A 288,358-nucleotide genomic window follows, 5' to 3' on the forward strand; every position below is an offset into this window, starting at 1 on the left:
TCCTTATAGTTTATTTATTTTACAGCTGGAAGTTTGTATCTCTTGATTCCCTTCACCCATTTATATCTCTTTTACCTCCCTTTTCTCTGGCAACCACCACTCTGTTCTATCTATGAGTCTGGGTCTTATTTTGTTGTATTTGTTTGTTTTGTTTTCTTGGATTTCACTTATAAGTGAAATCTAAAGATACGTGTCTTTCTTGGTTTGACTTGTTTTACTTAGCATAATACTCTGATGGTCCATCCATGCTGTGGCAAACGGCAAGATTTCATTATTCTTTATGGCTAAGTAATATTCCATTATATTTTTATATATATGCGATTTCTTTATTCATTCAGCTACTGACAAACAGGTTGTTTCCATTTCTTGGCTGTTGTAATTAATGTTGCAATGAACATAGGGCATATATATCTTTTCAAATTAATGTTTTCATTTATTTTGGATAAATACCAGGAGGTGAAATTGCTGGATCCTTTGGTAGTTTTTTTTTTTTAGTTTTTTGAGAAACCTCCATACTGTTTTCCATGGTGTCTGTACCAGTTTGCATTCTCACCAACAGTGCACAAGGGTTCCCCTTTCTCTACATCCTCACCAACACTTGTTGTTTCTTATCTTTTTCATACTAGCCATTCTGACAGGTGAGAGGTGATTATCTCCTTGTGGTTTTGATTTGCATTTCCTTGACTATTAGTGATGTTGAGCATCGTTGTATGTATCTGTTGACCATCTATCTGTATGTCCTCTTTGGGAAAATGTTAATTCAGATCTTCTGCTCATTTTTTTATCAGATAATTTGTTATTTTGTTATTGAGTTTTATGAGTTCTTAATATATTTTGTATATTAACCCATTAGCAGGTATATGATTTGCAATTATCTCCTTCCATTCAGTAAATTATCTTTTCATTTTGTTGATAGTTTGCTTCACTGGCAGAAGCTTTTTAGTTTGATGTGGTTGTGTTTATTCATTGTTGCTTTTATTGCCCTGGCCTTTAGAGTCAGATCCAAAAAACATCACTAGGACCGATGTCAGGGAGCTTATTGCCTAGGTTTTCTTTTAGGAGTTTTATGGTTTAAGGTCCTACATTCTCTAATCCATTTGAGTCCTTTTTTAAGGATCTGGTGTAAGATAGTGGTCCAGTCTTATTCTTTTGCATGTAACTGTTGAGTTTACCCAACACCATTTACTGAAGAGACTATACATTCTCCATTGTATATTCTTACCTCCTTTGTCACAAATTAACTGACAATATAAGCATGGGTTTATTTCTGGGCTCTCTGTTCTGTTCTACTGATCTATGAGTCTGTTTTTATGCCAGCACCATAGTGTTTTGACTGTAGTATAGTTTGAAATCAGCTTTGTTTTTTCTCAAAATTGTTTTGGCTATTTGGAGTCTTTTGTGATTCCATACAAATTTCAGAACAATGAAAAAAATGACATTGGAATTTTGATAAGAATTTCATTAAATCTCTAGATTGCTTGGCCAGTATGGATATTTTAACAATATTAATTTTTCCAATCCATGAGCATGAAGTATCTTCCCATTTATTTGTGTCTCCTCAATTTCTTTCATCAACATCTTATAGTTTTCAGTGTACAAGCCTTTCACCTCTTTGATTAAATTTATTCCTAGGTATTTTGTTCCTTTTGATGCAATTGTAAATCGGTTTCTTGGTTTCTCTTTCTACTAGTTTGTTATTAGTACAGAAATGCAACAGATGTTTTGTGTTTATTTTGTCTCCTGTAACTTTCCCGAATTTATTTATTAGTTCTAACAGTTTTTTTGGTGGAGTCTTTAAGATTGTCTATATATAGTATTATGTCATCTGCAAATTGTGAAAGCTTTACCTCTTCCTTACCAGTCTGTATGCCTTTTATTTCTTTTTTTCCCCCTAATTGCTATAACTAAGACTTCCAATTCTAGATTTAATAAAAATGCCTTTGTTCCTGATGTTAGAGGAAAACTTTCAGATTTTAACTATTTAGTATGATATTAACTTTGGTTTTGTTCTATATGGCTTTTATTATGGTGAGGTTTGTTCCTCTATACCCACTTTTTTGACAGTTTTCTCATAAATGGATGTTGAGGGGCACCTGGGTCACTCAGTTGGTTTAGCATCCAACTCTTGATTTTGGCTCAGGTCATGATCTCAGGGTCATGAGATCAAGCCCCACATCAGGCTCCACACTCAGCAGGAACTCTGCTTGGGATTCTCTCCCTCCCTCTCCCTCTGCCCCTCCCCTCCAGGCTCATGCTCTCTCTTTCCACTCTCTCTCTCAAATAATTAAATCTTTAAAAAAATCGTTGTTGAATTTTGTCAACTGCTACTTCTGCATCTATTGAGATGATCATATGATTTTTATCTTTTGTTAATGTGATGTGTTATGTTGATTGATTTGCAGGTGTTGAACCATCCTTGCATCACTGGAATAAATCCCACTTGATTATGGTTTATGATCCTATTAATGTATTGTTGAATTTGGTTTGCTAATACTTTGTTGAGGATTTTTGCATATATGTTTATCAAGGATATTGGCCTGTAATTTTCTCTTTGTTGTAGTGTCCTTGTCTGGTTTTAGTATCAGAGTAGTGGTGGCCTTGTAAAATGAGTTTGGAACGATTTTCTGCTCTCCAATTTTTTGGAAGAGTTTAAGAAAGACAGGTATTAAATCTTTGAGTGTTTGGTAGAATTCACATAAAGTTGCCTGGTCCTGGACTTTTGTTTGTTGGATGGTTTTTGATTACTGATTCAATCTCCTTAGTGGTAATCGGTCTGTTCGGATAATCTATTTCTGCATGATTCAGTTTTGGAAGATTGTATGTTTCCGGGAGTTCATCCATTTCTTCTAGGTTGTCCAATTTGTTGATTTATGATTGTTCAGAGTAGTCTCATGATCATTTGTATTTCTGTGGTATTAGCTGTAAATTCTCTTTCATTTCAGATTTTATTTTTTTGAGTCCTATCCCTTTTTTCCTTGGTAAGTCAAGCTAAAAGTTTGCTAATTTTGTTTCTCTTTCCAACAAACCAGCTCTTAGTTTCATTGATCTTTCTATGTCTTTTAATCTCCATTTCATTTATTTCTTCTCTGATATTTATTATTTCCTTCCTTCTACTGAATCTGGGTTCTATTTGTTTTTGTTTTTTTTCATTCCTTTAGATGTAAAGTTGGATTGTTTATTTGATATTTTTCTTGTTTCTTGAGGTAAATCTTCATTGCTATTACCTTGCATCTTAGAACCACTTTTGCTGCATCCCAGAGATTTCAATATGTCATATTTCTGTTTTCATTTGTTTCTAGGCATTTTTTTTATTTCTCCTTGATTTCTTCAGTGATCCGTTGGTTGTTCAGTAGCATGTTGTTTAATCTCCACATTTTTATGGTTTTTCCAGCTTTCTTCTTATAATTCATTTCTAGTTTCATTGTGATCAGAAAAGACGCTTGTTATGATTTCAATCTTTTTTTAAATTATTGAGACTTATTTTGTGGCCTAACATGTGTTCTATCCTGGAGAATGTTCCATGTGCACCTCAGAAAAATGTATTCTGCTGCTTTTGGATCAAATGTTCTGTATATATCTATTAAGACCATCTGGTCTAAAGTGTCATTTAAGGCTTATGTTTCCTTATTGTTTTCTAAATGCCTGAATGTTTGAGAAATAGGAATTAGATCTCTAACCAATTCCATTTACAAAAAGCAGATTTCCAATGTAATAAGATAAGTAGTTTTTAGTCTATAAAAATGGTAAAATAAAATACAGAAGAATAGTTTTTATAATCTTGGATTGGGAAAGACCTTTCCACATAGGATAGAAAATCTATATGCCATAAGGGAAAAATTGAAAATTTTAATTTCATAAAATGTAAAAATTTTTGCGCACACACACACACAAAAGATAATGGCAAAGATATATGCTCAATTCCTTCATGAAAAAATAAATACAAACTAAAACAACAATTTTATACTTTCACCAAATTGGCAAAAATTTTTCAAGATGATTGATGTCCAGTGTTGATGGTTAGAAAGAGGTGAAGTAAAGAACTCACATAAACTGTTGATGTAATAAAATTCACAAATCGTTGATTTGGCAATTTAATTTCTATGAATCTATCAAAAATACTCAAATATGTACACAGGAAGCATGTATAGGAAAGATCATTTGAATTGTTTGCAACAGCAAAATATTAAGAAAAAACCTCAATATTCTTTAAAAAGGAAATGGGTAACAAAATTATAGAACACCCAGACATTGAAATACTTTCCAATTATTAAAAAAGAATGAGATAGTGTTTGCTTATAAATATGGAAAAATCTTAAGGACATTTTATGACAAGCAAGTTGCATATCAATTGATCTAGTATGATTTTATGTATATAATATATATGCAGATACATAAGAAGATGGAGAGAACTTACATATTTTACTCTGTATTTGTTTCATATAATTCTCGGTTTGAATTTTTACATTGGGAATCTATTCATTCATGACACATGTAGCTAAAAATGTAAAGTGAAAAGGTAAGATTTCTTATGATTTAGAGCAGCTCTATGTAAATATAGTTATTTTGTCCAGCTTTTAAGGTCACACTTAAAAGGAAAAAATGGGCTAAAAGTAGAATATGGAACCAAAAATATGTATTCCTTAGATTAAACGAAGCGATAGATTTTCTTGGTAAAGCTCGAGAATGTGAATGATTTCATTCTAAACACAACTCATTGAACTATAGATCAAGTAGATTGCATCTTTATTTTGGAGGATAAGATAGGGAGAGAGCACCCAGGGTTCTACCCAGCTCTGGTTAATAGCCTAGTTATTTTTACCGTGTGTGCTGGAGAATAAGATAGCCTGACTCCTAGAGTTCACTCAATCAGAAAGGAAACAGAAAAATGAATTTCCCCATCGGAATACATTTCTTGTACTTAATGGAAATACATGTTAGGATAAATAAAGAAGAAAAGCAGATGTGAGGTCTACAAAGTTAGATGTGGAGAAACTGCTAGGTAACGTGAAAACTAGAGAGGAAGACTACAGAGCCAACACAAAGCTAGAGGAGGTATCTGAGAAGCAGTGACTGAAAGCTAAAACAAAGAGTCATACCACTTTAAAACAAGTATTTGAATTCTGATAACATTAGTAAACTGATGGAGGAAATATAAAAAACACATAATTACCCAGCCAATTGTTTAAACCAGAAACTGGAGGTCATTTTTTATATTTCCTTTCCCTCACCTCTACATCCGTCCTTATTACAAGAAAAATGATTCAATTGATCCAACTATCAAAGTATCTTTCAAGTCTTCCCACTGCATTCTACCTTCAATGCCTCCAGCGTGGTGTCACCACTGTCTCATCTTACCAGAACAACCACCATGAACTCCTAATTCTTCCAGCCCACCTCCTTGTCCCAGCAACCCATTCATATAGCAATCAGGGTGATCTCTTAAACACTTAAGTAGCCCTGTCCCTTTCTGTTTGAGAGTCTTTACCTTACAGGGCTGCCCTGCAGTGACCTTGAAGACAGCAGAGACTTGCCATGCCCTCTCCGTCCCACCCCATCCTCATTCTTCTTGTTCACTAAGCCAGTTTTGCTTCCTTTATCTCCTTGCATCCCTCCCCAGGGCGGTCATACTTACTTTCCCTAAATTTTTGCCTGATTGAGTCTTTCTCATCATTCAAGCCTCAACTGAAATGATATTTACCAGTAGATGCTTCCTTGACTACACCATCTAAAGTAACCCCTATGTCCACCCTTTTGGTCTCTGACCTTTTCTTTTATAGTACTTCAGAAATGTGTAATTATATATTAATCTTAGTGTATGCCTGTTTAATGTACATCCTCTCCCCCACCATATAGATTCCAAGAGGGCAAGGACTATGTCTATCTTGTTCTCTTCTAAATTCCCAGTGCCTACCCTAGTACTTAGCATGCAGTAGGCGTTCAGTAAATGAAGAGGTAAACAGCCCTGCATAATCACATCCAGAAATATTTTGATAGGACAGATGCCTAACGAGATAAAGATTAATAGGAATAACTATTATTCATGCGATTTAAAGATAGAAACAATATAGGGATAGATACGGGGCCCCCTGAGGAGGTCATATGGCCTCCCAGACACACTGAGTGTTAGAAGTCAACATGGCTGCCATGTTTGCTCTTCACTTACTGGGTCTAGAAATAATTTTTCAGTGCATGCACGGTGATTAACAACTGACTCATACTGAATAAACCCATGACAGATTTATGTGTAGATTACAATGCCAACTCATTAATTTATGATAAAATATATAACTGTCAAGTCAACCTGATCCTTAGTCTTTGTTTAGCTCAATAACTCCCTATTGGAGTGAGATGGATAGCTAAATTATATGCAAATGATAACTGCAGCTCAGAAAAGATTCCTGGGCACAAATTACTTATGCAGCTGAAGTACTATCCTTTTAGACTAAGTCACCATTACCTTACACCTGGGTTCCTACAGCAGCCTCTTAACTGTTCTCTACACTTATGCCTCTAAAATCTATTAAGCAAATTGCAGCCAACGTGTTTCTTTAAAAACATTCATCCAATCACCTCACTCCTCTATTTAAAAACCCTTCAATTGTTCTCTTTACATTAGAAGGAAATCCAGCCCCCTATTCATGGTGGCTCTGTGTGTTCTGGGTCCTGCCACCTCTCCAATCTCATTGGATGTCCCTCTCTCCAGCACTCTAGAGGCTCCAATACACTGGTGTGCTTTCATATTGACAGACTGAGTATATAAATGAACAATGGCCAAGCCATACATAAAAATAGAACTCTGACCAACAGCCTGCGACAACCAGCCCAGGAGATCAACTCATTATCTTCAGTAACCGGCCTAGGAAGCTGGCCTGCTTTCTATGAGTCAGACTTATAGGAAGTCAGACCACTATCTCTAACAACTGATCCAAGAAACCAAACAATAACCCCTCAACAACTGGACTGAAATTACCAGGACTTATTAATAACTGATAACCTTTGTGTCTCTGCTGAAACATAAGTGACAATGGCTGACTCCCTTGCTATAGCAAACTTGGAATAAATGACTTTTGTTTGTTCTCTTTGGTTGGTCTTTGTTTATTTCCACAAGACCCTTCACTGTAATAAGCTGCTTTCTTTCTTGGAGACTTTTTATCTTTATTTTATCTTTATTTTTATAACATTTGCCTGAAATGTTTTCTCAAAACTTCAGATGGACAACTCCTTCCTGTTTTTCAGATTTCTGCTTATATATTGAAGACAATGTCTCTGATCATTCTTTTTAAATACTCCCATCCCAGATTCTTTTCTTTTCTTTCTTTCTTTCTTTCTTTCTTTTTTTTTTTTTTTTGGTTTCATTATAGCACTTACCACAACTTGCAATCATTTTGTTTATTTTTCTCGTTTACCTGTATTTTACCTATCATCCCTACCTATCATCACTTAGAATGAAGCTTTATGAAGATAGAGACTCTCTCTCTCATTCACTCTGACCCTTGAAGACCCTAGAAGAGAACCCAAAAAATAACAGGTACCAAAGAAATATGTTGCATGACTGAATGGGTGAATAAATGTTTGCACACCTATAGGAAATGTAGACCCAGGGTAAGAAACAATTGTGCCTAGCCTCCCATTAAAATAACTAGATGCTGGATGAGTCTATAGTGCTGCACTTTTGCTGGCTTCCCTTAGACCCAACTTGGTACAGAACATCCCACTTCAGAGCAGAGGACGAAGGAGAGGCATGGCCCAAGGACGCATGGCTGGATCTCAAAATCTCACCAAGTCTATGAATCTCAAACATCTGAGTTGTCTAATCCCTCTAGCCATCAATTCTTAGATCCCCCCAGTCCTTTCCAGAATCCAACTCTCAATGTCAGCTACTCCCATGCAAGCTGCTGAGACAAAAGGTTGAATTTGGTGACTTAACCAAGCCTTGTTAGGCCTTGTCTTTGAAGGCATTTTCAAATTAAGCCACTGGCCACAACTTCATTGTAGCCAAGCCTATCAGTCAGAGTTTATCAGAGAAACAGAATGAAGAGGAGAGAGAGACAGATGTAAAGATATAGAGATATACAGGTGACCATTGAACAATACAGATTTGAACTACATGGGTCTAGTTAGACGTGGATTTTTTTCAGTAAATATAGTATAGTACTATAAATGTACTTTCTCTCCCTTATGGTTTTCTTAATAACATTTTCTTTTCTCTAGCTTACTTGTTGTAAAAATACAGTATAGAATACATATAAACATACAAAATATGTGTTAATCTACTATTTATGTTATTGGTAAGGCAATAACATAAGTCAACAGTGAGCTATTAGGTAGTGGTTAAGTTTTGGCTGGGGCGGGGGGGACAGTGGTGTCAAAAATTATACATGGATATTTGGCTGCATGAGGGTTCAGTGCCCTTAAACCCCACATTGTTCAAGGATCAACTGTATATGTACGGAGATTTAATTTCGGGAATTGGCTCATGCAATTGCAGGGGCTGGCAAGTCCAAAATGGCAGGATTTCTGAGTGAGAGTCTTAGGGCAGAATTTCTTCATCTCCGGGAAACCTGTTTTTCCTCTTAAGGCTTTCAGTTGATTGGATGAGGTCCACCCACTTTATGGAGGGCAATCTACTTTACTTAGATTCAACTCACTGTAGATGTTAATCATATCTACAAAATACCTTCATAGCAACATCTGGACTAGTGTTAGACCAGACACCTTGGCACCATAGCTTAGCCAGGTGGATGCATAAAATTGACACTCACATCAAGGTTTCAACTTAAATTCCTCATTTTTCAAAGTAAAATTGTGTCATCCCTCTACTGAAAATTGTGTGGGGCTTGCAATTGTGCTCAGCTTAAATTCCCATTTCTCTACTGTGATTGAAAGGCCCAACCTGATACGATGCAGCTCTTATCTCTTGCTGTCCTATCTGTCACTATCCTGTGGTCACTCTGTCCTTTCATCACCTAGGTCATGGCGAGTTTTGGCAATTATAAATTAAGCTGCTATAAACATTCATGTGCAGGTTTTTGTGTGAACCTAAGTTTTCAACCCCGTTGGGTAAATAACAAGGAACATGATTTCTGGATCATATGGTAATAGTCTGTTTAGTTTTGTAAAACAAACAAAGATGGCCAAGCTGTCCTCCAAAGCGACTCTATCATTTTGCATTCCCACCAGCAATGAATGAGACCTCCTGTTATTCCACATCCTCGTCAGCATTTAGTAATGGCAGTGCTTTGGATTTTGGCCATTTTAATAAGTATATAGCAGTATCTCATTGTTGTTTTAATTTGCAATTCCTTAATGCCATATGGTATTGAGCATCTTTTCATGTGCTTATTTGCCATCTGCTTATCTTTTCTGAGGGGTGTCTATTCAGGTCTTCTGCCCATTTTTTAATTGAGTTGTTTAGTATCTGATTGTTGAGTTTTAAGAGTTCTTTGCAAATTTTGGATAACAGTCCTTTATCAGTTATGTCTTTTGCAAATTTTATCTCCCAGTGTGGGGTTTGTCTTTTAATTCTCTTGATGGCCTGTCTCTGGAGATATTTTTGGTTGTCACAATTTGGGGGCTGCTCCTGGCATCAAGTAGGTAGAGTTCAGAGATGCTACTAAATGTCCTACAATGCACAGGACCGTTCTTCACAATAAAGAACTGTGCAGCCCAAAATGTTAATAGAGCTGAGGTAGAGAAGCCCTGACCCAGATATTTTCTTGGTTGAGATGGATGACCAGACTGTTGAAGTCACCGCCTGTGGTGGAGCCCCATGACGGTAGGAACTTTGTTTTGTGTTTTTCATCTCCATATTTCAGCATTTCTGTCAATGAGCATTTGATGAAGTCTTCGCAGTTTTGAGCAGAGGAGAGATATAAGCCAGCCTAGTTTCACTCCAGCTGCCAGGTTGAGAAAAAACTATAAGGGGAGCAAAAGCAGAAGCAGTGAGATCAGGCTGGAGGCTGTTGAGTAATTCAGGCAAGAAAGGGTGATGCCACGACTTTGGTGGTAGCCATGAAGGTTGTGGGAAGTGGTCAGAATCTGGATATTTTCTGTAGATAAAAACCAAAAACATTTTTTGAATAATCAGATAAGAGAAGTGAAAGAAGAAATGGAGTCTGTTATAAACTAAGATAGGGAAGCCTGAGAGGGAGCTGGTTTTGTGGTAAAGATGGGGAGTTCATTTTTGGACATGTTGACTGAGAAGTCCTTATTAGACATCCAAGTAGTGAGGTCAAGTAGGCATCTGTCATAAAAATCTCTGGAAATATGCTTGTGGGAGCCATTAGCGTATGGAGAGTGAAGCCATGAGATGGGAATAAATCAATAAGGGAGTGAGTATGAATAGAGGACAGAGCCCAAGGCTGAGCCTGGGAGCATCCTAGCAGGAAGAGCTCTGGAGAAGAGCAGGACCCAGCAAGGGAAACGAAGAAGCAGCCATGAGGAGGGCAGAAGGAAGACACAAACGAAGGTGGAATCCTGGAAAGCGAGTGAGGGAAGTGCACCAGGACGCAGTGACCCATGGTGCCAAACGCTGCTGAGACAACAAGTCAAATGAGCCAAAAACTGGCCACTGGCTTAAGTAACATGGAGACCCCTACTGACCTGAATAAGAGGAGTATCAGTGGGGTTGTGGGATGAAAGCCTGGTTGGATGGGCTAGAGAGGGGCTGGGGGAGAGCAGTGGATGACAGTGAGTAACAATACTTTGAAGAGTTTTGCTGCAAAGGGGAGCAGACAAATGGGGCCATGGATAAGAAGGGACAAGAGAAGTCTTTCAAGGGAGGAATTGCAGCAGAAGAACCCAGAAGGGGAAATGATGATGAAAGAGAGAGAGGAGAGAATTGCTGGAGTAGATCAGAGCAGATGCGATTGAGTGCAGGAGAAGGGTTGTCTTTCCACGGAGCTTGGTTAGTTTGGCTACGGTGAAGGGCAGTAATAGCGAGCAGAAATGTGCTACCTATCACACTTGACATGCTCGCTGGGACACTGCAGAAGGGCTGGGTGCCTTTATAGGGCCAGAGTAGGTGGAAGTCAATGTTGTTGTGAAACTTGTCCCTAGGTAACTTCATATGTTCCCTTGTTAATGCGTTCAGAGATCTGTTCTGGAGGTGACCATTTCCTTCATGAAAAGGCAAAGGGTGTATATGTTTCCACGTTGACTCCCCCAGACAGAGAGACACCCCAGCGGCATTTGAAGCAATCATCTAGGACCCTCTCTGTGTCTGGCTTCTAACCTACATCTATCCCATCTCCAACCTGCCAAGCTCCTGCCCTTTGCTTTGAACTCAAATTTTGGCCCTTTCTCTGGCTCTTTGGAATTGGCACTGCATTCTGGTTTCTGGTTGTGTTTCTGGTTTCTACTTCCTACTAACTTTGGCTAGGACGCATCCCCTTAGCTCCTGGCTGCCTTCAGCTGCATGACCTGCTATTTCCAGCTCTTTGAAACTGAGTCCCTGATTTGGCTTACTTGGCTAATGCCCCAGGCCTGGATCTTCTTTACCACCCCTCAACAGGGAATAGATACATCCAGTGACAGCTGGGATTTTGTGGTGAAAACAAATTCAAAACAGCAAAGTGAATTACCACTGATAATATATATATACCTGTTAAGTACACTGTGGCCCAGGCTCATAAATCAATAACAGCTGAGAGTATCCTACTGATGAAACAAATCCATGGGATGCTGTGGTAGGCAGAATTCTAAGATGGTCTCCCAAATTTCTCACTCCTTCCTAAATGTTTGCATCCTGCATAGTCTCTGGAACTGTAAAGAGGATGGATTCCACTTCTTGTGATGAGGTTATGTTATAAGGCACAGTTGACTGTTACAAAGGGAGATCATCCAAGTGGGACTGAAATAGTCACATGAGCCCTTTAAAAGCAGACAGTTTTTTCCAGCTGCTCTTGAAATAATTCAGAGATTGAGGACACAAGAAGGACCCCACGGACAGGCTGTTGCTGGCTTAAAGATGGAGGGAGCCGGGTCTCAGAATGGCAGGCAGCTCCTAGAAACTATGTACAAGCCCCAGCTGCCAGCCAGCAAGGAATTGGGGACCTCAGTCCTACAACCATAAAAAAATGAAACCTGCCAAAGAGAACGAACTTGGAAGTAGATTTTTACCCAGGGCCTCCAGATGGGAGCTCAGTCTGGCTTGTTGATTTTGGCTTTATGAGACTCTGAGCAGAGAACCCAGCTATGCCATGCCATAGTTTTGACCTACAAAACTATGAGCTGATAAATGGGTATTGTTTTAAACCTCTGAATTTGTAATAAATTGTTACACATCAACAGAAGACGAATGCAAATGTCATAGACCAGTAGCAGTGGGTGCTTAGCAATTGGCTTTAAAAAAAATTTTTTTTTAAGATTTATTTATTTGAGAGAGAGAGAGAGAGAGAGCGAGCAGGGGTGAGAGAAACTCAGGCAGACTCCATGCTGAGCACAGAGCCTCAAATGGGGCTTGATCTCAAGACCCTGAAATCAGGACCTGAGCCCAAACCAAGAGTCAGACGCTTAACCAACTGAACCACACCAGCGCCCTGGCAATTGGGTTTTAGAATGCCTTTCCAGACAAGATATGTAGCCTATGGAGAGGAACTCCAGAATGTTCCTGCAGCCTTTGGGAAAGGCAAATTCTGCCTCTATCGTCTACTTCAAACCCTCAGTCCCTGTGGGCTTATTTCCTTAGTTAACACTCTCGCTTCTCTCTTAGCTGCTCTGACTGTTACCTGAGATGGACATTTGACATGTTTGGGCTTTGGTTTCTCACATGGATGCTGCTATTCCTTGAATCATCCTGATTCCACACAAGGACCAGAATAGCTCCTTACCCTCAACCACCCTTTTTCTCCTTTCCCCACCCCAGGACTGGACTAATGTTCCTTAAACTCTGAATCCCAGTCTGGGTCCAATACACTGGATCGGGCAGTGGGGGAGGTAGATGGGACTGCTCAAGTCTTACTTTTATAGAAGGAAAGCATTGCAAATATGCAGTCGCATTGCAAGGCCTAGAACTCCAGTTTTGGTTTTTGCATTAGGTTCATTTCTTCCTTACTTTGAGAGGAATGAATACCAACAGCATTGATGTGACAGCCCAAAATGGTGACATTGGATGTTCCAGATTTAATTTTTTTCTTTACTTTGGATGTTTTGAAATGACATAGAAATTCTTTAGGTTTTATATCCAGAAATAGACCTTTAGCTATTCATAAAATCCTGAAATTATAGACTTATGTAATCCTAAAATTATAAAATTAATGATTTTTCTAATCCCATTGGGCTATGCTACAAATGGACCTAGGGGAGAAGCCTCTAGACTTGCTATAGCCAAGATCAGCAAGGTACTGAGAAGGGGTAGGTAGAGCTTGGGCAGGAAACACCATAAGAAGACAAGGCTTTAGGACTTCAGTATCTCTAGGAGTGGATAAAAGAGGCCAGGGCTGGATTAGGCCAGGCAGGAGGAATGAGAATAGGGGTATCATGCCAAATTGAGGTCCAATGCTAAAAACTATTGAGTTGGCATATCAGGGTCAACAACAAATGGATGGAAAAACTGAAAAGATTGGGTACCAAGGGACAGTTAGGGTGGGGAACTTATAATTACTGAGTTTTTACATTCTACCGAGTCTCATCACATGGTTTTTGCATCTGCATTTTCTTCTCAACTGCCTTATGAGATCAGGTACTACCATTGCCATTTTACAAATGCAGAAATGGAAACAACTCAGAATGGATAAATGACTTCTCTTGGATCACATACCTAGTAAGATGACAGAGTCAGGATTAGAACTGATTTCGACTGGCAGCACCCCGTCATGCTGCTTCCTGATGGTTCCTCCCTTAACAGAGGCACCGCTGAATCCACGACAATTATACTAACTTCTATCCAATAAAAATTTCTTGAGCCCCTACTACATACCAGGCACGATACACAGTGCTAGAGAGACCTGCCTCCCGAGGCTCTGTCATTCATGGGCTAGTGGGAACTCATTATAGAATAGCACTGATGGGGAACAGGGATTTTTGTGAGCTCTATGAATATGGGAGCAGTAGCAAAGACATATCAGGCATACTGAATGCCTGCCGTGCTTCAGACACCCTGCTAATGCCAGAAATGTCACAGACAGCAAAACAGTCCTCCTAGTTCATGACTACACCAGTTTCTTTGCTGTTCTTGCTCTGGGGGAAAGCCTTTGCAAACTTCAGGATGGTCTTTAAATGGTCTCAAAATCTTACGGGAGGTGTCCTGAGGACGTGTTCCCCTCTAAAAGTGAAAATAGACCAGTTGGCCTGGATGGGATCAGCAGAAATAAGCCAAGAGATTTCCAGTAAATACATGGCTGGGGAATTTGGGTAAGCTCCAAGCCCAGAAAGCCTCTGTCAGAGTCATTGGAAGAAAGCAGGGATTGTAACTATGAACGTTGGAGCCTAATCAATAAGCCTCATCTAGACAAAGGTGTTTAAGGAGAAGATGATCTGACTAGAGCTTAACAACAGGATATTATAATAGAGATCAAGAATTTGTTCGTGTTAATCTACTACTGCCAAAGAAAACAGAGAGTCAGGTCTCTTACAGAAATAATAAGCCACTGGGAGACAAGAGTGACTTTTTTTTCCTGACCCATATGAGGTCTTTCTTAAAATGATCTCACTCTCTTTATTTCTAACTCTAATCTTCTGATTAATATGTTGACTCTGGTATCAGAAATTGGAGTCTGGATTCCAGACAAGTTATTAAATGGGAAGTCCTATGTATACATCTGTCATTTATAAGTTTGATTAACATAAGACAACCTCAGAGAAGTTGAATGGTCAACTTGCAAAAGATCTTACAAGATGGTAATATCTAGGCATGGTCATTTCCCAGGGTCTGGTCCATAGATCTGGAAGAAATGGAGAGGAAAAGAATCTAAATTTTGAAGCTAAGGACCAGAACCTGGGAATGGGGGATGATGCCCAGTATTATCATCTCAGTGACACTTTTGAGAGCTTGTTCTGTCCCTTTCCATGATATCTTTGTGACTTTGCTAATTGCAAAAAGCCCTAAGAGAAAATTCTTTTAAAGTGGGATTACTAGTAAATAATAGGCCATGACTGACACTGACTTCCTTCTTAGCCTCTTTAGTGTTCTAGAATATCATGAGGCTTCTTGCCCCGGAACCTGCAGGTGGAATGCAATTCTTGAACATTATGCTGGTTGATTTGTACAACATCTTCTTCTTTACAATGGTCTTTCTTCCTAAAGAATTGGCTTTCCACATCCTTGAATTTGCAATCAGGAAACTGAATCTATCCCCAGGGAGCCAAAGACAGAGTTATCTGTGTTGATCTGCAAAACCTCTGAATGATGTTTTTCTTGTATCCTCCTGAGCTTATTCGAAGCCTGCTGTTTAGAGGCAGTGTTTATATTAGAAACAACTGCTTTGATATCTCTGGCAGGGAGTGAAGCTCTCTTACTGGCTACAATCTTCCTTGGGTGCCCACAATGAATAATTTAAGTGGCATTTTGGGGGACATGCATTCTAAATAGAAGAGTGATCTGATATGTCTTCCAAATTTCCATGTTGATGTAGCTGACTACAACACAAGAGAAAGGCTTAACAGTAGGCTCTGGATTCCATTTCATGGGTATAACTGATGGAACTTATCCACAATATGCTTTTTAAAATCTTTTTTTTTAAATTGTGCTAAAAAACATAAAACATGAAGTTGACCATCTTATTCATTTTTAATTATACGGTTCGGGGGTGTTAAGCATATTCACATTTTTGTGCAACAGATCTCTAGAGCTTTTTTTATCTCTAGAGCTTACAAATCTGAAACTCTGTATCCATTGAACAAATCCCATTTCCTCCTTCCCCCAACCCCTGGCCACCTCTATCCTCCTTTATGCTTCTATGAATTTAACTACTTTAGATACCTTGTATAAGCAGAATCATACAGCCTTTGTCTTTTCGTGACTGGCTAACAATATGCTTTTGATCATAGCACTACTTCCTAACACCCGTTCCTCAGCTGTGCATTCCAGTTGAGAAGCCGCAGAAGATGCTATTTTGTCATCATGGTAATAGTGACCATGGACTTCAGTGCTGTTCAATGCACTAACAGCTTCACGTTTGGGATCTCGGTTGGTCCCACCAACAGCCCTTAGTGGTAGATACTCTAACTACCTCCACGTTACAGATGAGGACACAGGGCTGTAAGACTAGAAAGGTTGAGTCACCGGTCACACCGGTAGCAGGTGTCATTGTCGGCATCCACAGCCAGCTTGTCAGACCCCTCAGCCTGCACTCTGAACCACTAGACCACACCACTTCTCAACAGTGTCTGTAATTTGCCAGAGATACAATGACCTTTTCTTCCAAATTTCTATGTTATCTCCTTGAGACAGGATAGATGTTATTCAGATGAGTACCCTTGTTATGCCAATATCCAATTTTGCAGTATCTTCAAAGCAGTCATCAAAAAACAAAGTTTACCTAATTTTTTTCAAGGAAGCTTAATACAGTTAGTGTAGTGTAGGAGATGCTCCAGATCCTCCATGCACCCAGGCTCGTCTGTATCAACAGTGGATGGTTTCTGGGCTCCTGACAGGTTCTTCCAGTTGTTCTGAGTGACACTGTCTCTGTTGCCCAAACTATGCTGGCTCGTCCAACCAGCACGCAGCACAGCTGGGAACACTGGGGAGGTACCAGCAGGGATGAGAGTAAGGGGATAAATGCCCCAGCTACCCTGGGCATTACTCCTCCCCTGCATTCCTTCCTTCTACCATTTCTGCCTCTCCCACTGCCCTCATTTGCACCTCCTAGGATGACTCTGTAAATAAAATAAAATTCTTCTCTGGGGTGTGCTAGGGAGCCCAAACCAAGACATGTAGCAGACCCTTAGCAAACAATGACAGTTACTGCCCAGTTTGTGGTTTTTGCTGTTGCTGTTTTTAAAAGAATTGCATCCTCAGACCAGTTGTCCGTTGGAGTATCAAGGGATGTGCAAGATTGACCATGGGACGTTGGGCCAATATGACTGGGCTAGGAAGTGCAGAATTCACAAGGAACTGGCCGGCCTTGTACAGCAGCCCCTGGTACACAGAACAGACACTGGATCATTTTAAACAACAAACAGCACAAATGAAATTGGAACTGAAGTGTATGTGTCATTGTTGGCTCTTTACAGAATAAATGAAATGCAAGCTGAGCAAATCTAAAAGGCAAATCATTTCCTCTCTCTCGGAGTAAGCCACCTGTGGGTCTCTGTTTACTGCTACTAAGAGCACCATAAGTGGTTATACAATGGGTCTCCGTGTATTTTCTCTGTATGCTACTACTGAGCTAGACCCAGCATTCAAGGGAAAATAAAACAGTAAATGCCTGGTACAAATCGATTTTATTAAAGAAACATTTCTCTCCATCAAAAGAGAAATAACCACATGGAACTCATTAGGAAACGGTGAAAACATTATTTTGTCACAGTCCTGAGCAGCTGCTTCTAGTCTCAAGGATTAATTGGAAGTCAATTAATCTTAAACAATCAAGCAAGTACCCTGTTGAACATCACTTTTAATAAGCCATCATATGCAGGTCACCCTATAGAAACATGGCATCCAAACCTCCACGTAGCATGAGAAAGAAGGTGCTTCCATGGTTCAGGTCTGTAACCTATGCTAAACTCGTGAAGTTTGGCTCAAGAAACTCACAAACGAATATCAACTGCTCAAATCAAGTAGAATAAAGTGATTCTAGAATGAAATTTAGTGCTTTCATTTTCTCAAAATAAGCTGGTTTCAAGAGGAAAATACGAACAATGGAACAAAAACAAAGACAAGTAAAATATGGGATGGTTCCAAGTGATAACAGAAGTTTGGTTTTTTTTTCGTTTTTTTTTTGTTTTTTTGTTTTGTTTTGTTTTTAAGAGTCAAAACTAGATAGAAAACTACCACAGCGTCACTTGCACTGAGAAATTTCCCTGAATCTTCTTCCGCCATGACAACAGTCAAAAAAGAATTACGAAGAAGAATAGGATTAATCAAAAGGTAAAGTCAAAATGAATGATTCTCTTCCCTTCCATAACAGTCATTTAAAAAAACAACGAAACAAAAAATGCTTTGAGAAAGAAGAGAGTTAGGAGTTTCCTAATTTAGTTTGAAATGTTTCCATTGGAATGAAGTCAGAAGCACTTGCTTTATCTACAGACTTATCTATCTCTAGGTGTGTCAGTCTTATCTATTTTTAAAATAGAAGATTATTGAGCATAAGGATTGTGACTTATATGCAACACAGTGAAATTAGGTGTATAAATCTGGAAACAATTTTCTTGTTTAAAGCACTGATCTGAAGAGTTATTGACTAATTTAACCCTCCAATATGCAATGCTGAGTCATTATTGGAATGCATGTGTTTGAGAACGTGGATGTTCTGAACACATCCCAACTTGAAGGGGCACCGTCCATAGGCCTGGACGACACTCTGAGGTGTCACCTACCACTGAGCGAGGCCTGCCCATATTAGCGGAGAAGGAGTCCAGTAGAATTTTACCGTGGACAACCCACCAGGGAACAAACCATCATATATATATAAGGCCAGTGTTGTCAACCTCTGAGTATTGACATTTTAAATCCTTGAACTTTATATAAAAAAAATTAAATGTGACACCATTTGAGTGTTTAAGGCAATGAATGTAGGAAGCGTTGGAAGTGAAAAATGGGAATTAAGCTTTTTCTCAGTGAGCTTACACACCAACAGAGAAGACATATTACCCATTTTTTATGGAAAGTAGTAGATAGACAGAGAGAGAAAGGAAGTTAAATAATCTGGAGGTCAAGAGTCAAAGTACAAAAGAGAAAAGGATCTAGCATGACTCCTGGATTTCTGGCCCAAGTTCCTGTGTAGCCCATTTGCTGAAATGGGAATAGGAATGCCCCACAGGAACAAGGATTCAGCGAGCGAATCATGATGAGCTCATTTATGAGTTGCTATCAATGATTATGAAGATGGTGTGGAATCTGTGGATTTAAAATGTCCCTAAAATTGACATGTTAAAAAAAAATCATTGAGGGGCCCCTAGGGGCTCAGTCGGTTAAGCGTCTGTGTTTGGCTCAGGTCATGATCTCAGGGTCCTGGGATAGAGCCCCACAATAGGCTCTCTGCTCGGCAGGGAGTCTGCTTCTCCCTCCTTCTCTGCCCCTCCCCCTGCCCGTGCTCTCTCTTTCTCAAATAAATAAATAAAATCTTTCAAAAAAAAGTCATTGATGTTAGCGTGCATTTCTGGAATTTGGCTTGTTATAAATTGGAATGAAATCTGTCATACACCCCCCACAAACACATTCCCACATGACTCCTGTCCAAAGGACACTATGTGTAGTTTAGCAGGGGGAGTTGTTTGTCCTCTGAGAGCACAACACAGCTGTTCTAACTTCCCTGTCTTCGAGGAACATGGTCATCTCGTCTGTGGTCAGAGGATTATCTATTTACTGCCTCTCTGACCACCTTCAAGCTGCCACCAGGGCTAAAGCAACCACCTATCTCTTGTTCTCTCTACTGAGTTTTTGGGTTTTTTTCCCTTGCCCAGTTCCTTGGCAGACCTTTATTGTTTCTTGGCCCTTAAACCAACACAGAAACAAATACAAATTGGCCTTTTCTCGACGTGCCCATCAACCACAGGACTCCACGGGACCTGTGGCGGCCACGGCACCCCCACCTCTGCTCAGTGAGTTGAGAGGGGTGAGCTGTGAGTGCTCAGCCCCTGCCTTCTTGCCTCCGGAGAGTGGGCTAGGTGGTTTTGTCCTGACCATTCCCAATTCCAGTCATTTCAGAAGTCTGAAGTTGCCCGCTGTCTTGACTTCTGAGAAACAGGCTAAAGGCAAGCTTGTTCACATATAAAATTTATTTTTTTTTTACCTTAGCTCCTGCCAAGAAGTTCTTGAAATGATGATTTTCATGCCATAACAAATCTGAAAAAAATAGCAAATAGATCTTACACTCGCTTCCTATTATGAAGGGATTTGGATGCTGTGTTCATAAGGCTGTGTTCTGAAGGCAGAGAAAAACCCTAGAAGGTTTTGGATAGGAGATGACAGGCTGCCTCTTTCTCTTGCTCCTCTCCCCTGAGATAAAAGAAGCTAGCTTAAGAGATTTCAGCCTGAGATGGAAACCCTAGGCTTCGGACTCCATTGTTCCTCCCAAGTGGCTTCAGTGCGCCCACGGTATCCATAGGAGTCAAGAGGATGACCACTCCAGAGGACAGTAAGACTGCGCCCACAGTGTTTTGTTGCGGTTGCTGTTGTTCATTTCATCTGCACCAGATCATTCCCTGAGTGTATGATGATCATCCATTCCTCTGTGTTCTTCCCCCTTTTTCTACTTCCTGTATGCCTCTCTCCCTCTTAGTGGACACGTGATATCTTATGCCTTTGCCTTTCTGGCCCTTTGGAAAGCATTCTGACTTCCCTGATCTCAGTGGTCACGTCACTGGTCAGATACCTCCATTATCATTCCTGGCATACAGCATGTGGTTATTTTATGTGACTGCCACATGGACTCGCTCTATTCATCCCCAGAAACTCGCGAGGGACCTGACGCTTCTTAGACTCAGTAAGCGTTTGTGGGATGCGATGCAACTCATTGGATTAAACAAGGGTAACTTGGCTGGTATTTTTCTTTCTTCAAGCATTTCAGCCACCGTGGGGTAAAGCAGTATTACCAGCATTTTCAGACCAGAGATGGTAGACAATGAAATATCAGAGAAGCATACTCCAATTCCCTAAATTTCAGCATTTGTACACCCCCCCCAAACCAAATGATAGGTAGTAAAAAGAGAAAACCAAAGGGAGTATCTGGGATTTATCCAAAGCAAATACCAAGAAAAGAAATAAATTATTGGATGGGGGAAAAAAGAGAATTATCTGTATGCTACCACTGATCCCAGCTAATCCTACTTTTTCCAGAATCTACCTTTTTTTTTTTTTTCCTTTTTGGTATGGGGTTCTTTCTTCTGCATATCACAGGACAGCTCTCGGTTAGGCCTGTCCCTCCCTCTGCTGTCAGACACACCCCTATCTTGGCCACATAATTAGTTTGGTTGCCGTACACCTGATCCTCTGCCTCCCATTTCTGATGGTCTCTGATAGTCTTTTTCTGCATGTCCCTAAATTGCATTTTCTCTCATTCGCTCTCTGTAACTTTGTCAATTTCCTCTGCTTTTCTGAAGTGTTATTTTCTGTATGATAATTGGCCTTCTTTATTTCAAATTGACTAATTGGGGAACTCCATATTTTCTATACATCATTTTGAATACTGAGTTCAAACATCATTATAGCAGAGTCTACCGATTGCTTTATACATGCTGCTTAAAAAAGTAATGCACTTGCTGGGGGGCCTGGGTGGAGCAGTGGGTTAAGCATTGACTCTTGGTTTTGGCTCAGGTCATGATCTCGGAGTCCTGGGATCCAGCCCTACATCGGGCTCCATGCTGAGCATGGAGTCTCCTTGAGATTCTCTCCCTTTCCCTCTGCCCTCCTGCTCTTTTAAAATAAATTTAAAAGAAAGAGAGAAAGAAAGAAAAAAGGAAAGAAAGAAAGAAAGAAAGAAAGAAAGAAAGAAAGCAAGCAAGCCCTTGCCAAAAAATAAAAGTAAATATGTGAGGTGATGATATATGAATTAACTCAGTGAGGGGCTTCCTTTCACACTGCATATGTATATCAAATCATCACATATACACTTTAAATACCTTACAATTTTATTTGTCAATTTTACCTCAGTAAAGCTAAGGGAAAATAATACAAATTAGTCAAATAACTTTAAATTTTAAGAGCACTTAGTACTCCTTATGTTTTAATGAACAATTATAAGTAATTTTAATCCATTTTTTCTAATTTTGCATTCGCATTTTTATATTATTTAGTTTAATGAAAGCTCTAAAATTGAGTGAGTCCTGCAAAACCTGGATCCCACCCCTGGATCCATGCTTAGAGAATTCCTTTTGAGTATAAACAATTTATTTTTCATATTCAAAATCTTTAATCTATCTGGAACTTATTTTAGATTATGGGACAGGGTGGGAAATTTGCCTTTTTTTCCCCAAAATGTTTAGCCAATTGTTTTAACACCATTTTTAAATAATAGGTATTGTTTTCCTATTGCTAATAAAGATCATCTTAGCATATATTACATTTTTAAGTATGGTTGGAACCCAAGGATTTTTATCCTGTTTTACCGTTCTATTTCAGTTCCACTTTTAACTATTATATTTTGATAATGTATTTTGAAAAACACGAGAGGAAAAATCTCTTAGGCTTAGTTTCGAAAATGTTCATGGTTTTTGCAGTTTATTTTTGTTGTTGAACTTCGATATCACTCAGTCATATGTTATAAAAAGAAGCCCATTAGAATTCTGATATATTTGTATGTAACTCCACAAAAAACAATAACAATATTGAGTCTTCTGATCTAGCAACATCACTTTTTTGTAGTTGCCCTTGGAAAATGTTGTAAATGTTTTCCTATGGATCCTCTGCATTTCTAATTAAGTATATGTGTAGGTAATTCACACTTACTGTCGCTGTTGTGAAGGGTCCTTGGCTTGGTTACCATTGGTTATTATTGGAAACCTGTTTTATAGTTAATAGGTCTGTGGTGTGTGTTTCGCAAATGACCGTTTTCCTAAGCTTTCTTAGTTATTGGTGTAATTTTTCAACTGCAAACTGGTATCGGCTTGATACTTTCTTTCATCTGAGTATTTTACAGCCTATTTAGCTTTTCTCATTATATTGGCTAAGATTCTAACATCACAAAATAGCAGATAACTGTTTGTATCAGTGTTTATGACTTTATAGGACTACCTCTGAAAGAGAGAAAGAGAGGGAGGGAGGGAAGGAGGGAGACACAGAAAGACCCATCTAAGTACCTACATATTTATTAGCATTTGTATTTGTATATGTGTACGTGTGAAGAAAAAAAAATATATATATATATGAAACATTCAAGGAATATTCTTTCTACTTTCTTTAAATACATTAGCAAACATAGATGTTGAACTAAACTGGGTATTTTTGAAGGGCATCTATTGATATGATTTTTTTTATCATTTGTGTCTATTACATTAATAGATTTCTTGCTACATGATCCTTGATTCCAAGAATAAACCCTACTATAGTAGGAATTTGTTGTTCTTTTATTACATCTGGATGGATGATATTTTATTTAGGATTTTTTCTCCTCTATAATCATAAGTGAAATTTAGCTGTAGTTTTCTTTCATTGTGATAATTATATCAGGTTTTGGTATAAGGTTAAAATAAACTGGGAAGATTTCCATCTTTCTTTATGCTCTGGGACATTTTAAATTGCAAAAGAACTCTATAATTTCAGAGTTTAAAATAACATCCATAAAATCATCTGGTTTTGGCAAATTTGGGGGGGATAATTATCTTTTTCAATTTTATTCATGATGGATCCTTTGCATATTGAGCCAAATTTGGTTATTTATATATTCCATGCTGACAATCTATTTCTTTATGATATTCTAACTCAGTCACATAGAGTTTCATAGATAAGTGGCTCCCAATGGTTTATCCTTGCACCCTAACAAGTAAATATGCCTGAGTAAGCACCCCCATATACTTATTTAATAATTTCACATATTTACTGCTTAGTATTCATGGGTTACATTCATTATAAAACAAACTTGGTAATAGACAAATTTTAAGGTTGAAATAAAGATGAAATAAACTATTTAAAAGTAATTTTTCATTTTTGTAGCTCAATAAAGTTTTTTAGTAAAAATAACCATTTTATGCCTCTAAAACAGTCCATTTTTTCAGATTTATTGAGATTTAATTGACATGTAACATATTAAATTTGTATATGGTGTGTTGATTTGACACACACATTGCAAAATGATTAGCTAACACCTTCATCACATCACATAATTATCATTTATTTTTTGTGGTGAGAACATTTAATAATGAATATTGTAATAATGAATTATCTATTCATTATTAGCTTTCAAGTTTGTAATACCATATATATATATTTTTTAAGATTTTATTTATTTATTTGACAGAGAGAGAGAGAGACAGCGAGGGCAGGAACACAAGCGGGAGGAGTGGGAGAGGGAGAGGCAAGCTTCCCGTAGAGCAGGGAGCCCGACGCGGGGCTCGATCCCAGGACCCTGGGACCATGACCTGGGCCGAAGGCAGACGCTTAACGACTGAGCCACCCAGGCGCCCCTATGTAATACCATATTATTAGCCTGATCACCATGCTGTACATTGGATCCCCAGAAATCATTCCTCTTATAACTGGAAGTTTATACTCTTTGATCAACATCTCCCCATTTCTCCCACCTCCTGGCATGAGATAGTCTTAATATTTTAGTAAGAGTCATGTGATTCAATAGCTTTTTTTGTTATATTTTCATCTTCATGTAATACATTGTGAGACAGAGAGCAAAGACCTTTTTCTAACTTCAATTTGCTTTGATTTTTTTTTAACGATTTATTTATTCTGGATTTTGCTAACAATTGACATTTTAAAAATAAAATGTAAATCACATTATATCCAGTGGCATCCCAGTGCCATAACAATTTGATACCGACTGCCATCCATTTTTTAAATTTATGAATCAGATTTTATTTAACAATGGGAATCTGTGCTTCATCCTTTTTTCCTTGGATTTATATTTCTACCCTGCTTCCACTACTTCCTCCCCCAGAGAATTTGTTTTAATATATGTTTATTTTTGAAACTCTACACTTATCACCATTATTTTCTACAATAAAAATATGCACATAAATTGAAAGTTTAATTTTATAATTACCTGTGAATGAACATAAGGCTCTAAGTGTTAATTGCCTCTTGGGTAGAGCTATGCCTTGCAATTGTTGGTAGTACATAATTGGTCAAAACAACTTAACTATATCACAAATTTCCATAAATAATCATTAAACAATTTTTTTTTTAATCATTGGGGAAAAAACGCTTAACGACATGAATAAGGTTGGGTTATTTTGCTGTATTGAAGATAAATATTGCTTATGGCTTCGATGAGACAGGGCTCACAATTCTATTTATACATTTCATGTTTCTAGACGTCAGCCCCAAGAAACCCTGTTCATGTAAATAGGAATAAAAAGTTTTATTTTAACAATGCTGTTCAATTTGTCTAACCACTTCTGGATCATATGCCAAAAAGTCACCCACTGATGAAATTACTTTTAATAATCTATCTTTTGACAATTCTAATTCATTCTTCAATTTTGTTGAAAGCCAAGAATGGATGTGTTACCCGGTCATTAGAGTTCATTCACTTAGGCTTTATTGAGATCTACCAGATGATTACTGTATGAGTCAGCCTTTGCTGGATAACTAACAAACTCCCAGTGGTATATAACAAAAAGTGGTTATTTCTGTCCTTGGCAAGTATGTAGGTCAACTGGGGCAATTCTGGTCTGTTCTGTGTGTTGCCTTTCCGGGTCTAGAACGAAGGTGCAGTGAGCGTGTACTCGCGTTAGTGGGCCCGATGTGTGCATCTTAAAGCCTGGGCTCGGAGTTGGACCACTGCCCCCTCTGCCCACATTCCATTGGCCAAAGAAAGCCAGATGACCAAGCCCAGTTTCATTGGGGTGGGATGAATAGACTTCTCATGGATGATACATGGGGTTGGCAGGGGGAGGTGAATGTTTGCTGACCAATGTAATCTACCATGCCTATTCTTTTTGTTGTTCCTTTTTGTTTTGGATTTATTTTTTTTTCTTAGCGGCAACATGTTCAAAACAATATATTAAAAAGTATTGGTAGATTTAGAAAGGCATAAGGGAGGCTTCCGAGACACTAGCCATGCTCTATTTTTCACCTGGGTAGTAAAAAATACACAGGTGTGTTTAACGGGTGATAATTCATTTAACTGCACATTCGTGATCCGTACGCTTTTTCTGTAGGTGTGTTATGCTTCAAATAAGAGCTTATTTTTGAATGAGGAGTTGAGAAAATTCTTTTTCATTTCAGAACCTTTTTCAATACAGTATTTTTATAAAGATTCGTTTTACTCTGTCACAACCTTTAAATATGTATTTTATTAATATCTCTAGAACTATAGATTTAGGGCATTCAACTTGTGGAAAATGTCTGCTCTGAAACTTATTTAGCAAAGCCATTCCATGTTTTCAAATCTATCAAGTGAATCAGATTTATATTTATTTTGCATCGGAAAAACATTCGCCGCATTTTTCAGTTCATATTTATTTCAAGGAATGTTTATTTTTAAAAAATACTGCAAAGTAAACTATGGAATGTCTTGTAATATGGTTTACTAAAAGTGATTAAGATTAAAATTGGGTAGATTCAATATGACAAAGTCATCCACTTTGTAAGTTAAAAAACAAGAATAAATCTATACACTCTTTAATATCTTAATTTCTAAAAGTACAGTGCAGTGTATAGTTAAAACGATGTTATTACGAAGGGAGAAATATAGTAAAATCATGGTATCTATTAAATGTTGTACACATGCATGTATTTAGACTTTGACATTGGTTTTTAGAATAATTAACTAAAAATCATGTGTAAAGGTCCAAAGTCAGCATCATTAATTTTGTTCACACTATAAATAAACATTTCTGCATTTCTACATGAAAGAAGATTTTATATACTGCTAAAAAATTACTTTAGAAGCTATCTTATTAATTTGAAATTTTGATGAACTAGAAAAAAGTAAAAACATCTAGAAGATGAAATAAATATTTTTAAGATAGGACCTGATATAACAAGCTTTAACCAATTTTTGAGTAATATATACCAAATACAAAAAGAAAAAAAAAAGTATAACTCAAAAAATTTGGACCCCAGTTCCTTTTAAAGCAAATAGTACCACTGATCTGCACCTGTTCTTAGAATATGCTTTTTTTTTTTTCTAGTCAGTGAGTCTTGGAGATGAGTGTTGAGAATAGTCAAAAAAAGTTGCTTACCTTTAAACAAATAAAAGAAAAAAGAAACAGTCATCTTAGCAACAATATGTCTTACCAATGTCCCCTTTGCTTTGCCCCCTCTAACCTTTTCCTCAGAGAGCAATGCACTTTTTGACAATCCTTTTTAGAAGCAAAAGGAGAGACTGTAAAAGACAATATCCATCACTCTCCTCTCCCTGGAAGATCGGATTTCAAAACAATCTCCCATGAGCAAAAGATTCTTATTTCTGATACACTGGCTATACTTTGAAAAAGAAATATGTATGAAAGAGGAAAAAACTAGAATCCCCATAGACTTGTACTGATTCATAGACTAATCATAAAAGGAAACTTCCAAAAAAATAGTATTTCCACAAGTCCCTTTGGTGTCCTAGAAGCCCCGGTTGACAAGAGGCCATGCCTTGCCAGGGGGTAAGTCTTTCAAGGTAGTCTTGATGCTGTTCACTGAACCTGTCCAGACTCCACTTTCCATGCTCACGGTAGACTCAGTGAGACCACCAGACTAGTTCTGGCCACTGCACTGTAAAGGAAAATGATGTATAGCCTTTCCAAGCAAGAGCATTAAGTTCCACTACAAGACCTTCCAGAGTTCTCTTTTCTTTCTGCCATGATGATTAGCAACCTTCCGTCCATTGACTACCGAGGTCACGGAGAGAGGACAACATGATACAAAGACCCAAACCTCCCCTAGTGGAAAGTACAGCATAAATGAGAAATAAACATCTGTGTTTTAAGCCACGGAGATTTTGAAGTTTCCCAGACCATCTTAACCAATTCAACTTTCTTTTGTAAAGTGGGACAAGGCTATTTTGAAAGGGGAGATAAGAAAAAAGAAACCTACATTACACCAGGGAAGATGATATAACAAAGTGGTTCTCTGTATATTGTGTCCTTTAAACTATTCACATTGTATCCCCTTTAAAAAGTCTCTACTTAGCCCAGTGTGAAGACTCTTGGTTTAAAAAAAGAAAAAGAAATTCTTTTAAATACTTTGCCAAAAGGCAACTGGGGGGAATCTCTGCAGAACACAAAATATATTCATAATAATTCCTCAACTCATTTCAGAGGATTGTAAGGATTCTATTATTTTAAATAATTTAGTCTGAATACCATTTAGCTAAGTATATATCAGCCAAATATGTGCCAATACACTGAAAATGAAGAAAAGCCAAGGACATCAATATCAACACTTCAACTGGGTGAAACCTCGACCTCCCTTCACCTATCAAGATGACACAGGTCTGACATACTGACTAAGTGAGGGTCCACTCTAAAATATGAGCTTTTTTATTAGAAAAGTTTATTCGTACAATTTTAGATAAAAAAACATAAGAGTAGATTTTCCATGATTTTATTTGCAGATCACTATGGACCTTTCCTTTGGATGCATCCACCTCACTTTAGAAGAGTATTCTTCTCAATTTAGAGGAGTATTCTCTTCTAAATTCGAATTAAATCTCTTCTAATCTGTGGTTAAATATTCTTTACTGTTACTAATTATAGGTATTTGTTACTTTTGTTCTTATTTTTCTTAATTGTCCTTGCCAGGTATCTATCAATTTTGTTGGACTGTTTAAGAAACAATCTCTTGTATCAGTCAATTTTTATTCTTTTGATTTCTTATTACACTTTTACATTTAATAATTATTTCTATTCTTTTTCTTAGGTTCCTTTTGTTGTGATACTAGCTTCTGGAGTTAAATACTTATTTTTGTTTGTTTGTTTTATTCTTTGTGGTTTAGCGATAAAAAAGCATTTAAAACTTCAGTTATAAAATGAATAAATTCTGGAGATCTAATGAACAATAAGGTGACTGTAGTTAATAATTCTGTACTCCATACTTGAAATCTTTAAGAGAATAGATTGTAAGTAGTCTTACCACACACACACACACACACACACATGCACACAAAATGGTAATGATGTGAGGTGATGGATGTGTTAATTAGTTTGATTGGGTCATCATTTCACAATGTGTATATATATATATATATATATATATATCAAGTCATTACATTGTATACCTTAAGTATATAGAATTCTTACTGGTCAATGATATCTTAATAAAGCTGGGGGCAGGAAGCAATAAAGATGACTTTTTCTTTTTTTTAATATTTAATTTAATTTAATTTTTTTTTGAGAGAGAGAGAGAGAGAGAGCACATGAGCAGAGCGGGGGGCAGAGGGAGAGTGAGAGAGAGAATCCGAAGCAGGCTCTATGCTCAACACAGAGCCTGATGTGGGGCTCAATCTCGTGACCTGGTGTTCATGATCTAAGCTGAAACCAAGAGTCGGATGCCCAACCAACTGAGCCACCCAGGCACCCCAACATGACTTTTTCTCCTCAGAGTATAGCTTTCGTTGTACTGATGATAAATGTTTTCATTATGGTCCATGTCTAAATATATTAATAATGTTTAAATCTGTGATTGCATATTTGATTTCTTTTTTTTACTCAAATGTCACTTAGAAAGGTGTTTTAATATTTTCACTTAGTTGGGTTTAGAGGAAGAAAGATTTGGGGGTTTGTTTTGTTGTGTTTTCCAATTTTAAATCTTAAGTTACACATACAGTGCTGTCATCACAGAATCTACTTATGTCACTTCTGCTTTGGAGAATTTATTAAGATTGTTCTCAGTTATTGATTTGGGAAAGAGGTTGTCATGGGTTCTGGATTTGGTATTTAATCTGTAGTTCTTTCTTGCTCAATCTAGGAGTCACACAATTGGTAACAAAGAAAGTTCCATGACCAATCTTGAATTAGCTGCACTATGATTTATTGAGATCGCTCTCAAAGAAAAACTTCCATCCCCAAAGAACAAAACACAAAAACACCATCAGCAATTATACGGGTTCTTCTACGTCTTGGAAGAGGACAGGTTAGCCCCTGATTTCCTTGGAATCCTCACTCTAATTGAGAAAAACAGTAGTATAGACGTTGTCCCCGTGCACGCCAGGCCATTTTGTTTTGCTCGGAGTCAGTGGAGGGTGGGAGCACGAGATAAAGTCTTGATGACCAGTACCTCAGAAGGGATGGTACAAGTTAGTTGTCTCACCCACCTGTGGATCGTGACGCCCCTGCTGTGACCAGGGTCAGAGTGGCCTGGGAGACGGTACAAGACACACAGGACACGAATAGTCTCAAAAATAGCTCTGCTGAAGGAAATAAAAATACAAGCTCTCCAAAAACAACTGCTCAAAAATTTCTTGAATTCATGATAAAAGTAATTTTTTTTTATTTATTTATTTGGTCTATTTTGTACCAGTAGGATGGAAGAAGTTGAGGCCCTTCTTTACCTAACATCCAACCTGGGAGAAGGAGTGTTGGCTGAAGAATCCTCTCGTTTCCTTCTTAGCACATCACTACAGGGACCTGCTTCACCATGACTGATGTCAGTATTCTGCCATTTTGTGGGTACTAGAAAAGTAGGGGTATTCTCTCATTCTAAGAGGCACAATTTTATTTATATTTATTAAATCATCATTGCTAATTGTATTATTAGATCCTTCATCTTCATACTTCCATTGTTGTCTCCTTGATGGTATTGCTTGCCTCAACTCAGACACTGAGTTGAGAATTTTATTTTGATGAAAACAGTAATAAAAGTTATGTAACAGATAATGGAGTCAAAGTCAAAGTCATGAAACAGATAATGGAAAATGGAAACATCTTGACTTCAGCCCTCTTCAGTCCACTCCTTCTAAAGTGTTAACTCAGTGTTAAAAGTTCTGGGGTATGTTCTTCCATATCTTTTTTACAAATATATACAAATAAATACTGAGGTGTTTGGGTTTTTTTTTATGGGATTATGCTACAGATATTAATTCCACAATTTTCTTTGAAGGTGAATTTTTCTAGTATTCTTTATGTGTATATTTTATGCAACACCATTTACGTCTAAAAATTTATGACTTTGCAAGTTTTATTGTACCAGTATAAAAGAATCTATTTGGGTCCCACCGTATGCTCATTATCGTAAGTTGATATTTTTAACAGTTTTATTGAGGCATAATTACATATAAAATTCATCCATTTTAAGTGTACAATTTAATGAATTTCACAAAGTTTTGTAGTCATCGCCAACATCTGACTTCAAAATATTTTCATCATACTAAAAAGAAACCACATGCAAATAATTCCCCATTGCCAGCCCCAGCTTTAAGCAACAGCTAATGTAGTTTCTGTCTCTAATTATTTGTCTGTTTTTTGGACATTTCATATAAATGGAATCATACAATATGTATGGCTTCTTTCGCTGAGCACAATGTTTTTGAGTTTAAGCATATTGTAGCCTTTACTGTATTTTGTGCTTTTTTTATTGACAAATAGTACTCCTTTAAATTGATCTTTGCCTAGACTATATTGACCCATTTCTTTATTTTCACCTTTAATGAATCATGTTCTTGTAAACAATAAGATTACTTATCTTTTTCCAATTTGACAATCTTTGTTTTTTTTAACAAAACAGTTTAATCCATTCACACTTTTATTTTGATATAGTCACTTGCTTCTGTCATTGTGTTTTATGCTTTCTGCTTTATATCTGATATTTACTGTTTTTTTTCTAGAATTTTCCTATGGAACAATGTTCCCTTTTTGTGTGTATTTTTTTTTTTTCCTGCTAAACATTGGGAAAGTATGTAACCTACTTCAGTTTTATGAGAAGTTTCCTTAAAGGTGAATTTGTATTTTTCTATGTTCATGAGTTAGATTGGCCTGTAATTTTTTGCTCATACTTTCTTTGGGTTTTTGTTTTCCAGTCAAGGCTGTTTTAATCAAGGTTTAATCATCATAAAATGGTGAATAGTCCCTCTTTTTCTTTCTTCAAAAGTTTGATAAAAACCAGTGTCCCTTTGTTTTTAAGTTATTGGGAATTTTCCTTATGGGAAGGCTTTGATTATGGGCTCAGTTTCTTTACTAGAAAAAGGACTATACAGATGTGTTACTTCTTGTGTTATGTTTCATATACTCTGTAAGAATTTGTCCATTTCACCTACATTTTCAAAAGTGTTCGGGTAATGTTTTGCTCTTTTTTTAAAGATTTATTTATTTTTGGGGGGAGTAAGGGCAGAGGGAGAGAGAGGATCTTGAGCAGACTCTCCACTAAGCATGGAGCCTGACATGGGGCTCGATCCCACAACCCTGAGATCGTGACCTGAGCCGAAATCAAGAGTCGGACCTTAAGACTGAGATGTCCTGGGGTAATACTTTTCTCAATGTTTTCATAATCATTATCATTTTTCAGAATTGAATTCTATTATCTTTTTTTTTTTTTTGGCTCCTAACGTTGGTTAATTCTGCCCTCTCTCTTTTATTCCTGATCAAAGAGCATTTAGTTTCATTGATTTTCTTTATAGGGTGTTTGTTTTCTATTATTAATATCTGCTTTACTTTTTCTTTTGTTATTTCACTCTAATTTTATTTTTAGCAAAAGGTTAAATTCAATATAAAAAAAGATCTGAAAATGAGGGCCCAGTGATGTTAGAGAATAAACAATGCATTTGAATTTTTTTAAAAGCAATTATACAGGAAACTCCAGGGAAATGCCCTTGGGATGGGGTGAAAGAGTGGCATTGAGACACTGAGGACAGGAAGGGACAAGGACACCTTCAAAGGAACTCTATGGAGCCTGTGGAGCCATGGGATCAGGGGATGGGTTGCTTGCTGTGCTTTTCCCCCTTTCTCCTTCTCTCTCCCGCCAACTCAGGCCAGTTTGCTGGGAACTCATCTCTTGCATTGTATCTCCATTTGGAGAGGCTCAGAGGAGGAGGCGTCTATTCAGCAATTCAAAACTTTGGATTTCTACACTGCCTTTTAAGGTCTGGGCTGTTAGGGAACTGTTATGAAACCCTGAAGGTGAGGAGGGATGAATGGTCCAGTGTTACAAAGGACGTACTGGGATCCAGGGACTGTTATTTATCCTTGAGACAAGTCCCAACCCAAATCTGTTTTGGAAAGAATATTTAGCTTTCCTCATCATTCATTCACAAGCCTTCTGGTCCAGCTGGGGCAGAGTAGCGGATATGGATAGAGTTTGGGGTAGCATAGAGATGTTTTATGTATTTCCACAAGAGTAGGTTCTTGTCCTTCCACCAAAGATTAAGCAAAACAAGCTTGCTTACGGCAAGACTCTAAATGGCAAGTCTTCCAACCCTAGAGTGGGTCAACTGAGTGTCTTCTTCACAGGAGAAAGGAAAAGTTAGAGCTCAGACCTGTCTTTGTGTTTGTGCAAGTACCAAAAAATCTTCATGACTTCTATGATTTTATCACCACCCAACTACACCCCCTCTTATTGTTATTATTGTTTTAGTTTAACTTAATGTTCACTAGTCTAACTTCTTAAGGTGAGTGTTTAGCTTACTGATTTCAGCCTATATTATTTCTAATTAACTTATTTTAAGCCATAAAGATTTTTCTTTTTTTTAGAGAGAGTGAGAATGCGTGAAGAGGGGTGAGGGGAGAGGGAGAAGGAAAGAGAAAGAATCTTAAGCAGATTCCATGCCCAGCACAGAACCCAACCAACACGGGGCTCAACCTCACAACCCTGAGATCATGACCTGAGCCAAAATCAAGAGTCAGATGCTCAACCAAGTGAGCCACCCAGGTGCCCCAAGATCTTTCTAAATATAGCATTAACTGTATCCCACAAATTTGATGCACAGTATTTTATTATAATTTCCTAATCTTCATTGTGATGTCTTCTTTGATCCATGTGTTATGTCAATTTGTATTCCTTAATTTCTTAATTTCCAAACACATGAATATTTTCTATTTATCTTTTCAAGTTGTTACATTTAATGGTACCGATTCAGAGAAAATTCACTGCATGGTTTCAAGCCAAATGTCTCAAGTCTTACCCTATGGCCTGCTTGATTGTTGAATTTGGCAAATGTTCCCCATGAGACTGAAATGAATGTGTGGTCTACAATTGTTGGATCCTGTGTTTTGTATGTGTTCATCAAATCAAGTTTTTCAGTTGTACTGCTCAAATTTTCTATATTCTTGTTGGCTTTTAATCTGTTCTATCCGATATTGAGAGACATGCTAAAATCTCTGCATATGATGGGAGATTTGCCTGTTTTATTGTTCTAGTTCTGCCAATTTTCCCTTACATATTTTGGGGCAGTATTTGGGTACATGTAAATTGACATTTTTTTAGATCCTCCTTATTGGAATGTTGTCATTAAAGCATACACTTTGTCTCTAGTAAAGAGATTGGATTTTGCCTTCAAGTTTCATTTGACCAATATTGTTCTGGGGACACTAGCTTTTTGGGTTGATAGGTGATGTGGTGTATTTTTCTCTATTATCTTATTTTCCACCTCCTGTTTTAAATGTGTTTCATCTAAGCAGCTGTGAGTTACATTTTTATTCAGTCTAACATCTTTATCTTTAAATTGGGTCATTTGATCCATCTTACTTGATGTAATTACTAATATATTCTTTCAAATCCACCACCTTATTGAGTGTTTTCTTAGGTGCCTGTCTACTTATGTTCTTTTCCACCCTCCATTTTTTTTACTTCTTTTGGACTGATTATTCTTATTCTTTGATTTCTCTATTATTTTAGAAGTAATACATTCACTGATTATTCTTTTAGTGATTAACCTCAAGATTAGAGCAGACATTCCTGACTTACCAAAGTCTAGTACTAACTTAAAACTTTTATTCTTTCAGGAACTTGCAAGGACATTGGAACACTTTAATTCTATTTGCCCTATTCTCAGACTCTTTGCTTTTCATTACTACCTGCTCTTATTTGAACAGACATGATGTATTCTTGGATCATACTGAGAATACAGATCAGAGATTTTTAAAATAACCTTTTGTTTCTTGCAGTAAATAAAGAAGTTGTTGTGAAAGAGGGATTTACTTTATTAACTCAAATTCATCCCCTTTGCTGAACTCTGAGTCTTTTCCTATGTCTGGATTTTTACTGTTTCTTATTAGTTCTTCCCTATGGAAGAACGTATTTGTCCAATATTGGTAATCTAGATGCATTTTGTTGGAAGCTTGGTAAGTTGTATAAGAATTGGAAGCAATTATTTCTGTCATCAAATGTACACCCTTCTTCTATATGACTTTACAATTTCTCCTATTAATATTTGGGGTCTATTTTCCTACTCCCCAATTTAGGCTGGCCTTTTGATTTGCTTCAACAAGCAAAATATGGCAGTCATGTCCCAAATCCAAACCAAGGCCTCATGAAGTCTTGTGCATTTGGTTCTTTCTCTTGAATTTGGCAGAACCACCAAATAAAGATCCAGCTCTCCTGCTGGAGGAGGCTAGACCACAGAAGGAGATAAAGCATCCTAGCTGAGGCCATCCTAGAGCAACTAACTCCCATCCGACCCAGCAGCTGACCATACGCACAAGTGAACCCAGTCAAGACCAGAAGAACTGCATAAATAAGCCCACCAAACTGACCACCTGTGCTATCATGGGCTAAATAAATAATTACTTCAAGCTATTACATTTTGGGTCATTTGTGATGCATCAAAAGCTAACTGACATAAGTCCCTATTCAAAACTTTTAGACTCAGAAGAAAGGAAGAAAGAAAAAGTTTAGATTTTCTCATGTTTTAACTTTGGTGGCTAAAGAAGTCTAGCAATCTGTGGGATAGGGAGATAATCCTATGGATGGGGAGTTCCACCAACTGGCTAACACTGATCAATAAGGCTTGGTGGGCCTTATTTTCAACTAGTAGTAATAAAGTGGTAATCAGGAGAAAGTTGATGGGCCAGTAGACTGTTTTGATAGCATTGTGGCCACTGCTCCAAGATCAGAGAAAGCCCACAGCCTCTGGGTAAACACCCATAGCATAAAGTCACTGGAAGGTATATATGGAGATAAAACTGGCTCAAGGAACTAGTAGACCATTCCACAGAGGTTACACCTCTGCAGTGACCTGAAAGATAAATGACACCAGAGAATTTCAGGCAGTTATTTCAAGCCAGCAGCAAGAGAAATGGCGAATGCTGAATCTTGTTTGGATAGTAGATGGCCTTGGGGCATCCCAAGAGAAGAATACCTTTCTATTGATAAAGATCTCACAAACAGTTTTGTATAGTCATTATCATGACAAGTTATCCAATAGCAAATAATACATCTATCTGATTTGACTAAAGGAATGCAAGAACCCAATAAAAAGAACAAAATAATATGGGCAACTTTCAGATGGTGATTCTTTGTGCTGCAAGCACCTTAACCCTGAGTTGTCCCTACAATGCAATCTAGCAGAAAAGTCTGACAAAGGTTTGTAGGCACTCGTTCAACAAATTGTATCGAATGTCTAATGTTGTGAGTAGTTTTAAGAGATATAAAAATCATCATAACAACTCAGATATAGGCTCTTTCCTCAAGAAATAAGTAGATAGTAGGGGTTGAAGCAACTATTTTAATGATGGTAATATAACCTCAGAAGTGACGGATACCATCTGAAAGTGTGAATTCCACAGGAATTCAGTGGAAAGTAGGATCAGTCAATGCTTATCCAAGGGGCATCATCTGATCTTCAAGGCAAAAGAGAATTTACATTAGAAGCGACTCCAATGAGAGGTGGGAAGAGCTGGAGCCTATCTCAATATTGGGACATCAGCCCAGACACTGAAGAGGGAACCTTAAGTCAAAATCAACAGATCTTGTATTTAGTAGACAACAGGAAGTTTGGCAACACCAAGCTGGTAGTGGAAAGCTAGCTGTGTGACCCAAGAAAGTCACTAGGTCTTGGTTTCCATTTTTTCACCTGTGAAATCCATCTGTTAAAGTCAATGATCTCTAAGGTTTCGGCCAGTTCTAAAGTTCTGTTGGGCTTGGAACGAAACACCGTAGTATTTTAAATCATTAAAGAGAGTTGTGGTCATAGTTTCAGTTGTACAGCCTATTGTTGGTCATATCCTGGATTTATTTAAAATCAAGTCCTTGTTTGGGAATGCAACAGCTAATTATAACACCAAGACTATGGGAAGATATGATTTGCCTTCCAATAATATATTTGACAGGAGCTCTAGGAAGGCTCTGTAGTAAACAAAACAGAAACTTTATGCATTAATAATGTGTACAATGGAAATTTAGAACATGTATTTTGGAACTGAATTGTTAAATGCCTCTATGAAATAAGGATTAGAGGCTGCAGGTAGCTGTACTTCTAAATAGCGAAATAAATAAATAAATAAATAAATACTTAAAAAATACTTTAAGTGTAAAAATGACAGAAAGAATGAAAGAAAGAAATGAAATTTTTGTTGAAATTTGATCATGCCAACAAAGGAAGCTTCAGAACTTGTTCATCATCTTTAGTTTTGCCTGAAATAAGAACAAAATCAGAAAGAAGTAAAACTTAGAAGTTACACTGAATAGAAACTGAGGTCCATTTGCGTACATAATTTAAGAACCCACCCTCGCTGTGGCAGTCTATAAAATCATAAAAATATATTCAAACATTATTTTCAGTACACACAATTTTAAATCTTTAAAAAGTATTTTAATGGTATTTCTAATACTTCTAAAAGTTTAATTGAAATCTACATTGAAATTCCAGGGCAAAACTTTCATGGTTTAAAGTGGTGGTCATCATCAAGATTATCCTTCTAGACCATCTCTAGATCTACAAGACATTATGAAGTTCATAAGTATATTAAAATAAAGGGTGATATAACTTTACATGTCCCTTGACTCCTTCCTGGACTCTGACTGGGGATTCTGTTAGTAAGGAATCTCAAGTTAATGTGTTGTCATTTTCCATAATGTGTAGGTTATGGATTTTCCTTCACTCACTGTCATGGATCCATATCCTGAGCAAAAGAGCTCTGACAGCAGATGGAGGAAAAGAGTAATAGGAAATCTCTGATAATCAGAAGTTCTACGCTCACCAAAATGGGTGGATTAACCTGTACTAGGTTGCAGGATAAATTCCTAGAGTGGATAACCTAGCATTTCATTCAGACACAAGTAAAACTTGATACGAAGGAGCTGGACTCATTTTTTTCTTTTTTTTTTTTTTAGAAAATCAGACATACAGTTTTTCTATCCTAAAGCATATTTGTGTCTGCTGGCAGACAAGTACAGGTAATTGCCTCCAGGTGTTTGCCCCCAGGAAGTCATTGAAATTCAGTGCTAGTAATGATTGTTTCCTCAGCAGCAAAAACTAACCTGCAGGAACCTCATAGGCACAGGTATATTTTAGAACAGCAATGCTGGCCTGGTTGAAAGGCCATAAATCCAGAAGGCCCAGTTTAACAGGGAACAGACTAACTAAAATAAGAATCAGGACATACTTTTTAACTATTAACAACAATTTAAGACTTTAAAAATTTGTTCTTGGCTTTTAAAAAGTTTTAAAATTTGTGGGGATTTTTAAAAATTTACTCACTTATGGTAACTGCCTAGCAGATTCCCCCCATCCCCCCGAGAGGAAATGTGAATTACAGGAATAACTACACTTTTCTTTAAGTTCTCTTTTTATGGAATCTCATGTTCAAAAATAACCCATTATTAAAAATTAATCTGGATCTTTTATTCCTTGTGAATAGATACCCTAAGACATTTTATTAAAGGGGGCAGATTAACTATTAGCATTTAACACACCTCCTCTGCTCAAATGAAAAACATATTTGTTTTTTTTTTTTCAAAAGGCACAAACCAACAAAGACAAAATAAACAAAAATGACAGACTAGAGTTACAAAAATTTGGAAGCTTGGAGCAGACTTGGGAAAGTTAAATTCCTAAGCCAGCTGCAGGGAAAGCTGAGAAGTAGGCTAATCTTTGGGGAAACTTTCAAGTAATGATTCAGGAATGGGCATCATCGGTACCTCTGGAAGTTGAAAGTGGGGTGGTTTAAAAAGGAGCTGGGCCTCCGGATTCCCTCCTCTACTCCATGCAACAGGCCAACTACACACCCCAGCAGATGACTGAAGAGATGTATTCCTGCAGACAGACACATGGAGGGAATCGTACTAAAAACAGGGGGAGAGGGGTGAGCCTACATAATGACTGCTAAGATTCCCAGTATTTTTTGCCCTTTCCATTTAGGAACACTGGTAGACACACACAGACAGACAGACAGACAGACAGACACACACACACACACACACACACACACACACTTCCAAGTCAGTAATTGGAAGTCTTTATGGAATTTAACCAGCTTAAGAGAAAAGATCTGAAAATAATGACCTGGAACTCCCTAAGTAAAAGCAAATGGAAGAAGATAAGAAAAAGAGACATGTCCCAGAGATCCAACATCTGTATGATAGGAGTTCCACAAAGAGAGAACTGAGGAGAGAGAAAAGGGGAAATCATCAAAGAAATAATTCAGTACTCTCCCAAACATGAGGACGTAAGTCTTCAGATCAAAATAAACCTAGCACTAGAGAAAATAATAAATCTACACTAAGATACACCATTGTGAAATTTCAGAACTCCAGAGATAAAAAGAATATCTTATGAACTTTCTGGAAAGAAGAGACTTCATAAGAAGAACTGAAATTCAGAATGGCATAAAGTGTCTCAGTAGTAATGCCGGAAGCTAGGAGACAATGAATTAATGCCTTCAAAATTCTGAGGAAAAATTACTTCCATCTTAGAATTCTTCTCTACACAAAGTATAAATTAAGTGTAAGGGTAGAATAAAGACATTCTCAAGTATTTTGAGTCTCTAGTTTTTTGTTTCCCACGAACTCTTTATTAGGAAGACTCTGGAGGATGAGCATCACCCAAATAAGGGAGTAAACCAGGCGAAAACATGGGGTCTAAGAAATGGTGCCCCTCTTGAGAAATAGGAGACAGCAATCCCCAGAATGATGGGAAAGTGATCCCCATGGAAACAGTGATACGGCACACTAAGGGTGACTCTTCAGAATGCAAGTCAAACACTCTAGGAGACAGCTATTCCATAAAACCAAATTAATACTATATTGTATGAGCTTGAATGCATTAAGATGGCATTTAACCATCTTAGATTGAATTAGTAAGTACATGGGAAGCCAAGCAAATATAAAACCTAGGCAATTACTTTCACCAGGGTAATGAAGAAAAAGAAAAGGCATTATATGGTTTAGCTGTGAATGGTGTTCATAGTACTGCATGTGGTCATGGTGATAATGTACGTGTAAACACTGTTGATCCAAGCAAAATTATAACCTACATGGGGCACATAGGGGCTGGCATTGTAACTGTTGGTGCTGCAGGATAGAGGGAGTAGAGATGAGAAAGACATAAAGCTTCTTGTTTCAGAGTTAGAAGTCAAAGATAATGTCTAAATTGAAGTCCAAATTGGCAACATGCTTATGTCATATATATATATACACTAATATAAGTATTAAAGAATTGATTGAAATAATTGAAAATATTTGTGTCTAAAGAGTAGGAAAAACAGAGATGGTAGGAAACAGCTTTTGTTCACAACATGCCTTATAACTGCCTGACTCTTTAAACTTCAGCGAAAAATTGTACATTCATTTTTTTAAAAAAGAAAAAAGTTCAGGTTAAAACATGTATTCCTAAAGTCTTTGAGTAAATCATTTCAGGAGCTATGGCTAAGTTGGATCACTTATCTTACAAAGATAACACCTGTCTACTTCTTAATTCATTCATATAATCACACTGTGAATGAACATTTATTAAGGTGACTACCTTGTGCAAGACACCATGTGAAACGCCTTGGGAAAAGTAAACAGGAAGGACTACAACATGATTTTCTTCCTCATGTTGTTGGCCAACAAGAAAGATACTTGGAACATGTTTTTACGTGTTTATAGGAATAGATGACAAAAAGACTAGTGTGGAGGCAAAGGAACACCGTATTACAGAACAAAAGAAACAGGATCAGGATTTGCCTGTTAGATGTGGCAAATTGAATCGAGCATTGAAGGAAGTGGTAGACCAGATAGCTAGTACTCACATGAGCAAAATTGTGACGAAAAGAAATGTTTCAGCAAGTTTGGAGAGTTACAAATCATTCAATATGATGGAGAACAAAGAATGACAATGTGAATTCCAAGAGAGCAGGGATCTTGGGTTCCTTATTTGCCACTGTGCTCTCAAAAACCTAGAACACTGCCTGGCACATAATAAAAACTCAAAAACATTTGCTCGATGCATGGCTTGATAAGATTGGAGAGCTAAGTTAGGAGTTGGTAACAGATGGTCTGGATGCCATGTTAAGGAACTTAAGAGTTTAGACTGTAAGTAATAAGCAAATATTTGAGGAGAGGATTATCATGGGTCTAATTTTGATGGCTGAATTCAAGATAGATTGGAAAGATGAGAGATGTCAGTTTAATTAGAAATGGAAAATAAATGTCTGATTTCTATCCATTAGCCACTAAATTATAGAAAGGAAGAAACATAGAGCAGTTATTATAGAAGCTAGCCATGATTTTATAGAAATTACCAAGTTTGGGGTCAGGCAATCTGAGTTTAAATCCTGTTCTCCGTCATTTAAAGTGTCAGAGGTCATAAAAACTCTTTAATGAATATGTTGCCTTATTAGTAAAATTAGGAATTAAAAAGCAAGTCTTTCACCTGTTGTTGAAAGGGTACCAGATACGTTTCAAGGATATGTAAATGCATGAAGGCAGTGTAAATTGAGGACAAAAGAAGAGAAAACCATAAGATGGGGGACATAAAACAGAGCTGAGAATGAAGCTAAAAATCCCACGATGATTCACAAAACTATAAGACAGCATGTTGTAAACTATGAAGAGCTAGACAAGTAAGAGGTGTATTTAACCAAACCATTTCTAATGTACTGGGAGCTTGAAAGATACTGCCATGTATACAAAGAAAGGGCATTACATGGATACACAGGCAATGGGTGTAGATGAAGCTTTTATGTTTAGAGGTCAAGAGGAAACTAGAAAGAAGATATTCACTGGGCTGAGAAACTGAGTCCAAGTAGAGCTTTTTTGAATGGAGATATTTGAACAGATTTGTAGCTGGAGAAAGAAAAGTCTATGGAATACGAGAAAGAATAAGGAGAGGGGGAAATGTATGGGTTAAGAACTTCAGGAGATCAAAGGATGCACAGTCAGTGGGGAAGCACATTGGCCTTAAGTGGAGAACAGATTCCATTTTCTCTCTCTTTTTTTTTTTTTAAAGATTTTATTTATTCATTTGAGAAAGAGAGAGGGAGAGAGCACAAGCAGGGGGAGAGGCAGGGAGAGAGGAAGAAGCAGGCAGCCTCCCCGCTGAGCAGGGAGCCGGATGTGGGACTCTATCCCAGGACCTTGGGATCATGACCTAAGCTGAAGGCAGATGCCTAACCATCTGAGTCACCCAGGCACCCCAGATTCAACTTTCTCAAGAGAAAGAGAGCAGTAGGGCAGAAGGTGCAATATCAGGAGTAAGGGGCGTCTGGTTTTAATAGTCCTTTCTCCACAAGCTAGTCAAGGACTTCTGCTAAAAGCAAGATAAGTGAACGGGTTGGGGGAGGAGTTAGCAGTTTAAAGGGAGCAGCCAAGTTTCCAGTCTTAGAGGGCAGGGCTAGAGACCCAACTATGCGAAGGACCATCAAGTGTAAATATAAGCACGCTCACTGAGACCAACGAAACATATTAACATATTGCAACTACAGTTTATATGACATATTATGCTTTTTGAACAGTTGTTTTTTAAAACATACAATCTCACTCATCTTCATAGGCAATCACCATATTACAGAATAAGAAAGTTGAAGGTAAGAAAGAAATAACTTGCCCAAATGACAGGGCTAGTAGGTTTTTGTCTCATATTATAAAAATATCAATCATGTTGGGTCATTAGTGGGAGGAAATCATTCTTTTTAAGTTATGAAATGGGTGTTCTTTCTTGGATAATTCCTTGGTCAGCAAGGAAGTTGAAGCTTCACAAGTCGGAGGTAAAGTCAAGATCACCCAAGATATTGTTTGGGTTAGAGAGAGAGAGAGAGAGAGCACGAGCAGGAGCAGGGGGAGCAGCAGAGGGAGAGGAAGAAGCAGACTCCCCGCTGAGCGGGGAGCCCGATGTGGGACTCAATCCCAGGACCCTGAGACCATGACCTGAGCCAAAGGCAGACGCTTAACCCACTGAGCCACCCAGGTGCCCCTAGATTTTATTTTTTAAGAGCAGTTTTAGGTTTAGCAGAGAACTACTTCTCCTTGCATCGGTCTGGTACATTTGTTACAATTGATGGACTGACGTTGATATGTTATTATTAATTAAAGCCCATAGTTTACATGAGTGTTCACTCCTCATGTGGTACAGTTCTATGGGACCCACAGCTTTGAACTACCATTTTTAATCATCTCACCTACAAAATAGTTTCGATTTATTAATATTTAAGTTAAGGAAAACTCTCAAAGGATCAAATGAACATTTAGATTTTGGATTTGTGGTACTGCTTCTAGCCAGGACTTCAAAGCAGTCATAGGAAACACCTTGTGTTTAAAAACAAAACAAAACAAAAACACCTTTTTTTTGTACTACCTTTTGAAAATTTTCCAATCAGTACTCTCTAATTATACCTCGATATTCTCTAAGAGAAGTAATATAAGAAGACAGTTTTAATTTTAATTTTTACTGAAATACAGTAAGATTGGGGGAAATTAGCACATAATTCTTGCAGATACAACAAACTTCTATAGTACAGAAGGAAGGGGCCAACGCACTGATCAATTTTGTTTTCAAATCAATATTCTGCAGTGAATGCAACCACATCTTGCATGTCTCAGATTGAAAAGAGCCTAGAATACATAATCTAAATATTGCAACAGAAGATCGTTGAAGGTTTGTCTATATTGAAATAGTATGCGATTTGGACAATCGATCTCAAGGTCATAATGAAAAAGAACGAAAGAGCCCATAGTAAGAGAATGGATTAAAGAAAATCTAAAGAAGTGAGGTCCATGATTAAAGTTTATATTACCACAAAGTACCAGATTAGAAAATTCACCAGTTTTTGAAGTAGAACCAACAAAATCATAGATTCTTTTTTTTTAAGATCTTATTTATTCATTTGAGAAAGAGAAAGCCAGAGAGAGCGTGAGCGGGGGTGGGGGGGGTGGGGGGGGCGGAGGGAGAAGCAGGCTCCCGCTGAGCAGGGAGCCCACCGTGGGACCTCAATCTGAGGACCCTGGGGTCATGACCCGAGCTAAGGGCAGATGCTCAACTGACTGAGCCACCCAGGTGCTCCAAAATCATAGATTCTTTAATCTAGAATGGACTGTAGTGAGCTGGTCCACAGAGTCACTTTAAAGATAGAAACTAAAACTCAGTGAGATGTCAATGTTAGTGATAAAAGGTAGCACTTAACTATGTCTTTCACCAAAAGGAAAAAAAAATCTGGTTACAACAACTATGGATAACATCCAGAGTTGGTTATTAATTAACTGATTAATAAAGGAGACTAAAGAGAGGGCTATATAGAATAATAAGACAGAGTTGTCTATTCTAAACAATATAGACCAGAAGATAGAAACCTAGAAAAAGTAAAACAATCATAGCACTTAGAGTTGCAGACGTGATAACCTCTCTTACCGAGAGTATGCCAATTTCCCGTGAGCCTGTTCAAACCCTTCATGAAATGATCACAGAAAAGGGACAATTTAGTGAGATTTTAGAGAACTTGCAGGGTTTGGATGAGCAAAGAGGAAGAAGGCAGGCATTCTCTGTAATGACAATGGTTGGAAACATGGAAACTTTTTGCAGAAACAGGGAGTGGAACCACTATTCACATTTCTAGCTGAAATGTGAAGACATTTTTTGGGGGAAGCAGCTGACAGTAATACTGCAAATGCAGCTAGAGAATATGGACTTCACCTTGTAGTTAGCAGTAAGCTGCTTGCTTCCTTCAGCAGGGGAGTTACATGCTCAAAGCATTATTTTTAGGAGATAATTCGGGTGGTGTGCCTGATTAAGAGAAGTTAGGAATGTTTGGACTCCAGCCCTATCTTTTCCAAGTTGATGCATTGGTGGACAACTGTGTTCTCTCTCCAGACACCCTCCAATGTTAATATTGGCAACACAGGAGTACCTACCACTGGATTAATCTACTACTGAGCAGCTTTTTATTAAATGTAATATAGAGTGTACTTGCTTTTCCTCTTTGGCAATCTTCTGAAGAAGGGTGAGGAAAATATTTTTAAACCTATCGCATTGGCCTTTACATCTTAGGCTAATATTGATGAAATCCCAAATCTTCTAAATGTGGGAGAAAAAAGCAAGGAGTTGATGCTGGGAAAACAGGAGGTTGTTGGTTAAAAAAAAAAAAAAATTGAGGGAACTAGAAAAATGTGGTTGGAAATGATGTCAAAATTGCGGGTTATGGGGGTTGTAAAGAGCTAATCTGTTTTTAGTTAGAGAATCTATATTCAAAACGCCAGGTGTCAGGGCAATACGAGCTAGAAGAAAAAGGACAGGTATCCAATTCACAGACTTCACAGAACCTAAAAATAATATTGTTCCGGGTTTAAGAATAAGCCATTCACGCCAAATTCAGAAGCAAAGAAGAAAAAGAAAATCTAGCAGCAGAATGGGGGAATAGTTACAAGCATGGTAATAAATGTTTGCTTAAGAGGATCCAGTTACAATGTAAGTGAAGACAGAAAGCAGGTGTAATGAAGATTTATGGGAGAATAATATAAAGGAGACATTGCACATAAAGGATAAAGAGAAAAAGCTAGTTTGATAGTTTTATAGAAGTAGATACATTCAAATTACTTAATAAGCACGCTGCTCTTCTGTAAATCATCCCTAGAAAATAGGTTATGATTATCACCCCATTGTACGGATGAGGATACTATAAAATGCTCCTTAGTATTTTAGCATATTAATCGTAGCTTGCTAATTAGCAATGTGATAATTTGGCTGTGATAAGAAACATTAATGTTTCTTTTTTTTTTTTTCTCCCTAGGATCTTTAGTTTAACCCAAAAGAGTGATTCCTTTGACTTACCCACCACACAACTGGTCAGTATTCCATCATGATATCCCAACACTGCCGTATATTTTAGATTACCAGAAAAATCAAGCAAGTTTCCTCAAGGAAATCTTTGTAGCAAGAAACCCATACTATTAAATCATCTGCTAATATTTCTGCAGCATCCTAGAATTTTTTATTTAAGTACTGCCCAAATTTATTCTGGCTTTCTTTGAATTTGTGAGAACGGACACAAAATATTTTCTTGTGATTTATTGCAGAATAACAGCTTGGCCTTTTGGGAATATGAATCATAGACCACTGTCATAAAGTAACTTATGTTTGAAAACTTTTTTGAATGATAATTGGTTTGGGACCATGCTTTTTATTTCTAAATAAGAAAATAAAAGATTTCTTAATAAGAAATGTCATTAGAGATTAGAGTGAAAAAAATTGTGTGGATTTGTTTGTTTTTTTTTTTTTAAAGATTTTATTTTATTTATTTATTTGACAGAGAGACACAGCGAGAGAGGGAACACAAGCAGGGGGAGTGGGAGAGAGAGAAGCAGGCTTCCCGCGGAGCAGGGAGCCCGATGCGGGGCTCGATCCCAGGACCCCGGGATCATGACCTGAGCCGAAGGCAGACGCCCAGCGCCTGAGCCACCCAGGCACCCTGTGTGGATTTGTTTTAATGGTATCAAAACGGATATAAGATCATCAGTTGCTCAGAACCTATGCTTAAAAGAAATGGTTATTGAGACAGTCAAAAAATACTTTTGAAGCATATCCAAAAGCTAAACACATTCCTCCCCCCAATCAAACTTTAGGGTCCAAGAAACTATGCTTTTAGAATAAGACAAATAAGAGAAGAGCTACTGTGAGGGAAACGTCTGATTTACCTTTCTGGAAATCATTTTATTTTGTTCTAGAGGGTTGGACTATGGAACTTTCTGAGAGAACATGGTTACGAAACTGTTGTGCGATTAGAGCTCAGGAGGGAGGGACTGTTTTGACTCTCTTGTTACTATGTGAGCGCTGGAATTTTGCAACCAGAAGGCTCCACAACAGTTGGGAACGACAGTTGTACGAGTAGCAAGCAGAAGACAAATGTGTGTGTCCTGTTACTCCTGCTCTGAGCACTATATACCACGACTGTGCCAAGACAAGATTTGCTGCTTGCATCAATATTTTTTATAATTATCAAACCTCCTGTGCATAATCCATTAATAGCAAAAAAAAAAAAAAATCTTACACATAATATCTACGCCGTCTTTAGGTTAGACAGCCATCTGGTTAGCTGATATTCACTATGTGCGCACACACACACATATACAGCCTTATTTAGATGCCTTATTATAATCCTTGTTACATATCCAATTATCTACTATAAACCAAGCTCTACCTCCTCTTGCAGAAATTAAAATAGCTGAAATTTAAAAAGCACTCAAAACATGTTAAAGTTTACCATGAGCTGTTACTGTCCTGTTATTAGTGGCTTACTCTTATCTTTGATTTGCTTGCTTATGTCTTACTTGTGTATTAATATTAGTTTCATTTTCCTTAGCCTCTATACATTTCATTCTGTCTATTGCTCTTTCTCCAATTTGGACTTTGGTTCTAGATACCTGGGTTCCTTTATATTGATACCCATAGACATTTTGGCATAATAGGAACCACCACGAAAACAAGATCTCAATACACTCAAAATCATAAATTAAACCATGAGCTTTTGCAAACAGAAAATTAAACGAAACAGTGTAGAATAGTACAGCACTGAGTTTAGGGAAGGAAAAACTGACGGGTTGTAGGGTTGTTTACCAGAAGCAATTTAGTTGCACAATTTCATTCAATGAGCAGGCATCCTGAAGAACTTCTTAGAGCCCAACAAGGTGTTTAAAAAGCCAGGAGCTGGTGAGTTTGGGACCTGGTCAGGTCTGGGGTAACAGAGACATCAGTGTGGGATGCAAACATTGGGAATCAAACTGTGTTTGGAAAAGGAGGGCACTTGTAAGCTGGGGGTGGAGTTGAGGGGTTGGCAGTTAATTTATAGAAAGGAAAGGCTACAGATAACCAGTGATTTAGAAGGGAAACATGAAATGCATTGAGTGCTCTGTTGAATCCTGTCCTGGAAGCTGGTTTATACACCTCATATCCTCCTGTGCTGATGCTGGAATTTCGTAATTACAGATATGATCCCTATTAAAATGAAAAAAATGCTAGAGATAATATATATCATATGTATTATACATACATAAATATGATATATATATTTAAACTTGAATTACAAAATACACGTAGGAAAATATAACGTATATTTGTGTGGTAGGCCCCACCTGCTCACCCGGATCCTACACTGCAGCAGATGAGTGAGCAAAGGAAAGACTCAGTGGGAGGCAGGGTGGTCTGGAGGTTCAGGATGTGATCTTTGCTGTAGATGGTGAGAATCCTTGTGAGGCCATGCGTGGTTGTACCTTGGACATGCTATTTGACCTCTCGAAGTCCGAGTTCCTTTGTAACATGTGGATAACAATAGTACTTGTATAGCAGGTTATTGGTTGTTTTTTTTTTTTTTTAAGATTTTATTTATGTATTTTTGCTAGAGAGCAAGCACAAGTAGGGGCAGGAGCAGAGGGAGAAGCAAACTCCCTGCTGAGCAGGGAGCCCCCCGCCCCCTGCCAGGCTGGATCCCAGGACCCTGGGATCATGACCTGAGCTGAAGGCAGATGCTTAACTGACTGAGCCACCAAGGCGCCCGCAGGTTATTGTTATTTTAAATAAACTTTACTTTGGAATATTTTACTATTTTTAAAGATTTTATTTATTTATTTGAGAGAGAGAGAGAATGAGAGATAGAGAGCACGAGAGGGAAGAGGGTCAGAGGGAGAAGCAGACTCCCTGCCGAGCAGGGAGCCCGATGCGGGACTCGATCCGGGGACTCCAGGATCATGACCCGAGCCGAAGGCAGTCGCTTAACCAACTGAGCCACCCAGGCGCCCCTGGAATATTTTAGACTTACAGAACACAGGCAAAGATTGTACAGAGAGCTTCCATATACCCTCACCCATTTCCCCCCATTGTTAACATTTTACATGATCTGTTTGTCAAAAATGCGAGTACATTTACTCTTGACTCTAGACCTTATTTGGAGGCCACCAAGTTTTTCCACTGATATCCTCTCACTATCCCAGGATTCCATCCTGGGCACCATGTTACACCTAGTTATCACATCTCCTCCATCTCCAGAGACTTATTTCAAGATCTGAAAGGTAATAAATGTTTAAGCACACTTGGCACAGTGCAGGAAATGCGATAAAGAATTGGTCAACATTTATGTGTGTTGCAGTTATAACTAGGTGACGGGCACCGAGTGCTTCAGAAATACCAACTTATGGGGCACCTGGGAGGCTCAGTTTAGTGTCCAACTCTTGCTATTGGCTCAGGTCATGATCTCATGGGTCATGAGACTGAGCCCCGTGCTGGCTGGGCTCCGTACGCAGTGGGGAGTCTGCTTGAAGAATCTCTCTCCCTCTGCCCCTCCCCACTCTCTCTCTCTCTCAAATAAATAAATAAATCTAAACAAAAAGAAATACCAACTCATTGTCCTCATAATAATTCTATGACAACACCAATTACATCCACTTTACAGATGAGTAAACTGAGGCACAGGAAGGTCAAATAAATTGCCCAAGATCATGCTTCTGGCAGAGCCGGGATGCAGTCTAGGCTTCTACTCACCAGGTTATCTTTCTCTGTGAATGTTTAATACATGTTGTTATTAGTAGTAGATTCTGAAACTGGTGGATTCTCTCCAGGGCTGTAGGGGTATTACTAAGAAATTCTTTCCCAACCCCTATTTCTCACTAAGAATATCCCTGACTTTTAACCCTATTTAATTCCACAATTATAGCAACCCAGGAAGAAAAGGTATGGAACATGGATTGCATTAGCCAGGAACACTCGGTGAATAGCTTTTCCTATAGATCACATTTCTTTTAACCCTTGCTCGGCCATATTTTTCTTAATTTTAGAGACACACACACCTACCTTTCTCTCTTTCTCTCCCTCCTTCCCTTCCTTCCTTTCAACATAAAAAGGCACAAGCCATGAAACCTCGATCAAAACTGTACCAAATGAGAGACATTTTTTAAAAATCTGGGCATGAAGATTAAGAGCAAGCAAAGGCAGTGGAGTGGCTGGTGGGTGAGAATCAGGGAAGGATGCACAAGGAGAAGGACCAGGGTGCAGAGTGAAGGAAGGGGTGACTGGGCGTCTCCAGTCAAGCTCTGCCAGGAGCCAGCTTGACCATGTTGTACAGACACATGGCCCCTTTATATTTCCATTCCCTGGTCTACAAAAGTAAGCCGATCCCTTTTAACTGTATTATAGGACATCGAGTCCAGAAATACAAACATTCCAAGTTGTTTGAATGAAAATGCAAAAGTAGGAAAACAGTAAAGTTGGCATGGAAACCTTGGTAACCAAACTGAAAGATGAGCTGGACTCAGTCTACGACAAAGCTATTAGTTTGGGGCCATCTTGAGAGCAGGTCCTGCCACCAATAAAGCAAGATCTGAAAGTAACTCATGGGATTGCATGCGGGTGGAAAGGAGTTACAGTTTTCTCGCTCATTTGTTCAACAAACATTTATTGCAACACTGTTCCAGGTGCTGGGGATTCAGTGGGGAACAAATCAAGCCCCCTTCACCCATGGCCCTCATTTTCTACTCGAGGATTGAGAGATAACAGACAAGGAAATCAGCAGGATAATTCCAGAGTGCTGGGTGTTGTAAAGGAAACGAACAGAGTGATGAGATGGAGAGTATGGGGTAGGGAAAGGGGTTATCCACAGTTTAGATAGGCTAAGACAGAGAATGCTTAATTTATATAAGTTCAGCCTGTGAACACTATGGGGAAGATGAGACTCTACAAGCCAGGAAGGGAGCTCTCACCAGACACCAAATCATGTGACCCTTGATGTCAGACTCTCAGCTTCTAGATCTGTGAGGAAATAGACTTCTAAGGTTTGAGCGGCCCAATCTACAGTAATCTGTATAGCTGTCGCAGCCGACTAATACAATGTCTTAGATTATTGCACTTGCTTGTTTCCACATTGTTAGATCATGGGTAAAGTTGGACTATTTTGCTCACAGATAAGAAATTGAATGCCAGTGCCTTTTTCCATTGTTCCCCAGGATTCTGCTCGCGGACACTGTTTATGAAGAATGGTTTTAGCAACTGCAAGTCTCACTCCCATCAGCCATTTCTAGTCTTCCTTCACCCCTTTAGCAGACAGTATACCAAACAATACTCAATACACTCTTCTATTAGTTGGCATTGACTAGGTGCTTTTAAATGACCTTAGAGACCAGGTATCTTGTAATAGCGTATCCTGTAAGGTTAATGGTATTGGCATAAATGTGAATGAAATCATCCTTAAAAGTAGACTTGGTTAAAATTAGTCATTTTCTCTTCTCCCCTTCAACCATCATACCATCCGGACTTCCCCATTTTCATCACACCATCTACCAGCTTCTCAAAACTTGAAAATATGGCCTTTTTTTTTTTCATTTCTTTTTCTCCTTTTTCCACAGATGTAGATCATGATAGAGCTACTGTAATGTTTTTCACAAAAGATAAGCTTCAAGCTTTAAGCATCTCAATATTCTCTGGGCCTCAAGCATGTATCTACCACGTACTAGCTCTGTGGTTGTAGGTAGATTATTTGGCAATTCTAAGCCTCTTTTTCTTCGTCTGTAGTATAGGTTTATAGTGAGGATTAAATGAGTTTACACAGGAAAGACTGACAAGTCATAAATTCTCAAGAACTGTCAATTACTAGCACCACCTCTCTGGCCACTATTACTCTGGCTGCTGATACAAGTACTTTTATTACCATTGTTGCTGATACAAGTCTACTACAGCAATTTCTGTCCATACAAATACTACTTTATTACTTCTGCTGGTAAAAATACTACAGTGACAGATCCTAAATCCATCAATGACCGTAATTTTTCTTAAAAAGATCAGTCTCAGTCCAGATGTCTCCAAAGAACTACCAACTGCAGTATCATGTCCAAATTCCTTCCTAACGATGCCGGAGAAGGCTTTTCCCGGGTTGTCTGTTGTCTCCCCATTCTGTTTCGTAATTACTAGGAGAGCCCAGGTATATGTCTCTCATCTGCATAGTTATGAATAGCTTCCCTTTCCCTCTCAAGTGTCCTGGTTTGGATGTGACATTTACAGGGCCACCCTACTTGTTTCACATTTGCAGTGACTTTCGGCTCGAGCCAGCAACACCATCACACACAGTTCACTTACTCTCACCTTCAAGCTATTCCCCTTGCCTGGAATGTGGTTCTCAGACCATTGCCAAACCATGAACTTTCTCTCCTTCAAAATCCTACTGAGAACTCACCTTCAGGATGGAACTTTCTCTGATAATCCTGCCCTCCACCCAATCCAGAAAGCTCTCAGCAAGCATGCAAATAACTCTGTAGAACTTTAATTGGCTCTGTTTATAAGCTTCTTCTTGTATCTTTTTTTCCCTCTAGGTATTTTTTTCAATGTGTTTATCCTGTCTCCATTAATTTGTAAATTCCCAGAGGGCAAGGCTTGAACACAGGTTGGTGTTGGCATAAAGTGGATGAACAGTTAGGGCTGAATGGCAGACAACAAACCTTCTTGATTACTAATCTGTTAAAATAAAAAGAGAGAGAGAGAGAAAGAAAGAAAAAAACCAAAACCATCCTTTGTTAATGCTTTGTGATGGCCTGAGACTGCTAATCTAATGTGAAAATATATCCAGTTTCTGCTAGTGTCCAGTTAACTAAGATAAAATCAATAGTTAGGACCTTTCCATAATGTGATGGGGGAGGGCGCGGGCATATTCTGATCTATAAGAATGGGCATGAAAGACATGTTATTATGGAGATTCTTCAGAAGTATATCCTTGTCGCTTCAAGACTGCAGGTCCATCTCAGAAGGGAAATAGTATTTACTTTCAAAACAGATCTAAAAAGCAAACAAAACCTCAGAAAACATACAATACCACCTTGTTCTAAGTTTGTGCTAAGAGGGGAGGGGAAATGAATCTAATTTAGAAGGCCTTTGTGTGTGTGTGTGTGTGTGTGTGTGTGTGTGTGTGTGTGTAACAGATAATACCACATGGTCTAGCTCTCCAGGATCCCTGGATTGGTGGACTGTTCATTTCGGTCCAGGTAACAAAGGATAGCCCGGGGCAAATGGTCCTTTCCCACTGCGGGGGGTGAGGGGTGGGGGAGGGGGTGTGGGGGGAAGAAGTGGAAATCCTTTACCGTGACCACCTGCTTCCCTCTCTTCAAACCAGCACACAAAGTGCCAAATATCTGTATATCATTCGCGGCACAGAGCCCACGGTATAAACCAACGTAGGCGGTGCACTAGATAACATCAAAGCCCCAGGCAGGGGCCAGAAAGGGGGGGGGGGGCAAAAGCAGCCGAGGGAATGAAGCACCTCCCCCTAGCATTTCCTCTCACGCCCACTTCCAACCTAGGAGGCTTTTGGTTTCTGCTTTTGTTGTTTTTAAAATTAAAAGTTAAACCCAGGAAGCTTTGGATCAGACTTTTGCGTTGCAGTTCGGGTAAGTTTTCTCTCCGTTCTTTTGTCTGGCGTCTGGCTTGGCAGTAGCCTGGGCGTGGGGGCAGAGTTGGCAGAGCGAGCGGGGGAAGGTTTTGTCGCCGGGTCGCCCCGAGGAGGAGGGGATTCGGCCGGTGGACGGGAAAGCCCGGCGCGCGCGGAGGGCGGAGGGCGGAGGGCGGAGGGGAGGGATGGGCGGCGGCGTGACCCGGCGGCCGGCGGGGAGGAACCTCCGGGATCTCCGCGTGGCGGCGGCACTGCCGGGCCGCGCGCAGGGCGGAGGGCCGGGGCCGCGGGGCCGCGCCAGGGGGGAGCCCGAGCCGGGCCCGGCGGCCGCGTGGGAACCGGGGCTGGGGATGCGCGGACGGCGGTGGTGGCGCGGAGCCCGGGGATCGCGGCGGGACGGCCGGGTCCCGCGACGAAACCCCAGGGTGGACTTGTGTTCTCCCAAAACTGCTCAGCAGGGAAAATGTGTGCAGAGCCCTACCATGACACTGCCCTCACTTGAACCGCACTCCCCGAGGGGGACTCCAAAGCGTTCACACGGCCAGCAGGGATGCAACTAGAGAGAACTAGGGCCCTGGGAACCCCGTTCTTCTACTTTTTTTTTTTTCCCCTTCCTGAGTATGATCACCTCCCCCATTGTTAACAGAGTTTTTGACCGTTCAAACTGCTGTTCACCATTCACATTTATCTTCTGGTTAAAAAAAAATTCTCCCCCCCCCACATTCCGATATCATTTGAGAAACTGTATTTAATTTGCCACAAAGCAAGGCGAAACTAGCTACTTTACCGGTTAGCTGGATTTCCCTGCGTTCTGGTAAGTAGGAAGTTAGAACTGCAGACAGAATTAGGAAAAGAAATTGCATTTAGAAAATTCGAAACTAGGAAATAGGAAACTGTTCCGTATTGCATATATTTCAAAGGAAAGTTTAATATTGATTTACCACTCAAGAATTAAGTTGTGAGTCTTCTACTTAAGAAAAAAGCTCTTTAACAAGCTGAAATGGCAAAATAGCTATTATAATTCCAAATTGCATGCTTAATCTGTTGGAAAGCGCACAGTAATGCCAAATCCCATATAAACATTGTGTTCACAGTGTGTATTTGTTATGTTCACCAACCATTGGGTTAAAGATATATTCATTCAGTTAGCATTTTGATTTAGCAAGTGACACCAAGGAGAATTAATCATTATCAAGCTACCTTAATCTTTATCCTGACAGATTAGATATACTTGAACATTTAAATGAGTATTTATCTTTTATTCAAATGCCCAGTTGGGAAGTTACATTACATACTTTTTGTGATTGCAATCCATTAGATATCATTTACTTTTACAAAAGACAGATGATTACATCACATCGAAAATTTAAAGATTGCATTATTTCATTGACAGGTTGGAAGTATAGTATGCTAAACAACATCATTTCAAATTTAGACAGTTGTTGGGTGATCTTTTCTCTTATGACCAAATTTAGTTTTTAAGAGGTATATTCCCCCTTTACGTGACTTTACTTTTGGTTACAGGCTCGCCTTTATAGAGTGTTCCATTTTTAATCATTCCCATTTTGTTGCATTAAGCTTTTCTTAGCTCAAGTGAACTAGAGGTAGGATTTCCTCAGGGGAATTTTTGGGGTCAACCCTAGCAGGAAAAGCCTAGATGTCTTTATGGAAGCCCCAGGGAACAAAACAATTCAAGTTTGCACAGATGGCCCGCGTAGTGGGTGTACGGTCGTTTAGCATTTTTATTCCTTAAAAGGGGAAAGCAGTTTGGTTTAATCTGAGAAATTCTTCTACATCAAATTTTTTGTTTTGCTTGATTCCTCCCAAGTTCAACGTGGCTCCTTAAACCAGTCACTTTGCCTGCTTCTTTAGGTGTACACGTGGAATTTCTGATCCTCCGGTTTCTAATATTCTTTAGTAGTTCTAACCCCGAAAACCTTCCTTACCAGCCTGGTCCAGCCCCTCCTGACTTACTTCCATAGATTACCACTTCTTGCTTCCTCTACTGCTTTCTAGCAGCAAGGGTCAAACTCTGGTTTATGATAATTACTCCCTCTTCCCCCTTTCTCTTCTCCTCGGCCCGGGAGCCAGGTCCGCTGCCCAGCCCCGCACCTCCCCTTCCGACCCCAAAGACCCCTCCTCTCCCTGCCCAAAGCTGTCAGGCGGACAGGCAAGGGTTAACTGCGCCGGCAGCCCCGGCTCTGGGAACCACCAGCGGGCTTTGGAGCGGCCTCTGGAATAACCTTGGCTTCCCTCAGTCTTTTAATAGAACATCCGCCACCAAGAAGTGGTTTCAGTTCAGGGTTAATAATATGTCCCCTTCCACCCTCCAAACCAACACCCCGCCCCCCTCCCAGTTTTTTTTAAGTTGTTTTTCAAAGTTAATGAGTTTCAAGTTTCACAATTACTTTCCCCTTCCCTCAACGCGTTGCTGAGGAAACCCCCTTGGGGTCCCCCCCCCGCCCTCCCCTCTCCTTTCCCCTCCCCCATTCGGCCCGGGCGGGGGGCGGGACTGGGAGACCCCATGACGTCACCGGCCCGGCCCACATCCTGCTTTAGAAAGTAAAGAGACGGTAAAGAGAAACTACCGCCCCGCCCGTCCCCGCCCCTCTTCCCGGACCAACCGCCCCCAACTGCGCGACCCGGCCAGGCCTTCCCCGGGCCGCGTGACCGACTGGGCCCGCCCCTCCGCCCCCGCCGGGCGCCAGTCCCCGAGCCGGCGCGACCCCGGGCTCCCGCCCCTCGCGTCCCTAACCCCGCCCCTCCCCCCTCGGGCCGCGCCACCGCCTCCTCCGGCCCCCCCTCCCGTCCCCCCTCCCGTCCCTGCGGCGGCCGGGCGGGGCGGAGCCGCGGGGCGGGCAGCGTGGGGGGGGTGGGGGGAGGCGCGGTCCCGGGCCCGCCCCGCCGGGGAGACCCGGGGCTCCGGGCTCCACGCGAGCCCCGACCGGGGTAGCCATCCCGTCCCCACCCTGCGCCCGCCTGCCGGCCGCGCCTGTCCACTTGGGCCTCCGAGCCGGCGGGGTGAACCCCCCTCCCCCGCCGAGCCCCCGCTGGGGGACGCCCCCTCCCCCGCCCGCGCGGCGCAGCTCGCGGCCTCCCCGCCTCCCGCCCCCGGGGATCCCCTGCCGCCCCGCCCACCCGCGGGAAAGCCTCGGACCTTCGCCCTCCCTCCCCCACGCCGCCCGGCCCGCGCTCCTCCCGTCGCCCCTAAAGACGCTAAACGTGCCCTACTCTGCCCCGGGGAGAGGTAAAGCCCGCGCCCGCCCTCCGCGCCCCGGGCCCCACGGCCCCGGGGGCCGCTCGCCCCGCCTCGCCGCCCGGGCCCCCGCCGCCCCCTCTCCGGCGGCGGCGGTCATGCCGCGGCCCGGGGCGCCGGCTAGCGCGGCCGCCTCCCCCGCCCGGCGCCTGCGGGCCCCCGCCCGCGCGCCCCGCGCTTCCCCCCCGCCCCCCGGCCGGCTCCCCTGTTTAATATTTCAGCGCTGGGTGGTGTGAGTGCCAGTCGCCGGCCTCTAGTGTGGCTGCTGCTGGGGCGGCGGCGGCGGGGAGGGGGACGGAGCCCGGGGGCCTGGAGCAGCACCGGGAGGAGGCTATGTTTGTGTTTGGGGTTGTCAAGTGAAGGAGGGATCCCGGGCGCGAGCGCTGCCGCTGCCGCCGCCGCCGCCGCGCGGGGGTCGCGGAGATTCCGAGCTGCGGCCGCCGCCATCAGCAGCGTAGCTCCTGGGCCGGCTGCAGCGGCAGCGGCTCCGCCGGGCGTCCTGGCAGCAGGTTCGGCGCGGGCTCGGCGGCGGGGGCGCTGCAGCTGGGAGGGCGGCGGAGGGGGGGGTACCCGGGAGGGGGGCAGGACCAGTTCCCTCTCCGCGGGCGGGGGGCGTGCGGGCGCGCGTGTGTGTGTGTGCGTGTGTGTGCAACCGCCGACCTTGCAGAGGGGATGGCTGCGTGCGGGAGACACTTGCCACTTCTAGGCGCCCTCGCCGCGCGCGAGCGGCCCGAGCTGCGGTCCTGCGAGGCGAGCAGGTACGGAGGAACCCAGCCTCCTCACCCGCGTTCCAGCCGCAGACGCATTTTGCAAGAGGGTGGGGGGTGAGGGAGACCAGGCCTCGGCTTCCCAACCTCACGGCTTTGTGGCTTTCTTTTCGTTTCGTTCTTCGCTCTAAGTGCCTGTTTACTCCCAGCCACCTGGGTAGTTTCTTTCCGGGGTGGGAGTACGCGCCCGCAGCAGTTGGGAAGTGGGCGGTGGGTTTGGGCGCGGGTCGGCTCAGGCTCGCCTCGGGGTCGGGCTGGGTAAGGAGTTGCAGCTGGAGAGGGGAGGGGGCGGTGGCGGAGCCGGCGGCGAGGAGGAGTCTCAGGGCTGCCGCGCTCGCCTCATCCCGTCCTCCTCCTCCTCCTCCTCCTCCTGCTCTCCGCATCCACTCCGGGCTCCTTCCTGAGCTGGCACTTCCATTCCCCCCTCCTCCTGGCATGCGAAGCGCTTTGTTCAGTGCAGCGTTGCAGAGGGGTTTTCCCAGGCTCCGCCCTCCACATTCATTCATGTTTTTTCTCCTTGCAACTGTCTTTACGCTTTTTGATCGTGTCATGTTTTTGCTCCATGTAGTATTTATTTCTTTCCTGCAAAGGGACGGTTTATTACTCGTCCTAGTCGCTCTGGAGCCGCTGTCTTTGCATGTACTCATTTCCCCTCACAAGGATTGAAACATGGGATGGACAGCCAGGGACGGTGGGTAGGCAGGGAGCGGGGTAGCAGAGAGCTGTTACTGGTTGGGAATTTGTGTATTTTATATTTATGCTCCTGATACGGGATCACGTGATTATATTACATTTGGAGTTCACGCTTTAAAAAGTTCCAAATACCGTGACCATTTAAAAGCTTTAAGTTTAACAAGGAATGTAGTTAAGCAGTCATACAATTTACTTGGCCCTAACGTCTCTGAATTCTCTATTGAATCAAGCTTCGTGAATTGGATGGTGGATGTTTTTAATGCAGGGAGTTCGGAACCATATCTTATAGATCATTTAGCACGGTGCTAAACTATATAGTATTTGCGCATCATTTCTTATTCTTCTCTATGCAGTTAAAAAATTGCAAATAATTTTGTGCAGTGCCCACACATAGCCTTATCAGGGATAAAATAACTGAAGTTAATTGTGGCCTTCTTCTGTTTCTTCTCTGCTGTAATGAAATCATAAATTTCTAAAACCTTATACAGGGATATTAGGTCTAGCCTTTCCCATATAGGCTTTCTTAAGGAGAGTTAGTATTTGAGTGTTTTTGTCGGCCAGGCAGTGGGCATCTACATTGTTTAGTTTACACCTTACAACAGCCCTGTGAGGTGGATACTATTTCCTAGTTTTAAGTACCTTGAACAAGGCCACACAGTAAGGGATAGAGCCTGGCTTTGAACCTGGTCCGGTTTGACACCAAAATACATAATCAGGACTTGTGCTCTGTGCTCTACAGCCTCTTGAATGAAACCACAGAATACCTGGTATTTCTGCTGAGGAAGTAAGCACTGAGAATAACTGAGTCATGTGGTGCCACATTATTTAGTTGCTGACCATGGGCAGGTTAGTCAACCTCTCACCATCTCATCTTCTTATCTGTAAAAGTGGTTAAATGGTAGCTATCTTATCAGTTATTATTAAGATCGGATTAGGTAATGTGTAGACAGTTACCTAAGCACCCTGCAGGGGCTCAGTAAGTACTCTCTCCTTTCTTCTACAGTACTGGATATAACAAGTTTTAAACAAAGCATTGCTATCCCATTGTTCCGTCTTTGCTTTGTGATGAAACAAATTTCATGCTTAACGTCATCAGCTTTATTCCAGGAAATTAAAACTAAAGTTTTAGCTCTAGGGTCCATGAGGATCTTGTGGAAGAGGAGACAGAGGTGGCTGATTTGGGAAGAAGATGATCAGGTTTTGAATTACTATTGTTTTGGCATATTGCATTTCCAATCACTGTTTTTAGAATGTATAAGTCAGGACAGACCAGGTCATGCTGCAGTAACAAATAACTCCCAAACCTCAGCCGCTTGAAACAACAGTCTGTTTCTTGTTTATGGCACGTGATCATGGTAGGTTAGCAAGAGCTCAGCTCTGTGTTGCAGCACTCACTTGTCTGCAACAGTGCCTGTCCCATGGGAGAGGGAACAGAAAGCGCTGGAGGATTTTGCTTTGGTAACTAAAAGGTACAGCCTGGAAACAGTGCAAGTCTCCTCCACTCACAGGTCATTAGCCAGAACCGGTCACACATTGTAGCTAAACACAGCTGAGGTGTAAAGTATAGTCCTGGCACAAGCCTAGAAGAAAATACTGGAATAATTGGGGAGCAGCTCCAATAGCAACCACATATATTAACTGAATTAATTCAGTAAAACAAGATGAATGAGACACGGTCCTTGTTCCCAAAAAGCTTATGAACCAGCGGCCGTATTACATACAGCATAACGCTTTTATAGCCTCATGCTGTACTTTAATTGTACCTTGGGATGTCACTTTTAAAACATAGTGGAGTGAAGCTTTTTCACTCTTCTTCGATAAAAGTACAGTGATTTTCTTTTTCTGTTTTCTTAATGAGAAAGCCCAGAGAGTAGCAAAATGAGATGTCCTACGGTTAATTAAAAGTTAGTAAGTAAGCTTTTGCAGGTGTCTCTGGCTTGGTTATCTTTTGTTGGGTTTCGGTGAGTGCTGAACTAAACTGTGACTTTTGAAGTGTCTTTTTCCTTTGAAGGTAGTAAAGTGTGTTTTTTTTTTTTCTTTTTCAGCACATGGATTAATTGATGGATGTTGAGTTTATGGAGCTACCTTTTTGTGACCTGCTCTTCCTACAGTTTCTAAGAAGAAAAGGGGGCCCCTGAATCAGAGAAGATGCCTCGAACTAAACAGATTCATCCCAGAAATCTAAGAGGTAGGGTTCTTCATGAAACAGAAGTAAGGTTTATAGTAAATCTTACAATAAAGTATTTCTTGGATGACAGGAATGGCAGCTTGCTGGATGTTGACCCTGGTCCACGTTGAGCACCCGGAGGGCTCTGTTTCTCTCGTTCACTTCCAGTTTTCCTGCACAATTCCCGTCTCTCAGGAAATGTTTCATAAATATTTGTTGAATGAATTAATCAAATTTGACAAAATTACAGTGCCCTCCCAACTGCTAGCATGGGCATGAAAGTGAGAGATTTACTTTCTCTTAACAGAGACTGCATTTGCCTGGAGGAATCTGAAATGAATAGTTGGATATTCTTTGCCAACATGATTTTGTTTTAATCCCAACATGATTTTGTTTTAACCCCTCCCCCATACGACTTTTGAGGTTTATTTCTGTACAACTCTATACGTTAGATTATCAAGAAGTGAAGAGAGTTGTAGTTGACATTAACTCAGACCATTATTTGCAGAACTCAGAGGCAATATAACATATTTTCCATGAGGAAGCAATCAGTCAAAATTACATATGCTCTGTACATTTCATGCAAAGGTGAAAAATGTGTGTTGCTCCTTCACTGTGAAGAGAAATTTTAATTTTAGGAAAGTAAGCGTATTTTAGTTAATTGTTTCAAGAGACGTATGTTGTTCTAATGTGTTACATCAACTGGGGAGAACAATTATCTTTTATATTCAAGTTTGGTAGATAAGGGTATAGCGGTGCTAATAAGCAAAAAACAGTTACAGCAAATATAAACCCCAAAGGAGAGAAGTATCTTAATGACATATTTACTGTTACAGAAAAAAGGTTCTCAGGCACATACAAGGCAAAAAATAACTTAAAGATCAAACAGATTAGTCGGGAGGTGTTTCTTTGTTAAATAAATTTGGCCAGTCACTGGGGTGATCATTGAAAACGTGGTCAATTTTGTGGCCTCGAATCTGGAACAGTGTGTTTCCTGTCTGAAAGCGTACTGGAACTCTCTGCTGGCGTAGGTGGCTGCCTCGGACCAAGTTCAGATTGATGATTATAGCACCGGTGTTCAATGAGGTGAGGATTTAGATGGAGAACATTGAGTCTTGTGTGTCCAAGTCTGATTTTTCAGAGTCCCATGGAAAATGTTGCGAATTGACCACGTATTTGCCTGTCTTTCTCACTAGAACCTGAGCTCCCCAAAGTAGGTCCTTTTTCTCATTTACTATTAGAGGAAAGTCTTCACACTCCAGGGTGTCAGCTGAGGTGGGCATTTGGAGTCCTAGGCCCAGCTTTTATAATTCATCTGTCTAAAGAGGGTGCAAAAGGCAGCCTGGGTCTTGTGGGTGCCTTAGCCTAGCACAGGTCCTGGCAGCTAATAGGAGCCCAGATATTTGTTGAAATGAATACATGATTGATCTTAAAGTATTGTTTATGAGATCGTAAATAGTAAACATTTTTCATATTTAAAATATATACAGGCATACCTTGGAGTTATTGTGAGTTCTGTTCCCAAACACTGCAATAAAGCGAGTATCGCAATCGAGCGAGTCAGATGAATTTTTTGGTTTCCCAGTTAATATAAAAGTTTTGTTTACACTCTGCTGTGGTCTCTGAAGTGTGCAATAGCATTGTTTTTTCAAATGTACATACTTGAATTAAAAAAATACTTTTCTGCTAAAAAATGCTAGTCATCTGGGCTTTCAGCGAGTTGTAATCACTGATCACAGATCATCGTAGGAAATGTAACAATAATGAAAAAGCTTGAAAGACTGAGAGAATTACCAAAATGTGACACAGAGGCACAGAGTGAGCAAATACTGTTGGGCCTGCTAAACCCAGGATTGCCACAAACCTCCTCTAATTTGTAAAAGACAGCATCTGCAGCACGCAATAAAACAGCACAATAAAACAAGGGGTGTTTGTACTTTGTAATATTCTAGATCACACCGCCATCCAGAGAAATGCAGATGTTAGGCCACAGACTATTTTCCTGTCTGTACCAAATGTACAACCCGCCAGGTCGTTATTGAACTGTTCCTGTCTAGGAGGTAGGGATAAAATGATTCTCAAACCTGGACCCTGAAAGAGCGTGGAGTTGAGGATGGGAGACGGATACACGTGCACCTGTGCCCGTGTCATGAGGGAGGAGCAGAGAGACGGAGTTTCCAGAGGGGTGGGGCGTCATACTCTGTCCTGATTGTGGGGCCAGTGCGGGGGAGCAGTTTGGCAGGGGCAGCGTGGGAAGGGAAGAGAAGCAAAGGTATCACCTGAAGTGGGTTCTTAGGGCTGAGAAATTATCCACGAAGCCGATAAGACAGGGTGAGTGCATTTCATCCTGGGGTAGGAGCTTATGAAGTGACTTGGGGAATCCGAGCCAGTCTAAGTCCTTCTCCATTACTGGAGCATACAAAGTTCCGTTCAGGGTACAAGGAGGGAGGGAGACGGTAGGAGACTGGGGCCAGAGAATTAGAAATCACATCCTGAGGGTCCACCAAATCTGAGTCTAAATTTCATATGCAGAGCTAAAACTTTGAATAGGAAAGCTGGCTTGTTTTCCAAAGTTAAGGTGTTTTTAAAGTTTTCTAAGAGATTTTGAAATGAGTTCGGTTCTGGCCCATCACTGAGAGTTTCAAAGTCGCTTCACTAAGGCAGTAATGACTCAGGCACCGAAGAGCAGGTCAAAGTAGATTAGCACAAGACAACCTACCAAAGCCACGTTGGTGGGACCTGCAGACTGGCCAGGTCCAGGGGCGCGGGGATGGACCTGAGGCTTGGGCAGCCCTTGATGGGAGAGGCGTATCTGAGCCAGGGAGCTTGCTCAGCAGAGAGGGATGAGGGCGAGGCTGTTCCTGTAAACAGAGGCACACAGGCAAGGAAGTGCTAAGGTGTAACACTTAGAATTTCCTCTTCTCTTCTAAAATATATTTGAGGACTATATCCCTGGGCACAGGTTGGGGGTTAAAGTAAGCAGGTATGTCCTGAATTGCAATTCCTCTGTTATTCCTGAAGAAACTGATTTTACGGTTTAAAAAAAAAAAAAAGAAAGTAAACATTAGCTGCTAAAATGAATTGTTTAGCATTGATTTTGTGTCTCACTGTGACCATTGAAATATCATGTTTGTTTTGCCTCACCTGTCACCCGCTGCTTTGACTTGCAGAAGACCTACCGCGTAAGTTAGCTATGAAATGGGGAGAGAGGAAATCAGAAGACCAGAAAGCCAGGCACAGCCCACCTTACTCGGTTGAGCACGTTGCTCACACTGCTTTAAGTGCATTGCTTCTTTTCCGGGCTTCCTTGGAAAATAGTCTGTGAAGTATTTGTCTTGTATTGGGTAATTAAGCCAGTAATAAAAGATTTATACTTAAACTCAATTATATGTTTATCATGCTTTCATGGCAGTTTTAACTCTTAAAATACAATCTTTCTTGAATTTATTCTGTTCTTCAGCTGGTATTGGTGTAGTCCAAAGGCTATGCCAAGCCGTAGGGTAATCCTATTCTAACTTTCTGGAATATAAATTTTATTTGGGGGAAGATATGTATACACACGTGCGTGTGTGTGTGTATTCATATATTAAAGTATTATAGAAGTCATATAGGAATATACAAAATTTGTACGGATTTAAATGAGGCACGTGCATGCAATGCTCCTGTAGAAGGTAAAATTTACACTTCTCTGCTGTTAGAGGTTCTTTAGTGGAAAAACATGAGAACTGATATGTTAAGGGCAAGATATGAATCTGGGGCAAAACTGAGAGTTAGAACCGATGGGGAATCTGTACAGATTGTAGGAGTGGGGTTTGTTGAATTCTAGTGTCTTGACCGTTGGCCCTATAAACCAGATAGAACGTTTGTCTTTGGTGCCTGTCTGCACGAAGCAGATGGGTAGAGTTTAACACTGACATATCCTTTTTTCTTTTTTTTTTTAAGATTTTATTTATTTATTTTAGAGAGAGAGAGTGGGGGGAGGAGCAGAAGGCAAGGGGCAAGCAGACCACGCTGAGCGCAGAGCCCGACGCGGGGCTCGATCCCAGGACCCTGAGATCATGTTCTGAGCCAAAATCAAGAGTCGGATGCTTAACCGACTGAGCCACCCAGGCGCCCTTCCTGACTGACATATCCTTTGTGAAGGTGAATGAGAATTTCTGAAGAGCATGAGGGAAGCACTTGGTATTCAGAAGCAAGGCTTTGTATGTTATTGTGGGTTCCCTGGAGACGGGCTCTTGGCCACTATGTGGCAGACTCCGGGGCTGGAGCTCCCATGTGTGGTCCTGATGAATATGCCAGCAGGGCAGTGCCCCCGTCACCAGCAATCATTCCGTTCTGATCAGCCACCCCCCCTTTCCCTGGTCTTTGCTTGGACTCAGGTAACCTGGATGGAGGAAATGGGGACTTGCTGGGGTTCCATGTCAGTCCTCTTAAGAGAAAAGGCTGTTTTTCTGCTATGCCAGTCGTTATTGTGAATGTGTTTTCAAAACTTTGGGGAAGAAAGAAAATTTTTTAGTTGAGTTTGGGCTTAGGGTTTCAAAGACTTGTATACCTTAAGATTGGAAGTCAGTGTAGAAAATACCAAGTGTTAACCTTTTGCAAAAAGGTGAATTTTTTTAACCTCTAGCAAAATGTATTTGGGGAATTTTGGTGTGGCTGTTTTTCATTTTTATTGGTTGAGTGCATTTGGCTCTGAACACACTGCTTTATTATAATGTGAGAAGTAAAGGGTGAGGTCCACACATGGGATCTGTGGATGCCCATCACCTTGTAAGATGAAGTTCAAAGTCCTGAGTTTGGCTCGGACACAGTTTGGCCTTCTCATTCTCCTGTGTATCTGATGAATAATCTGCCATCTCAAGAACTCAGCGTGCAGATGCAGCATTTCTGTGTTTGCTATTCTTTCTGGAAAGTATTCCTTTCCCCTTCCCGTTTGTACTCTGTTTTCTTAATTCTGCATGGGAGATGTCTGCCAAAAAAGATTTCTCTTCACCTTCGAGCCCCCCCCCCCCCCCCCGCCACCGTCCCTGCCAGCATACATCTCCATTGCTTGTATCACCAGGTTCCTTTATTTTTTTAATTTTTTTATTATGTTAATCACCATACATTACATCATTAGTTTTTGATGTAGCGTTCCATAATTCATTGTTTGTGCATAACACCCAGTGCTCCACGTAGAATGTGCCCTCTTTAATACTATTCACCAGGCTAACCCATCCCCCCACCCCCTCCCCTATAGAACCCTCAGTTTGTTTTTCAGAGTCCATCGTCTCTCATGGTTCCTCTCCCCCTCCAATATCCCCCCCTTCATTCTTCCCCTCCTGCTATCTTCTTTTTTTTTTTTTTAACATATATTGTATTATTTGTTTCAGAAGTACAGATCTGTGATTCAATACCGTACTTCTGATACTGCATCATAATTATCCTGCAGATCTATCATCTTAGCTGTGTGTAACTTATATGTCGAAAGAGCATGTTTTAGTCACCCCATCCATGTTCAACAAATATGTATTTGTGTTAGCTTATTAGCAAACTAGAGGATTAAAGATGATTTGTACTCTCGAAATTTGCTTACACTTCTGAACCTTGATTAGCAAATGCTTCTTGTGATATTTGGTAGCCTCTGATTAAAAAACCTGTTATAATATAAAATTTTAATCGCCTAAACCAAGTCGTTAGGTATTAACTTTTGTTTTACATTAGTTTTTGCCCTAGGAGTCCTCAAGTTTATCTTTTTGGTACATTTAATTATCATAATGGTAAAGAGTCTGGCCTCAGGTTATCATTGGCTTGCTGTGTGGCCTTGAGCAAGCCGTGAGTGTTGGTTTCCTCCTCTGCAAAGTAGAGATAAATGTGTGAAGATTAGGTAATATGGCAACATTTAGCACGATGCCTGACACCAGGTAAACGCTCAGTACAGAGTCGTCCCTTTCTCTAAAAAACTGGTTTGTGCCAAACTCTTGGTTGCATGTGCTTTGCAGACAGAGGCCGCCCGGAAGCGCGGTGTGATGCTGCTTCATTGTGCTCAGCATGAATTACCGATAGGTTTTGTGGTCCTGGCGGTCCGGGGTTTGGGATGTGGAAGAGAGCCATCACTGCAGAAAATGATTTGGGAAGGAGTTCTCACCCAGAGTGCTGCCTCCTCAGTTTGTCCGTTTAGACAGATTCAAACCTTACCTCGTGTTTTGAATCTAGTTCTCAGGAAACTGATTGTGAAGTTTTCTGTTTTATTGTAACAGAACTGCTTTTAGATGCGTTCAACCTTCACGATCCTGTAGGATGGAAGTGACGCACCCACACTTGTGTTTAGGTTCTAAGAAGGCACTGCTCTCTGAACCCCCATGCCCCTGTCTCGTGTGGGACCTTGGAAACCCAGTGGGTTTTCAGGAGTAATCTGATGAATGTGAATATTTTCATTTGCTATCAGTGCGTAGACCCACTTCAGTGGGTTTATCAATCATCTGTCGTAAAGAAAATCTCTGTTTTCTTGTTCTGCGGGGATGGTCTTGTTGAGCTTATGAGTAGGATAAGTTTAGTTTTGAAGATTTTTATTTACTTTATTTTTATTTATTTTCAAAGATTTTATTTATTAGTGTGCAAAAGAAAGAAGGAGCGGTGCCAGGTGGGGGGGGGGGAGAGGCAGAGGGAGAAGGAGAAGCAGGCTCCCCGCTGAGCTGGGAGCCTGATGCGGGACTCGATCCCAGGACCCTGGGATAGTGACCTGAGCCGGAGGCAGACGCTTAACCTTAAGCCACCCATGCGCCCCTAATTTTGATGATTTTTAGATGGAATTCCAGCTGTTCATGCACATTGTTTTTCATCTTTGAATGTCAAGTCGGCAGTTCTATGTTGACAGCCTTAAGATTTGAGAAGTCAGAAATCTTGTAGGGTAAACAACCCAGGGCTTATTAAAAAAAAAATGCTGTAGGTAACTGTAGGTGACTGCAGCTAGGAAGGGAATATGGTTAAGCTTTTGATGGTAAAGTTAAGAAAGGTATTGAAGTTATTAGCAGCTATCACATAAGTAGCTGTTAGTTTGTCTGACTAGGATAAAAATAGACTAGATTTCATAAAGCCAGCCTCCCATTTGTTTTCAGATCATTATTTTTCAGCTCATATTGAGAGCTTATGTGATGCTTTTGGAATGCTTATTAACATTAACCAGATGCTTTTTTTCTGTTTAAAAGCAAATATAAAATGTAATAATACGATTAATCGGAGTAATGATTTTATTTTAGAACATCTTTGCACAAAAATGTGTTCTGATGAGCTATAATTTTATCTTATCATAGAATAGGAAAATACATAATGTGTATAAAATCTCCTATTATATACATACATTTTTAAGCTCCACATTTAGAATGCCATGTAATTTGAACACGTCTGGGACAGAGTTGGTTCTTGTGTTATCTAAAAGAATATTTTACAAATAAATTAAATGCCTTATTATTTCATTCCAGTATTTATTATTTTAAAATATTTTAACAGTACTGTTTTGCATATTAATAATATGCCAAAATTATAAACGATGCTCAGGTATTCCTATAAAGCACTTGATATTTATAATGATGTTAGCCACTATTCACTGCAGGGCAAAAACTTGTAACCGAATAGTGTCCTTTCTTCTCAATACTCAAGTCATTCTTCAGGAGGAAGTTCTTGACTATTAGGATTTTATTTTGGGGCTTTTATTTGGGGTAGCAGTGCCTTAACTTTGAATTTTTAAAATAAATTTAAGTAATCTTTATACCCACTGTGGGGCTCGAACTTAGAATCGTGAGATCAAGAGTTGTATGCTCTACCAACGGAGCCAGCCAGGTGTGACTGTGTTTTTTTTTTTTAAGATTTTATTTGAGAGAGAGAAAGAGAACAAGGGGGGGGGAGGGTCAGAAAGAGAGGGACAAGTAGACTCCTCACTGAGCAGGGAGCCTGATGCAGGGCTCCATCCCAGGACCCTAGGATCCACCCCCTGACCCTGGGGTCATGACCTAAGCTGAAGACAGATGCTTAACCAGCTGAGCCACCTAGGTGTCCCCAGGCACGACTTTTTAAAATAAATTTAAAATGTAAGGTTCTTAGAAATTTTCTATGATGAATTTTGTTCTAGAAAATATTCTAAGGCTGTGGTGCCATGCTAAAGTACTTAAAAAAAAATACAGTGATCGTAAACTAGTTGGCTGCTAAGTAATTAACTAGAATAGAAGTCCTTTAAGTGTGAAGTGGAACCAGTCAAAAGTTATTACTGCTTAATTGATGCCAAGCTGGATTTTTATGGTACTTGGGTATTTATGTGCATATGATATTTCTGTGTGCCTATATGGTTAGAGTATGAATTTAGTCAAACCTACTTATTGCTCTGCATTTGGTAGTATGGTTATATGTGCTTATTTTCCAACTCTTAATAAGATTCGCCAGCAAAGAAAAGGACCAGATCAGCATGTAATTGCTTAATATTGCAGTATTCAAATAGAAATTAAACATTCAGTTGGGGCCATGTTTGATAGTTTAAAAGTAAGTAAAACTGAACTGAGCTGATACATAGCACCGGGACCCAGAAGGTGGTTGAACAGTGCCAGAGATGTGTCCGGGAGTTCTCTCTTGCTGGCTTCTCATACGCCTCTCCCGGAGAATCCTTACAAATTCTACAGGGGGAAGGACAGCCCGGGGCAGTCATTCAGTTCATCTTCCTCATTTTGCAGATGACAAAGTTGGCTAGAGAAGTTTAAGTGAATTGACTTTGAGCAGCTTATTTGTATCTTATTGGAGATATTTGTGGAGGGGTCTTTAGAATTTTCTTTTTTAAATCATACTGCTTCCCATAGTTACGTTTCTTTGTGGGCTGGTGGTAAGAGGGACATTGTGTTTTATCATTTTTATGGTAAAAAGAGCTAATCTGTCCACAGGTCTGTGTGCTAGGCTCTATTCAACATGCTTTTAATATCTTTGTTCATGTAATCCTTAACAACTGAGTGAGACAGGGGCTATTATTGCCTCCGTTATGTAGACATGGAGATGAGGCACAGAGAAGTTGCTGGTTGCCCAGGGTCCCACAGCCAGGAGTCTCCAGTGCCTTTGCTCTTGACTATCATGCTCATGTTGATAGCAGTTTTCCTGATTAGTATGAGCTTGCAAATGCTCTCCATCCCAGTTACAAAATAAAGCTTGTCCAGTGCTGCACGTAGAGCCGAGGTCACTCAGAAGATCAGAATTGAAGAACTTTTCTTTTCCCCCTCTAAGTCTTTAGTTGTTGAAATTCATTTCAGAGCTGTAGATGTATATATTACTCAAAGCTAGATTTTCTATTACAAACAGAGGAATTTCCAAGCTCTTCAAGAGGGAGAGAATAGGTGTTCCATCAAAGATGTTTGCTTATTTATTTACTTAGTAATATGTAATTGAAAGTAGAGATATCTTGCTTAAAATGGAAAATGACAGTATTTTATTTTTTATAATTGTTTTTTCATTTTAAAAATGTATCTTTTGAAGTGTAGTTGACATACAATGTTTTATTAGTTTCAGGTGTTCAACGTAGTGATTTGACAGTTCTAGACATAGCCCAGTGCTCACCTTGATAAGTGTAGTCACCATCTGTCACCGTACAACATTATTACAATATTATTGCCAGTATTTCCTATGCTGTACTTTTCGTCTCTGTGACTTACTTCATTTATAACTGGAAGTTTGTACCTTTTAATCCTCTTCACTGGTTTTTCCCATCCCCCCATGCACCTCCCCTCTGGCAACCACCAGTTTGTTCTCTGTGTTTATGGATCTGTTTCTGCTTTTTGATTGTTAGTTTTGTTTTTTAGATTCCACATATAAGTGAAATCATATGGTATTTGTCTTTCTCTACCTAATTTCGCTTAGCACAATACACTCTAGGTACATCCATGTTGTTACAAATGGCAAGATTTCCTTCTTTTTTTATGGCTGGGTAATATGTTGCATATGTATACCATATTTTTATTCTTCTATGAGTGGACACTTGGGTTGCATTCATATCTTGGCTATTGTAAATAATCCTGCAATAAATACATGGGTTTATGTATCTTTTCTAATTATTGTTTTTGTTTTCTTTGGGTAAATATCCAGTAGTGGAATTACTGGATCGTATAGTATTTCTATTTTTAAGAAGAATGGTAGTAGTTAAATGGGAGTCTCAGACTAACAGTTGAAATTTTAGACATAAATCCTTAAAAGCTATTTCTTGGGAAACTAATGTGAAAACATTAAAATTTAAGATATAGGGGAAAACATTTTGTAATTTTTCCTCATAAGTAGGTACAGAAGAATATAGGAAAGGTATGCTATTTTAGATATATTTGGACTCTTCTAGAATATAGATGTAGTTGAAGGGCAAATGAAAGAATGAAAGGGAGACTTTATTAGTCTTCCATTTAATTTCACAAACAGTGAAGATGCTAGTATGCTATGCTGAGAAATAAAACCTCACACCTAGCCTTCTGAGGGTTTTTCATATAAATGTCTCCAAACATATGAAAAAGATCTAAAGGCAATATAAAGCAACACATTTAAGATTAATATGGAACATTGCAGTATGGAACTCTCAAAGGGAAAATGAAGCAAAAACAAACTGGTTGAGATAAATCAATCAGAAAATAACTTCTTGGAGGAGTTAACTTTTTTCCAAATGAAAACCTGGATGAAGCAGAGTTTTGAGATGAGCTTTTAAAGAAAGGAAGGATAGACTGGTAGAGAAAATGAGTTGTTTTGAGACTGTGCTGGAAGATAGAATGGGGAGAAAAATCATACAGGAATGGTTCTTGGTCTAGTTTGCTTGATTGGAGTGGATTTCTCAATGGACTTGAAGCTTTAAGGAAGAAGAGTAAAGGAAATTTTGTAGGTTCGATGTGTAGTTTATATTCACAGTAATTATAAAATCACCCAGTTGAGTTCTTCTATAGTAAGTTGAATATTTATAAAAGATATGTCAAAGGCTAGAGACTATCTTATAATATTTTGCAATTTGAAGATTTATTTATTTGAGAGAGAGCATGAGGTGCACAAGTGGGAGGGGCAGTGGGAGAGGGAGAGAGAATCTGAAGCACACTCCGCACCAAGGATGGAGCCCGACTCGGGGCTGGATCTCACGACCCTGTGATCACCACCTGAGCCAAAACCAAGAGCCAGACATTTAACCGACTGCACCATCCAGGTGCCCTAATACTTTGAAATTTAAAAACAACCTCCCCACAGAGGATTTTTAGAGCAGTGAAACTACTCTTTATGACACCGTAATGGTGGATACAGGTCATTATACATTTGTCCAAATCTATAGAATATACAACCCCAAAAGTGAACTGTAAACTGTGGACTCTGAGTGATGATGTGTCCATGTAAGCTCATCAGTTATAACCAGTCTATCGCTCTTGTGGGATATGTTGGTAGTAAGAGAGGCTGTGCATGTGTGGAGGAAAGGGGTATATGAGAAATCTCTGTACAGTCCTCCCAATTTTGTTATGAACCTAAAACTTGTAAAAAATAAAGTATATTCTAAAAAAACACCTCCAACTAGGGTCAGTATGATTTGTTGATATCCAGGAAAAGGATGATAGGTTAAAAGAATGAGGCAGTCTCTGTGTCTCTGTCTGTATTTCAGAAAACCATCTTCATGCATATGAACAAACCAGCAAAAGAATAATATATGCCCTTGAGCAAATAACTTGAATTTAGTTTCTTCTTGAGAACAAGGCATGGGAGTGGGCAGGTGTTGGGGGTGGGGTGATGTTGATCTGTAAATTTTTTTTTTAGCTTTAAATAGTGGTTATTCTAAGTCAGGGGTCTGCAAACCACAATCTTATGGTCAAATCCAGTCTTCCACCTGTTTTTGTAAACATGGTTTTATGGAACTCAGCCACACCCACTCATTTACATACGTCTGTTCCTGCTTTCCTGCTATAGCGGTAGTTGCAAATGGCTCAGAAAGCCTAGAATATTTGCTATCTAACCTTTTACACAGTTTGCTGATCCCTGTCTATGAAATCGAGGGGAACTGGATTATTTATGTTTGGGAATGAGTAAGAATGTTCCATTTATCTTTAGAGGAATGTAGGAACGAATAATAGGGGAACTTAGAGGGGCTGCTTTAGTGTGTTAGGGTCTGCTGCCTGCAAGCGTGATAAGGGAATTCACATTCGTTTGGTTCTAAGGTGAAGGGAGAGCCTTAGAAGTTGAGTTGGTCCTGACAGAAAGATTTAATTGTTCTTAATGTTCCGATGCCAGGATCAGGGGTCTCCACTCAAAAGGCCTGGGTCATCACCGTTCTGTTAGAGCACTCTCCTTCTTCCAGTTGTATTGTGTCCATCAGTCACCTGTATGTTTGTAACTCAGAGTGGTAGAAAAATATCATAAGCCACGATTCCCGGTGCTGTGGGCAAAGCCACCAAACGTTTTGTGAAGGATTGTTCCTCAGAAAAATGGCCCCTGGGAGGCAGTCCCGCCACTTGAGAGTGGTGTGCTGAGAATGGGACCTGTTATCTGCGTGATAACTGCTATTGACACATTAGGCCTGACAATTTGTACTTCAGTTTCAGGGAACGTGATTACATTTCTGAATGTCTGAATTCTCAATATTACCTACACCACCATCTTGAATCTCCCAAGTAATTCTTTATTTCTGGTGGTTTTGGGTTAGTGGAATGAGAGTGAGTACAGAAGATATTTTTATGTTCTGGTTTTGTTTTACTTTATTTTGCTTAAGTTTAAATACGTTAAGAATGGGCTCAGTCGAGTTCATAGTAGCTATTTGAATAGTTTGAGAAACACTTTTGAAAGCAATGCTGATTCAGGGCACCTGGGTGGCTCAGTCATTAAGCGTCTGCCTTCCACTCAGGTCATGATCCCAGGGGCCTGGGATTGTGCCCTACATCGGGTTCCCTGCTCAGCGGGGAGCCTGATTCTTCCTCCACCTCTACCCATCCCCACACTTGTGCTCTCTCTCTCTTCTCTCACAAAAACAAAGCAATGCTGATTCTCCACAGACACATTGGAACATTAGCCTTGTTATTGTGGTACCTGCTGGTGTTAGCATGTGGCTCAAAAATGGTATGAGATTCAGTATGTTAATATGTGACCTTTCTCAGTGAAAAGCAGAGCCATAGTGGTCATGAAGTGAAGTGAAAACAAAGGGCCACGTTGGAAGCCTCTGCCTGGACTTCCGTAGGCCCTGCTGGGATGGGTTAGACACACTGTAGAGTTCAACAGCTCTGTCTTAAGAAATTTATAGTTGAAGACACAAAGACCGTAATGGCTTACACATGAAAGTCCAGCCAGCTGTGCAAACATTTGATGAGTGAACATGGAAATAATATTCAATTTACATATGTAACCAGATGTGTGCCTGCAGCAGAGGGGTTAAGTGCATTATTTGGCCTTCTATCTGTTGATAGTTTAGGTTGACCTGTTACATTTCGGTGGAATTAATGCTATATGAGCAATGAGTTACATGCTTCCCATTTACAGTAACGTCTTCAAGAATATTGAGTTTCGTCAAGTTTTCGTGGAAAGAGTACATTTTTCAGTCTCTAGACAGTAGCTTATTGCCTCAGAAACCACTGTGCAATATATATATTTTTTATAGCTTTTCAAGATATAATTTATGTGCGGTAAAATTCACCCATTATAAGCCTACAGTTCAGTGAAATTTAGTAAATTTACAGAGTCGTGCAACCTTTACCACAATCCAGTTTTAGAATATGTTCATCACCCCCAACATTTCCCTGAGCCTGGTAGGAGTCAGTCTTTACATTTGCCTTTTCTGGACCTTTAATAGAATGGGATCACACCTTTTGTCTCTAGTTTCTTTCAGTTAGCATAGTGTGTTTGAGACACACACATTGTAGCATGTATCAGGATTTTTTTTTTTTTTTTACCTTTTATTGCTAAGTAATATTCTATCATATGAATGTATCACCTTTGATTTGTCCATCCAGGTGATGGACATTTGGATTATTTTCAGTTTTTGGCTATTACGACTAATGTTGTAAGCAGCAATGCCCAAGTCTGCAGTTAGCTGGAGTGTTCTATAAATGCCACTTAAGTTGGTTGTTAACATCTGTTTTACCTGACGTAATTATAGAGATTCCAGCTCTCTTAGGATTGCTGTTTGCATGGTATATCTTTCCCTACCCTTTTACTTTGAGCCTTTGGATTCTTTGAACCTAAGGTTTGTCTCTTGCGGACAGGGTGTTGAAATTGCTCTTTTATTCAGCCTGACCATTTGTCTTCTGTGTGGGGTGTTCATTCCATTCACATTGATGTGCTTATTGTTGGATATATGTCTGCTATTTTGTAATTTCTATTTGTCTCATACTTTTTTTTTTTAAAGATTTATTTATTTGAGAGTGCAAAGGAGAGAGAGGAGAATGGGAGCAGGGGGATGGGGGAGGGTCGGCAGGGGAGGGAGAGAATCCTCAAGCTGACTCACCACTGAGCATAGACCCCAACATGGGGCTGGATCCCACAACCCTGCGATCATGACCTGAGCTGAAACCAAGAGTCTGAGTCTGTTGATAGTTTAGGTTGACCTGTTACATTTCAGTGGAATTAATGCTATATGAGCAATGAGTTACATGCTTCCCATTTACAGTAACATCTTCAAGAATGAGTGAGCTTAACTGACTTTGCCACCCAGGTGCCCCTATTTGCCTCATACTTTTGTTCTTCTGTGTGTCTCTGCCTTCTTTTGCGTTAGATATTTTTTGGTATACAGTGCTGATTTCTCTGTTACATTTGTTGTTTTTACTATATTTTTGAGTATTTTCTTAGTGGCTGCTCTAGACATTATAATATGTCCCTTAATGTAGCCCTGTCTACTTGAGAATAGTACTACTTGAACCGTCGTAAAACATGGAAACTTTGATCCAGTTTGTCTCTTTTTTTTCCTCCTTTATTGCTGTTTTTGTCAACAATGTTTCATCCTTTTATGTTATAACCCTAGCTATGCAGTGTTAAATTACAGCTTTATACAGTCTTACGTTTTTTAAAACATTTAAGATAAGAAATGAGAATAGTAAAAGTCTTCTATCCACTAATATCTTTACCATTTCTGACACTCTTCATTTCTTCAGTGGATTCAGATAATCTTCTGTGTTACTTCTATTCAACCTGAAGGACTCGCTATAGCATTTTTTATAAGGTGGGTCTTCTAGCAGCAAATTGTCTTAAAAAAAAAAAAAATCATAGAATGTGTTTTTTTTTTCCCCCTCCCCTTTTTCAGTTTTGAAAAATAGTTTTCTGGCTATAGAATTGTTAGCTGATGGTGTTTTCCCCCTTTCATCGCCCTGGACCTTCCACTGCCTTCTGGCCTCCATTGTTTCTGATGAGAAGTCAGGGGTGGGTGGGTGGGTGGGTGTGTGTGGGTGTGTGTGTGTGTGTGTGTGTGTGTGTGTGTGTGTGTGTGTCGTTTTTCCTCTGTGCACAATGAATTGTTTTTTGCTTGCTGCTTTCGGTTTTTTCTTTGTCAGCAGTTTGAGCACTCTGTGTTTAGGTGTGGGTCTCTTTGTGTTTATCCTATTTTGAGTTGAAACTTGGTTATGGAGTTTATTGTTTTTTTTTTTTTATCAAATTTGGTAGGTTTTAGGCCATTATTTCTGAAGATTTTTTTCACTGCTTTTTTTTTTTTTTAAAGAAAACTTGGCGTCATGTCACATGCCCATGAGATTCTGTTCATTTTTCTTTCATCTGTTTTCCTTCTGTTCCTTAGACTGGCTAATTTCAATAGAGCTATTATCAACTACTGATATTTTTCTTGTGCCAGCTCAAATTTGCTTTTGAACCCTCTAGTAAATGTTTTATTTCATTTGTTTTACACTTCAGCTCCAGAATTTTTCATTTGGTTCTGTTTTTTTTATAATTTATATCTCTTTATTGAGGTTCTCTATTTCTTGAGTTATCATCATATATTAATTCTTTAAGCATAGTTTCCCTCAGTTCTTTATTTATTTTAATTTTCTGTTTCCTTCAGTTCTTTAAATGTGTATATCATATAATTGCTACTTTGAAGTCTTAATCTGTTAAACCAAACATTTGGGGACACTAAAGACAGGTCATATTGACTGCTTTTTCCTGAGTATGGGTCACACTTTGTCTCTCCTCGTGTCTCTCAAGTTCTTTGTTGAATATTCAACACTTCAGGTGAAAGATTGGAGCAACCCTATTGATTCTTGTCACTTGTGTATTTTGTTGTTGCTGTTGTTGTTCTGTTTGTTTCTTTACTAACTTGCCTGGATTAAATCTGCAAAGGCTGTCTCTCCCATACTGTGTGGCTGCTGCTGTCTCTTCAGGCTTGTTGTTCTTTTGTTTTCTTGTTGTTCCTTAAAGCCTAGTTTCCTAGGGGTCAGCCTCGCGGCTCGTAGTTATGTGTTCAGCCAGTGATTGATCCACGGTTGACCTCGAGTCAGCAGAGCTTTCACTCTGCTGATGGATCTGTGTGTGGGCTGGGGAGCACATTCAGATTTCAGGGAGTTCTCACATCTGCCCTGGCTTGTACTTTCAGCTGAACCCCCTTGCATCTTCACTGTGTGTATAGGGGTAGGTTCCATCATCAAGGAATGTGTGGGTGGCATGAGCCCACTCTGGTGTCTACGATGCATATGCAGAATCTCTGGTCAACCTGGGATATCTGTAGAGAGTTTATCAAGTGCACTGTGGTTCTCTCACCTCCCAGAACTCCTTGTTAAATCTTGGCCATTTGGTGTCTTGCTTGCCCTGCATAGGACCTTAGCTGCAGACTAGCAGAGCCTCAGGCCTTTGTGTTCTGCTGATGGGATTGCCCCTTGGACAGTGCTCCCTATCTAGTCGGCCTGGACTGGTGGTGGCCGTGAAGCTGCCGGATCTCGCAGCCCACTCTCCCATTGAATGACTGCACTGATGGAGCTGGGGGCAAGTGGATGGGAACCGCACCAGCGGAAACCACGTGGGCTCGTGCTGCGCTGGTCCTGCCTGAAGTTCAGTACTTCTCACAAGGAAACACTTGTCAGTTTGTGATTGGCTGCGGTTGATTTCCAGAATGTCAAACTGGTGGTTTCTGGGTTTGCCTGGCTTCATAAGTTGTGTTTTGGGGAGAAGATCTGCCTACTTCATTATTACGTGTGTGTGTGTGTGTGTGTGTGTGTGTGTGTGTGTGTGTGTGTATGTATATATGTAATATTCAATCAGGATTGAATGCTGATTCTGTGATTTACCAGGTCTGTGATTTACAGAGTGCTTTTTGACCCCTGTGAGTCTGGGTTTCCTCACCTTCAATTGTGAATAATAATACCTACCCAATGAGTTTCCCTGGAGATTAAATATAACATCAGGGAAACATCTGGAACTTAGTAGGTATTCAGTAAATGTTAGCCTGTGGTTGGGAATGCAGTTTTGGTAACTTTCCTATTTCAGATTACCTGCTTCTTGCTTTATCTAGCTTTGCTTCCTGAGATTTATTTTCCTTTTATGGAATAATTTTGGTACTTTATACACTACTGAAGCATACAGTATGTTTTCCTCAGAGTACATTTTGGTTGAATGCTCTTTCTAGATATCCATATATCTCACAATGATTTCCTTTCTAAAATCCAAATTTTATGTGCTTATAAGTGGCAATGAAACTTTTTATGACCACTTTATGGTGAATGAGCTCCTATGTATAAGATTGCCTTTTGGGGAGGTCTGTAAAATGAAAGAAAGTGGATCATTATCTAGGTGTTCTCAGGATATGATTGGAGGGGGCAAGACAGAGTCTCTAGCAGAGATGATCAAAGACTTTTAGAGAAATTTTCTTGGATCTTGCTGGACCACAGCTCGCTCTATTCAACTTTGGAGGCTCTCTCCTCTGATATTTAAGTCCATAGGGAGGAAGTGGTGGTTTTAGTTGCACCATTAGGTTGTAATGTCATTTTTGGTTTGAGAGAGGATATGGTTGGACTAAGGCATATCCAGAGCCTCTTATGAATAGCCATGCTTTCCTATGATTTCAAAGCTGAGAAGTTAACAGTTCCTCTTATGTAACATTTTACTTAACTGTCAGAGCACTCTATGCCAGAATAGTTTGTAATGCTTTTAATTAAATTTCTGGGGCACTTGGGTGGCTCAGTCGGGGTTAAGCGCCTGCCTTTGGCTCAGGTTGTGATCCCAGTGGGCTCGAGCCCCGTGTCGGGCTCTCCGCTCAGTGGGGAGCCTGCTTCTCCTCTCCCTCTGCCTGCCGCCGTCTCTCTGCCTACCTGTGCTCTCTCTGTATATATCCAATAAATAAATAAAATCTTAAAAAAAAATGAAATTTCTAGACACTGCCTCTTCTTGGAAGCATTAATTTTCTCCCAAAGAATGTGTGTGTTGTGGACACTGTTTATCACGAATAATTCTTGGAAAATAGACTACTTAAAGGGAGCCTGGGTGGCTCAGTCGGTGAAGCATCTGCCTTCGGCTCGGGTCGTGATCTCAGGGTCCTGGGATCGAGCCCCACATCAGGTTCCCTGCTCAATGGGGAGTCTGCTTCTCCCTCTGCCTGTAGCTCCCCTGCTTGTGCTTTCTCTCTGTCAAATAAATAAATTTTTAAAAAAAAAGAAAGTAATTGAGCTATAAGTTTTACAATGGTGACATTGCAGAACTTAGACACACAGGAAATCAGGACGCAGAACTCTGTTGTTGTAAAGTGAAATCAGGAAGTCAGGTACAGGGTGGATGGGATTATGCAGATGTTTTATAGGAGTCACCCTGCCCTTGGAGTTGCAGCTGTGTGCTACCGGGAGCGAGGTCTGATCTGGCAACCCACACATGCCTGTAACATGCATGATACAGCCAAGGTTCTGTAGTTAAATCATGGATTTTTCAACATTAAGTGGTCTTTTAGCACCTGCACCTGTTGCAGGAATACAGCGTGGAGTTACACATGCATGTTGCTTCTGATACAAATGCACGTCTTGAGGCAGGTCTGTAACAGGTTTATAAAAACTATAACTTTTGTTCTCTCGGGCTTTAAAAAACAGTATTTATGATAAAAATTGTAGAAGAGTTTTATTAAATGAAATAAAGGTTTAAACTTTTTATTCGGTGTAGATTGGGTATTTTTTCTTGTGCACTCAGTGGACATTTGGTAAGTAAACCATGCAAAGCGCTGTGCCCTGTGCGTGCTGTGGAGGGTACGAAAGGGACGCTGTCATAAATTTATGCCAGCCTCCAAGGTCCTGCATTTCAGTAGGAGCAGTAAGACAAGCCCCTGCTGTAACAAGTCCCAGGTGCTGAGTGCCATGCGGTGAGTAGAGCCACCAGGAGAGACTGGGAAGGGAAGCAGTGCTTTCTGGTTGATAGGAAAGCTGTCCCCGGCCTCCCAGAATTCTCTGTACTTGCTCATTTGAGACCAAGTCTCTGAGTCCCCATTTTAGGGCACAAGACCTGCACATACATTTCTGATGTCCCTTCATCATGAAAGCCGGAAAGAAAGGCAGGAGGAATTCATGGGTGAGAGACTTGGTGAAGTAGCACAGCTTGGACCCTTGGGGTGGTGTCTCCACTTGAGTGCTCCACTTGCGGCATCTGACCTGACCTGGCACCGGAAGCCCCTTGCAAGTGCAAGATCCCACTCAACGAAAAGATCCCCGAGAAGCAGCTCGAGTAAGCTCAGGGGCTGGACACATGCTAGATAGATTTGGGAAAAATACCATTTGTGTGAATCAAGCTGTTGGTACCAAATGTATGAAGAACTACTGACACCTCATGGATGTGGATATTATTATTTTTAGTTAATAAAGTGTGTATGCATATGTAGCAGAGTCTATCTGCACGTGAGTATGGACGCGTGTATGGTCTTGGCTCAAACTGATCTGTGAGTTTAGTCTGTGACAGTGACAACTGTTCAGTATATTCCTGTTATTTGAAAAATTAAATAAAGTTGGAGTATATCAGTTGAATAACAGCTTAATCTCTCCCAAGGTATCCATATTTCTTTTATAGAATTCCGCTGATAGGGCTTACAGAAAGTGGAAACAAGGTAGCATGTAAACAATTCATTATCCTTTTCACATTTATATGCATTATTGTTTTAGGAAAGAATCACAGTCATGGTTTTCTTTTTTAATGATATAATAAGGACAGTGCAGAGAGGTGAACTGTGAGGACTTACTGACAGGTGAATCTAGATAAGTCTACACTGAAAAATTACATAGAGTTCACTTTACTTTCCATGTATCCCTTGCTCTGTGGACTTCTATGCGTATCAGCCAAGTTGGTTGTTTCCAAAATCAATTTCTAAAGTAAATCCTATTTGCTAACATTTGTAATTTTGGAATCATCCTATACATACGTGAACATCCATAAACAGGGGAAGATCATTAGAAAAAGATGTTGAAATTAACGAGTAGGTGCTTGGGCGGGGCGGGAAGATACTGAAATTTCACCCCACAAAGCAAAATAAACTATGAAGAGCAGACATAAAAAGAAAATCAAAATATAAAAAGTATAGAAAATGGAAAAGAACATCCCAGACCTCTGGAGAGATTACATTCTCAGGTTTGGAGAATTACAACTCAGAAATAAAAAGCATAGCAGATCTAAAAATAAAAGGATTTATCTCAGAGATGGTAATTAATATTAAAATGGTAGCTTATTCTAATATATAAGAAAAGGTGGTAGGTGAGTGGACAAATTACTCTCAGTAATAAAAAGGGGAAGTAAAAACTGGAGATAATTTTTATTTACCAATGTATTTGATATTTTTTTTAAAGAAAGCATTCAGGGTGCCTGACCTTGGTGGAACAGGTGTAATCATTTGTTGTTGGTGACATGGTGGGGCTTTAAAGGTTCTTATATTCTTTATATACTCAGTTTATACTCCGCATAAACCCCTTCACCCAGGTGTTCTATTTCTTGAAATTTATCCCAAAGAAATAATTTGTCAGAGGGAAAAAGATATCCCAGAGATACTAATTTTACTGTGATCTTTAATAGCAAAATAGTAGAAGTGACTTGAATGCCCTTTAATGTAGAATAGTAAATTGATCTTATATACTAACAGACTTAAGAAATGATAGTTTTGAGATCCTGTGGAAACGTGAAAAATGCTCGCTGTATGTGAAAATATATGTATAGTATAGAATACAGGAGGGTGTGTATGTTTCTAAGGACGGAAGAAGACTCTTGTGTTTTCACCTCATGCAGTGTTTTCTTCTTTGAGAGTACGGTACACATTCTTTGTTTTGTTAGTCGTGCTCCATCCTGTAAATGTTGAATATTTTTGGTTGTCTGTACAGTAAACACAAGTGAATGCACAGAATCAAAACCAGTACTCATTTATGTCGTGTTTTTGTGTATTTACTGCTCTGGTCATTCATACATTGATCTGTGATTTTCTTGAGACTGTATGAGAATCGGTGGCAAAAATTAAATTTTCTGACCCCTGATCCATGAAACTATATTTCCTTTGTAGTTTATTGCTGCAGGTTATAGCTGAATATGAACATATTTGTGGGTAATGCAGTTTTTTTTTTTTTAAGATTTTATTTATTTATTTGACAGAGAGAGACACAGCGAGAGAGGGAACACAAGCAGGGGGAGTGGGAGAGGGAGAAGCAGGCTTCCCACTGAGCAGGGAGCCGGATGTGGGGCTCGATCCCAGGACCCTGGGACCATGACCCGAGCCGAAGGCAGATGCTTAACGACTGAGCCACCCAGGCGCCCCGTGGGTAATGCAGTTTTATGTGGTTAGAAAACAAGTTTTATTGAATATTATGGGAAAGAATTTTGTGTATGCAAGAGGTAGTAGCAGTGTTTTGCTGTTTTTTTAAAAAATTCTTCATTATAAAATCTAAGTGATAAATCCTGACATTTGTTGTTTTTCTTTGTCTTTTTTATTTTAAGCATCTTGTGTAGGAAAAATTAAGGAACATGATACATTTCTGAGGACATCAACACCATGCAAATTCTTTATGTTTAAATGTTTTGATCTATTGATGTCCTTTCAGTGGAAGGCAAATAACAATAGCTGTATTAGATATTATTTAATGCTTTCATAAAGAAGCACAGATATTACCATTTCTTTATGTGTTTTTTTTAATACTTGAGGACTGTATTTTGGTATAATTGGTTTCCTTTTATTTTTTTAACCCTTATGTATGTTTTATGCACTTAAAAGCATATGGAAACAATCTAGGTGTTTATTGACTGATGAATGAATAAAGATGTGATGTGTACGTACACACACACACACACACACACACACACACACACACACACACACACACAGTGGAATATTACTCAGCCATCAAAAAGAATGAACTCCTGCCATTTGCAACAACATGGATGAATCTAGAGGGTATAATGCTAAGTAAAATAAATCAGAGAAAGACAAATACTATATGATTTCACTCATGTATGCAATTTGGAAACAAGACAAATAAAGAGAAAAAGGAAACAAAAAACAGATTCTTGAATACAGAGAACAAACAGGTGGTTAGCAGAGGCGAGGTGGATGGAAGGAATGAGTGAAATAGGTGAAGGGGATGGAGAGTACACTTACCGGGACATCTGGGTGGCTCAGTTGGTTAAGTATCTGACTGTGGCTCGGGTCATGATCTCCGGGTCCTGGGATCGAGTCCTGCGTCGGGCTCCCTGCTCAGGGGGGAGCCTGCTTCTCCTCCCTCTGCCCCCACTCATGTAACTCTCTCTCTTTCTTTCTCAAAAAAAAAAAAAAAAGTGCACTTATCACGATGAGCACTGACTAATGTACAGAATTGTTGAACCACTATATTGTACACCTGAAACTAATATAACAGTGTTAATTATACTTTAATTAAAAATAAAGTTAGGTAGAATTCACCATGAAAAAAAAAGAAAAAAGAAAAGCATTCTAAGAAGAGGTCCATAGATTTTACTCAACTGCAAAGATGTATATAGCATACATGAAATATTAAGAACCACCCCCCCAACCTTGCCCTGCCCCCCTAAACCCCAAAGCCAGGAAGGGAAGGGACCAGGATGAACTTTAGAAATGAACAAATTTCTACTCTGTGAACCTCTCCTCTGTCTCTTAAGAGCTCTGTGGCTGAGGCATTTAGCTTCTGAGGTTCATCGTCCATTATAAAGTCTGTATGATACATCTATCCCAGGTTGGTGATGAGGATTAAAATAGATGCTCTGTTTCATATGCCCAGCAGGGTAACCTGCACCTAGAATAAACATCGTTACCTATGGGTCCTCTTACCGGAAACTAACTGTGTGTCCTTGGGCAAATTATTTGTCATTTCTTGATCTTGTGTGTTTATTGAAACTGAAAGGAGTTAGACCTGTCTGTCTCTGTTTCATTGAAACAAGGAATGTGAGACTATTTCAAAAATCAGGATTGCCCTTTTTCAGATTGAAATACTTGCTCAGCTCTGCTGAAGAGCACTAAACACCTGTCTTCATGTGGCACCCCTAAAGGGAAGCGGGCACAGACACACCGACATGGACGGGCTTTGTCTTTTGTTTCTACGCTGCCGAGCTTTTTTTCTTTACCAGTTTTCCTTCAGTAAATGCTGGCCAGTCCCCTTTGGTTGAAACCATGCCTGTTGTCTCAAGTATCAACGAGAGCGATGTGGAAGCTGTCCTGGTAAACAAGCCGGTCTTTGGGGTTGGCTTACAGGAATCCTTCTTCAGTTCTAAAAATGGTATTTCTGCATTTTGTGACTGGTAACCTGTTCTCCCTAATCTTCATTTCCAGTAGCTTTTTAATCTCCGTTTGGTCCATGGATGAATATAGAGCGTATAATGCTAAAGTAAAATAAGTCAGAGAAGTTGGTTAGATTGGTTGATGGTGGGGTGCATGGGTGGGCAGTTGGCAGGCTTGCAAAAAAGTACGATTATGCAGTGAGGGTTCGTGATGGCAAAGTCTAGAAACTCAGAGAAGGAGTTCATTGGAAGAATATGGGATGGCCATCACAGTGGATATTTGTGTTTAATAGACAGGTAGGAGGCTGTCTGTGCAGCCAGAACATGGGACATCATGGCAGAGGAGAGGAAGGAGGGCCGCCCACCATCCAGTGGCGGATTCCCCAACTATGGGATGAAGATTCAGATGCTGAGCAGCTAAGAGAAGATACAAACAGAAAAATGAATGTTTTCTACTGCTGGATCCAGGAGTTGTTGAAAGTGCTTATTATTTGTGTGTGTGAGTGTGCACCTGCTGTGAGGATGCATGCACACGCCTGCTTTGGGATGGGAGGGGACCCAGGGCATTCATCAGGGGCCTAAAAGGGCCTTTGATCCCAGAGGAACTAAGAAATGCTCTATAATAAAGACATTTAACTGTGTTTGAATCTTTGCTTTTCCACCAGGTGGTGCAAATCTTTTATGATCACAGAAGTTAATCCTCTTAAAAGATAAGAAAAATGTAAAATTAAGTCATTTTCTCGCAAGAGTTTAGCTCTACCACACAAGAGTGAAGGATCATTGGTCTGATGCTTGCCTGCCTTCTGTCTTTCATAAAGAAATCTGTGGATATGTAACTTCTAAAATACTGACTATTGATTTAAGCTAGTCATAGATTTTTGAGCCTATCCTGCATGCACTATTTTATTTTGCTCTTTCTAGAAAGAAATGATTACTCCTGGGAAAAAGTGGTAATATATTCAGTATGCTGATTGTTTCATTCAATTTTACAACTTTTTGCTTGATACAGAAAACTTGTATGATTTAAATTTTTGAAGATAAGAGTGCACCTTAGCAGACAGGTCAGATATTTTAACTGTCTCGTAATGTGACCCAACTGACAAGTAGAATTGTAATCAAAACAGGAAGGTAGGCGGCTGAATCAAACAGGTCCCTTGACAACGTTTTTCATTTGTGAGAGGTAGAAATAACGTCAGGTAGGGTCTTTGTAAGGCAAGTGTAAATATTTCATTTCTGGGATAAAGACAAGAATGAATTTTGCGTTTGAATATGTTTACAATTGTCTTAGAAACTTGGGACTGTTTCAGTTAGGACATGTTTTGAATATCTTGGGGGAAAACTGAATACACTTACTAAATTTAAATATTATATACACACACCATTCGCAGAGTTGCTTAAAATATACATTGCTAAGATAAAATTTTTAACAGTTCAGAGGTTGTTTAACATTTGAATTTGGTTATTTAATAGTTTGGATGATTATACCAATGGTTAGCTAGTTAACATTTTAGGTTATCCCTAACAACATTTAAAAATACTACAAGCCCACCGGATAACCTCAAGGTACCTGCAGTGTGTCTAGAGTTTAGGTGAAGACTTGTTAAATACAATCTTTTTTGATAATCCTTGTAACTCTACTCTGTAGGAATGATCCAGAACAGTGCCTCTCCCTTTTTTAGTTCATTATCCCATTAAAGAGAAAAATTAAATTGATCATTAATTAACGTTAAATTTCGGCCTAATGAGAAACATTAAGTACTAAGAACTAAGATTTTGTTATAAACTACTGCAGTAAACATCCTCGTTATGTATGACAATCTACTTACTGGTTTATCTTGTTTAAACAAACTTAATGTGTTACTTCTCTTGACCTTCCCTCTTCTTCATACCCTTTACTCACTTTCTCTCTTAGTTGTTGGTCTTTTGCTCTTCCCTTTGAAGGAGTGCTTTCTCTGTTTGGGAGTCGTAGCACTTAGTCATATCATTTACAAATGTTTTCTCTCAGTCTATATTTTAGTTCTGTTCACGGTACTTTTTAATTATACAGAATTTTAAAACTTTTATATAGTCCAATCCATCAGCATTTTTCCTGTTCTAACCTGCCGTGACGCAAGTATTCTTCTGAAGTTTCTTCTACTATTTTTAATAGAAATGCTATATTTTATTAATTCTAAGATGCACAGATTTTTTTTTTTTTTTAACTCCTTCACATCTCAGGTGTTGTTTTAATAGCGTGTCATAGTTTAAGTGGTGGTGTGTTTTTCAGTGGCATACAAAACCACAGTTTGTATTATGACTGGTGCTTTGAATTCAGTATAATGTGACATTTCCTTTTTTTTTTAAGATTTTATTAATTAATTTAAGAGAAAGAGCACAAGCTGGGGGGGAGGGGCAGAGGGCAAGCTGACTCCCCGCTGAGTGCAGAGCCCGATGTGGGGCTCCATCCTAGGACCCTGAGATCCTGACCTGAGCAGAAGTCAGATGCTTAACTGGTCACCCAAGCACCTCTGTGACATTTCTTACGTTTAGATCTTTAATTTATTTGTGGTTATTTTTGTATATATTGTGACGTAGGGAGTCTATTTTTTTTCCCCAGAAATAAAACCAACTTGTCAGGATTGCTTATTAAATGAAGAATCCTCTTCTCACGAATTGCCGTAATTTCCCATATACAGTTGGCCTCCTGGCCTGGGTTTACTGACTGACTTATTCCGGTGCTGACACCATACTGTTTCGGTGGCAGTAGCTTTTTAGTGAATTATAAATTCCAAAAAGGTAGGGTTGGCTTCACTATTTTTTTTAAAATAACATTAGTTAATGTTTGCCTTAAATACCCCAAATTTCAATTCCAAAGGCTGTTTTTACCTGTTCTGTTTCCTTAATGTTTTGGTGAACTAGGCAGGTGTTGTGTATGATGCTTGCATGTTCATAAGTGCTCACATGACAGTGTCTCCCATTTCACTGGGGCGATTGATGCTTCTATATCCAGTGCAAGACAGGTTCCCCGTGAATCGGGTGCTCCTCAGTGTTTCTTGCTGGATCATTAGTGGCATTTCCAGAAGTCAATTTAACTTAGAGACGGTCCTAGACTTTTTGGAATTTCTGACAACCTCTGATGTCTGTCCTCTAAATGCCAGTGGCATTCCAATGAGTATGCCAAACAAAAATTCCCAGAGTTTTGCTTCAGAATAATCTGAGGGGTGGACCTTGGGGGTGGCCGGGGAGTGTGGATAATTGTTAAAGGTAGGTGAGAGTAAGAATACAGGGTTATAGCATTTTATCAATTTTTTTTATATATTTGGAATTTTTCATATAAAGAGTGTGTGTGTGTGTGTGTGTGTGTGTGTGTGTGTGATGTTTCATATAAAGAGTGTGTGTGTGTGTGTGTGTGTGTGTGTGTGTGTGTGTGTGTGTGATGTCCCAAGCACGTAAATGATGCATTGTGCAGGGTGACCTGCCCCCATTGAGACCGCTATCTAAAGCCATGAATGGAAGCCGGGGAAAGTGGGCTTCGGGCTTCCTGAGTAAGAATGCTAAATGAATTTGCTCTCCCCACAGAACATTGTTATAATGAATAATTGGGATCTGTATTAATATTTTCTTACTTTGGAGGGCAAATTTATGGGCTGCTTTATGAGCTGGTCAACACACCAACACGTGTCACTTTTTTTCCTAAGGGAAGATATATTCTGATTGCTGAACAAAACGTTGTTGGGAACAGTGGACTACTGAGATCACCAGGGGGCTGAAACATGGTGTGGGCCTTGGCTTCTGGTTTTCCATTTCTGTCCCTACCCTGGTCAGCGGATGGGCATTTTCTTAGATACCGCAGGTCAGAAGTGAGATTGGGTGCATGTGCACATGGATCCCACAAATCCATCACCCATCACAGACAAGCAGCTCGGCTCTGGGTCCTTGGAGTCTCCGTGGGTAGATGGAGTAACAGGGCAGCTCTGCTCCTACCTTAGCATCAGCTGCAGACACGTTAGCTTCATCTGAAAGGAAGGGGGAGCGTGTCGAATCTATTTGACACGTTGAGGGAAATTCATTTGGTTCGTAGACTTCCTTTAACATGTCATGAGTCAGGCCAGTTTTTCAAGGTGCTGTCAGAGTGGAAAGGTGGCCCAGGGCATTGCGCTGACAACTCCAGAAGACAGTGTGAGTAGCGTCCCCTGGGACTGTGCAGTGGGCACAGCCTGGACCTCTCCTCTGAATTTCTTTAGTCAACTCCTTTGGAGTTAATGCTTGCTAGCGAAGCACATGCCTCTGTGTAAGAGATGGATGTTGGTGCTTGACCCACCCAGGCCTCGGAGGGTGTGTTAGTGGTGTTTGTAGTGTGTAAACACCTTTTTACAACAGATCTCAAACCTCATTTATTAACAGTTAAAAACACATTATCATTTTAACAGTGCATGCTTGGTAAAGGTTTTCTGTAACATCTGTAATGGTGTAAATATGCCTAATAAAATTTTGATTATAACATTTATAAGCATTGGGAAGCCATGCTTTACAGTCATCTTTTAAATTCTGCCAATTTGAAATCCAGTAATTTATATTTTTAATGCTTAAAGTTTCTTTTTATAAGTGAATGCGATTTTCGACAGTGTTAAGTAGCTTTTGATAGAAACACTGAAGATGTGAAATACATGTGATTTAAATAACCCAGAATTCACTGGGGAAAGATTTTTAAATAATTTCAGGAAAACAGAAACTAGAAAAATTTTACCTTGGTTGTCCTATCTGAACTTCTAAGATTGTGTTCAAAAAAACTTTTTTCTGTGTATTTGAAACACTTTGATATTATAAAGTTAACTAGTAGTTTCAAATTGAACCATGGAGTAATAGTATGTTGTATAGGTTAAGGATAATGGTCAGCATTCATTGAGTTCTTACTGTATTTCTGGACCTGTCTTAATCTCATTACCTCGTTTAATCCTCCCAAAAAGTCCTGCAGCACATTGGTATTATGTTGTCCCCATTTCAGAGAGGGGAAGACTGAGGCATAAAGGAGCCAGAAGCCACCGGCCTTACAGGAATCACATGGGAGACAAAGTAGAATTCTGGTCTGTCTTCCCCTTATACCTCCTCTTACTGCCACAGCGCTTCGAAGTGCATAAAGTGCTATTCAAATACTTGGTGCCGTAATTTGTAGATGACTTCATAGTAACATAATTCTGAATGCCTTTCAGGTAACCAGTTTGGGGACATGCTGGTGTCAAGTGCAGCCTCGTGCAGTGAGGTCCCAGGCCCTGGAGAGGTGCTTTGCCAGGATCTTTGTCAGAATCAGCAAGGTGTGCCCTTGGCCAGTGGCCTGACAGTGCTGGGGGGGTGACACTCAGGAGAGTGGGAAGGAGCAGGGTTCTCTGGAGTGGGAGCGCTCCCCCCCCACCCCAGTGCCAGGCACCACCGTGTGAGGCCCGGGAGTTGCCACCTCTCCGCACTCCCTCCTGGGGGGGCGGGGGGCAGGTGCCTGACAGCCCTGACAGCCCTGGGCAGTGTGGGTCCCTCAGCCACTTGGGCAGAGCGTCTGCCCACAGACACGGCTTCCTCCCACACGCTCTCAGAGCCACAGAGTTGTTGCTGTCGTGCAGTGTGGCCTCTCCCTCACTTCCACTTTGGCGGTGGCCTTGTCTGAGGGTGCTCCTTCCTTCTGTTTTCGTCGTTAAGTCTGTGAAATTTGAGGTCATTCCATGCAGGCCGCCTCATTCTTGCTGCTTGCACCAGGGAGGAGGCATCTTAGCTAACCGCCCCCTGAGGCCTGACACACACACTGCCTGCGGTCATGTGGACCCAGTTCCTCAGCAGGCTCCTCAGCAGGCCAGCCAGAGAATTTCGGGCCCCGCTCGGGGCTCCTAGCACTCTTTTCTTCTCCAAAGCACTCTCCTTGCTTTTTTATTTTTTTATTTTTTTATTGTTATGTTAATCACCATATATTACATCATTAGTTTTTGATATAGTGTTCCAGGATTCATTGTTTGTGCTCTCCTTGCTTTTTAAGATCTGGGTACGTGAGCAGTTTGCAGAGTTTAGGGATGTGGCCAGAGACCCTCTGTGTTTGACTCCTGCTGTCCCTAGTTCAGCAGTTAGGATACACCTGGAACCTCCTATAGAGGAAACATGGACTTTTGTGCCCATGGATGTTTTCAGCTTTTTCCAGGCTTTCTGTTCATTAAGCTGATGTCCTCGTGTAGAGTCATGAATTCTAGGCACCCTGAGGCCCAGTGGTGAGAGCAGGGGTGGGGTGCAGAGCGTACAACTGGCCATGGGAAGGCATCTCAATGTTGTTCCTGAAAACAGCCCGTCAAAGGGGCCTGAGAGTCTAAATTTTTCCACATCTTTAGATAAGGAAATGAAAATTTGCTTGAATAAAGAATTATCATATGTTTTGAACTTTGTCACCCAGACATTAAATGATCATTTAGTATTTGGGAGAGATGCCTTATACTATCAATACTCCATCTCTCTACAAACATCTTCTGGTCTTCCAACCGAAAATATCCACATCCTTCCCAAAATTCTTACCTTTTTTTTTTTTTTTTTTGGTCATCAAGATGTTACTTGTGATTCACAGGATATTTCAAAACATGCATGGTGAATCTATTGTTATTGGGACCTGGATACACTCTCTATTCGAAAATTCACTATAAAAGTCCAAAATAGAATGCCTGTTTTTCAAAAGACACTTCCAGTTGAGTTGAAGAACTCTAGAAGTTAAAAATGTTTTTTTCTCTTTTTAAATACTATTTAAGTAAAAATATCCTCAGTCTTTGTGAAACTGGTACCCATGCTTGTTTTGTGATGCTTTCTGCCCAGATACTGGCTTGCCTTTGAGCAAAAACGGTGAAGCTGTTCTTTCTGCTTGGGAACATTTTGGTATTATTTTTCTCACCACTAGTCTGCTCAGTTCAAACCAAAAGCAAACTTCAAAGTGTTTATGTGATATGTACTGAACACGCTGACTGTTTACTGCATTTTAATGCAGTAATGCAGAATGCCAGTATAAAAAAAAATGTTAAAATAACTCTTCATTGTGCATTGTAAGATTTTGGATTCTAGCATATAGTCAGCTCCTGGTTATCCACAGGAGAAGAGCAGAGGTGAGACTAGAGAAAAAGGTGTGTGTGTAGGGAGGGTGAAACGCCCAAAGCATTTATAACCAGAACACTTAGTATGCGGTTTAGATTATCAAATGATAGGAGCACCCATGAAATAGGTGTTAAGATGTAGAAATATTTTGGTATATGGAAATTCGGGTTTAATGATATTTATTATGTATTTTAGATGAAAGATGATTTAGGCACACACCCCTCATCACGAGCAGCCTCCTAGCTGAAGGTTTTCTCTGTGCCTGCCCTCCTCTCTCTCCTACTCTTTCTTGCTCTTTAAGATTTGCTTGGGAGTGTGTGGGTGGCTCAGTCAGTTAAGCATCTGCCTTTGGTCCAGGTCATGATCTCAGGGTCCTGGGATCGAGCCCTGAGTCGGGCTCCCTGCTCAGCGGGGAGCCTGCTTCCCTCCCTCAGCCCTTCCCCCAGTTCTTGCTCTCTCTCTCTCTCTCTGTCTGTCTCTCTCAAATAAATAAATAAAATAAAGATTTGCTTGACAGGTGGGTCATCACCTTGGGGAAGAGGAGCTGAGTGGTATTTGACTCCTCAGGTAGCTGCTGGGGTGACCAGCTTGGTTCCGGTGTTTGGTGGAGTAGGTAGGGCTTCGTACAGACCATTGTGCCAGTTAACTCTGCTTGAATTGATTGCTTCTCCTTAAATGACTATAGAACTTAAAAATCTCAGCAGTGCTTTTTGGTCTATGAACTTCATCCACTTCTCTGATCACAAATCGACGCAATTAGCCGAAGAAGGCATTTTCCTGTTTGCTCACTCAGGTAATAAAAACCACTTCTGTGTAGGAAAAAAAAGAGATGGCAGTATGATTTACAGATGATTCAGGGTTATTTAAAAACAGATGGAATTTGTGGATTTCTAACTGATAAGTATATGCTTTCCTGGCAAGTGTGAGTAGTTTTGTTAAATAAGCGTCCTTGTTCTCAAAGGAAGCTTATTTGAGATCTCAAACCATATTACCAAGCTCTAGTAATCAGAACAGTATAATATGGCATAAAAGCAGACACATAGATGAATTGAATGGAATAGAGTCCAGAAATAAGCCCACACATACAAAGTCAGTTAGTTTACGGTGAAGGAGGTAGGAATAAACAGTGGGGAACGGACAGTCTTCTGCATAAATGGTGCTGGGGAACCTGGGCAGCCACATGCAAAAGGATGGAACTGGATGGCTTGCTATCTTAGACTGTACGCCGAAGCCAGTTCAAAATGGATTAAGGACTTAAACATAAGACCTGAAACCATAAAACTCCTGGAAGAAAACAAGCAGTTAGTTTCTTGACATTGGTCTTGGCAGTGAATTTTTGGATCTGATACCAAAACAAAGGCAACAAAAGCAAAATGAACAGGAGGGACTACATCAAACTAAAAATCTGCACAGCAGAGGAAACCATCAACAAAATGAATAGGCAAAAACAAAAAAACAAAAAACCCAAAATGAATAGGCAACTTAGAGAATGGGAAAAAATATTTGCGAGTTATGTATCTGATAAGGGGTTAATGTCCAAAGTACATAAAGAACTCATACAACTCAATAGCAAAAAATGAAACTATCCATTTAAAAAATGGGCAGAGGAGCTAAACATTTTCCCAAAGAAGACATACAGATAGGCAACAGCTACATGAAAAGGTGTTGAACATCAGTATTAACAACAAAATGCAAATCAAAACCACAGTGAGATACCGTCTCAAACCTTTTAAAATGGCTTTTTTTTTAAGATTTTATTTATTTATTTGAGAGAGAGAGAGCACAAGCAGGGTGAAGGGCAGAGAGAGAAACAGACTCCCCACTGAGCAGGGAGCCTGACATGGGACTTCGGGATCATGACCTGAACTGAAGGCAGACGCTTCACTGACTGAGCCACCCAGACACCCCTAGAATGGTTATTATCAAAAAGACAAACAAATGCTGGCAAGGATGTGGAGAAAAGGGAACCCCGTGCACTGTTGGTGAGAACGTAAATTGATGTGGCCACTGTGGAAAATAGTCTATACTATTTTCCTCAAAAAAAATTAAAAGCAGAACTGCTATTGATCCAGCAATTCCACTTCTGGATATTTATCCAAAGAATATATAAATTGAAAAGATCTATGCCTATCCATGTTCACTGCAGCATTGTTTACAGTAGCCAAGACATGGAAGCAACCCACGTGTCCATTGATGGACGAATGGATAAAGAAGATATAGTATATAAATACAGTGGAATATTATGCAGGCAAAAAGTCAAATGAAATCTTGCCATTTGCAACAACATGGTTGGATCTTGAGAGTATTACGCTAGGAGAGATAAGTCAGACAAAGACAAATACTACATGATCTCACTTATATGTGGAATCTTAAAAGAACCACAAAACAGTGAGTCCCTACATACAGAGAACAGATTGGTGGTTGCTGGAGGTGGGGGGTGGAGGTGGTCAAAAGATACAAAGTTTTTTGTTATAGAATAAATAAGTCATGGGTTGTAATGCATAGCAAGGCTATTATAGTTAATAATACTATACTGTACATATGAGAGTGGCTAACAGAGTAGGTCTTAAAACTTCTCATCACAAGAAAAAAGCTTAGTAACTATGTGGTGATGGATGTTACCATAATATTATTATGTTGACGATTTGACAACATATATGTATATATCAAATCATGTAATATATGTCTAGTGTATCTCAATTAAAAAAACTTGGTATAAAGGGCGCCTGGGTGGCTCAGTCGTTAAGCGTCTGCCTTCGGCTCAGGTCATGATCCCAGGGTCCTGGGATCGAGCCCCGCATCGGGCTCCCTGCTCCGCGGGAAGCCTGCTTCTCCCTCTCCCACTCCCCCTGCTTGTGTTCCTGCTCTCGCTCTCTCTCTCTGTCAAGTAAATAAAATCTTAAAAAAATAAAATAAAATAAATTAAAAAAAAACTTAGTACGTATCAAAGAAAAGTTATGGTTTATTCTTCCATTTTTGTCTTTATTGTTTATGTGTATATATACATATATAATTTATAGGTAAAATACAAAAATGTAGGCATACGTATGTATGTGTACCCTGATCTGTGCTTTATATTTCCAAAGGAAAGGAAACTCACCTGATTATACTTTACAAATGAATATACAGACTGTAATTGTTTTTGTTTTTGTTTTTTTTCCCTGTGAGGAGGGGAGGTTATAAGGGAGGATGGTACACGAGTGGGTATTTCTAAAATTGTTTCAACAGAAGGATTAAAGTTTTTGTTGTTGTGATTTTTTTCCCTTCATAGCTCTCATTCAGTGTGCTTTTTTTTTTTCCTTTAGGTTAGCTTCTTTTTCCATAATTACACTTGCCCATAATTATGCTTGAACAGTCTTGGGAGAGAAATTCTGTGGCTTTCTGAAAAACTGTTCTTTCATATAAACTTACCCAGATGAGTTATAGGAGGAACTGTCCTCTCTGGTTTCAAAATGAGTCGGAGCTCTGTGTGGGGGACTTTCCAAATGAGTAAAGCATGCCATGCTGTGTGATTAGCCAGTACAAATCGAAGGGACTACAACAGCTGTTGCTAACTTGTGAAACATGCCTTTGGGTCAAAAGCAGTATTTGGAAACTCTGACTTCTATTGGTACACAGCATTAGATGCATAAAGAACCATCTTCCTATGGTAACAAACCGTGATATAGCCATTCAGATTATGAAAGTATTTATTCATTCCCTTTATATTATGTTTTCTCTAGTGAAGGCATAAGCCAAAATCATGAAACGTATCTTATTTCCAGAAGCGCCCAAAGTGGGCAAATAACATCTTTAAAGGGCTTCCTGGAGATAGCTTTGTACAGCATGTTGTAATATTTGAGGATTTATGTTAATGCATTTTAACTTTACTAAATGCTATTTAAAAAGCAAACAAAACTAGTGTTCTAAATGTACTGCCCATAGTGCTTGAAACAGTTCTGTCTGATCCTTACGTGTACAAAGTTATTTAGTCAGTTTAATTTTTTTTTTTAAGATTTGATTTATTTGACAGAGAGAGACACAGCGAGAGAGGGAACACCAAGCAGGGCGAGTGGGAGGGGGAGCAGGCTTCCCGCTGAGCAGGGAGCCCGATGTGGAGCTCGATCCCAGGACCCTGGGACCATGACCTGAGCCGAAGGCAGACGCTTAACGACTGAGCCACCCAGGTGCTCTAGTCAGTTTTAGAAATTTGTATTTGTGAAGAGGGGAGGGAGAGCTAACATGTATTGAGTATCTCCTCTGTACTGGTACATTCCATCAGTGATCACTTTCAGGAATTAAACCATTTAGGGAGGCGGGTGACTTTTTTTTTTTTAATGATAAAGTTGAGGTGTGAGAATTAGAATCTGTGCCCACTGTCACATGGCTAGCAAGGGGCAGAACCAGGGATTGAGCCTCAGTTTGTTTGAAAACCTTTGCTATTCCCAGTGCACCCTGTTTTCTCATTTACTTTCTCTTCTTGTCCTAAAATGAAACCAGAGGATCTCATTTCACCAGATTAAAACTAGGAAATTACTTGTAAGCTAGAAATTTTAGTTGATGTAACCTTTGTAACCTTTGATGTAAAACTGCTTGCCAAAATGCTTAGGAAATGTTACCTTTTGAACACTTTCATCAAAGGCTCAGACACTAATTTCTTGGAGTGTGTGTGTGGGGGGGTGAGGATTCTCATTGGCACAGGTTTTAAAGTAGTTTATTTTCATTATTGGAAAAGCTGTACAGTTCTTGTCACTGGACTGTGTGTCTATTATACTTCATAGCATAATTTCCCCCTAGATCAGGAGACTTTCTGTGTAGCGGCTTTAATTTATGTCCCTGTTTTGGGGGAAGATCTGAAAGGATATGTGTCCTTACTATAAATGACGTTTCAGAATAAAGATTTGAAGATAAGATATAAAATTTTTATAAATTTCCTAACTGCTTGTTCTTTTGTATGAGGATATGTTCTGAGGCATGTCTAGCCACATTTTGCTTGCTGCTCTTTAAACATTAAACTGTCCTGTCGGTTTATGGTTTAAGAGAAGAATGGGGTTTTTCTCCTGGTCAAGTTAGAAGATCAAGGGTAAAAATAAGAGAAACAGCATAGAAATAAACTATTTCTATGACTATAGAAATAGACTATGACTAAACTATGTTGTAAACTGGGAAAAAAGACTGTCGTGGGCAAACATTTTTAATTATAATTAACCCAAATGGTGGGATATAACAGAAGAACCTAAATAGATACTTGCAAATCTTAGGGACAGGAGACCAGTGGAAATATTCTAAGGCCCTGGGGAGATGGTGTGGGGGGGGGTTCTCAGACTCTGTAGCCCTGAGGGCAGAATTGACTCTGTCGTGACCGAAACCAGAATGTTGGTGGTTGGAGAGTGTGTATGGAGGTTTTGTACTGATTCAACCAGGATATGCTTGGAGAGAAAAGAACACCAATTTTCCCCATCCAGCCTTATCAAACCCCAGGCAAAACAAGAGACAACATAAGAACACGAGGGATGAACGCACAAGCTGTGTTATATAGTGTCTTTTTCAGAATAAATACTATTATGATGAACATCTTGGTGCATAGTGATTGTTACGTATTTAAGAGGTATTTTTTGGTTTTGTTTTGTTTCAGTGAAGAATCTCACAAGTAGGATAACCAGGGGAATGTACATTTTCACCCTTCTCCATGTAGAGCTAGGACCTACAATTTGTTAGTATCCGAAAAAAATGGGTTCTCTTTCTTCTCTGTGTTTCAAGTAGAGTCTGATGTACTTGACTGCTATTAGCTCTCACAGCTCATGGCTCTCAGCAACATACAGAAAGCGTCTGCTCTGTATTCAGTTACTTTACTCAGTCAATTGTGATACCAATCTGAGGTACTTGGAGTATTATATTTGGAGTCTAATATTTAGTTGAATTATTTACTGATGAGTGTGTAAATAATTGGATTGATACCAATGTTTATGCTGTGGAAGTTAAGATATGAAGAATAGAATATAGTCTGTCTTCTCTCCCCCTCCTTAGATGTATTTACCAAAAAAAAGTATTAATTTTTTTTGCAGAAAATTGGAAAGATCCACATACTCAAAAATTATAGTCACTCGTAACTGTAACATCCAGTGATAACAGCTGTCAATTTGAACATATAATTACGTATGTATAAATTTTAAAATGTAGTTGGGATAATATAGTATGTGTTTTATAGTGTTCCCCTTTGATAATACCTGCCACTAGTGTTTTAAAATGTCATTAAAATTCCTTATAGACATCAGTTTCAAACGTGACTGTGATATTTTGTCTCATATTAATTTGTTAGACTTAACAATCTCTTGCTGATGTATGATTAGTTTGTTTCCATTTTATTTATGGAATAAATAAATTTATTTGTGATCATGGAACCCTTTTTTCCACTTTTATAACTAACATGCCTGACTTGATGGTGTAATATATTACTTAATCAAAAATGGCTTGCTTATTCATTAAAAAGTCGGAGCATCTGGGGCACCCGGATGTCTCAGTTGGTTAATCGTCCGACTCTTGATTTCGCCTCAGGGTCCTGAGATCGAGCCCTGCGTGTGGGGACTCCGCGTTCCACGGGGAATGTGCTTGAGGTTCCCTCTCTCCCTCTCGTTCTGCCCATGCCCCCTGACTTGCACAGGCTCTCTCGTGCTCGCTGTCTCTCAAATTAAGATTTTAAAAAAAAGTCTGAGCATTTGAGAACCTAATTCAAGATTGTAATATTCCATTTTTGTGTTTATCCTGCAGTAATTCTAAGAAAAAAAAATCTTTGCATTTTAAGTACCTGTTTTAGAAAGTTGTCTTTGTTAGCTTCAGTTTGATCTACTTTCATTCACACTTCCATGAAATATAAATTGAGCATTTTTGTGCTGGGTAGTCAGACTATATAGGGCAAGCCAAGATGGGACAGGGTTCCTGTTCTTACAGAGCTTACTGCTTGGTTGCAAAGTATAATATTAAATAATTACCTAATAATTGGGGGTGGCTCAGTTGGCTAAGCATTTGCCTTCGGCTCAAGTCATGATCTCAGGGTCCTGGGATCGAGCCCCATATCGGGCTCCCTGCTTAGCGGGGAGCCTGCTTCTCCCTCTACCTCTGCTTCTCCTCCTGCTCATGCTTTCTCTCTCTCACTCTCAAATAAATAAATAAAATCTTAAAAAAATAATTAATAATTAAATTATTATAGAATTGTACTTGTAATAACTGTTACAAACCAAAAGTTACAGTGTAGCACCAGAACATCTACTTGAGGAACTGGGTAGGAAAAGACAATTCTTCAGTTAAAAGCATTCTCATTAATTGTATTATCCTTTGTGCCTTCTATTTAAAATAGAAAGCTTCTGTGCTTTATCTGAGGAGCTGCCACAAACCGTAGGATACCATGGAGACCTTTTATTTATGTGTTTTGCTCTCACCAAATACCCAGTCTGGAGGAGAAGAAATCATTAATCCTTTTGGTTGAGTATTTGACTTCGGAGCTGGAATTTTCTTCTGAGCTAGCAGATTTCAGGGTATAAGTTGAATTCTTTTAGCCAGCGTTGTGGTTTCCAAGCATGAGATTTCATCACCATGATTAAAAACCATTGGCCTGCTCACAAAGCAAGTTAAGCACAAAATAAGCAAAATGATGTAAACATGTGCCTAAGACTCAGGTCCTGTGAGGCCAGCACTGTTTATGAAGTTAGTACAGTGAGACATAAGAGGATATTGTACTTCATTTAGGGGAATTGTACTTTGTGGAATATTCATGGAAAGGGTGAGTTAATATTTGGTTCATATACATTTGATTTCTTAGCAGTTTAGTTAGCAGAAGTCAGATATTGGATGAGAAAGGCTATAGACAGTTGATCTGGGGTCCATGTTAGATTCAGCCTTGATCTGATTCCCAAGTTTGGAAGAAAAGCTGAGATACAAGGTGATTAGTTAATAAAGAAACAGAAGTTAAGAATACAGAGCTGAAAAATCAAGTTAAATGCCCTAGGATTTATTTGGTGGTAAAGTAGGATCTACAAAGCGCTAGTAAGGTAACTGGGCAGGGTGAGAGGATTTGAAGAGGAAGGAAGTGTCTCGAATTTACTTAGCATGTTTTATGGAACCTTAGCCCCCAGGGAGTGTGATACTCTTAAAAGGAATAAGGTATTAATACCCGTGTGTCCTTCACTTAAATTCACAGCTGTTTACATCTTGTCACATTTGCCATCTCTCTCTCTCTCTCTCTCTCTCTACTATTTTTGGTTTTGTTTGTGGTGTATTTGAAAGTACTTATAAACGTACTTACTGATTTTTGTAAGTTGACTTTGTATATGGCCACTTGACTGAATTCTTTCTTACTCATTCTTACCAATTCAGTTGATTCTCTTGGATTTTTCTAATTAGATTATATCAGCTGCAAATGAATGATTCTGTTTCTTCATTTACAATTTTCATACCTCCTAAATTTTTTCTTCTTATCAAATTGTCCAGAACCTCTCGTGAAGTATTAAGTAGTTATCACTGGTAAAATTCTGTCTTTAACAGGAATGCTTCCTATAGTCCACAGTTGAATACAGTGATTGCAGTTAGCTTCTGGTGGATATTCTTTACATAGTTTTAGAAATTATCTTCTAATCATAACTTTTGGGGTATTTTGCTAGGAATCGGTATGGAATTCTCATCACTCCAAATTGGCTTCCATACTTACATTGTTCCTTAATATGTCTATGTAGTGAATTGTAGTAATAGATTTTTCTGTCCTTACATTCCTGAGGTAAATTCTACTTGGTGATGACCTTTTATTCATTTAATATATTTTGGTACTACATATATATAAGATTTTATTTATTAATTTGAGAGAGAGAGAATGGGGGAAGGGGCAGAAGGGGAGGGAGAGAGGGTCTTCGGCAGACTCCACACTGAATGTGGAGCCCCATGCAGGGCTTGATCTCATGACCCTGAGATCACGACCTGAGCGGAAACCAAGAGTCGAACCCTTAACTGACTGAGCCACCCAGGGGCCCCTGATGCTACTGTATTTTAGGTAGATCAGTGAATGTGGACGTGATTGTGGCTAATGAATTACAGATCCATTTAGAATATTTCTTTTATATATTTTTATCATTGATAACGCTTCTTACATCAACAGATAGTAAAAGTATAGCTGTTATTACCGGGAGGACCACAGAATTATTGGTTAAAAAGAGGAGACTTGAAGTGGTTGGGAATTTGTCATCTAGATACTTGAAAACAAATCTCATACTCCTCCTTGCCCTCCTTCTGGTGGTTCTGCACATGAGTCTGTTACCTAGAAGAGGATCTCGATGTTAGTCTGGGCGCCCTGCAGCGTCACCCACCAAAGGAACTTTCAAACGCTGTCTCAGTTCTCCTTTTATTTTCTGTTATCTAAGACTCAAAAAACTAAGGATTGCATTATAGTCTTATGAAATAGCTCATTATAAAGTTTTACTATCAGTTGCGTATCTCCTGACTTTCGTGCTCTGGGACATTTTTGTTAATACTGTTTCCTCTTATGCTCAGGGTTGGTTAAGATGCTCCTTACTTGAATATTTAATATTACAACTTTTTCTAAATAGATTAGAATGGTGAATATGAAATTTAATTATTCTTTGGAGGGTTGGGGGGGTTGATATTTCTTCAGAATCCTTCCTAAGAATTGATCATCATTACCCAGTAACTGTAGGATATACAGGATATTAGGCTTGGACTTGAGAAATCCCTGAAGCCGGCATGTAGAGTTGTCATGTCTCCTTAGTGTGGGAAGGAAGGAATCTAGATGATTAGATTTATCCTGATAACTGTTATGTCTGTTTTAAAAAAAAAATTCCTCAGAGTCTTTGGGAGGGCTAGATGTATTCCTTCCCCCTTTTCATAGAATCCATCAGGCTGTAAATGCGGATTCCAGAAAGATCATTTTTAAAGCCAACATGCTGCTGTAAAATGTAAGGCACTTTGATCAGGGAGCATTTGCTGATGTCAGTATTGCCAGTGATTTAGATAATGGCCATTTGGTTCAGAAAGTAAAAAAACAGCCTTGACTTTTCCATAAAAATAGGAACTTATAAAGGAAACAATGAATACTGAGTCCTGAATAATCATAATGGACAGTCTCTCTCTCTCTCTCTCTCTCTCTCTCTCTCGCTCTCTGTCCTTCTCTGAGAAAGCCAAATTATAGGATGGTTAATATCTTAAAGGATTCTTGTCTCAAATGCTGGCATGCCCAGATACAAAGGGGACTTGCTGAGATGCTGGCTTGGTAAATGCACCTCAGCAAATCAGAATCGTCTTTGGGTCCTCACTCATATTATGTAAGTGGTCATACTGATGGATTTTTAACTCTGATTCTCCTAAGTTGCTTTCCCATCCATTAAACGGTGGAAGGTGTTCTACAATGCAAAATAAGAAGAAGGCACCGCTGTTACTTTAAGAAGGAAATTAAGTAGGGAGGGAAAGGGGGGATGTTGTGACTGCTGACATTTGTGGCCTCATTTCATTTGCCTAAGAGGTGGACCGGCTTCTCTGTAGCTGCGGTTGCCATGGAGAGCTGGTGGGGGAGGACTCCCAGGACCCAGCCTGAGAGCGCGACTCCCGTCTCAGAGCTGCTCCAGAACGTGACGTGGAGGGGCAGGGAGCTCAGGTGTGCCACGGCGGCACAGCTCATGGGGGCTGGCTGACCTGCCGTGGCTGGTAACGTGACTGTGCACAGACCCCTGGGCGTGACAGCCATGTGTGTGGACGTGCCTGTGGATTCTCTGTGTGAAGTGAAAGGATTGTAATGTTGTATGTATCCCCACCCTTCATACGATTGCTTACACATGAGATGTGATTTAGAAGAGTTTAAACAGATCTAACCCAAATGTACACCCTTGTTATCATGGGAAACTAACTTCGGTTGGCATGTTCGCATATAGATAAATGACATAAACAGTAAGTCAAATAAATTCCGATGGGAATAATAACACTCAGAAAAATCTAATATGGTAGATCAAACTGCAGCCAGAAATGAATGTGTTACTAGCCTGGAGTCATTAATTTACAGAGGAGAGAAAGGGCGGTGTAGCTAGATAATACAGGAGAAACGAAAACCATAAAAGTTGTAAGGATTCTTCTCCATTAACAGGTACAAGAAAATCAGTTGTGTGTTTTGTAGGTGAATATGCTTGATCTTAACAGATGAATTTTAGGGATTTTGTCATCAGTGTATTTTGGGGGGATAGTTTCCAATCAAATAGAGAATTGTGGTTAATGAGTTTGTAGTGTGATCATTTTAGGACTTTTTTTGTTTTCTTCACAGAACTGGTAAATTGAATCTGATGATAGATATATTAATCTTTTGTTTTCTCATGGTTATCATTGTGGAGAATGCTTTTGTTTAAAAACAAATGTGATTGATAAATTTTAACTAGAACTACTGTTTAAAGTATTTCTAAGTAAATATATGTTTCTCTTAAGGAAATCATATCGTGTTAAGTTCACCAAGTTTAAAGAACTTGACTTCTTAATTTTCTGATGAAATCTGAATGAGAGATGAATATTAATATTGTTTTGTAGTAGTTGAGTCAGAAATGGCTTAGGTGAAGAATACATTGTAAGGTTGTTACCGTCATTGACTGCTTAATGCATGGTACAACTTAATTTAAGAATGACCACTAATTGCCTAATTTAGTCCATGAAAGAAATGCCAAACCAAGTGTTTTTGTTTTTTCTTGTAAGATAGCATTATTCAGATTTATACACAGTGTCATACAGAGTGGTACACAGTGCTTCTGAAAAGATTTGTAAAATACACAAATTTAGTATGGAATTTACTTGGAAAATGTTTCAAGTTAGAGTACTTCAGAAATTGTTCTATAAATATTTATTGGAGATTATATATATAAAACTAGTCCTTAAATGATAATCTTATTTGGCTTACTAAAAATTTCTATTCCTTTTGTCTTGGGAATATTGTATATTAAAAATACATTTCCTTACTTTTTAAGCATAATATCTAAAGACAAAAGCTCATGAGTTATTAGGTACAGATATTGGTGAATTTGACATTTTCATTATTTTTCTTAATTTTTAAATTAATTCCAAGGTACGCCGATTCAACAAGGAACCCAAAATTCATTTTCTTGATCACTCATGCAAGTCAAAGGGCTATGAAGTGTAAAATATTTGCATATTTGTTAAATAATATTTTTTTTCAAAGATTCGTTTACTATTTTAGAGAGAGAGAGAGAAAGAGAACATGGGATGGGGGAGGGGCAGGGAGAGACTCTCAAGCAGACTCCCTGCTGAGCTCCGTACCCAGCACAGAGCCTGATCTCAGGACTCTGAGATCATGGGTCAGAGATCAGGGTTGTGAAATGATGACCTGAACCAAAACCAAGAGTCAGATACTGAGCCACCCAGGTGCCCCAATAGCGTATCAAGTCCAAGCTGAGGATTATTCTGAACATTACCCCTTGTTGCCTCTTCGCAGTCTTATGCAACTTTGTGAGGTGGGTGTTGTTTTCTTACCCATTTTACAGATGAGGAAACTGAGGTTTGGAGGATAGAGTCACTTGTCAAATATCAGAGATAAGAAGTGGGGGGGACTAGTATTTGTACTCATGAAAGTTGGTAACCACCACACTTTATTGTTTCTTGCTTGTGAAAACTATAACCTGGCCTAGGGAGAAAAGCTTTGTGTTCAAGTGTCCTGGGATGGAATCCTAGCTTTCCATTGTGTTAGCCAAGGGACAGAGCAGAGGTTATACATGTGAGTAATTTTAGTGCTAATGTCAAGGCTGTTCCCCCTGACCCCCATGTTCGTTGTTAGTTGCCAGCATGCCTTATTATTCATAATGTTAAAATATAAGATAGTAATCAAAATTATATTTTATTCTGTTTGGAAGCAATGGAATAAAAGAGGATTAAAGGATATGATTAAAGTACTACTGAACCGTTTTTCAGATATCCTTTCAAATACGTGTCCACTTACACAGCAGCGTTTCTCGACCTCGGCACTGAGGACCTTTGGGGCTGAATCCTTCCTTGTTGTGGGGGCTGCCCTGAGTGTCAGCAGGATGTTTAGCAGCATCTCTGGCCTCCACCCACTAGAAGGCAGCTGCAACCCCTCCCCTTCAATTGTGACTTCCAGAACTATCTCCAGACATGTCCCTTTGGGGGACAAAATCATCCCTGGCTAAAGACCACTACTAGAGATATAGAGGGGTTAATCAAGTAAATAAACATATAATTACAGAGTGTGTTGAGGACTTTGATGGAAAAGACCAAGATGCTGTAAGCAAGAATAATGTGAGGGAGCAGACTGGCTGTTGTGGCGGGTGTGGCGGCCCGTGGAGTGTGGGTTGGCCGACAGGGAAGGGCATGAGAAGACATGGAGGCCAGCGCAGAGGCTGTGGCAGGGGTCTCAGTGAGAGGTGAGGGCCTGCACCAGTCGGTGGGGGTGGACAGTTGGGAGAACCTTCTGGAGGGAGAATCGGAAGATTTGGGGTTTGCTAGAGTATTACAGTGCTAACAACAAAGAGTAAAGAATCAGGAGGGTTTGAGAGGTGGATGCTGGGCAGTGTGCAAGAGTAACTCACCAGCCGAGGGAGCCCTCTCTGTGTCTTTGTGGCCATGCATGGGATTCACCTGTGTTTCTCAGCAAAGTTAGAAGTGACTGAACGTCCTAGACCTTTGTGAATATTGGAAACCATGAGTGTTACGTCTGCGACTGCCAAGTGAGTGCATATTTAAGACTTGAAGGATCTGCCTTCCCTTATAGGATGTGATCTTGAGAAATGGGAGATCTCCCCTTTTGGCCAGTGGCGTGCCTCTATACATACTGCTGCTGCTTCCTGGGTCCCTGTCCCCCTGCCTGTCCCTACCCTGCTTTCTGCCCTTGGCCCCAGAGCTTTCTCCTCGAATGCAGCCACTTGTAAAGTAAATAATTTTTTGGACATCAAATGATGATCTTGCTTTTGAGTCACAATTTTGAAATCTGCAAGTTTCTTCAAGCAGCATATCTCCATAGTGGGCACAGTGTACACCATCAGTTTTACAAAGGGTGAGGACACAACATCCCAGGCCCTTTCTGTGGTACAGCATTCAGGGAAACCCAGTGGAATTTCTCTCTTCATGCAGCAGATAACCTCAGCAGGCTGTTTTCTGAGGCCGTTTTAGTAAATAAGATCGTAGGAGTATAACTTAATGATTAACAATAACTTTTGTTAATAAGCATAGGTAAAGTCACTCAGAGTTGTAATTACACTTTAAATGCTAGAATTACAGAATTGTAATGCCAGTTACCTCAGCAGTGATGATAAAAGCTCTCCCCCCAACCCCACTAAATTATGTTGTTGAAATTGTGTGTAGCTGAGTGTGTCTGTCCATGATTTCTATGATAGTAAAGTAGAAATTCCTTTTTGCGCCAGAACTGAGGCCTTGGAGTTCATAGGTCTGGCCTAGGGAAGGCAAAAAGGAAAGAAAAGAGAGAAGCCACCTTTTCTGACAGCTTCACAGAGTCTTCATTTCTTGGTTTTCATTTCCTGTCCTCCACAGTCCTCACTCCAGTTCTGTTGATCAGCTAGGTCAGCCATTGGTCGCTTTATTTTTCTCTGGGAGAAGGACTTTTTCACCTCGATTTTCCATCCTGAGTCATCTTCCCCACGGGCCCTAGTCTGTTCATTCGCTCTGACAGATAAGAATTCAGCCACATTGGAACACATGCTGTGTTTCTAGAGTTCTGCGTGTGCCGCGGGGATGGGTTTTCCTCTCTGCAGGTAGCTTAACAATCACAGAGGTGGAAAAGAGGCTTCCACGTAATAGAGAATTTAAGGAATAAATGAGACCTCTAATAATAATGGGTAAATGGGATACAATTGAATACCATTGAAGAGAGATACTTTGTTACAGACAGTCGTACAAAATAAATCAAGTTCTGTAGGCTGTAGAGGAAGGGCAGAAGCCTTCTTTGCTGGATTTATTAGAAGTTTCTGAGAGTTGGGCAAAGCTTGGTGATGAAACATTGGTGAGGTCTGGATTCATACTGGGGGTCAGGGTGATAGTGACTGTGGTAGACCTTTCTCATGGAGGCGATGGTTTGAGCATGATTCGATACAGGCATGAAAGAAGAAGCCTGACACACACAGGTACTTAATGCAAGAGGAGCTGAGGTGGTTGGTGTTGGTGCGTGCTGGAGTGTCCCCCTTGGGGCTCAGGAGGGGGCTGCAAGAGCCTGCGGTATTCTAGATCAAGCATGAGAGAGGATGAAGCATTGCCAGCTCAGGCCGGACGCCGTTTTGACATGCACAGATACGCAGTCCAGTCGCATAGAAGCGGTGTAGGAGAATAGAAGTATAGTGTGAAGAAGGGCACATTCTGAAGGCAGTCTGCCCGGATTCAGACCTGGCACTTCTCCTCATTAGCTCTATGAAGTCAGCTTCTGTGGGCCTCAGTTCACTCCTCTGTAGAGTGGAGGTTGAGGGCAGTTCCTTTCTCCTGGGTGGGTTTTCTGTGAGGATTGAATGGGTTCGTGCACGCAAAGTCCTTAGAACAGTGTCTAGCCCCTAGTGAACACTTAACATTTTCGCTGTCATTGATAGCTTTTTCCCCAGTAATCTCTGAAGGAGGATGAGGGCTTCCAGGCAGGTGTAAGGGAAGCACCGGGAGGCGGTTCTCCGAAGGAACACCCATGAGTTCTCAGCAGTGGTGGGGGAAGGACAAGCTATGTGCGTTGTGGGCATCCCTTAAAGACAGTGTTGCTCATTCAAGGGGAGGGTTTTCAGGAGCAAGGATTCTAATGATGGGTTGGAACAGGTAACTTACGATGTCTCCATTGGTTTTAAGAAATGTGTGTGTGTTAATCCTGTTTTGCTAGTTTATTTAACATATGTTTTAGAGAGTTTTAAAAAGTTAACTTTATTAGCTGTCCAAAGTAATTACATCGTAGTGATCTCTCATGTGCTACAGTATTATAACTGAAAAGAGCTATACATTTTCTTAAGTTTAGCGATATTTTAGCATGTTTTCACCATGATTTGCCTAACTGGGTCTGTATAATACAGTAGCCTCTAAAGCAAATGACAATACTTGATAAATGACTAAAAAGCTATTTTTGGCTTGACTAGATTAGATCCATACATATGAAGTTACAAGTCTAATTACTGTTATTTTTGGCCAGAGTCCTTGCAAGTGTGGGAGTTAGCCAAGTACTTCCTTTGTGAAAAAAAATGACATTTGTTCATTGTTTCAGTTGTGTTGATTGCTTAAAGTCTATGAGTTGTGTGTGTGTGTGTGTGTGTGATTGCATTATAAAGATTTGGATTTGAATTTTATACATTGTAAGATTTATCATAAATACTGATTCAGGGGGTACATGGGTGGCTCAGTCGGTTAAGCGTCTGCCTTTGGCTCAGGTTATGATCTCAGGGTCCTGGAATCGAGCCCCATGTCTGGCTCCCAGCTTAACAGGGAGTCTCCTTCTCCCTCTGTCCCACCCCCTGCTCATGCTCGCTCTCTTTCTCTCTCTCTCAAATAAATAAAAATCTTAAAAAAATAAAAATAAATAAATACTGATTCAGAACCACTTCAACATGCAAAGGGTCCAATGCTCTCATTATCTTATATGAGATGTTATTATTCAATAACAGTGAAGACTACTAGAGGACATAGGCATGTATGCATGTAATGGCATGTGGGTATATTTCAAATAAAGTAATATGTATAACATCATATATGTAGCACAAACACGCACATCATCCATTATACACATCTACATACACAAACTGTATGAACTGTTGTTTGACCATTCAGGCCAATAGCCTCAATCATTTGAGTTTATTTTCCTAAAATATAATTTAATGTAACCAGTGGATTTGATGATGTATTTTGTGTTATTCATTTCAAAATCAATTTAGGGAATGTCTCTCTGAGTGTGTCGGCCAGTAAAGCTAACTCAAGTTCATGATTGGCCGTTCACTCTGTGGATTCCACAGACGACCACCTGTTCATTTTTGCACTTCCTTACCATTTTGTATTTGTAATGACCTAAATCACTCAGAAGTTAATACCTTTCACATTAAAAATTATGGCATAGAATATTAGTAACTGGAAATAATTGTATTTTGTACACTTCATCTCTTGTATCTGTGACATTATGCAAAATTGGGAGCTTTTGTCAAATGACTTCTTGAATGGAGTTACCTACTAGTCTAGACCATTTATTCACTTATAGCACAGAAGAAGATGGTAAGGATTGTTTAGAAGATGTAGCTAATCCAAAGTTTGGAAATTTTGAAAGATTACTTTTCTTGTGGTTATCAAATTTTTAATTCTTCCCCACTTGCAAGTAGCTTTATACAGTACAGAATGGTTAGGATTTACGGTATTTGTCTGATGCCAGGGTCCAGATGATTAGGCAGTTGACCTGCTGTGTGTCCAGCACTGTGCTTGGGACTCAGGGCTGATCAGCATCTACCTGGTCTCTGCCCTCGTGGGCCACTGGGCTAGTGAGGAAGCCGACTTCAAGCAAGCCTACAATGAGCCCACTGCTCTGGTAGGACAGTGGAGGGTGTTAGGGATTGCAGGAATTCATAGTGGCCCCTAACTTGGTCTTCATAAATTACAAAATGTTAGGGTATTTTGGTTTATTTTGACTCTAATTACCCCCTTAAAGATTCTATCTGTAGTTGATGACTAAAATTGTTAAAACTTTGTCTGTTTCACTTTATTTCTCTCCCCTCTACCACCTACTTATAATTTTTCATATCCTTTTACCCTCTGATTCTTGCTGATGAGGGAATTACCCTTTGGCAAGGATGCAAATTGGACTATTTTGAGGTGAAAAACAGACTTGTTATCTGACCTCTGAGTATTTTGCCTAACGTGTTGAATTGAATAAGTTAAAGGAAGTGTAAAGAATAGTGTGTTGCAGTACTTAGAACGGTATTACTGTCATTCAGTAAATGTTAATGTATCCTCAGTTTGCAGGGAGGAGACTGGCATCAGTGACTTTGACAACATGGAATAATAGAAAGTTTAAGTGAGAATACTGAAACAAAATCTGAGCGCATGCGTTTATATTTAATATGTGTATATATGTAATACACACAATATATGAATTTTTTAAGCATGTAAGTAAGTACTTATATAGTGTTAGAGAATTGAGGCATTCAAGTTCTGGTTTTGATTTGGCTACTCACACTTACACACATGTACGTACATATATCTTTATACATGCCTAGATAAGTAAATGAGTAATACGTCCTCAATATGAATAATGCATACACTTAGTTTTTTTTAAAGATCAACTAGTACAAAAGCATGTACTATTTAAAAAAATTGTCTTTTCTCCCTTCTCCTGCCGCTGTTCTTTATCCTCATACTAAGAGGCACCCAGTCATAGTAATTTCTTTGTCACTTTTTCAGAAATGTTTATGCAGACATGACAACATCATTTTTAAAAAACTGAATTATATAATGTATGCTGGTCTGAACCTCTGATGTTTTTTAAATTAGGATTCTCATATTCCAACAAGTCATTGCCCAAATCCCTAGAATTATAAACTGAAATTGAAAGCAAAAGCCATACTAGTAGGAAAACATCTACTAGTGAGCTGACTACTGATAAAATTTGGCTCCACCCAAACCTCCTGCAGAATTTTAGGTTGCCATTGATTCCCACCCTTTCGGTCAATGTCTATGTCCGCTTATTGCTGATTTTTAAAATATTCTTACTCATAATAGTATTATTTACAGAATATGCATTTGAAATAGTATGAGAGCAAAGTACTTTCAGTGTTCTCTAGTGACTAAACATGCTAAAAACACAAACCAGAATCCTTTAAAACAAACATGAAGTCTAGACTCTTAATTCCAAGTCTGTATGTCCAGCCTTGACCAGTCAGTAGAGTTCTGTTTAGCTTCCCTTCAAGTATCTCTTCTGGACTATGCCCTTATCCCCTCGGACTCATGTTCCAAACTCATTATCATGGCTACAAATGGACTTCCCATCCCAAATAAACCATTTTTGGTAATTTATTCATTTGTTCATTTGGTCATTGATCACTGGATTCCTAAATGCGAGGAGAATGATTGCTCTGCCATCTGTGTACATGGCTAGGTGTGGACAGATGTGGTTGAAAGCAGGTCATTTGCCTCTATGACGCGTGGTGTGGCTCACCCAGCCAGCAAACCTGAACCTTCCATGTCACTTGAGACTCTCTGATTACTTTCTTGATATGTTCTTTTCATCACATTCTCCTTTCACCCTGCATATTTACTCTCTGCCATGCCACACCTACTCACGGTGCCCCACATGCTGAGTACTTATTCCTACTTTCTTCATACTTTTCCCTCCCACGAGTTTTTTCACTTCCCCTAGAGTTATTTGAGCTCACATTCTGCCAGTACTTAATAGAATGAAATAATTCGTTATTTATTTAAAAAGAGAGGATGCTCTCAGTTTTTCAAAAGATCGCCATAGCTGATAATGTGCTCGCTGTTTGAAATGTGTACCAGAAAATAGGTTGGGAACAAACCATCTATTTCAGTTTTGTGTTTTTAAAAAAATAATCATTTCAATCTAGTGTCTAAGATGTTGGTAATAATATGAAATATCTTAAAGGTATTAAGATTCAGATTTGTACGAGTTCATTACTTAGGGATGACCTTGGGCCTGGGGGCATTTTGAGATGAGTAAATGTTTTTGTCATATATTTTACTTCTGTGTATATTAGAAACCTTATAATATAGTGTTTTATTTTTTGCTTTAATCGTCAGTTTGTATTAATTGAAGAAAAGAGAAATACAGTCTTTTTATTTGTCCTTCTCTCTTCCTCCCTCCCTCTGTCTGCTTTGTTATAAATCAGGGGTTTGCAGATTTTTTTGGACAAGGACCAGATAATAAATATTTTAGGCTTTGTAGCCTCATATATTTCTCCATTACATATTATTCTTGTCCTCCCTCCACTTTTTTGTTGTTGTTGTTAACATTTAAAATAGTGCACAGGCCTTACAAAAACTGGTTGTGGTCTACATTTGACTTAGGAACCAGTTTGCTGGCCTCTACTCTATAGAGACATATTTTTATCTGTTATCATATCCCTGCAGCTTAAGTCACCACTTTTAGCATTGCTTATATTAGTAACAAATTTTCTCAACTTTTGTTTATCTGAAAATATCTTCATTTGCTTTCATTTTTGAAGGATAATTTTGCCAAACGTAGTATTCTAATGTGACAGTTTTTTTCTCTTCAGCACTTTACTATTTATTTATTTGGTTGAGAGAGACAGAGAGACAGTGGGGGTAGGGGGGTGGGGGGCAGAGGGAGAGAGAGAATCCCAGGCAGGCTCCACACCCAGTGCGAGCCAGGTGAGGGGCTTGATCTCCCAACCCTGAGATCACAACCTGAGCTGAAATCAGGAGATGGGTGCTTAACTGACCGAGTCACCCAAGCGCCCCATCTCTGTAGCACTTTAAAAATCTGTTGCCACTCCTCCCCCATATTCTGCAGTTGCACTAGGACATGCCAATGTGTTGTTCTCTTTGGGGTCCTCCTTGGGGCTCACTGAACTTCTTGGGTCTGTAGGTTGATGTTTTAGTCAAATTTAGGAACAATTCAGCTATTATTTCTTCCCAGTTTTCTTTCCTCTCCCTCTGGGACATTAGTTACATATATGTTAGATTATTTGATACTGTTCCATGGGGTTTTAAAACTATGTTATTTTTCAGTTTTTTCCCTCTCTGCTTCAGTTTAGAAAATTTCTTTTGATTTGTCTTCAAGTTCACTATTTTTTTCTGCTGTAGTGTTTCATCTGCTCTTAATACCATCCAGTGAATTTTTTTTCAGATACTGCCTTTTTCTTGGTATTATTTCCACTGTTTTTAGAGTTTTTATATATATGTTCTGAAATTCTATTTATCCTTTACAAGATTCATCTCTTTTTTGTCATTTTTTTGTTAATTTAAATTTTTTGTCTGCTCATTACAACATCTTTGTTATCTGTAGGTCTAATTCTTTTTCCTGACTTCTCTGTCTAGCAGTTTCACAATTCACCTTCCTCATAATGTTTTGTCATATAGAGAACAGTGTGGTTGATACGTTTTAGAGGTCCGGATTCTGTCATCTTGATCTGAAAATTGTTTTGTACTAGCAGATAATTAGGATACTATCAGATTTTCTGAAACTCGTGGAGGCTTTTCAGAGTAGGTCTCTTTGATTTGCCCTGAGTCCAGGATGCGATGTTAATCCTAAGGCATGGCCTTGGAAACACAAGGTGTTTACCTGGCTTTTCTAATATGACAGGACTTGAATTCCAAATTCAGTGTCCCCGTACTCATGCCGATAGCTGCTGTTATACTTTGCTTGGTTTTTTCAGCCTGGCCTTGGGTTGCTCTTCTTCAGGTTCCTTGAGGTCTTACCCTCCACACGAGGAGTTCAAGAGTCAGCCAGGGATTTGAGGGGCTTGTTCACAGATTCCAGACTTTTTTGTCTGAGGCTCTCTGTGGGTTTCCCCCCCACACTCACTGTCCAGGTGTTGTAGCCGTTCCAAACTCTGCCTCTGTCTCCTCAACCCGGTGTGACTAGTGTTGTGTGCTTGCTGCATTCATACTCTTCACGGACTGGCGATTGCCCCTCAGGAAACAGCCATTGAAAAGTGGGTCTTAACTTTGTTTGCTTCTTACCCTTCCAAGGTCAAATCCCATCCAGATTCTGTCTGCTCTTGGTCACTCTCCAGTACCTTCCTTTTATTTTTTGTTTTTTTTAAACAAAAAATTTGTTTTCTCTTTATTTAATACTTCGTCATACTTTCATTGTATTGACAGGGGCGTTAGTCTCCTTTAAGCCACTCTGACATTACCAGAAGCCAGAAATTAAATTGTTGCTTTGAGTGGAAGATTTTTATAGTATTAGTAAGATGATTATTCAAAGAATTAAGAGACTCTGGGAAGCCTTCCAAGTCGACATAGTGGAGGAATAAGATAGTCCTCTGATCCTTTTGGTTCATGAATTCGGTGTCCCAGGTTGACTGGCAGCCGGTTGTGGTTGTAGGGGAGCTGGGGAAGAACTCACCGTGCATTCCTCTCCACTACGCACTGTTGGAAGCAAAAGTTAAATGGATTATGAGTTGGGCATGTACTATGAGAGTTTTGCTTCATGTCCTTTCTTCCTTTTGCTATAGTGAGGTTACCATTTTTTACTATATATTATAGGTACTAATACATTGATATATCTTACTTGATTAACGTATTTTCATTTCCACTAGAGCCTGGGCTCCAAAGGGAAGACACTGAAGCTAGATCAAAGCTTTGCACAGGGTAGGTTCTAAGGATGAAATGAAATGTACTGTGCCAAGCATAAGGCCTGATGTACTGAGAACAGTGATCAGTGATTTTTTTTTTTTCCTTTGGTATCTACTCTCCTCTGCTCTGTAAAGAGTAATTAGATATAATGGGACTGGTAAACTAAGAGAAAGAACAGATTATTTATTACAATTACCTGCTTTTCCCCCCTTTTTTTCATATGGCTACATAAGAATAGTTTGTACTAGGGGCGCCTGGGTGGCTCAGTTGGTTGGGCGACTGCCTTCGGCTCAGGTCATGATCCTGGAGTCCCAGGATCGAGTCCCGCATCGGGCTCCCTGCTCAGCGGGGAGTCTGCTTCTCCCTCTGACCCTCCCCCCTCTCATGTGCTCTCTCTCTCTCTCATTCTCTCTCTCAAATAAATAAATAAAATCTTTAAAAAAAAAGAATAGTTTGTACTAGTAAGGGCTACATTGTTAAATTATTTGGGGAGAAATTTAACAACTAAAAAAATGAAAACCTGTTTTATCACTGTGAAAATATACCTTTGAATGTTCACTTAGAATGCAAAAGAATAGGGGCGCCTGGGTGGCTCAGATGGTTGAGCGTCTGCCTTCGGCTCAGGTCATGATCCCAGGGTCCTGGGATCGAGTCCTGCATCAGGCTCCCTGCTCCGCGGGAAGCCTGCTTCTCCCTCTGCCTCTGACTCTCATGAATAAATAAATAAAACATTAAAAAAAATTTTTAAAAAAAGTGCAAAAGAATAGTAATAGTGTAGATTAGGTCTGTGTCAGAAGTTCTTAACCTGGGTTTAGGGTCTCTGTGGTCCCTGCAAAAGTGTGTGTGTGTGTGTGTGTGTGTGTGTGTGTGTGTGTGTGTTACTGTCTAGGAGAGGGTACACAGTGGTCATAAGGATTTTTTTTAATAGAAACTTTTTGAAGTTTTATTTTTTTAAGTAAATAGCTTTTTTTTTTTTGAAAAACGTTGAAAAAGTGATAGATCAATATTGGAGTAGGAGGAAGCTACTCCAATTTAAAAAGACAGTGTGTCTATATAGTTCTTATGTCATTTCATTTTAAAAAGAGTGTGTGTGTGTGTGTGTGTGTGTGGGTGTGTGTGTAAAATAACCTGGAATCTGATGTGCCAGCATGCTAACAGTGGTTAATTTGTGTAGTTGAAATATTGTTGTATTCTTGTACCATAGATTCTTGTTTAAATTTCAAAACATAAGTAAATCTCACACTATTAACTGATTCAAACAGAAAAGACATTAAAGGATACAATGAAGTATGTGTCTTTCTTATGTGACCCCTTTCCTCAGGGGTGGCTGTAAACACCAGCAGCACATACAAAAAGCACACACATGCACACATTTGTTTTTATATTCTGACACAAATGGAAATATACTATATACATTGTTTTACTCTTTGGGTTTGGTTTTTTTGTCTAATTTTGGAAAGTTTTCTCACCTTTAAATTCTTATCTTCCCCCTGCCACACCCGAAGGAATTAAGAACACCGGATAGCATAGCTCTAAAAATCATTTTCTTTTCTTTTTGATATCTTTTTCAACTTTGATGTGTACAAACCTGACTCCTAGTGGTAGTTCAGAAATTACTTAATTTCCTCTTGGCTCTGATTATTTCTGGGGCCAGTGATCTTTATTGAATGCCTACTCTGTGCTGGGCCTGTAGGTACTTTGCTTCACTTACTTAACATTGTTATATATCATTTCTTGCTTATGATTATTATTTGAACTATAATGCTGTGACAATACATTAATAATACTTTGGTAATCTTTTAGTTTTTAAAAAAACATTGGCTTCTTTTGTTTCTTTTTTAAACTTTGGAATATGGAAGCTTTATTTTCTTATTTATTTTCTAAAGATTTTGTTTATTTGAGAGAGCGTGAGAGAGATAGCATGAGAGCAAGCACAAGCAGGGGAAGGGGAAGAGGGAGAATCAGACTCTCCGCTAGCAGGGAGCCTGACACGGGGCTCAATGCCAAGACCCTGAGATCCCAACCTGAGCCAAAAAGTTGCTTAACTGACCCACCCAGGCGCCCCAGTGTCAACATTTCTTGAATGAATAATGTGTTTCAGGCAAAATATTCACATGTTAATTGCTCTGTCTCTCCTTTTCACAAGAAAACAAAAGACAAAATCAGATAAAATTACTTTAAATACAACCATGAGAGGTGGCCATACCTGTGCATTAGATAATGAGTGTGTTGTGTCTGCTCAATTTGTGGTAAGCATACAAGCGAAAAAAAATTCTTGTTTCTTTTTTCATTAGAATGCAGTTACTGCTTAATGTCATACAGAGAGAAGCCTTTTCAGAGTCTCTTCGGTATGGCGTACTGCCTTGGAGTTTGTCTTTCCACAGTTGAATCTTGCTGAAAGGATGCTGGGTATCAACCACTAGGCCAGGGCTCAAACCACTGCAACCATAACCTCCAGACTCGCGAGTGGTGGGGCCTCCATGGGCAGAAGGGACCGGTACAGTGGTGAGAAATCCAGTGGCAGGTAGTTGGGAAGACCACATGTCATAGCTCTTTGCCAGGTATATAGTAGAAAACCGAAATATCCAAGTATTCTTACGCCGGCCTGACATCCAATTAGAATTCTAGAAGAAATGTAGTTGTACTTTCTGTTCAGTCTTGTGAGTCTCTAAATACTCTTCTAATACCCAAAGGGGGTTTGGGCAGTTATTTCTAATACTGTTTTCCTTCTTCCCTCACATTTCTAGTCTTCATCTTCCCCCCCTCACACCCCATTTTCCTCACTTAGAGAATATCGATTGATTTGTATCTGCAGTAATTGGAACCAGTGGAACCAGAAATCTGAAACATCAAACTATTATTTACCCCAGCTCATAGTAGAGTTACCACCGTTGCGGGCATACTGTGAGCATTAACTGTTCCTGATAAGGAAAAGAGTGGTGAGTGGGCTTCCAAGAAGAGCCCTCAGGCATACAGAAGGTGGGCAGCCTGCCTTCCCTCAGGTACAGCTTGCCGCACTTCGTTTCTGTGCCCTAAATCATGGCAACACCGTGCACCTAAGTCCTTCATTTTGTTTTCTTTCTTTCTTTTTTTTTTTTTTTTTTAAATAAAAGGCCTTTAAAAAATTATAGGGAGAACTGTATGTGTTATTGAGATGAAACAGCCTGAAAAGCCAGAAGAATTCTCTTTGGACTTTGAGAGCCTCACCTCTTGGTTCTCTCTCAACCATCTCTACATTTACAGGCTTACCCCTGAATTTGGTGTGTGTGTGTGTGTCTTTATGCATGGGGGTGCACACGTGTATGTATATGTGTGTGAATCCATTACTGGGTTAGTGACTCAAGTTCAGTGGAACCTGGCATTTAGCCTCTCAGGGTAAGAACGCTCTGTCTTCCTAATCCCGTGCCTCCCCATCATGGTTACCATGACTACCTGCTCCCATTCAGGGCATCAGAAATCATCAAGTGGGATGAGGAGACCAGTGTTATCATACTCTAATAATAATATCTGAACCAAAACGGGCCACATATTTTAATGTGTTTATTAGAAAACCGTCTTGATCCATGTCAGTTTTTAGCATCTTTACACGGGAGCTTATGTTTAAATAGTTTTTGTATTTTCAAACATACGTTTTTCAGCTTGGAAATTTATCTTCTAGTTTAGGTCTCATGTTGGTAATAAATAGTTGATCTGTCTGTGATATGCTTATTAAGAACGTCTACTTTGACTTTGCATGTTAGCAGTGTCCTTGAATTGGACATCCTTACCCATGAAGCATGCCTGGAGCTTTCCCTTCCTCATCTTCCCTGGTGTCAACCAGGGAAGGCAGGTGATGTTGCTGGCCCGGCCCTGTTATCTGATAAAAAGTGGCTCTGAGGAGCCAGCTGATAAGACTTTTTCTTCCCAACTCTCCTTGGATTTTACACAATTTTGAATCTTGACCCGATAATAACTGTAACTTAGAGAACATTGATTTTCGGGTTTGGCTGCATATTAGAATCACCTGGGAAGCTTTTAGTGATGATTTGATTGATAGGGGCTGCAGTCTTCCTACCCAGGTTTTTTTTTTTTAATTTTGTTTTATTATGTTATGTTAATCACCATACAGTACATCATTAGTTTTTGATGTAGTGATCCATGATTCCTTGTTTGCGTATAATACCCAGTGCTCCATTCAGTATGTGCCCTCCTTAATACCCATCACCAGGCTAACCCATCCCCCCAACCCCCTCCCCTCTAGAACCCTCAGTTTGTTTTTCAGAGTCCATCGTCTCATGGTTCGTCTCCCCCTCCAATTCCCCCCCTTCATTTTTTCAATGACTCCCGTAATAAATGAGCAACAGCTAGAGTTCAGGTGTTTTCCGCGACTTATAAAAGAGCGTAAGCCAGGAGCTAGAAGGCTGGCATTTAAGGGACTCCACCTTGGTCTACATTGCTTTGGCAGCCATCTGAAGAAGGAGCTTTTGATCAAACTTAACCTCCTTGGCCAGACTTCTCGTGGGTTCTGAAACTGTGTGAGCTTCAGGAAGGAGACTTTGGGAGTTTGCTTTGCTTTTTACTTCTTAGGAATTGTGTGCTCAACTGTGAAAACCAGTGGCCTTCCCAGCCCCCTCTAGGGGTAAAAGGGTATAATTACCCCACTATTAAAAGTATTTTGCACACAGTGGCCTAACATGGTTAGTTCCCAGCTCTGCTGACAGAGACTAAGGAACTCTCTGCAAAGTGAAACCAGATGACATGTTATTAAGAAGCAAAAAATAATTTAAAAGCCTTAGATGGTTCAGTAGTAACATACTCATTGTGTGTATACATTTTTATTTCCACGGTCAGCTTTGATATCAAGATGATTTTCTTACAGAAGAAACATGGCATTTAGTTGATCCATATTTTTAAAAGCGTGATGGAGCTTTTACTTTTCTCTCTGAACTCTCTTTTTCTCAGTGTCACAATGGAAACATGTTTTCTGAGAAGGGCAAATGAACAATTTTGCAAAGTCTATGAAGGTATACCTTTATGTATACGTAAAAGTATAACAAGGCTAAACATTTCATAGTTGGAGTTTTCTTGTGGTATATTTTTGTTCCTAATCTTTGCCTTTCCTTGACTCATTACCATATTAGATTAACAGATTGTTCGTGCCCAGTTAACCTTTATCTCTGCCCTACTCTGGATCTTTTTCAAACCCGTGAACCTCTTATCGAAGATCGATCATGACCTCCAGCCAGATTTGCTGGCCTCAGACTCTCAGCTCCTGTTCTCTGCCCCTGTGTTCTTCTGTCTTCTCCTTTCCCAGTTCCTTCCTAGCCACTGCCCACTGAACCACTGCCCGTCTTATGTATTTGCCCGATCGGATGACCCATCCTCTAGGACTTTCATCTCACCAAACTCTTTATCCTTCCCCCTGGAAAAGTCCAAATTTGGCATTCCTTCTCCATTTCTTCATCCATCTTGCCAGACTTTGTTAGGATAAATAGCACTGCTGTGCACATTGGAGCCATCCAATATCCGTGGATTTCCACTTCACAGATCCCTACCGCTGTTCATCAGTGCTTTTATTTGTACTTAAAATAGATCAGCTCTTTCTTTCCCGTCAGTAACTTTTGTCTCACCATAGCCAGTCTTGAAGACCCCTTACAGAAACACTGTGCTCCTTTTTCTTTGTAGACAATCATGCCTCTTATCTCAGTAAAATTGAGGCAGTTGGATATGCATTCCCTCAAACTCATCCTTCCCATCAGTAGACTTTTCACCTGACATACCATCTCTGAAAAACACACCAAACAACCTTCCCTTGACCCTGTGTTTCTCAGTGGCTCCCCAGTTCCCTCTCTTCTTCTCCAGTGAGTGTTTGGAAAGACAGTTCTGCTCTGTTCTCTTCTCTACCTCCTGTCCCGTCGCTGTCTCAGCCCTCTGCCCTCCGGCCTCCCCCACCCACCACATGCTTTGCAAGGCATCACGAGGACCTCCTAATGGCTCGATCCAGTGGACGCTTTTTCAGTCTTTACTGACTGCATCATCTCCTGATTTGACAGTGAAACACTGTTCTCGTGACCTCTGGGACCAAAATTATTTCTGGGTCTCCTCATTTTTTTCAGCCATTCCTTTCCCCCCACTCTTTGCCTCTTTCTTGGGTTTCCTTCACTCTGCCTCTTCCTTAACAGCTAGGGCTGCCTCTCATTCCCACCGGTGGTTCTTAACTGGAAGGAAGGCAACCATTAAAACTCCTTGTCAAACCTCTTAACATTTATATAATCTGGGGCCACCATTTCTGTAGGTATTGGTTCAGTAGGTCCTCCTTCCAGAAACCTATAATATAATGGTTTTATAATATTCTGTCATATGGAGGTACCATAATTTACTTATTTCTCAAGAATTCAGTCAATAGGTATTTATTGAACACCTACTTTATGTGAGGTACTATAGATGATGTAGTTTTTTTTTTCCCTAGTATGAAAAGCACTGTGAAGAATGGCCTTTGCCTCATTCCTTGTATGGTCTCAGTCTAGATTTCTAGGACTTTAATCACTGTATTAAGGATGAGCCAGTTTTCAAAGATCTTAACACCTGTGGCCTAGTAACTTCGTAGACCAGTTATGTTTTTGCTTCCATCAATTCCGTGGTATGGTTTTAACTGCTAGATATGTAGGAAGGTAGTTTCCAAATAACGTATCCTTAGTCCTGCTCTCTCCATGTTTGTTTCCAAACTGCTCTGAGCTCCTGACAGCACTGTTTGGTTTTCTTCTCTGCCCTTCCCACCTCCTCCTGCTTCCCTACCTGAATGCCCTCAGCTTCTCTCTGTGGTGGGATCACTCATCTTCTGTTTGTGTTCAGCCCTTGTGCCTCTTCCATGGACGTGTTTCAGGACTCTTCTGTGGCCGGGACAGCCACCCCTCCCCGTTCTGCATTCTGCCAAGCCCCCTGTGGCTAGGGTCACATCCTTACAGCATGTGCAAGAATTGCTAGTTTACCTCTGAAAGTTCCTGCATGTGGGATCGCTCAACTTTGTGTATCTTTACACCAGCACGTGGGAGCTAATATATTCCCATCTGAATGAACCCTGTGTATTAATGTTTTAGAAATGATCCCAGAAAACCTGGCGGTAATGAATGCTGCTCTGGGGGCGAGAGCACCATGCTGGGGGTACAGATCAGAGGTGGGACCGGGTTAGGTCCTCAGGGAAGTGATAACAAGATTAGTGGCCAATTTCTTTGTTTTAGGGTGTTCATTAGAATAATACTTGGTTAATATGGTGAAGTCTATGCTATTTCTATTTATTGTTGAGGATTTTTTATTTGTTGTTTTTTTGTTTCATTCTTACACTAACAACAGATGTGATTTAGGGACGCCTGGGTGGCTCCGTCGGTTAAGCGTTTCCCTTCAGCTCAGGTCATGATCCCGGGGTCCTGGGATCGAGCCCCATGTCGGGCTCCCTGCTCAGCGGGGAGTCTGCTTCCCTCTCCCTCTTCTTCTACCCCTGCTTGTGCTCTCTCTCTCTGTCAAATAAATGAATAAATAAAATCTTTAAAAAAACAAGATGTGATTTGATCAAGTACATTCTGTACGTTTTTTAAATTTCCTTTTTCCTCCTCCCTTGTCCTATTGCTGTTACAAATTAGAACAACATGCTTCCTAATATTGAAATACCTTTGCATACTTATTTTATACCCTACTTGGATGTGGCTTTCCAGACTTTGAATATACTTCTTTTTAAAAAAAATTTATTATTTTTATTTTTTAAGTAATCCCTATGCCCGATGTGGGGCTTGGAACTTATGACCCCAAGATCAAGAGCCACATGCTCTACCGACTGAGCCAGCCAGGCGCTCCTGTACTTCTTGACACAGATTGTTAAATCAGTATTCACACATGGGACTTGCCTGTGGTATTGATTTTTCTGCCCATTTGGTCACATTTTGATAACAGGGTCCTGTCAGCTTTATAAGATGACTTAGAACAGCTTTTGTGTTATCCTGTGCTCTGAAACAGTTTAGGAAATGCTTTACTCTTCATAATCAGAAGGAATTTGATCACAAAACCATCTACGCCTGGAACCTTTAAAAGTAATTCTAGGGGCAAGTGGTGGTTCAGTAGGTTTAGCATCTGACTCTTGATTTCAGCTCAGGTCACAATCTCAGGGTCGTGAGATCAAGCCCCGAGCCTCACATTGGGCTCCACCCTGAGCATGGAACCTGATTGGGATTCTCCCCCTCTCCCTACCTCCCCCGACTCCTCTCTAAATAAATAAATAAATAAATAAATAAATAAATAAATAAATAAATAAGGTAATTCTGTGTTATTCTCTGGTAACTTTCTTAATTTCATCCATGGTTATTACACCAGTGTAGTTTTCCTCTTCCTGGATCAGGTTGAGTAATTTTGCTTTCTGGAACTTTTTACTCATTAATCAGAATTTTCACATTCATTAGCACAGAGTTGAGTCTCTGATTTTTTTTTTCCTGTTTACCTCAGATAGTATTTTCCAATTTGAAATATTCTAGTCTGGATTATCATTTTCAGCATTATTGTACAGTGTCATCTTCCTGGAAGACAGAGGTCCAGAGGTACAAAGATGTGTGGCACATAAACGTAGGCTTACTTAGCTGATTTAGTAGTTAACACCGGGATAATTTTCATTTAAAAGAGCACATGTAAATGGTTATGGGTATTGGATGCGTTTTTAACATTACATCATTGTCATATATTTAGTCTTACTGAAATAGCTCAAGCAGCTAACAGTAAGAGTAAGGAGCTTGTGCTGATGGGTAATGAGAGGACGTAGGAGTTATGCTTATTTAGTAGTAAAAATAGTACAGTCACATATGGTGATCCTTTTTCAATCAGATGGTATCTCTTTCAGTAAATAGAGGTGCCTTTTACAGTTCATTAGGATCTACTTCATAAAATTTTACTCCTAGCCTTTCGGCTTTGTGCTGTTAGGGCTCAGTGGAGAGGGAGAGCCTGGGGTGTTAGAGCAGGGCTTATAGGTGCCGATCCGAAAAGCAGGAGAGAAGGACGAGCTCGTAAAATTAAGGTCGAAATCACTTGTCATTGATCAAATGGAGTAATAAATAGTTGATTCAAGTGTTTTCACCCATATGGCTTCCCACATGTTGAAATCATTTGTAATCTCAAAGAGGATAACATGCTGGGTTTTTAAGTGGAACCACCCAGTGCCAATTTTAAATCTGTGTTCAGGTATCCTCTCCTCTTTTCAGAATGCACCGATGCTTCCATGTCTCGGCAGGTTATTGTCAGCATTGATCCAAACAGCCAATCACGCAGGTCCATCTTAGTGTCCTTAAGACTAGCGATCATGAGCTGTGCCGCCACAGAGACACGGGGTTCCACATGCAAGGTTTGGTGGTGGCACAGCGAAGGCAGTGATAGGCTGTGAGTGAGGGTGTTAAGGGACGGTTTCCCGGAGGAGGAGAGATCCTGAAAGGTTGCCACCGGGAGAAGGGACCGGGTGGGGTCTGATGGAGCCTGCAGGAGGTGGGGCTGAAGCAGGAGAGGAAGCGGGAGGAGGGAGAGAGGGAGGCTGAGGACCTTGCTGGGCACACGGTGGAATTCAGACTTCATGTTTACCGGGAAACTGATATCCAAGTGATCATTGAAAGGGTGATCTGTGACCCCCTCCGGGAGAACCGTTCCGTTTTGTTTTGTTTTCCCATCTCTAGTCCCATCTCTTGTACCTGACGCAGGGTAGACATCCAGCACAATAAAAACACAGCTTTGGTTGAATCAGGCCCTAAGGATTCTGGGGGTTGGTGCCCAGAGCTGTGCTGTCTTGCATCCTGAGGCTCTCGAGGACTGGTGCGGAGGGAGAACCCCGCACTTCACCGCGGGGTGGACATGGCCAGAGAGCAGGAACTTAACCGTGAACCTGTATTTGAAGAGTGCTTTATGGTTATAAATGATTTGTTTTTAATCATTCAGTCTTCTTCCCAGAGCCCTAAAAGAAGGGTTGTTTCTTAAGGGCTCTGGGCCTTGGTTTTTGTTTTTGTTTTTGCTCAGTGGTTTCAGATTACATTTCACAAAGAAAGAGACTTTTTAAAATGATTTATAGATGATGGAAACAGTATTTTTGCATCATTTTCTTGTACAAACAAAAGTTTTTATTTTTTTTACAAACAAAAGTTTTTAAATATGTAAGCTGTTATACAAGATTGTTCATACCCTTTACCATTAACAAACGGTTTCTGTGCTTTATTGGAGAAGAAAATCTATAAAAAGTTGTAAATTTTTAATAGTTGCAGACCCAAAGTATGACTTACACAATTAGTAAGTACCCTCTCCCTTCTGGCCTGTTACTCTTTCAGCCACAGGCCCCGCTGGATCTTAAAAAAGATTATGGATCCATTCATGTTGCCTTTTCCAGGTGATAGGTTCTCCAAGTACATTTAGTAAAAATTGAATTAATTAGAATTCCATCTGAAATACAGTAGGAACTCATTACATAAGAATGCATTACTGACTTTAGATTTACCAACATGGTGTGGGCATATCTATTTTTATATTTAAACAACAGCAACAGAGAAACTATAGTTTATTTCTGAATGTGTAGTTCTCTGAGATTGTTACCTCAGATAACAGTGACACTGGGGAGGGGGTGACAGAGACGGCTCCGAATCTGAGGTCCTGTTCTGAACAACGGCCCCAGCCCCCCAAGGCAAGGCTTATAATAATGAGATCCTGTATTATTGCTGGGAAGTGTTAGCCTTGGTAAAGGGAAAAGGGTAAAAAAATAAAAGGTAAAAAAGATGTGTAGGGAGCTGCTGCTTATATCTGGTTCAGAATCCAGCAGTGGGTCGTAAAATCGATGTAGCTGGTTGGGCAAGGCTGCATTTTTCATTTTTAATAGGAAAAGATAGAGGATGGAGTGTGGGTAAATTTGTTTCTGAATTACGTATACACATAATAGTACACATGTGTAATTGATTGGAATGTAAAAATATATTTATTGCTCTGAGTCATAGTGAAAAAAATGATAAATATTGCTTTAAATACAGTAAATTGCCTTGTCTGAACCAATTAAGTACATACAATGTATGACCACTTTCTCTGTGATTTTGGAGTGTCTCTGAAACACCCTGTTTTACCAGGAGAATCATAGAGCATAGGTTAAATATAAACAGGACTTTTTTTTTCTAAAAATTGAAGCAGAAGCTTTGAAAATTGGCTCTTAGAAGCCCTCTACATGAAAATTATATTTACCTATTGAACTGGAGCCTTAGGTAAAAGCATTTAAGTAGATGCTTATCCCTAACATAGATGTCCTACATCTGCTGATTTATACACTGTTATTATGAAGAGAAAAAGGCAACTTAATTGAAAATTTAAGAACAAAGAGTAGTGTTTTGTGATCACATGTAAATTGAGATCATTTTTCTAAGAATTTGTTTGGTTAACGTGCAAACAGAAGGTAGCCAAACCTCCATATACTGAATAGCAACTGTTCGTTAAATATGTGTTAGGTCATGGGTTTTTGTTGCTTTGAGCCACAATTGATTCTATTAATAAACAGTTGTTTTATTATATAATGCCAAATTATGCATGCATAAACTCTTAAACACAGTGATTACTACTGTGAATATATAGAATATATACATACATATTATTTATGGTTCTTGAGTTTGGGTGAATTGCTGGCATAGAACTAACTGTTTTTTCCTTTTTATGTGTCTCGAGAGCTGTATATTTAAATTATATGATTTGTTTCTTTATATTTTTGAAGGTCTACAGTATAGTTAGTATATTTTATTTTTTAAAAAAAGTGGCCCTTGCCCTTTTGTTAGTTATGTTAACGTAGATTTCATCCTTGCATTTGGTATTTTTCTCTTTGAAGTAAAATTACTGCTGAGGCAGGATCCACTTTCTGCATTTAATAAGAGGTTTTTTTGTTTGTTTTTTGGGTTTGTTTTTTTTAGGACAGTTTCCAGTTTCACTTGTCATTTCATGAGAAGTGATTAAAATTTATAAATAAGAAAAATTTTATTATTTCTATGGGTTATCTCTACTCCTCATATGTCTCATTCTGGATCTGAGAATTAGCAAAGAAATAGGACATTGCTGTGGGGATGTATTTGTCAGGATAAAAACTTAAGTTATTTTTGACCAACGCTGTTTGTGTCTAATATCTCAGACTAGCTTGTCTCCTTTATTCTGCTCCTCCCACTCTGTCTTTATTTTGTAGGCTGCGTGGATCAATATGCAATTAAAAGAAGTTTGGTCAGTAAATTGGAGGTTCTCTGAGTTTCTGGCTTTCCCGGCAAGGTTGACAAGAGAAGCAGCCAGGTGGACCAGGGTTCAGAGGGCCTGTGGTGGGATCTGAGTCTTTTATTTGTTTGGAAAAGATGCATTTCTGAGGTTCATCAGTGGCCAGTGGTGGTGTAGGGGTAGCTTTGGAAACCATTTTAGGGACTGGAGGTGGATCCCCGAAGGCATAAATGCCTGAAGTACCAATATTTTGAAAGCTTTTAAATGGTACTTCCATGGACTAACTATAACATTACATAATTATTGGTTGTGTATTCATTTCCATACAAAATAGTTCCCTGGGAATTTTGTAGCTTCTGCCGTTATCACAAGCACTTAGACCCCTGTATTAAACTTGGAACTGGTTATTGTCATGATCATCAAATAAGTGCATTCTTACAAAATTTAAATTAATTGTTAGCCAAGGTAGAACACGTGCTTTTTTTACACGATCCTGTGGTGCTCAGAGCCTCAGATCTAAGAGCTGTCAGCTCAGGGCCCCCACTTGGCTCCCTCTCCTATCCGCTCCTGGGGCAGCCTCCCAGGGCCTTGTTAGGTATCACTTCTGGGTTACACCTGCTCCTTCAAAACTGGTTCCTGTGTAACAGTTCTGTGGTCATTACTTTGAACATAGGATCTCTTTAATGCAGTTCGCTACCCTCACACTTCGTAAATGACCATCCTGTTACCAGGGCTTGGCAAGACGGGTGGGTATTAATTAAAGCTCCTCTTCGGCTCCTCATTTCATTTATTTCCTGGTTCTTCCATGTTTGGCATAGGTCTCAGGCCGTCTGTGAACTTGGATTAGACTTGTTTCTAAGCTAGTGGGTGTTTGTTATATCTCTCTAATAAAATCCTTGTTGGGCATTTGTATGTCTTCATAAGGAAAGTTTTATTTTTAGGTAGTTTTAGGCACCTACACATTTTTTAACGATAGTTCAGTTCTGAAATGTGCTCATTATTTGCATTATGGAAACATTAATTAAGTGGAAGTGGTCCTTGTGACCAAGACATGATTGAAAGAAGAAATTCAATTTTAAAATGAGGAAATAAATCTGTCATTATTTTGACAGTTTACACATATTTATTTCACAAATAATTCATTCAATAAATATTTATTACTATGTATCAGTCACCATGTAATAGTAGTATGTTTGTTTTTCTGTATTCTTATTTGTGTGTGATGAATTGATTTGTAAAATTTCTTTATTTTTCTTAGACAAAATTGAAGAAGCACAAAAAGAACTTAATGGGGCAGAAGTGTCAAAAAAAGGTAAATTAAACTCAACCGCAATATAGACTGTATTCTTAACAGTGATTCCTATACAGCTACCTTATAATCACAGCCTTATAAATCTATCAATGTAAACGTATCACAAAATTAAAGATCACCTTAGACTAACTGATACCTGAAAGTATATGGGCTCTGCTTTATGAAATGCTTTAGCTATGTAGCATGTTCTGTAACTGTTTCCCATGTATTTATATATTGCTGGTAGGATTATGAAAGATTGTTGCCGGTCTTTTGAAAGTCCTGTTTATGAGACCGTCCCATAGGAAAAAAAGTACAAATATAAAGACTAATGATGACTGTTTACATATATGTGCCTATGTGTGTTCTTGTGGTGCAGTATTTTTTTTGTAATGACAAAAGCCTAAGACAAATAAAATAATATGAATGCTAGTCAGTGGGAAAATAGTTGAATAAATTGTAATACATTCATATTTTCAGATACATTATATACCTTTTTAAGAAGTATTATTTCGATTGATGGCGATGATTATTGCTGAGTGAGGAAAGTGAAATTGCACTGTAGCTTATAAAATATCTCAATTTCTTCAATCAAATGACAAAGGTATACCCATGAACACATACATATTTACACACATACTCGTACGTATGATTATACAGGTTTGGACAAAGTTTGCAAGGACTATGCACAAATATATAATGGTGGAAAAAGGGGCTGAGGAAGATTAACGTTTATTTATATGGCTTTGTGTTTTTTATTAGTTATAATGGTTAGTTATAATTTTGTATAAAAAATAAGTTTAAAGGCAAAAATTGATTGTTATCATAGAAAACACACTGGTTACTTTTCCAGGTAACTGGAAAAAATACATTCACTATAAACCAGCCAGTGCAGAGGGGAAAACAGTGTGAGGTGGATAGTGTTCTAACCCTATATGTTAATGAGAAAAATTGATTAAAAGGACATAATTAAATCTCCCTTTGTAGCATTTATATTTCATGATTTATTATTTCCTTGTCTTCCTTATATCTTCTTCTTCTTCTTCTTCTTCTTCTTCTTCTTTTTAATCTAGTTAGGTTCTTAGCTAGCTAGGTGTCTTTAGTAGAAATATTTCTGGCTATGCAGGTTCTCCATCCCTTGGGCCAACCTATGAACCTTCAAGATGGTTTGGGGTTGGTCTGAATAGTTAGGTTGTGATGTGCAGCAACCTTGAAGTGTCTCTCTTCTCCGTTTTCCTTTTCTCCCACCCCCTTCTTCCCTGCAATCTGGAAAGTCCATAACGAATAGGCACAGGTAATGACGTTCTTGCTAAAAAGTCTAGAAAGAGCAGAGAAGTTGCTGTAGCTGTGCTGTCCCTTCCAGTGGTTGACTGAAGATCCCTTCCCCCATCGCTGTAGACAGAAAGCATTTAAGACACGCAGGCTGTCAGAGATTTTTTACATCCAGTAATGGTTTAGAGCTGCTTCAAGTAGAAAAATAAATGTGTGCTTGTTTTCCTTTTCCTTCTTTCTCACTCCAGTGGCAGAGTTTTAAGAACAGTGAACTAAATGCCTGGTAGGAAGGAGGAAATGGAACAAAGGTTCTAGAAAAAGAAATTGGATAATGAGGTTCAGAATAATCTAGTGGGCTACATTTGGCAGGCTACATTTATTTAAGACCTAGGATGAATACCAAGTGAGCATTGTTCTGTGCAGTTCACTGCCTAGAATTACCACTTGGCTTTCATTTTTACGTACACATTCTGGGCAAATTAAAAATAAAACAGCTTTTCCCTCAAATATAATTAAGGAATAATATCAGTTTGTCTTTAACAATATGAGAGAAAATCTTTGAGTAATAAAAGTGTTAAGATTTCTCAGATCTTTGCTGAGCTGCCTATTTTATTTAAGGAAATTCACTTCTTCAAATAAGGTACTTTAAAAACTTGTTGTTTATTATTTTTATTAAGATGAGTCACCTAGGACAGATCACTTTTTCACTATTCTTTCAAGATGCTTTTGTTTTTTTCCCCCTGAAAGTTTGACATTTTCTTCTACATCTGGTTATTTTTCTACAATGCTCATGGTTCTAAGACTTTGCTTCCATAGAAGATAGTGTAGTCCTTAACTTATCTGTGGATCTTTCTCCCCTTTCCTTTATTTTTACAATTAGGACAAGTAACTAATTTATCTCCAGAAGCATCTACGTTAATGGCAGGCCCTTACAAAATTTTTTTTTAAAAATAAACCTTGCTCGTTGATAGATCTGTATTGTTTTCTAACATTTTAAGTAAGGATTAATCTGTTTAATATGGTGGCAAAGAAAGTGACTTGGCCCATCACACACCAATAAAATAAAGAAGGACACTAAATTATGTTAATGTATTTCTTTTATTCTTTCTGCATATGAATGAAAATTAGATGACTTTGATTTATTTTGATTTTAATCGGTTTGGGGATAAAGAGAACATGTAACATTCACATAATTCTCCATAATGTCATTATATTCTTCCTTACAGTGCTCTTTACTTGTTCTTAGCATCCATTGTATTTGACACTATTCCTAAAATTATTGCGCGGGATTTAAATAAAATAAATAGTGAATGTCACAGATGTGAGAATGGAGTATGTTATAAAATAAGCTTGGGAGAAATAAATAGATCAGTTTCTCAGGAGAGCTTTCATGTGCTTTCTTTGTCTAAGTTTTAATTTTAATAGTTTAAAACTTTTATCATACAATATTTGATACCTATAAATTAATAGATATGACATATTACATAGCATAGAAATAACATTGTGCTCTTTGATTCCACTACCCAGTGTAAGTAAGAACTGGTGCATTGTTAATACTGTTGCATCATCAACCTGCATGCTAGGCTCTGTTTCATCCCACTGTCTGCTCTGTTGAGGTATTTACCTCTTCAACTTTGTGTTCATTGTGTTAATGCTTCATGAAAATAATTACACTTTTTAGTTTTGCCTGTGTTTGAGCTTTAAAAATAAAATTATATTGTATAATTTTAACACCTTTTTCACTCAACATTGTTTTTAAAAGGTATACATGTTGCATGTAGCTATTTCTTTTTATTGCTGTAATATTTTATTCTATGAAACAATATGTGCCTCCATTCTCTTGTTGATGGATTTGAGTTATTTCTACCTTTTTGCTGTCACAAACAGTGCGACTGTGAATATTCTCCTATCCTAGTGCACATCTGTGAGTTTTCCAGGGCGTATAATAGGGAGTATAATAGTGTCTAAGAATTCATTTTGTGCTTGGAGTGTCAACCCTTTTATTTTTTCTAGTTGGGTAAAAAATAGTATTTTGTCCTGCTCTCGATTTATTTTTCCCTAATTAGTAGTAACATTAAACATGTCTTCATTTGTATTCCACCTTCTTGAAATGCTTATTAGTATCTCTTATGCATTTTGAAAATCTTTATTTTTTTCTTAATATATCTTGGATAACGGTCCTTTATTCATGTTATGTGCTTTAGTTTTGGGCTTAATTTTTTACTTTATTTAAAGTGCCTTTTAGTAAACAGAAGCTCTTGATTTTAATATTACCAAACTATTAGGCTTTTTCTTTTATGATTAGTATTTTTTTGTTTTGGGGATTTTTAAACTTACTTGTTTGTCTTATATTCTTCCCTACCACAAAGTCACACATATTTTTTTCTCTATTTTCTTCTTAAAAAAGCCTTTCACATTCAGATAAAAAAAATCCATCTGGAGTTGATTTTTTAAAAAAATACAGTATCAGGGTTTCAGTTTTGTGGGGGTTCTTTTTGTTTTGTTTTTTGGTTTTTTGGTTTTTTTGTCCCTGAACATGTATTTTTTTAATTTTTATTTATTTTATTTGAGAGAGATAGTGACAGAGATAGTGAGAGAGATCACAAGTGGGGAGGAGAGGGAGAAGCAGGCTCCCGCTGAGCAGGGAGCCTGACGTGGGGCTTGATCCCAGGACCCTGGCATCATGACCTGATCCGAAGGCAGATGCTTAACCGACTGAGCCACCCAGGTGCCCGGTCCCTGAACGTGTATTGAGTGGATTTCCCTTTACTCTCTGTTTCATACCAATTTTCCTTATATGTATGGGTTTGTTTCTTGGTTCTCTGTTCTGTTCTGTTTATGTATCCGTGGGTTAATAATCACAGTGTATTAATTACTTCACTTTATGTTTTAATATACAGTATAGTAGGGCAAATTCCTGAAGTATTTTGACTATGTCTAGTTTTTTGCTCATCCATTTAAAATTTTAGAATCAGCCTTTAAGAGAATATGTTGGGACCTTCTTTGGGATTACGTTGAATTGGGGGCAAACTGACTGTTGTCACAATTTTCAGGCTTGCTATCTATAAAAATAGCATATTTTTGATACATGTGTTTTCTTTAATGTCTTAGAATTTTTTCCATGTAGGTCTTGTATTTATTTTATTGAATTTTTGTTGGAACTTTTTTTTTGCTGACTTCATTGATTGTATGTATATATATGTGCAATTGTTTTCTAATTCTTGTTGACAAATAGAAATGCGATGTATTTTTTTGTATATTCATCTTGTATCCAGCCACTTGGCTGAATCATTCATTCTGAAAATTTGTCTGCAGATGCTTTAGATTTTCTCGTAAACAGTCATATCAGCTGGAAGTAATGAAAGTTTTGTTTCTTTCTTTTTTAAATCATTGTTCTTTTATTTATTTTCTTGTTTTACCCCGTTGGCTCAGTAAAATATCAAAAGAATGGTAGTGTTGGCATCCTTGACTTGTTCTTGATTTTAAAGGGAATGCTTCTAATATTTCACCATTAAAATGTTTGAAGTCTTTATTTGGGAGGCTGGGGTCAGTTTTTTGGTTTTTTTTTTTTTTTTTAGTAGCTTAAGGAGGTTATATTTTTGATTTATTGAGATTTTTAAAAGAATCATAAGTGGTTTTTTTTTTAATCAAATGCTTTTTCTTCATATGTAGAGCTGATCTTCTGGTCTTCCTCCTTTCCTTCTAGTGTTTAAACTTCACTTGCATTCGAGTCCCACATCAGGCTCCCTGCACAGCAGGAAGCCTGCTTCTCTCTCTCTCCCACTTCCCCTGCTTGTGTTCCTGCTCTCGCTGTCTCTCTCTGTCAAATAAATAAATAAAATCTAAAAAAATAAATAAATAAAATAAACTTCACTTGCATTCTTGTAATAAAACCAGTTTAGTCTTGATGTTTGTCTTTTTAAACACACTGCTAGATTTAATTTGTTAATATTTGTTGAAGAATTCTGTATCCATGTTCAAGAGATAATGGTTTTATTTTCTTATAAGTTTCCTTGCCTGATCTGTCTCAGAATTATACTAGCTTAACAGAGGAGATATGAGAACTGTTCTCTTGATTCCCATGGATGTGATTAATATTGGAATGATAGCTTTATAGGAAGGTCTTACTATATATTTTGACCTTCAAGAGGGATTGAGGGTAGATTTTTAAGTATCAAATCAGTGTATATAATAACAGGGTTCTACTCAAGCTTTCTTTTTTTTTAATCAGATAGTAAGTTACATATTTGCTACAGTGTATACATTCTGTCAGGTATTCACATTTATTGGCAAAAAGTCATTGGTGGTATTCTGTGAGTCTCTTTCATTGCTACTGGATTTTTTCATTGTTAATTTTGTTCATTTGTGCTTTTTCTCTCTTTCTTGATTAGTCTTTCCAGAGGCTTATCTGTTTCACTTCCTTATTGTTATGCCAACTTCTGATTTTCTTCATATTGTATTATCCTTTTAATTTCATTAAGTTTTGCTTTTTATTATATTCTTTCCTCTTTTTCTTTGGGTTTATTCCGTTATCACATTTCTTAAAGTTGGAATTTGGGTTAACTTATTTTAAGCCTTTATTCTTTCCTATTCCAGTCACTGAGCTATTTTATTACTTTCTGTGTATTGCTTTATTACATTGTACATAATGTCATATTTGTTGTTTTCACTAATTTCTATGCCAGTTTCTTCTTTGACTGTCTTGACAGAATTTTTTTTCCCCCACATTGTTGGGGATTTTATGTTTTTGTTAGTGATTTCTCACTTATTTGCATTGTTACATTAACTGTTTTTTTTTTAATTTTTTTATCGTTAGGTTAATCACCATACATTACATCATTAGTTTTGGATGTAGTGTTCCATGATTCATTGTTTGTGCATAACACCCAGTGCTCCACGCAGAACGTGCCCTCTTTAATACCCATCACCAGGCTAACCCATCCCCCCACCCCCCTCCCCTCTAGAACCCTCAGTTTGTTTTTCAGAGTCCATCGTCTCTCATGGTTGGTCTCCCCCTCCAATTCCCCCCCTTCATTCTTCCCCTCCTGCTATCTTCTTCTTCTTTTTTTTTTTTCTTAACATATATTGCATTATTTGTTTCAGAGGTACAGATCTGTGATTCAACAGTCTTGCACAATTCACAGTGCTCACCATAGCACATACCCTCCCAATGTCTATCACCCAGCCACCCCATCCCTCCCACCCACCCACCACTCCAGCAACCCTCAGTTTGTTTCCTGAGATTAAGAATTCCTCATATCAGTGAGGTCATATGATACATGTCTTTCTCTGATTGACTTATTTCATTCAGGATAACACCCTCCAGTTCCATCCACGTTGTTGCAAATGGCAAGCTCTCATTCCTTTTGATGGCTGCATAATATTCCATTGTATATATATACCACATCTTCTTTATCCATTCATCTGTCGATGGACATCTTGGCTCTTTCCACAGTTTGGCTATTGTGGACATTGCTGCTATAAACATTGGGGTGCACATACACCTTCAGATCCCTACATTTGTATCTTTGGGGTAAATACCCAGTTAGCTGTTTTTTTTTAAACTAGTTTGTATTTCTAAAAACAATATCGCTCTGTTTCTGAACACTGTGTAATCAAAAATTTCAGGGAATGTCCTACAAAAATGCTCCTAGATTTTATGCTAGAAATTCAGAATTCAGCACTTTCTAAATTTACCGTGTTACAGAGATTAAATAGCTGAAGTTGAAAGATGTCAAAGAACAGTACCCCCAGAGAGTGCAAGCAGAAAGTGGCATGAGGAGGTTTCAAGTCCTTGGCTTGGACTGTGCTGTTCTAACATTGTCCTGCATTATAACTGGGTGATTGCTGTGGTCCAGTGGTAGTTGAATCTGTGATAGTCCTGTTCTAAATTACCCTTTGAGTGATGAGATTATGATAGCAGTCACCTCCTTTAAAAACACTGTGATAACTCAGGAAAAATAGGATTCAGCCAGTTGGGTCTAGAAAAAGGTGGAGATTGTAGGTCAGCTTGCATTGGAATGTTTCACAGTAATTCACAGCAAAATCCTGAAATCGCCCCCGTAATGCCAGTACTTTCTTTCAGCGTGGTGGTATCACTCTGACTTTTTAAACTCCAGCCCCCAGAAAGTTGATTTATGTAAACAATAATTTCTGTTAATCATCCATTTTTCCTTGTATACGAGAGTAATGAGGTCCTAAGACACATGTCTGTGTAGGTTATGTGGCTTAAGAAACATGGTGAGGAATCTGCTTTGCTGAAATAGCTAGTGGTTTTAGACTTGCTCCGAGGAGGCACTTGACAAGTAGGATTTTTGTTAACATAGGCATAATATATGCCCGGGAATTACCCTCCCGTTATCTAGGGAAGCTGGAGGGAAGTTAGGTTTCTGTGTAAAACTAGCCTGCATAATTCTGAAGTGAGAGTGACAGACTAATGAGCAAAAAACTAGATTGTGGAACTCTAATTAGTGTGTAAATAAGAAACCTAGAGTTTGCTCACCTACTTTACTAAATGTCTTTTTTTTTTAAGCTTGCCAGGAGGACAATAGGAGTAAAGTTTGCCAGGAGGACAAAAAATACTCCCATGTTTTTTCTGTTTTAAATACCACACATGCTATTTTTAAAAATGAAGGCTGATTTGTGATACTATTTTATGTTAATAAGATTATGCTTGAATGCTAGACACTCTCTTCCTTAAAAATTCTACTAAGTATACTTAATAGAAGGGTTTGTTCTTAGATTAGGGGCGATGAAGTTCTTCCTGAGTAAGATTAAAATTGAAGTGGCATTTTGGAAAATTTGGGCTGATTTTAGTAAATTAAAGTAACAATATTAATGCAATCTAAGGGAAGATTAAAATATTTTAAAAATAGTCTGGGAGCAAGTTTGTGCACTAGAACAAAACTTAGCATCGGGACGCCTGGGTGGCTCAGTTGGTTAAGTGTCTGCCTTCGGCTCAGGTCATGATCCCAGTGCCCTGGGATCGAGTCCCACATCAGGCTCCTTGCTCAGCAGGGAGCCTGCAGCTCCCCCTGCTTGTACCCTTGCTCACTCTCTCTCCCTCTCTCTCTCCCCCACTCTCTCTCGCCCACGCTCTCTCTCTCTAACAAATAAAATCTCAAAAAAAAAAAAAAAAAAACTTAGCATCATCAAAATGCAATAAACCTAGAAGGGCATTAACAATTTACAAAATGAAAGTTCCCTGCCAGAGGAGAGGCTAGTGTACTCTTTCATTGAGATGTCTGAACTTCAGAGTATTTTAAAGGAATGAAGTTTTATTACTTTAGTGTATAGTAATACTAACTAGTTACGTATGTACTCTTGACAAGTTGTGGTCCTTAGGTTTATAAATTAATTGCTGGGAAATAATGTATTTAGATAAGCATGTTAATGGATGTTTATTTTAAATAAAAACATCTATAAATTCTGCTTTTTTCTTAATAAATGCCCTAAAAAACTCATGTTTTTCTTGTAAGGTTGTTCGTTCATTCTTTTATTCAATAAATTTGTATTATGTGTCAGCCATTCTTTGTAGCCCTGGGAAATAGGTAGGAAAGAAAAAGTCTAACCTGTAAAAGGATAACTTCTAACTTTAGTGCTCTTGCCAAATTATTGTGAAATCTGAATGGATAGAATCAAAATTCATGAGGTTTTCGGTAGACTGGCAGCAGTGCCTAACAAATTTCCCTTGGGAAAAGAGCAACAGATTTTCTGGGGTTTTTTTTAGGGGAAAAAGTCATCTTTTAATAATTTATTTCTTCGAATTTTAGATTTAAACATTAAGGTTTCATGAAGTATTCTCTGAGTATAATGGAGGATGCTAATTTGAATTATAGGAAGATTAGTATTTTATTTATTCAATATGTGTGACTTAAGGGTATCATGTCAATCCTGTCAATATTTTGAGATTTAAAAATACCAAATCCTAAGAGATGATTGCCTTTCAGATAGACTGCTAGCCATATAGAAGATGATTTGCACAATGATAAATAACATAAAGCATTTTTTAGTACATTAGTGTAAAATAAATGTCTTTAAATATTCTGTACTCATGGTGTTTAAATGCAAAAAAAAAAAAAAAAAAACTAGGGGCGCCTGGGTGGCGCAGTCGGTTAGGTAACCAACTCTTGGTTTCTGCTCAGGTTGTGATCTCAGCGTCATGAGATCAAGGCTGCGTCAAGCTGCTGATCAGGCTCTGTGCTCAGCGTGGACTCTGCTTGGGATTCTCTCCCTCTCTCCCTCTGCCCCTCCTGCACTGTCTCTCTCTCTCAAATAAATAAATAAACCTTTTTTTAAAAAAAATGCAGAAAAACTAACACTTTGTTTCCCATGAAATGCAAGAGGCAAAATCCTTAATATTTTACTGTTAGAAAATTCTGTTGCTGATTACTGTCTGTTGAGGAATCATTTATTAAATCTGAGACTTAAGTAGTTAACAAGATTTTCATTTTATAGGATTCATAGGATATCACAGGCTTGCATTCTTTTGCACTTTTATTGCGTATTCCATTGACTTCAAGATGCTGTTGATTGTGAGATGCACAATGATTTCATGAACCATTTAGAAAGGGAAAGTCACTGCCCATTAAATCATGACACAGTGCTCTTATAATTGACTAGAGGATGAATCCTGATTTCAGGGAGATTAAAACAAACACGTTTGTTTGAGAGTCTACAGAATATGTACTTACGTCTAGTGCTTCATTTTGTGGTAAGAGAGGTGAAGTGGTTCAGATGGTGATGTGTGGATTTGAGCTGCTTTGAGGACAGCGTCCCTAAGAACTGTGAAAAACAAAGGAATGGATCTTTTTCTGTTGGTTCACTTGGGAATTCATCAAAGAATGATAAGAGGACAAAAACAGGTTATGTTCAGCTTACTGTCTTTGCTTCTTGGGTAACTGACCTCATACATACACCTCCGTATTTTCTATGTAAATAATGTTTCAGGGTGACTTAAAAGGATAGTGTGTGTTATTCTTGATTTAGTTAGGCATTTCACCACTTGGCTGCTGTGATCTATGTGTGGGGCAAAAGGAACAAAACGGTAGTGAGCTCAGGTATCTCTTGCCTACAGAGACTTGTTCTTCTCTCTTTCCACAGATGAGAGAAGGCACTAGACGTGTGGCATGAAAGTGAGGCATATAATTCCAGGGAAGGAAGAATGGAAAATAAAAGTGAGGGGAGGCAGAATCAATTGAAAATGGATTAAACAACTGGGAGAAACTCTGGAAGATAAATTTAAAAATTAAAATACGAACAGTTTTGGAAATCACAAAGTATCATTTCACCCAGATATGATATTCTTTTGTCAGTTTCATGCTTCAGAGTGTGTTTTATTGGGCTGGGCTGCATCTGAGAAGAATTTCAAATTTTGAAGGATAATAACTTAGAGTTTTGTCCTGAGCACCAAGCAAAGAATGAACTCTTTCCTTCAAGAAAAGATTTGGAAGCCACAAATGAGATTCTGTGGATGAGTGAGGGAAAGTATGAAGAGGGCTGAAAAATGTTGGACTGAGAACGAATGTAGGTTGTGAAGTCTGCACAGAGGCTGATGTTGAAGTGGGGAAGCAGATTCGAGCAGAGTGCAGAACAGGTTGTGTGGGGAGTGCAGCACACTCCCTGCACAGGAGCAGGGAAGGGGGGTGTTGCTATGGGTGTGTTGATTTCTGCGGGCCTATCACCTATTAGAAACTGTTTAACAAAACCCCTTCATGGCTTTCTGTGGCTCTTGGCATGAAGACTGCTCCAAAACATGGCGCCCGTGAGACCTCATCTCACTATGCTCCGCCCCTCGTCTGCTCACCCAGCCTCACCAGTCAGTCTCCTGTGATTCCTCCAGTTCAGTTTTGCCCACTGTCTCCCCCCATCCCCCACACTTGGCTCCAGTTCCTAGTGCATACAGTAGGCATTTGGCAAATATTTGCTGAATAAATGAAGATGGGTGGGTAGGTGAGTGAGAGAGAAGAATGGCTTCCTTCACATTACAGGCAGGACTTTTAGACAACATGTACTATTAATTTCTTCTATTTTTTTTTTGAGTGTGGCTGCGTAGGTATTTTTTATTTCTCCTGCTATAACCTCGATAGTATATCTGAAATAAATGTTTTATTATATTAAATTACCTGTATAATTTAATTGTATATATCTGCAGTGATACACAGAACTCATTTATGTATATCTCCCTAACAAAAACAAAAGCTTTCCTCTAACCCCAAGTGACTATGGACAGCTACTGCAAATGAATCCTTTCTCGTGACTTTATCTAAACAGTATGACTAAACCCATTCTTTGTATACTTTGGTGATATAATTACACATTAGTTAACCTGGTGGGAGGTTATGATGTTCTGAATGAAAACTTGAGGATTTCGGACTTCTGAAAGTTCAACACTACAACCTCAAGAGCCTTTGTGGTAGAAATGGTTATCAAATAGATTTTATACTTTCTTGTCTCAGTGATAGCATTAGCCTCAATTTAAACTTTTTTTCTTTTATCTTGTTTAAGCTCAGGGTCAGTCACGTGCTGGTCCCTGGGGGAAAGGAGGGAACAGTTGACGGCGTTTGCAGTTTGGTGAAAATACTCCTACCATGGCCGATTCCAAGCTACCAATGGTTGTGTAGCTTACAAAATTCTTAACTATTTAATAGGACGGTTTTAAGCACATATTCCTCAGAGAAATTATCATCTTGCTGTATTTTTCTTGTGGATTCAACTATAGGAAGAGTAAGACCTAGAGCGACATGGGCCCCAGTCCCTAGTGTAGAATTTTCTTAGAAAAATCGCCAGGATTTTTGGAATCTTTCTTATGAAAGGGAACCAGAAGTATACCAACCTGAATGACCTTCAAGGCTGGGAAATCTGACTGTCTTGTAAACTTATTGAGTGGAAGGCTGAATCAGCCTTCTACCAGGTGACCTTCTTAAACCTGCAAAAGTACATCCAGATATTTGGTTTTATTTTCAGTGTCAGCTCTTTTGTTAAGCAACACTGAGATTTTTATCTTACGCTTCTCCAGCTCACACTTTTTGCACAGGCCATATCATTACACATTAGAACAACTTATAAAAATAGAAAATATACTTATTTCATCACGTCTCATCTCAGTTGTTACTTTTCTACCTTCTTCGATAACCTAGCTAGAGAGGATGAGTTTCTCTGAGGTGGTCTTTAGAAGTAAGGAAAAGTACTTATCAAAATCATAAATAAGGTTACTATAACAAATCTGTAACTATATACTCGGTTTCCTTTTTTAGTGGCATCTTGAAGGACATAAGTTATGTAAAGTAATAATTAGAGCAGTATTTTGTTGGAGTGGAATATTTGTGAATGTGATGTTGTATAACAATAATATGACAAAAAGGGGGAAAGAGAATAGAGCTATAGAGGCAAAACATTTTCATACGGTACTGGAATTGGTATAAATCTGAAGTAGATGCTGATAAGTTAGAATGTAAGGTAAGCCCGAGAGCACTACAAAGAAAATAACTCAAAAAAAGTAGTGAAAAAAATCATTGAAGAAATTAAAATGTTATGCTAGGAAGTATTCACTTAATATAGAAGAAAGGAGAAGTGGAGGAACAAGAAAGATATAAGCTATATAGAAAACAATGCAAAATGGCAGATATGAACCCGGCAATGGCAATAATAACATTACATGGGAATTGATTAAATAATCCCATCAAAAGGCAGAGATGGTTGACTGGTTAAAAAAACAAGATCCAACTATATGCTGCCTACACTGAGATACACTAGATTCAAAGACGCAACTAGATTGAAAATAAAAGGCTAGGAAAAGAATATGTAAACAACCAACATAAAGCCAAGTAGTTGTATTAATATTAGACAAAGAGACTTAAAATATAAATAGGGGTGGGGCACCTGGGTGGCTCAGTTAAGCATCCGACTCATGATTTCCGCTCAGGTCATGATCTCAGGGTTGTGAGATCAAGCCCTGCACTGAGCTCCACACTCAGCAGGGAGTCTGCTTGAGATTCTTGCTCCTCTCCCTCTGCCCCTTCCCCCCTCCAAATAAATAAATAAATCTTTAAAATAAATACAGGTGTGTGTGTGTGTGTGTGTGTGTATAAACAGGTATTTTCTAAAGATAAAAGAGTGAATTCGTCAGGAAGACATAACAAGTTAAAAACACATATCTACCTAACAACAGCACCCCAAAACACATGAAGCAAAACTGACAGAAATGAAGGATCAAATAGACAATTCGTCAGTGTGGTTGGAGACCTCAGTACCTCACTTTCCATAATGACGGGACAGCTAGGCAGAAGGTCAGCAAGTCAATAGAAGACTTGAACAGCCCAATTAACCTGTTGGACCTAACAGACATCTATATAATATCCCACCCTACAAGAGTAGAAGACACATGTTCTCCACTGTGCATATAAGATTCTCCAAGATAGGCCATAACTGAGGCCATGAAACAATTTATCAGTAAATTTAAGAGGACTGAAATAATACCAAATCTGTCTTCAAGCTGACCATAATATAATGAAATCAGTGACCAAAAAAGTATACACACCTGAAAAGTTCTTCTGATCCTACATAATCCCCCAGAGGAGAAATGGCAGTCAGCAAAGCAGAACTTTTATGTCCAGATGATTTAGAGACTTTCAAAACAAGTATACTATGAACATTGCCATGAAATTGATAAAAGGATTCTATGTTAGATTATCTATGGATGAGGAAGCTAAAAAACGTACAGACCACTGGAAATGCTTTCTTTTGAAACAAAAATGTAGCTTGCTATAACAAATTTTTAAGGATTACATTTCTTCCAAAAGAACAAAAAGATGTTCAAAATCATCTCCTTAAGTAATTAAGCAAGCAAAGGATTATACAGAGAAATGTATTTAGAACAACAGTCTCGTTGTCTTCCTTTTGAATAAGACAGAGCATTTTAGCAGCTGAAACTTTTTGCAGAAAAATAAACTTGTCACCCAGTGTCATTACCTTGTCATTTCTTAAGGACATATTTCTAAAAGAGATTAAGTATTATTTTATTTTTTATGTTAATTTAATACTCTATTCTGATAGTGTTCAGTCTATTTAAAAAACAGTTTTTATTTTATATTCTAATAACAGAATGTTAGAATAATGTTGGCTCTTTTATAAACTTATTACAAGACATCAATTAAAATATGTGTTTATGATGTTTTTATTAGAAGTGTATTAAAAATTTGGTTTCACTGGAGCTAAAATAGAATACTGGAGTTAATTCCAGCTACTCAGTATTATAGAAAATAAATGTTGTAATACTGGTTGAGCCATTTTGTTCTAGTAATATAATTGCAATCCATGATGAAATAATATAATAATAATAGGATGTTTTTGGTATAATAATATCATCATCATTACCATCAACAGTAGCAATGGTGGTATTAGAACGGAAGTCGAGGTTTCAAGCATCACACTGTGCTTCCTACATGCGTTACCCCCTCGCAGCCCTGTGCAGTGCCATTATCTACACAGTAACTGTACATGTCTAAGGTCACAGAGCTGGTGATTGATAGAGCCAGGACTTAAAGCCAGGCTTCCCTCTGTTAACTGAGTGGACGGAGTGGGAGAGTATGAAGAGTCTAGGACAGTTTGTGATTTTAAACAGGTGCACGAATGTCCATGCCCTGCATGCTGAGATTGGCCTAAAATATTAATTATGTTGATCTGACAGGACTATATTGATTGTATTGGGTAGCTTTCCTTATATTTAATCATCTGGAAAGGTTACCTGGAAGTTTGAGTGTGTGGAAGGAGAGGACCATATTCATATTCAGGTCTTACATTCTTCCTCAGTTAGAGGTCTGTTCAAGTTTTCACCTTCTTGGATCAACTTGATTTATAACTTGTTACATTCTATATGTTATTCAAGTTTCCAGATATCATCAGATGGAATATAATATTCTCTTCTTATAATTTTGAATGCTTTTTCTGTTTTTTTATCATACCCTTTTTCAGTATCTAAGAGCTTTATTATTGATTACACTGATTTTTGTATTTAATTGAATTTTTCAAAGGTAAGTATTACTTATTCTACTTTAAAAAAATTTTTAGGGGCCTCTGGTTGCCTCAGTCGGTTCAGCATCTGCCTTCGGTTCAGCATCTGCCTTCGGCTCAGATCATGATCCCAGGGTCCTGGGATCGAGCCCCGCATCGGGCTCCCTGCTCAGCGGAGAGCCTGTTTCTCCCTCTCCTTCTGCTGCTCCCCCTGCTTGTATGCACACTCGCTCGCTCTCTATGTCAAATAAATAAATAAAATAAAAAAATAAATTAAAAATAATTTTTTTAAATTTGATTTATGTCTAACTTTGTTTTTTTTCTATATTCCTACCATCTTAATTATTTCTCCAAAATCATGTATTAACTGCTTAGCAAATTATCTCTTTATGTATAAAAATGTCCTACAGCATTCATTTGCCGTTGAGTGGTTAATTACACAAATATTTGAGTACCTATTTTGCCCATATCTGCTAGATTTTGATCTATGTTACTTTCAGATACCTTTAAATAAGCAATTATCTGTTAGGCTCTTAATTTGTTAGTTGAACTGGTTTGGGGTTGAGTATTTTATTACATATTTATGAGAATATATTTGTGCATGATGAATTTAAAAATGTGGAACTTTAGGTGACAGTAAGGGTCTCCTGTGCCGTCTTTACACTCCAGTCCCATAGTGTTTTTTTATTCCAATATAATTAACATGCAGTGTTATATTAGTTTCAGTGTATAATATAGTGATTCCACAATTGTATACCTGACTCAGTGCTCATCACGGTAAGTGTCCTTTTAATCCCCATTCACCTATTTCACCCTCCCATGTTTTTAAATTAGTTTTGAAACTTTATGTATGAAGGTTTTCTTTTAACCAAGATTTATAAGTTAGTATGTCTGTATTTTATGACATTTTCTTTGTGTGTTAAAACCTATGTGTTTCTCTTTCCTGACTTTTTGCTACGTCATAGCCTGCTAATGAATTCGACCCTCCCCCATAATTCTATTTCTATGTCTTTTGAAGAGTTTTTAATGTATGTTGTTGCCTCTCTGTAATATTATAAAAGTTTAGTAATGTTGTCTCTTGCATTGTTTAAACCTTTAGTCCGATGATTCGGGGTCTTAGTTGGGATGCGATTCCACTTAGCATTCTATTCTTTCTTTTCTTGTCAGGGCTGAGGTTACTGTTCAGGAATGCTGCTGGCCTCTGATTGTTTTCCAGTGTATTCTTCCATTAGGAATATTAAGACCTTTGAACCCACTTTGATTGGTAGAACTCCACTCACATTGCACTGAATGCTCCAACAGCTGCCCTGGTCTTCTGCTCGAGGTGGCCCTTAACGAGGCTCGGTGATACTCTCAGAACTTGCTTTTGTGCCCCTGCTGACTCCAGACTTCTCGAACTTCCCACCATGGGGCTTGTTCTTCCTCACAGGGGCTAGCCCACTTCCCCTGCTTTGGATTCACATGCTCTCATTATCGTGTATTCGGATTCCGTATGCTTTCTTATTTTTCAACACAGTTGCTGCTCATTTTGCTTTAGCCACATATTAATCGCACTTTTCCCTCTTTGTCTTACATCTCCAGTTTCCCATCCAGGATAATTTTATTTTACTTCAAGAATAGTCTTTAGTTTTCCATTAGTGCAGGTCTGTTGTGACAAATTACTTCAACTATCATTTATTAAAAAATGTCTCTTTCGTTTTCATTCTTGGAAAAATTCTTTTGCTTAGTATAAAACTAGAGTCTTCTAGCTTGGCAGCTTATCTCCTCGAGCACATGGCTGCTGTTGAAATTGTCACTTGTGAGTCTAATTATTGCTCATTGGAAGGTTGATCTGTCTTCATTTTAATGTATTTTCCCAAGACTTTTAAGATTTTGGGCCTCGTCTCTGCCTTACAGTTTCACAGAGAGGTGAATAGGTGTGATTTCTCTGTATTTATCTTGTTTTTGTTCCATGGCAGTCTTGAATTTGTAGAGTCCTGGGTTTCATTCAGGAGGGCCCAATTACTTATGTCCTCACCTTCCGAGATTCCAGTTCCAGTCTTTTCGACTCATCCTTCGTTTCAGAATGTCTCCATTTTGCCACCTCTGTCTCCAGTACTCTATTCCCTGTTGTTTCTCTTGACTCTTCTCCCAGTTCCCTGTAGTAATCTAAGCTTAAATCCATCCATCTAAATTTGCTCATATTTTTCCAGTTCTGTCATTTATATTTGGCTTTTCAAACACACTCGCTCTCTTTTTATACTTTCCCATTTTCCTCTGGAATTTTCAATATGCTTTTAATATGAACAGCATAGGTACTTTGATTTTAAAGTCTCTGAATATCAATTCCAATATATTGGACCCTCATTGATCTCTTTGTGATAGTGGTACTTTCATTCTTTTCTTAGGCGCCTGGTTGTCTTTGAATAGTTAGACATTCTATTTTAAAAATTATTGAAATGGGTTTGGAGCCTAAGTTGACATCTTTCTCCAGAGAAGATTTTGATTTGCTTCTACGAGGCTCTTAGGAGAGCTAACAATCCAATATCAACTTAATCCGGTTTTGGGATCTTTGATTTTTCTGGCCACTGGAAGTGAGTTACTGTTCATTTGAAGCTTGCTTGGTCTACATCCAGTTCTCTCTTATTTCTAGGAATGAAGCCCTTCAGGCTCTCAACTGGGAACAGGTAGATTTCCATAGGGACTCCATGGATGGCATGCTCTCGATTCTGTCATTTATACCCTTAGCTCTTTTAGATTGTCAGAAGAGCTGCTCAGCCATTTAGCTGCTGCCTCTGGACAAATTTTCCCCGAGCAAAAGGAGCCCAAATGCTGAATTCACCTTTTTGGACTTTTATCCTCCCCTAGCTGTTGCGGCCCACTAACTTTTCACTATCTTCCTACTGTTTCAGCACCTTCAATATGATAATATTTATAATTTGTTTAGCTATTCTGTTATCCTCAGAGGAGTATCATTTGAATTAATTATTTAATTCCCCATTACTATAAAAGTTGTTTATATATTTGGAGTATCAACCCGTTATCTGCCTTATGTATTGCAATATTTTTCTTTTTGTCCTTTGCTTTTTTTCATATATAAAAGAGAGTTTTCTTTTTTTTAAAGATTTTATTTATTTATTTGAGAGAGAGTGTGTGTGCAAGTGGAAGGAGGGAAAGGAGCAAGCAGACTGTGCTGAGTGTGGAGCCCGACGCTGGGCTTGATCCCTTGACCCTGAGATCATGATCTGAGCTGAAAACAAGAGTATGACACTGAACCGACTGAGCCACCCAAGCTCCCCAAAGAGTCTTTTATATACCCTCAGAGTTCTTCCAGAAATCACTTCTTTCTGTGGTTTTATTTCTTACATTGAATTAATGAACTTAGTGTGGAATGTGGTGTTTGTTCAAGATATACTTTCCTTTTTGGTTCCATGTGTGAAACCCACATATTTAAAAACTGTATCATCCTTTCCTCAGGATTTTGAAATATGCCACTTTTTTGTATACTAAATGCATATATACGATGGAATCTTTGTATAGGCTTTCCGTTTAACCATTAATCTGATTTTGAGAAAATGTTATTTAATCATTTAATCCCTCTCCATGTTGGTGTCCTTATATCATTCTTTTTTAGAATTTTATTATCTAATTTAGAATATTCTCCCAAATGAAGATTAGAGTCATGTCACATTAAAAAAAAAAAAAGAGCAATTTTTTTTTATTGTTTGAAATTGTATAAAGTTTAGAAATTTGAAAACAACTGAATTGATATCTACAAAATATTCTTTCCAGGAGCATGGTGTGTTTCTTTGTTTTGTAAGTCTTTTTTTAATCATATCAGAAAACTGTTTAATTTTTTTTATGTTTTGAATATTTTGTGCCAAATTTATTTCTAGGCATTTTTCTATTTTTGTTGCTGTTACAAATAGAATATTCTTGCCATTATATTTTCTAACTAGGTATTTTTGGTACAAATGACAAGATTGATATTTTTATGTTTTGGGGAGATATCTACCTTCCTGAGCTCTTTTTAGATATAGTAGATTTCTGATTATTTCTCATAGGTTCTCTAGGAAACCATTATATTATCATTAAATAAGGCTACTCTCTTCCTTACCATTATTTATATCTCATTTCTTTTTATTGCTGTTGCATTAGCTATATCATCTAGAGAACTGATTAAAAATCATAGTGATTATGGCAGAAATCCCCTCATTGTCCTATGGTTCAAAAGAGATTTCTCTAGTGTTTGATTTTGAGTGTTGTATATTGTGGGCATGGTAAATATTCTTTATTGTATTTTCCTACTTCTCTAAAGTTTTGTTTTGATTTTTCTGATTTCTCTGTGACTTCCTCTCTGACCCCTAGGCTATTTAGAAATAATGTTGTTTAATTTCCAAATATTTGGGGGTTTTCCAGATATCTTTCTACTGTTTATTTCTCATGTAATTTTGTTGTGGTCAGAGAACATACTTTGTAGGTCCTTTTAACCTTTTTGAGCAGCAGACCATTTTTAAATTTAAGGTTACATGTGCCTAGTGGTTACCTATGACTGCATAACAAATTACTATGAACTTAGTTTAAAAAATACTTAACAGTTTTGTAGGGCAGAAACCTGACATGGTCTCACTGGGCTATAATCAAGGTGTTAGCAGGGCTGTGTTTCTTTCTGGAGTCTGTAGGGGAGAATCTGTCTTTTGCTCATTCAGATTTTGGCCGAATGAAACTCCTGTGTCTGTGGGTCTGAATTCCTCCTGTCCTTGCTGGCCTTCCCAGCTTCTAATGTCCACCTTGTTCCCTGGATCTTGGCTCCCTTCCTCCGTCTCCCTAGCCAGCAGTAGCTGGTCAGGTTTGTCACACTTGAGATCTCTCCCTCTCTCTCTCTCTCTCTCTCACACACATCTTCCTCTGTCAGTTAAGTTTGAAGAGGTCCTGTGATTATCCAGGATACTCTCCCCATTTTAATGTCTATAATCTTACCACGTCTACAAAGTCCCCTTGGCACATGTGAAAGGAGCAAAGTCTCCAGTTCCAGGGATTGGGATGTGGACATTTTGCAGAGCCATTATTTTGCCAAACACACTACCATATTGGAAAATGCAGGGTCACACTGCATTATATTTTACAGTGGTGGAATTTTAAAAATTATTCTTCAGATGTTCTTTTATTGTTAGCATTTTCAGAGTTCTTTATATATGTAGATCCAAATTAAGGTTTTAACATTTCAGTACAGGCCAGCTGGCAGTGAATGCTCTCAGCTTTTGTTTTTCTGTAAAAGTCTTTGTTTTGCCTTCATTTTTGAAAACTGTTATCTTTTGATGGAGAATTCTGGGTTGGCCATTTATTTTTTCTTCCAGTAGTGTGAAAATGTCACTGCACAGTTTCTGTTGAGAAGTCTGCTTTAATTTTTATCTTTGATTCTCTGTGTGTAGTAATACATTTTTCTAACTTCTGGGTACCTTCAAGATTTTGTCTTTATCTTTGTTTTTCAGCACAACGAATATGATTGGTCTAGGTGTTTTTTCCTTTTTTCTTTCTTTTTCTTTTATTTCTTGCTTTTTCTCTCATCTTTTTTCTTTTTAAGATTTTATTTATTTATTTGACAGAGAGAGACACAGCAAGAGAGGGAACACAAGCAGGGGGAGTGGGAGAGGGAGAAGCAGGCTTCCCACGGAGCAGGGAGCCCGATGCGGGGCTCGATCCCAAGACCCTCGGACAATGACCTGAGCTGAAGGCAGATGCTTAACGACTGAGCCACCCAGGCACCCCTCATCTTTCTTTATTCTTACTCTTACTCATCCAGTTGGGGTTGTGTATGCTTTTTGGATCCATGGTTTGTTTATTTTTGAGAAATACTTGCTGTTATTTCTTCACTTATTTCTACTGTGGTATTTGTTCTTTCTTTTCCATTTGTGATTCCAGTTATACATTAGATCATTTGATATTGTCCTATGGGTCTTGAATGCACTGTTCTTGTTTTGTCCTATTTAGTTTCCATGCTATTTTTCTTCTTTGTATTTCTATTTGGTTAATTTTTATTGGCCTATCTTCCTTAGTTTTGTCAGGTCTACTAATGAGTCTGTAAAAGGCTTTGCCTGTCTCTATTATTTTGTCTTTTATTTCTAGCATTTTCATTTGACCTTCTCTCTCTGTGTGTTTAAATTCCCATTTGTGAATGCACATATTGATTAGAGTTATTTTAATTCCCTGTCTGAGAGTTCTGGGATCTGAATCATCCCTGAGTCTGGTTCTTCTGATTGTTTTGTCTCGTGACAGTGGGTCATTAGTGTCTGCATCATATTGAATTTTGGATATTGCATATATATAACAGTAGTTACTGAGGTCAGTGGTTTTTAGTCGTTGGAAATGGGCATGTTTTTCTTCTCTCAGGTGATCAGGTGGGGAGTTGAGGCGGTTTGTTCAGGAGTTGGGCTGGGTTTAGATTTTGGTGTTGCCGTGTATATCTTCCATGTGCCACCCCAGCCTCCAATTATTCTAGTGATGACCTGCCATTTCCTTGTGCCTATAGAGGGGCTGGGGTTCTGGACGGTTTTTTCTCAGTTTGGTGCTCCATGCTCAGCTTTAGCTGCGTGTGTCATTCTGGGAATGGCAGTCTCCACCTCTTTACCTGTCCTAGCAGGTGGACTGCTGCTGCTCCTTCCTCATTGCCAGGCTGGTAGCTGGGGTTGGTGAGGATTGCTTGCTTGTCCTGCTCCAGCCTCAGTCTTAGACAGTTCCTGTGCTTCCTGACCATCTCTCATGGTAGCAGACCTCTCATTTTATTGGTATGGGATTTTGGTCCCAGGACAGTTTCCTACTTACCCTGGGAGAAGGGGTTTCTTCTATCCTTCCCCAAGCTGCAATGGGGTTTACATGTGTGACACATCTGTTGCTCTTTGCCCAGCAGCTTGAAGTTTAAGGTTTTTGTTCCACATGAGAGCTCTCAGGGCCCTGGGCTCTGTGCATTTTCCAGGAGCTGCACCTCCTCCTTTGCACCTCCTATGGAGACCTCCTCTCTCTAGTCTCCCACCCCGCCGTCTGGGTGAGTACCTGCTGGAGGCTCACGGGAGAGAGCCTGGGAGTGAGTGTGGACTCCCCTGGATCTGAGGCCAGGCTAATCCAGCCCATGCTCAGCCCTTAACAGTTTGTTATAGTTTTAGATGATATTTCTTGCTTGTTTGAATAGCTTTCATGTCTTCTTCCACATGTCCTTCCCTGCTTGGCCCCAGGTGAGCCATTTCATGCATCCCTGCATGGAGTTCAGGCTTTGGTTGCTCTGTGACCTCAACTTCTGATGGGCTCAAGAAAAGTTATGATTTTTGTGCTACCTCTAGCTTTTTCATGTTATTATGGTGGAAACAACATTCTTTTCAAGTGTCTACATCTTGAGGCAGACTCATCTAGCTTTATTTTTTAAAGTAAGGAATAGATGTTGAATTTTATTAAATATCATTCACCCTTATTCAGAATGGCCATGTGAATTTCTAAGTCAGTCTTCCTGATGTGATGAATTATATTAGTCGGTCACCTGATATTAAATCCATCCCTTATTTTTTCTTACTTCAAGAATTTTTTCGTTAGCAAATATTTCTTTGATAACCTATGAAGGGCTGGATACATAGAGATGGATAATAAAGAAAGTGTCTTATAGATTTGTATTCTGATCAAAAGGTAGAGAAAAACAACATGTAAATAGATAAGTAGGGCACTTTAGATTGTGATCGAGGTGTTCCAGATTGTGATTTAGATTAGGAAGGAAATGAACAGGGTGGGTAGGCAGTTAGGGGTAACTACTTAGGTAGGGTGGACAGGAACAGCCTAGAATTAGGCTCTAAAGGTTGAAAATGGTCCAGTTGCTTAAAAGAGTTGAGAGTAGGGAGGGCTTTTCAGGAGCTGGCAAGTACAAATTCCCAGGGGCAGGAAGGAGATGGGCCTGGTGGAAGATCAGAAAGTTCACTGGTGTGGCTGAAACATAGTGACTACGGGGGAAATGTTATGAAGGGAGGTCAAAAAGGTAGTCAGAGCCAGACGGCCATGCCATCTCTTTAGCCAAGTTACATGTTTGAATTACGTGAGGGAGGGGAAGAACGTGGAGATGAACTGAATGAGGCTTCCCGTTGCTTGCTAAGTAAAAGTCGTTCCCACATCTACACAGTAGCCTCCTGATTACAGACATTCCTCACAGGTAGTTCAGGTTTGGGTCCAGACCATCGCAGTAAAGCGAGTATCTCAGTAAAGTGAGTCAAGTGAATGTTTTGGTTTCCCAGAGTGTATAAAAGCGATGTTTATGCTCTACTATAGTCTAGTAAGTGTGCAGTAGCATTATACCTAAAAAAAAAACTTAGATATACTTAAAAAATACCGTATTGCTAAGGGATGCTAGCTGCCTTCTGTGCTTTCCATGAGCGATCGTCACTGACCACATCTCTACCGTAACAAATATCACAATAACAAAACAGTTGGGAATACTGCGAGAATGACTGAAATGGGACACAGAAACGTGAAGTGGGAAACGCTGCGGGAAAGATGGCACCGATCAACTTCTTTGATGCAGGGTTGCCATAAACCTTCAGTTTGTCAAAAAAGAAAAAAAAGGCACTCTCTGCAAAGTGCAGTAAAACGAAGCCCAATGACACAAGGTGTGCCTGTGTGTCTAGTATAGTTGTTTATCTCATATTAATTTATTTGTTGTGTCTTACATTTTCAGTCTCTCCGCGCTGACTTTTCCTTCCTGTTTATAACCACACCCAGCGCCCCCTTATCCCAAAAGAACCTTCCATGTCCTTTTCTTCCGCTGATACTGACACCCTGCCTCTCTCCTTTCCTTCACAGCCACTTCTCAGAAGGTGTTCTGTGTTTGCAGGCCCTTACTTCATCATGCCCTGCCCCCCTCCCTCCTTACCCTTCTGTGAAATGGTTTTTAACCATAACAATATCCTTCTAATCCCAGTGACCACGCAACCCAGCACCCTCCTGTTTATTCTTCCTTCTCAGAATGGAAGATTTAAAAACACACTATTGGCCATATCTTCCTTCTTGGAGTCTCTAAACCCTGACTTCCTGGGCCCTTCACTGTCACATGTTTTGTTTTGTCTTTCTTATTACCCCTTGTTTCCTTTCATTTCTACTTCACCTTACATAGAGGGATTACCCAAGGTGCTGAGTCAGACTTCTCTGTCTACCGTATATTCTCTCTGGCTTATCATGTATGTCCTTTTACAAAAACAACTTTCTCTGTGTACTCCCAAATCTGTGCCTCTAGCCCAGACTTCTCTCTAGGGAAAGAAAAGAATATGCATCTATATTTAATAGATCATAATTTTCGTATTGCTGTGTAATCTTTGTAATTATTTTAAATGGATGTGTAATGTTAAGTGCCTCTGCTGTAATTAGCCTAACCATTTCTCTGTTGAAAATTTCTAGTCCTGGATTTGCAGCTACACTTTACAATTCTACACATGTATATCGAGTTTGAGATTTGGTGGGATGGAGAGTGAGTTGCTTTTTTTTCTCCCCCTCTCACAAACCAGCTCAGGCCTCCTAGATAAAGATGGGAAACTCAGCGGAATCTTTGGCAAACCTTTCTTAGGCTTTCTTGCTTTGGATCAGCTGAGAGGCCCACCGTCACTACCTGAGTTCAAGGTAGCAGCATTTTCACCCTTGCATGAACTCCTGAAAGGCCTTGCACATGGTCTCCGTGTCCCCGGTGTCCTTACTCTTTGATGCAGCATGCTCTCTGTTGTTAGAGCACAAATAGTCTTGTGTCCCCAAGACTCCGAAGACCCTGAAGTTTTTCACACTGATGTTTCTCTGAGTAAATCTGAAAAAAGAGATTGACCTTCAACCAAGGCAGGATTTTAAACATACTGTTAGGTTGTAGTTCCTAATACCTACTGTCAGCCTTAGGAATATTTTTTGTCATATTTAGCTGGCAACTCAGATGCTCTCTGGAGCCAGGAGATGTGTTTGTTTTCATTCTATTATTCTCTAGAAGGAATCCTGGAAACGAGCTGATGGTGCTGTTCTACACTCCTTAGTGTTCTTCAAAACATATAGGAGCCCTGATGGTTATCAGGCTTGTGCCTTGGGAGACACAGTGCTGGTGCCTTAGCTACAGAGAACTTGGGAACTGTTTCTCTAACCATTCACCTGTCCCCGGTCATGTGGCCTTTGTGATCTTTCTAGGCTGTTCCAACCACCTACGTGATGGAGAACTGGCTTTTTAATGAAGCCCATCAGATCAAAGCTTCCACCAGTGGCCATGCTGCCAGTTTTGGTCTGTCCCCTCAGCATGATTTGTCTGTGTTCATGAATTTCTGTTTGGGTATCCGACCTGGTGAGGCCTCGGAGCTTTTGCCCGATTGTCAGCCATTTCCAGGAGCACACCGACCAGTTGGTTGACTCCATTTTTGAGCCTTTCCCACCCTTTCCCACTCGGACTCTGTGTTATCACTGCATAAGGAGAGAGGGTTGTGTGCAGCAGGCATTTCCAGGCCCAGTGTTAGTAAAACACCGGCAGCCCTGGAACCATATGGTAGCAGCTATGAACCAGGGTTCACACTTGGGGCAGAAGGTGGGCCTGTGTGCTGGCTGGTGGAAAGTGGGCATGTTATCAAGGCACTGTCCTTCCGCTGCCTTCCACCCCTTGTCCCATGGTCTGTCTTTCTCTCAGATCCTCTAATTCTCAGCTTAGTCTACCATAATAACAAATTGCCTTTAATAAAGTTATTGCAAAGCACACGTGCTGCTGGTAAAAGCTGCCCCCTTCCCACCCTCTGCCCCGACTGTACTTCTGCCTTGAGGCGGTCTGGTCTATGCATCCTCTTAACTCGGTGGCCCACAGTAACTGTATACCAGATGTTGTGGCCATAGGCACACTGTTTGATGATGGTGCTTTCTGCTGTAGATCGGGGGGCCAGGAGAAAATAACTCCTGTCACTCGCCACTGGATCGATTTGAGATTAATCACAATGAAAAAAACAACCCTGGGTGCTTCATTCTTGAAGACCCAAGGGTCTGCTGCTTCATTCTGCTCCACACATTGGTTCCCACAAGGAGGCTTCTATCTGTAATTCCTGGCCAGATGGCTTACCCGTCCGCTCTGCGCGCTCCTGTCCCAAGTCTTGAGAACCAGAGGGGGGAAGGCAACAGTCAGTAGTGAGGCACACAACTTGTTTGAATTCCAGCTCTAGAACGGTAGTGTGGTGTTCTTCTCAGATGGGCCTGGTACCCTCCCTCTCTTGACATTCTCTCTGATCCCCCCACCATCCTTTCCCTTCACAACAACAATGACGACAACAGAGTCCTTGGATTTAGATACTGATCCAACATGCAGAGTCATCCCCACCCGGGATGGAATGGGCTTCATCCCTTGAACAAGGAGAAGGAACCCTGTTAAAGGAGACCTGACAAAATCTTAGAAGAGTGACCACAACTCAGAAAAAGACTGTTAGGAACATACTCTCCACTGAAGGGAGGCCAGCAGTCAGGCTGGCTCCAGGCTTTTCCACTTGAGCATCACTGCCAGATAGCAAAGGAGCATGCAGAGTTTTAAAAGAAAGAATCGAGGGGCGCCTGGGTGGCTCAGTCATTAAGCGTCTGCCTTTGGCTCAGGTCATGATCCCGGGGTCCTGGAATTGAGCCCTGAATCGAGCTCCCTGCTCGGTGGGAAGCCTGCTTCTCCCTCTCCCACTCCCCCTGCTTGTGTTCCCTCTCTCGCTGTGTCTCTCTCTGTCAAATAAATAAATTAAATTAAAAAAAAAAAGAATCGATGTATTTAGCACCAAGTAAGTGTTAGAATTCAACTAGAGAAACCAAGCTTAAACAACCATGCAAATAGAATGTAAATGTTATACACTTTGACAAAAGAGAGAGAGTTGGTCTTCATCTAAAATTGAAACTTGTAGTTCAGAAAATCTGTTTAAAATATGTTTTTTCAAAGTCTTAAGAGAAATTTTTTAGGAATGTAGTGTCTCTATAAAGAAATATGGATTTACGTGTAGTTTTTCCATTTATTTGCACTTCAGCTTCATTTTAAGTACCAAGTTAAATTTTACTCTTTCTGTTTAAGACATATGTAGGATCGTGTATAGAATCCCTTTAAAACTTGGTGTGGTATTTCTGGGTGTTTTGCCTGTGCGTTGAATTTTCGCATTTTTCTTTGGAGTGCCAAACATTGTTGATTTTTTTTTTTTTTTTTTTTTTTACAAATAACTTGATCTAAAAATAAAAGCTTATTCCAAAACCTATGTAAAATATAACAAAATAAACCCATCTACCAACCAAGCCTCTGGGTGCATAGGTCTTGGATGGGGTTTGGCATGGGCAGATTTTTTAGAAATCTCTTGTGTTTCTGAATGTTCTGACAGTTTGGAACTGCTCCTTCAACAGTTTCTCTTCTCTGTTTTTATATGTGTTTTGACAGCCCGGCGGCTTTCACCTTTCTTATAACCCACCTCCATGCTTTCTCGAAACTGGGAAAAACTACTCACCCCAGATGATGAGTTACAGTTTTTCATTTCCACGCATTTCCTTGGCATGGCTAGTAAGAGGCATAGAGTACATCATTAGCTTCATTACTTTCATCCTGAAAAGGGAAAACCAGTGGGAAACATCTTATAAATGAGTGGATCAAAGCATAAAGACGATTTGCTCAACATCATTTCTTATGATGTATATGTATAAATACGTATATAGTTGGTATATATACCATTTTACAAATTGATATTTTTAATTTTTTTCTTAACAGAAATCTTAGAGGCTGGCATTAAAGCAACTTCAGAGTCACTTAAAGGTGTGAAACGAAAAAAGATTGTAGCTGAGAATCACCTGAAAAAAATACCAAAATCCCCACTGAGGAATCCCCTTCAGGCGAAACATAAACAAAATACAGAAGAGTCCTCTTTTGCTGTTCTTCAGAGTGCTTCAGAGTCTCACAGGAAACAGAATCCTAGTCCCGTAAAAAACGGGAAGCAGTTCATGAAACAAAATGGAGAAACACCTGGGGTAGTTGCCGGGGCCCCTAAATCTGAAGACTCTGTCTCCCCAAAGAAGCCCTTGTTTCTGCAGCATGCATCTGAACTGCGTAGATGGGGATCAGAAGGCTCCGACCCCGCCAAGTTAGACTTCCTGGACGCAACATGTGACTCTGGTTCTTTGTCAAGTCAAACCAGGACTGACCACAGTGAATGTACCTCCTCCACTTGTAGTCCTACTTCTTCCTCTTACACAAACACCGCATTCGATGTCTTACTGAAAGCAATGGAGCCAGAACTGAGCACCTTGTCACAAAAGGGCTCGTCTTGTGCAGTTAAGATAGAAAAACTGAGACCAAATAAAACTGTACGGCCCCCTTCTCAGTTACACAGCAGCTCAATGGAGGCCCCAGATCAGACTCCACAAGAATTTGTTTCTGAGCCACGGCCTTCTCCTTGTACCTCATTTGCCGTGCACGTATCTGCTGCTCAGAAGAACGGGCAGGTTCCGCTAGTTTCTCATTCACATAATCAGCACGAACACTTTGTTTCCGCACCTGCCCAACAAAATCAGCAGCCTCCAGCATGTTCAGGTTTCACGAGGTCACTGGTGAACCTGCAAAATCAAGAGAATGCCAAACTTGAACAAGTTTATCATATAGCAGTGACATCATCTGTGGGTCTGACTTCACCTTCCAGTAGAACTCAGGTTACTCCTCAAAACCAGCAAATGGATGCTGCTTCACCGATGTCAGTAAGTCCAGCCCATTCTACACAGTCAGCCCCCCCGCCAATTTACAGTTCAACTCCTGTCGCCTCTGTCGTGAACCACAGCGTGGAGCAAATGTGCAATCTTCTTTTGAAAGATCAGAAGCCCAAAAAACAAGGAAAATATATTTGTGAGTATTGCAATAGAGCTTGTGCAAAGCCTAGCGTGCTTTTAAAGCACATCCGCTCCCATACTGGCGAGCGGCCCTATCCCTGTGTGACCTGTGGATTTTCATTTAAGACTAAAAGCAATCTGTACAAGCACAAAAAATCCCATGCACATACTATCAAACTGGGTCTTGTCTTGCAACCAGATGCTGGTGGTTTGTTCTTGTCACAGGAGTCCCCCAAAGCACTTAGTATCCATTCAGATGTAGAAGACAGTGGGGAGAGTGACGAGGAGGGGGCTGCTGACGAAAGACAGAATGACCCAGCCTCCAGGGACCTGCAGCCTGTGCAAATAATGCAAATGATATCAAAATCTGAAGCTTTACCAAAATCAAGTTCCATTCCCAGCAATCCAGACCACGCGGTGGGTGACTTTTCACTACAGGACAAAGCTTCAGAATTCCAAGCTGTGACGGAGTTACCAAAAGTCGTGGTCCACCCTGTCAGCGTGTCCCCTTTACGAGTCGACAGCCCAAAGCTTACGGACCCCAAGCCTGAACTGTCTAGTGCACAGAAGCAGAAGGACCTTCAGGGAACCAGTGTCCTGTCGCACTCAGCTTGGGCATCCTCCCTAGAGACTGATGAGAAGTCCCGTCAGAAAGGGGACCTGAGTCAGCCTGAAGGGAAACAAGAACCACACGTAGGAACGGTACATGCCCAGCTACAAAGGCAGCAGGCTACCGACTGCTCCCAAGAGCAACAAGGAAAACTTCTGAGTCCTCGAAGTTTAGGAAGTACAGATTCTGGTTACTTTTCACGTTCTGAAAGTGCTGACCAGACGGCGAGTCCGCCGACTCCCTTTACCAGAACGTTACCCACCATGGAACAAGACTCAAATAAGAGTAACGGGCCCTCTGCACCTCGTATCAGTACACCAGCACCCTCAACCCTGTCAACAAGTGAGAAAGCATTGCTTCTGCCGGGTCAGATGCGCCCACCCTTGGCCACAAAAACACTTGAAGAACGGATATCAAAGCTTATCTCCGACAACGAAGCCTTGGTAGATGATAAGCAACTGGATAGTGTTAAGCCACGGAGAACCTCTCTCTCACGACGAGGAAGTATCGATTCCCCCAAGTCATACATTTTTAAAGATTCTTTTCAGTTTGATTTGAAACCAATGGGACGGAGAACAAGCTCAAGCTCTGATATACCAAAGTCCCCTTTCACCCCTACTGAGAAATCAAAGCAAGTGTTTCTTCTGTCTGTACCTTCCCTTGACTGTTTGCCTATTACAAGAAGTAATTCTATGCCTACCACAGGTTATTCAGCAGTACCTGCGAGCATAATACCTCCCCCTCACCCACTGAGAGGGAGTCAGTCATTTGATGACAAAATTGGCGCTTTCTACGATGATGTCTTTGTGTCGGGACCTAACACTTCTGTGCCCCCCAGTGCGCATCCCCGGACCCTCGTCAGACAGTCAGCAGTCGAAGACTCTTCAGCAAATGAAAATCACCTTCTCGGTCCTGGACAGTCCTTGGATGAGAGCTATCAAGGATGCGGTGCCCCTAGTGATGCCGTATCAGCAAGGAGCAAGTCCTTGGCACCAGGCTCGCATTTAGAGAAAAAGAAGTCCCATCAAGGGCGAGGGACCATGTTTGAGTGTGAAACCTGTAGAAACAGGTATAGGAAACTGGAGAATTTTGAAAACCATAAGAAATTTTACTGTTCGGAGTTGCACGGACCAAAAACAAAGGTAGCTGTGAGAGAACCTGAACACAGCCCCGTGCCTAATAGCACACAGCCTCAGATTCTGCACTACAGAGTTGCTGGTTCCACAGGGGTGTGGGAACAGACGCCCCAGATTAGAAAAAGGAGGAAAATGAAAAGTGTTGGAGATGACGATGAACTTCAGCAAAATGAAAGGGGGGCTTCTCCAAAAAGCTCCGAAGGCCTTCCGTTTCAGAATTCTCTGGGCCCCACTTCCACTCTGTCTAAGCATAATATGGCAATAACAAGTGACCAGCAGCATAGAAATATACAGTTGCAAACCCCCCAAATCCAATTGGTTGCCAGAGGCCCCGACCAGACCATGGATCCAAAGCCATCCGCCATCACGGAGACACACCTAAGTTCAGCTGCCCAGGACAAGACAGAGTTGAAGAGGCATGGAACTGGAATCTCAGTCATTCAGCATACAAACTCACTGAGCAGACCCAATTCATTTGACAAGCTTGAGTCTTTTGAAAGAGGTTCCCCAGTTTCCTTCCAGGAGCTGAATAGAACAGTGAAGCCCGGGCCTCTGAAAGTAATAGGAATTTCCCCAGAGGAAGGCCATCCTCCTCAGACTACATCTCACCTTCAGCAGCCTGTGCTATCATCAGATGCTCTGAGAGGAGAACTTCAGGACAGTTTGAGAAAGAGTTCAAATGAACGACATGTGTTAGGACAGCCCTCCCGACTAGTCCGGCAGCACAACATCCAAGTCCCAGAAATTCTGGTCACAGAAGAGCCAGATCGGGACCTTGAAGCCCAAGGCTACGATCAGGAAAAATCAGAGAAGTTCAGCTGGCCTCAGCGTAGTGAAACCTTGTCAAAGTTACCAACGGAGAAACTGCCACCCAAAAAGAAGAGGCTCCGTCTTGCCGAGATGGAACATTCTTCAACAGAATCAAGTTTTGACTCCACTGTGTCCAGGAGTCTAAGTAGGGAGAGTAGTTTATCCCACACTTCCAGTTTCTCTGCTTCATTAGACGTAGAGGATATTTCTAAAACTGAGGCTTCCCCCAAAATCGATTTTCTAAATAGAGCAGAGTTCCTCATGATTCCAGCTGGTGCAAATACCCTTAATGTTCCTGGAACTCACCGGGAAATGAGGCGTGCTGCCTCAGAACAGATTAGCTGCATGCAAACATCCATGGAGGTCTCTGATTTCAGAAGTAAATCATTTGACTGTGGAAGTATAACTCCACCTCAGACAACACCACCTGTTGAATTGCAGCCCCTGACGTCCCCTTCTGGCATGGGGGTCACTGGGCACGTACCTCTCTTAGAAAGAAGGAGAGGTCCACTGATGCGGCAGATATCTTTAAACATAGCTCCAGACAGTCATGTGTCTCCAGTGAACCCACCCTCTTTCCAAACAATTGCTCTTCCCAGTGTGAACGCTGCACCGTTTCAGGGCCCTCAGCTCACTAATGCATCTTTAGCTGAGTTTCCTGCAAACACTTTGCACTCCCAGGCTCAAGTTAAGGATCAGCGAACAGAAACTCTGAGTTCCACCTCTACTAACATCTTTCCTGTTCACCAGCTTTTTGGTATCAATTTGTTAAATCACATCCATGCCCCCCTTAGCCACCAAAACACACAGATGTCTCTACAAGTGTCTACACAGAGTGTCAAACCAGATGCAAGTCCCAGTTTATGTGTATCTTCTAAAAGTAAAGATTGCTTCGCCCCAAAGTACCAACTTCATTGTCAGGTTTTCACTTCAAGCCAGTCTTGCTCTTCCAGTCCTGTACTTTCTTTGCCAAAGCAAGTTCTTTCAGATCCAGTTGGAGTTGACCATCGTGGGACTTCATTAGCATTACCAACCAAATTAATGGATGCCATGCCTAATTCATGTGTCCCGCCCCCATTGAAGCTCGGGCCCCTCGGTGGTCAGGCGCAGAAGGTGCCCACATCGTTTGCGTTGCCCGTGCATCTGCAGAGTAACGTTCCAGGATACTGTTTTGCCACTGTCACACCTCTGCCACAGATCCTGGTGACCCAAGATCTCTCCAACCAGCCAATTTGCCAGGCTAATCGTAGCATGGTGCCAATCAGCGAAGAACAAAATTCCATGCCAAAATTGCAAAAAAATCACCAGAATGCTTTGCCAAACCCAGAGAAGGAACTCGTTTGTGAAAATGCTTTTTCAGAGATGGGCCAGAATTTTTCTCCATCAGATTCCCTGTCCATAACCCAGAAAATGTCTGTGGGTAGACTTTCCCCCCAGCAAGAATCTTCAGCTTCAAGTAAAAGGATGCTTTCCCCAGCAAATAGTTTAGACATTGCCATGGAAAAGCACCAGAAGCGAGCTAAAGATGAGAATGGGGCTGTTTGTATGACAGAGATTAGACCCTTTGAGCCATTGAGTCCAAGGCCTAGTGAAGGTAATAAACAGAAGAAACCCATTTTAGTGAGGCAGGTTTGTACTACAGAGCCTCTTGAGGGTGTGCTATTGGAACAGGATATTTTTTCTCCACCTGAAATGAGTAGTGAGGCTATTAATTTGACAGATGTTTTACCAGCTGATAAGTTGTCATCTGAACACTCTAAGTCTTTAGCTACAGAACCTAGAAGTGAACTACAAGAATTTGAAAAGATCAAGTCCTCCACATCGCTCACTCTTACAGTGAGAAATTCACCTGTCCCTGCAGAAAACATTCACATTTCCCCTTTGGAACGTGTAGACAATAGCCAAGAAAGGAAGTCTCCAGGGGTTAAAACTCAAGGTGACAAAGAGAGCATGACAGAGCGAAGTCAAGGTACGACCAGCACACTTTTAGTGTCTGACTCGGGAGAGACACAGCAGCTGCCTTTCCCCAGCCTGAAGACCTCAACCAGCTTTACATGGTGTTACCTACTGAGGCAGAAGGCATTGCATTTGCCTCAGAATGACCAGAAAACTTCAGCCTACACTGATTGGACAGTTAGTGCCAGTAATCCAAACCCACTTGGTTTGCCTACAAAAGTTGCTCTTTCTCTCCTTAACTCAAAACAGAAGACCGGAAAATCACTATATTGTCAAGCAATAACTACCCATTCCAAATCAGATTTATTGGTCTATTCGAGCAAGTGGAAAAGCAACTTAAGCAAGGTACTTGACATATCATTTATCTTCAGAAATAGTTTGTGCAATGTCTTCATGCTTTTAAATGTTTTAATTGGAAGTTGTATCTTAAATCTTAATTTTGAATGACAAATTGTGCTCTGTAAGTATAAAGTTATCTGAAAGAAAGGATGATAAGTTTACCCTGGAAGTTATGCTGATAAGGGTCACATGGAATCCTTTGGTGATTTTATCTTGAAATGTTTTGAAAATAACTTGCCCTGAGCTGAATATTTAAGTCCTTACATAATGGTACAGAGAATCATGGTTTTACTTTCACCTTTCTCTTATACTAAGTGAGAGGAGATTATGTTTATGCTTTGTCCCTGCTAAGTGCAGGGGAACAGAGGTGTGACTTATCAAAGAGTGTTCTATTTCGTCTTGAAATATAAGCAGAGAGCCATTCATACTTGTCCTCTGTGCGCCTGACTCCTCTCCCTTCGCCATGCCAGTCTCAACTCCCGCCCAGTGTTGGAATCATCTTAGTACTAGAGAGAAGAGTCACAGAATAGCTGACTCAGACACTGGATAATTAAGTTGTTTTGGTCAAGACGTAGAGTAAGGTCCTAAAACTATAACTTTGGGTTATTTGTGGGATCCGCTTTAGTAGACTTCTGGCTTTATAAAGTGGCAAAAATCATTGAAATGAGAATAAATAGATAAAGGGATCATGTTGGACTCTGGCCAATCAGAATTAGAGATTAAGTCCTTGACCTGCACAGATTCACAAGCATATAATACAGGTTTCTAGACATATATATGCTTATCAATAAGGAAATACTTCAGTATCACAGTTATAATGGAGGTATATGCAGTTTTAAGAAGGAAGTCTCTAACTTTGCCAGTAGGTTGAGGAGGTATGGATACAGGGAAGCTATTCCAAAAGTGGAGATACTTTAGCTGAGTCTTTAAAAAAAAAAAAAAAAAGAAAAAGTAGGATTTTTTTTTTCAGGTAAAAAGAATGAGAAATTTTAATAGTCTGCTGAAATGATATGGAAGTGAGAAAGAACTTGGTTTGTTTTTTAAAGAACCCTGAGGAGTCTGCCATGGCTAGAAGGTGTAAGTTTGAAACACTGATGTGCCTTCAAGTTGGAAATACAGGGAAAAAACCAAAGAATTTGCGTGGTGGTAGAGAGAGATTGATCATTTTTCAGCGAAGGAGGGTGCATCCAAACCATTCAGAATTTACTTTTTAAATGCCCAGACTTTACTCTAAACCAACTAAATCATAATCTTGGAAGATGAGACCTGATTATGAGAATTTAAACAGAGCTTCATGAATGTTCCTGTGCCTGTAGAAAAGTGACTATCCTTCAGTACCAAGTGCCTTGGTAGAAATGCCTCTGGAAATGTGTATCTAAATTTGGAGCTAGGCAAGGACTCCCGGTGGAAGGTGTCGGAATTCCTTGGTGCGTTGGTGTAATTCATGAGTTTGCTCAGAAAGGGTGGAAGGAAAAAAGGGCTCAGGATGGATTTGGGGATCACTACTACTTAAAGGGTTGAATGGATAAAGAAAGCCCACCCAGGAAACCGAAAGAGGTTGTTCAGAGAGGAAAGAGGAGGACTAGGAGAAAGTGGGATCACATAGATAAAGGAGGAAATTTCAAGGAAAATTAGGCAGATGGAGAGGTCAAATAAAGGTCACATAAAGATGAAGATGAACATGGTTCCTGAACTGAGCGGTTCTAATATCGCTAGTGACTTGGGTTGTATGGGCAGGTGGTTGTGGAGGACTGGGTGCTGGTGTTAACTCGCAACCCAGATGGTAATGTAAATGGACAGGAAGGGACAGGTGTTTCTAAGAGAAACAAGGTTATCAGCAATATAAACAGCACAGGTGTTTCCCTAAGGAAGGGATAAGGATTTTTGGGTGTTTACCTCATTGGTAACTGGTGACTAGAAGCCAGATTTGATAGTAAGAAAGTGAGCAAAAGGTAAATGGGAATTAGGTATTGAAAAGAAGGTGAAAAGTAGAATTGGTGTTAACAGTATAAAGTCAAGGAAAGGTATGTGTATGCATCCAGATTGTGGGGAAACCCGATGTGTTTGCCGGGAAAAGAAGAGCCCGATGCATTTTTTTGCCAGTCAGGGTCCGTGCCATTACCTCCTCGCACTACCTTTCTGAGACCCTGAGCCGGCAGCTTTGCTTTAGTCCTGGCCTTGAGAGGACGGGGGCTCCCCGGGGTGCTCTTTCTGAGGTTGCGCGGGCCCTCGGTCCGTGGTGCAGGCTCGCTCATTGCTTGCTGGTAAATAAGTCAGGTCAGTACAGAGCTGTCTGCTTGAGGATGTGGTTTGTAAAGAGGGCCCTTGCTCAGAAGAGTCGTGCCTCAAGTTGGATTTGGCCAGAGGATGGGAGTTTGAGCCTTGGCTGTCAAGCTTGACCTTGGACAAGCGACTTCACCCTGAGAGTGGCTTTCTTCACTGGGTCTAACCCCTGTGCTGCCCGCCTCACAGGATGTGTGAGAATGGCAGGGGCTGAGAAGGGGGACGCTGTGGAATCCTAAGGTGCTGTCGCTATGAAGTTTCCATAGGAAATGCACATACTGTTTATCATTTTGATGTTCGTTACCTTTTCCTAGAGACATAATTATTATCAGGCCACAGCCTGACTTCTGACCTGCCTGCCTCTCACAGTTATCAGCATTCGGGAACCTTTGAGAAGATACAGAGAGGAAGCATAATTATGGCTTAAAATGGTAGAAGGGGAGATTCTTGGGAAATGGGGCTTCTGCTTGACAGAATGCAGTTACAGTGCATTCCAGCGAAGGGGGTGTAGTCCTGTTTCTCAGGAGTATGAGACACAGTGTTATACCAAAAAGGGGACCGGGCTCCTTCCCATCTCCAAAGAATAAAGCTCTTTAAGAAATGAAGTGTAGTGTGAGCGGTTGGTCAGTGGATTGTGGTGGGATTTTAAAACAGCATACGATTCGGCAGGTTGCTGTGGGCAAACAGAGAGACTAAAGCTGAGGGAGGGGAAAGATCAAATGACCTGTAAACATGTTATTTCCTCGAAATGCATTCCATTAAGTTAACTACATGTATGGTTCTCTGCCATGTTTTAATTTCCAAGTGAAACATTAGCATGTTTGTGTTTTCAGTTTTATTAAATTAGTTTCTCTTTTTTTTTTTCCCTTTCAGAGAGCATTAGGTAATCAAAAGTCCACAGTAGTTGAATTCAGCAATAAAGATGCCTCTGAAATTAACAGTGAGCAAGATAAAGAAAATTCCTTAATCAAAAGTGAACCAAGAAGAATTAAAATATTTGATGGAGGGCAAGTACAAATTTTACTTTTTAAATGTACATTTAAACATACTTTTTAAATGTACATTTGCTTTCATGTGAATGAAGACTTACCAGTGCCAATTTTATATAAATGTTGCAAGGTTTCTCAGCTTATTAACAGAATCTTCATGGCAAAATATATGTTAGATTGTCATGTTAAATAATTCCATTTGATCAAGAAAATATTTAGGAAACATTGTAGGTCCTAGGAGGCAGCAAAGAACTGTTTTCAGAGTAAACTCTGGGTTTCACGTCGATTTACAATAAGGAGTGCCTCAGGAAATCTGTTGTCAGACGAATTCACTGCCTATTTGATGCCTTTGTGTATTTGGTAATGAGAAAAACACATTGTAAAAGCTGATTGTAGTCCTGGCGAAGCCAGGAAATATGTCAGTACTTAGAGTTGTTGTCATTAAATTTAATAATAAAGAAAACTTTTGCACCAGTGGTTTAGAAGGAGGGAGTGCTATGCTAAAATTAAACCTAGTATCGAATAAGGTTGCTTGATTAGAATTAGGTATTAGCATATTAAGTGTTGATGCGAAAACCTGGACTATTCTGTTACTTATATGTGCATAAAATTTGTATTGATTGAGTATAAAAATTGTGACTTGCTTTATTTTGTAAGTTGAATTCTAATCATCAATATTTTCTCAAAGACATAGTATCCAATCTTCCTATTTATTTTTTTTTCTTTAAATTAGATATAAATCAAATGAAGAGTATGTATATGTCCGAGGCAGGGGAAGAGGAAAGTACATATGTGAAGAATGTGGAATACGTTGTAAGAAACCTAGTATGTTAAAGAAACACATACGGACCCATACAGATGTCCGCCCCTACCACTGCACTTACTGTAACTTCTCCTTTAAGACGAAAGGTATGAGATGACATTACTTCATGGTCCTTTTTATACACATTGAGACCCAGCTTTACATACTCTTTGACCAAGGATGCAGCAGCTTGAATTGACTAATATAAATACATCTTGTCAACATGGTAGTCTTATTTCTTTATCTGTCTCTAGACCTCTGAGGGAAAAAAAGTTTTCTTAATTATACACTTTTACAATATATATAATAAACATGACATTTTAAAAGGAGAAACTGCCCTTTTTTATTTTACTCCCCAAGTTAGAGTTTGAATAACATGATGACTAATACATTTCAAAAATATTTTGGGGCCAAAGAAGAGAGAAATTTTCATGATTACAAGTAAACCGAAAAAAATTGAAGAAAATTTTTAAATAATAACTATAGTAAACTTATAATGATTGTGTTCATGTTTTATTATCTAATTTTAGGCATGAATAGCCATTTCTCTTTTTTCCATGATGCTTTTTGTTTTTCATCCAAATTCTATTGACTTTCAGCTTCACAAAATTTCTGTTGTACTATTTAATATTTAATGTGCACCTAACTCCGAACTAGTCATTAAAGTTACATTTAGTACTCTTTGTACTCCTTATATGTTTTTATTTAAATTGTAAGTCTTTATTATAGTTAAGGTAATTTTGCCCTCTTCAGATTCCCTGCTACATATCATGAGTACACTACTTATAAAATAATGCTCACTTTCTCCATTAGGCTCCTTGCTCGTGATCATTATATAAAAATATGTTACTTGAGACTTTAGTTTCCCATACCACCCTTTAAAAACTAAGAATCTCTCTAACACAAAACAATGTAATCATAATATTACCTGCCTGAAAGCACAACATCTGTAAAAAGATAATCATTTTTTTTACAGAAACTTATTTTTTCCCTTTTGAGTGAACATTCACCTTTTTTCTGATTATATAGGCTGTCTTTAGGGTTTTTGTTTTAAAGATTGATCAACTCTTTAGCAAAATTTATTTCATTTTTTGGCTAGTATTTATTGATATTTAAAGAGAATTATAATAGGTAGCAGCTAAACAGCTTCAAATTCACTCTCTTTACAAGCCAGTAGGCCCCTAAGCCAGAATGATAGAAATAACAGCAACGGGACTGTTCTGCAGCTAGCTTTGAATGTTACTGAAGAGTTTCAAGACATCATGAGTAATTGGGAGGTTCACGGTCTATAGTCCTTTCACTGGGATGTGGATTCTCCTCCTGGAAATGGAGGGTGGGTTTCAGGATGCCCCTCCTGGCCTTGTGTGCAGGCCGTGATAAGAGAGAGTGCTTTGATCTCTTCACCCAATTTATTATTGCCCTTTCACTGGTTTTGATCCTGTGATTAAGAAACATCAGTTACTTTCCAACATGAGACCAGGAGACCGGAAAGAGGCCAGTGTTACTAATAAAAGATTACCAAGTACAGAACAGTTTTGCTAAATAATAGAGGCTTAAGGTATAATGTGAAATGGGTATTTCTCAACAGAAGGAGGAAAAGGAATCAGAATATTCAAAAAAACTATATTCATAAAATAAGGGCCATAGATAGAGGGAGGAACACTTAAGATGTGGAAAACTAAATGAAACTGCAGAGACTTCTTGGCAAAGAAAAATACTCTGAATCACCAAATAGTAATCTTAGTGAAATAACTCAACACGGCATTATGTCACGTTTTAGATGAATGTTTCTTAAAAGGCTGACAGGGCATAACAACCCCCGAAGAGTGAGCGTCCAGTCTTTTCAGTGTTCGTGTCCTCCGCCCCTCTGATATGCTGCTTATCTGAATTTACATTAAATGTTTTGTTTTGTCCGCTAATTCTTTGGAATTACACAATAAATACGCATTTGAAGAAAGCTACCCTCACTAAGGAGACTGGTGAAGAAAATGCTAGAAATTCAGTCTTTTCCTCTTCCCAGCATGACAGTTCTTTATTTTACGGGTCAGCTTCCTTGCGGAAGGCTGCCTTCTATGACTATCTGTAAGACAGATTCCATAGTATCTTCTAAAGGTAGCTAACTAATAAGAGACTTGATTTTAGATGAGGCTGTAGATGTTGCCCTACTGGATTTACTTTGTTGTCCTAGCTGGTGCAGCTCTACTTCTCATCGGCTGTGTCTGGTGGTAACAGAAATAGTGATGTAATGACAGTGCTACATAAATACGGGTATGCAGAGAGAACGAAATGCTGCCCCGTGAATGATCTGCAGTGCGAGGAAATGATGCTTCCCATGGTAATGCCTATAAATCTCTACTTCGTCATTTGTCCTCTTAATTTATTTTATGAGGACATTTTCAAAGGACTTTTAATTGATTTGTTTTCACTGTTTAAAGGTCAGTCAGCAGAAACTGTACAGTGAGCTCGCATCTCTGCAGGATTTACTATCATTTATGTCACAGAAAAGCTAGACACTCTATATGTTGCCCTCAGAACCCGAAACAAAACCTCACATGCTTTCCAGAAGGTTTAGATTAATATTTATTAAATCTGTTAAAAAATTTACTTATTAAGTTAATGCCCAAAGTTCATAGCATTGCTAGGGGATATTTCCATCTTAATATGTATATTTTGCATGTTAAAATGCAGATTGTTTGTTTATTTTAACTTATTTAAGAAGTAGGCTAATAAAATAAGTAATAGCTCAAGTTATGAGAAAATGTGCTTATTAAAAGCTTATATTCCCAAATTTGCCTGATTACAATTATCCATTAACTTCTATAAGAAGGAAATAATGTTCTGTAGCTGTCCATTTAGGGAACAGAAGCACTTTAAAAGAGACTATTAGTGGAACTTATAATTTGGTTTGTAATATTGTTATTATATTAGAAAGTGCTTTGACTCGTAAGTGGACATTCATATTCAGATGGCCAAGCCATTTTTGTTTACAACTTTTTAATGTGAAAATTTTCAAGCATACAGGAAAGTAGAGATCTGTATAATGAACGCCAATATACCAACCACCTTTTACTAATCATTAACATTTTGCCATATTTGCTTCATGGTTGTTGTTTTTTTTTTTTTTTAAGTGTATTTAAAGTAAGTATCTGACACAGCCAAGCCATGTAAGCCAGGTGTCACCTCTAGAATTACAGAAGTCGGAGTTTGATGGGCCTAGACAGTATCTGGTCCAGGCACCCTCTCACACTTGAGCCACCCCCCTGAAGCACAAAGCTCTGGGTTGCTCTGCATACTGACTAGTGGAAGAGTTGGCTTGAACAAGTGTGACCAGGTCCGTGGACTTAGGGCATTTGCAGTGGTCCTGAGGTTCTGTAAATAGAACCGTGTCCCCGGCCCTTCAGTCACTGCCAGCCCAGAGTTGAGAGCAATGATTCAGACATTCTTAACTCTTCTAGATGCTTATTGTCAAATACTAGTTTGCCCCTGCTCACCAAACTAAGTCTTTAGATTTTGTTTTCTCAAAAGAGATGCTTTTCCCTTGTTGGCAGTTTTGTGTGTGTATGTGGCATTATCCACTCAAGCTGCTTGGTATCCTTAGAAGAATCTGAGGTCTCCCCCTGCATTCATAATCACTTGGGACAAATGTGCCCAGTGGTTCCCAGTTAACCTGGTAATACTTAGCTGCCAAAGGAAATACCTCTTTAGAGATACTATTATGAGACTTCTAGTCAATATGGTGAAGGGAAATTAATGCAGGAAATTCTTTCTCAGGTCCCAGTGAACAGAAATTCTGTTTATGACATAACAACCAAATGTAGTTTTTGAAAGATAGTAAAGCTTGAAATTTAAAAAGGCAAATTCCCAGGTAACAGAAATAAAAAAGAAACTCAGTGCTAGCATAGTAGTGAATAGACACTTAGAAAATAATAATGATTAAACAAACAGATAAATTTAAAATTAAAAAAAAAAAAAAAGAAATCATGGGGACATCAAAGCCAGATATATTCCCCCAGCCCTGGAGTTTTAATGTCAATCCTGGAATGGAGTCCGAGGCTTCTGACATAAGCCTGGCCCTCCTGCCCAGTGACTTTGGACCATGTGGGGAAAAGGCACCTGCTAAAAAAGCAAAACCCCAGACCTCTGCCATAAAGTAATAGATAGATAGATAGATAGATAGATAGATAGATAGTCAGTCTAGAATTAGTGGTCTGAAACCTAAACTCCCAAGTAGAAGCAATTGGAAAACTGACCCAAGATATGTTTCTACAATCCAGGGTCCTTAATACTCCATGGGAAACAGTCTGGCTGAAGATAAAATAAAAACTACAAAGCATGCAAGGAAACAAGGTACCATGGGGGAGATCCAGCAGACGCAATGTGGGAGGATTCAGACTCCAGGAACCATAGATCTTAGTGCAATCTCCAAAGGACTTTAAACTAAATATAAACTGTTCTCAGAAATAAATGAGGACAAGAGAATAGAAACCAAAGGCAAAAGTAGACATGATCCAAGTAGAGGAGGCAGATTTGAGAAAGAGAAGTTATTAGTAATAAATAGCAAGGTTATTACAACATATAGATACCAATACTTTAGTTTGTCCAAGTTTTAGTCTTGGAATTGTATAACCACAGTCTGTGCTTTCACTTGAAATAGGAATGGAATTTGCCAGTGTTGACAAATGCAAGAACAAAATAATACTATGTAAGCTTAGTAAACATTCTTTTCCCTTAAGGAAATCTGACAAAACACATGAAGTCCAAGACACATAGCAAGAAATGTGTGGATTTAGGCGTCTCAGTAGGTTTAATAGATGAACAAGATACAGAAGAATCAGGTAAGGCTTTATTCCATATTTTTCATAAATGCTATTTACAATGTGCAATTTTTTTGCATCCATATGCTTCTTTTCATTCTCACTAATACTTCCTAGTTCTTATTGTCATTGCTGCTTATTTACACGATGCAATAGCCTCCTAATCAGTTTTCCCATCTTTAATTTATCTTCCTTCCCATCCATCCATCCCCACAGATGTTCATCTTACTGAAGCATGTGTCTGGTCATATTACTACTCTGCTGGAAGTCTTTCATTTGGCCTCCCAGATAAATTATGAGCCGCTTGACCTCACATCTTCAAAGTCCGCTATAATCTGGTGTCCACCTGCTTCCTCACCCTTACTTCGCATTTCTTTCTTCCACCTATCCTAAGGCTTACATTTCCTGCTTACATGACATTGATCTGGCTCTCTACCTCTCCAACCCTCCCTTAAACCACGCCCCCCCCCCCCCCCCGCCTTCAATACCCATGCAAACGTGGCTCCCCATGTGCACTGGGCAAAATCTTCCTCTCCTTCAAGGTCTGGCTCAAATACACTGCTGCCATGAAGCCTTCTCTGATTTTCCCTTCCCACACTGGGGAAAGCCACTTTTCCCTTCTCTCAGCTTCTGTAGTGTTTTATATTTTAGCATTTGCTCTCTGAAAGCATTGAATCTCTTTCTGCCTTATTTTTGAATTATCTACAACTGATTACCTTACCTCCTCACTGAGATTGTTAAGCATCTCCTGAGCAGAATTGATGAAGGAGTGATGCTTGCTTCACCCACAGCCCATGGTGCGCTGCCTTGCACGGAGCAGCTGCTCTGGAAATGTTTGTGGAATAAAACATTTGTTTGCATCCCCAAAATGTTTGTTATTTTGAAAAAGTTAACTGGTTGTTTTCTTAACAGTGTTCGCTCAACAAATATAAGTGTTTATCTCTAACCAATTTTGAGGGAAAATAAACCTGTCCATCTGTTCTGACTCATTAGAGAGTAGAATTATTCTTTCGTAAGTTTTTTTTTTTTTAAGCCAAGAATTCATCAACCAAAGAGATAAGTTTTCTTTAAAAAGTTGTCTTTTTTGAAACATGCCCTAAATTAGACCTTTATTTGCTTGCTATGTTTTAGTTAATATGCATTAGTTTGATATCTAGAAAATTTCCAAAGAGAAAATGGTGAGGACACCATTGAAAATATAGGTAAAAAGTCAAACGCGTTTTAGTCCACCTGACAACCAGTAACATACTAAATGAATCACCCTGAATTTTTTTCTAAATATGCAACAGAAATGACTCACATCTTAAGTGGTACAGCTGATACGATTCAGCATTTTAAGCACACAGAAAGGATTGCCTTTAACTCTGGGGAATAAACTGATAGATTCTTGATAGAAGAAAAAGATAGTCATAACAAATTTAGGACAATAAGGAGCTTTTTTAAGTGTTTTAGGCACCTTGATGCTTTGATACATTTTGGGGATGGCAATATCAGGATTTAAAAGTGCCTATCACATTAACGTAGTGTAACTTTTCTGTCCTAGGAACATATTTATTAAAAGCTGATTTTTTAATTGTCAGAAATTGAATTACACACTTACACATTTAATAGAATTATTTATAACTCACTTCTAATGTAAACAGCTTTTATTTGGCTTATTTTCTGCTCTTAGCAATCATGCAGTAAATTAACTACCATAATGAAGCGAAGAAAAAAATTTTTATTTGCTCTATTATTTATTTGCTTTATTATTATTTGCTGTATTGTTATTGTATTGAGTCATTCAGAAGTAAAAAGCTAGGAAGAATGAATAAGAGTTTCAGCAAGTTTATTATTACCCACAAACTAGAAAAGGAAGAAAGTAGAAATGCGAAATACTAATGTCTGAAAAACCTAAGTGTAAAAAGTATTACTACAATATATACTCATTTACATGTTTTACTTCTTTAGGAAGATGTCTTGTAAAAATTAAGTAAAATATCTCTAGAGTCCTCTAAAATTAAAAGAAGGTAGTGCTTATATCCTAAATTTGCATAGGAAAATTAAGTGTGGTTTCCATTAATTATTACGTATTGTTTAAATTGGCTGACGGATGGACTTATATATCTATCCATTCTTTTTTGTATTTCCCAGCTCATTCCAGAAGCACTTGAAGCAGGTTTTAGATTATAACTCAAACTTGATAGCTTAATTCCCTATTCAGATGGGATCTTCTGATAAAACTAGGTAGTTTTACTTGTTTTTCTCTTGGTTAAATTTTTTTTTTAATTACTGTAATTATGGGTAGCATACTCAGCTCTTTCACAGTTTTGATTGAATAGTAAATTATAGCATCTAGGTGGATTTTGCCAAGTGCTGTGGCCATACTGGAGGCCTAGTAATTCTTTATGAATATGCCAACAAATATATCCTACTTTTGCTTTATTATGGACTTGGAGTGTAGGTATAAAAGTAGTAAACATTTGTCGTTTTATACCAGTGGTCTTCTTTTCATTATACTGTTTTGTGCTTTTAAAAAAATATTTTTATTTTTTTAAATACAAAAATATTATGAAGAGTTTTATTACATGCACTCATGTATTTACACCAGACTTGATTATTATATTTTCTCGAATTTGCCTCAGGTCTTTTTCATAAATTCAGTGTATTTTTGAAAAAACCAGCCAAGCACATCATTACACATCAGGTCACCTTTGCCGGTCACTCTACTTCCCAGAGGCAAACGCTAACTGTGCTTTTCAGTTCATTTAATGCACATTCATATATCCATGAACAGTAGTATGTGGTTGGTTGGTTTGTGTTTTGAATTTGCATTAACAGTACCACCTTGTATGTAGATGCCTAGAAAATTAATTTTGCTTTCTAATTTTAAATTGTTTTCTAGAACAATTTCTGTCTCTGCACATCCTTGACTGTATACTCTAAGAATTTAAATTTTGCCCAGTTGGATGAATGAGAGCCTGCCGTCTTTGTGTTTTCTTGATTAGTGTCCTAAGGTTGTGTCTTATTATTCTTTGAAAAGAGGTCCCTCTCCATTAAATCAGCAGTAGTTAGAGATGGGATCTTGCTTAACAGTTCTTCAGATGTCTGTGTTTTTCGGGGAGAAAGTCCAGAAGCCTGCAGTAGGATGCTGCCTGTCTGGAGGGGGTCCTATTTTCTAGTTGAACACTGGCCTCTACATGCAGTGCCCCAGGGCTGTGGTGGCTGGTCTCTTTTCTTTTCTGTCTATATCCACTCACTAGGTAATCTCATTCCGTTTTCTGACAGTAAATACCACCTATCTGCTGCTGATTCCAGTACTCCCTCCAAACTGGCGCATCCATCCGCCTGCTCACCACTCCCACTGGCGAGTCTAATGGGCACCTCAAGTTGGACGTGCCCCAAACTTCCGATTCACCCCTTACGTCTAAGAAGCACACTTCCCCAAATGTCTTCTCCCATCCTTCCAGCTGCTAGACCAAACGTCTTAAAGTCATCCTTGATGCCCTTTTGCCTCTTCCTTTAAAGTGTGTTCAGGATCCCGTGTGTGTGTGTGTGTGTGTGTGTTTCGTGGAACTAAAACATGAGGACAAGGATTTTGTGTTCACTGCCCAGTCTCCGGCTTCTTAGGCTGGTGGCTGGCAAGTGACAGGTAGTAAATAGTTGTTGATTTAATGAAGGACTGGGGGGAAAAATGACCTACAATCTGTCAGAAAATTCTTGATTATTATTACTTTTAGAATTGGACATGTTAGTTTTCCGTTAAATCCCTTCCCTAAAATCAGACGGTAGCTATAATACAGCATTTAATGCCTCTACCTGTAAAGATTACTTTTAAGTAACACAGACACAGGTAATGTCAAAGCCATGATGACATTTCTTTGTTAATTTGTTAGTTCTTGGTCATGGGCTCGATCATTAGACAAGAGGGTAATTCAAGTTATCTGACTATTCTGCTTTTCCATCCTCAGTGATGATCACTCCAGATTGACGAAGATCTGTTTGTCAGTAGTTCCAGAGAAGAAAATTTGCTTCTCTTGTCGATGTGTTCATTCATTCATTTAGCCCTTGAGCAGCTGTAGGTGATGTGCATGGCCGCTGCCCTCGGGCTCAGGAGCTCCCTGCCTGGGCGGCAGAGTTGGCGCGAGTCAGCCTCGGTTGGGATCGGGGCAGGAGCGGGGATGCCTGGTTGGTTGCAGAAGGATGACTAAGGATGTCCCAGAAGAAAGGAAAGGGACTGACTTATCCAGACATTGCTTTATTTGAAAAAGTCTTGGTGAGGAGGAGGGGTGAGGGAGGGCAGCATTCTGGACCGAGAGAGTTGCTTGGGCAAAAGCCCTGAGAGTAGGAGGAAGGAGCAGGTGCTAAGCACGTAACTGGGACAGGATGTGAGAGTTGAACGGGGCGCATACCTGATGGGGGCCAATAACAGGTCAGGCTATGCAAGGGAGCTTTAGCCCGGGAGCGGTGGTGCCAGGTGTCCACTATACTCACTTGTCCTCAGATGTAATCAGAGCCTCTGCTGTGGCAGTTTATACCAATTTCTTGATGTTGTGACACTTGACAGCCAGTATTTCTTCGGTACGACTTTTCTAGTATTTTTATTCTATTAAACATTCCATAATATGGAAAGTGTTCCTTTGATTTAAAAAGTTTAATTTTTTTTTTCTTTTTTAATGTCGTCTAAAGTCATTTAAAGCCATTGCCTCTTTGGGCCCATAAACACCTTTCAATCCAGATGATTTTATTCAAATGATTTTGAAACAAGGAAAGAAAAGATAATAGGGCTTTTAATCCGTGACTCTGGAATTTTCATTGCTGAGCTTTTTTGTTTTGCTTTTGTTTTTCTTTTCCCCCTGATGCTGCTGTTTTATTTTGTAGTGGGAAATTAGACTGTAATGCCTAAAAGAAGCATGAGTTCATTAAGCGGATGGTCCCATTCAGCAGCAACGATAAAAAATAATACCATGGAGCAAAAGCCTCTTTCTGGAAGGCTGTTTTTATAAAGAGAGCACCTCAGTGCTTCAACATACCTCATTCCCCAGTAGAAGGAGTTTACAAGTTTGGGTGGGAAGTCTGGTATGGTTTTTCCCTTGTGACATCCAATTGTATGTATACATACATACATGCATACATAATTTAGAAACATTAAACATTGCTCTGCATTTATTAAATTAGGGAGCATTGTTTCCCCTGGAATTAATTTCTGTTCTGTACCAGAGTGACCCGGAGTCACTGTGATATAGAATTCTCCCCATAGAAGGGACTGTCATAAAAGGTATGCTTTAATGTTTGTGTATATTTTAAAATCCTGCCCTCATCATCTCCATCAGGATGTGATAAAGTGTAGCAGTTTGTTACAAAGGGTTTCACTTTACTATCAATTTCCTTTCCCCAGGAAACACAAATTATTAGCAATACAGTTGTAGCAGATGAAGTGGCTGACTTTAGGAAGGAGAATCAATGTTTTCAAGTATTTCAGTTTTAAATTCTGAAATGTACACCTCCTGCTAGACTGAAGCTCAGGGGTCTGAAGCTGGTCAGTATTGAGTAATCTTCTCTGCCAGCTTCACCTCTCTGCCCCATCCTTGCTCACTGAAGTTTCCCGTCCCCCTGGTCACACAGCCTCCCCTGTGTAGGGATCAGACACATAATGGTTCCTTGGGAGACTTTAGATGCCCCATAGGATCCTCTGCCCATCTCGACATTCCTGCCTGACCGTGTGTTCTCCATCTTCCTGGCCCACTAGATGAAAACGAGGGGTCAGATTGTATTGTGTGATGTAGGATCTTTGCACACAGAGCTTGCTGTCTTCTCTTTAATGGTGAACAGTTTTATCAGATGCTTTTGTGGAACCCTGCGATCTTGGTATCATTTCTCAAATTTGTAATCTAGCATAAATCTGATATTAAACCCTGGCGCGGGGTATTGCCAGAAACCACACTGGGCATCCCGTTGCTGCATGTCTACAGTAAACATTCAGGAAAATGCGGAGGTTTGGCTGGCAGGAAGGTGCCACAGCGCCTCTCATGGTTAGCTTTTTTATGTTTATTTCAAAAAGGTAATGATTGTAGTGGCTTTTCCGATGCCTTTCATGCCCACACAATGGCAGTTGTCCAGGGACAGCCGCTCTGGCCCTGTGAAAAGTGAAAGTCTGAAATAACTAAACTGCACCAGCTGACTGTCCTTTGTCACCGAGCTTTACCTAAACACAGTTGAAATTTGTCACTACCAATGCTGATAGATGATAGATGCCCACTAAAGAATATAGTGATTAAAGAAAAATTAAGTAGCCAGATTCAGAGGCTCCATGTCTTTGGGGAAACCATTCCTCTAAAATGTCGAGGCTTGATCAGTATGAAAATTTCTGACATTGTCTTCTCTAGATACTGATTTAAGATCCTATGTAATTTTGATCGCCACGCTGCATATTTCGTCGTCTGACCGTGCGGCAGCTCTGCCAGCAGTGGAGTCCTACAGTGCCTTAAGGAGGACAATTAGAGGGGCACCTGGGTGGCTCAGGCAGTAAAGCTGACTGAGGTCATGATCTCAGGGTCCTGGGATCGAGCCCCACATGGGGCTTGCTGCTCAGTGGGGAGTCTTCTTCTCCCTCTGCCCCTCCCCTTCCACTCGTGCTCTGTCTCTCACTTTCCCTCAAATAAATAAACAAAATCTTTAAAGAAAAAAAAACGATTAGATTCGGCACACATTAATGAACGTCACATGCCCTTAGATGGTCAATGCTAATGAGACGTGTAACAACTTACTGCATATATTTAAATCTTGATCACCTTGGACATCTAAGAAATGGGGTAGATGTTTTTAAAGGAAAAAAAAATAATCCACAATGGTGTTGTTTGAGAGATCTGATTCTAAATGCCAGACTTTGCAGAGTAGCGCCCAGAAACCTATACCAAGGATAGTGCTTTTAGGTTTACAGGGAAAATTTGGGGGTTTTTAAGAGAGAGAGTGTGCAGGGGGTGGAGGGTAGAGGGAGAGAGAGAATCTTAAGCAGGCTCCATGCTCAGTGCAGAGCCAGACGTGGGGCTCGATCTCATAATGCTGAGATCGTGACCTGAACTGAAATCAAGAGTTGGACACTTGACTGAGCCACCCAGGGGCCCCCAAAATATTTATTTCTTAAATATTATTACCATTTGGTAATGTCTTAGTCAGCTTATGGCTTTCTGGCAAAAATCCGAGGCTTCTTAGTACTGTATCTAGTTATTCCTTTATGTCTGCCTCATTTTGTCTATTTTCCACAAAGGTTTACTCTGGGTTTATTTCTCCTTAACTTTAGTATTTATTTTCCTGGCATTATCTTCAATCTTTTTTTTTAAGTTATCTTAAACCCATTCCCTACTGTGCCGACCAGCACAATACTCAGAATGTCCTTCCCTGGGGTCACGTGCATGTCTCTGGTTGCTAAAGAGGGCTTGTTAAAGGTCACTGTGAAATGGTGTGATGAAGGACCCAAGACCCTTGATTTTTTAAATTCCTTACTGCCCTTAGCAACAGTGGGCTGCAAGGCTACCCATTTTATCTTTCAGCCGATGAATTCTTGTGCTAATTTCCAAGTGGAGTAAATTTACACATGCTAGGAACCATTTACTTTTGAATGAAGCAGGAGGAATTATAAGTTTCTCTAAGCCAGCCATTAAAATGTGGACATTTGGCATTTAAAAAGAAGTTTCCATTTAGTTTAAAACCAGCACCTCAAGCTGCAATTATGGTAGTATGTGCGCACAAAAAGTCTCATCCCTCCAGCCAGCTGCACGTGGCGCGCATCTTCTTTTTGCCATGCCAAATGACAGTCTCAGGAGTTTTGTCCCTGTGCTCTTGGGCTAGTAGTGAATACTTTCTTGTTTTCACCTTTTGTGTCACAAACCGTGCTGCCGGCTATTTGCTTTTCATGCCTTGATCCAAAGAATGTTTTTGTCGACAGAGTGCCTGGCCGCAGTGCTAGGATGTTAATACGTGCCCTCGGCTGCCGAACTGGGAGAACCATCCAGTGTGGCCATGTGCAGCTTCAAACATGGTTCTTGCTGGGGCACAAGTTTGGGGTACTGTGTGTAAGGGCGTGACGTTAGATCGCAGGATTTAAAACCTGTATCACATTTGCCCTTAAAATTAAATGAATTTTTCTAAATGAAATTCTTGTCGACATGAAACCTGTACAGTATGTTTCTGTCACTGGGATTTTCAGGGAAAGCAGGCTTGCTCCTTTTTAAGAAAACGTTCTGTGCACTTACGAAACCATAATAGCTCTGGAGATTTCTACGTAAGACAAAGAAGTGTCAATATCATTAACGAACGACACAGATACGAATCTTTTGGTTTTACTTCCTGAAGCAAACGAACGTTAAACTCTGGCCCCTTACATTCTTAATGATGTTTACACCTTTTAAAACAAGCAAAATAACACAACAGCTTATTATTGCCATAGTTGTGGGCTTTAAAAGAATTTTTTTCCCCCAAGTTGCTGCTGTTTGTCTGATTTCTACGTACTATTTCTTAAATGTGTGAGCAAAACAAGCGGGAGCATGCGGATCCCGGAGGGGGTGGTGCTGGCCGCCTGTGAATCCGATTCTTCCAGCAGGTGTCACTGTGGCAGCGATGCGAGGGCAGGCTGCAGTTCATCCCACCTACGCTGGAGTTGCAACTCCATCTTCAGGGAAACTGGGTGACAGAAGTTTATGGAAATGTTTACTTTTGAAAAACAGTAGTGCCGCATTGCCTACCTCTTCTTTCCCTCATGAATTTAAATTCACAGAAATTAAAGGCATTAATTTTCCACTTACATAAATTTTTACCGAGTATTGGAAAAATTTACGAGCAGGGAATGTGTCCAGGAGGACATAAACGAAACAGAACTTGTAAGGGCCACGCATTTATGAATTTGTTAAGCAAGTGTGGGTTTTTTTTATATCTGTCCTAGGGTCCCTGGGGGACACGGAGGGGTAAGCTACAGCCTTTACCCTCCTGGAGTGTTACAGTTGGTATTGTCACACCAAGAAAAGAACAATGGTAGGAGAATAGTAGGAAGGCCATGCATCCCATTGGCATAATGACAGGACTCCGAAGTACATGAAAAGCTGGTTCCACATTTTGGCTTCGATGCTTCCTAGCCATAGAGACGTCTCTTACCTTCCTTGCTAAGAGGAGTTTGATATCACTGCTGTTGTTAGATTGAAACAGGATAGCAGACTGTGGATGTTGGCCGACTTTTTCTGGAAAGGGTCTGATAGTGAATATTTCAGGTCTCGTGGGTCATACAGCCTCTGTCATGACCACTAACATTTGTGGCTGTGACCAAAGCCTGCCTTAGTTTGTAAACCCCTGACCCTGCTACGTGCCAGGAAAACTTTACTGATGAGAACAGGCAGCGAGCCACGTGCTTGCCAAGCTCGGATGTAACAGGAACTCTGTGTGGCACGCTGTGGTAGTTCTTACACAATGTAACGTGCTACAGCAAAGTGAACAATACCACAAAGTCCTAAATGGTAAGTCTTTGGAGTAGTTAACGAGTCTCTGGTCTCGCCCTTGCCGGCTGGTGATCACAGACAAGTCACTTTTCCTTTCTTCGTCTTCTGTCAGCATGAATCCTGAGGCGGTAGTGATAGTGTTCTTTGGGGGTAGGAGCAGGGCTAAGGGGACGGTGAAGTTATATGAAAGGACTTTTATTAACAAGAATCCAAACGAGAACAGAGCTGGTAGGCTCTGCCTTGGCACTATGGGTATTTGAAAGGATGCCATTGTCTTCCATTCATTTCAGCTACCCATTTTCTCTTTTGTCTGTCACCCTAGAGTATCAACCCTGTTTAACAAATATGTAATGATCCAGAGTTCATTTTCAGGTTTCCAGACTTGGAAACTTGCCCTTCAGGAGTTTCAGGACTCAGCACATGCAGAGATAAACATTACTCACTCCTCCTGGAGAAGGAAGACTACAGCAAGGAATCCCGGCCCTTCAAGCTGTAGGCCTGTGGCTCTGTCCAGGGAGAAAGAAAGGTCCAGGGAAGCCACCCTGTGGGCCTTCCCACCCATCATACCTCCAACTTTGGTCTGAAACTTGGCGTGATCAAGGCAAAATCAGATTAACATGGAGCCAAATAGTTTTACCCCCTTCCCCATTAAACAATATATGGTGTTCTTTTTAAATCCTTCATGTAAATTGCGTGTGTGTGTGTGTATACATAATATATATAATTTAAAGATTTATACTATAAGTATTCTTAAACTTCCATAGTCACTATAAAATGCAGTGTATTTGTTGTGAAATTAAAAAGGTTGAGTTATTTACATTCTTCTTGGAGATTGCATTTTATATGTTCTACTGTTCATAATCAAATAATTATATGAAACTTAATTTTTGTACCTATAAACATTCAACTCATGCATATTTATAAGCTGGTTTAATTTTGATAATTTATTGCTGACCTTTCAGGTCACTCTGTAGTTAGATTTTTAAAATAGGACATTTGAGGGGCGCCTGGGTGGCTCAGTTGTTAAGCATCTGCCTTCGGCTCAGGTCATGATGCCAGGGTCCTGGGATCAAGCCCTGCATCAGGCTCCCTGCTCCGCGGGAAGCCTGCTTCTCCCTCTCCCACTCCCCCTGCTTGTGTTCCCTCTCTCGCTGTGTCTCTCTCTGTCAATTAAATAAATAAAATCTTTAAAAAAATAAATAAAATAGGACATTTGAATGTGGAGCGTTTAGCAGAGACTCAGGAGCCAGACAAAACCTGGGTTTGAATCTCAGCTCTGACACTTGTGAGCTGTGGGCTTGACCCTGTAAAATAATTAACTACAGTTTACATTTTTTTAATCCTTATCTGAGAAAATATCCAGTCCTTAACTACGTGTTTAGTTATGATCAAATAGTATTGGTGTGTATGTAGCGCAAAGCCAGATTCTCCTCGAGTCCGGGTGGCTAGAACCATATACACAGCTGACCAAGAGATGCAAAACTAGGTACAAGATACAAGGTAGGAACAGTTGTAGGTGCTAAAAGCTTAACACATGTATGTAAGTTATGGTGTGTTGGGGAGAAATTTCCTGTGCTTTTAAATTCACCAAGAGGAGCATTGGATTTGGTTTCAAGAATTAATAGTTTCCTATTAAACAATAGGAAAGAGAAAATTGTTTATCAGAAGGAGAAGTCTTGATGAGTGTAAGAACAGCAGGGAAGTGGATATTGTGCAAGCTTCTCTGAATGAGACAATATTGATGTTGAGGGAGTAAAATAAAGACCCTGGAGCACTGGCAGATTGTTTGTTTGTTTTATGCAGCTTTCCAAAAGATAATTTTAATCTTAACAGAAAAGCTGCAAAGCGCATATAGAGAATTCCTGTATACTCTTCACCCAGCTTCCCCGTATGTTAGCATCGTGCAGAACTGCAGAACGTCTGCCAACACTAAGAGATTAACTTCAGCTCAACATTAGTAACTGAAGTACAGAAGTGACTTGAGTTTCACCACTTTTTCCACTGATGTCCTTTTTCTGGCTGAGCATCTCCTTCAGAATCCCACATGGCCCTCGGCAGTCATGGCTCCTTAGACTCCTCTCATGAGTTCCTCAGTCTCTGATGTCTTTCATGACTGTGCCGTTTGTAGGGAATACTGATCAGTTATTTTGTAGAATGCGGGCTTTTCTGGTGTATGCTCATGAATGGACTTGTGGCAGTGTTACCATATCAGGATTATGTCCATAAGTCATTATGTCATTATGTCGATAAGTATTACTGGTCATGTTAACCTATCTTACTTGGCTAATCTTCCAGGACTTTCTGCTGTAAACTTACTGTTGTTCCCTTTGTAAATATTAAATGTTTGTGGGATATACTTTGAGACTATGCAGATATCCTGTTTAGACACTGGTGGATCTTGCCTACGATAAGTATTACTAGGGTGTTCTGATTTATTAATTGGAATTTTTCTTCAAGGAGAAGTTACCACTTCTCCATTTGTTCTTTCATTCTTTCATTCATTTACATCCATATGGACTTAAGGATATATATATATTTTATTCTTTGGGTTATGAGCAGTCTTACTGTTTTTTATTGTGTAGCTCAAGTTCTCATTGGCCGTTGAGAGCTCTTTGAGGTCTGATCCTGTGCCCATTTGATGGGCCCCATCTTTTTTTTTTTTCCTTAAGAAGTTCCTTATTTTCTCACACACCAAAATGCAAAATGTTTCAGCCCTGACATCAACCATTTCTCCAAGGACCTCTGGTTCCCCCTACTGGAGAATGGTATTTAGAAACCAAGATCTCACTAGGTGGTGTGTTCATTGCTACTGACCTGTCATTGCTCTGTCCTCCGTCACTGGGTAGAGTTAGGAACCATATGTACATATGCTAACTCCTACTTACACATATGTATTCATTTCTGTATCTTGTGGGGGGAGCATGTATACACACACACACACACACACAAAGACACAGACACGTATGCCATATACATGAATGAAACATGAGTCCGTACTGATAGTCCCAATTCCAGTCCACACAGTTGATTCTAGCCTTCTCTTTTTCTTTCCCTGGCAGTGAGGAACCTGGTCCCCATCTACGCTGTGTTTGTATATTTGTTCAACTCTAGGATTTTTTTTAAAGATTCATTTATTTATTATAGAGGGAGGGGCAGAGAGAGAGAAAGACTCTCAAGCAGACTCCCCACTGAGCATGGAGCCTGACATGGGGCTCGATCCCAGGAACCATGAGATCATGACCTGAGCCAAAACCAAGAGTCGGACACCCAACCGACTGAGCCACGCAGGCGCCCCTTGTTCAACTCTAGTATTAATGAACCAGTTTCAGAAATCCTAACCCACCTGCAAAAGAAACAGATTTACACTTACAGTCAGTGTGTGTGCAGTTCGTTTTGTCTTCAGCCTTCACCTCATCTGGTCAGAACCCTCACCCAGGGTGGGGACCTTTCTTCCCACCCCTTCAGAGTGGTTATGCGGTTCACTGGTACTTCGGTTAGGGTCATCTGTCTCAGCTTGCATACCATCTAGGGTACATCCCACATCCTGGCTGATTAGGTTTCTATTGACATACTGTAAAGTTCACTTCATGGCGTTCAGCGCACTCCATGGCAGTCTTTGACAAATGCGTAGAATGGTATGTCCACCCGCACAGTTCCATACTGAGGAGTTCCATCACCCCCCCAAATTTCTCTGTGCCATTCCCTTATAGACAACTGCTTCCCCTACCCAAAAACCCCTAGCAACCACTGATCTCTTTTTTTCCCTATAGTTTTGCCTTTTCCAGAATGCCGTATGAAAGGAATAATAGAATGAGTAGCTTTGCGGGTCTGACTTCTTTCACTTAGATCATTTCTTTTGTATTGTTGAGTAGTATTCCATTGTATTGATGTGCTATGCTGTAGTTTGTTACCACAGACCAGTGGAAAGATCTGGATTGCTGCCAGTATTTGGCAAATATGGATAAACCTGCTGTAGGACATTCACATGCAGGTTTTTATGTGAATATAAGTTTCCATTCCGGCGTGGTTTGATACCAGGAGCAGAATCTCTGGGTCATATGGCCGGTAGAGGTTTAGCTTTATAACAGATGGTCAGACTGGTTTTCAAAGTGTCTGTAGCATTTTACATTCCCACCAGCAATGTGTGAGAGTCCAGTGTTCTGTTACCTTACCAGCACATTTTGAAAAAAATATTCTAATAGGCGTACAGTGGCATTTCACTGCAGTTTTTATTTGCATTTCTTCGACTGATGATAATGAGCATATTTTCATATGGTCTTTGCTTTCCAGATGTCTTCTTTGGTGAAGTGTTTGTTCAGAAATTTTGCCAATTTTTTGAAGTGTGGTATTTGTTTACTTACTGTTGAATTTTGTTATTTTTAAATATATCCTAGACACCATTTCTTTGTCAGAAATGTGATTTGCAGGGGCGCCTGGGTGGCTCAGTCGGCTGAGCTTCTGCCTTCGACTCAGGTCATGATCCCAGGGTCCTGGGATCAAGCCCCACGTCGGGCTCCCTGCTCAGCAGAGGGCCTGCTTCTCCCTCTCCCTCTGCCTGCCGCTCTGCCTACTTGTGCTTTCTCTCTTTATCTCCCCGTCAAATAAATAAGTAAAATCTAAAAAAAAAAGAAAAGAAATGTGATTTGCAGAGGTTTTCTTGCAGTCTCTGCTTGTCTTTATTCTTTTTTGTAGTGTTTTTCTCAGAGAAAAAAAGGGTTTTTTTAAAATATTAATGAAGCCCAGTTTCTCAGTTTTTTTAAAATTGTGCTTTTGATGTCATAGTAAGAAATCTTTGTCTACTCCAAGGTTACACAGATTTTCTACAGTTTTCTTGAAGAAGTTTTACAGTTTTATATTTTACATTTACATTGAGTTATTGTGTCAGGTATAAAGTATGTGTCATTTTTTTGTATGTGGATGTCCATTTGTATCAGCAACATTTATTGAGAAGACTGTCCTTTCCCCATGGAACTGCCTTTGTCAAAATTTAGCTAACTATATTTGTGTGGTTTTTATCTCTGGATTCTCTCTACTCATCTGTTGGTTCCTATATGTCTGTCCTTCTGCCAGTACCACACAGCTTGGGTCTGAGTTCTTTAACTTCTTTTCTTTTCCAAAATGGCTTTGGCTATTCTCGTTTCTTTTCTTTCCCCTAGAAATTTTAGAATCAGTTTGTCAATATCTGTAAAATGCTTACGAGATTTTTAATGGAATTGTATTGCATCTATAGATCAAATTGGGGAGAAATCCTTTCTTAACAATACTGAAATTTCCAGTCTGTGAATATAGTATATCTTTTCATTTATTTCTTGTCTTTGGTTTCTTTAATTAGTATTTTCTAGTTTCCAACATACAGATCCTTTTTTAAATTTATACTTAGATTTCATTATTTTGGTACTATTTTAAATAGTATTGTATCTTTATTTTTGAATTCTAGTTCATTGGTGGGTCATAGAGTTCTTACAAGATTTTTTTTACGATTTTATTTATTTGAGAGTGAGAGATAGCAAGAGAGAGCACGAGTGGGGAGGAGAGGGAGAAACAGGCTCCCCACTGAGCAGGGAGCCCAACAGAGGGCTAGATCCCAGGACCCTGGGATCACTACCCAAGCCGAAGGCAGACGCTTAACCAACTGTACCCCCTTAATAATTAAGATTTTTTTATTATCCTTTCAACATCTATGGGTTTGTAGTAATAGCCCCTTTTTCTTTCCTAATGCTGGTAATTTGTCTTTTTTTCCTCGCCAGTATTACTAGATATTTATCAATTTTATTTCTTTTTTCAGAGACCCATATTTTGGTTTCATTGACTTTCTCTGCTTTTCTTTTGTCAACTTCTTTATTTCCATTCTTATCTCTGTTATTTACTTTCTGCTTCCTGCTTTGGGTGTTGATTTTGTTTTCTTTTTCTAATTTCTAAAGGTGAGAACTCTGATTATTTATTTAAGACCTCTCTTCTAATAGAAGTGTTTGATACAGTAAATTTCCCATTAACCACTTCTTTAGCTGCCTTCCACAGTGTGCATGTTATATTTTAACTTTCATGTAGCTCAGAGTATTTCTGACCTTTCTTTGAGACTTTTTCTTTGACCCAAGGATTATTTAGGAATATGTTAGGTAAATCTGGAATACTGGGGGATTTTCAGGTATCTTTCAATTATTGATTTCTAGTTTCATTCTGTTTTCATCCAAAACATACTCTATATGACTTGTATTAATTTAAATTTGTTGAGGTTTGCCTTGTGGCTCTGAATATGGTATATATTGGTAAATGTTCCATGTATACTTATAAGGAAAGCATATTCTGTTGTTGGGTGGAATGTTCTACACCTGTCAGCTGGGACAGTTATTTGATAGTGTTTTTCAGGTCTTCTGTGTTCTTACTGACTTTCTGTATACTTGTTCCATCAATTACTGAGAGTGGAATGTTGAAGTCTTCCAACTATAATTGTCAACTGGTTTATTACTTTTTTCAGTTTTAGCCTCATTTATCTCGAGGCTCTGATTTAGTTGCTACACTTTTAGGATTATATGTGTTCATAGTGAGGCAACCCCTGTATCATTATGTAATGTTCCTGTTCATTCTTGATAATATTCTTTGTCCTGAAATCTACTTTGTCTGATATTAGTATACTAGTTTTTCCAGCTGGAATTTAGTTAATGTCGTAAGGTATATCTTTCTCCAAACTTTACTTTCAATCTATTTATATTTAATAGGCTTCTTGTACACAATATGTATACTTGGCACTTGCTTTTTTTTAATCCGGTCTAGCAATTTCTCTCCTTCAATTCATGTGTTAGACCATTCCTTTTAATGTAATTTTTCATGTAGTGGCATAAAATCTATTACCAGCTGTTTTTTTATTTTTTTTCTTTCTGACTTAATTGAGCATTTTTTATGATTTTGTTTTATCTCCTCCTTGACTTTTAAAAAATGTAGGTGTCTTCCTTCAGAGAATGCTACATTATTTCACAGGCAGTGTAGACCCTGTAACAGTGTGTCACTTTCCTCCTTTCCATCTGTCGTGCTGTAGGTTTGTACCTTCTCCATTTACGGGTGCTATAAACACACAGCACACCATGACTGCTGTAGACCTTCGATTGTCTTTTAGAGAAAGCAAGTAAAACTTTAGAGAAATAGTTTTATCTTTATCCTGTCTCTGGTGCTTTCATTTTTGTGTGTATGTAGATCCACATTCCCATCTGATACCATATCCTCTGTGCCTAAAGAGCTTACATTAACATTTATTGTCAAGTAGGTCTGCTGACAATGAATCCCCTCAGTTTAGGTTTTTCTAAGAAATCCTGCATTTCTCCTTCATCTTTGAAAATTACTGTCAGTGAGCACAGAATTCTGGGCTGGACCATTTTCTTGTTGTCATTGTTACTTTGTTTTTCATTTGTAGCATTTCATTTCATTCTCATTCATAGTTTGCATGTCTCATCTGAAATTCCCACTGGACATTGCAGGTTGTCCACCTTTCCCATTAGAGCTTTTAACACATCATTTATTTTAAATTCTCTGACACGTCTAATGTCTGTATCACATCAAACTGGTTCTGATTGCTTTTTCTCTTCTGAGTATGTTTTTTTTTTCCCTGCCTTTTTGTATGCCTTGTAATTTTTGTTGAAAGCTAGACATCTTGTATAAGACAGTGGAGACTATGTAAAACAGTGTTTCTGCCTCCTAAGGGGTGTGCCTCTCCTGCGGGGCCTTTAGTGTGGGTGTTGAGTTTCTCTAGTTAGGAATCCAGCAGGGTGTGAGAGATTTTTGTAGCTATGGCAACTCCCACAGCACCAGAAGCTTCAGATTCCTATAGAGATAACTTGTCTTTGGGGTGTTGGGCGGATTAGGAGAACAGTGCCTGTTTCAGTCCCAGTTTTAGGTCTTCCCTTTGTACTGTGTCTCAGTGAGAGTCACTCTCCCCATTCCTGTTCTTCTCCTGTCCCTTGCCCAGCAGTTTTGTTTTGTTTTTTTAAAGATTTTGTTCATTTATTTGACAGAGAGAGACACAGCGAGAGAGGGAACACAAGCAGGGGGAGCGGGAGAGGGAGAAGCAGGCTTCCTGCCGAGCAGGGAGCCCGACGCGGGGCTCGATCCCAGGACCCTGGGATCATGACCCAAGCCAAAGGCAGACGCTAAACGACTGAGCCACCCAGGCGCCACCTGCCCAGCAGTTTTTGGCTGTTATCTGTCACTTAGAGGTCCTAGCTCGGCATTAAGGGGTGAAGAGGAGGACAGGAAGCCACCTGTGTTCTGATTCAGCCTCAGTCGTCCACATGTACCAGGTTCTTAGGTTTCTGGGCTGTGGCCCTTGTGTTTCCCCACCACTCCCTCAGCTCTTGTGGTAGACTCAGTTGGTAATCTTGTCACTCCTCAAGGAGTAGAGCTGTGTTTTTTCTTCTGTTCCTCCCCTTTCCCCAATGCAGTAAGTTTTCACCAGTGTCCTGAAGGCAGCAATGCCTGTGCCCTTCTCTTCACGGCGTAGTTTTTCCCTAGTGGGGAGAGGGGGAGTGGATCCAGGTGGAATGTCTTGCCCCTTCTCTATGGCTACCACTCCTGTCCCCCAGACCTGGATCACAGTGGACACTGAGCGCTCTTTTCTGTGAGCACTTGAATGGGGTTCATGGCATAGAGCCTGCAGGAGAGCGCAGCTTCAGAGGATTCACACAATCCTGCCAGACCATAGTTGGCTCTAACCAGCCTGTCAGCTGTTTAGCTGAACTCCTCTGCCAGTGTCCCATTGCATCCACTTCAGATGATGCAGGCTTGGTGTCTTCTCTCTTCCTGCAGACACGGTCTCTGCTTGGAGCTTGGACTCTTTGATTGACTAGGACCTCGGCTTTACGAGGAATATTGAAGAAGTCATAAATATAAAAGTAAGACTGTTCTCTTTTAAAACAGAATAATAGTTTTTAAGGTAAAGCAAATTTCATCCTAGTTAGACTCCGTAGCAGGGCTGACCTCTGATGAAATCAGCCTCCCTCTCCAGTCACCTGTTCTCCTAATCATCTGATGTCTTCTGGTTTTCTTCAACTTTCCCCTTTAAGAGAAAAAAAGTATCTAAAAATGTCTGATTTGGCACTGTTATGGCAAACTCAAATTGGGAATGACACTTCAATTTTAGAATTTCAAACATCAGATAGGGTTGCAGAGAGGTATCTGTGAGGCGGAAGGCAGGGCATTTACCCCAAAATCACCCATTCCATCTCTAGCATGGGCACTTGGTGGGATTCAGTAAATCAGTGTTATTTTATAGCAAAACAGTAGAAGCCCCTTAAGGCAAAAAGCAAATGAAATCACATTTTAAAGTAGCCTACATGCATATGTTTTGTCCTTGAATGTTTTAATTCTAAAAGTAACATGTACTTGAGATAAACAACTTAAAAATTCTAAACCATTCCATCTTCTTGAAATAATTGATGGACACCCTCAAATGTTTTGGTGTCCATCCTTTGAGACTTTTCTCTAAGAACTTATCTTTGTACAAGGAGTAGTAAAATAAATTAATATGCAGACCATTTGGAATATGCAAGAAATAAACCTCTTCAAAATATATGTGTAAAAGCAGAATGTTAAAAAGTATGTATAAATGCAGAATGTTTCAAAGCTAAGCTAAATACAATGTGATGTCTCCTTTATTATGGCTCCTGACAAAGAATTGGGGTAGAGGTTTTGCATTCATCTTCCTCCATTTAACTTTCTAAAGTTTATTAGCTTTCTAAGGGAAAGCACCTTTAATTTTGTAAGATTTTTAAACAGGTAGAGTTTTAAATCAGGTTCCACATGAGCTTATGAGAATTTTGAAATTATTTGAAACCTGGACCTTCTTGAATATTCTTTGTTAAACACAGTCCCACATGAGTTTATGAGGCTGATATGAATGACTTTTAGTTAACGTTCCTCTTCCTGTGAGGAGTTGAATTAATCATAATGAAAGAATGATGGGAAAATTTAGCACCTCTCTTAGTAAGAAAGACAAGAAAAAGTAGAAGTCTTAAATATTAAAGAATATTACTACCCAGAGGACAACGGAAACATGTCTAAAATACTATTCACTTATTAATTCAAATATTTGATAGAATTATTAAATAAAATTATTTCACTTACAAATACAAATGGCATCAGGTTTTTTTGTTTTTGTTTTAATTTGTCCAATGAAAAGGAGATACAAAGAAGTAGAGAGAGCTCAGGAAGAATTGTGTTGAACTCTGTCAAATTTTTGTATATCTTTCAGTCTCCTTTAATAGTTGCGGCCTTTATTTCTGATTTCCTTGATACATTGCCCTTGCCTGTGTACTCTTCCGAGGTCCATTTCATGTTCTGCATCCCTAAGAAGTGTCCTGGCCATGCTGCTCTCTGGCAGCACCTCCCCTCTCTGATTCCTGACGGACTGACTGTTCTTCTCCTCGGCTAACCTATGGGCTTTTTGTGGGTAGAGCCCTCGTCTGTTCTATTCCTCACAGCATTGCTAAGCTTATAAAAAAAATAATAACAAAAGGTTGCATTTGTCCACATGCAAAACATTCTATAACATAGCCCCTTGGTTGTTTTTATTAGATGAAAAGCAGAGATTTGGTTTCGAGCGGTCTGGGTATGACCTTGAAGAATCGGATGGCCCGGATGAGGATGATAATGAAAATGAAGATGATGATGAAGACAGTCAGGCTGAATCTGTCTTGTCAGCAGCTCCCTCCGTTACGGCCAGCCCGCAGCACCTTCCATCTAGAAGTAGCCTCCAGGATTCTGGGAGTGTGGAGGAGGACATCAGGGTTGCCGACTGCTTCTCTGGGGTGCACACAGACCCGATGGATGTTCTGCCCAGAGCCTTGCCTACCAAGATGACCGTGCTAAGCACAGTGCAGTCAGACCATAGCAGGAAGACAGAGTCCCCGGCAAAGACCAGGCAGCGTGGAACAAAAGACGGAGAAGAACCAACGACTCCCGTAGACTCTTCTCAGTCCCCCGAAGCTGCACCCAGATCCCCTTGTCACCAGATGTCTGTAGACTACCCGGACTCAGAAGAAATTCTGGGAAGTTCTGTAGCAGGAAAGACTATCACTTTAACACAGGTAAATGCTTTGTTGTTGGTTTCCTTCCATTTACCCTGTTAAATAGGGGGATTCTAATGACTTAAGAAAATAATGTACTTAAATTATTTATTTCTGGCTAAATCAGTTTGTTTAGGCTTAATTTTTTGTTTTATTGGAAGGCAAAGGACATTTATGTCTTTTGGCTTCTTGCTAGGTATTTTAGTCACAGTTCACATACTGGATCATAAATCTGTGAAAGAACCAAATGGATCTTTAAAACTCTGTTCATTTGAAAAAAATAGGTATGTGCCCCTTGGGAATATGAGCCTTGGGACCTGTTTGTCTCCGTGCTTACCCTGAGTTCTTTTTCCACTGGCATTGATATGATGGATTTGCACTAAATTATCCAAACATTTTACAGTTTGCCCCTGTCGGCAAGACAGCTACCAGTTTCTGTGGCAGAGTTGGTGTGACCCAAATAATATAGCAAGAAGTTCAGTTTGCTTGAATGATCAAATTGTTGTGGCAGCTTTAGAGAGCTTCCTGCCAGAGAATCAGCTCAGGGCCAGACACAGGCCTACGGAGGCACGACCTACGTGTGCTGTGAATGGGTCTCTGCTTTTACCCCTGGTGCGGCTCATGAGGAATGTTTAAATCTCTGACGAATACATTCATCTCCCTGACACTTGTCTTGCCTCAAGTACGGATTGATGATGGCCATAGGATTTATTTCTAAATGTGGCAGATTTTGGTTTTCGAGGTGACCCTGGAGAAACATAAAGACTGTGCAAGCTCGGATTTCTAGAGACTATTCTAAATTAATATAATTTAACTTAATGGCATTAATACTTAAATTATATTTGATATTTAAATTAGTATATGCGTTCATGTAGCTCTGAAATGTAGATACTATCAAGAAAAAGCTAATATTTAGGTGATAATCTTGGGCAGGAGGGAGATTGGCAGGCTTTGTCCCTTTTCCTGACTTCCAGATTTGGTCACCTGTGCTCTCCGCTTCTCTAGCCTAAAATCACTGACACATCTGCCAGTGCCTGGAAATCAGGTTTTCAGTAGACATTTCATAAACTTATGAATGAAGGAACGAGGGAATAAACAACTGCAGACTTTTTTTATTAATGACAACCCTTTATTTCAAAAATGAGTAATCCAGTTGATTTCCCATTTGAGTTGACATTCATAGCTAACTCATGTTGCAGTTCCTCAATAACCCCTGATCTCTAAAATAGGGTAGAGCTGCTGGTGCCAGCAATAATAACAATAACAACAGGTACAGAACAACAGCAGTATACTTATGGCTACATCTCAAGGTTAGTTTCTGTATAAATGAGACAGCACCCGGGAAATTTGTTCGAAAAATGCGAAGTATTGTACAAAATGTGTTGCTGTTATTTGTATAGAGATTAAAGGTATAATGGGTTTTTTAGTTGGCAATTCATTTCTTAAAATGAAAACCTCATTTTCAGCGAGCTTGTAATTCATATACAAATACACATGCTTCCGCCTGGTTGGGAAGAACAGATTTTATGCCAGCAGTTCAGCTCAGTGACTGAGAGGGCCGTGCTGTAAAAGGGTTTTGTCTCCTGCCTTTCAGAGCGCAGCATCTGTACGGCCCCCTCCTCCTGCGGCCGCGCGCAGCCCTCAGACAGCAGCGGGGGTTCCTTCGGGGGCCTCGCCGCAGCCTGACGCTCAAGAACAGAAGCAGCAGGTGAGCCTCCAGCCGCCGCCAGGCCTGCCCTCCCCCCAGACCCATCTGTTCAGCCACCTCCCTCTGCATTCTCAGCAGCAGTCCAGGACACCCTACAATATGGTTCCGGTCGGGGGAATCCACGTGGTACCTGCCGGCCTCACGTACTCCACGTTTGTACCCATCCAAGCAGGGCCAATGCAGCTGACGATTCCGGCCGTCACCGTCATTCACAGAACTGTGGGCACCCCCGGGGATTCCGCCACGGCAGTTTCGGGCACCACACGCGCCGCCGGAGTGGCCGAATTAAGCGGCGTCGTGCCATGTATTCCCATTGGCCAAATCCGCATGCCGGGCCTTCCGACCCTCGGTGCCCCAGGCCTGCAGCCACTGCCGTCCCTGAGCATGGAAACCGTCAATATCTTGGGCCTCGCCAACACCAACGTGGCCCCGCAAGTGCACCCCCCGGGGCTCGCCCTGAACGCCGTGGGGCTGCAGGTTCTGACGGCAAACGCTGCCTCGCAGAGCAGCCCCACCCCTCAGGCGCACCTTCCGGGCCTCCAGATCGTGAACATCGCGCTGCCCACCTTAATCCCCTCGGTCGGGCAAGTGGCGCTCGACGCGCCGGGCGCCCCCGAGATGCCGCCCGCCCACAGCAGAGCGCGGGAGGCGCCGCCCCAGCCCGCCTCGGCGGCCAGCGCCCATCCCGGCAGCGGCGCCACGTCTCCTCAGGGGTCTCCTCAGGTCCAGCGGGCAAATGCAAAAAAAGTTCCAGATCCCTCCGCCCCCTCCAGACCCCCGGCCGGGCCCGATGGCTCCAGTAAAGTGGACGCAGGGAAGGCCGTCTCAGTGAATCATGTGAAGCCCAAGCCTGAACTCGCGCCCGTGCACGGCCGGCCGGCGGCCGCCGCCGAGCCTCCGCTGCCGGCGCGGCCAGAAGCCGCCCCGGAGCCGCCCGGCCCGCAGGCCCCCTGCACGGACAGAGCGGCGCGCAGGCCCGCGGCGCGGCCCCGGAGGCAGGCCAGCGCCCCGTTCAGCGACGTGAGTAGTGACGACGACGAGGACAGGCTCGTGATAGCGACCTAGGGCCTCGGCGGGGGGCGGGGGGGGCTGGTTTCGTTTGGTTTTTTGGTGGTGTTTTTTTTTATATAACACTCAAAGGTTTCTTTGAAAACCCTTCTTTCCTTAAAGCACATTTTTTCTGACATAAACTCATGACTAATCTTTGTGCAATCATGAACTTTTGACCAATAATTGTTGTTTTGTGTCCGCTCCGGCCATTTTTGTACATGTTGTATAGACACTTGTGCCTTTTAGGAGTTTATGTTTAGAAGCTGTACAGATTGTTGAATATCTATATACATAAAATATATATTATATATGTACATGAAAACCAGGTAGTTATTTGTGTTTAGAAAAAAAAAACCTGTCAAATAAATCAAATGATTAAATTATATGTTGCACTGTTAAATGTAAATTTTTATGGCTGTGGGGCAGAGTTTCTGTGTATAAATTAGTATGTAAACTCCATATTTATTGTGTTCATATTCGTCTTTGAAAATGGGTCTGTCCTTCTTGTGTAAGACAGTAACTTTACACTTCAGACAGATTTCCTGTGTCATGAAATGTTTCAGTAAAATATTGTTTACTGACTTTACCATTGCTTAAGTCGTGCCTTCTTTATACACCCGGTATCAGTGTTCGGAAAAGAGCCATAGGTCACATGTGTGGAAACCACCCCTAGTTTTGAGAAATGGGGGCTTTACTGGTGTTGCGACCGCGTGAAACTCTGAAACCCATATAACTGAGAGCCCTGTTTTTCTTATTTGTGAGCATTCATTTTATGGCTATTAACTTACAGAAGGTTCAGTACTTAGGAACACTTTCTGCAAAATATGTATAGCATACAGCCTGGCATGGGCAAAGTTCCTAAAGGTGGGTGTGACAGTTTGTGGTAAACGTAGAATAAGTTAAAAACAATTGTCCAGAGAACTTGGATGAGGCCCGACCTGTGAAACCGGTTTCTCAGGCTCCTCCCTCAGGTCTGTTCATTAACCACCGGCTCATCTTTCCCTCAGAGGAAGCCCTACTGATTATGCTCACAGAGCTCTCCCGCCAAAACCGAAACGCAGAGGGTCCAAGATTCACGGAAGAACCAAACTCAGACTTGTAAATTACTTAATGTGACTCTCTTTAGAAATGATTCTGTCCTGTCCTGGGAGGCTTAACCAGCTTTACTCCTTCAGAAAAAATTCACAGTTCCCATTGCAGTGATTTGATGATTACTTAAGCATTACACATGCTAGATTGTGAGGAAGTGTTTCAATATTGAAATGGAATACGTAGCATATCATTAAGGCGATGTATTAAGATTTTGTAAAGGCCTCCTTCATGGGGATACCAAAGGTACCAGGCTGGTCAGACAACGGACCGTTGGGGGAAGTATTGGAGACCTGCTGCTGGCCAGCCCCTGCTTTCCGTGACTTTGGGAAAGGCACCCGCCATCTTGGCCTACGTGCCCTGAACCTAAATTATGATCTCTACAACGCAGTCTGGCCCCAGCAGGCTCTGATGGGTCTGTGATGCTTTTGATGCGTGCTTGAATTTTTATTTACGCTTACCGACAGATTAAGTAACAAAATTCTCAAAAATTAAAAAGAAAAACAAAACTATTCCAAGATAGATTTGAAAAGAATTCTAGAAACTTACAAGAATTGCATTGCTCTGTTGATATAGTTGTTGAAAATGAGGTCCATTATCCATCAAATTTCTCAAAATTAATGTTCTCCCTTGATGTCATGCTTTCTATTACACTTTTTATTGTACTTTGCCTAAAATTTTAAAACTATAGCAAACATTTTTATTCTAGAATCATATTTTAGGTATGTGTAAACATCTCTAAAATCAAAAGTAATGCTCAGAATTTTGGGATTGGGTTGTTTTGGTTTTGGTTTTGGTTTTTAGTTTGTATAGATAGCATTTTCTTAATTTGAAAAATTTCCTACATTTAACCAAATACCAAATGTTGTGATATACTTGGATGCTCCCTTGAGAATTATAATACATCTTAAGCTTCTTTTGTAGTCTTGACTTTTCAAGATTCATTAAATTATACACACACCTTTAATATTAGTGACTTTAATACTTCAATGTGACATTCAAATAGTTTGCTAACATGTGAAATATGTAGCTAAGTGAGAAACCCAAGTCTGGGCCATTATGTTTTGAAATAGTCACATAAACAAAATATAAAAGAATAATTTTGAACACTCTGCAAAGTTACCTTTTCCCATGGAGCATTGTTATTCTTAAATATTAAGTGACTTTCAAATAATGCAGTCCAGATTGCTGGTGAGCCTACATTTGACTTTTATTCTTTTGAACTGTCATGAAAGACCCAGGTCACTAGAGAACTAGAGTACAATGGCCATAGCAAATCCCCGTGGTAAGTTCTTAGCCAAACCCCCGGTGAAAAGCATAATGTGAGACGATTTCAGTATCTCCTTGTATGAACCCATTGCAATGTCACTCTCAGAAGTGTTGAAAATAGCTAAAGAACCAAAGGTCTGCCTGGCACCTGGCTGGCTCAGTCAGTAGGACATGCGACTTTGATAGCAGGGTCTCAAGTTCAAGCCCCATACTGGGTGCGTAGAGATTACTTAAAAAAAAAAGTAAAAAAAGTTCATCTTTCTAGTTTTTAAAGTTTGGTGTATCTGTTTTGTGAAAATGTGTGGAATTAACCTAAGTTAGTGGCATTCAAGTAACTGTTTTCATTCCCCAAGCTTTAGGCTACAATGATACTTAATTTCTTCAGAATGATAATTAACTGATGATATTTCACAAAGAGATTGTGTTTCTCTTCTTTTTTTTTCCCCATAATACAGCCATGACTTTCATTTCATAGGAACTGTATAAATAACACTCTTATTAGATAATCTCTGATCTGAATTTTAAATGATAGGGCTTAACAGGGCTTGTGGAGATATCTGTTCATTATTTTTGTTGGAAGACTGTCAAGGTATTTCTTGATGCATGCATGGGTCAAAATATAACATCAGTGGTTCTTTACTTTTCTATTCTTAAGCTTACATTTTTGAGATCAAGTGTAGGCAACACCAAAAGGTGACTTTCATTGAAGTAATTTTGTCTCAAAACTATCTATAAATTCTAAACACGGGATACTAAATCTAAGGCAAGAATCTTCTTCCAAACTGGTTTCTCATGACTCTGAGTTTCTATTTAATATTCAGGGAAGTTATCTAGTTAATATTCAGAATTAATACATATATATATTTATTTAGAGTATTTTAATGACCTTGACTCTCTGCTATTACTACAAAAAAAGACCAAATTTAAAGCAAAAATGGCAAAATATTTTTCTCTACAAGTTTTATAATCTGAAAGTCATGAGGCCCTTACCTCTATTGGGTTCATCTAGAACCTTGCATATACAAGGTTCTGTGGAAGGAACTGTAGACTTCGGAGTTAAAGCAGAGATATAACCTGGCTCCGGGGTATTCCCTGTCCCCTGAACCAGTCTCAGGCCTGAAGAAGACTCAGGCATCCCAGTTCCAGCATTTGTTTAAAGTATCAACCAACTCCAGTACAATGGAAGATACAAAAGAAATCAGAAGGCACACTTTCTACCCCAAAGGAGCATGCTTGCCTAAGACTTAGGCCATATAAACTAAAAAATACTACTAGACCACACACATCTTAGAAACCACAGACTATAAACATTTTGAGAGGTAAGGAAGTTATTAAGGAATGAACGATTTGGGTACGTTGGGGACTGGTGTATTTCGAAAGAGGAGTGGGATTTGGGACTTTAGAGGTAATGCTAAGCAGTAGAACAGAAATAGCTGAGATGACTATGTTACTTAAAAATTATACCTGGGTAGGGGGAACCTGGGTGGCTCAGTTGGTTGAGCATCAGACTCTTGGTTTCAGCTCAGGTCATAATCTCAGGGTCATGAGATCAAGCCCCGCATCAGGGTCTGGACTTAGCGCAAAGTTGGCTAAAGTTTCTCCCTCTCCTGCGCCTACACCCACTCACTCTCTCTCATAAATAAAATCTTTTCAAAAAAAACACGTTCCTGGGAAACAGTCTAAATGGAAGAGAAGATTCACTCAGGCTTTCACCGAATACTTAGCACCAACAATGTAGAGAACACTTTGGAGATACAAATTGAATGCCAATAAGTGTCTACCCTCTAGGAGCTTAAGTTCTGGTAGAAGAGGAAGTGTGAGACCCAGAGTATCTCAAGAGGCATGAGTGGAAGAGTAGTTCCCCTTTATTGGTGGTTTCGCTTTCTGTGGTTGCAGTTGCCCGCCGTCAACCTCAGGTGGAGGCAGGTATCCCCCCCACCCCCCCGGCGCATCCTCAGCAGCTGAGTGTAGCCTAACGCTTCACCACAGTGCCTGTGTCACTCACCCCACTCCATCGCATCACACATCATCATGGGAAGGGTGAGTATGGTACAGTAAGTTATTTTAAGAGAAAGAGACCACATTCAAGTAACTTCTTTTATAGTACATTATAATTGTTCAATTAAAAGTTACTGTCGGGGCACCTGGGTGGCTCAGTCGGTTAAGTGTCTGTCTTCGGCTCAGGTCATGATCCCAGGGTCCTAGGATTGAGGCCCACATCCGGCTCCCTGCTCAGAGGGGCGTCTGCTTCTCCCTCTGCCTCTGCTCCCCCTGCTTGTGCTCTCTCTACGCCCCCCAAATAAATAGAATCTTAAAAAAAATAGTTACTCTTGATCTTTTACTGTGCCTCATTTAAACATTAAATTTTATCATAGCTATCTATGTGTTGGAGAAAACAACAAATAGAGGGTTCAGTACTATCTGTGGTTTCACACGTCCACTGGGGGGAGGGTCTTGGAACATATCGCCACAGACAAGGGGGCCTACTGGACAACCAAGAGCATTGGTACATCTAAGGGGGAGTTCCTGGTTAGATTGATCAGAGAATGCTTTATGGAGCACGTGACATTTAAGCTTGGCCTTGAAGGGACTTCACTAAGCCGAAACAATAGAAGGGAAGGACATTATGGACAGAGGATGTAGAGGGCAACCGATATTTATCACCGCCATGTGTTGTTTGTAATCTCACTTAAACCCAGGCAGGCGTTATTCTCCCATTTTATAGAGAAGAAGGCTGCATCTCTCATTGTTTTGAATCTTCGTCCTGCTAGTGCAGGAGCTGGTATTGAACCCAGGATTGCCTGACAATGGTGTTGCACAGAAGCGAAGATACAGGAAGCGGGAAGAAAGATCAAGACGGAGCAGACGTTTTTAGTGGTTTAGCAAGCACCCGACATAAGCCGTGGTGATACTGTGGAGAACAAGGGATGGAATTGAAGATGATTAAAAATGTGTGGGCTGGGGCACCCGGGTGGCTTGGTCGGTTAAGCGTCTGCCTTCAGCTCGGGTCATGATCCCGGGGTCCTGGGATCAAGTCCTGCATCGGGCTCCCTGCTCAGCCGGGAGTTTGCTTCTCCCTCTCCCACTCCCCCTGCTTGTGCTCTCTCTCTCTGTGTGTGTGTCAAATAAATTAAAAAAAAAAAAAAAAAAGTGTGTGGGCTCCTCTGTGAAGGGGGCACTCCCTGGGTCAGAGTCATTCATGTAGGCAAAGGAGTGTCATTTTTTAATGGGCAAATAATTTAGGGGAGGAACTGGCAATAACAGGCCAGAGAAGTGAGGAGGAGAAGGAAGTAATACAGGGAGCATGGAAAGCCGACACACATGATCCATTACCAAGCTGGCCACAGTATTTCTTCTTAATTGGTGGACTCAATAAAATTACAGGAGACATTTATTGATCATGCAAACAGATGAGGATCAGTGTCCAAGAAGATTGGACCAACTGGAGAGATGGGCTGGATATAAGACAAAATTTCACAGAAAAAATTAAACTATTTCAAAATGTAGCCGTTTCATTTATATAAAGTTCAGTATATGCCATTTTTATCCCCCCCCCCAAAAAAAGCATAGTCTTGGGAATATTAGAAATACATTTGTTAGGGGGGCGGAGCAAGATGGCGGAGGAGTAGGAGACCTAGATTTCGTCTGGTCTCAGGAATTCAGCTGGATAGGGATCAAAACCATTCTGAACACCTACGAACTCAACAGGAGATCGAACAGGAGAGTAGCAACAACTCTCTGAACAGAGAAGCGACCACTTACTGGAAGGTAGGGCGTGCGGAGAAGTGAATCCGAGGCGATATTCGGGAGGATAGACGGCGGGGGAGGGGCCTCCGCCGGCCGCTTCTGGCAAGTGATAGAGCCGCGGAGCACAAAATCGGACCTTTTAGAAGTTGGCTCGGCGGAGGGACGTCGCTGCAGTGGCTAAGCGGGGGGTGGAGTCCTCCCGGGACAGTGTGGTCTCAGGACCCTTGGGGTCACAGAGAGACCAGGGGAGCCTGAGTGCGGCAGAGCTCCCAGGTATCGGAGCGGGGAAGCCGGCTGCAGAGACGGAGCAGAGGCGCGGGCTCTCAGCTCGGGGTTGCCATAAACTGTGATCTGCGGCCCAGTCGGGCCACTGCTCCTCCAGCAGGGACCCAACAAGCAGCAGATCCGGGGAGACTCCCCTTCCTTCCTGGGGAGGAGCGGTGCGGGAACGCATTGCAGGGATCTGCTGGGTTTGGAGACTCCGCGCGGGGTCGGGTGCCAGAGATAGCAACGCTCGATCACAGGCCGGGTGAGCACGGAATGCGGCCGGAGACCGGGGACACGGAAGTGACTGCTTTTCTCTGGGGGCGCACTGAGGAGTGGGGCCCCGAGTTCTCAGCTCCTCCGGGTGGAGATTGGGAGGCCACCATTTCTGCCCTGGTCCTCCAAAGCTGTACCAAGAGCTCGCAGGGAACAAAAGCTCCTGAGAGCAAACTGGAGCAGCTTCCTTAGCCCAGACCGACAAGGGCGGGGCAATTCTGCCTCCGGCAAAGACATTTGGAAACCACAGCAACAGGCCCCTCCCCCAGAAGATCAGCACAAACAGCCAGCAAGCCAAGACCAAGTTGATCGATCAAGGAGAATGGGAGAACTCCAGCGCTAGGGGAATACTGCACATAGATTCATGGCTTTTTTTTTTTTTTTTACCATGATTCATTATTTCATCAAAGTTAATTTTTGTTGACTGGTTTTTTTTTATTTTTCTTTTTCCCTTTTTCAACCAACATCTTATCAATCCCCTTTTTAAAAAAAAAAACATTTTTTATTTTTCATTTTTAGAGTCATATTTTATCCCTTCATAGTAGTTACCCTTATTTTTGGCATATATATATAAGTTGTTCTCTCTTTAAAATTTTGAGGTACAGTTTCTTCTAACAGATCAAAATATACCCTAAATCACTAGTGTATGGCTTTGTTCTAGTCTCCTGCCTGATCACATTCTCTCCCTTTTTCTTTTTTTTTTTTCTTAAATCTTCTTTCCTTTTTCAAACAACTTATCTTACCAAGTCCTTTTATAAGATCTTTTATAATTTTCATCTTTACAGTCATCTTCCATCCCTTCATTGTATCAACCCTTATTTTGTACATATATGTCTTTCTTCCTTTAAAATTTTAGGAGGCACTTTTTTCTAACAGACCAAAATACGCCCAAAATCTAGTGTGTGGCACTGATCTATGCACTAGCCTGATCATATTTGATCATATTCTGCCTTTTTTGTATTGTTTTGTTTTTGTTTTTATCTTTTTTTTTCTTTTTTTTTTTCTCTTTCTTTTTTCTTTCTTTCGCTTTCTTTTCCCCTGGTTTCAGGTCTTTTCTGATTTGTATACAGTATATTTGCTGGGGACGTTGTAAACCTGTTAGCATTTTGTTCTCTCATTCATCTATTCTCCTCTGGACAAAATGACAAGACAAAAGAAATCACCTCAGCAAAAAGAACAAGAGGTAGTACCGTCAGCCAGGGACCTACTCAATACAGACATTAGTACGATGTCGGACCTAGAGTTCAGAATCATGACTTTAAAGATACTAGCTGGGCTTGAAAAAAGCGTGGAAGTTATTAGAGAAACCCTTTCTGGAGAAATAAAAGAACTAAAATCTAACCAAATCGAAATCAAAAAGGCTATTGATGAGGTGCAATCAAAAATGGGGGCACTAAATGCTAGGATAAATGAGGCAGAAGAGAGAATCAGCGATATAGAAGACCAAATGATGGAAAATAAAGAGGCTGAGAAAAAGAGAGAAAAACAACTACAGGATCACGAGGGCAGAATTCGAGAGATAAGTGATACGATAAGACGAAACAACATTAGAATAATTGGGATCCCAGAAGAAGAAGAGAGAGAGAGAGGGGCAGAAGGTATATTGGAGCAAATTATAGCAGAGAACTTCCCTAATGTGAGGAAGGAAACAGGCATTAAAATCCAGGAGGCACAGAGAACCCCTCTCAAAATCAATAATAATAGGTCAACACCCTGACATCTAATAGTAAAACTTATGAGTCTCAGAGACAAAGAGAAAATCCTGAAAGCAGCTCGGGAGAAGAGATATGTAACCTACAGTGGTAGAAATATGAGATTGGCAACAGACCTATCCACAGAGACCTGGCAGGCCAGAAAGGACTGGCAAGATATCTTCAGAGCACTAAACGAGAAAAATATGCAGCCAAGAATACTATATCCAGCTAGGCTATCATTGAAAATAGAAGGAGAGATAAAAAGCTTCCAGGACAAACAAAAACTAAAGGAATTTGCAAACACGAAACCAGCCCTCCAAGAAATATTGAGAGGGGTCCTCTAAGCAAAGAGAGAACCTAAAAGCAGCAAAGAGCAGAAACGAACACAGACAACAGACAGTTAACAGTCACCTTACAGGTAATACAATGGCACTAAATTCATACCTTTCAATAGTTACCCTGAATGTAAATGGGCTAAATGCCCCAATCAAAAGACACAGGCTATCAGATTGGATTAAAAAACAAGACCCATCCATATGCTGTCTGCAAGAGACTCATTTTAGACCCAAAGACACCCCCAGATTGAAAGTGAGGGGGTGGAAAACCATTTACCATGCTAATGGACACCAAAAGAAAGCTGGGGTGGCAATCCTTATATCAGACAAACTAGATTTTAAAACAAAGACTGTAATAAGAGATGAGGAAGGACACTATATCCTACTTAAAGGGTCTATCCAACAAGAAGATCTAACAATTGTAAATATCTATGCCCCGAACATGGGAGCAGCCAATTATATAAGGCAATTAATAACAAAAGCAAAGAAACACATTGACAACAATACAATAATAGTGGGGGACTTTAACACCCCCCTGACTGAAATGGACAGATCATCTAAGCAAAAGATCAACAAGGAAATAAAGACTTTAAATGACACACTGGACCAAATGGACTTCACAGACATATTCAGAACATTCCATCCCAAAGCAACGGAATACACATTCTTCTCTAGTGCCCATGGAACATTCTCCAGAATTGATCACATCCTAGGTCACAAATCAGATCTCAATCGGTACCAAAAGATTGGGATCATTCCCTGCATATTTTCAGACCACAATGCTTTGAAACTAGAACTCAATCACAAGAGGAAAGTCGGAAAGAACTCAAATACATGGAGGCTAAAGAGCATCCTACTAAAGAATGAATGGGTCAACCAAGAAATTAAAGAAGAATTAAAAAAATTCATGGAAACCAATGAAAATGAAAACACAACTGTTCAAAATCTTTGGGATACAGCAAAGGCAGTCCTGAGAGGAAAGTATATAGCGATACAAGCCTTTCTCAAGAAACAAGAAAGGTCTGAAATACACAACCTAACCCTACAACTAAAGGAGCTGGAGAAAGAACAGCAAATAAAGCCTAAACCTAGCAGGAGAAGAGAAATCATTAAGATCAGAGCAGAAATCAATGAACTAGAAACCAAAAGAACAGTAGAACAGATCAACGAAACTAGGAGCTGGTTCTTTGAAAGAATTAACAAGATTGATAAACCCCTGGCCAGACTGATCAAAAAGAAAAGAGAAATGACCCAAATCAACAAAATCATGAATGAAAGAGGAGAGATCACAACCAACACCAAAGAAATACAAACAATTATAAGAACATATTATGAGCAACTCTATGCCAGCAAATTAGATAACCTGGAAAAAATGGGTGCATTCCTAGAGATGTATCAACTACCAAAATTGAACCAGGAAGAAATAGAAAACCTGAACAGACCTATAACCACTAAGGAAATTGAAACAGTCATCAAAAATCTCCCAAGAAACAAAAGCCCAGGGCCAGATGGCTTCCCAGGGGAATTCTATCAGACATTTCAAGAAGAATTAATACCTATTCTCCTGAAACTGTTCCAAAAAATAGAAATGGAAGGGAAACTTCCAAACTCATTTTATGAGGCCAGCATTACCTTGATCCCAAAACCAGACAAAGACCCCATCAAAAAAGAGAATTACAGACCAATATCCTTGATGAACATGGATGCAAAAATTCTCACCAAAATACTAGCCAATAGGATCCAACAGTACATTAAAAGGATTATTCACCATGACCAAGTGGGATTTATTCCTGGGCTGCAAGGCTGGTTCAACATCCGCAAATCAATCAACGTGATACAATACATTAACAAAAGAAAGAACAAGAATCATATGATCCTCTCAATAGATGCAGAAAAAGCATTTGACAAAGTACAACATCCTTTCTTGATCAAAACTCTTCAGAGTATAGGGATAGAGGGTACATACCTCAATATCATAAAAGCCATCTATGAAAAACCTACAGCGAATATCATTCTCAATGGGGAAAGGCTGAGAGCTTTTCCCCTAAGGTCAGGAACGCGGCAGGGATGTCCACTCTCACCACTGATATTCAACATAGTATTAGAAGTCCTAGCCACAGCAATCAGACAACAAAAAGAAATCAAAGGCATCCAAATCGGCAAAGAGGAAGTCAAACTCTCACTCTTTGCAGATGATATGATACTGTATGTGGAAAACCCAAAAGACTCCACCCCAAAACTGCTAGAACTCATACAGGAATTCAGTAAAGTAGCAGGATATAAAATCAATGCACAGAAATCAGTGGCATTCCTATACACCAACAACAAGACAGAAGAGAGACAAATCAAGGAGTCGATCCCATTTACAATTGCACCCAAAACCATTAGATACCTAGGAATAAATCTAACCAAAGAGGCAAAGGATCTGTACTCAGAAAACTATAAAATACTCATGAAAGAAATTGAAGAAGACACAAAGAAATGGAAAAACGTTCCATGCTCATGGATTGGGAGAATCAACATTGTGAAGATGTCAATGCTACCTAGAGCAATCTACACATTCAATGCAATCCCCATCAAAATACCAACCACTTTTTTCAAAGAAATGGAACAAATAATCCTAAAATTTGTATGGAACCAGAAGAGACCCAGAATAGCCAGAGGAATACTGAAAAAGAAAAGCAAAGCTGGCGGCATCACAATTCCGGACTTCCAGCTCTATTACAAAGCTGTCATCATCAAGACAGTATGGTACTGGCACAAAAACAGACACATCGATCAATGGAACAGAATCGAGAGCCCAGAAATGGACCCTCAACTCTAGGGTCAACTTATTTTTGACAAAGCAGGAAAGAATGTCCAATGGCAAAAAGACAGTCTCTTCAACAAATGGTGTTGGGAAAATTGGACAGCCACATGCAGAAGAATGAAACTGGACCATTTCCTTACACCACATACAAAAATAGACTCCAAATGGTTGAAAGACCTAAACGTGAGACAGGAGTCCATCCAAATCCTAAAGGAGAACACAGGTAGCAACCTTTTCGACCTTAGCCGCAGCCACTTCTTCCTAGAAACATCGCCAAAGGCACGGGAAGCCAGGGCAAAAATGAACTATTGGGATTTCATCAAGATAAAAAGCTTTTGCACAGCAAAAGAAACAGTCCACAAAACCAAAAGACAACTGACAGAATGGGAGAAAATATTTGCAAATGACATATCAGATAAAGGGCTAGTATCCAAAATCTATAAAGAACTTATCAAACTCAACACCCAAAGAACAAATAATCCAATCAAGAAATGGGCAGAAGACATGAACAGACATTTCTCCAAAGAAGACATCCAAATGGCCAACAGGCACATGAAAAAGTGCTCAACATCGCTCGGCATCAGGGAAATCCAAATCAAAACCTCAATGAGATACCACCTCACACCCGTCAGAATGGCTAAAATTAACAAGTCAGGGAACGACAGATGTTGGCGGGGATGTGGAGAAAGAGGAACCCTCCTACACTGTTGGTGGGAATGCAAGCTGGTGCAACCACTCTGGAAAACAGTATGGAGGTTCCTCAAACAGTTGAAATTAGAGCTACCGTTCGATCCAGCAATTGCACTACTGGGTATTTACCACAAAGATACAAATGTAGGGACCCGAAGGGGTACGTGTACCCCAATGTTTATAGCAGCAATGTCCACAATAGCCAAACTGTGGAAAGAGCCAAGATGCCCATCGACAGATGAATGGATAAAGAAGAGGTGGTATATATACACAATGGAATATTATGCAGCCGTCAAAAGGAATGAGATCTTGCCATTTGCAACGACGTGGATGGAACTGGAGGGTGTTATGCTGAGTGAAATAAGTCAATCAGAGAAAGACATGTATCACATGACCTCACTGATATGAGGAATTCTTAATCTCAGGAAACAGAGTGTTACTGGAGTGGTTGGGGGTGGGAGGGATGGGGTGGCTGGGTGATAGACATTGGGGAGGGTATGTGCTACGGTGAGCGCTGTGAATTGTGCAAGACTGTTGAATCACAGATTTGTACTTCTGAAACAAATAATGCAACATATTTTGAGAAAAAAGAAAAAGAAGAAGATAACAGGAGAGGAAGAAAAGGGGAGTATGTCAGAGGGGGAGAAGAACCATGAGAGATGATGGACTCCGAAAAACAAACTGAGGGTTCTAGAGGGGAGGGGGGTAGGGGGATGGGTTAGCCTGGTGATGGGTATTGAGGAGGGCACGTTCTGCATGGAGCACTGGGTGTTATGAACAAACAATGAATCATGGAACACTGCATCAAAAACTAATGATGTAATATATGGTGATTAACATAACAATAAAAAAAAAGAAATACATTAGTTAGACCCACATGCAAAAATAGCCATGCTTTGTTCCCTTGTGGACAGAGCACCATGGGAGTATTCTTCATAACTGCGACTTCTGGACCCCAAGCCTGAACAATATAGAAACAAATGAGCACATTTTGAGGCCATCAGGCCCTGAGGCCAAGCCTTGGGAAGGGCCTTCCTGAGAGGGCCCAGAGGCAGGACTACCTGGACATTATGACAGCGAAGAAAGCACTTCAGGAGAGTCATAACAGCAGAAATAATACAGAGTTATAATAATGAATGATAAAGAAAGAAAGAATAACAATAAAGTTGTCTTTCCAGTAGGGGAGAGAGAGTTTGGGGATTATGAAAAAAAAAAGCAGGCCATTGTGATGGAAATACCAGGTCTCCATTACCTTTTGTGTGAAACCAGGATTAGCCTCCCAGCAAGCAGCCAGTGGGAATTTGTGGCCCCAAACTAAAACTCACATTTGCGTAATAACCAGACAGAGAGGAATATATCTTCAAGGAAGACTGCAACACTAAAAATTCTAGTATTCCACCAATCCTTCAAGGTCTATCCGGACTAGCCCAGGGGAGGGCCTGCCGAACTATCCTCCTTTCCATTTTGTTCTGAAGCAAATTTTACAAAAACACCATTTCCCAGTGCTTCAGTGCTGGGGACAATATCTGTTCTGGAAACATGCAGACACGACTGAGAAGAGCCCCAGAAACTGGGATCCGTGACCCCAGCCCTATTCTAACAGCAGGGAGAAGGACCAGGCAGATGTTTCTCTCCAAGTCATGGATCAAGTTTTGCTTATTTTGTAGTTGGGGCCCTTTTTAAAATAAAAAGTCCCCATGACATAGAACAAAAATGTTCTCATCACTATGCTTTTGTTCTCTGAGAAGTTAGGGTTGTCTCCTTCTGATAATGCCTGAGGTCACATGGGAAATGTAGGCTGTATTCCAGCACACTGAAGAACTATTCTTTCGAAGCTCTAGATTCTGGTAGGCCTGGGGCTGCACGTAGAGGTAATGATGGAAGAATGGTAAGCTTTACACTTTATTTCCCCACCACCCAGGCCTTGTGCCATGCTGAAAAGATGTAGCTGACTTAGGTTATTAGGATGAAACTCTAAGTTAAAAGTGAACATTTCCTGGCTTAAAAGGATTTGATAAATTCATTTTCAGAATCAGGTAAATTTTCCTACTTAAACTAATAAAGTATCCATACAGACAAAAGTTTTGAGGTCATCCATGGATTCAATAGAGTATTTTATGAACAAGTCACCTTATGTATAATGCAGTATTTCTAATTTTGATAATTACGACAAATATTATATGATGTTATTTCCATTTTATGGTTTAGAATATTGCCTAAGGGTTACAAAGTAGTGAGGCTAAGCTTGGAAACTAAGTCTTTTTTCTTTTTTCCCACTGTACCATGCTGCTTTTCAGTAGTGATTTACAGTAATTGGGTTGTATTGTATTCATTTCTAGGTGAAAGTCTACTTAGTATTCATAAAACATCCCATTTAAATTTCTGACTGAAATGAGTACATCCAGTGCCATGCATATTTGTATGGATATTAGATTTTATAACCTTTCTATATGCCCTTTCTCATAATTGATATAATAGGAGCCATAAAAATATTTAGTGAGGAAATATTTAATTTAAATAGCGGGAGATAAAATAGCAATGTAAAGTGACAATCCTAATCAAGTATAAAACATGTAAATTTCCAAAGTATATTAGGTTTCAATTATTAGTCATTATTCAGAAAAATGTCTTTGTTACACATCTTATGGTGGTGAAAGCCAAATGAAAGGGGAAAGTTGAACATAGATTCACATTGTTTTGGATATAGACATGGTTTGAGCACAGCATACCATTATATTATAAAGTCTCTGAATCTCATCCTTTCAGAAATATTTTCAAAAAGAAATAGAGCAATTGTCTGTTACTTTTGATAGAGAAGAAAATTATTTAAACATATTTCTCCTGCAAGAGGGAGCATCAAATTGTACTTTTTAAAAAATATCTTAAATTATGCTATTTAAATATAATGCAAAGAAAGCAAAGATTGGAATTTAGAAGGAAATGAAGACATTAACAAATTCTTTTTACAGAACCAGTAAGAGAGAAAAAAAAAATTGATCTCCTTATAGCAAATGATTCCGTATCTCAGAATAAACCAATAGAAGCAACTATATAGAATTTACTCTTTCTTATTTTCTTCCAGATCTCACCTTTGGTGTCTGGATTATAGTAGTGAATAATTAGATACCTTTCATAATGTCCACGTACTTGTGGGCTTTATAAAGTTATAAAAACCAATAGGCATTTGTTATGTAGTTGGTTTTTGCTGGAGACATCTTTCATTCATTCGTTTTCAGTTACTTGAAAGACAGTATGTTTAGTTATTTATCTATGAATGTTGCCAAATGGGATCTAAGGAAACCATGTTAGGTGAAAGACAACAGGACTTTACATTCCTGGAGGTCAATCATGGAAAGAAAAGCCAGCTTTGAGATCAGTCAATTAGCCAGGCATGCTTAGTTTTCTTTGCTAATAGCAAGGCTTAGTTTTGCCCAGTAGGGTCAAATGTTAAGACTCGTTTTGATTCAGCAGTGGTATCCTTTGATACAATTAAATTTAGTCATTTTGGAACATCTTTATACATTCATTATACATCGAGACCTTTTCTGTTACTTCCACACTCATATTCACTAGAAGTAGTTCTCCAGAAGTAGTTTAAGTTTTCATGCAGAGTCTGCTCATTTATAACCAACCATGTACCATCGCCATCATAATTATTGAAAGATCCAGTCTTCATTGAAAGTATATTAACTATTCTGATAAAATAACTTGCACCATGTCAGTCTACAAGGGGCTACCACCTTTTGAACTCCTAATGTTGAGTGTAAGAAACTGAATTTCGGAAAGTAATCTCTGAGGAGAAAAATAATTTTTACAACTCACCTTTTTAAAAATGAATTTCAGATCCCAATCACTAATGACTTCCTTTTGTGAACGACCGACCGTGAGGTGAAATGCTTCATAAAAGATATTTTCCTTTGTCTCAGCCTCTGTTGGAAATAGTTGTAAAATGTTTAGTACATGGTACATCAATCCTCTTTGATGCTTAAGCAACCCTGAATGCCTTCAGGTCAATGCTCTGAAGGTTCTTTAAATAGGAGATAAAGATCAGAACTGACACAGGGACCCCAGGGGCCTAGCCTGGAAAATGTTTTGTTTGTTTTGTTTTGTAACTAAACAGATTCCTGTGAACTCTTTGTTGTCATTTTTCTAAATTCTTCCCAAAAAAGAGGGATTTGGAAGACAAAACAGCGTCAAAACATTTAAAGCTTCTTCCATAGGTAGAGTCATATATTCTTTCCAATTTCAGCTGAAATAGATAAAAAATTTCATGACAGACTTTTCATTATTGTCTCTTAGAAGCACTGAAAGCTTTCATGGCTACTGTTTTTACTGTGGCCACTTAAGTAACTGCCTCTCCAGCATGTAGAATACGCGTTGAATGTATTTGTAAGTGATTTGTGATATGCTGAATGTATTTATAAATGATTTATAATATAATGTAACTGGTAAAATCTGCACATCTCATTAAATTTTGTCCAGAGTTAGGGGGCCGCTTAGATCTGTTGGCTGGAGAATGAACCTTAGTTTAATCTCGGCTTATTTCAGTGGCCAGTGATTACATCCCTAACTGCTGTGAATTGTCTCACAAATTTATGACCAAATGGAGTATGAACAAGAAAGAATGCATGTGCAAAAAATATCTCAAGGTTCATAAGCTACACATTGCAATAGATTAGCATAGATATTATATGTTCTATAGTTTATCAATACATTTTAGTGCATATGGAAACAAGTAATCTTAAGAACAGATTGCTTAGGGGCGCCTGGGTGGCTCAGTTGGTCAAGCGTCACACTCTTGATTTGGGCTCAGGTCATGATCTCAGGGTCATGAGATCGAGCCCCGGGTCGGGCTCCACACTCAATACTGAGTCTGCTTGAGATTCCCTCTCTCTTCCTCTCTCTCTCTGCCCCTCCCTTCCACTCACACACTCTCTCTCTCAGTAAATAAATAAAGCTTAAAAAAAAAACCAAAGAACAGACTGCTTAAATTCCATTCCCAAGTCGACACTTCACCAGTTATCGAATTATTTATTTTCTGTTCCTCAATTTTCTCATCTATCATTTAGGGCAGAAGTAAGCACTCCCATGCTTACTTCAGCATTATTCACAGTAGCTAAGATATAGCACCAACCTAAGTGTCCATCAAAGGAAGAATGAATCAAGAAAATGTGATATTTATATATAATAGTTATTATTATATATAGATATATATATAATGGAGCGATGAGAAAGGAAATCCTGCCATTTAGCAACATGGATGGACCTTGAGGACATTACGCTGAGTGAGTTTAAGTCAGACAGAGAAATACAAATACTGTATGATCTCACTTATATGTGGAACCTAAAAACGCAGAACTCAAATAAACAGAGAGTAGAATGGTGTTTACCAAGGGCAGGGGGGTGGGGGATTGGGTAGATGTTGTTTAAGGATATGAAATTGCAACTAGTAGGTGAATAAGTCCTGGAGATCTAATGCACAGCACAGTGATTATAGTCAACAGTACTGTGTTGTAAACTTCAGAGTTGCTAAGAGACTGGAACTTAACTGTTCTTACCACAAAAAAGAAATGCTAATTATGTGACTGGATAGAAGTGTTAGCTAATGCTACAAGGGCAATCGTATTGCAATATATAAATGTATCAAATCAACACATTAAACTTACACAATGTTATATGTCAATTATATCTCAAAATATAATTACTTATTATAATACTTTATTTATTATATTAAAAATATAGTAAGTATGCACCTGAAAGGGCTATTGGAAGATTAAAGTAGACAGTATGTAAAGAAATTAACAATTTCTGGTGCATAGAAGCATCTGAATAAATGTTAGCACTGATTATTAAAGTTGTCAAGTGATTTTGAAGGCTTTGCAATAAGACAAATATCAGGTCATCCAAAAAGTACTCATGAAGCACCTACCATGTGCAAGACAATGTCGAATCTTTATCTATGTGCTATGCTAAAACCCACTTACACCATTTTTTAAATGCTGTGCTATGTTTAAAATGTTTTTTAACATTCTTGCTTTGCAGGAAAACCAGACAAGGCAGAAGTAAAATGAATAAACCAAACAGGTTATTTCTTTTTTTTTTTTAAAGATTTTATGTATTTATTTGAGAGAGAGAGAATGAGAGATAGAGAGCACGAGAGGGAGGAGGGTCAGAGGGAGAAGCAGACTCCCTGCTGAGCAGGAAGCCCGATGTGGGACTCGATCCCGGGACTCCAGGATCCTGACCTGAGCCGAAGGCAGTCGCTTAACCGACTGAGCCACCCAGGCGCCCCCCAAACAGGTTATTTCTAATAGCTTACATGAACTCCTCTCTCTATATGTTCGAAAAAGTGAAGTTATTCCTGTCCATTCTCAAGAAGATGGGCTGTTGGCTGGCAAAAAAAAAAAAAAAGGCGTGTGTGTGTGTGTGTGTGTGTGATATTTTCAGGTGATGAGCGCACTACTCTTTCTTCTTGGTGGACTCTAGCAGGAAGTGGGGTCAGAGAGCTTTCTTTAAGGAAGATCCCATCTAGGACAGCCATAGAGCCCAGGCCTGCCCAGAGACCGGTGTTAGAGAACAATTCAACCTCCAGGAGTTCGGAGGAGCCCAAACCCACAGAATGAGGCTGGTGCCTCTTAGCATCTCTCCTTGTGTTGGAATCGGGGCTGCCTTCACTGCCTGCAACTTCAAGGTTACGCCCAGTTGGGACAGGAGGCTCTCCAAATTAGATTGTTAAGGAGTGATTGGAAACAGCTGATTTGTCAGAGAGCTATATGGTTTGATTCTAGGTCACTTTATTATTTTAAGTCTTGGGTGTGTTTTTAAGAATCACTGAATTTTAGATGTAAAAAGTGAACTTAAGCTAACTCCTCCAATCTCCCCATTTAATGAATGAGGAAAATGATGTCCAAAGAGGGTACATACTCTACATCTTTTTTTTTTTTTTTCCTTAAGTAGGCTCCGCGTCCAGCGAGGAGCCCAACGTGGGGATTAAACTCATGACCCTGAGATCAAGACCTGAGCTGAGATCAAGAGTCAGATGCTTAACCAACTGAGCCACCCAGGCGCCCCCCGTCCCCACCATTTTTTTTTAATGCTCTACATTTTTTAAGAAAGATACAAAGTGGCCACATTGACACTGGCTACCAGTACAGGTTCCCAAGAAGACAGTGCCTGAGATTATTTCCTTCCTCCTCTGCTTACAAGCTTTCTAAACTCAGGAAGGTCAATGACCCTCCCTAAACCTCAATTTCCTGATCTAAAAAAATGGGGATGATAATAATACAAAACTCAGAAACCAGCAGGAAATCAAATGACATCTCATTAGGGTATTCGGTAACAAATCTGCCTCACCTATAATAAGCATTCAATCAAAGTTGTCTCGTTATTATTTTTTACAATTATACTTATTGGTATTATTTTGGGGAAACTAAAGTTAGAAAGAAACCAGAAGACAATGGCTGACAATCAAACATCCCTTCGTGCTCTGAAATTTTCACTCTTGACCTCTAATGAGCTAGCTAAATGATAAGGAGGAATATTATATTTAGGGTTGTTTTTGTTTTTCATTTGTCAGTCTCCCAAGTCAGTATTCAAAGTACCTGAGAGGATTAGATTATAAAAGTTATGCTTGGAATGTTAAATGTTTTTAAAGAATTTGATTATTTTATAAACAATGTTTGAAAGAATTTAATTTGTTGAGCTTATGTTTGGGTGACTTAACTCAAAATGCTTAAGATGGCATATAAAATATAATTATAAAAAGGGAAATTATAAATTTACTAGGAAAAAATATGAGATACTATTAATGACATGTGGCAGGAGAGGGCTTTTAGGTAAGGAACTACAAACAAAAATCAGGAAGGGTCATAAATTCAATTTCATCAAAATGCAAAACTTTGTTTCAATGTAAAAAGCATTAAAATGTTAAAAAAGACAACTCAAATGGGGAAGGGATTTGGTTTATATATCTAACAGAGGATACTCACCCAAAACATACTTAAAATATTTTGCAAGCCAGTAAGAAAAAAAATCAAAAGAGCCAATAGGAAAATATCTAAAAAGTAAGAATAAGAAATTCATAGAAAAAATACAAGTGGCCAACAAATATATTACAATTGTTCACCTTCAACAGATATGAGAAAAGTGAAAATTAAGATGAGATTTTTTTTTTTTTTTTACTAGATAGGCAAATATTAAAAACCTAATCAACATCAAGTGTGGGCAGGGCTGTGGAGGGAGCAGTGTTTGGTAGAGGTCTGAGTTGATACAGCCATTGGGAAGAACAATTTAGCAGTATTCATTAGAACCAAAAATGTAACCTATGTCCCTCCCCACCTCTCCATATCAACCCTCAGTATGAAGGAACACATAGAGGAATACTCACCAAGGAAACTTGAACAGAAACATTGTGTGATTTTTTTTTTTGCTATATTGAAAAATTATTTTAAAAAAACCTAAATATCCTTACATAGAGTGATGGCTGCGTCAACTAGAGCATATTCCTGCTCTGGAATACTCGGCACGATTAAAAAGGAAAGCATTAAATAGAGGAATAGATCTCCAAGACCTATCTTGAGATAAAAATAACCAGTTGCAGGAAAATTCATATAAGAGGTACAATTTATATCAAAAATATAAAAAGATATGATCAAATGTAGTACAGATGTTTGGAGCCATATGTCTTTATGTAAAAGCATAGCAAAAGGCATGGAAGGATGATACGTACAATTCATAGCACTGGACATCACTGAAGAAGAGTTGGGGATCATGGCAAAGGCATTTGGGGTTGGGCATTCATTGGGTTTTATGGCTCCAGCCAATATATAGACAGGGTAAAAAATGTCAGCTCTCTGACGGATAATACCACGGAGCGGATGGAATAGGACGACAACCAAATGGGCTTGCTGAGGTCTTGCTCCCCCATCCCCGACCATGTTTACCCCCTGCATGTCCCCTCTCCTCTACAATCCAAGCCTTGGGGACAGTCCACAAAAAGGGGAGTTTAGTTCTACATAACCTCATAATGGTCAGAGCCAAAGAGGTGCGTGAACAGACTGGGTCCTCAATCTCATAACCTTTGACTAGGATGGGCTCCACTTTACTTAAAAATGTAGACCAACGCTGCCCCACCCTTTAGGTAACAGGTTTCTCCTTCACATCCTCTGGAGGAGTGGGTTGGGAAAGGATAGCACAGCAAGGTGAAGACTGCTGTTGTTGCTGCTTTCAATGTTGCTGTTAACTATTGTTCCACCCTGGTGATGAGTGTCTCCCCGGACAGTGTTACTAACAAGCAATGTTTTAATGCTTTAAAAAGAGGAAATGTACTCCTGTGACACAAGTAAACAAAACCAAAATTCAAATAGAAATTTACAAAGGATGTTAGCTGGCCTTTTCTCAGAACAGTGGTCACTTTAATACTTCCAAGGAAAGTGTATATCAAAGTCACGTAAGAGAATGAAATTAAGATAGAAAACAAAATAAAGAGCTCAAGAGCGATGACATGAAATTTCTTTCAAAGGACTGGAAAGTATTTCTAAGAAATGTAACAGGTAGAATTTGAGTAAGTTTTATATCAACCCCAATATACATTCAAGATATTGAACAGCATTTTTGAAATAATAAATAATTATTAAAATAAAAACAGTGTGCAAGGTACTCTGTTAATGTACTTTACATGAATTTTTATCATTTAATTTTTTTTTTTTTTTTTTTAGCACCATGGGGTCAGCACACCTCTTCAGTTAAGGAAACTGAGGCATAAAATGGATAAATATTTGCACAGGGTCTCAAAAATTTGAGCCCATCTCAATGCATATTTATCTCCCTTGTTCTTTACCAATATTCTCTTCCAGGTTTCAGGCCATCATTGGATAAGCTGAACATATGTGTTTTAAAATTAAAATAAATTCTGTTATTTTCTTGGCATATACACTTGCAATGATTCACTAACTAGAATCTTCGTCTACTGAGAGGAAAGAGTCCTTTATTCTTATAAACTATAATTATAAGCATTCAATATTTTTAGGGGGAAAATGTATCTGTTTATGCTAGGTATTTAATAATCACCTAGAGATTTGCTCTAATTGTCAGCTTCTCCAGAATTACTATGGTTTTCTAAATTTCTTAACAAGTAATTATAAATAGATGTTTTGGTATGAAAAAATGAGAATGATATTCAGTGTTTCCTGTATTTCATAAATACCATATAACTTCCCTACATGACAATTTCCATTTTCTGATATGAAAGCGTGCTAGGCCACACTCTGGCCTTAAGTCTTTACTGGAAACATCCACACATTCTTTTCTTTCTCAAAAATTCAGATCTTCCTCTACAATGTCAGAAATTTACACAAGAGATTAATAATCTAATACATGAACATGTCTTTGTTTTCAATTGCAGCAAGTTTTTTTGTTTTCTTTTTGTAAATGCTTTTTAATGCTGAGTGAGCTTGAGAGGCTACATCACATACAAGTGCAAACAACATGTGACTTCATTAGGCTGCACATTAAGTATAAAGCAATGATGGTGAGATTCATAGGCCTACAAAGATATTTCAAGGTAAGTGCTGATACTCTGAATGTAGACTACTTTGTAATTCTCATTCTACCTGTGTTTAGCTTGGCTTGTGAGCTTTCTCCAATCTGTTATTGCAGAAAAGAACTGAGGTAACCCAAAAGAAAGTATTTGGGGACTTCCAGTAGATAACTTGAGCCAACAGAAATACACCCAAATGCCAAAGCACTCTCTCGCTAAAGTCAATAATGTGAACATATGAATATTATTTTGAATGCCATTGTGCTAACACAAGTGTGTTAAGGTAAGAGTTTATATTTGTCAATGTGAAGATTTGGTTCTTCCCATGTCCTAAAACATGGAAGCTAACATCTTGATGACTCACCTTAAAATTCTTTTCTTCTCTTTTGATAACAATAATGTATTTTGCCGTACAGCCAAGAGAAGCTACTTTTTTATCTGCCAAAAGACTGAGATTATGATTGAGATTAAAAGCCAAGGTATAGAAATGATGGAACACATCACATCTCTTCTTCCAAAACTTGATTCCCCAGATAATAATCCCCAGCTTATTATCCCCAGAATAAGAATCCAGTTACCCTGTAGTTTATTCACAGCTCCTAAGATTTGGGAATTAGCCCGTACATGGGTGCCCAAAACTCAAGCACGTCCTGTATTAACAAGAGGAAACAAAATTATGATACAAAAGGGAAAAACAATTTATTTTTATTTTTTTAGAGAGAGAAAGAGAGAGCTTGGTGGAGGGGGGAAGGCAGAGAAGAAGAGAGAGAATCTTAAGCAGACTCCGCACTCAGTGAGAGCCCAACACAGGACTCCATCTCACAAGCCTGAGATCATGACCTGAGCTGACATGAAGAGTCTGTTGCCTAACCAACTGAGCCACCCAGGCGCCCCAGGGAAAAACAATTTAAAATGCAGATTAAAGCAGATATTTAGAAATCTGTTTTAGGAACTTGACACACAGAGAAGTCAAAGAGAAAAACAATTCACACATAATATCAGTACTATTTTCCCCCATTTGTTCTTTGAAACTTCCCTTACATTTAAATTAACTCCCCCCCCCAAAAAAAGTAAAGAATCACACTCTAAAATTGCTTCCTCATGCCATGCCTCAGGGACGTGAAGCAAAAAGAAAGCATAATCAGTGTACCCATCTTTAGGCTAGCAGATCATTGGCAACTCTGAGATCTATTATTCTCCTTCCAACTAAGTAGCAAAAGTTCTGATCACACATGAATTAATACGAAACAAGGTATTTTCATGGAGATGTCAAATGAAGTTTTCCCTTTAATTCAGGGCTGAAGAAAATGCCTGTTTCTTCAGAGAGGAAAGATGGCACGCTGGACTGAGTCCTGAGCCAGGGGCTATAGAACATGGATTCTCACCTCAATTCCATCATTTACGTTCTTTGTGATTCACTCTTCTAGCTTCCTCGTCTTTCTTCTTAAAGAGGAATGCCTGTCATGCCCACTCAGAAGAGCTTGGTGAGGAAGACTCAAAGAAGACCTATATTAGAATCATCTAATAAAACAAGCCATGCTATCCAAGAAGATGTCATTACTAACATCAGAAACTCTTTGTGATTACTAACGAGCGTGACACGTGTGAGTACTTCCTGTGGGGATGTGGTGTCCACTCAGATGGTGGCCCTCCCGAGTGACTCAGAAAAGGGTGTACATCTTAGCCCAGGAGACCTGATTTTTTAAAGGGAAAACGCAAGAAGTATGCTAGAGACCAAACTGTGATATAATATTGTCTCTGGGGAAGATGGTCCCTGGATATTTAAAAAGGGAAAATTTATGTATTCAAAAGAAAATGGGCTTTCAACTAGAACAGCTAAGAGAAATGATTTTCTTAAAAATTCCTGGCAAGTTGTAAGCCAAAGGAAAACAAAAGAAACGTCAGGAGCCTACCAAGTCTCGTTTTAATCATTTCGAGAAGCAGAAAATCTTGAGAACTAATGGATTCATAAATAATGGTAAAGCAAAGCTGTTGTTTATACTGATCTTAATGCCCTCCGCAGGATCAATCAGGTACATTAAGCACTCAGAAAGCTAATTGAGAAAAAGAGAGAATGAGAGAAAGAGAGAGAAGGAAAGGCATATTTAAAGGGTATGGCTCTTCCACGGAGCAAACTCTGGCTTCAGCACCCTCTTGTGTTTATTAAATATTCTTTGGAAACGTCTGGGTTGCAAGCTGCATTTTGGAGTTCTTGGAGATGTGCTCCACAGTGATCTTTCTGATAAAAGCCCTTAGTTTAGATGAAAAAGATAATTGAGATAACTAAGTTTTAATCACTTAATTTAATCTTGTCCTGCTTGGACTCGAATTCAGATTTCCTGATTCCTAATCTTTTTGCTGCCTTTCATCATTTTGCATTTACAAGATATGATCATTTAATTATTGGACAGGGATTTCAACTCATTTTGGACCCTGTCTAGCCACCACCACTCAAAATTATACTATAGCGCACATTTCCTATATACAGATATGGATCAAAAATAACTATATCTTAATAATTTTGTTATATCCCTTGAGATTGGTGATACAAAACAAAGGGTAGAGTGCTTATATTTTTCCATATAATGAAAAAAATTTGAATATAAATCACTAATGACAATAAATGACAGAGAATTTCAGATTATTAACTCAAATTACTTTAAGAAACTGCAGTGGCAGAGATACTAGACTAAAGCATGTTATTAATACGAACACACTGACAGATAAAATACGTAGATACATAGATACCCAGTCTTTGGGGATAGGGTGAGTCAGAATGTAAATGAGGACGAATAGAATTCTGTCAGGTCATTTGTTCTTGGAGACAATGACAGATGACATGGCATTGCCTTTCTTTTTTGGCTTCAAGAGACTAGAGGCAAAGTATTTTTGGCAAAGATCCTAATTTTGGATCTCTCGAAGCCTTTGTATTGAGAATTCGATATATTTGTCTCTACTTTGTGGGCTGATCTGCGATCTAGAATGTTTAGATATCAATCCTGGTTAATAACACCTAGCACAAACAAAAAAATTCCTTATCGTCTTCTTAAAATCATACATCATCACACTAAATACAGACACAAACTTCTCTGCATTCCACTCTTCCAGAACAGCCCACAAAGTATATTTTGAAATGTATTCATTGCCATCTGTTCATGTGGCATTCACAAATAATGCCATTCTGGCAGACTATATTTACATTTTAATTTCATTATGATTAGAATAATGAGACTATTGATGGTTTCTTCCATTTTTCCCTTTTAAGAGCCTCTTAAATGTGAACTGCTGACCTTTTGTGCATCAATCTGTTTTCACAGAGGGAGTTTGGTGAGCATGCGTTTTTCTGTTCCTGTGAAAGAGGATAGAAAAAAAAATACAGACTCATAAGTTTAAATTCCACTAAAAAAAATCAAATTTTTATAAGTGATTATTTAATTGTCCCAGAACAGTAAAAAGTTCAGCTGGGAAGTGACACGTATTATTATTTTATTGCAACATTCAAAATCTTCCCAAGAGAAAGCATTACTTATTTAAAAATGAAAAGCAGTTGAGGTCTTCAAAATATTTTTATAAAATTTCTGACTAAAGTGTAAGGTGTGCATAAATCATATAATAAACACACACACACACACACACACACACACACACACACACGAAATCCATACATTTAAAGTAGAATTTCTGGGATAAACATTTAAAAAAGAAGGAAGTTTTGGTTGCGGACATGACCAAGTAACAGGTATTGGATATGTAACTACCTAAGTAGTGAGGGACAAAAGATAGGAAGTAACTGTTTTCACACGTCAGACAATATACCACATAGGTCTGCCCTTCTTAAAAGAAGGAAAACAGGGGTGTGGATACATTCTACATTCACTTTGGCTTTCTGCCTACCGTGCTTTCCAAACTGTAGGACAAGGGAGTTAACCGTGATTGAGAGCAGTGATCTTGCTGGGGGGAGAAAACAGATGTCAAGAGATCAGGGCTGCTGAGACAGCTGTAATTTTTGGAGAAGGGGATCCAGAGAGGAAAAAAAGCTGCACAGAGAAGCATCTCTAGAAACCTGCACGTAGGTTCCTTCCACTTTCACCAAATACGAACCTGCGCATGCTCAAGAGAGGAACTCCACGGTCACCTGAAGAGAAGAGCTCCCAAGGGACCAGAGTTGCCCTGGGATGCTGGAGGCTCCACGGTCCAGGGAGGCACCAGCGTTCTGAGCAGAGTGGAGTCATTTCACTGGATATTCTTCCAGGCATTCTGTTGACATCTCAGAAAAGCCACACCTTAAAAGTAGGGCTAACAATGTTGTTAGGGCCGATGTCAGAGAAGTTAGTACCTGTGTTCTTTTCTAGGATTTTTATGGTTTTAAGTCTCACATAGAGGTCTTTAATCCATTTTGAATTTTTCTGTGTGTTTGGTGTAAGAAAGTGGTCCCGTTTCATTCTTTTGAATGTTGCTGTCCAGTTTTCCCAACACCATTTGTTGAAGAGACTTTTTCCCATTGGATATTCTTTCCTGCTTTGTCAAAGAGTAATTGACCATATTATTGTGAGTTTATGTCTGTGTTTTGTATTCTGTTCTGTTGATGTATGTGTCTATTTTTATGCCAGTACCATACTGTTTTGATTACTGCAGCTTTGTAATTTAACTTGAAGTCCAGACTTGTGGTGTCTCCAGCTTTGCTTTTCTGTTTCAAGATTGCTTTGGCTACTCTGGATCTTTTGTGGTTCCATACAACTTTTAGGATCATTTGTTCTAGCTCCGTGAAAGATGCTATTTGTATTTTGATAAGGATTGCTTTGAATGTGCAGATTGCTTTGGGTGGTATGGACATTTTAACAATATTTGTTCTTCCAATCCATGAGCATGGAATGATTTTTCCATTTCTTTGTGTTGTCTTCAATTTTTTTCATCAGTGCTATAGAGTTTTCAGAGTTTAGGTCTTTCACCTTTTGAGGTAGGTTTATTCCTAGGTATCTTGTTATTTTTGGTGCCATTTTAAAGGGGATTGTTTTCTTAATTTCTCTTTCTGCTGCTTCATTATTGGTGTGTAGAAATGAAACAAATTTCCCTGAGGTAAGGGAAACAAAAGCAAAAATAAACTATTGGGGCTTCATCAAAATAAAAAGCTGCACAATGAAGGAAACAATCAACAAAACTGAAAGGTAGCCTACGGAATGGGAGAAGATATTTGCAAATGACATATCTGATAAAGGGTTAATATCCAAAATATATAAGGAACTTGTAAAACTCAACACCCCAAAACCAAATAATCCAATTAAGAAATGGGCAGAAGACATGAACAGACATTTTTCCAAAGAAGACATACAGATGGCCAACAGATACATGAATAGATGCTCATCATCACTGATCATCAAGGAAATACAAATCAAAGCTACAATGAGATATCACCTCACACGTGTCGAAGTGGCTGAAATTGACAACTGAAGAAACAACAGGTGTTGGTAAGGATGTGGAGAAAAAGAAAGCCTTGTGCACTGTAGGTGGGAATGCAAACTGGTGCAGCCACTCTGGAAAACAGTATGGAGCTTCCTCAAAAAGTTAAAAATAGGACTGCTCTATGATCTAGCATTGCACTACTGGATATTTACCCAAAGGATACAAAAACACTAATTCAAAGGGATACATGCACTCTGTTTATAGCAGAGTTATCTAGAATAGCAACTGTGGAAACAGCCCAAGTGTCCATCATCTGATGAATGGATAAAGAAGATATAGTATAGGGGCGCCTGGGTGACTCAGTGGGTTAAGCATCTGCCTTCAGCTCAGGTCATGATCCTGGAGTCCTGCATCAGGCTCCCTGCTCAGCAGGGAGTCTGCTTCTCCCTCTGCCTTTCACCTTGCTCATACTCTCTTTCTCTCTCTCTCTCTCTCTCTCTCTCTCTGTGTGTGTGTGTGTGTGTGTGTGTGTGTATGTGTGTGTATAAAATAAATAAATAAAATCTTTAGAAAAAGAAGATATGATATATATATAATGAAATATTACTCAGCTATAAAAAAGAATGAAATTTGCAATGACATGGATGGAATTAGAGAGTATAATGCTAAGCAAAATAAGTCAGTCAGAGAAAAACAAATACCACGTGATTTCACTCACATGTGGAATTTAAGAAACAAAACAAATGAGCAAAGGGGATAAAATGAGAGAGAGAGAGAGAGAGAGAGAGAAACCAAGAACAGACTCTTAACTATAGAGAACAATCCGACGGTTACCAGAGGGCAGGTGGGTGGGGGATGGGTGAAACAGGTGAAGGGGATTAAGGAGGGCACTTGTGATGAGCACCAGGTGTTGTATGGAAGTGTTGAATCACTATATTGTACACCTGAAACCAATATTACACTGTATGTTAACAAACTAGAATTTAAATAAAAACCTTAAAAAAAAGCAGAGTCCTTTTTAGTTGTGTTTTTGTGGCACCTAATTCCTTCTAGTCACACTTAACCACAGATAGTTGTTTTTCATTTCTTTATCTGTCTTGTTGGCTTGTTTAGTGTTTTTCTACACCCCTCCTCAAACTGTAAACTCCTTGAGGTACCATTTCTATTTTATTCTTTGGTCGATCAACACCTATGATAGTCGGTATTGACACATTCCAACTTGGTTGGAATGGAAACATCTCTTGAATACATTCATTCACTCATGAAAAACCAAAGTTGTATAACAACAGAGTAAATGTCTTACGGATTGATATACAAATGTGGCCCCTATTTTTAGTATTTAAAACTCATGATGCCCAATATGTTTTACTTTTTTATACACAGAACTACGTACAGCTGTTATGCTCATTTGTCTTGACAATCTCAGTGTTTCGATAACCAAATCAGAAAAAAAGCACAGAAAAATGTAATTTTAGAAACAACTAGATGGATTAATATGGCAGTAGTAGTTTTAAAAAATTCCCAAGAAGTATAATTGTCAAGTGTGATTCTCAGCCACCTTTTCGTGTAAGAGGAAACTAAGAGGCAAGCTGATGTGTGCAAGATGCGGAGCAGCCACACGTGTTTAAGAGGGCTGTCAGTACACTGGCATCAATTTGTTGAAATATCTTCCATTGTCAACTAATTCCAAAAAACCCAATAAAACATGCACACAAATTGACACTCCATGTCATTTGATTATTTTAGCCAAAGTCCAACACAGTGCACATAGCTACAGGGCTGATGTTTTTAAAAAGATTTTATTTATTTATTTAGAAGAGAGAGAAGGCAAGTACAGTGCATGGGAGAGCAGGAGTGGGGGTGAGGGGGTGCAGTAGGGGGAAGGGGCTGAGGGAGAGGGAGAAGCAGACTCCCTGCTGAGCAAGGAGCCCAACATGGGGACTCCAGGGATCATGACCTGAGCTAAAGGCAGATGCTTAACTGAGCGAGCCACACAGGTGCCCCTAAGATTTTATTTTTAAGTAATCTCTGCACCTAGTGTGGGACTCAGACTCACAACTCTGAGATCAAGAGTCACAAGCTCCACAGCTGAGCCAGCCAAGCATCCCCATTGTTTTCATTTTAGGATATTATTCTCTAGTATCTTTCTTTGATTTGTATATGATTTTCATAGATTTTTCGATGTATATGAAATTTCACTCTACGCATTTCACTTAACATGCCATTCTTATATTTTAATTGCTGCAAACTTTCCATAATCATAATTTCACTACGTATTTAATATGTTGCCCAATGAATGTAGTGTGATTTACTTATCTCGTTTCCATTTTGGAATTTGGGGTTGTTTTCACTTTTTGCTTTTATAAATAATCCTGGAGTAAACATTCCATGTGAATATCATGGTCACTATCCCTGGTAATTTCTATAAAACAAATTCCCTATAGGATGATTATAGGATCAAATGGAACGAATATTTTTAATATCACTGACTAACATTGTCAAAGGGTTTTCTCTTCAAAGGATGTGACAATATCAACAATAGTGCATGGGAAACAGTTTACAAGCTTTTATTCACAATAGGTGTTGTCATTTAAAAATAAATCACTAATTTAATAGGCGAAATAGCTCCCAATTGTCCTTTTATTTTGCATTTATTTGCTTATTCATGAGATCAAACATTTTCCAATTTGTTTGTTTATCTGATATCTTTTAAGACCAGATTAATCCACTACTTTTTTTTTTTTAATCTTCATGACAAGCTAAGGCACTAAAGATGAAATGCAATGCAGAGCAGAGAGGAGGCAGAAATGGTTAGTGACCCCCTACTAAGGTGATGATTATTTCAAGTGATATTCTCAGGTACATTAATATGCAAATTATGAGACAGAAAGGAAGCAGAAGTCATGAGATTTGAGCTCATAATATAGTAAAAAATCTACTTCAGACTGGCTCAGTTTTAGATCTTAAGGGACTTTTATCTTTTGTTAAAGCTTTACAAACCAAATGCACTGATGTAAAGGAATTGATTTAATATTAAAAGGAAGTATGAACAGCATGAATAGTCGCCACGTGGTTGGTCTACAGCTGTGCTGGGCAATATGGTAGCACGTGCCTCTCGAACATGTGAAGTGGGGCTAGTCTGAATTGAGATGTACTGTAAATACAAGATAGATGCCTCATTTTGAGGACTTTGCACACACAAAAAGGAATGCAAAATATCTCATTGATAATTTTTAAATTATTTGCATGTTGAAATGCTAATGTTTGGGATATATTAGTTTAAATAAAACATATCATTAGAATAACTTTGCCTGTTTCACTTTTTCTTATTTAAATGTGATCTCTGGAACTCATATCGCATATAGGCTAACATTGACTGGCACAGGTCTAAAGTATCATTATGATCTCAGATTTTAATAAGGCCAATACAGAATCCAGTGATTTAGCCAGAGATCTAAAAGGGTATATGACTTGAGAGAGAAATAGGATGAACCACATAATTAAATTAAGTGAAGAGAATGGCAGCACATAGACCAATATGGCCAGCCAGGAGGGCTCTGATGAGCTCAGATATTTATTCATAAATTCAGATTTTAAAGGACTTACTACAAAGACAAACATAAAGGAGCAAAACCAGCTAGTGTCATGACTCCTCTATGGAATGAGTCAGATAAAGACAAAGACACTTTGAAAACTATGTCCAGAGCACAAAGAAGAACAAAGAAGGACAGATACTGTGTAGGAATGCAGGCAAAATATCACCATACGAGAGAGGGAAGATAGAATTATGCGGCTCCTATTTTCCTTCTGTCCTCGCTACAAAGAAGAATGATCTTCAGATTGGAAAAGGGAGACAAAATCTCAAGAGGAAAATGGACTCAAGATAGAAGGGAAGACATTCAAGAATATCCAGGTGTTATAAATACACGTTCACATCCAACTGCGGATAACTTTTTATTTCTGGGAGATGAAATCATTGGTAGTCTTTGGCACTTGTTCCAAAACTGAACTCATTTACTTACTAGATTATCAGTTCCATGAGAGCATGGACACGATCTCTTTCATTCACTGCTGTACCCTCAGCGCCTAGAACGTTGCCTGGCATATAGTAAGTGCTCAATAAATATATGCAGAAGAAGTGAAGAGACAACATAGAATGGCCAGATAATTGAAATGGGAAAACATCCAGATCTTCAAAATGGGGGAAGTGAGGATTCTGAATTGTAAAGATACCCAAGCATGATGCAAACAAGATGTCAATAGTTTAAAAAATTTTTACAATCGATTAAGAAAAAAATTCACAATATGCCAATGTTCTTCTAGAACTTAAATCTAATTTCATCTACACATTAACACATTTTTTAAATGTTATTATTATTTTTTTATTTTTTAAGATTTTTTAATTTTAAAGTAATCTCTACATCCAACGTGCGGCTCAAACTTACAACTCCAAGATCAAGAGTCACATGCTCTACCAACCGAGCCAGCCAGGCACCCCTATACAATAACACGATTAATTAGTGTTACACATGTTTTACAGATAAGGAAACTGAAGCCCAGAGAAGTTAAGCAATTTGCCTAGGGTTCATACAGCTGGTAAGCAGAAAAGTTGCCACACAGAATGCATCTGTCTGGCTCCATTATTTACTTATTATTTTCACTCTACTGGTTGTCCTTGGAATGGGAAATCATGGATAACTTCGAGCCAAAATATGAACAATAAGAACGCTTGTGTTAAATTCTCCTAGTTTCCTTTTTAATCAAATTGCTAAATTGATGCCATAGATACCTGGTTTACACATTAAAAACAAAAAACAACAACAACAACAAAAAGCAGTGAAACCCTTATCCCAAATCTGAATATATAAAGAAGTTCCTAGTACAATTTTCTAGCTATTCGGGGTGAAACAGAGGTTCAGAAACTTATCCAAATAGCCAACCATTCGTCTTTGCAGAAGGTTCTCATCCACTGCCATAAACAAAGGGTAATCAGATTTCAGCTGGTCACTTGATAAGGTTGCTTGTAATAGTCTTGCAACTAAGGCAGTTACAACAATTGGTGGTGTGTGGAACCCCTGGTCCCAAGGAGAGTGAATTAATGGGTCGATGTGGAACGAAAGGAAGTCATTTGCGTAGAGCTCTGTTCTTGACCTATGCTAAAAAAATTGGGTCCATGACTTGGAGAAAGTAATAACATTCCCATTTTTAGTTGATCACACAATTTGATACCCACTCCTACACTCGGACAATTATCTTTTCACTCCCGTTTACACAGACCCTCTTAGTCTGCTTCTTCTTCCTCTGGGAGAACAAGAAGGTGATATGAGTGTCATGTCTATGAAAGGTGCGTTATATTTAGACACTTAATCCATGCACCTTTACACAAACCTTAAAATAAATTTTTGGCTCTTCAGCCCTCAAGAAAGAATCAAGAGAATCTTCGTCTGCTCATTCCTATCATTACTCCAAAAGGGACTTTTGGGTGTGGACCATTCTCGGTAGTAAGCTTTCCAGTTCTCCTCTGTGGCCCCTGGTCTCATTCTCTCTATCCTACCACTTTGGAATATCTCTGCTATTCGGCTGTTCTTCCCGCTAATGGGAACTGGCGTTAGAGTGACTTTGGGGTTAGTCGCTGTCCCATTGACACAACTCCCTGCTCCACATTATTCCCCCATCACCACTCGCCACCCCATCACGGCTCTGAAGCTCTCTTTCCATTTCTGACGCAAGGCCTAGTGGAGATATGGGAGGAGCCCTTACTCCATCCATGGTAGAACCCTTTTCCCCGGCTCCCGGGAAAGTACCCTCTCTCTTAGTTAATCTCAAGCTGCCCTGCATGTCACAGTCCATTTATTGCATTTAATTAAGATTTATTTAGCTTTATGCTATGCTAGGAACTGACAAGATAATCAATTCTTTCATTTAAATAAGATTTCTTGAATGCTTATTTTATGCCAGGAACTGAGCTAAGAATGAGGGATAAAAAAATGCATAAAGACATATTCCTTGCCCTTGCAAAACTGTAAAGTTTAGAAAGACAGAGGAAGTAAATCAACCTCAATTCAGGGTAATGGATGCTTAGGTGCTAGTAGTAGTATATACGTAATGCTGGGCTCACTCTGAGAGAGGGTATCTAAATCATCCTGATGCAAGAGTTACACCAGGTGAATTTTCAAGTACAAGTTAGCTGTGTAAATAAAAGAGACGTGGTGTTCCATGGAGAAGCATCAGCATAAATAAGGGCAAGAAGGCCTGACCAGGTGGGGCTTTGGGAACTGCATTCTGTCTGGCGTGGGGAAAGTATAGATGAGGAGGGATGCGGCGGCAAACCAGGTGAGAAAGGTAGGTTGGCTTTGGATCATAAAAGGTCTTAGGCTCTACTTCTTAACACTGTGGGGAGCCGAGGGACTGTTTTAAGCTGGAGGGCAACAGGATCTGATTTGCACTTTGGAAGGACTGCTTCTGGTGGCCACAGAGGATTAAGACGGGTAAGGGAAAAGCCAAGAGGAAGGAAGGACCATTAAGAGGTTAGGTAGTGATAGAAACAGAAACCGGTGAGGGTCTTCACTGGGCTTCTGAAGAAAATATGGGTTTGAGGGTGATTTAGGAGGTAAAATGGAAAGAACTTCATGAAAACGTGTACTTGGGAAGGAGGAAGAGGGGGGAGGTATAGGGAACGTGCGTTTCTGGCTAGAGCTAGAGTTGGTTGGGTGAGGGTGTCCTATGCAGGGAATACCCAAGAAAGGTAGGCGTAGGGGAATGACAGTGGCTTCACTGTTGGAAACACTGAGTTTGAGATGTTTATGAAACGTATAGGAAGGATGTGTATTAGGCAGTTTTCCTAAAGGATCTGAGGCTCCAGAAGAGTGGGTTGTCCAGAGATCATGATACACAGGGCTGTGTGTACATTGTGGCTGAAACCCTGGGTTCTGACCAAATCTCCCAAGAAGCCGGTATAGAGTGCTAAGGACAGAGGACCGAGAATGGAACACTGGAGAAGGTTCATGGTTGGTCTTTGCTGTCTTGCTTTGTTTTGTTCAAATGGAGACTCTTGAAGAATTTTTTTTAATGGAGTAATTTTTTTCAGAGAGGGCACAAAGTATTCATCCATTTGTTTGTTGGTTCAATATTTACTGGAGGTAAAGCTGGGAACCAAAGATCCCTGCCTTCAACAGCTTCCATGATGGTGGTGACAAGAGAGAGCCAGCAGGAAATAAGTAAATGACAGAGCATGTTAGGGGGTGACAAGCGCTATAGAGAAAAAGAAGTCTACCTGAGGAGGGCAAGGAGAGCTGGTGCAGAATGACTAAGGAAGAATTCCCTGAGAAAGTAACAACAACTTGGAGGAGATGAAGAGAGCTATACAGCTTTCTGGGGAAAGAATGTTGTAGGCAGGGGAATAGCAAATGCCAATCATCTGAACCTCAGAGAACAGCAGGGAGGCCAGTGTGAAGCAGCAGAATAGTGAGGGCAAGGGTAGCAGGTTAGACCAGAGAAGTACAATGTGGACAAAGCATACAGAGGCCTTTGAAAGAAGCATGGCTTTCTCTCTGAGTAGAAGGGGAACCTACTGGGGAGTTGTGAGCAGAGCATGGACAGGTTCTGACTTGGCTTTTAAAAGATCATTTTGATGGCTGAATTGAAGACAGACTGTTGGAGGCTATATTAGTCAAGGTTCTCCAGAAAAACAGAATCGGTAGGATGTTCATATACATATAATAGGAGAAATTTATTGTAAGGAATTGGCTCATATGATTGTGGGGGCCCACAGGTCCAAAATCTAGAGTTGGCCAGAAGGCTGGAGATGTAGGAAAGAGTTGAAGTTTGAGTATGAAAGCAGTTGGCTGGCAGAATTCCTTCGTCTCTGGAGAAGGTCAGTCTTTTTTTGTAAAGCCTTGAACTGATTAGGTGAGGCCCACCCTACATTACAGAGGGCCACCTTCTTTACTCCAAGTCTACTGATTTAAATGTGAATCTCATCCAAAAAATACTTTCACGGAAAATCTAGAATACTGTTTGACCAAATATGTGGGTACTGTGATCCAGCCAATTTGATGTATAAAATTAACCATCACAGAGTCCAATGGCAGTAGTAAGAAGACCAGTTAAGAGGCTGTTGTATTAACACAGGGAGAGATGATGATGGTTGGCACCAGGATATTACAATAGAGGTTGGAAGAAGTGGTCAAACCTGTATATCTTTGCATGTGGCAGTCACTCCACTGGAGTACAAAGACAACCAGAATTATTCCCTGAGGTCAGAGTCCTCGTAGTTTGTAACAGTTATCAAAACTGTAATCACTTATTGTTCATGGCTCTTCAGATTACTTTATCATCTCCTTGGTTCAAATAATAAAGCTTACTACTAATACAGGATCATACTCAACATCTACAACAGAAAGGCACAGGAAGGAACCTACCAAGAAAAAGGGTGCAGTCTTACCATCCTACTGCATACTTGCTCATAATCCACAATAATCACGAGGAGTACTATGAACTCACGTGGATCCTGCACAGAGTGCCCTGGCAACTAAACAAAACTCAGTCAATTTTGAAGGGTAGGTTAGCGTCCTGATCAGGAGATAACACAGTGTGCCTTATCAGGTCATGGTTAAAGTGATTTTCTCAGCCTTGGCCTCCATCTTTTTAAGTGGGACACTGAGAAGCTAGAGATAACCTACAGAAGAGCAACTTAGATGGGGGGGGAGCTCTTGAAACCAGGCTTAACAAGTAAATTGGAACCATTAACTTAGTGAAGAAAAGATTTATTTATTCATTTCTCCAACAATTTTTTTAAGGCAGCACTTTTGTTTTGTTTTGTTTTTTAAGATTTTATTTATTTATTTTTGTGAGAGAGAGAGAGGGAGGAAGGGAGGGGGAAGGGCAGAGGGAGAAGAAGGCTCCCTGCTGAGCAAGGAGTCCCATGCAGGGCTCCATCACAAGACCCTGGGATCATGACCTGAGCCAAAGGCAGATGCTTAACCGACTGAGCCACCCAGGCGCCCTCTTCAACAAATGTTCTTTTTGCCCCTACTATCTGCCAGATGCCCATTACATGCCTCGCCCAGACTGAGAGACACAAACACAGAAGTTAATACCTAACCACTGATTACATTATTGTTCATCAGACTTTGGGGGCCTTGCAGTTTACACACCTAGAAGAGATGGGTGTCTAGTAGATGGTCCGTCAATCTTGGTTGACTCATACAGGCTTTCTCATGGTCTTATCTGAATCTGGGCATTTCCAAACATGTGTGGTTTTGTTTTGTTTTGTTTTTTTTCCTTCTAGAAGTTCATTTCTACTCATTTAAATAGAATGATTTACGATTTTTTGAACGTGTAGAAAGCATGGTCTGTAGTACTGGAGACTCCGAAGATGAATAATTTGGATTCCAATGCACATAATTTCAATTTTCACCAATGATTTGGGGAGAATTCCTTAAGAGACTTCCCTAATCATGCATGCTTTCTTCTTCTCTTTTGATCCCCATCCTGTTCTAAACTTTTTATAGGTTGGTTTTATGGCTGTGTGTGGGGGAGGGGGGTCTCACAAAAATGACACTAAAAGAACCTTTTGCTGACTTGGATGATGAAAGGAAATGGGAAAGAAACCAAATGAGTTCCACCAAAGGTAGTATCCTCCACACTTAAGAAACAATTTTTTCTGTAATTTTTATGATTTAGACAAACACTTTGATCTAAATCTCTATCTTCTAGTATTGCCTAGGTGTAAAAAAAATTTTTTTTAACAATTTTAGGTATTATAGGGGGCAACGTTTATTTTCTACTATCTTCTACTGTAACTAAGTCCATGCTCATTCTGTTCGTCTACAACAGGTCAATAAGTCAAAAGGAAAGATGTCGGGGCAAGGAAAGTGGTTTTACTGGGGAAGCCAGCAAACCGAAGAGGTGGTGGACCATTGCTTCAGCGAACCATCTTCCCTCAGCATGGAATTCAAGCTTCTTTCATGTTAGCCAAAGGGGGAAGCAAGAGGGGGCTGGAGTCCAAAGGTGACTGACATCTGGAGACATCTGAAGAAGGTGGTCTAAATTCTTTGTTCTTAGTCAAGTTGGTCCTTGGGTACAGGATTCTAGTTGTGTCATTCTTCATCTTAAACATTGCATAGTCATTTCTGTATGAACTTTTTTATCTCTCATGGTGACGTAGGTTTCGGGGAAAAAGCAGTTTTTGCAAATCTTAGCTTGTAACATGCCTACGTGCAGGGCTAAGCAGAAGTTGCTAAGCTGTAGGTCACAGCAGCAAGGGAAATGGAACCACTGTGAAGTCAGACATGCTAAGTTTCTCCCTGTCATATTAACATAGAAAATCTTTTCTTCCGTATTTTATTACTTCGAGAGATTTATTCTATTTAATAACTTGCAGTGCATGTCTTATTTTCTTGCTCTGTTTCCGGTAATGCAAGATCATTGATTGTTTTAGGTATTATTGTCGCAGTTCTTAATTATCCCCTGTCATTTACTTAGGAAATTTCTGGATCATTTTTCTTTTGCCCACCTCTTCTTTCTCGCCAAACTTTCCATGTCAGGAGAGTATACTGCAGATCAGTGTTTGTCGAAGAAACAGAGGAGCTGGTAGCTACCCAGAACACACAAATTCATTGTGATGTCAAGTTTAAAAACCTAACCCATGGAAGGTAAATGTATTCTACTCCACAACCTGCATCGAATACAATGGATGCCAAATCTCTCTCTGCCCTCCCTCCAGCCATCCTCTACACTGTGAACCCTGAGTTACAGTCAGAAAAGTTGGAGTTACTAGAAAATTACCTAGAAATCAGAACTCACTCCTCTTTCAGTTTTCTGGAAAATGAAATTATCATCTGGGTACCTTCCCAAATCTATACCGTGAATGTGAGTATGTGCATTTATGAATCGCACCTCCTGTGAAATGTACATGTGTGAACCATGACCGCAAAGAGTTGGCTTTCTAGATTCCAAAAAAGGGCATACGTTTTCAGATGTCAAATGCACACTGATGTCAGGCGTCATTAATGGCAGCATATTTCTGCATTTTTGCGGTCCATCTTCCAAACAATCTCATCCAAGAAGCTTCTCCCTCTTGCTCTTGATTTGGGTGGGGAGGGGGCAGAAGGGTCTGACACATGGAGCTTTGGAGCTGGAAATACCCTTATATAGCAGCATTGCTTCACACTCCCTGTGCTAGAAAGATCTGTATGGAATGTGGTGACTCTTCATGCTGATAAGGGCATTCCACCGGGGGAATGCTGGGGGAGGGCTGAGGAAGGATCCCTGCAGCATGATTACCCATCAAACACTGGCTCTGATTTCAGACCAGTGGAGAGTGGCAGCCGGCAGAGTTTTCATTAGTCATAGACACCACGACCTGGGCTTGGCCCATTTTTCTTTTAAACATTTGGAATTGCAAGCCCAAATGCACTTTCCGTGGGGTGAGTCTGCCCAATGTGCTAGTTTATTATTATAGGGGTGACAGAGGCTCAGAGCTACTCCCAAGCTATTGTTTTCCTTTGCTGAGAACAGCAGGAAGAGACCAAAAAAAAAAAAAAAAAAAAAAAGCCCTTCAGGAAATAATGGATCTAGACTTTTGCCAGCCCATGAGAAAATGAATTGACACCAGGCTGAGCCACCTGCCCAGTGCCACCTGCCACTGAGGACCTGAGAGTGCTTCCGGAGGTGACTGGATGTCGAAGAAGTTTCTCTGCTGATCTTGATGTGACTCTGGCTTAGAAAAGTGGTATTCGGGGATTCAGAGAAAATCCTTTCTCTGCAAAAATGGGTAAATGAAGGAGACAGTCAGGGCGCTCTTCCAAGCAGAGGACCAAACGGGCGAAAAGTAGAGTGGTTTTGTCACGCTGCACCTTTGACACGGGGCACGTCCCGGGGTTCCCGACCGTGGGCTGCTCGCGGACCCGGCCTGGATTTTCGGCTTTGTCACCAGCACCAAGCAAGTTGCCTCCCTTCCCCTTCTCTTTCTCCTTTGCTGTCCTTTCTTCTCCCTTCCCCCCCCCCCCTTCTTCTTCCCTTTCTCACTCTTTCTCCTCTGGCTCTTCTTCCTCAACCCCCAGCTGCTGCCGAGCACTTCCTCTATGCCGGGCACCGTGTCCCAGTACAATCTGGAAAGCCTGATGCATTGTGCATCTCAGTGATGTGCAGTCTCCTAAAGATGAAGAAAAAAAGTCCCCCGGCCAAAATCATCTTGTTCTCCACCCAATCCTGTGCCACTTTCAATGAATTTTGGTTTCTGCATTTAAAAAAAAAATTGCAATTATTATTTATGAAGCATGATCAAGCCTGGTGATAATCACCCAATCCATTGATTTACCTATCTAGTCTCAAAGCACTGGGATTCTGGCAGTGAATAAACAAACAAAGACTCCATCTTCAGAAGCCCTGGGAGTCGGGGAGAGAAACAATAGGCAAACAAACAATAAACATGTTATGTCAGGCAGGGATGAGTGACATGAAGAGAAAGGAAATAGTAGCAGGGGCAGAGAGAGTGGCCAGGTGGACAGATGGGTGTCTTCTGAGCAAAGAGCTGGAGCAAGTCCTGTGGAAGCTGTAATGGGAAGAGCATTACAGCCAGAGGGAACAGCAAAAGGCAAAGGGCTGGGTCAGAGAGTGCCCGAGCGTCCGGGAAGAGTGGTTTGGTGGGAGCAGAAGAGATGGGGTAAGTGACCAAAGATGAGGTCCCAAGCTGGCAGGGGTGAGACCTCTGACAGCCTTGGAGGTGGCATCAGGACCCTGGCCTTCCCTCTGAGTCAGATGGGAAGCCAGTCAAATATTTTGAGCAAAGGTAGTGGGGCATGACCTGCTGCACGCAATAGGGGGCCTATCAGGCCAGTTTTAATAAGCAGAAGGGGCTCGTCTGATTTAGTCCTTAGGTCTTAGGCCAAGCTACTAATTGTGAAGCGTGCCCCTGCTTCTTGCTAGTTGTGTGACTGAGGGTACATTACTTAACTTCTGTGTGCCCTCTGTGTGGCAACTGTACCTACCCTTTAGGTTTGTCATAAGGATTATGTAAGTTAGTATTTGTAAACTACGTATTTGTTACACATATAAAATAAGTGTCTTTTTAAAGGATCTTTTTTTTTTTTTAGTTGCAAGATAGTGAGTTATGACTTACCTTTCAGCAATTAATACCAATAAGTTCCCTAAGGCCACATCTCCCAGATGACCAGGTCAGGCTTTGTATCCAGGTCTGCATGACCCCGAGCTCATTTTACACCATGACACAGTACTTGCCTCTTTCCCTCGCCCCACTCCCACCCCAGCTGCTGGAGCCTTCGACAACGTGATAGTAACACTCTGTGTTGTGGGTTGAATTTTCTCATCCAAATTCATCCAAATTCCTGTATTTAAGTCCTAACCCCCAAATAACTCAGAATGTGACCTTATTTGGACACAGGGTCTTTCCCAAGATCTTCAAGTTAAAATAAGGTCACTAAGGTAAGTCCTAATCCAAGATGACTGATGTCCTTATAAAAAATGCAAATTTGGATACAGACACTGTTAGAGGAAGGCATGGCCCTGCCAACACCTCGATTTCAGAATTCTTGCCTGTAGATCTGTGAGAGAAAAAATGTTTGAGGGTTAAGCCACTCAACTACGGCACTTGGTTATTGCTGCCTTAGGAAACCAGTGTGCTGTGTTTTGGTCATCTTTACTGTTTTATACATTCAAATTAGTCTTTGCCAAGTTACTAGCAAAGGTACAGTGCTAGATCCTAGCCTGGATAAGAGGCCCGAGTTTCATGAGACTTCCTTGTTGTCCAAACCCTTAACCCAAGAGGTGAATGAGAAGCTGTAGCAAATCATTTACAGTTAAAAGTGATTGTAAATAGGAGGGATCCCCCTGGTCTCCGAGGTGCACTAATTTTCTCCTGTAATTAACCTGTCAACACCACGTGTTAATAAACCTAGGGGCTTGCCAACGTTGATCACGTAAAATGTGAGGAAATTGGATCCCACGGAAAAATGTCACATCAAAGTATCAGCAGTATTTTAAAAAAAATCTGTTCTGATGCTGCTGATATTTTTAAGGAAGATAGATCATCTCTGATGTGTAGAGATTGCTGGCACTTGGATAATCTGGTAGGGTACCTCACTTGGATTGCCTGTCGTGTGGTTTCATTTCAGCCTGTGATCTTAATTCCTACAAGTGATTGCTGTAGCATGCACATCGAAAGGTAATGCATCTGCTGAAGATGGATTTAACCACACTCCACTCTTTATTAAGGAGATCTTGCCAGGGACCGTGTCTTTGTTTGTGTTTTAAACGTCTGTGCGGTACAATGGCACACAAATCCTCCATAAATATAATTTTCATCATTACACTTAATAGTTTCCCTCAACCTTGATCTCTTCCCATAGATTATTTAAATTTCCTAATAATATACCCAAAGACCTATGATTTCCACTTATTTCCTGTAGCCTGTACACTCTTCTAGAAATACTTGGTGAACTGCCCCTTAGCCACTGTGAAACAACCTTAGAAGCTGACGGCAGCTACCAACTGAAAGTCTGATCCATTGTCCAGGCATTTCATAACCACTTCGCAGTTAAGAATCTAGATTTAAGGAGCCAGGTGTGGGAGACTACAGATCCTGATTTGAATTCCGCGATGTCGCCCACTAGCTGTGATTCAGTCTCTCTGGGCTTCACCTTCCTCAACTGTAAAATAAGGACAGTGGAAACATCTCTGTTGGGATTATTCTGAAAATTAAAGTGTCTGACACCGTGCAAACACCCTTCAAATGGTTGTTACTATTATCGTTATGATCCGCTACAGTATGTTACAAAGTGACAAACATTTTTAGAAATACCTTCTGAGGGACACCTGGGTGGTGTAGTCGGCTAAGCATCTGACTCTTGGTTTTGGCCTAGGTCATGATCTCATGGTGGTGGGATCGAGCCCTGGGTGGGGCTCCATGCTCAATGGGAAGTCTGGCTTCAGAATTCTCTCCCTCTCCTCTCCCTCTGCCCCTCCCCCCGTCTCTCTCTCAAATAAATAAATAAATCTTAAAAAAAAAAGAAATACCTTCTGAGGCCATGCCCCTCCCAAATAATAAAAAGAGGAACATAGCTATTTGGCCTCTTAAGAAGCAATTGCTGATTATCTGAAAAAAAGGGAAAGTCTATAATCATGATTTAGGTCAATGTTTCATTAATATTGATACTTCGATAGGAGACACAGGAGAGTAGTCATCAATTTCACTCCTTCTTTGATTTACACGTTCCATTTGTTTACATGGGTGCTTTGTAGCACCTAATGTCTCTCTGCCTTTTGAGCGATTCCCCAGAAAAACAACATAACAGTGACCATGACAACAAGGAATATTCATGTAGTGTTGTTGGAGACCGGTCACTAAGCTGAGTGAGGACAGTGGCTCCCCGTAGCCTCGGCCTCACTTCCTGCCGTTCTGGTTACCTGAGGTCATCCGCAATCCCGGAGCAGATGATTTCCCCCCTGACACGCCATCAGAAGGTCAGCAGGAGCCTGACGCTGCGTCACTGTGCCTCTGTCCGTCACCACCCTGCATCTCATCACATCCTCACATCTCAAAGCATCGCAAGAAGAAGGGCGAGAACAGTACAGTTAGGTATTTTGTGAGAGACCACATTTACATAACCTTCATGACAGTATATTCTTCTCATTGTTCTATTTTATTATTAGTTATTAATTTCTTACTGTGCCTGATTTATGTAGTAAACTTAATAATGGGTATATGTGCGTAGGAAAATATGTGGTGTACGTAGGGTTCTGTGATAGCTGTGATTTCTAGCATCCCCTGGGATGTACCCCCTGCAGATAAGGGGGGACTACTCTATTTATTTATTTATTTATTTATTTATTTATTTATTTATTTAAGATTTAATTTATTTGAGGGCAGGAGCAGGGGGAAGGGCGGAGGGAAAAGGAGAAGCAGACTCCCCACTGAGCAGGGAGCCCTACCGGGGGTGGGGGGGGGGGGCTTGATTCCAGGACCGAGATCGTGACCTGAGGCAAAGCAGATGCTTAACCTACTGAGCCATCCAGGTGTCCCGGGGGATTACTGTGTTTATATTTACTCTTTTAATCCTTCCAAATCACCTTAGGGGGCATATCCATCCCCATTTTTCAGTTGAGGTGACTGAGGCCCAGAGAGCTTAGGTAACTCACTCAAGGTCACACATAGCTAGTAAGTGGCAAAACACCAAAACTCAAAGGAACTTATGGAAGCCATAAAAATACATGTATCTGTAACCAAATGCATCATGTATAATGAAATTTGGGCAAAAATTACAAAGATATGGTTTGCAGATTTAGCATTTTTCTTTTTATTTTAATATGACTTGCCCTGAGGCACTGAATGTATAGAGTAATGGTAGGGGTGAGAATTATTCTAATCAAGGACATAGTTCAGAGGGGGAGGGGAGACAAAAGACAGTTTTATAGTTAAACCCATGCATAGTGGGTAATAGTTGAATTTGTAGGTTGACTGGAAGGTTTGTCTTGGCTTTTTTTTTTTTTTAAGGATTTTATTTTTCCTTAAGTAATCTCTTCACCCAAGGAGAGGGTCGAACCTACAACCCCGAGATCAAGGGTCTCAAGCTCCACGCACTGAGCCAGCTAGGCACCCCTTGTCTATGGCTTTTGATTAGGCCGAAGGCTCATCCTAAACTAAAGGGAAGGTCTCCAAAGAATGGTGTGATTTAGATTAAGCTTGTTCTTGAACATTAGTTGTGGAGGCTTCATTAACAGTGTGAAAACCAATCCTTCTGCTTGGTGCTCTTGATTAATGAGCACTCCCCAGGCTCTGTAGAGCATGAGAGACTGAGGAAGGCATGGAATTTGAGACAACTGACTTGTTTCCATGCAGAAGATAAATACTTACTAAGCACCTTGCCCTTTAAAAATTAAATAAATAAATAAATAAATAAATAAATAAATAAATAAATATGATTTTATAGCCATCAGTGTAGCATTCAAGAATGTGGAGTGGTTAATCTTCTGCTGCTTGACCCAACCTCCCTCTGCTTTAGCCACCTTGGTCTTCTTGCTGTTCCTCACACATGCTGTTCCCTCTCCATGGAACATAGTTCTCCCAGATACTCTCCTTGCTCCTTCCCTTACTTCCTTCAAGTTTTTGTTTCAATGTCACCTTCTCAACAAGGCTGTCTCTGGCCACCTTATTCAAAATTACAAACCAATCACCTCCTACCCTCCCTCAACACTGCTCATTCTCTTTTATTGCTTTATTTTTCTCTATAGTGTTAATCACCTCCAAACATCCTATATATTGCACTTATTTCATCAGCTGACTTCTCCATGGAGCTCCATGAGGGAAGAGATTTTTATTTTATTCACTGATGTATACCCAGTATAGGAATAGGTACTCAAGAGGCATTTATTGATTGAATATATAAATAATATGATTTATTTATATGAACATGAACAGCAATTGAGCAATGTAGGCCAGATACTAAGTGCTTTACATGTGTTGACTTATTAAATATGCACAGATACGTATTTAACATATTACATCTGATAGGATGTAATTGCCTCATGCATACAATCAAAATATTCCTGTGTGGCAAAAACAATATTGATATTTTTCTCTTTATCGCATATTGTGGGAATATGAGAAATAGAGAAGTTAAGGAATTCATCCGAAGTCAAACAGTTGGTGATAAAGCCTCAAAGGGAAACCTTGATTCAGGACAAAGAAAGATGTGTCTTCTCACTCAAAAAGGAGGTCATGGTAAATGGGAAGTGGTACCCGTCAGATACTGATGATTGAGCACTCAGTCGACAGGAATCAGAGTCCCTGACGAGGGGGCCAGGGAGAGAAGGGAGAACACGGTCTGCAAAATCGAAAATGCAAACAGGAAGCGCAAAGATGGATAAAAAAAAATCTAAAGTTATGCCACAGTCCAAACAATTCTTACTTTCTTACCATAACTGGCGAACTGGGAAATGTCCTTTGATTAGCTAGCTGGCAACATTTTGAAGCAAATCATATCCTGGAAACACGAAATTTCAATCTCTGTTGCTTTCATCCTTCGTGATTCTTATTTATTACCCATTTTACCCTAGTTAGAGTAGTTTATAGTCGCTCAGGTCAATTATAATATAGAAAACATCAATAGCACTGTTTGATTTTTTTTTTTTTCCAAAGGAACAAGTCTAATGAAGAACTATAATTTGAGGGCGCCTGGGTGGCTCAGTTGGTTAAGAACTATAATTTGAAAGCAACAAGGGGTGTGAAAAGTGCTGCTTTTATTCCTTCATGCATTTGTCATCTTCTAGCTTTTAGTTTGTTGGATACAACCTGTGGGGACTGAACTGAATAATTTGAAGATGGAAATAATATGCTTTTGTAAATTAAACACCTCTGCCAGGGAGATTGATTAAATAAAACTTAACTAAAACCTCATTATATATTCAGATTAAGTTTCTTGTCTTTTTTCAGAAAAAAAAATCTTCCTAATTAAGGTGTGGTTTCCCCTGGAATAAACCTGTTTTTTAAAGTTTTCCTTTGATGGTATTAAAAATATCATTTTCTGCTGTTGTTTAGAAAGCCTGGGAAGTCTTTTCTTTTTCTTTTTTTTTTTTAAGATTTTATTTATTTAGTTGATGGAGAAAGACACAGCGAGAGAGGGAACACAAGCAGGGGGAGTGGGAGAGGGAGAAGCAGGCTTCCCGCGGAGCAGGGAGCCTGATGTGGGGCTCGATTCCAGGACCCTGGGATCATGACCTGAGCCGAAGGCAGATGCTTAACGACTGTGCCACCCAGGCGCCCAAGCCTGGGAAGTCTTAATGCCTGATAAATGAATGCCTCATTTAGAAGCTACCTTTGGGGGCACCTGGGTGGCTCAGTCAGTTAAGCTTCTGCCTTCGGCTCAGGTCATGATCCCAGGGTCCTGGGATCAAGCTCCGCGTTGGGCTCTGCTGTCTGCTTCTCCCACTTACTTTCTCTCTGTGCGCTCTCTCTCTCAAATAAATTAATAAAACCTTAAAAAAAAAAGAAGAAATTACCTTTGCCTTGATATGGAAGAGGGAGGATTCCCTGGAGGTATGTCTGAGGATTATAATGAAAAAACCTATCTTACTCACTCAGGGGAAAGTACACAGAATATCTCCAAGGGTCTGTACTCTACTTTCTTACAAGAATACTTGCATCATTTTCCCATCACCACTTTGCGTTATATATATATGCGCACAAATGTATATATTTATGTATGAGTATATGTCTGTTTATATAAATATATTCATGTATGTGTATATGTATTTAAATAATGCCCAATACTTTTTTATAAAGATGGGACATTTTCATCATAAAGAAAAAAAATCAAAGAAGGCAAAAAAAGGTACAAAGAAGAAAGTAACCCACACACAAAATTATATCCCCCAAAGGAAAAAGAGACATTAGTGTTGGCGCTTGGTGAACATCATTCTAGGCCTATCATGTTGACCAAAATGCCTTCAGCAACCAAAAGGAACACCAATGATCAAGATGGTTTGGGTGGAAAACTCACTCAACCTTCTTCGTCTCCCTTGGCATTTTCCACATGGATATTGGGGAATATTTCTCTACTTTCAGAAAAACCACAGTGCAGGGAAATGATAAATAGGAGCCAATGTTCTCTTCGTTGCTAAAGACGATCAGGGGGTGGTGGGAGCCATGGCAAGCTGGAGAGGGACGCCCCTGGAGGGCACAGGTACCATCACTCAGGTAGAATAGATCGTTGCCAAGCAGAAGTGTGGCCCCTGTGTTGTCAGGCCTTCAGATTCATTGAAGATATGAGGCATTTGCGTTTGTAATCAAACTCTCCTACTTTGACACTATTTTCTCAAAATTGTTTCAAAACTCTATGCAGACTAAATGAAATATGGAATGTAGTCTGCAGACTGGTATTTGTTCTAAACCGTTTGATTAATGTATGGACAAAGAGATTGGTAAAAAAAAAAAAAAAAAGTGACCAGGGCACCTGGGTGGCTCAGTTGGTTAAGCGACTGCCTTCGGCTCGGGTCATGATCCTGGAGTCCTGGGATCGAGTCCCACATCGGGCCTCCCTGGAGAAGCAGGGAGTCTGCTTCTCCCTCTGACCCTCTTCCCTCTCGTGCTGTCTATCTCTCATTCTCTCTCTCTAAAATTAAAAAAAAAAGTGACCAGCATATCAAATTATTGTTTCAAAATAAAATAATTCTGTCGAGGCTATTTATTTTTTAAAATCATGGTTAATTTTATTTAATCTTCACAGAGGAAAAATAAACTGGCATTAACCTGAACGAATTGACTGAACTTCATGAAGCACTTCTTCACCAACGAAAATGCCTCTAAACTCAAGAAAAAGTTTATGAAAACTTTTAAGAGATTGGATACTTGACTGTTACAGTTATCACTGTATTTTTAACTATATGTTTCACTTTTAGACTGTAATGGATTCACTTCCTACTTTTGGAAGATTTCAGGTCCTTAAATCTTGTTTTTTCCTTGGTTTGTCTTAAGACTTTTTTATTACCCTTAGTCTACTTTTCTCCAAATTGTGGAGTATTATGAGACTCTCATAATGTTGATGGGCCTTTCCTTAGTACCTTTTCCAGGGATGGAGAGGTACTTAAGAGTCAAGGCCCTCCAGAATATTCTGTTTCTTTTCCTGACCACTAGTTTTTAATGTTTATGGAATAATGCTTTGCTTTTTCCTTATTTTGTTTCTGCTACAGAAATGTTTACCTTTTAAAAAACTAGAGTTGAGAACACTATAATAAAAAACTAATGATGTAATGTATGGTGATTAACATAACATAATAAAGTTTAAAACAAAACAAAACAAAACCTAGAGTTGACTCTTGAACAACACAGGTGTTAGGGGTACAGATCCCCCTACACGGTGCAGTCAAAAATCCACATACAACCTTTGACTCCCCTCAAACTTAACTACTAATAACCTACTTTTGACCAAAAACTTTACCGATAATATACTGATAATATTCAATTAACACCTATTTTGTATGTTATATGTATTATATATTGTATTCTTATGATAAAGTGAGCTAGAGAACAGAAAGTGTTATTAAGAAAATCATAAGAGAAAACACATTTACAGTACTATACTTATTAAAAAAAAAAACAAAAAACACTGCAGGTAAGTGGACTTGCACAGTTCTAACTTGGGTTGTTTAAGGGTCAAATGTAATTTTTATTAAATAGGTATCTGAGAAAGTGATTTCCATAATCCTATGTCATTTCACCATGTTTACCCAGAAACCTTTCTCAAGCTTTAAAGCTTGTATAAATTTTACAATTTTACAGAAATTTTACAATCAAGATGTGTATGAAATGGCATGACTCTTAAAATCTATTCTCAGGTACTTATAGGTGTATCATTAATTTAATAATCATATGCTACCCTATATATGAGCACATTTACATGCTTGTGTATCCACATGTACAATATAGCAATTTCCTGGGTTATTCAATAATGATGTCTCCAGTTGAATTTTTGGAATTCAGTATTTCTTAATTAATTAATTTATGTATTTTTAAAGATTTTATTTGTTCATTTGAGAGAGAGAAAGAGTGCGCGCGCGCGCGCGCGCACACACACACACACACACGCGCGCGGGGGAGGGGCAAGGGGAGAGGGAGAGTGAGAGAATTTCAAGCAGACTGTGCTGAGCATGGAGCCCGATGCAGGGCTGATCCCACAACTCTGAAATCATGACCTGAGCCGAAATCAAGAATCTGACGCTTAACCTACTGAGCCACCCAGGTGCCCCAGGAATTCAGTATTGTTTTAATTTAATTAATTAATTAATTTTCAAAGATTTTATTTACTTATTTGAGAGAGAGCAAGTCAGGGGAGGAGCAGAGGGAGAGGGACAAGCTGACTCCCCACTGAGCTCAGAGCCCCAGGTAGGGCTCCATCCCACCACCCTGAGATCAATCCCACGACCCTGAGATCATGACCTGAGCCAAAATCAAGAGTCGGTCGCTAAGCCAACTGAGCCACCCAGGTGCCCCAGGAATGCAGTATTTTTTTTTTTTTTAAGCTGAAGGATCTTCTAGATCAGTTGATTTTTTTCATCTTACAGATGATGCAACTGCGGAACACAGAGATCAATTTGGAAAGCTTTTCAGTGTTTCAAGGAACTAGAAAGCCCTCAGGCATTTTGCATATCCACTCCCCCCCCACCCATCGCTGGTGTTTAAAACAATGCCTTGTGCGACCACAGACAGATCAAATTTACGAGCTGTCTGCCACCAGGAGCACTTGTGTTGAGAAGCTGCTGGTGGGGCACAGCTTTTCCCATTTTCAGAGCAATTCCTTCTTGCCGCCGCACAAGCACGCTGACTCAGGGCTTACCTGGGTGTCAGGTGCTGGGTGTCCTGTGAGGGGAAAATGTGGATGTCTCCAAACTTGAAAGTGATCCCTGGATTAGGAGACTAGAGCTCCAGAGAAGAAACTGTTCTTCTACAGGTTGAAAACTACGTGATGTGTGTGTGTGTGTGTGTGTGTGTGTGTGTGTGTTCAACAGAATGATGTTCAGAGATCCCAAACAGTCAGCCTACCTGCCCCTGTGTCCACACATTCTGCCTGCCCACCTGCCAAAACAGGTGACCTGTTCTTGGTCCAATATAAATCCAGCCTCTCTTCCGGGACACCGTATCCATCTGTCTTACCGACCTAAAGGGTTTTCACTCAAAGTTTTCCCCTCCTCCCATATCATTATTTCCCTCCTCTCTGCCAGATCTTCCTCATTAGCATACAGACATGTTTATCATATTTCCATCTTATAATAAAAAAAGAAATTTCTCCTATTCTTCTCCCCCTTCTCCTTTATAGTAAACTCCTCAAGAAGTTATCTAAGCTGGGGCACCTGGGAGGCTCAGTCTTGTTAAGTGTCTGACTTTGGGTCGGGTGGAGTCCCTCATCGGGCTCCCTGCTCAGCTGGGAGTCTGCTTCTCCCTCTGCCTGCCGCTCCCACTGCTTGTGCTCTCTCGCTCTCTCTCTGACAAATAAATAAAAAAATCTTAAAAAAAAAAGAAGTTATCTAAGCTGATTGTCTCCACTTTTTCACTCCTATCCATTTTTACCCACTTGGTGAAACCACCACTGCCAGACCATGGGTGATCTCCATGTTACCAAATCCAATGGTCAGCCCTCAGTTCTTATCAAACTTCAGCAACAACTAAACCAACGACCCTCCTAATGTTGGCAGGGGTAACAGCTGTGTTGCTGATCCAGGTGTACAATGTGGATCTCAGAGGTCAGCCCACTTGCTGTGGCTCCTTCTCAGTCTCCTTTCTGGATCTTCTTTTCCTTCCTGCCCTTTGAGCATCAGTGGGTTCAGATCTCTCTTCTTCTCTATCTGCAGTCAGCCCCCAGGGAGACCTCATCTATCCCATGACTTTTGAATACCATGGATATGGTGCCAATTCCCCAAAATAGGTCTATAATCCCTTTGAGTGACCCTGATATGTGCCACTGTTAACATCTCAGCTTGGATGTCCAATGGGAAGCTCTAATCTCACATAAGCACAAAACAGAATTCTGCATTACACCCTCCCACCTGTCCCAAATCCACTTCCTCAGTCTTGACTATGTCCAAAGATGGCACTCCCTTCCACTGTTTCCCAGACCACAAACCTAGGAGTCATCCTTGATTTCTCTTTTTCTCTCATATCCCACAAATCTGTTAGCATGGCTTGTTGTCCCAAATGAGAAAATATCTCCTGAATCTGACCCATTTGCAGAGCCTTCCCGACCACCATCCTGGTGCAAACCATTACCTCCATCCCCAGCTATTCCTGAATACCCCCTCACTTCTACTCTTGAGCCCACACAGTATCTTTATAGAACCAGACCAGTCTTTTACGTTCTCCTTTCCCCTTTTAACAGTATTTGTTGAGGTATAACATACATTCAGTAAGGTGTTCAAATCTTACGCATTCAACTCAGTTTTTACATCTGTATGTTTACCTACATAAAGGCCATCTGTATGAAGATAGAGAGCCAATTCCAGCACTCCGAAGGCTTGCTCCCAGTCTCTCCCAGGCAAGAACCCCCAAATACCATGACTCTTGTGGTGTCGATTACTATAGATTCGTTTTTCTTTTTTGAACTTCATGTTAGCAGAGGAATACAGAATGTGCTCTTTTGTGCTAGGCCGCTGGTACCTCCCCACTAGGTTGGTGAAGATAGTTCATTCTGTTGTACGTGGCTGTACCTTGTTGTTTGCCATTGCTGTGTTATAATCTTTGTGTGACCATACCACCATTTATTTACCAATTCTATAGCTGACGGACATTTGGGTTGTTTCCAGCTTGGGTGTCTTGTTAATAAACGTGCCGCGAAGGCTCTTGTACATGGTTTTTGGTGGATAAAGCCATTTTCCTTTCTTAGATAGAGACACAGGAGTGGAACTGCTTGGTCAAAGCTGTATGTGTCCAGCTTTAGTAGATACCATCAGATGACTTTCCAAAATGGCTTTACCAATTTGCACTCCCACATAAGACATGGAGATTCTGGTTCCTCAACATCCTCACCAACACATTACTTTGAGCTAACCATTAGCCTCACAGAAATCTTTTAAAAATGAAAATCAAAATACTTCTTTGTCCTGCTGAAAATTCCCAGAGGCTCCTCATCACACTTAGAGCAGGGCCTGTCTTCTCTGGGCCAGACTTCCTTTTCCACCTCTCTGCCCCGCTTGCTACCTGCTCCACCCCTCCCTTCAGAATCAGAGGTGGGCTGGGCAGGTTGGGTTTGAACATTAAAGCTTCAAGTTTCACTGCAGTGAGGAGGGGAGGGAGCAAGAAAGCTAACACCCCCTTTGCAACATTAAAAACATAGCATGAGACCCTACAATCTTGTCTTTAATTTAGCCAAAGGGTTTTAGAGAAATTCTCCTCTGTCTTCATCTGCCCACCCTGCCCCCCACCTCTTCCCTCTGCACCTCTTAACTGGATATTTCACAAACAAATCTTTCCAGTGGATTCTATCCTACTTAACCACAAGCCCATCTTGCGGTCGGAGCCATGGAACTACACTGTCAGATGCAGAGACAGCTGTAAGCTTTGCTCTCCCAGATGGAGAGCAGCCGGAACAGGGATTTGGTGGAGGGATTTGGGAATACATCAGGCAAAGTCTGTGATGAGAACAAAAGAGGGAGATGACTATTTACCACTCCATCATAATGGGCAAGAGAACAACATTCCAGATTTGTCATCGCCTTGGGGTCTGGCAGGGTCATTAGCATATTTCCAACGAGCATGAGAAAGAAACAGAAAATAACGTAAATCTGGGGGGTGCGCCTGACTGCCTCTCTCTTGTGCAAACAACAACTGGAAAATATGACCAAACCCCACCATGGGGGAGGGAGAAATTTGGAACTGTTTTGAGATGATGAAAGAATGGAGATAGCAGAGGAGGGTAAAATGCTCTTCCTTGTCTGATGGCGAGAAAAGATCCATCTTTAATAGACCCCAACTGCCAAGAGTACAGTTGTCCAGGTAGACGCCCCTCACATGGGCACCCTGTCAGACAGGGGAAAGCAGCTTTTGCACACACCTATGTGTGCAAATTGTCAAACAGCCATCTGGTAGACCAAGGGAAATCATCCATAAGTCCGTTGGTGGACACCGGGGGTGCAGGGAAGCCTATGTCTAATGTCCAGGCATAGTGTATTGCAAGAACCACCTCCCTGGTTGACATCACCCTATGAAAATGCTTATGGATAAATTTATAAACAAAGTTTCTAGGAAGCACAATTACACAAGAAAAAAATGATTGATTTATACAAGCATGAATTTATTTATTTTAACCACCCCATTCTACGCCTTGGGGAGTTTCTAGCGTTGTCTAGCCAGGCAGGTCTAGGCGAACATCACTCTTCCTCCTGGCTGTCTCTCCCGTGCCATGTTCATTCTCTTGGATGACCCGAGTACGTGTGGAGAACGTGTTGCAATAAAATACAGTCTTTAGCTCCCTATCAAAAGCCACTCCTATCCCCACCCCTTTCTTGGCAGGGGTTTCCTCCCATTGCAGCGTCTGAAAATGTCAGCTAATCATTTTTCTGGTGTATTTTATGGCTCGGCAGAACAATGGCCCCCCATGCCGACCACAGGAACTTGAGGGATTCAGGAAAATATCTTTCTTTTCCTAATTTCCAAGGAGAGGTTTCTCCACGGAGGAAGCATGTGATGCTTGGAACTGCAGCCACTGTCTTGTGAGCAGGTGGGAACAGCCCCAAGGATCATGAAGAAGCTGACCCAGATCCCGGACATCCCTCAGCAACTGAGCCAATCTCGGAACTGCCTCTCTCTAGGCTTCTTGCTAGGTGATAAAAATAAACATATCCAAGCAGCTTTGAGTCAGATATTTCATTTCTTGCAGCCAAGAGCATTAATGATAAATTACAACATGTTCATTCATGCAATATGTTAATGAAATGCATGATCACAACCCCTCAGGGCTTCCCATTGCAAGTGGAATAAAGTACGAAGGGCTACCAGGCCCTGCATAACCAACCCCTCCGTCTCTCTGAAAGTTCTCAGGCCTTGTTCTATGTTTCCCACCCTCACTCTCCTTTACTTTCTTATTTGCTGTCACTGCCAAATTCCTACCCCAGGACCTTTGCACACCCTGACTAAATCTTATTTCTTCCTCTCCACCCACTTTAAAAGCAACTTCCTCAGAACAGCCTCGCTTTATTACCCAGCCTACAGCAGATCTCTCATGCTGTTCCTTCTGATAGCTCTCTGCTCTTTCCCTTGGTGACTACGGCTGATTGGTGGGTTGCCTCAAAGTGCATTCCAATCTCCTTCTAGAAGGCCAGGACTATGACTAAAACTGCCTTTCCCAGGTTCCCTTCAAGCTGGGTTCTAGAAGTAGTTGAGTGCTGCTTGTCACACACACATGCGGGAGGTGTTGTTGCCCTGCTGTTGAATGAGCAGAGAGAGGTGGATAGAGGAATTCATTTGACTGACTGGCGTCCAGGAAGAGGAGATGTGATTCTCACTTGGCTGCTTTTGTGGCTTCGTTGTGCAGGATGGTTTGGGACATTGGTATTGGAATTCTTGCCTCAAGGCTGTTTCTTTAGGCCACTTTAACAATGTGAAGGCTGCTGTCTCTCTTCATACATCCCTTTCTGCTTAAATTGCTTAGCATGGATCCCATGTCTATAATTAAGAACGCTGATCCATAGAGAAACCCTCACTACAATTATAGTGATATATTCATTCGTACGTTCCCTTCTCACCTGGTGTCTCCAACTAGCATCTGTGCTCTGATCACAGCCAGGGTGATCCTTATGTCTAGAGCTCAAATATTCTTTGAGTGGGTAAGTAAGTAAATGATTAAAAAAAAAAACATTAAAAAAAACCTTGCATATAAAGTTATAAGAAAAAACAAAATGCTGAAGTCACATCTTAGATATTTAAAACTCTAATGATGTGTCAGAATCCAGAAGCCAACACTTAGCACTGAATCTCCAACTTGCTTGTTTCACCTGGCAGACTCGTGGCTATGAGAGCCAAATTAAAACAAAAAACGAAGGACCGGGAACATGGACTCTGTTATGAAATGTGATAGTAATCCTGACCATCACGATTTTGTTTCTCAAGAAATGTAATTTCCCTTGGGCAGATTTCCCTGATGCTTTTTTATCCCTTCCAAGAGGGCAAGTCACCCTTTGAGATGCTGGCATGGTCCCTGGAACTCTCCGTGGGAGGGGCAGGCTCTCTCCTGGGTGATCGCTGGCTGGCCCAGGAAGCTGTCAGATCCCGGAGGGCACGACCCCTGCCTGGCTTGGCTAATCATGGCTCTCCAACACCTAGCACACAGTCAGCACTCCGTAACTAAATGGGTTGTGCTGCATGTTATTTAAGCATAAATTTTGAGGAATTTCATGTGCTTGTGTGGCTCAGTCAGTTAAGCGTCTGCCTTCGGCTCAGGTCATGATCTTAGGGTCCTGGGATCGAGCTCCGCGACTGGCTCCCTGCTCAGCGGGGAGCCTGCTTCTCCCACTCCCTCTGCTGCTCCCCGCTGCTCGTTCTTCCTCTTGCTCTCTCAAATAAATAAATAAAAATCTTTAAAAAAAATTCTGAAGAGTTTCATAAAGAGCGAGTTAGCGTTATATTTGCACGAATCAATCGCATATCGCTTTTTCTGTCCTATTTGTGTGCACAGTTTCATGAATGCGTGATCCCTGCCTCATACATGTAAAAATATATTTTCCACAGGCCTGGCCTTCTTTCACTATGTTAGGCTCGCTCTTCTTCTTCTTTTCTTTTTAAGATTTTATTTATTTATTAGACAGAGAGAGAGAGCACAAGCAGAGGGAGTGGCAAGGAGCGGGAGAGGGAGAAGCAGGCTTCCCGCGGAGCAGGCAGCCCGACATGGGGCTCCATCCCAGGGCCCTGGGATCATGACCTGAGCTGGAAGGCAGACACTTAACCTACTGAACCACCCAGGCGCCCCCTAGACTCTCTCTTCTACTGTGATTTTTTTCCTTCCACTACTAAAAATAGCAAATAAATGCAACTCTTGCTCTCTTTGACCTTCGTCCCTGTAGCTGGGCTTAGTCTCTGAGCCCTCTCGCTCTCTGATGCTTCCACAAATGGTTCTTACCCTTGGAAGGTGCCCATTGTTTGGGGTTGTTCCTGGCTGACTGACCCTCACCTTTATAAGCTGTAGAGAGGAGGGAGTGGAGACTGAGGGACCAAGGGAAAAGGGGAGAGACAACACACCTCAGAAAAGCCCTCCAGAAAGATCACCACCCCAGCAAGCAAGACCAAACAGAGGTTTGCGCTGCTTCACTGCGGCTAAATGCACCTGTTCAGAAGCTGGTGTTGGCTGGAGGAAATGCGCTTCTGTCTTTTGCTTGTGTTTGATTCCGGTCTGTTTCTTGATCTCTATGTTCCATGAATAGGTACAGATGTTACCATATTGAATCCAGTACAAGTTACAGGACACATTATCTGACACACAGTAGGCATGCACAATAAGGGGATCATTTATGCAAATAAATACTCTATTTCTTCTTTTTCATCACTTCTTTGATGTCTATAATTGGCACCAATGTCCAAAAGTCCTTACTGACTCTAGGAGCACCCACTGGTACACAGGTGCTCACATCTTCATTTTACACCACCAATCACTGAGATTTCCTAGGTCCAAAATGCTCTTCCTTGTAATGCTCTTCCATCGGCTTATGTCCTCCCACTGCTTCTGTCTTCTTGCACAGGGCTCCCCAGCACACACACACACACACACACACACACACACATGCACTCACTCTATCATCCCTAAGAGGCTGCGCTCCTCAGGGATCAGGGAAATCTAGAAGTGCTGTCTTGGGGCATAAGGCATGCACGCCAGATTGCAGAGTGAGGGTGCTGTTGAGATGCAGACAGAACAGAATGGAGGGCAGACATCTGAGCCCCGGAGCCCTGGGTGCTCGAGAACTAGGGGACAGCAGGTGGTAGAGCTCGGGCTGAGGAACTCACTCAGTTCCTGTATAGGGGCCCGCGAGCATCCACGGCAGTGTGCTGACTTACCATCACTCACCCAAATTTGCCTTCTGGACTCTGGGCATCATTTCATTGAAAAGTTGCATTTGTTGTAGAATTTGAGTCATGCAAAAGAAGCTACGGAGCATAAGGTACATCCTGTTGCATAATGATAACGTAAATACTTGTGGCCATAATGCACACACGTCGGTGGTGGGGCTGGTATCTTCGTTCCCCTGAACTTTTCACAATTGTCTGAAATTCCTTCAAGCTTTCTTGCTCAACAGTGAAAAGACGACTAGAACAAAGCTCGCAGGGAGAGCTGACGCGTTGGAATGAAGGAACTTCAGGCAAAGCATAAACGGGTGACAGCCCAGAGTTTCCGTCTGAGGAGGGAGAGAAAGAGAAAAGGCGCGTGGGTCCTGGGGGTGAACCTTCTCACTAGCTGAGGGGGGAGGTCAGATGTTCTGAAAGCAAATGCCCCAAGCTTTACAAGACTTTTCCCATACCCGTATACCACTTATTTCTATCCATTTAGGGACAAATGAAAATTGAGGAGAGACATACCCAAAACCCCATATTATCACAGGGGGGCAAATGCAGAGCCCCACAGAAGCAGGTTCCCTGATGGTAACATTGGCAATTCACTTAGGACCTATTAAGCGTGTCCTGCTCAACTCTGGGGCTTCAGCTCTGAGAAAACCAGATTTAGAGGTCAAGCACTTTGTGGTCAAGTGGGGAGACTGGCAAGAAATCAGGCAATTAACCACATAGCCTGGGAAGTGTGATTTGTTTTCACAGTTGTCTTCTCCTTCACGGCATCCTATAGTGCCATGGTGTCCCGCAAAATTAAAAGCAAAACACTTTTTTGTGTGTGCGGCGATTTGTTTAAGGACGACTTCTCCTGATACGTCGTTGGCTCCAAGAGACAGGACTTGTGTCCTTCTTGTTGGCTGCTAGAGCCTGGCAGGCACCTGATAGTCACTAAATCTGAGTAAGTGAATGAATGATAGAAGAACAGCATGCATGCAGTGCTGAGGGATTATTAACCCGATCCTGGGGGTCAGGCTTTGGGGAAGAAGCCATATTTAAGCTGAAACCGACTGGGGTACTCCTTTAAAGGCCCAGAGGCCAGACTGCTGGGTGCATCAGGAGGGACTCTCCTGGCTGGGGCTCAGAGATGCTCTGTCCAAGGGCCTTTGTGCAAACCATAAAACGGTGTCCTCCCAAGGGGGATAAGTTGCAAAAGGCCCCTCTTTAGGCCAGTCAATTCGAAAAAAGAGACTTTTCTTCCAGGATGACTGGGTCTCTCCACTGTGCACCATGCCTCCCCCTTCATCCGGGAGCCCCCCATGCAGCAGCCCTCTGGCCCTGGGAGGGGAGCAGGGGCCGAGTGTCAGCTAGATCTGTAAGCAGGGGCAGACTCACAGACAGCTTTGTCAGCCCTCCAAGGAGTTTGAACATCATCCTGTGGGTTTTGATGAGTTTTTGAAGAATTTTAACCTAGGATTGACTGACAATTTATTCAACAGACTTTTCTTGAGTTTCCGCTTATGTGAGAGGCAATGCTGCTGTAGTTTACCTGCTGTGGCAGAGCTTACAGTTTAGTCATGAGATGATGAGTGTAGGTGGCAAGCAAGAGCAGGAAGAATGGGACAGCCACTTGAACAAGAGACTGGATCTTCTAGACAACCTGGTGAGATTAGAGGCTGCCAGGGCGAGGAGGGCTGTTGGGCAGTGGGAGGTGAAATGGCTGAAGGAGATTAAATGCAAACCACCAGTTGCAAAATAAATAAATCCTGGGGATGTAACACACAGCATAGGAACTCTGGTCAATGATATTGCAGTTACCTTTGTAAGGTGACAGATGGTAACTAGACTCATGGTGGTGACCATTATCCATGTGTACGCACGTCCAATCACAATGTTGTACAGCTGAAACTAATACAATGTGGTGTGTCCATTATATCTCAATTAAGACAGTAAACACCTTGCAAGGCAGATAGGGAATCTCTCTTTCACAGATGAGAAAACTAAAGGTAAGGGAAGTTAAGTAACTCACCCGAGACCACACTGTTTCAAACTCACGTCTGTGTGCTTATAAACCCCACATGCTTAGACCACAGAAAAAAGAGAAAAATGCCAAGTCATATGTCCATCCCTAAAATTGAAATGTGATCATAAAAAAGCCAAATCACGGGGCGCCTGGGTGGCTCAGTTGGTTGAGTGTCTGCCTTTGGCTCAGGTCATGATCCTGGAGTCCTGGGTTGGAGCCCCATGTCAAGTTGGGCTCCCTGCTCAGCGGGGAGTCTGCTTCTCCCTCTGCCCCTCACCCTACTTGTGCTCCCTCTCTCTCATTCTCTCTCTCTCAAATGCATAAATAAAATCTTTTTAAAAAGGACAAATCACTAACTTCACACACAATTTTCTTCCCCATTACCTCCCACCACCAACCCCACCACAACCACACTAATGAAACAAAATCTCATTTTCCAGGAAATGTAGTCTAGAAAATATTGGTCAGAATATGGCCAGTGACCTAGGCTTCATCCCCACACAGGCTTATTCAGACAAGATAACTCTGTCCTAGGGAGAAACAGTCCATAACCACAGACCTAGCCTCCCAGCCTCGCGGGGCCCCTTGCAGTTCTCTCTCTCTCAAATAAATAAATAAAATCTTTAAAAAAAGGACAAACCACTAATTTCACACACAATTTTCTTCCCCATTACCTCCCACCACCAACCCCACCACAACCACACTAGTGAAATAAAATCTCATTTTCCAGGAAATGTAGTCTGGAAAATATTGGTCAGAATATAGCCAGTGACCTAGGCTTCATCCCCACACAGGCTTATTCAGACAAGATAACTCTGTCCTAGGGAGAAACAGTCCATAACCACAGACCTAGCCTCCCAGCCTTGCAGGGCCCCTTGCAATGGGTGCTAGAGCTATACAAACCCAGCCTGAGTGCCTCACTGGGAATCTCAAAATCAGCTTAGCAGTTCTGTGAATGAATGTCAGTTCTCTCTTCTTGATGCTCCCTAGGAATGGAACTTCATATTCCAAAGTTCCAGTAAAATAGTCCACTGCATTCAAACACAATCTGATCTGTTTTAATGTAGGACCATCTCTCTCCCTTCTTTGGAATGGAGGTCAGAAAGGGTCTTCAGCATATCTTTTCTGTAAACTCAACAAACCCCAGTTGCGCTTACTCTTTGTTGTAAGGTTCCTTTTCTCTTTATAAAGTGTTTGTTTCTCTTCTCTGAACTGTTTCCAGTTTCCTTTCTTTAAAAAAAAAAAAAAAGAAAAGAAGGCACCCGGGTGGCTCAGTTGGTTAAGCGACTGCCTTCGGCTCAGGTCATGATCCTGGAGTCCCGGGATCGAGTCCCGCATCAGGCTTCCTGCTCAGCAGGGAGTCTGCTTCTCCCTCTGATCCTCTTCCCTCTCATGCTTTCTCTCTCTCATTCTCTCTCTCTCTCAGATAAATAAATAAAATCTTTAAAAAAAAGAAAAGAAGCAGGAATATGCATTTTGGGAAACAGAAAAGCTACCAATAATAGTTACGGTTATTCTCACTGTGGTTACATTCTAAGAAGTTGCTGTGAACACTGAATTAGTGAACATTGAGCCATTGCTCCGAGAGGAAATACGAGTTAGGTTCCTGTGAGCTTCTGGTCACATTTCCACCCATCAGTCAATACCTAACCTTGTTTTATGTGTGTTTTTGTTGAAGGACACTTTACATAATACATAATGTTGATTCATTAATGTTGAACTCATGGCCAATAGCACTGTCACTGCCTGAATGAAGCTTATGGAACACGCATATTCTTCTCTGGGAGGCACATCACAGCCTTCTTTTTTAAAAAAAAAATTTATTTGAGAGAAAGGGAGAGAGAGAGAGCATAGGGGAGGGGCAGAGAGGGAGAGAAGCAGACTCTGCCCTGAGTGGAGCCCCATTCAGGGCTTGATCCCATGACCCCAGGAGGCTGACCTGAGCTGAGATCAAGAGTCAAACACTCAACCAACTGAGCCACCCAGGGGCCCCACATCTCAGCCTTCTTGTTCTTAGGTACAGTAGACAGCACGGAGGACTATGCTTGGGGGCCATTTTAAACGGTGAAATCATCCAAAAAAAGCACACACATGCAAAGAATGTGGCCCTAAATAGATAGCCAAAAAAGACATTTGATTTAAGCATGAGAGCTGAAACAAGAAGGCAGCACATTGTTTTGTTCAGCTAGGACCATGAGCTTTGGTATCTCACATTTTTCTCCGCTCTACATGTGTCCATGAATCACCATGAAAATGTGCGGGTATTGATTTTGAGGTTATGAATAAATTTGAGCAAGTAGGCAATTTGCCTGTATTTTTTCCTTTCTATTAAGGGATGGAGGTCTGTTGCAGAGGGTAGACAAAAAGATGAGAAGAGGAAATGAGGCATTTTTTTCTTTTGGAGACCCAGGAGATCTTTGAAAATGATTTGTGAGAGGTATAGTACCAGAACAGTAGCTAACTGGCCTAAGGTGGAGAAACATAATTCCTTGCATCTCCAGCAATCTGTCTGCAGCTTTCCTAGTGTAAAAAATGGCTTGCCATAATATGCAAGCTTTGTCACCATGTACACATGATTATATTTTAATAAAAAGTAGATTTACAGCCAGACAAGCCATGAGATTAAATGGCCCAGAAGCTTTGTGGACCTCCAGCCCTCTAACACTGACTCCCCTACATCCAGAGCAGCACTGACCTCCTGCCAGGGGATTGAACGCCACTGACCCCAAAGTGGTGGCAAGGGGTCCCGCGAGCCCCATCCTTTGCTTGGCATTTTAAATGTAAAGGCTGAACATCTATCAGAACTCCATTTCGATGTATCAAAAGTTAAGTTCATACTTAATAGGAAAAGATAAAATTACTGATGTAAAGGAACTGCGACAAATCTAAAAACTGATGAGAAAATCAGGTAGTGAAATCCTCTCAAAACATGTACTCTTGTCAGGGCAAACTGGGTGGCTCAGTAGGTTAAGCATCTGCTTCCGCTCAGGTCATGATCCCAGGGTTCTGGGATCGAACCCTGCATCAAGCCCCTCATTAAGCCCTGCATCAAGCCCTGCATCGGGGACTCCCTGCTTAGCAGGGAGCTTGTTTCTCCCTCTCCCCATCCCCCTGCTTGTGCTCTCTCACTCTCTCTGTCAAAGAAATAAATAAAATCTTTAAATAAAAAAAAAGGAAAACATGTACTCTTGTCATCAAAAAAAATGATTTTTTTTTCTTCTACTAGAACAAACTATAATTTGCCTTCTAGATTCTTCCAGGATTGTCTGCTGACCAGAAGCAGAAGGAAACTATTTCAGTGGCTTCTTAGACAAGCTTTGTGAGAGAAAACACATGGTTATCTGCAGAGTTGTAAGTGAAAGGTATGCGCATTTATTTTCTTAAACAGAAGGGGAATGAGCTCTGTAACCCTGACCTTGTTTTCTTGGAATAATATTCCTGTCTGATTTATTCCTTTAATTTTTACTCAGAAATGTCACTCAAGACACATACCGATGGTAACTCCTTCTTTTAGGTAAGCTTTTATCTTTTGTTTAAGTCTGATGTGTTCAGTGATGAATTTGGATGAAAACAAGTTTTCAAACAACCCATAGACTTAAGCTCATTAGGCACTCATTAACATTTGGATTAAATAAAAGAAGGAGTTAAATGTTGACACTTTCCCCAAGAGATAGCAGTTCTCTACATTTTTATATATTCTATTATGATGTAACATCTAACTATATATTCTGATATATTTTAGATATATATAACTTTTAGTTACATGATTGTAATCTCCACCAATACATACATCCTGACCAGATCCCCATATGGGGAATCTATTCATATTTTCAGTAACGGAGTTTATTTTTTTCAGCAGACAATAAAGTGTCCAGAATCAAATAAATAAGGGTCATCTGACTCCCAAAGAACACGGCCAGAGTGCTCATAAGATCCGAAGAAGCTGAGTCAGATCATCTCCAAAGGACAAATGTAGTGCTCCTCCAAAATCAGTGACTTGTGGAATGTAGCAATCTTGCCGTGTATTTTCTCGGAGCCAAGCAGCCTGGTTCTGTCAAGTCCATCTTTCATCCCCTTCGCCTTCCGCCAAGTATTAGTGTTTTCCTTGTTAGAAGAAGAATTTATGAATTCCTCCATTAAAATGGAACTGAGTCTATGAAAATAAAGTTGATCTTTGATGCTTAATTGATCCTAATTGATTCTTTCACTCGCAATATTAAGAGACGAAAGGAAAATGCTGTGAGATATGAATTAGGGGTGCAGTTTATGGACTGCAACTGTTGTGACTCATGGCAAGGCCTTTTGGTTATTTTATAATGAAAGTTGTTGGGTGCAGCCTGAAGAGCGATGAGAAAATCAACAGAATGTTCTTGGAATGACTGCTGGCAAACTTTCTTTTATTTGTCCCTGTTCTCATTAGTAGAAAGAGAGGGCAGGTCACTTTCAGAAGGATTAAAAGGTCAAAGAACTTGGTGAAGGGAAGTCAACACAAGGCTTTAGAAAGCTGTTATCACAGGATCAGCTAGAAAACAGTCTTAGGGCTAATCTTCCGGCTGGATCCCCCAAAAAACCCCTTTACTACCCCCCGACCCCCCCTTTTCCCTTTATAGAGGACATTTTCCACAAAAAGCCTCTCATTTCGCCTTTATGTCTTAGCCCAAGTTTTTAGGATCCGAGCTGTTGTTTCTTCAGCCCAGCTCTTCCTAGCTCTGTCTTCTCCCTGCCTTTCTCTGACTTCTTACTGTCTTTGCCTGATATTATCCAGCATTCTTCCTAAGACCCTCCTAGCCTCTACAATAACCCAAGCCTTAGCTGATGCAGAACCTCTTTTGGAACAACGAGACTGACTTACACAATGCTGGTATTAAAGAGGACCTTGGAAGTCATCTGGTCTACCTGCTTTCTTTCCCCACCCTTTTATAAGTAAACAAAATTCATGGAATTGCTCAAAGCCATGAAGCCAGGGAGTGAGCGAGTCAGGACTAGTACTCAGGATGGTTGATTCTCTATTACCTCTCAATAATGGCTTGCAAAGGAGTGTCACAGCCCTTTAACAGCCCAGACTGCTCTCCTCATCCGACATAGTTAACCCAACGAACAAAATTGCTGTAGTTGGTATGATGCCAGCTCAACGAGAGCCTTGGCATGAGTGTTTGAAAGCTGGAAGTGAAGCAGAGTGGGCATCTGCTTCGCACACAGAGCTCCACGATCTGTGCTTCTGGCCACGGGCTTCAGTCCCTGCACTATAAGGGGGAAGTTGACTTTTCAGCCCCTCAGAACAAATGTCACAAGAACACCCTTGTTCTCTTCCTCATCACTGAACTCTGTGAACCATTGCTCCCCAGGAGATGGAATGACAGCAACTGGGGGAAACCACAGTACATGTATAGGTTTGACAGGAGTTTACATAATGCTCTAGATAAAGGAACCACAGAAAGCCTTCAGCCTTACCGGGGCTCTGCCCACCTCCTTCTCAGTCAAAGAACAGAAGAACAAAGAGGCTTGGGTGTTCCATATGTGGCCTGCACGCCTTGGTTCTTAGCTGCAGAGGGCAGGAGTCCACCTGGATATTTGTATTAAGGTTAAGAAGTTGGCACTCGAGAATGATGTTGAATGTGCTTTGCTATTCACTTTTTGTGGTTGGCAAAACCTCCTAATATCAAACTTTAGAATAAAGCACCACCTTGTGGTCTGACGCATTTATTAAAGTGGCAAAATTGGAGAGTGAAAATTGGGAATGCTCCCTCAGCTGGTGGCAGAGAAGCCCAGATTTGAAAACTGGCTTGGGGTAGTTGCCTGGAGGCAAGAACCCAGAGGGATCTGTCTACTATTTCTTGGGGTTCTCAGGTCGGTTCACAATAGCATCACCTTTCATAGAGCGGTTCTCATGTTTCTAACACCAGTGCATCATGCGATTCGCTTCTAGTAACCAATTTCAACCTTTCAAAGCCACAGGGAAATAGGTCTTATTATTTCAATGTAGTAAGTAGTAGTATTTCAATGTAGTATTGTTTCAATGTAGTAAGTAAGGAAACTGGAGGCTGAGGCCATCAGTGGTCTGACCACAGATAACTAGAGCGCTTGGATTGGAAGTCAGTTCCTTCTAACACTGTCCTGCCCTTAACCACTTCCCAAGACCAAGACTAGGGTCCCCTTTGGGCACTCTGAGGGGACTGTGGCTCCACGCTCTAAAGCAAATCAGCAGCATCTGGATTTCATCCTATATGAAATGCATTCACTTGGGATTCTGGAAATAACCCACTCTCCAAAATTACCCTGGTCAGAAAGGTCTGTATTTGGAGGGACTTCACAAGTGCCCATCTACCTTCTAAGAGGGCCAGAGATGAGGAAGTCATTTTGGCTTTTGAGGATGGTCCAGAGAGCAACTGGGCAAGTGACCAGGCCCCAAGCTGTTCCATGAAGAAGGAAAACCACGAAGATGGCAGATATTCCCTTGGACAATTAGAGTGCTTTCCTGAACCATATTTTATCTTTTGCAAAACATAATTATATTTATCCTATAGGTTGTTTTAAAGGCCAGGGTGGAGTATCTGCTTGGCTAGTATAGAAGGAAAGTAGTGGTAATGTGAGGAAAATAATATGAAAAGGGAGAACTTGCTCTGGTTATTGTTCCAGGGACATTGCAAGTATCCTTGGGCAAGTCACTTCTTCGTCTCCAGGTCTCTGTTTCCTCATGTGTAGAACAGGGGGTTGAACTTCACTAAAAGGTAGATGCTTCTAAGATGGTATACAATTCAACTGTATGGAAAGTATGAGTTGGAAGCCTCAGCTTTGTCCATTTCCCTAGAAATTCTGTCCTGCCCATACTTCCTTCCTATTCTCAACTGAATCCACTGCTAATTTTGGTAACACAATGACAGAGTGATGTTCAACAACTTTCTTTCTTTCTTTCTTTCTTTCTTTCTTTCTTTCTTTCTTTCTTTTTTTTTTTACTAACAATGATTTAGGTGGAGCAGGGCATATTTGCTTTAAAAAAGAGATAAATCCACACAGTGCATGATTTCCTAGCCCTTTTCCACCCACCAAAAAGAAATACAAAAAGTGTTTTAAAGTAAAAAGAGGAAACACTGCTATGAATTTTCTTCTCTTGGGTGGCTGCTAGTCTGTGATACCAAGGCAGTGCATGTTGTTTCTAAGCCTCTCTCATTCAGTTTCACTCTTGTGCTCTTACTCTTCAGGTCAGACTCTGGATTTCTATTTGTTGAGTTATTCTTTTAACAGGTAATCTATGTGAGTGGAGACTCTAGAACAGGTCTGTCCGAGAGAACTTTCTGCAGCACTGTAGTCAGTAGCCATAAGTGATTATTGAACGTTTGAACTAGTAAGACTGATGGACTAAATCTTTAATTCTACATCATTTTAATTAATTTAAATTTTAATTGAAACCATCACATGTGGCTACTACATGGCACAGGACAATCTTATAACATTGTCATAACACAGATTTCTGTTGTCGACATTGTGGTTTTTCTAGGACACCAAGCATGTATCATAGCAGAACTATGCTTAATACTGACTTTACAGGCTTGTGAAAGACTGTTTCTCTATGTTGTTTTTCTTGAAAGCAGGATTACATAAAAATAAGAGTGTTTCAGTCTTTGTGAATTGTATTCTCCCTTTGAGATGACTGAATTTTTTCTTAATTTCACACTAAAAGGGAGAGAAAGAATCCTTGTTTAATTCTGCAGGACTAGAACTTACTCTGCAGTTGCAAGTAGAAAGAAAAGTATTTTCTTACTCTGCAGATGTTTAGAGACAATAATAGAATAAGTTTGAATGTAACCTGAACATGTCTCTCAGTTAATGACTATTTTTGATGTCATACATTTAATAATAAAAATAGGTTCTGTGCTTAAAAGTAGGGCTTTACCTAGAAGTGTATTTTTTTCCTAAAATATTTGATATGGAGGGCAGAATTGGGGGAAAAAAACAACTGGTAAAGTTCTAAATGCTTTATTAGATAACTCTTATCTTGAATGAGTTCAAGTTATGTTCCAAGTATGGTCCTAATTAATTAGTCTGGCATTTCTTCACTGGAACAAAGATTGAGGAACATGATCCATTTATTTTATCTCAAAATAAAGCCTTTTATCCTCAAAGAATATAAAGAGGTTTTCAGGTAGGTGACAGTCCTGAGAAAGTGATACCTCAGCTGGAAGAGAAGTCTACAAAGTCCTTTAAAATTTGTGGTAAAAGCACGAGGCTTGCACAAGAATGCATATTGATGTATTTCAGAATTGTGAGTGACACCCGATAAAGAAGAGATTCTGACTTTCATCTGGAATGAAGGAGTGGTAACCTAGTGTCTTTTTCTCATCTGCTACACAACCAAGGTTTTCTGACTGGGACCATATGATGTGGCCTGCTGTCCTGGGCCTGTTCTTGCTTGACAATGATGACATGCAGACATCTTTATTCTAGGGGACCAGAGCTCTGAAGAATTCCTCGTACAGTTTTAACCTTGGTGCAGAAAAATCATCTCTGCTCCAGAAAGTGACTCAGAACCCTCAAACTGCATTTCCTGAGAGTGAGCATTTCTCCTGTGCTCAAAAGCAAATAAATGCAAATCAACCTCAGGCCCTTAACATAAGCCAAAGTGCTGCAGAAAACCAAATGAAGTCCATGCTTCTATTTCTTTGTGATTTGGTTTTCAGGGGAGTTTGTATTTGAGAAGACTTAGAAGTTACATTGGGGTACGAAGGCACATGTATGCTGTGAAAAAAAACAGTCTGCATCCCAGCTGACCATTTCTCGAGTCCTATATCATATGGCCCACGTGGAGGAAATGAAGATCCCCCGATGTCTACTCCATGCCCCTGCAAGTGGCTGCGGCAGAAGGAATATTCAGAACCATGGGACAGGAAGCACCCTAAACTCAGTGACCCTAGAAACCAGGAGGAAGTTGGTCAAAAGCATTTGTCAGAGAGCTACCAGAGAAATGCTCACAGGTGAACTAACTAGGGTTAACTAATATAACCCTCAGGCCGCCCAGTGTCTTGTTGGAGGACAGCAAACCTCCTGAGACCCTGATTGATGCTAACAGTGGTTCAAGCATGGGCATTTGGCTCTTGCAGGAAGAGAGACTGAGAATCTTCCACCACAATCGGTTTGCAAACCTTGACCTGATGCAATCACCACAGAAGTGAAAGCAAAGAGGAAAATAAAAGAACACAATTCAAACAAATGTTGCAATGGGGGAAGTTCCTTTAGTTCCATCTGATGAAAGGTTTCCCAATTCCCCAGTGGAGATGAATTAGAAATTAATTGAGAATCATTCCCTCTACCATTTCCAGATTCATATGTTCAGGGCTGAGGCCAACTGTTTGGAAAACTGTGTGTATCAGTTGGTAAGTTCAGCCCCTCTCAAATGATCTTTTAGTCATTTGTATAAGATTCCAACTTCTAGAAGCTTCTTTGGGGTAAGTTGCACAGATGCCTGGTGAGATCTCATAACCAGTCTCCACCCTAGCACACGGCAAGCCTCATTGTGTGTTGGCTGAAGAACCACGATTGACCATCATTGTTAGGATCCTGGGCCCGGGGTGGGCAAAGGAGGTAAGCAGCATCTCTTTGCGGATGCTGCCTCAGTGGTGCCTGTTCCTCTCTCGCCCTGATATACATTACAATCTCTATAGTCATTGTCCATTTTTCTAAATTCGCTAGAAAATACACATACGGGTGTAGCACAATTGCTAATTATTCCTGTATGTTCCCGTGTCTCTTCTTCCTCAATAATAAAGCCTCTGAATGTTAGCAGAGTCATGGCCTCCTAGAAGAAAAACTCCATTTCCATAACTCCCCCATGCAGATAGGTGCTGCCAAGTGACTAAGATTTTGTTAATGGATATAAACAGAAGGCATGTGTCCAGCTCCTGGGGTGTGTTTTAAAGGATGGGTCGGCCCTCTTTCTTCCTCTCTCCTCCTTCTTGTTGACTAGAGCCCAAATATGATGGCTGAAGCCAGGGGAGCTTGGACCACAAGGTAGAAACTCTCAGTTGAAAATAGGTGAAACAACATGATAAAGGGAACCTAAGTTGAGTGAGAGTAGAAAGGTTATGAAGTAAAAGAAAACAAAAATATCAGGCATAAAATGTATGTTCAGACAAGATCTTTGTGGTTGCTTAAAGCAGCATTAATTGCAAGTAGGCTGGAGCCCACTAAGTTTTGTACTGACAAAGAGGCCACAACCTGTCCTACAAATGCCTTTGAGCAGTCAACACCTAAGGTGCTCCAGCCACCACCAAGAGGAAGGCCATGAAAACTGTGGGGGGCTTTAAGAAGGGCATGTGCTTCAGAGGATCATGGATGTGGAAATAGTTCCCAAGGAGGAGAGCCAGGGTCCACAGCTGACAGTGCACAGGGAGTCCTTCCCAGTAGGAATGAGGGTCTACCAGAGGACTAGAGATTTTTTTTCTTTTCTGCCCAGAGGGATCTATCATTTTTAGGGATAAGCGACCATTGCTTAATTCTTACCCTCTTTTTCTAAATGGGAGAAATCTTTGTTTGTCGTTTATCCTGTTCTTACTGCACTATTGGGTGAGTTATATCAGATAACAGATTTTTCATAGACCCTCAAAGCATAAGTAGCCATGCCCAGACCTGATGAATAGTACTGAGTATTATCTGAAAGCTCTGAACTGAGATACAGGAATCTGATGGAACGTTGGGATTCTTTCTGTGAGGGAGAGAGGTTGAATGTGTCTTACACGTGGAACTAGAAGGGGCCACAGAGATGCTTGCATGGCCAAAGACCTAATTGCCCTCCAGCATCTATTCTCTTCTTTCAGTGAAAGAACTAAGGGCTATAAAGAGCCGTGGTATGAATGATATATAGGAAGAGTCACTGAAGGAGACAACGTGGCCATATCTTGCCTCCTTTTTTTGTATCCTGCTGCCTGGAATGCAGATGTGATGGTTGGTGTTGGATCCTCTTGTGTGCTGAGAATATGGAACATGAAGATAGAAAGTGCTGGAGGTCCTGATCATGGTGAGGTCATTACTCTAGTCCTGGATCACTTACCTTCACGCGAGAGATTGCATCAGTTTTCACCAAGTTCAAGCCACTTCTAGTCTGAGTTTTCAATCACTCACAGCTGATCCTGACTCTAACTGCTCTTGGAAGACATTTTCACCACGGAAAACTGAAGATGTACATTTGAAGGAGGCGCCTTTAGACATCGTGGTGGGAAAGATGGCTCAAGTTCAGGAAGAAAGGCATTGGCATAAGATGGTGCCCTCAGGCCCACCACTTGCTTTATAAGACTATTTGCCAAAAAGCGTGGCTCTACATTTTTACCCAATGAGATTGCTCATTGCTCTACGGTAAGTGGCATATCAATGTAATTGCTCACGTGTTCCTCTTCTTTAGAAATTAAATGTAGTCTAGAATTGAAACCAGTTTTTTTTCATTCTCTTACTCATTTTAATAGGAGGCAATCACATGAGTAACACTTTTTTGAAGACTCAGTCATCGTTTCCAATCTCATGCATTCCCTAGCAATTGCTTTATCTTAAGCAACTTTCGCAAATTGCATCAACGTACATGCCTGATAAAAATTTAACCTCAAGAAACCAAAGAAAGCAAGGGTGTGGTGGTGGGAATTTCTCCTGAAACGGTCAAGTGTACACTGTGTGGGCTGCCCCCATCTTTACTGTTTTCCATAAAAGGCTTGAAAGAAGGAAGTTAAATCACAACTCCATTAGGTAATGGGCTATGCATTAACATAATTTATCTGGAATGAGGAAGGGAGAGATGCAGCTTTGAAAGATTTTCCTCAACAGCACATTCCTCTTTGCTGCAAAACTGTCACTGAAACATCAGGTGACACACAGGAAGAAGACCGGAATCCCTCACCCCTCCTATGCCAAGGGCTCTCTGGAGATGTGCAGTCTTTCGGGCCATTAAAGGTATAGCCCAACAGAGAGTGAGATTTTACAGCCAGTCCTCACCAAGGTGATTTCCAGTCCAGGGAATGGGAATGGTCTTGCAGAAGAGTGGTGAGAAGCTTTGACTTAAAGACCCCATTGTGAGTACTGGGTCTTGGACCAGCTAATCGTGTGATCCATGAGGTGGTGCAGAGACAGTAGGCACTCTGAACCCAAACTTCCTTGGTTCCAGTTCTGCCTCTGCTACTTCTTTGCTGTGTAGCTTTGGGCATGTTATTTTACCTCTCTGTGCCCCATCATTTTATCTATGAAATGGGGATTTATGAGTACCAGACTCAGAGGGTTGGTGAAAGAGACTCATGCAGATGTATCGTCAAGTGTACCCTATGGCACATGGCACATTGTAAGTTCTAAATTATAATATATATATATATTTAAAGATTTTATTTATTTATTTGACAGAGAGAGAGAGGGAGAGCACAAGCAGGGGGAGTGGGAGGCAGAGGGAGAAGCAGACTCCCCACCTAGCAAGAAGCCCAATGCGGGACTTGATCCCAGAACCCTGGGATCGTGACCTGAGTCGAAGGCAGATGCTTAACCAAATAAACCACCCAGGTGTCCCTATAATTTATATTTGTAAGTGGAGTTAGTGAGGTACTAGTTAAACCTGTAGAGAGGAAGATCTAGATTCAAAACTCAATCTTGCGACTTACTAGCTAGCTGACCTTGGAGCTCTGCCCACTCTCAGCCTCTTCTGTCTTTGTCTTCCTCTGGTTGTCCATGCCTTCACCGTACTGACCTTCTTTCGGTTTCTCTAGCTCTCTTTATAGCCTGTATATAATATTTCCTCTGGTTGGGATGCTTTCATTAATTATTATATTCAAAGGTCACTTCCTTGTGGGGCGCCTCGGTGCCTCAGTTGGTTAAGCAGCTGCCTTTAGCTTGGGTCATGATGTCAGGGTCCTGGGATAGAGTCCAGCATCTGGCTCCCTGATCAGCGAGGAGTCTGCTTCTCCCTCTCCCTCTGTTCTTCCCTCCACTCATGCACTCTCTCTCTCAAATAAATATATAAATAAACAAGTAATCTTAAAAAAAAAGTCACTTCCTTGGGAAGGCTATTGCCATCCTCCCAGATCAGGCTCAGTCGCTGTTATATCTCATAGCGCACTCTGCACCTCTCCTCCAGAGCACTCGCCATAATCACAGTGAAACATTCGTTTGTGCAATGATTCCTAGCCTTGTGGAGAGACTGTGAGCTTTGGGAAGGGTAGTAGAGCCTGCGTCTGTCAGTCCAATGTCTATACTAGTGTCTGGCTCAGAGTAGACACTCAATATCTGCTGAATGAATATATAGATAAAAGGAGTGTGAGCAGAATTTCCTTTTCTGCTATTTTAAAAACGGTGAGCTCCTTGAAAGCCGACCATATTTCATTTATCTTTGTATCGCAAGAGCCTAACACGGTTCTGGCAATTCGTGGGAATTCAGTGGATTTGTTACGTGAGTGAGTACATTGTGTGACAATGATTCAAATTCAGTTCACTACCTGCAATACCATCAGCTCTCTAGAGAGGCTTTTGTTGAATATAACCTTATCTATACAAATGTCATCTTTTTGTCTCTCTCAATCAAGAAATTATTTACTGACCTGTGATGAAAAATTTCTCTCTTCTTATATTAGGAATATCTTACTACAAAGTATAAGACTAAAATCGATAGGACAGTGATTCTGAAGGTTTTGGATCTCAGAATTCCTTTATACTCTTAAAAATTATTGAGGATCCCAAGAAACTTTTGTTTATGTGGGATATATGGAATATATTAGCAAATAAAACTGAAGAATATGTAAAATATTTATTTCTTTGTTTAAATGACAATGAGAAATTCAATACATATTAACATAAAATAGCCAATTGTTATGAAATTAAGACTGAAAAAAATTAAGATATTTATTTGTATAAAATAACAATGAGAAACTCAGCACTTAGTAGCAAAAAATAATTTTAATGAAAATTAATTATATTTTCCTAACAGATCTTTTGCCCAAGCATGATTTTGCCATATAATGCATCAGCCATTTGGAAAATACAGATTCGCTGAGTGAATATTTGACTACACAATACTGAAACTATTGGCTATACGATATCTAAATACCCCATTTGTTAATGTTAGTGATCACCTCAGACAAGTCTTTAAGCATTGGAAGACTGTGAGGTTTACATTAGCAGATATAAATTTCCCCAAATTCTAAGTTTGCCTTGAGAGTTCACATTTTTATCTTTGGCAACAAATAATGTCTGTTGTTTTCCTCGAAGTGACAAGCTCTCTTTATTCAGTCTCAAGAAAAAGTGTGTCAAATAGCCATGTTCAAATAACAATAGTTTGCTGTCAATCGTCTGTCAAGCAAAGATGATGTTCTATGGGAAAAGAAGCTATTTCAGATTACAACTCAGACAGCTGTGAATGTGTTGGGGTAACGTGTCCCAAGTGCTTTCTGCATACTTCCTATTTCGTCACATACAACATTGAAAAGACATCTAGTCAACAGGTTGAGATTAACTAAAATTAATCATTTCACCTGTTGAGTATTTTGTTATCATTGTTTTTGTTTTTGTTTGAGGACATGAAACCACATCCCCCTTTTTTTCTGGCGATAACATAGTGACTATTGTGGTTGGAGCTCTTGCCTTGCTTGGTACTGAGGCAACCGCTGTTCTGCCCACTTTTGCTTTTGCACCATTAGCGTGAACGACAACACAGTGAAACAGTCAGATAACATCTTGGCATTATTTAATCAAGTACTTCTGATCTCATGGGACCCACAAAAGGATCTCAGGGAATCCCAGGGGCAACAGACTACTCTTTGAGAATCACTGTGGTAGATATTCGAATATTACATGAAGGCTCATTGACATCACATACATGGATGACATTCACATCGATATGGTCTCTTAATTAAGCTTCTTTTCTGCACTCCCTCCCCCATCAGGAACAAATAAACCAAGAACAAAATGTCACAAAAGTTTATGATGACTGGGTTTTAGATCTACATTCAAGAAATGTCTTTAAAATAATTATTGATATAAAAAAGCAGTCCCAGGGGCACCTGGGACTCAGTCGGTGGAGCGTGTGACTCTTGATCTTGGGGTTGTGAGTTTGAGCCCCACATTGGGTGTAGAGTTTACTTAAAAATAAAACCTTGAGGGACGCCTGGGTGGCTCAGTCATTAAGCGTCTACCTTCGGCTCAGGTCATGATCCCAGGGTCCTGGGACTGAGCCCCATAAATGGGGAGCCTCCTTCTCCTTCTCCCTCTGCTGCTCCCCCTGCTTGTGTTCTCTCTCTCTGTCTCTCTAACTAATAAAAAAATAAAATCTTAAAAACAAAAAGTCTCAGGATGTCTTTTTAAAAATTTCTACCCCTGAAAACATTTCAGCATTTAAGATGTGGGAGTCATGATTAAAATGCAAAACTACAAAATCCCCGTTGAATGTACTTTCAGCGGCTTTTTCCCTAAGGATTTATCACAAATTATTTTACTGTGACTTTAAAACATCTCTGCTATACGGTTGCGCGGGACTTGAAATCATCTTCATTTCCCAGGCGAGGAATCTGAGACTACGAGACTCACGCACAGTCACAGGGGAAATTGGAGCTAGGAGAGGGGCTGCCCTCCTGATTAACTTTTCAAGGCCTTTGTCTTCCCGCCATCCTGAGTCACTTCGTCTGTCCAGCCTCAGCAAACATGTTTCACTTTTCATAAAAAAGAGAAGATTCCAGTGAAGGCAGAGGCTTTGGAAATCCCTAAGGCGGTGTTTACAAAATAACTGGAATCCTGCAGGGAAAGTGTGACTCTCAGGAGCTTTTCCATGTTCCATTTCTGCTGATAGGCGGAAGGTCTTCAGAAAGAAATTCTCTCCACCCAGGGCCATGCCACTTGCTAAATTTGGAATTCCACGTTAGAGAAACACCCTGCAATGACTGAGCCTTCCAGCCTGCCTGTCCTGGAGGTGCTCATTCTGAAAGTGCTCATTCTGAAAGTACAGATGCATATTTTCCTTCCTCTTCGGAGCTAGGGGAGGAAGCTGGCCTAAGGAGTCTGCTGCCATCAGCCTGGGGATCTTGTCTGGAGATGTAGCCAGAATGTGTGGGAAGGGGATGAAGATGTGGGTAGGCACCAGTGACGAGCAAACAAGAGAAGGGGAATGTGACTCCCTGGTCCTGTAAACAGGAGCAGGGTTTTTTGTTTTTTGTTTTTTTAAGATTTTATTTATTTGAGAGAGAGAGAGCATGAGTGGGGGCGGGAGGGAGAGGGAGAAGCAGACTCCCCACTGAGCAGGGGGCCCAACTTGACTCGGGGCTCAATCCCAGGACCCCGGGATCATGACCTGAGCCCAAGGCAGATGCTTAACCAACTGAGCCACCCAGGTGCCCCCAGAAGCAGTTTTTAAAATGTCATGTCCACACTCACCAGCCTGTTCAGGTAACAGGATCTTCTCCACCTGTCCCCAGTGAGTAATTGCCACTCAAATACAACAAATACTGTTGTATTTATGGGACCCATATTTCACCCCCCAAAGGCAGAGTAAGATCCCTAAACACATAGACCCCCCATTGTATGTAGAGAGGGGCAACGGTCTTCCCTACTCTTCTGTGTCATACAGCCCTTTCCTCCTAAAGATGCTCTCATTTTTCTCTTCCTATTATTTCCACTGGGGCCTCCATTCTGTAAGTACTGGCACGGGATTTCAATGGAAGGCACAGGTGAGGTGTTTCTGAATGGAGCATGCCTGACTCAAGCCACCTGGAGGGCAGGGCAGCCTCTGAAAGTCTCCCTTCTATGCCCCATGTCTCGTGGTCAAAGAGAGAGCACAAGAATCCCATTGCTCATTTCTGACCATTGGGGGAAGAAAAAAGCTTGCCTGGGTGGAAAATCATTTCCTCAGACAGCAGTTTGCCTGGGACTTGCTCTTGTGTGCAAATGACATTGCTCTTCTGTGCCAAGAATATCAGTCAAAAGTCCCTCTCCCGTGAGCCATTGGTGAGGTCTGGGCAAGCCCATGCAAGCAGAATATGTAAGCCGGCTGTTTGGGGCCAGTGTCAATGTCAAGGCTGAGTGTTGGAATTAACTGTTTCATCTGTCACCCTCTGGCTTTCCTCTCTCTGCCTCCAACCCTGAGGCCCCTTTGATATAATCTCTTGACTTCCCACCACCACCACCACACCCCTGATTCTGTGTGTTTCTACATTTACTATTTAGGAGTATGAGTCATTTGGGATGAAAGGTGATGTAAACTCTGGGCAGGATTGAGGAGCTCTGGACCATGGGCCAGAAGACCTAGATTCGGCTCAGACCAAGCCACCAACTTCTCTCTGCCTGAGTCTTCCATCTTAAACTGCAAATAGTAACACTTATTCCGTCCCCTTTACAAGATCCTTGCTAAGAACCAATCGCTATTATGTAGCACTATTTGACCAGGTTCTTCATCCTAGTATCTAGAACAATGAGCAGTGTGCATAGCAGTTGCTCAATATACATTGGTTAGGGACGTCTGGGTGGCTCAGTCGGTTAAGCGTCTGCCTTCGGCTCAGGTCATGATCCCAGGGTCCTGGGATCGAGCCCCACATCAGGCTCCCTGCTCAGCAGGAGGCCTGCCACTCCCCCTGCTTGTGCTCTCACTCTCCCTCTCTCTCTCTCTGGCAAATAAATAAATAAAATCTTAAAAAAAAAAAAAGAACTGCTTTAATAAACATTGGTTAAATGGGTGGCTGTTTTTGGAAATGTTTTGCAAACCCTAAAAGCACTGTACCAATGTTTTTGTGATACTTCTCCTGGATGACACTAGTAGCAGGCAGGGCTCTGGGCCCTGGCGTCTGTTGTGCGTGGTGTAGCAGCGGGTCAGGTCTTGTCAGAGACGAGGCTGCAGTGAATATTTTTCCAGGCCACAGCATCTGCTTGGTTTCCGTGATCCCATTTTCTTGTGTGGATCAGACCTGCTGCCTCGGTGTATAAATGTAGTTGCTGACAGGCAAAGGCTGGTCCCCAGAGGGCTGATCTTATAAATTCATGACCCATTTTCATACACCACAAATGACACCGATACTGGCATTGGGTATTTTACTGGTCTGGAACATTTCAAGGGGGTTCCAGATCATAGAGCGTTATGGCAAAAGAAATAATTTTGGAAACATTCTTATAGAGAATTCCTATTTGCATCATTGTCACGGAGTGAATTGTATCCCCCACGGCAAAGCTCTAAACTCCAGTGTGACTGTATTTGGAGGTAGGGCCTATTAGAAGGTAATTAAGGTGAATTGAGGTAATAAGGGTCAGACCCTAATCTGATAGGACTGGGATCCTTGTCCGCCTCTCATTTTCTCTGTGTCCATCCCCCTCCCCACTCCCTCCATATGCCACAGAGGAAAGGCACATGAGGACAGGTAGAGAGCTAAGAGCTAGAAAGAGAGCGCTCACCAGGAACCTAACTGGCTGGCACCTTACCCGGGGACTTCTAGGCCCCAGAACCATGAGAAAATAAATGTCTGCTGTTTGAGCTAGCCCGTCTATGGTATGTCGTTACAGTGGCCTGAGCAGACTGATACAGGTTTTGGTACAAAGAAGTGGGGTGCTACTATAACAGATATCTAAAAGTGGGGAGGTGGCTTTGGAGCTGGGTGACGAGAAGAGGCTGGAAGAGTTTTGGGGTGCACGGTAGAAAAATCCGAGACTGCCTGGGGAAAGAACTGTCGGTAGAAATGTGGACATTAATGGCAGTTGTGGTGAGGACTCAGGAAGAAATGAGGAGAGCTATAGGGAAGCCTCTATGATCTTAGGGAACACATATCATCATGAACAAAGTGTTGGCAGCAACGTGACATTCAAGGCCATTCTGTTGAGGTGTGGGACAGAAATGAGAAAAACTGTCCTTGTTACACAGTGGCAAAGGACGCGGCTGAACTGTGTATGCGTGGTCTAGTGTTTTGTGGAAGGGAGAACTTGTGAATGAAGAAATTTGAAATTTAGCTGAGAATATATCTCCAAGCGAGGTGCTGACGGAGCAGCTTGGTTTCTCTTTACCACTTACGGTAAAAGGCAAAAGGAGAGATACATGAAAGGAATTGTCAAGCAAAAAGGAATCAGAAGGTGAAGATTGGGAAAATTCTTAGCCTATCAGTGTTATAAAAAACGAAGAAGGTGCTCAGGAGAGAACACCGAAGGTGTGGTCGAACAACCATTTGATCAGGAGATTAACGTGGGAGTGAACCACAGACTTAATCAGCTATTTTAGTGGAAAAGCCCAGAATAGAGATGGGATTATATCATCAGAAACAGAGCCATCTGGGGTTAAAGGGAACCAAGAGAATAAAACAGAATGAACGCAGGCTGTCAGACTGCTGGGATTCTATAACACAGCAGAGCTGTTCAACTACAAACATGTGTTATCCTTCCAGAAAAGGGAAGAACGACCCCAAAGGTGATTCAGAGATCATCAATGTTTTCACTCCCGCCATAGGCCCAGGGGCAGGACTGGTTCCTTATCCGTTTCAAAGAGTGGAGGGCCATCTCCTAAGTGTTAGCAAGCCAGGCTACCCCTGCCCAGAGCCCCAGCAGGGCCACCAGCTAGGGCCATGGGGATGACACGGCCTCCCCAGTGGACCTGCAGGAGGAGCCTTGAGCCAAAGAAGATTATTCCTGAGCCTTAAGGTCTAATGACATTACTTTGCTAGTTAGGTTTTGGACTTGCTTGGGTCCTGATACACCCATTCTCCTTTCTCCTTTCTCCCTTTTGGACTGGGAATGTCCATCCTCTGTCCCACAATCATGTCTTAGAAACACGTAACTTACCTGGTTTCACATGTTTACAACCAGAGAGAAATTTTGCCTCAGGATGAGTTTCACTCCTATCTTTTGCGTGTGAGAAAGACATGAATTTGGGGGGCAGGGGGGAGAGGGGTCAGAGGGTAGAATGTAACGGATTGCATTATGTCCTCCTCAAATTCATATGTTGAAACCCTAACTCCCAGAGTGACCGTATTTGGAGATAATGCCTATCAAGAGGTAATAATAAAAGTTAAGTGAGGTCAGAAGGGTTGGGTTTTAATCTGATGGGACTGGCAACCTAATTAGATGAGGAAGAGACACCGGATGTCTCTCTCTCCAAGCCTCTCTCCCCCCCTCCCCTCATGTGCCATGGAGGACACGCCGTGTGAGGAAGGACCAAGAAGGTGTCTGTCTGCAAGCTAGGAAGAGAGTTCTTGCTGGGAATGGAATTGGCAGGCATCTTGATCTGATATTGCAGCCTACAGAACTGTGAGAAAATAAATTTCTGTTGCTTAAGTGCCCCAGTTATCGGGTATTTTGTTATGGCCGTCCATGATGACTAGCATAACCCTCCTGTCTTCTGGCTTTGTCTGGCTCACTTGTGGGTCATTACCCTGACATCTATCCCTCTGTCTCCATCCTATGTGCAATGGCAGGGTGCATATGTTTGAATGAATATCTTTGGGATCCAAGAAATGGACAGGGTGCATATGTTTGAATGAATATCTTTGGGATCCAAGAAATGGACAGGGTGCATATGTTTGAATGAATATCTTTGGGATCCAAGCATGATGGAGAAGAGAAAAAAAAGCTACAATCCGCTGAATAACAATGATTATGGAGAGCAGTTCTTTTCCCTGCCTGGTCCCAGAGAGTTTGGGTATATTCCCTTAAACTCCAGGGAGTGAAAGGGGTATGGGTTATTTCAGCGAGCCTGTGGAATTCTCGGCAAACCACATGGATAAGGTCTGGGACTTTCTGTTGGATCAGGTTTTATTAAAACAGTATTTCCTGAGTGAGTTCTGACAAAACACCTTTGCCCACAACATGGTTACTGCTACTTGAAGCCACACCTAGGCGGTATTGCTAGCTGACGTACACAGAGAGAGGACTTTTTGGGAGAGTGGAAAAACTGTGTTTTCTATAACCCCATGACAGAACAAGAGTGAAGACTGCATTTGAGATCTGAGGTTTCATTCTCAGCCTCTCATTTTTTGAAAGATTGGGGCTACGGTCTTCTCATTATTTAGCACAAAGATTAAAATGATTTGACATGAATGAGTCAAAGTTAGTCCACCATAGCTTTCTCAAACTTTAATGTTCCTGCAGATCATTGGACGAGCCTGTTCAGGGGCAGATTTTGATTCAGCAGGTTTGAAATAGAGTCCCAGATCCTGCATTTCTAACAGGGTTCAGCTTGTGTTGATGCTACTGATCTAGCAAGGGTCTAGCATACTGTGCAGTGGACTTATGTTTCCTCCGTGGATAAAACACCTCGTGAGATTCAGTTGTTGCTTTATTTTGCATTACAGCTGGATACCCACCCCCCGCAAAAAAAAAAAAAAAAAAAAAATGGTTCAAAACTTTGCACTTAGGTGGCACCTGGGTGGCTCAATCGTTAAGCGTCTGCCTTCGGCTCAGGTCATGGTCCCAGAGTCCTGGGATCGAGCCCCACATCGGGCTCCCTGCTCGGCGGGAAGCCTGCTTCTCCCTCTCCCACTCCCCCTGCTTGTGTTCCCGCTCTCGCTATCTCTCTCTCTCTGTCAAATAAACAAACAAAATCTTTAAAAAAACAAAAACAAAAACTTTGCACTTAGAAGAATGAGGGATTATGAAATAATTTCAGCAGCAAGTGCTTGACATGAATATATGTTCAATACTGACGGATTGCTTGGTGTCTGGAAAGTAGATCTTCAGAGATGTATGACAAATGTCTTCCAGGGGTAGAAAATGATACATCCCGATTTAGGGGATCTTGAATTCTGTGCATTTAGAGATGAGACAAAATAATAGTGTCAGAGCCGGTGAGGAAGCAAGGCTGGTATGGGACCAGCAACAGGGCTCCTTTGTGAATAGGTGTTCATTTGGGGTGAACAATTGGTTTAGGAAATGGTAAGGAAGGTTTGTTTCCTAATTTTCTGCCCGGGTACCTCCTGGAGTGAAGGAAGGGCATTGGAAAATTTGGTAAGAGTAAAGCTCCCTAAAACTGGAGTCCTTATTTGCAAGACATGGTAAGTGTGTGGGTATACCATTGTTTATTCCTCTATGATTTATGACAAGCAAATTCCTATTGCTGATTACACCTCCCTGGCCTACTCAGGATTGTTCTCTCTCCAGACACCAGAAGTGGGCTTGCTCGTGGGTGGAACTAGGAAACTCCCAGGGGTCAAGGGAAGGCTAACCTACTTGAAGCAATCATTTCAGAATATGTGTAAATACATACACACACACATATGTATATATGAATATTAGATTAGAGATTGTAATTATTAAAGTAAATGGAAATTCAAGAGCATTTTTGATCTAAAAATGTGCTTAGGGCACCTGGGTGGCTCAGTCGGTTAAGCATCTGACTTCGGCTCAGGTCATGATCTTGGGGTCCTAGGATCGAGCCCAGCATCGGGCTCCGTGCTCAGCAGGGAGTCTGCTTGCCCCTCTCCCTTTGCCTCTCTCCCCACTTATGTTCTCTCTCTCAAATAAATAAAATCTTTTTAAGAAAAGTGTTCTTTATCCACCCAGTCTTACTGAATCAGATCCCTCAGAAGAGTGCAAGAGAAATCAAGTTCACAGAGTTGGAAATAAGTGTGTTTGTTGATTGGAAATTATATGGTGTCACATTTGTTGCCAATAGCCTGAGTTGGGTAAAGGTGGTGGGCTTTTTTGGTACTTTGTTTGTTTATCCCTTTCCTTTTTCTTCTTTTTCTTTTCTAAGTTAGACTTGACCTTGGAACTGATACTCTGTCAGCAAGTCTCCATGACTATTGCTAGTGGTAAAATCAGCTAAAATTTTGTGGGGTAATTGACTCAGAGCAGGTATCCTCAGGATAAATTCACTCCAATTCTTTGCCCAAATAATCTCAAATTTCTGGTTTTCTTGCCATTATCCATGAGTAGAAATTCTCAGCATTGCTAAAAGTCTGTTATGTTCCATGGGAGAACTTTTGGTTAAGATTCAGGTTTGAAGAAGTTCCATGCTGTATAACCTAAAACAAAACAAAATGAAACACCTGTTCCTGCCTACTTCTAAGCAAATTCTCTAATGGTTTATAAAAGAAAGGAAAAAATACTCCAAGTTCCAACTTTGGCATTTAGGAGCCCCATCTAACATCTCCTGTCTCCAAATTTCCCTTTATAATAAAAGTCCTCCTTCAGGAAAAAAAGGAGCGCTTTACAAGGTTGCTTTCAGAAGACCTCCCTAGGAAATGGAATTAAAGGATGAGGCCAGTTGTCCTCGGTGGTAGGTAAGTCGAGGGCTCCCTAAGCACGGATGTCCAGTGCCCCTTGGCACGCTTGTGTATGCCAACTCGAGCTTAGCCGTATGGTCATTGCCAATCATACCATGCAAGTGTACAATGAAATCCAGCAAGTCATTTCTGTTCAACTGATGTAACACAGATCAGGCCATGTTTCCTGAGACCGAGAGGTTAGCATGCATCTGGCTAGGGCAGATGTCTCTAAAATTCTGCAAGCATAAAATAAGGGGATATTGGATTGACGAAAGGCACATCCCAGCAAAATAACATAATTGCAGGGGTATCATCTCAGCTGCTATGCCTCTAACGTTAAACATTACATAGATACTGACAAGCGACATATCACAATATACATCTGAAACTCAAAGGATATTTGAATGAAAACAAAAGACTTCTAAAGGATATATTGAGCTGTACCCAACAAAACCTACTCACCTCCTTTATTATTTTCCCACGTGATAAAATGCATAGATCAGTGATAGATTTCTCCTTCGTGGGAACATTACAGGGACGTATAACAAGAAAAGCAATAAGTGACACAGAACTTGCTGAAAGGTCAACAAAGCAGTGAAACCAATTATCAACTAATTAATACGGATCAGATGCCTTTGATGGATTTCTCGCCAAACCTGAGGCTTCGCTCAGAAGACAAACTTGCTATTTCTGTCTTCTGAATTTGCAAGAGATTACTATATATGTTTCAAGTGAGTGCTCTCTTAGGTGACTCTGAAATGCATTTGAAGTTTACCTGTGTATCGATGTGTATGTGTAAATATGTCATGAACAGTATCCTTTGCAGCTTCTGCATTTACATCAGGCCACACTGATCCACGTGTTAGATATGGTGGGACAGGCTCAGTTGGCTTTGTCCACCATTTCGTTTACTCCTAAAAACTGGTTGTAATGCAGAAGTTCCTGGTATACTGAGCAAACATAAATGATTGGTTCTGAAATTCTGATAAGATTCTGTTCCTAATGACAGAAACCAACTTCTAGGTAGCCAGGGGATGAATTTAAGAAAAAGAGAGAGGGATTTTAATTTCACACGTGAACTGTTTTGTGTCTTTCCTCCAAACCACAAACGACATCAAAAATTAGCTTCCATTTCTGTTCCTCATCGTATTGACTCTCCAAAGTAAAAATCGAGTAGTCTGTGGAGGACTCTGAGGTTTGCTAGATAATACAGGTATTGAAAGAGGGGCCAATTTGGACGGGGTTCCAAGAGTCTAAAGCTTTCTGAATGGTCATAATAGCTTTCCAGAATTTCCAGGTCTCGATAATTCTACAGAAATATGAGGTGGCTTGTCTGACTTCCCTTAGGGCGCATCAGTGTGAGTTGAACTTGGGATTGATGGTAAGGTAGAGAAGCAGTGGTTCAGTTTTAAGCTTACCTAAACTTAATTTGTGTTTTTATTCATGTATATATTCATTCAGTATTCACGCCATGCCTACTATAAGCCATGGTCTCTGCAAGACAGCAGGTATATGAAGGTGAAAAAACTTGTCCCCAAAGAACAAGTAATTTTAAAGTTAAAAGATAAAAAATATATATATCCAATTTGCATCAAAGAAGAACGGATAACCTGTAACGACATGAAATCCAGATAATCTCAGAATATTTGTTCAAAACTCTAAATGCCAAAGACAACAGAGCAACTTACAGAATTGAGGAGGAAAGTTTGTGACCAATCCACATTCTATTTGTAGTCTCCGTAATGGAGATCAGAAAGTACGTCCCCACGTACTCTTTCAAGGGAGAAAATGCTTGAACATAGACCAGAGCCGATCACAACTTGAATAAAATCAGCACCTCAAATTGAGATAAATTAGCACCTTAAGCAAGACTATCAGTGAGCAATGAAATGAATGATTTCAAAACAGGGTGGCTGTCAAAAAGGGAGTGAGGGTATGTAATGTAAAAATAATGATTTTTTTCAACAAATATTTATCAGATCCCTGTGATAAACTAGGCACTGTTCTAGACAGTGAGATCACAGTAATAAATTAAACAGATAAAAATTAAATAGAATAAAAATTCTGCCTTCATGGAACTTATATTTTAATGCGTGAGTCAGAAAATGAACAAGATAAAATCAATGAAATGCATAATATGAAATAAACCGATAACATTTATTTGGGCACAGTATCTCAGATTTGATTAACAAAATTTGGAATTTGGATAGAAAAGGAGAGAAGTGAGTAAAAGAGGGATAAATTCCTTATGTAGAAACTAGAAAAGAAAGTTTGATAATTTTCAGGTGTTTGTACACATGTGCACCCATAAGACAAAAAGTAGAAAAGTTATTTCTTAAATAAGATAGAAATCAAAGTAAATAGCATTAAATAGGATAAGAAGCACAATTTATATTAATAATGTCATAATATAAAAAAGTCAGCAAATCCACAGGCAGTCTTATTCTTCATCTGGCTCAGTTTCGGCTCTTGCCTCCCTATTCAGGGTATGGCCCTATGGCCCCAAAACTCAAACCTAAAAGCCGGGCATCATCCCTAACTCCCTCTTCTCTCTCATCCCACATACGTGATCCATCACTCTCCTAATTCTGTTTTTCCACCTCTTAAATACATCTCAGTCTGTCTTTTCTGTCCATGCTGACTGCTGCTTTGCTTATGGATGGCACTACCATCTCTTATCTGGCTTTCTACCACAACCTCGAAACTAGGTTCTTTGCCTCCTGTCTTGTTTCCGCCACATCTGTTCTTCACAGGAAGACCAAAATCATCTTTCAAAGTCCTCTTTCTCCAAAGAGAGATCAAAGTAATCTTTCAAAAGTTTTTAAAACGGAAAATAATTTCAAAAAAGTGATTGTGTCATTTTTTTCTGCATAAAACACCAATGGCATTCCATTGTCCAAACTCCTTAATATCACCCTGCGTAGTTTGATTCTTGATGATCTCCCCCAGCTGACATCACTCTTGCCTTTCATATCTAGCCACATGAACATTTGCAATTGCTCAACACTGCATCAGGCTCTCTCATCCTGGGGCCCTGGCATAGGCCATTTCCCTCTGTCTGGAACCCTCCCTCTCCTCCTATCTTGGCCAATTACAAGTGTGAGCTTAATCATCACTTCTACTTATAAACCTTTCTTGACTCTCATCCCTACCAAATCCGGCCGAGTTCCCTTTCTAAGGGTTTCATTAGAAATTTGAACTTATCTATCACAGCACCTGTTGATATTTCTGTAAACCAAACTAGACTGCAAATCCTATAAAGCTGTAGACCATACTTCCCGGCCAAAGTTCTACCCACGAGGGCTTTTATTATTAAATAGGAAATGTTTTTAAAAATAAGCAAATATTTAACCTGAAAACTTAGAAAAGAGAGCAAAGAATAAGTCAAAGTAAATCAATAGAAGGACCCAACCAAGATAAAAAAACAAAACAAAACAAACAAACAAAAAAAACCAAAACAAAGCCCAAAAAACAGAAAGCAGAAAAACGGCATTTCTTTGAAATATGCACAAAATAAAGTGAATAGATTGGTAGCAAACATAATGAAGATGAAAAGCACACACACAATTGAAAAATTGGTATGAGAAATAACAACAGATATCAAGGATATTTAAAATTGTGATTAAGTTTAGAACATATTTTCAAATGGCAAATTTCCTGAAGAAACATCAATGACCAAAATTGTCTTAATAATTAAGAAATCTGAAAACTCCGGTAACTATGGAAGTCATGGAAAAGTTCTCAAATAATTTCATAAAAAAAATACTAAGCTGGACCAGCTTTACAGCTTTCACATTTTCAAGGAGTCGATAATTTAGATAAGTTGTTCCACGGAATAGAATAAGATTTTTGAATCTGTCAAATTAATTTTATATAGATGAAATGACTCTGCTTCAAAAGTCTGAATAAATAACTCCAAACTCCCAAACTGAATAGCTATGTTATCTTTGAATACAGTTGCAAAATCCTTAAAATAATTACAATCCAAATACAACAGCACCTTAATAGGTAATCCACTCTATCAAGTAGGATTTATTCCTGGTATTCAAGAACGACTTAGAGAGAGAAATAGGTTAACACATTACGTAAATGGATGTAATAAAAAAAAAAAACAGGAAAGCTCATAAAACCATTTCAACACCATTCTGAATAAACATTTTGAGAAACTAAAACACAAGGGACATTTATTCGAATTGTTAGTAAATATCCAATGGCTTAACAGCAGAGGTACTCTCATTAAAACTAGGAATAAAACTAGGAAACCCAATATTCACCATCACTATTTGTAGGAAAGCTCTGAACCTCAGATTTGGCTTATAACTGACCAAAATTTGCTAGCATGTTTTTGCTTAGATTTTTAGCTATGGAAGACTGATTGGACAAACTCACTAGATTTCTGGCATCCTGAGATCCTGCCTGATCAAAAATCATATTGTTATGTAGATGAACAACTAATCAGTGATGCCTGACAGTTAATTTTGTCTAAGCCCTATGAGATTTTCATTTTTGTAGGGCAAAATGATCAAACATTGGCCATTTCTTATGGTTTAGTCTACTGCGAGTACTGAGAGATAGTATGTTCCCTAAATAACTTTAGGGAGGACATTGTACCTGTGGAGATAAGCAGTGATGTCTCATGATCAAACCACAAATTGTTATGAGGTGTGTAGTAAGGAAGGGTCTCAATCTAAACCCAACTTCCCTTACCCAGTGCTTAGGATCCAGTATTTTCCACTACTCTCCTAAAAAGCTGGCACAAAATGATACTTCTTGGCACCTGAACTCAAAATATTCTTCCCCACCACTCACCCATATTCCCCAATGAGCCCTCACCTTAGTAACAGGACAGCAACAAGGCAGGGGGTCCCTCTGCTGGCATGCAGTCTCTGGGGTGCACACAGCTATGACTAGGGAAAGCATGGTCCTCCCCAAGATGCCAAAAGAATGGATGAGAAACAGCTGACTTACTCTGTTTCATCCTGCCCCAAGTGACATTGGCTGCAGTTTGCCCAAGTCTATGACATGACAATACCCATTTTGAACAAAGTAAAGTTTACAAAAGACATGAAATAGCAATATAAGAAGAATAAAAGAATTAGATTACATAGTACTAGTAATCCTCACAGGATTGTTTGCATACTAGTATTGACGTCACAAAATAAAATAATCATTAAGAACTGTATTTAATTTTCAGTTATTTTACTTCACATTTCTGGGAAATGTGCTGTTTGGAAATCCTTTTATCTCGTGAAGATGTGTTAGTGGCAGAATGTCTACTTTACCACCTTGAATTTTCATAAGGAGGTAAAACTCTAAAATCATGTACAACAACAATCTTGATGATTTATATGGATATAATGAAGAGCATTTTTAGTAGTGTGTAAGAGAAAAATGGGAAACCAAAACACAGTTGAATGTTGCCAGTCTACACTCAAAAAAATAGATTTGACAAGAGTGCTCTGAGAAGATAATCATTTATATATCTGAGTCCTCAAAGGTAACACATTTTTACTAAAAAGTTGGTTGAAATGATTACCACAGACTGTCAAGCATTTTCAGTAGTTGAAAAGAAAGAAATATTCAGATTTGCACAATACATAAATCCTAGGTACAAAGTCCATTCTTTGTATACATACTACTAAAAAATATTTTCCTGAATTCCATGTTATTGTGCACAAAAAGTCATTGATGTTATAATTTGTGTTGCTTCTGTATTTTGTGTCTCAGTTGTTGGAACATGCAGAACCCAGTAGAAGTCCTTTTAATCCGACAGCATGGTGGGTTTATGTAGAATTTGCTAAGTTACTCTTCAATGGGCTGAATGAAAGATTTGAGGATCAAGCTAACAAGTGAATGAATTTGATTGAGGAAATATTTATAGAATGGAACATCAGCAAAGATAATTATTATCAACAATGAACAAACATGATGAAGGTTATGAATGACTTAATAATCATGCACATACACTGTTTTACTTATACCCTCCAGTTGTGTTTGGAAACTAATTCTAGTACAGAGTATTATTTTAACAGGATGGCCTCCCCAAGAAGAAAGCTCACAGGACTCTTCTCATTCTTGGATCAAAGACACACGACATGGTGTTCAGGAGACTTGGGAACTGCTTTGCCATGTTTAAAAAAGGTGCTAATGCAGCTATTATGTGTAAAAAGTCTGCTTGAACCAAATAAAGCCTCCATACTCTGTATATTAGAGATAATGGTACCAGACTAGCAGGATATAATAGCCACCAACCTTTTTGTTTCTTCCAGAAACAGTAGTTTGTTCACTGGAGACTGCTCAAGAAATAATCAAACGGAGGGGTCTTAAGAGTACAAATATTTCTTACATGATTCTGGCTATAAAAGTTTTCTTATCATTTCATTCCAGAAAAGATGCTATAATTACTTTATGGGCAGTGGAAACTGAGATACAGGGAGAAAATCAGAGATTATTCTGTTATCCTGAAAGCTGATTGCATTACATTGCAACATTTTTAGATGCAAGCCTTGAAGAGAGATTTTTATCAAATGATTTATTTGAATGCACAATATATTAGAAATAAAAGTATAAGTGAATGTAAAAAATAAAAAAGTAACAATTTTAAGTAAAATAAAAATTTTAAAAGTAAAAATCTCAAGTGTCATTCTCAAAGTATACAGAAAGCATCTTACCCCAGCAGAGCGCAAAACTTCAGTTGGTAAGATTGTTTGTTTCATTGAAACTATGTCACCACCATCAACCAAATCTTCAAGGCCAGGAGTGGAATGGAAGGTAATTTCACTTCTTTGTTACTGTCAGAGAAGAAAAAGAGCTTGGTAACATGTCTATCAGCAGTACTTATTCTGGGAAAACTATCCAGAAAATCTCGTCCCTTTACCAACCTTGCTGAAACTGAGTCAATATTCTCATATTTACCAATTTAAAAACATTAACCACTACAAACTTTAATGATAAAATTATAATGACAGTTTTAAATAAAATTTCAGATGAATTTTATATTCCTGCAATATATTTTATGTTGATGACATATGGCTTTGCCATGTTTTTGGCTAAATATTAATTTGTAACACTTGGCCTTTTGCTATTCCTTCAAAATGTATCATTGGTATCTCTCTACTTAACATTGTTTTGAAAATACTGGCTAATGTATTAAATCATAAAATGGAAATGAATTATAATTCCTGAAGGACAGGAGATAAAATTACCGTTATTTGCAGATGACAAGAATATAAACTTGAAAACCTATGAGCATCCACTGAAATATTCTTAGAGTTAATGAGACTTCATTAGCAACCCAAATTTTAACAGCTCAGGGTTTTAAAATAAGATTTAAATAAACAGAAAGATATAACTTTCAGGAGTGAGCTAAATTAAGTGTAAAGATGTAAATACTTCTTAGTCAATTTGTTGGCTTAACAAAGTTCTGGTCACTATTCTGGTGGAATTTATTTTGGAGATTAACTTAAAAAAAAGTCAAAAGATTAAAGGAGTAAGTGGGTAAAAGTGGCTAAGACTTTTTTTAAAAAATTAAAGTGATAAAAAGAGTATTGCTCTTTCATATGTAAACTATATTGTAAAATAACATGAAGTAAAATAATGTGACTTTACTTAGAAAATGGAAAGATAGATCTGAAACAAAATAGATTGTTAGAAACAGATCCCAAACCTATGGAGATGGGGTGGGTGTTTGTGGTGAATACCATAAGGAAAATGAGCTCTTTGAAGAGAAATAATCAAGAGAGGTACCTACTTCTCTCTCATGACTTGAGTTAATATTTCAGAAGAGCTTATAACAGTCCTTGTCACATAGTAAACTCCATTTAAGTGTTTAGTAAATAAATAAGATATAAGATATCAAGACAAATTAAGAACCTAAAGTGAAACATTACATCTTTAGGAATAAAATACAGGTGAATTTGGAATTTCTATAGAAGAAGGCAAAAATCTATATTTGGCTACATTCCATCCAACAGCAGAAACAAAATACAAAGTAAACAACAAACTGGGTAAAATATTTCCAGCAAATTTGGTAGACAAATATATAAAAAGCTTTTACAAATCAATAGGAAAACCAGTAACACCGCTTAATAAAGTACATGAACACACAAGTTACAAAAGCAGACTTACAAAAATACGAATTCAAAATAATAACAATTTTTAAAAATCAATAAAGACTTCAAATAATCTTAAATTTTAGAATATTATTAAAATATCTTTTGTCAAAATTAAAATGCTTATGTTAAAAGTGTCTTGTAATGAAAATCAATAGGTTTTCTTCCCTTCTCCCTACTCAGATTCCCACTCCCTGAAGGCAAGCACTTACCTCTTTGTTTCTTCTCATGTTTCTTTCTTTTTTTTTTTTAAGATTTTATTCATTTATTTGACAGAGGGAGACACATTGAGAGAGGGAACACAAGCAGGGGGAGTGGAGAGGAAGCAGGCTTCCCGCCTGCTTGTCAAGTTCTTTTCAAACTCTTTAGCACACCAGGCATGCTGACAAATCCTCACTTGGACTTAGACCACCCTTCCAGAATCCTAGCTCTTTTTTCTCCAATCTGGGTGGTTGCTCTGCAAAGATTTGTTTAAAAGATTATATAGAGAAAAAAAGGGTATGGTGAGACACTCCGCCAGTGGTGGTGGAGTGTAAACTGTTACAATCACTCTAGAAAGCAAGCTGTCAGTATTTGTCAAAAGCTATAAACATTCAAAGACTTTGACCCCATGTTTCACTTCTGGAAATTTCTTCTAAGAAAATAACCAGAGACATTATACAGAATTATGTTTCCATGATGATTACTATGATGGTGTTTACGTGAAAAACTGGAAGCAATGTAAGTGTCCACTTATTGGGGAGCTGCTCCTAGATTATGGAGTACTCTGGATTCATTAAAATTCACTGGTGGCGCATTGTTTTGAATTCTGCTTTGGGGAAACACCTCCAGGAAAGAAATGGCTATCTTCAAGCAACTAAAACTGAGGTGATTGTCAACCAGCCGAGCCATGTTACACTCATCGAGAAGGCAGAGACTAAGCAAACAAAGTCTGCTCTCAACGTGATCTTCACATCAAAAGATACAAGTACACACACGGCAAGTGTTAATTACCATGGAGTGGCTCTTCCCTTGGGCAGAGCTGTGTAGCATGCATGCTTCAGATGGGTGGCAGGGGTTTTATTTTAAAATTTCATGATGGTAGTGATGCTCCCCAACAATACGGACAACAGCTCTGAGTGCACGGTATCAGGAGTTAGGTGGGTATGTGAAGCTGACAAGGAGGGGAGGAGGTGTTATTGGAGGAAGGCGGGTAGAGTTCACATGGCAGCCACAATTATCCTAACTCTAAGGCACTGGGGAAAGGGTGTGTGGGGAATAAGAAGACTCACCTTGCGGGCTGTAGGGAAAATGATGTCATCAGGGGAAATCCAGGTTTCAGCTGGGATGAGGCAGAGAAGGGTGTATTTGAGAAAGAGGTTCCAAACTTCTGAAAGCTTCTTGGCAGCAGAGCAGAGCAGGTCTACCAGAGAATATAATGACCTGGGTTAAGGGAGGGTCAGAAGGGAAAGACGTTCCAGAGACGGGTAAGGCTGCTCTGAATGGGATGGAGTACAGACAAAGTGGGGGCAAATAGAATTTGTCCCCTAGTGATCCCCAGCATGAGAAATTCTGGGAGTTGAGGGAGTAAAGATGCAGGGCATCAACAGAACCAATAAAACTGAACAGAAAGCCATAGGATTACAATGAAACTGGACTGAGTTTGTAAAAATGCTTCCACAAACAATTGTTTCATCAACCTCAAGTCTACCTACTTGCCTCAGGCTTACCAGAATTTTTAAGGTTGACTACATGAACAAATATTTCAGGCGAAAATCCTTTGGCTAAGTAATTTGAATGAATACCATGCAAGAGAGTGAAGGAGTAGGGAGTATAGATTTAGGATTCTTTGTTCACTAAAGCAAAAAGCACATCTGAGGGAGGGTTTGAGGTGCATGAATAAAAGACTGAAAATCCAGGATTGATTCAAGATAGCTGGGACAAGCTGGGTACCCTGAGAGAGCAAGTGGCTTCCCTGGAGGCGGGGTGGGGGTGGGGAGGGTGGGGTGCATTCTGGGACTGTGTGAAATCCTGGCTACCTTTTAAGTCAGGGTGGGTCCAGGTGTGGATCTGGCTTCCTCACAGAATGGACCTCACTCTCTTGTTGAGACAAAAATCGGTCAGAAATGGCTCTCCTTTTCTACTAAAGCAAAGGGTTTAAGAGTCAATTAGCAAAAGAAGACCAACAGAGGGAACAAAAAAGATTCATAAGCAGATACATACATTAACCACCTGTTTTTGCTTCCCCAAATGTTTATTTTTAACCTAGGGCACAATTCAAAGTGGGTGGGATTGTGGGAGGTGAGTAGGTTTCTATGTGCTTTCTTATTTCCGGGAAATTATCAGGAGCCAATGTGCACAATCCTCTGTAGAGGAGACCATGTAATTGTGAAGAAGACAGTCCAATCCTCTCAGCATCATTAGCATTTTTAATGTCTCCTCCGCCCGAATTGTGAGAAATGGTTTATGTAGATAATAGAGAATGTACTGCATTTTCTGACAAAGGAGATTCAGAACAGCTCATTCTCAGACCAGCTCATGACCTCATTCCAGCTTCCTAAGCAGCCACACTGTTTCTGAATTTCCCCTGATAAATACACAATTTTTTGGTAAATCTAAGAAATATGGTTTGTCCAGTCTCCAAAAGAAATCTTATTCTGCATCATACACCCACAACCACATCTACCAAAACCAGAAGAAGAAATTTCCTTGAGGGCTTAGCACAAAAAGAATCTGGACAAAGGATGTACAGATGCAAATTATTGATGGAGAACAAAAACAGACCCCAGCTCTGTCCTCATCCAGGGTCTGGGGCATTCACAGAGCGGGTTCATTTTTCACCATGTTGACATTGTCCAGCCTACCACTCTGGGTTTGCAGAGGCTCCTATCTACCTAATACTCAATTTCCATCATCAGAGTGCTCACAGAAAAATCTTTCACCACCATAAATCAGCTTGGCCGTTATTGATGCTTGGTCCACAGTTAGGCAAACACTGTGAGATCTTGAACAAGAGGGTTAAATGGATTATTCTGGACATCTTTCACAAGAGTTACAGTCTCCTCACATTTCTTTGCTTTGTTTTCCTTTTCTGAGCGCCTTCTTAATTTCAGTCTAATCTTTTTCTCTATCCTTTCCAGTTCCTTGTTAACAAAAGAAAGGAATGTGTTTCTTAGAAATTGTCTTTGTGAACTGACCTTTGCATTTTAAATGACAGCGCCATTGTCTTCTTGATTTCTAAAAAGAGCAGATGGGGAAGTGATTCTGTAGGTCTAACTGTCCCTAAACTTAGGTTTGAACTCACTAAACTACTTTTTTTTTTTTGAACCTCATTGAAACTTTTCATTTAATTTTCATTGAGAAACAAAATGTCATTTACCAACAGATCCACTATTTTTACCTGCGTCACTCAAGAGTTTCTAGTAAGGGGCGCCTGGGTGGCTCAATCGTTAAGCGTCTGCCTTCGGCTCAGGTCATGATCCTGGGGTCCCGGAATCGAGTCCCGCATCGGGCTCTCTGCTCGGCGGGAAGCCTGCTTCTCCCTCTCCCACTCCCCCTGCTTGTGTTCCTGCTCTCGCTGTCTCTCTCTCTGTCAAATAAATAAATAAAATCTTTAAAAAAAAAAAAAGAATTTCTAGTAAGTAAAGGATAAAGAGTAATTCTAATGGAAACGTAAGATGCACGTAAGCTCTGATAACAGTACTATTATTCTCATCTTTCTTATGGCTAGGTCTTTGCTCATCAAGATTCCAAGGGCTCTGCTGAGAGAAGAAAACCAGGCACCTGAAGCATTGTGGTTGGGAGCAGGGGCTCATGATTAGGAGTGCCTGGGGTTTAGAATGAGGGGAACTAGGGCTTAAATCCGTTGCTCCGGTAACTGTATGGAAAAGTTTCTTAACCTCTCTCACTTCAGTGTGTGTAGGTGATAGATGGAAGCTCAGAGAAGTGGATTTCAAGCAATGGTCCTGAAGGACAGGGTAACCATTTTTCTCAAATGAGAAATATGGGAAGAATATAGAAAAAGGGATATTATTTGAGTTTCTTGCTTAAATTCGCTGAGCAGGTTGGAAGGGAGATCACTGAAGAGAGCACATTCTAAATATAAGGCATGGCATGAGGGTTCCTCAGGGATGGAAAATGGGAGAAGTAGAGGGAAGATGAGCCGGGGGAGTAAAAGGAGATGAAGAAAGTAAACAGTGACTAAGACAGTCTTTTCTGCCCACGTGTTTCCTAATATTAATAATGGCATCTTTTTAATATAGTTTAATATCATAGAGTGTTGACTTATTAATGGGGGATTTCCTTTATGAACCATAATCTCAACTTTGCTCTCTCTACTTCATTTATCTGAAGTGACATGTTCAACACACAAAGAATAAGGAGACAGTTAAAGGGCTGTACCATTTAGACTCACTGTAAGTGCAACAGAAATGCAGTCAGAGATGAGCATGGAATGGAGGATCGC

General features: G+C 40.2%; 1 protein-coding gene across 5 annotated transcripts; it reads left to right on the forward strand.

The window, feature by feature from the left end:
- The first annotated feature begins 53,360 nt into the window (after positions 1-53,360).
- HIVEP1 (HIVEP zinc finger 1) lies at positions 53,361-193,555 on the forward strand. 5 transcript variants are annotated; one of them, XM_028107374.2, is made up of 9 exons: positions 53,361-53,449; positions 60,213-60,355; positions 126,807-126,860; positions 154,849-160,814; positions 163,965-164,098; positions 164,814-164,989; positions 169,616-169,717; positions 189,721-190,232; positions 191,806-193,555. In XM_028107374.2, the coding sequence occupies exons 2-9, from the start codon at positions 60,316-60,318 to the stop codon at positions 192,982-192,984; spliced, it is 8,163 nt and encodes a 2,720-aa protein (XP_027963175.2). In that variant the 5' UTR covers positions 53,361-53,449; positions 60,213-60,315; the 3' UTR covers positions 192,985-193,555. The 5 variants fall into 5 exon arrangements, with proteins under 5 accessions (XP_027963175.2, XP_027963178.2, XP_027963177.2 ...); XM_028107375.2 differs by lacking the exon at positions 53,361-53,449 and adding an exon at positions 56,624-56,698; XM_088024124.1 differs by lacking the exon at positions 53,361-53,449 and adding an exon at positions 58,952-59,013.
- The last annotated feature ends 94,803 nt before the right edge of the window (positions 193,556-288,358 follow it).

Source organism: Eumetopias jubatus, unplaced genomic scaffold (assembly GCF_037043125.1).
Source record: "Eumetopias jubatus isolate StellerSeaLion01/CBP00866 unplaced genomic scaffold, mEumJub1_p1.0 scaffold_6, whole genome shotgun sequence".
NCBI lineage: Eukaryota > Metazoa > Chordata > Mammalia > Carnivora > Otariidae > Eumetopias > Eumetopias jubatus.

Coding starts and splice junctions, on each gene's coding strand:
- HIVEP1 (XM_028107374.2), top strand. CDS start 60,316: ATGCCTCGAACTAAACAGATTCATCCCAGAAATCTAAGAG. Junction 126,861..154,848: donor GGCAGAAGTGTCAAAAAAAG/GTAAATTAAACT, acceptor TTTTCTTAACAG/AAATCTTAGAGGCTGGCATT. Junction 190,233..191,805: donor AGACTATCACTTTAACACAG/GTAAATGCTTTG, acceptor CCTGCCTTTCAG/AGCGCAGCATCTGTACGGCC.